General features: G+C 37.1%; 2 protein-coding genes and 2 pseudogenes across 5 annotated transcripts; 3 read left to right on the forward strand and 1 right to left on the reverse strand.

Moving 5' to 3' along the window:
* Positions 1-232: 232 nt before the first annotated feature.
* ERMP1 (endoplasmic reticulum metallopeptidase 1) lies at positions 233-52195 on the forward strand. 2 transcript variants are annotated; one of them, XM_090274119.1, is made up of 15 exons: positions 233-615; positions 2069-2370; positions 8360-8487; positions 9104-9209; positions 22108-22254; positions 22920-23012; positions 25708-25920; positions 26736-26956; positions 30457-30631; positions 31033-31223; positions 43758-43910; positions 46292-46494; positions 47035-47150; positions 50414-50577; positions 50705-52195. In XM_090274119.1, the coding sequence occupies exons 1-15, from the start codon at positions 278-280 to the stop codon at positions 50867-50869; spliced, it is 2715 nt and encodes a 904-aa protein (XP_090130245.1). In that variant the 5' UTR covers positions 233-277; the 3' UTR covers positions 50870-52195. The 2 variants fall into 2 exon arrangements, with proteins under 2 accessions (XP_090130245.1, XP_090130246.1); XM_090274120.1 differs by having other exon boundaries at positions 26739-26956.
* A 6956-nt stretch (positions 52196-59151) lies between these two features.
* RIC1 (RIC1 partner of RAB6A GEF complex) lies at positions 59152-199415 on the reverse strand. Of its 3 annotated transcripts, none has more exons than XM_090274122.1 (26): positions 199071-199415; positions 158758-158865; positions 139039-139118; positions 125348-125455; positions 113804-113946; positions 113192-113325; positions 104360-104451; positions 96483-96571; positions 91885-92029; positions 91034-91082; positions 89437-89589; positions 87105-87302; positions 81761-81799; positions 81339-81449; positions 80437-80526; positions 79670-79830; positions 78536-78674; positions 75777-75893; positions 74585-75313; positions 72399-72557; positions 72173-72309; positions 70085-70371; positions 68952-69143; positions 62482-62659; positions 62130-62318; positions 59152-61274 (listed from the first exon to the last, which is right to left on the reverse strand). In XM_090274122.1, the coding sequence occupies exons 1-26, from the start codon at positions 199212-199214 to the stop codon at positions 60986-60988; spliced, it is 4260 nt and encodes a 1419-aa protein (XP_090130248.1). In that variant the 5' UTR covers positions 199215-199415; the 3' UTR covers positions 59152-60985. The 3 variants fall into 3 exon arrangements, with proteins under 3 accessions (XP_090130248.1, XP_090130249.1, XP_090130247.1); XM_090274123.1 differs by having other exon boundaries at positions 74585-74728; positions 113192-113328; XM_090274121.1 differs by having other exon boundaries at positions 113192-113328.
* On the forward strand, positions 177304-177536 carry LOC150013040 (U6 snRNA-associated Sm-like protein LSm5 pseudogene; annotated as a pseudogene).
* Positions 179731-181587, forward strand: LOC150013041 (caspase-6 pseudogene; annotated as a pseudogene).
* Positions 199416-221259: the final 21844 nt, after the last annotated feature.

The following is a 221259-nucleotide window of genomic DNA, read 5'->3' on the forward strand; positions in this document are numbered from 1 at the left end:
TGGGTGTCTTTCCGTTTGGAAATCTCTGTCCCACACCCGGCAGGGAAGCCCTGCAGGAGAAAGCACACCCATCAAGGCCCGCTAGGGCCCGCCCTGGCGTGGTGCCCACGGAGGATCTGATCAAGGAGACTGGGTGTCTGCGCGGCCGGACCGGCCAATCAGAAGTTTGGCCCTCTGCAGTTTCCGTCCGCTCACTAGGAGGCGCTGCGGCGGCCGCGGCTGCTCCCGGGGCTGTCGTGGGCTGTGGCGGGTGGGTTGGCGTCTGAGGCTCGTGGCCATGGAGTGGGGTTCGGAGTCTGCGGCCGTGAGGCGGCATCGCGTCGGAGGGGATCGCCGGGACGGCCTGGCAGCCGCGCCGCAACCAGATAGGGAGGCCCCGGAGCTGGAGTCCCTGGTGGACGCGTGCGGCCGCAGCGCAAGGACGCGGAAGCGGAGCGCGGCGGGTAGCGGAGGCGCGAGTGGGGCTGCGTGGACGGGACTGTCTGAGGCGCGCGCCGCGCTGGGACTAGCGTTGTACCTGCTCGCGCTGCGGACGCTCGTGCAGCTCTCGCTGCAGCAGCTCGTTCTGCGTGGGGCCACTGGGCACCACGGGGAGTTCGACGCGGGCCAAGCCAGGTACTGGCCGCTGCTGCCTGGCCCGCGTGTCTCCTGCCAGAGCCTGGGCACCGCACCTGTGTGCGTTCGTCCCTGCGGGACCGCCCAGGCTCGCCGGCTCCGCGTGACTCCACGCGAGAGTGCGGTGGCCTTGCCCGTTCCTCCTCTGGAGTCCCAGTTTACGAGGCTTAGGGCTTGCGTTGCCCCTTGTTAAGTTGGTCGTGCAGATGGGGGTGGCCAGGGGGCTGCTCCCGCTTTTCCATCCCCTTTCTGCCCCACCGGCAGATCGTTTGGTTTAGTCGTTCCTCATTTTACGGAGCACTTCCACTTTTTACTAGTCCTTTTGCTTTCCCAATGCAGTGAAGGAGCGTGAAATTTGTGTACCTAGCCAGTTTTGTAAATTCGGTTCCTGGGGAGGTGTAGGAAGGGAGTAATGCAGTGGTCCAACTTTTTGAGGGTGACATCCCTCACACCTGCAAGCTATGGAGGCTCAGCCTGGAAGATTACACTTCAGAAGTTACAGTTTCAGAAATTTCAGGTTCTTGGAGGTTGTCTTTGTGCCCCTGGTGTGTAAGATTTAATTTTTATAAAAACAATTTTAAAAAGAAATACCATTACATGTGCTAGAAAGATGATTAAATAATAGGCATTGAAGTGTGGCAGAACTCAAAACTATAAGCTAGCCGAATTTTCAACATCCACTGTGATTTAAGAACTTTCTCTTTTGAATACAATGTGCTGGAAGCTTATTTTATTAAGGACTTTCTGGAGGACACATGCCCCACCCTCCTTTGTCCCTACCTGGAATGCAATGAAAAGGCAGAACATTTTCTTGTTTAAGGGCTAGAGTTGGTTTTGGCCTGAATTGAAGTTATTAGGCCTTGTGTGCACATCAGGAGGGCTGAGTCCATTCCTTACAGTAAAAAGGGTTGTTTTGGGTTGTTTGTTTATTTAAACTATTGACTTAATTGTCTCTGCTCATTGGTTTCAGTAACCCAGAATCTGAAACCCTCTGGAATGTGGCACAATGAAGTTGCATTCTGTGCTGTCTAGTCTTCAGCATTTACACATTTTGAATAGATCTCTAGTCTTTGTATGAAGACTGAGAGAATTTGGGAGTGGGGTGAGTAGAGCAAACTCTGAAGGGATGAACTCATGAGAGAGAAAATTAAATGATGAAGCTTTACAAGTGATTTTTCACAGATTACCTGAAATAATAAAAAGCAGCCTTTAAAAATTTTTTAATTTAGATTTTATTTTTCAATTATGGTCTGCATTCAATATTATTTTATATTAGTTTCAGGTGTACAGCATAGAGGTTAGACAATCATGTACTTCACCAAGTATTCTCTCAAAAAAGGCAGCCTTTTTTAATGTGAGAAGTCAAAGAACTTGTTTTTGAAGGTGAGGGGGATTGTGGAGGAAAAGTTGTTCTGTGCTGAATGTTAATCATCATTTTTTGGGTGGCTTTCAGGGATTATCTTGAACACATAACATCCATTGGCCCCAGGACTACAGGAAGCCCAGAAAATGAAATTCTGACGGTGCGTTATCTCTTGGAACAGATTAAACTGATTGAAGTTCAAAGTAACAGCCTTCACAAGATTTCAGTAGATATACAACGGCCCACAGGCTCCTTCAGCATTGACTTTTTGGGAGGTTTTACGAGCTACTATGACAATATCACAAACGTTGTGGTAAAGCTGGAACCCAGAGATGGAGCCCAGCATGCTGTTCTGGCTAACTGTCATTTTGACTCTGTGGCAAACTCTCCAGGTACGTACCGGTTTTTTAGTAATTTTGATCTTGATACAGCCCAGAACCATTATTAACGCCCAGCTGCTTGGGCCATTGTGGGGGACCGTTTTCTTGGACAAACCTTACCTGTGATGGCAGCCAGGATACTTGGAATAGTATCATTTAATTTAAGAACTTCCCCCTCACTATTCTCTGAAGTGCTTTATTTATTTTTTTTAAACAGTGCCAGCAACCAGTGACAGGGCAGGGGATGTTGCTGGTAGGCTGAAGCAGCTTTATCAGTGTTACCAGGATGTGTCCCCGTGTCCTGGAGTTCGGTCTGCCTCTAAATGCTTACTCAGCTGGGTGTTGTACTAGGCTTTGGGGATACGGGATAAAGGAACAGTGCCTGCCTTCTCAGGACACAAGGCTTGGAGGACATCTTTCCTAGCAGTTTTGCCGACCTGTAAAGTGAGATTTTTGGCTTACCAAGGATGCCATACTGTTAGAATACCTCATTAACCTGTATATCTTCCTCTGAAAATACTTTGTCAAGATAGAATATTGGATGTTTAGGACAGTGCCTGATGCAATAAATATTTTAAATGAATGAGAATCTCTTAAATTGAACTTTCACTTAAAAAATAAGGTTCATCAGAAAAGTGTTTTCAGTGACTATGAAAGAATAGAAAAATTGTAGTATTTAACAATGGAATCATAGCATGTTAAAGGACCTGAGATGGCATCTGGTTCAAGCCCCTCATTTGACACAGGAATAAACTTAGCTGCTTACCACTGATCAGAGTCAGAAGAGGGACCAGATGTTGGGTTTCCTCACCAGTCAGTTCTTTCAGCTGCATTTGAAAGGAAGAAGAGCTAATGCTCCCTTTGCCAATCTGCATAACACCTCTACTTTCATCAGTTTCTCATCTGTAAAATGGAGATAATAGTACTTTCCTGTTGGCATTGCTTAGGGAATAGTGCCTGGCATGAAAAACGCTTTTCCTTTTTCTTTTTTCTTTGCTATTGTTTTTTCCTTTTTATTGAATTTATTGGGGTGAAACTGGTTAACAAAATTATACAGGTTTCAGGTGTACAGTTCCACAGCACATCATCTGTACACTGTGTTGTGTGTTCACCACCCCAAGTCAAACCTCTTTCCATCACCAGTTATCCCGCATACCCTTCTCTGCCTTCCCCCACCCCCTTCTTCTCAGCAGTCACCACACTGTTGTCCCTGTCTGCAACATTTTTCCTCTACTTTTTCTCTTTCTTCTTGAATCCCACCATGCCCTCCCACCTAGCCCCTAAATCCCCCACCGCAACAGCTATCAGTCTGCTGTGAGTCTGTCTCTGTTTTGCTTGTTGGTTCATTTTGTTCATTAGTCCACGTATGAGTGAAATCATATGGTACTTGTCTTTCTCTGACTGGCTTACTTCACTTAGCATAATGCTCTCCAGGTCCATCCATGCTGTTGCAAAGGGTAAGATTTCTTTCTTTTTTTGTGGCTGAGTAGTAGTCTCTTGTATAAATGTACCACAGCTTTTTTATCCACTCACCGGCTGATGGACACTTGGGCTACTTCCAAATTTTGACTATTGTGAATAATACTGCAATGAACATAGGGGTGCATATATTCTTTTGAATTAGTGTTTCAGTTTTCTTTGGATAAATTCCCAGAAGTGGAATTGCTGGGTCATAAGGTGGATCCATTTTTAATTTTTTTTAAAGTATATTTTATTGATTATGTTGTTACAGTAGTTCCAATCATTTTTAATTTTTTAAGGTAACTCCATACTACTTTCCACAGTGGCTGCACCAATCTGCATTCCCACCAACAGTGCACGAGGGTCCCCCCACCCCACCTTTTCTTTTTATCCTCACCCTAGGACATACTTATTTAGAGAGAGAGGAAGGGAGAGAGAAGAGAGAAACATAGATGTAAGAGAGAAACATTGATCGGTTGTCTCTTGTACGTGCCCCAGTGGGGGGCCAGGTGACCGAACCCACAACCTAGGCGTGTGCCTTGACTGGGAATTGAACCCACAACCTTTCAGTGTTTGGGATGATGCTCCAGCCAACTGTGCCATACTTGCCAAGGTGGGTTCCCTTTTTTAATTGTTATTAATATTTCTGGATTGCCTGAACTTATAGCAGGCCCAATATGATCCAGCATTATACAAAATATAAAATAAAATTTATTTGCTTGATAAAATGATTCTTCATAGACATCTTTAATTAGAAAGCTTGTCAATTGCATTTATAATGTAACATGCTTTTTAAAAAAATTTTATTATTATTATTTGACTCCTAACCTGAGGATATGTTTATTGATTTTTAGAGAGAGGGGATGGGAAGAGAGATAAAAGAAAGAAAGAAAGAAAGAAAGAAAGAAAGAAAGAAAAAAAGAGAGAGAGATACATTGATATAAGAGAGAAACATCAATCAGTTGCCTCCTATACACATGTTGACCAGGGATCGAACCCACAACCTAGGTATGTGCCCTGACTGCGAATGGAGCCTGCAACCTTTTGGTGTACAGGATGACACTCCAACCAACTGAGCCACCTGGCCAGGATGAATGTAACATGCTTTTAAAAAAATCATGCACAGCCTTGTCTGGTGTGACCTTGTTGATGGGAGTGTCATCCTGTAAAATGAAGGTTTGATTCCTGGTCAGGACACATGCCTAGGTTGCATATTCCATCCCTGGTTGGGGCACGTAGGGGAGGCAGCCAATCAATGTTTCTCTCTCTCTATCCCTTCCTTTCTCTCTGGAATCCATCAATAAATATATATTAAAAAAAAAAAACATAAAAATATCATACACATTTTTAAGAAGATTACATGATAAAAGCAACTAGATTTGAAAAAAAAGCTGAGGTTTCAATAAAACAGTGAATTGAGCACATCGAGTATAGAATGATCTGGTGAAAAGGTGAGTTATTGGCCGTCAATAAGAGCAGTTAGCAAGACCAATGTGAACTGTTTAGAGTAGGAGAGATTTGCATGCTTTTGTATCATGAGAAGAAAATGACATCATTCCCTCACTTCCATATTGACACAATGTCTCAATGACATGTTTATTATGAAATTGTTTTGTTTCCATTAAATATTTTTTAAGATGTTAAGAAAAATAAATATATGCCCATTTTTTTAATAAAGTCAGAAATATCTTTGCGTGTGCTAGGGAAACCAGTGGTATTTTATGCCTATTTCAAAGCAGTAATAAAATAGCTGTCACCCTGTGCTCACTATTATGCTTAAATTCTAGGAAGGGACAAATTAACACCATGGTTATTTAAGATCATTATATAAGAAAGATGTGTATACAAGTATCAGAAATATAGTTCCATATGTTATAAATCATATATATAGGGTCCAATAATGAAAGGTTGGCATTTTTGTGGGTCATTGGAACTTTTTTTTTTTTTTTTAAAGGAAAGGACATATTTTAAAAAAATTTTTAAAGGTTTTATTTATTTTTAAAGAGAGGGGAAGGGAGGGAGAAAGAAAAGGAGAGAAACATCAATGTGTGGTTGCCTCTTGCATGGGGACCTGGTCCACAACCCAGGCATGTGCCCTGACTGGGAATGGAACCGGTGACCCTTTGGTTCTCAGGCTGGTGCTCAATCCAGTGAGATATACAGCCAGGACTGGAACTCATTTTAAATTAAAATTTTATAAGATTACTTATACCAATAATCCCAAGGACATTTCTGTCAGTAATAATTTGTTGAGAATTGTCAAAAAAACACATAAAATCGGCTATCACCTCAATACCTTCAGGGATGAACTAATTGAAAAATGAGTATTTTAAAAAAGTTCTTCACAGAAACATATCTGGACCTTCGGGATTAATACCAATTAGAAGTAATGTTATCCACAGAAAGGACTTAAATGTCTTCTTGGGTTTGTTGCATGATTCCAGGTTGTTGGTAGAAGCCACATTTAGTTATATTAGGAGTGGCTTTAATTTCAGGGTTAATTCTAAATGGAAAGAGATGTTGGTTAACCACCCGGCCCTTATAGATACTGTTTTCTAAGTTTCTTTCACTTTCTTAAAAGATATTTGACCCTCTCTAGTTCTGTTCTCAGACAACAGAATCATTAAAATAAAGGAAGATAAATGGACAGTTAAATTTTTTAATTAACCCCATATAGATCTGTCTCTTTCAATACCCATTCTCTTTGAATAAAGAAAAATTTTATGGTTTGGTTTTCTATTTTAAAGTAATTCACTGTCTCAAAAACCATTAATTTCATTTGGTTCCTGGAATGGGACACTTTTTACTGATAGCGACCTATACTTCTGGCTTGGTAGTAGATAGTTATTACTTAGTTTCACTTTGATTAAAATACAATCCAGTAATCACTGCCAAGACAAGTAACAGGTAATAAATATTTTAGTCTGGAATTTAACAACACCAAAACAAGCATTTTCGCTAGCTGCAGAGCCTTCCTTAAGTTTGCAAAGAGAAGGAAAAACTAACATTGAATGCAGACTGCATTATTTTGTAATCATCACAACACACCTGTGAGGTAGGTATCACTAACTTACTCTCTAGACCAGGAAGTTGTAGGATAAAGGACAGAACTAGAATTTACTTCCAAGTCTGTCTTTAAAACCTGTGCTGAACTCTGCAGTGCCCTGCCTCCCAGTGTATAAACTGGAAAACGCTATTGTCTGAGTTATTACTATGCCTATTTACTTTGGTTACTCTTTAAACCTTTTATTAGGAAAATCGAATATGTACAAAAACAGAGAATTGTTTAATGAACTTGAGTGTACCTATCACCCAGCTTTGACAGATTTTGTTTCTTTACCCCCTAGCCCTGCGACCCTTAATTATTTTGAAGCAGAGCTCATCTGTGTCAGTTTCTCTGCATTTCAGTCAATATCACTGAAAGATAAGGACTATTTTTTTTACATGCTCATAATACTATGAATTACCTTACTTAAAACATAATTTAATATCAGCAAATATTGAATCAGTTTCTTTAGTTACCTCTCATAGTGCTTCAAAAAAATCAAGGCACTAAAGTCATCTTTATAATCACTTTAAGTTAATATATAAGGTTTCTGAATCAAGAAGAAGTTAGGAGCCCTGGCTGCTGTGGCTCAGTGGATTGAGCGTTGGCCTGCGAGCCAAGTGTCGCTGGTTTGATTCCCTGTCAGGGCACATGACTAGATTGCATGTCAGGTCCCCAGTTGGCGCGAGTGAGAGGCAACTACACAGTGATGTTTCTCTCCCTCTCTTTCTCTTTTCCCCTCTCTCTAAAAGTAAAATAAGTAAACAAACAAATAAATAGTTTTTAAAAATATGACAAACATAATGTCCCCCAATTTAAAAAATAAAAATTAAAATAAATAAATAAATAAAGAAGAAGTTAGGTGATTTGATGAAGTACATATTCTACTTTATCAGTGCTGGAATCAGGGATACTACTTAGGTCATTAGTCTCCTTTTCTGTTTTATTAGATTTGGTGTCTTCTTTGTACTTATTCATCACATCTTTGAGAAACCTTAAAAAATGCCTCATCATCCAAATGGACCCCACTGTAAATGTGATCTGAAGATCTTATGATTTTGGTAGGGAGACAAGCAGGAAGGGAGTGGGTGGCAGGAGCAGATGATCTAGGAAGCTCTGAACACCAGAGGACGTAGATAAGGATAAAGAAAGGAACAAATTGCTTTGGGTTTATGAGAATGCCAGTTTTTAGTATTAATTTAGGCCCCATCTGGTTGATTATTCAGCAAGTATTAATTAAGTACTCTGGGCTAGACATGGGTCTAGACATTGAGAATAACTCAATTAGCAAACTAGACAAAGATCTCTGTTCTCATGGAGTTTACTGCTGGTGGTATAATTGTCACCTCGCGGTGACAGACAGAACTGTACTTCTGGTCCTGTATAATAGCAACGTGATGCTTCCTTAATGAAAAAACCCCATTCCTAGCCCTGATGATTCATACTGTAAAGATTTTAAAATTTGAGGAGCAAATCTGTTTTTCTGATTTAAAGGTGCCAGTGATGATGCAGTTAGCTGTTCAGTGATGTTGGAAGTCCTTCGCGTCTTGTCAGCATCTTCAGAAGCCTTACACCATGCTGTTATATTTCTCTTCAATGGTGCTGAGGAAAATGTTTTGCAGGTGAGATTCTACTGTTTTAACTAATAATGGTAATAGTAATAACTTAAATATTTTGATTATTCATTTGAATAGTATCATAAAATCATATACAAAAGAAATATTGTACCTGGCAGTACTTTAAAAATTCTACAGCCATCTATGTACACATGTTCAACATTTGGAAACTCAGAACAGGTCATCTTATCAGTGTTTTTGATTCATAAAATGGCTCTGTGGTTGCATAATTATTCACCTCATGTTTTGTTTGACTCAGGAGTTTCAGAGATGTTTGAGGCAGGCACAGAGCCTGAATACCCAGCCATGCGCATCGTCTCTTCCTATTATTTTGTCCTTTCTTTTACGCAACCTCACACTTCCTTAGGATGTTGTTTGGCACCATTCATGGAAATCAGGCTGCCTTCTGTGATGGGAACTTTCCACTCAGCAAACTGCACACAGCCATTATGCATAGAGAGAGAATCATGCATGTCTTTAGATTCTGCCTTTGAAAAAAAGATTATTTTCGTGTTCTTCCCCTTGTTGATGTAGATGTTCTGTCTTTAAAATAAGTAAAATAGAGACTTTTATACTATTAAGATTGTTTAACCTTTATTTGTTTTCTTTCTTTCTCATTCAGGCCAGTCATGGTTTCATTACTCAGCACCCCTGGGCCAACTTGATTCGTGCATTTATTAACCTGGAGGCAGCAGGTGTGGGAGGAAAAGAACTTGTATTCCAAACAGGTATGTGAGGCTGTACAGGTGGGGCAAAAGTAGGTTTATAATTGTGAGCACATGAAACACAGTTTATTCTTGTATTATTAATTATTGTATTATTTTTGAACACTGTAAACCTAGTTTTGTGCCACTCTGTATTTTTATGTTTGAATGCAATTGCATTGTATATTTTAATTCTTGTTTAGAAAAATGGAAATTTTTTGAAAATAAGTAATGTCTCAATGAAATGAATGTTCTTTTTAAAGCATGAGAGTTTTAGTTTGTCTTTGTTAAAATTTTTAAGCAAATAATATTAATACTAATATTTGTATAGTGCTTATTATATGCCAAATGTTCAAAGCATTATGTATATATGTCACTTAATTCTCAAAACAGCATGAGGGAGAAGTACTGTCATTACCCTCATTTTACAGATGAGAAAACTGAGGTGAAAGAGATTATAACTTGCCCACGGTTTCACAGTTGGCAAATGACACAGCAGGATTAAAAACCTAGTTCAGGTTCAGAGCCCTTGTTCTTAACAACTAACCAGATTGTCATATAGGTGGTGAACTTCATTTTATCTGTTATGTATGCTTATGATATAAATTATACCAAATGACAATCATTTCATGAATTAAAATGAGAAAATTTACCTGTAGTTAAAGGACTTGAAATTTATCATTGAATTAATTTGAATGTCATAAAAATCCAGTAATATTTAATCAGCTGGAGAAATATTTTTAGTTTTATGATTTAAGTTTTCTAAGGATAGCAAGATTATAAGTTACTAGAATAACTTGTCGTTTAAGTATCAGTTGTCATCATTCTTAGCAGAATCCAAAGCTCAGTTTTGTTCAGTCAGAGCATTCTAAAATCTGATGTTGGAAGTGCCATGCCATTCCCAGCACTGTTAGTAATTTGAGTAATCATTTTATTGAGAGATGTGGCATTTACCAGAAGTTTTATAATGAGTATGTTGGGACATGAGATGGGCTAGAAGTAATATGATACAAGAACTTGATTTTTAGCACCCTTTGCAGACATGGTATTGTTTAAGTTATGAAGATATGCTAAGTATGTCTTTCTAACCTAAGCAATACCATATTTTAATATTTTCCATACAACTTATTTTAAACTTTTACCCTTCAAAATGTATGTATATTTTACTTCAGCTAAACCTTTGAGAATCTCAAGGTCATGAGGTCAGAAGCAAGATTCTTTTCAAATCTCAGACCTTTCTGTTTACTCTTAATCTAAGGAGAAGAAGCTGGTATCTAATATATATGAATAAGTAGAAGCTACACTGTTATCCACTCTCAAATTCTCTCAAATTACATCAAGGAGGAACACTTGATATAAGTCCATTTAGTTTTTTCCATAAAATAAAAGACACAAATAACTTGATTGATTTGGATATTTTGAGTCTGTCAGCTCCTGCGTGTTGTAACATTGATTATTCTCAAATAATGTCTTCATTTTGATCGCTATTAACTTCAGAAGCTGATCTCCCTGACCGTGGAGCATCATTCAGTGAGAATCTCCAGCACGAAACTTCACAAACCACTTTGACACGTTTGATCAGTCACAGGGCTTTCCCCATACACTGCACGAATCTTTTTTTTGTGTGTTTCAGTTGCATTTTTACCTTTCTTGAAATAATAAAGCATAATATGCTGAAATGTTGCATATTTTCTTACATCCTCAATATTAAAATGGCTACACAAAAATTCACCAATTTTGATAATTTGTTTTTAAATGCATGGTGATATGACAGCTGTCACAATGCAGTGTAACAAAATTGTTTTGAATGAAGTTAAAGACAACTAAGTGCTACTAAAGCCATCTTACGGAAAAAAACCAAAGAAACTTTTTGGCCAACCCGATAACAACCACAAGATCAAAAAGCAAAAGAAAATTCTGTAAGCAAAGAGGACACTGTACTTTCCTTTCTTCTGGTGAAAATGTCAGGGCTCTACATGGGTAGGAGTGTGTCTTTGTATATTTCCCCTCTTGAAAGTGTGTTGTGTGCTAAATGCCTTCATATCAATGCTTTTAATTTGTCATCACAGCTCCCTGCCCTCTTGTACTCTTCTGACCCAAAGAAAAGCTAGTCCTAGGGTTTAGTCTGTACCTTGCCTGAACTTTTTTTCGGTGCATATTTTACGTGTGTATATATATTAGTATAATTTGCATGTATGTAGTCCAGAAAGATTCAAACATATTTACCTAGGGTTAGTGAGATCCAGACCCAAGTCAGTTCCTTTGTTTACATTTATTGAGTATTCACCTTTGCCAGGCCTGACTAGCTTATAGTCTCTGCTCTTTTTTTTAAATGTAGATAGTTTTATATAAAAATTCTATAATTGTATACACTTTTTATATAATTGCATTTTCTGGAAGGACATAAGCAAATTGTATAATAACAGTCACTGCTGTATGGTGAGTGTTGGCTGGTGGAGCTGTGGTTGGTGTGACTGGAATGGAGGATGGGGCAAAATGTGAAAAATCAGTTCAATGCTTCATGAATTTAAAACCAGAACTGCTTTACTTAGACTTTTCACAGTTTTCTATATTTAAATTTTTGTATTGCAATATGATTAATAATAAGGCAATAACAGCCTTGTTACTAGTTAGCAATTTATATACAACTGAAATGTTTTATTCGTTTTAAAGTAAAATCCCTACATTTCAGAATTAATTTTTTCTGGAGGGGCATCCTACAAAAGATTTGGAGAGAATGTCTCTCTCTTTCTCAGAATTTTTAACACAATGTTTTCCCTCTAGGTTCTGGTATCTTATTCTTGTGGCTAAACTGCACACCCAAAAACTTTCCATGTGCTTTCTGACATTCCAGTACCTCTCCCAGTATCTCTCTCACTTCAACATGCCACTGCCTACAAAAGGCTAGTTTTTTTCTGGGGACGGCTTTCAGAAAGTGATTGTTGCTTCCATGTTTGACTGAAAGGATAAAGGCCTCCTGGATTTGGAGTTGTGTTTGGGAGTGTATGCTGGGTTGCTCTGTCCTCTGCTTCCCTAACAAGCCCTTTTCTCCTGTACGGCAGCACTTGTTTTGTCCTAGAAACTTCTCTGTTAAAACAGTTTGTACTCTAGTGCTCCATTGTCACTTCAGAGAGAGACATTCATTTGGGGAATTTTAGTGACTAGAATAATCATTACTACCTAATTTTTTAAAAGGGCCAGAATGTGTGAAAGAATGACTTATCAGGCTAGTTATTTATTTCATTAGTCAAAAAGGCTTGATTTAATAATTTTGAAGGTGTTACAGAATCCAGTATTTTAAAATTTAAACAGATTAAACCAGTAATATATGTTCCTTATAAAAAATTCAAATAACTACCAATCTTAAGTAGAAGAAAGCCCATCAGCAAAGGAATCGCAGATTCCTTTTTTTCTCTTGTGAAAAAATATTCATGCCTTTGTAGTCCTACCACCCAGAGCAAACTAGTGTTATAGTTTAGTCCCTGTCCTTCTGGAATTTTTTCTGTACATACACATTAATATATTTTTTATATAATCTTTCAAAAATGAGACCACATATATCTGCTATATTATAACTTGCTTGAGACTGCATTCCTTTAAAAAAATTATAGCTTTGTTGAGATATAATCCACATACTATACAATTCACCTATTTAAAGTGTAAAATATACTTTTTTTAGATATTCATGGAGTTGTGCAGTCATCACTACAATCAATTTTAGAATCTCTTTTTTTAATTAAAGAATTTTTTATCCTTACCCAAGGAGATATGCTTATTGATTTTAAAGAGAGGGGAGGGGCAGGAGAGAAACATCAATGTGACAGAGAAACATTGATTGGTTGCCTTCAGTATGTGGCCTGACTGGGAATTGAACCGGCAGCCTACCTTTTGGGCTAGAATCTTTTCATCATCCCAAAGAGAGACCCCAGAATCATTAATAGTCTGGCTTGTTTTACTTCATATAATATTTTTTGAGGTTCATCCATGTTGTAGCATGTATCAGTACTTTATTATTTGTAATCGCTGAATTATATTCCATTAGTATGGATCATTCATCAGTTGATGGGCATTTAATGCTGCTGTGAACATTGGTGTGTAAATCTGTGTGGACATATATTTTTATTTCTTTTGGGTTGATACCTAGGAATGGAATTCCTGGATCATATGGTAAATTTATGTTTAACGTTTTAAGAAGCTGCCACATGAAACAATTGTTTTATTTTGGAAAAAATGTAAATTCAAACAACAGTAACAATTTTTTATATTGGATTTTCAAAAAGTAAGTGGAATTGTAATGCTAAGTGATGATGAACATAGAAGAACAGGCATATTCATAAACTGTTGGTGGAAGTGTAGATGGATGCAGTTTTTGGAACAGCTTGACAATGTGTACCACTTTATAAAATGTGCAAACCCTGCCCTGGCCAGTGTGGCTCAATTGGTTGAAGCATCGTCCTGTAGCTGAAAGATTGTGAGTTTGGTTCCTAGTTGGGCACATGCTGGGGTTGCAGATTGAGTCCCCAGTCCAGGCACGTACGATCCCCCGCCCAGGCAGGCCAGGAGGCAGCCGGTGCTTCTCTCTCATATTGATATTTCTTTTCCTTTCTCTCTCTCTAAAAGCAATGAAAAAAAAAAAAAATGTCCCCAGGTGAGGATAAAAAAAGATGCAAACCCTTATGTCCAGGTGGTCCACTTGTAGGAATTTATTGTTGAAATAGTTGCACACAGACACATAGATCTAAGTAAAAAAATTGAAAACACCTTCTTGGTTCATGCATAGGAGACTGGTTACATTAATGGTGACTTAAAACATTTTTTTCCCTCTTCAGTCAGTAATATTTTCCCTCCCTATGAAATCATTTCCATCAGCACAAACATGCTTTTTCTCTCTTCTTAAATAAAGCCACTTTTGACCCACCCCACTATCCCCCACCTACTGCTTGTACTGCTTGTTTCTCAATTCCCATCTATTACAGAACTCCTCAAGAGAGTGGAATAACTTTGTTCCTGTTTTTGAATTAGTTGTAATTAGCTTTCAATTTGCTCTTCTAAAAGTCACAATGCTAAATTCAGAGGTTAGTTCTCAGGCCCCATATTACTTGACTTCCATAACAACATTCGCTGCTGTCTCCTCTATTAATTCCTCTTTTTTTTTTTTTGTTCTTTGTGTCCATGCCACCAGCTAAAGTTAGAATGAAGTGATGCAGTGGGAATGATGCCGTTTGCCTAAATTGGGTCCGCTTTTACTGAACTTTCAGAGAATTTGGACTTTTCATTCTTGACATGAGATATACCTCCCCTCAGTATCAGATGTATCCATACCCTTTGCCTTAAGAAAGATGGGCTAATTCTTTAAGAAGAAATGGCTGCACAAGAAACTGAAAGTGTCATAGGATTTAGATGATGGCAGGAGAAAGAATGTAAAGTGAAAATATTTCTGTATCAGCCTCCCACCTTTCTCTGTGAGGTAATTAAGAACTCCTTAATCCCTTCAGCTTTTCACCTAGAGCCCCAACCACTCTCCACTGTGGTAACCACCAGTCTGTTTTCTGTTACTGTGAGTCTGTTTCAATTTTTTTTATTGTTGTTCTGTAGATTGCACATGTAAGTGAAATCATATGGTATTTGTCTTTCTCTGTTTCACTTATTTCACTTAGCATAATACCCTCCAGGTACCTCCATGCTGTTGCAAATAGTAATATTTCATTCTTTATTATGGCTGAGTAATATCCCATTGTATATATATGTGATATATATCCCAGCTTTTTTATCACTGGTCTGTTGATGGACACTTGGGTTGCTTTCTTATCTTGACTATTATAAATAACATTGCAATGAACATAGGTGTGCATATATTCCTTTGAATTAGTGTTCTGGGTTTTTTAAAATATGTATACCCAGACGTGGAATTGTAGGGCATAAGTGGTGTCATAAGGCAGTTCCATTTTTAATTTTTTGAGGATCCTTCATACTGTTTTAAATACTGTCTGCACCAATCTGCATTTCCACCAACCATGCATGAGGGTTCCCTTTTTTTCCCACATCCTTGCCAAAGTGTTTGTTCATTTATTAATGACGGCCATTTTGACAGGTGTGAGGTGGTATCTCATTGTGGTTTTAATTTGCATTTCTCTGATTGCTAGTGATGTTGAGCATCCTTTCATATGTCTGTTGGCCATTTGCATGTCCTCATAGAAAAAGTGTCTGTTTAGGTTTTCTGCCCATTTTTAAATTGGATTGTTTGTTTTTTTGGTGTTGAATTGTATGAGTTCTTTATAAATTTTGGATATTAACCTCTTAAGGGTTGTATTATGGATGAATATTTTCTTCCATACAGAAAGTTGTATTTTCATTTTGTTGATGGTTTCCATTGCTACTCAGAAACTTTTTAGTTCGATGTAGTCCCATTTATTTTTCTTTTGTTTCCTTTGCTTGAGGATGTATATATACACACACACATATATATCAGAAAATGTATTGCTAAGAGAAATGTCAGAGATTTTACTGCCTATGTTTTCTTCTAGGAGTTTTATGGTTTCCAGTTTTAACATTTAGGTTTTTAATCCATTTTTGAGTTTACTCTTGTATATGGTATAAGAAGGCTGTCTAGTTTAAATTTTTTGCATGTACCTGTCCAATTTTTGTAACATCGTTTATTGAGTAGACTGTCTTTACCCCACTGTATGTTCTTGTCTCATTTGTTGAATATTAATTGGCCATATGTACATGGGTTTTTTCTGGGCTCTGTGTTCCATGGATCTCTTTTTATGCCAGTACTATGCTGTTTTGATTACTAGAGCCTTGTAATATAGTTAGTTATTAGGGAAAATGGTACTCTAACTTTGTTCTTCTTTTTCAAGATTTCTGTGGCTCTTTGGGGTGTTTTGTGGTTCCATAAAATTGTTTGAATTATTTGTTTTAGTTCTGTGAAATATGCCATTGGTATTTTGACAAAAATTGTGTTGAATTTATAGATTGCTTTGGATAGTATAGACATTCTAATGATGTTAATTCTTCCTATCTGTAAGCCCAGCATATACTTCCATTTATTTGTATGCTCTTCAGTTTCTTTCTTCAGTGTCTTATAGTTTTTCAAGTACAAGTCTTTTACATCCTAGATTAAATATATTCCTACTATATTATTATTGTTGATGCAATTGTAAGTAGGATTGTTTTCTTAGTTTCCCTTTCTGCTATTTGATTGTTGGTGTATAAACATGCAACTGATTTCTGAATATTTATTTTGTATCCTACTACTTTACTGAATTTATTTACCAGTTTCAGTAGTTTTTTTTAGGGATTCTTTAGGGTTCTTTATATATAACATCATGTCATCTGCAAATAATGACAGTTTTACTTTCTTCCTTTCCAATTTGGATGCCTTTTATTCTTGTCTGATGGCTGTGGCTAGAACTTCTAGTACTACATTGAATAAGAGAGGTGAAACTGGACATCACTGTTGTGTTCCTGGTCTTAAGGAAAACACTTTTAGTTTTTCCCCATTGAGTATGATGTCTGTGGGCTTGTCTTGTAAGGTGTTTGGTATGTTGAGCTTTGTAACTTCTTTTCCCACTTTGCTGAGAGTTTTTTTTCTTTTTTTAAAAAATAATAAATGGGAGCTGCATCTTATAAAATGCTTATTTTGCATCTGTTGATATGATCATATCGTTTTTATCCTTCATTTTGTTTATGTGGTATATCACATTAGTTGATTTACAGATATAGTACCAACTTTGCACCTCAGTGATAAAACCCTTTGATCATGGTGCATGATCTACAAAATTCAGCTTGCTAATATTTTGAAGATTTTTACATCTACGTTCATCAGGAATATTGGCCTATAATTTTCTTTCTTTCTAGTGTCTTTATCTGGTTTTGGAATTAGGATAATGCTGGCCTTATAAAATGAGCTTTGGAGTCATCCCTCCTCTTGAATTTTTTTGGATAGTTCGAGAATGATAGGTATTAATTCTTTGAATGTTTGGTACAGTTCACCCTGAAGCCATCGGGTCCAGGACTTTTGTTTGTTGGAAGCATTTTGATGACTACTTTGATTTTGTTAGTAGTAATTGGTCTGTTCAGATTTTCTGTTTCTTTTTTACTCAGTTTTGGAAGATTTTATGTTTTTAGGGATGAATCTAGTTCTCCCAGATTTTTCAATTTGTTGGCATATAGTTGTTCATAATATTTTCTTATAATCCTGTATATTTCAGTGGTGTCAGTTGTTACTTCTCTTTCATATCTGATTTTATTTACTTAGGTCCTATCCCTTTTTTTTTTGGTGAGTTTGTTAAAAGTTTATCCATCTTGTTTATCTTTTCAAAGATCCAGCTCTTGGTTTTATTGATCTTTTGTATTGTTTTTTTAAAGACTATTTTGTTTACCTTGGTTTTATTGACTTTGGCTCTGATCTTTATTATTTTATTTCTTCTACTCGGACTTCGTTGTTCTTTTTTAGTTCCCTTAGGTGTAAGATTAGATTGTTTGATATTTTTCTTGTTTTTGAGGTAGATATGTAATGTTATGAAAGCAGTCCTCTTAGAACTGCTTTTTGTATGTCCTATAGGTTTTGTGTTGTGTTCTTGTTTTTATTTGTCCAAAATCTTTTGATTTCTTCATTGTTCTTAACTCATTCATCATTTAGTAGCATGTTACTTAGCCTTCACGTGATTGTGTGATTTTCAGTTTTTTTCTTGTAAATGATTTCTAGTTTGATACTGCTGTGGTCAGAGAAGATGCTTGATATGATTTCAATCTTCTTAAATTTATTTGAGACTTGTTTTGTGGCCTAAACTGTGATCTGTCCTAGAAAATGTTCCATGTGTGCTTGAAAAGTATTTATATTCTGCTTTGGGGTGAAATGCTCTTGAGTATTAATTGAATCCATCTGATCTAGTGTGTCATTTAAGGATGCCGTTTCCTTATTGATTTTCTATCTGGACTATCTATCCACTTATATCAATGGGATGTTAAATTCCCTTACAGTGATTGTATTACTGTCTATCTCTATATGTCCATCAAGATTTGCTTTATGTATTTAGGTGCTCCTCTCTTGGGTGCCTAAATGTTTACAAGGGTTTTATCTTTTTATTGTATTGATCCATTTATTGTTATATAATGTCTTTTGTGTCTAATTATAACCTTTGTTTAAAAATATATTTTGCAGTTAAAAGTATTGCTACCCCAGCTTTTTTAAAATGCCCATTTGTATGAATGATATTTCCCATCCCTTTACTTTAGTGTGTGTATCTTTCATTCTAAGGTGGATCTCTTATAGACAACATATATATAGGTTTTATTATCTATTCAGCTACCCTAGGTCTTTTGATTGGAGCATTTAATCATTTATATTGAAAGTGATTATTGATAGGTATGTATTTATTGCCACTGTTCTTTATAACTGTTTCTTTTTTTCTGGCCACTTAAATAAGTTCCTTTATTGAAAATTTCTTGTAATACCAATATTGTAGTAATGAATTCTTTAGTTGTTATTTTTTTCCTGGAAAGTTCTTTATTTCTCTTTCAATTTTAAATGTTGCCCTTGCTAGGTAGAGTAGTCTTGTTTGTAGGTCCTTACTTTTAATTACTTTGACTTTTTCATGGCAGTTCCTCTGGCCTGAAATGTTTCTGTTGATAAATCAGCTGACAGTCTTATGGGAGCTCCCTTGTAGGTATCTATCTTTCTCTTGCTGCTTTTAAGATTCTCTCTTTGTCTTTAAGTTTTGCCATTTTAATTATGATGTATCTTGGTGTGGTCCTCTTTGGGTCTAGCTTGTTTGGGACTCTCTGTGCTTCCTGGACTTGTGTGCTTTTTTTCCCCACCCCTAAGGAACCTAATTTTTCAAATAGGTTTTCAATCTCTTCCTCTCCCTCTTCTCTTTCTGGTATTCCTGTGATGTAGATGCTATTATGTCTGATGTTATTTCAGAGGTCCCTTAGACTATCCCCATTTAAATTTTTTTTTCTTTTTGTTGCTCTAATTGGGTGTTTTCTGCTACTTGTCTTCCAAAGATTTGATCCTCTGCTTCATCTGACCTGTTTTTCATTCCTTCTAGTGTATTCTTCATTTCTGACTGATCATTTTTATGGTTTTATGTCCTTTTTTATGTTTCTTATCTCTTTAAGTTCTTACTGAGTTCATCCATTTTTCCCCTCAGTCCCTTAAGCATCCTTATAACCATTTTTTTGAACCCTGTATCTAGTAGATTGCTTACCTTCATTTCCTTTAGTAGTTTTTATGGGGATTTCTTTTCTTTCATTTGGGCATGTTTTTCTGTCTCCCCATTTTGGCTTCCTCTCTGTAATTGTTTCTGTATATTAGGTGGATATGTTTTGCCTCCCAGTCTTGGTGTGGTGGCCTTATGTAGAAGGTGTCTCATGGGTCTTAGTGGTGCAGTCTCCCTGATCACCTGAGCTAAGGGCTCCAGGAATGTCCCTTGTGTGGGTTATGTGAGCCCTTCTGTTGTAGTTACTTCTTGATTTTTGTTGGCCTGTCTGTGAATGGGGTAGACCCTCAGGCTGGCTGACTTAAGAAGGTTGCCTGTGACCACCGTGTACAGGCTGCTGTGTGAGGGCTCACCCCACAAAGCCAAATTTGCCCCAGCAGTGTCTGGTGTCTGCCGAGATCTCTTTTTGGGTGTGCCACATGTGGAGCTAATGGGTCCTGCTCTGATGTGATTTTAATCCTGCCACTGGATCTGTTCCTTCTGGGGCCCCTTGGAAGCAACTTTGGTGCATGTCGGTGTCAGATGCTCCCTGTGGCTGGTCCTGGGCTGCCTACAAGCAGTCTACAGGTTGCGGCTAACTCTTCTGGGCCTAGCTATGCCTTGGAGGAGCCAAGCTATGCAGCAAGGCTGGCTTCCACTAGCACTGAGGGCAGGTCAGCAAAATGCTTAAGGCACTCTGAAATCTGGCTCTGCTTGCTTGCTTCTTGTTAGGCTCAGTCACTGAATGAGCCTCTGGTTGTATGCACATGAAGTACGTTGTCAGTGAGTCACCAGGGGTGTGAGTGGTGATCACTAGATTAACACAGATTCAGACTCAGCACCATTGCTGGGTCTGAGGCCATGCAGCAAGTTTCAGGTACAACAAGGCAGCCACTATACCACCATCATCTCAGATCTGAACATTCTTGTAAATTACTTTTGGTACATATGTACATACACGCACATTTCTGACTGAAATTACTGAATTATAAGATGCACATATTCAGCTTTGGTAGATCCTTTTGGTAGATAAATGACATACTTAGATTAAAGAATCCTAAATAAAATATTAGCAAACCGAATACAGCAATATATGTGTACATATCCCCCAACAGCACACAAGGGTTCCCTTTTCTCTACACCCCTACCAACACTTACTATTTCTTATCTTTTGGTAATTGCCATTTCTCTTGCTGTATTTAACCTTGTGTAAAACCATCTATTAAAATTTTAGAATTAGTTATTATGATGTTCAGTTCTAGGGTTTCCGTTTGACTTTTTAAAAATAGTTTGCACTTGTTTGGTGAAATTCTTATCTGTGTATTTGAACATATTAATCATAGTTATTTTAAAATCTGTATCTGGTAACTACAGTATCTGGGTCACCTGGATAACTGGTTTTATAGTGTTTCTCTCTGCCTTCAATTGTGTGGCTTTTTTTTTTTTTTGTAGGAAAGCTATTTGATTATCTGTTTCTAAGGTTATGAAAGTGTTAATAGCCTCAGATTCTCTGAAATACATTACTTTGCATTAGTCAGCTTTTTGCTGAATTTTTTTGTAACAAACAACCTGTGAGTCTCAGTGGGTTAAAATAATTAACAAAAGCTTATTTCTTGCTCAAGTTACATTTGGTTCTGGGATAACAGCAGTTCTGTTCTGTTCCATGTGTCTTATTCATTCTGGGATCCCCAGTCAGGGATGTATTGATCTCATCGCCAGTTTAAGAGAGGGATGCATCATGTGATGGCTCCTAAAGTCTTCTCAGTTGAGGTTCATGTCTTTCCCATTTATAATCTTTTTGTCAAAACAATGCATGTGGCCAAAACTGCAGTTAATAGAGTGAGGGTATATGTGCTACTTCCACAGGGAGGAATTACAAGTTAAAGGAGTGGGGGAGGGAGTGAATAACTGAGAACAATAATACAATTTATCTCACCATCCTAAAGAAAAAAAACTGCCACATTTGAAAATAGACATATATGCATGAAGATACTAGTGCAGAATTATTAATAATGATAAAAATTATAAATAGTAATAAGGAACTTTATGGTATATTCAGTGTTATGCAGTCATTAAAATGATCATTATAATACCTAGCAACACAGGAATATGCATTTAATATGATGTTAAAGAGTAATGTACAGAGTGTATATACCCTATGTACACACAATCATAAATTTTTTTAAATAATTGAAAATATGAAAATGATAAGTTATCTTAGGATGATGAACTTTTGAATGATTTTTTTATTTTTAAACTTTTTATAGTGTTGTTATTTTATAATTAAAAATAACTATCTTCTGAAAGGTTATTTTTTATTCTAAAAGTCATACCCATTTACTAGAGTAGTGTTGTAAAATACAACAAAACTGAATTTAAAAAACACCCTGCACCCTAGCTGGTGTGGCTCAGTGGATTGAGTGCTGGCCTATGAACCAAATAGTTGCTGGTTTGATTCCCAGTCAGGGCACATGCCTGAGTTGCAGGCCAGGTCCCCAGTTGAGGCACGCGAGGGGCAACTACACATTAATGTTTCTCTCCCTCTCTTTCTTCCTTCCTTCCCCTCTCTCTAAATACAAATACAATTTAAAAATAAAAATAAAAAAATACCCTGGACCTTTCTGCCCAAACCACCACAGTACCTATTTCAGGTTTAAAAAATTAGTATGTTCAAAAACATCACCATATTAATCTTATGTTTTCATGTTTCATTTTAGGTCCTGAAAACCCTTGGTTGGTCCAAGCTTATGTCTCAGCAGCTAAACACCCTTTTGCTTCTGTGGTGGCTCAGGAGGTTTTTCAGAGTGGTATCATTCCGTCAGATACTGACTTCCGTATCTACAGGGATTTTGGGAACATTCCAGGTATTTTTGTCAGTTGTTATGGGCTGTGCTAAATTAATAGCAAGTTTTGTATTTTGGAAGTTTGCGAGTAGACAGTATTTTCTGAGAGAAGATTCTCTGTGGTATAGATGTGTATTCTGATTCACTGAAACCAAGTTCCTTTTATTTTCCTTTTCTTTTAAATTCTAGTCTAGCTTAAATGCTTGCCTTTTCTAGAACATGTCATCTTGCCCCATAGTGTGACAGAAGAATGGGAGAACTTTAGCAGTGCATTCCCAAAAGATGGTAACAGATCGTTCAGTGGTCTTGGACTTCATTATTTTGCTTTGTCAACACCCTTGGTGGCTTGTACAGCTTATCTGAATTTAAAATTTGGCTTTGGCCTGGCAAGTACATAGATGGGAAAGTTTTGATGACCTCCCAAGCTTAATGTTCCTACTCCTTGCCATGGGACTTGTAATGCCTCCCTGTGTAGTAGTATACTTCCTCACTCATTATGTGTTGAATTATATACCACAGCTATAGATTCTGTAAGAATTTGGAAGAGAATTTCATCTGTAAATGTGACAAAGCAATCATGCCACTGCTTTGACAGTTTGCTTTTAGGAATTTAAAGCATTAAACAAATAGGGCTAAAACATGTTTGATATTTAAAGCAAAATGACCTTTTTTTGTGTATGTTTTAGGAATAGACTTAGCTTTCATTGAGAATGGATACATTTATCACACCAAGTATGACACAGCAGACAGAATTCTAACAGATTCCATTCAGAGAGCAGGTAGGTATTCTAAGTTAGACTTTTCATATGTGGTAAGATGGAACATTAGGGATGAGCTATAAACTTATAAATATTTTGTGACCTGAGCATTAGGGAGGTAGAGTATGGTGTGAATGAGCTGGGGCTTTGGAGTTAGAGATATGGGGGCTTAAAAGTTTAGCCTTGAAGTCTAGTTTAGCAATTAAGAGCCTAAGTCTATTCATTGTGGGTAATTGGAAGGGGGGTTGACCAAGGGTTATGGTAGGACTACTGAGCAATGAGAATGTAGCCAAAATAGAAGCTGTACATTGGAGGTGGCATGAACACATTAGGGCAGCTCGCCCAGGTGTAGAAAAGTTACACTGACCCAAGGTTGGGTGGTGAGGGCATGTGAGAGGGTTATAGGACAGGTGTCAGGACACCACTGGGGCAGGGGAGTTAAAAGTGCTTTCCAGAGTGATGTGGAGTGATCCTGGGAGGTGAGTCTGATGCTGAGCCTTAAAGAGTTGGTAGGATTTGGCCCAGTGGAGAGTATGTTCCAAGTAAGAGCACAGCATGGGTAGGGTGTGTTTGTGTATGTGTGGCGGGGGGCTGTTGGTGAGTAGATTGTCAGACTGCAATCTAATGGAAGTTGTATTTTCAGAAATAGAGGCAACTGAGGTAGAAGTATAAGGGTAGATAAAATTATAGAGAGCTTTTAAAATCAGCAGGAAGATGCTGTAAAAATACGGGATCATTAAAGGCCTAAGTACATGAGCAAATGATGGCTTTAAATGCTGTTAGTCTCATGATACAGTCTGGGGTGGGTGGTGGAGAGTGGGGGAGCCATAAGCCAGGCAATTTAATCCAGGAGACAATGATTTAAGTGTGGAATAATGAGGACCTAGACTGCGGTGTTGAAAAAAGAGAAAGGAAAGGGGAGGGATGGAAAATTAGATACATTTTGAATGTCAGTTCTGCAAGACTTGACAAGTTAAACAGGATTGAATCAGATGGATGACAGCAAAGGTGATTGCAAAGTATAAAGCAGCTGGCTAAGGAAAGATGATGCCATTGACTGTAATAGGGTTGTGAGAAGGTGATCTTCACCTGGAGCAGTAACGAAGCAGGGAAGGAGACCGTGAACTCTGTCAGACATGTAAGATGGAGGGGGTCTGTGAACCAACCAGATGGAAATATAGGTACAGTGTTAGAGCTCTTGGCAGAACTTGGTATATGGGTTTGGGAATGAAAGGCATAGAGACTACCACAAAAAGCTTAGAGATTGGAAATGCTTTTTGGAAGAGCAAAGCAAAGATAGAGAACTAAACCTGAGCTTTTGGGAAAACATTTTTAGGCAGACAGAGAAGCCAGTGAAAGACAGTATGGTATCTTAAGTGAAAAGAAAAAAGTTAAGAATGAAATGAGCAACAGGAAGAAATGCCAGTCATTCAGGGCTTTTTATGGCTTCTATGTTAAAACTCAAACTCATTCATTCATTCATTGATGTAACAAATATTCATTATAGACTTCTGTGTGCCAGAGTCTACCTGATAATGACTCTTCCCATCATTGCTGAATAATCTCTCCTTGTTCATGACTTAAAAAAAAAAAAAAAAAAAAGATTTTATTTATTTATTTTTAGAGAAAGGGGAAGGGGAGGAGGAAGAGATGAAGAGGAGTACTGTATCAATGTGTAAGAGAATCATCAATCAGTTGCCTCTTGCACACTCCCAGCTGGGGACCTGGCCTGCAGCCCAGGCATGTGCCCTGACTAGGAATTGAACCGGTGACCTTTTGGTTTGCAGGAGGACACCCAACCCACTGAGCCATACTAGTCAGGACATGACTTTTAAAAAAATTTTATTTTTATTCTTACCAAAGAATATTTTTAAATTGCTTTTAGAGAGAGAGGAAGGGAGCAAGAAACATCGATTGGTTGCCTTTTGTAGGGACCCCAACCAGGATTGAACCCTCAACCTAGGAATGTGTCCTGACTAGGAATTGAGTCCGCAACCTTCTGGTTATGGAACAACACTCCAACCAACTGAGCTACACAGACCGGGGCTCATTCATCGCCTTTGTTTCTGTATTTGGAACTTTACCTCCTCAGGACTTTCATCTACACAGTTCTCAGTATGGACACTTCTCCCCATCGTAGTGAGCTATAAATATCACTTCCTCAGGGTTGCTTCTCTGATTTCTCAAACTCCGTTAGTCTCCCATAATATGTTCCTAGGGGACTCTAATACTTCTTTTCTGTATCCTAGGCAGGTGCTCAATCCACTTGGCCATGCTCACCTTCTAATACTTCTTATTAATTGACATTTTTTATTAATTCTTAATAAATTGTTTGATGTCCATGAGTTTCATGAGAGATCTTTGTCTCTTGGCTCACCACTGAATTTTGGTATTTAGAACAGTGTCTGCTACATTAAATGTATAGTAAATGAATAGGCACTAAGAAACAGCTATTGAGTTTGTTATCAGTGAGAGTACGACTGATCAGAGACTAGTTTTAATGGACAGGAAAGATGAAGGCCATTTGGCTGAGTTTCTAAGTGGAGAGGAAGTGGAGTACAAGTTCGGAGCTTATTTGAAAAATTCAGTAAGAAAAGTGGGGAGGAACAATAGGATGGTAGAAAGCTATTTCTGTTCCCATTCTTTTTAGGTATTTCTTTTCTCAGATACTAGATGATTTATTCAACTTTATCTTTTGTTTTTTCTTTACTAATAGGTGACAACATTTTAGCAGTTCTTAAATATCTAGCTACATCTGATATGTTGGTTTCTTCTTCTAAGTATCGACATGGGAACATGGTCTTCTTTGATGTTTTTGGCCTATTTGTCATTGCCTACCCCTCTCGTGTTGGCTCCATAATCAACTACATGGTGGTAACGGCTGCTGTTTTATACCTGGGCAAAAAATTGTTGCAGTCCAAATATAAGAGTAAGTATCTTCCCTAAAACTGCAATACTGGCATGGTATATAGAATTTGCCTAAAGTTTTTAGTCAGTTTGCTTATATCTTTCCAAATAGTTAAAAATCCTGAGAAAAATAATATTTGATTTATGTTGTAAGAAATTTCTAAATGAATATCAGACTAATATGCTCATTATACTTTTAGTCTTGGAGAAGCAGGAAATTTTTATGTACTTATGCACCCCATAGAAGTATCACATAGCTATTAGAAAATGGTTTGTACAGATTGACTTTTAGTGAGAAATCCTATTAAAAGATCTTGTCTCTACTACAGACAAATAGCACACTGTTCTTAAGTATAAATGAATTCCTCCTAGTTAAAGTGTTCCCTTTTTTGCTTGGAATGTCTTATAGTCAAACTGGTATGTCCTGTTACTAGATAAAATATTCAGCAGCTAATTTAAATAATCCTTTATCACTAGTTATTTTCCTGTGCTCCTTCTTTTTGCATGATTTTATATGGAACTTTGTTTCCTATTCTTGCTGATATTTTGGTACATGAAGTATCCCAAAGGTGATGAAGATTGACTATGCACTTTTCCTGTCAAGAATATACCTGAACTATTTCTGGAAGACTTAGCTTTTTGTGTCTTTCGTACCCACAGACTCTTAGTAAATGTTACTTGAATATTATTCATTGATACCTTCCCTATTCCAGCATTTAACAAACCTTACCCCTAGGACATTTCAGTGTTTTTCAATTACAGTAGTAATTTTCTGTGTTAATGTTTGCCCTCTTAACCTCACTGATTGGTCTCCACATTGTGTTTTCTTTTCATTAGCAGCTAACTACATGAAGGACTTCTTCTGTGGACTTGGCATCACTCTGATAAGCTGGTTCACTAGCCTGGTCACAGTTCTCATTATAGCAGTGTTCATCTCTCTGATTGGACAGTCTCTCTCATGGTATAACCACTTCTATGTCTCCGTTTGTCTTTATGGGACTGCTGCTGTAGCCAAAATAATATTCATACACACTCTTGCAAAAAGATTTTATTTTGTGGTAAGTGTTAGGCATATTTCTTGATTTCTTTTTGTTGCCTTCAAGGATTGAAAACAAACTCAAGTGGGATTCATTGTACAGTCATGGGCCACTTAATAGTGGGGATATATTCTAGGAGATAGGTCATTAGGTGATTTCATCATTGTGTAAACCTCGAGTGCATTTACACAAACTTAGATAGAATAGCCTACTGCTGTGATTGTATGTGCTGTACTTTTATAGAATTGGCTGTACAGTATCACCACAAACACATGAGTAATGCATTGCAACATTACAATGGCTAAGATGTCACTAGGTGACAGGAACTTTTCAGTTCTGTTATAATGGTATGAAATCAGCATCATATGTATGTGGTCAGTTGCTGACGTCATTATGTGGAACATGACTGTATTTGGCCTTTTGAGCTATCAGCTGTTTGGCATGGTTATAGAAAACTGGTTCCCAGAACTGTGTTAAATTTCTGAAAGGCTTCTGATTCTGAGGATTTTGTTTTCTTGCAGACTTCAAGGAGGTTACAAAGCTGTAAATGGTGTTTGGGTGATGGCAACAGCAAGGCTTGTTAGCCCAGCCTTGTGGCCTCTGCTGAGTGTGCTGCAGTTTTTGTAACCATGCTCTTGAATCTACCAGCCCTTTCTGGGCTCACGTAATAATTTGAATAGCTCTGTTCACCATTGAACTGTAAGCTCCATGAGGGCAGGGATTGCTTTGTTCATTATCCCCTGTGCTTAGGCAGTGTCTGATGCATGGTACTAACACAAAGTAGGTATTTGCTGCCTGAAAGAATATTGCACCTGAAGCTACACTTAAAGTTTTCTCTTCCATTTCCTTCACTATTTTTTGGGATATGGTCTGAGGAGCCCTTCCATGTTAGCAGCCTTTCCATGTTAGAAAGGTTCTTTGAGGTTAGCCATCCATTTATGGTTCAGGTAATACTTGTGTCTTAGTGGTTTCAGCTTCCAAAAGAATTACACCATGGGCTCAATTTCACATGCTTATTCTTAGTACAGCAGTATGTAACCAGAGTATGGCTGACTATTGATGTGGGGAGTGGGGAAGAGGGGTGGAGACAAGAATTCTTAGTTCAGTACAGGTGCAACTGTTGTAGGCTTAACTATATAGTACACATCAGCATTTACTTTTGACTAATTTCAGTTGTCCAATCATAAAGCTTGGGGCTGAAAGCCCAGTTAAAAGAGTAATTGTTTCATTTTCATTTCACAAATATGCTTTTGAGTACCCAGTTGGCCTGGTACTGTGCTAAGGCCTGGTGGTACAGATTCATAAGGATGTGGTCTCTTTCTTTGAGAAGCTTACAGTTTCATTTGGGAAGATGGGGAAACTACAGGGATTACTTTCTATTGGTATGAAGTGATTAGAGTGACATATTCACAGCACTGTAGGACTACAGGGCCAGGAGAGACAAATTTTGTTTGTGGGAGTCAGGAAAACTTCATGAAGGAGGTGGTGACATTTGAACTGGGTTTTTGAAGCATGAGTAGAAGTGTGCCAGATAGAGAACAGGTTGATGGGCAGTGAAAGGTGGGAATGTACAAGGTGTATTTGGCTCATAGTCCACAGTTCACTCTGGTGAAGACATGGTTGATAGCCCAATAACTGTCCAGAGTGAAGTTGGATCATGGCTCTAAAAATCTGTGGGGCCACCATTAAAATTTTCCAAGCAGGATAGTGAGTGAGACAGTTGGTAGTTTAGTATGAAAACTGTGATAACAGTGTTTAGAAGGGATTAGAATGGACAGAGGTGCAAAGGATCAAGAGAGGTGAGAAGAAGGGAAATAGATTTGAGGGATGTTTGCTAGATCATCAGGTACATTTTGGGAACTTAATGTAAAACATTTTCAGTTATTACAGTTTTCATTGCTGAGGTCTTTGCTTTTAATATGTGAGTGGCATTCAGCTTCAAATTGAATCCTAAACATTTTTCTCTTTTAAAAAACCATGCCTCTTGGTTAACACTCTGCTGAACATCTTAGTACTTAAGGGACAATCGCCTATCTTTCATTGTTCAGGGCCTCGGGGGTGGGGAGGTTGTCAAATGAACTTTGACTCATTTTGAAAACATGTGACTGAAACTCTTGAGCTTTTGAAGTAGAGTCATGTAAAACAGACATGCCCTCGGCTATACACAGAGGTGAGAAGGTACAGAAGAGAAAAACTTAAGTATCTATTCCATTTTGGTATTTCCTCACTGAAACAACAACTTTCATGTTTGTATTAATAGAGTCACTAGTGCAGTTGTTAAAATGTATTAAGTTCATATGGCAGCTTTTTTCTGGGGAACTCAAGCTGCTGCACAGGAATACTCAGACTTCAGAGCTCAAAAAATATGGATCAAATTTTATAATGTGAGTATCAGGAATTCAGGACAAGGGCACAGTTGCACTACAACAGCGATTTTCGGCCTTTTTCACCTTATGGCACACATTAAACTAATTACTAAAATTTTGTGGCACACCAAAAAAATATACTTTTTGCTGATCTGACAAAAAAAAATTGGTATAATTTTGACTCATTCATACCAGATGACTATTGTTGTGTTGGCTGTCATTTCTTTATTTGACAATCTAAGGGAAAAGAGGTCAGTGCCTCTGACTAAATAGGATGGCATGTTCTTAAAATTCTTGTGGCACACCAATTGAAAATTGCTGCCCTGCAAGACCAGATGGAAATAGAAAAGACTCAGGAATGTGGCAAAATCAGGGATAGCTGTATGCTTTAAAGACACTGCAGTTTTCCAGATGTGCTGTTGGTGGCACTGCAGAAGTTTATACAGTCATTCCTCAGTGTCCCTGGGGGACTGGCCTCTGGACCTCCTTGATACCAAAATCCTCAGATGCTCAAGTCCCTTATGTAAAATGGTGTAGTATTCTACATAATCTAAGCACATTCTCCTCTCCACTTTAAATCATCTCTGCATTACTTATAATGCCTACTACCATACAAATGCTATGTAAATAGTTGCTATACTGTATTGGTTAGGAAATAATGACAAGGAAAAAAAGTCAGTGCATGTACAGTATATGTTAGCAACAATGTAACATTAAAAGATATTTTTCATATCTGTGGTTGGTTGGATACATTTGATGCAGTGCCCTCAGATAGGGAGGATTAACTGTACTGTCCTTCACAGATCACTTCTCTCGTTTACCTGAAATTCTTTGGAAGTTGTGTAAATAGGAAAGCTTACGGAGGTGAATGTTTTTAGGAGACTCTTTTTTTCTATTTGATAAATTTCCAAAGTTTTGTTTATTGCCTGGTGGAGGAAAAGCACAGATTATATACAAGTAATGATGTTTTTACCCCATTTTGTTAAATCCCCCTTTCCTGTGCAGCAATTTGAATTTATTACTTTATTACTAAAAGATAGACCCTGCTTAAAACAAAATGTGTAGGTCCTTTGAGCAGTGGAAATTATATTACAATAGAATATCTTTATGAATGGCCCATGAATGAGACTACTTGTATATTTTTCTTTCTTTCAGAATGCCAGTGACCAGTATCTGGGAGAAGTGTTTTTTGACATCTCACTGTTTGTGCACTGTGGATCCCTTATAGCTCTCACATATCGAGGGCTTTGTTCGGCATTTATTAGTGCTGTGTGGGTGGCATTTCCATTGCTCACAAAGCTTTGTGTGTACAAGGACTTTAAGCAGCATGGTAGGGTACTTTTGGTTTTGATACAAATGGGAAAATACCTTAAAATACATAAAATAAGGCTTTCAGGGCCTTTTTTTTTTTAAAAAAAAATCATTTTGGGAAGGCTTTCTAAATTGTTTAAAAAAATTTTTCAGATTACACAGATTTTTATCTCATACAATATACCCTATCCCATATTCATGTTTATGAACACATGCTAATATATTACTTATGCATTTTGTTTAATTCTTATTTGTATTTTAGTCCCACTGAGTGTTTTATCTCATAAGATAACATGTACCAAAAGGGCAAAAGTCACCTCTAACCTAATTTGTTAGGTGCCAAGGTACACTAGTACTATAAAAAGCTGTATCTCATTGTAGGATTTCAGAGATTTGTGTTTTCTTTCTCTTTTTTCCTAGGTGCCCGAGGGAAATTTATCACCTTATACTTTCTGGGGATGTTTATTCCTTACCTTTATTCATTGTACCTCATCTGGGCAGTATTTGAGATGTTTACCCCTATCCTTGGGAGGAGCGGTTCGGAAATCCCACCTGATGTTGTGCTGGCTTCCATTTTGGCTGGTTGTACAATGATTCTCTCTTCTTATTTTGTAAGGAAAAAATATTTTTATGTTTTCTTCTTCACTTTTTGTATAAATATGTGATTAGTTTGCACAATGATGAAATCGCCTAATGGCCCATCTCTTAAAATGTATCCCCACTGTCAGATGGCCCATGACTATACAATGAATCCCACTTGAGTTTGTTTTAAATCCTTGAAGGCAGCAAAAAAATCAACAAATATGCCTAAAACCATATAATAACATCTTTTGGGGAGGGTATGTATGAAACAGTGTTGCTTATCATGATAAATTCTTAAGCAAAAGAAATAGCAAATGGCAGTACATACTGTGGGTTTGGTATGGTAAGAAAATGTAGAATGGGGTTTTTGTTATTATTTTTGCCTCCTTATCCTCCCAAATCCTTTGATTATACCTCTTTTCAAATAACGTTTCAAACTACCTGAATGTGAATTTGCAGAATGCTTACCAAGTGAGGACTGGTTGAGATTACTTGGTGGTGAATTTTTATATTTTTTATTTATTGTTAATTATGCTTTAATCTTTATTGTAGTGGTGGATGATTCCTAATAGTGAGTTTTGAACTTACAAATTAGAGGCCAGTGATAATAAAAACACAGTAGTTCTGTTATTGCTGTTGAGCTAGTGAAGGAAGACAAACTCTGATGAGACTTTTTCCATTGCCAATCAACTACCTTACTGCTAACACAGTGTAAAGCTCATTGACTGAGTCTGTCTCCTTGAGTGATGTATGATGTACATTTAATGACATCCCAAATGCCTTTATTTAGCAAGTAATGAAAGTATCACAGGCTTGTCATTCTGCTTTATCAGTGTTCTGCCCTCAGAGAGAGTCCTGCCTTTGCTGCCGTTGTTTTTCTTCCCTGGGACTCCTCAGAGGGAAGAAGAGATATGACAGAGTTGACAGCCTGACCCCCTTTGTTAGAGCGAGCTCCCAGGAGAAGGCTTCCCTTGGCCTGGTCCACACTCTCCAGGACTCAGGGCTCTGGCTTGCCACATAGGGGATGCAGGTCTCTGTTGTGTGGCACTTTTCACTGGACTTCCTAAGAACAAGAAATAGTTACTGAATACCCATAGGTACACTCTGAAATTTGAGGCTAGGGGACCAAATAGAAGAGGTAGTTACGGCTTTATTATCATTCCTTCCTCCATGGAGATGATAGTGAGCTTTTTATATTGATAAAGTGAAGAACATCTTGTGTGGAGGTTAGGATCTAGAGACAGCAGGAAGGAACACATGCATGATCAGCACTATCCATGGAACTCCCTTAAATATCCAATACATAGATGTGCATGCAATGGCATAAATAGCCCTGTAGATTAATTCTTTAAGTACATTTTATTAATTATGCTATTATAGTTTTCTCAAATTTTTTATTCCCTTTGCTCCCCTCTGCCCAGTATTCTCCTTCCCTCCAGCAATCTCCCCCACCCCCCTTAGTTCATGCCCACGGGTCATGCATTTAAGTTCTTTGGCTTCTCCCTTTCCTATACTATTCTTAACATCCCCTTGTCTATTTTGTACCTACCGATTATTCTTCTTAGTCCCTGCATCATTTCCCCATTTCTCCCCCTACCCGCTCCCAGCTGATAACCCTCCAAATAATCCCCATACCTATGATTGTGTTCCTGTTCTGGTTGTTTGCTTAGTTGGTTTTTGTTTTTATTTTTTAGATTCTGTGGTTGGTAGTTGTTAGTTTGTTGTCATTTTAATGTTCATAATTTTGATGTTCTTAAGTAAGTCCCTTTGACATTTCATATAATAATGGCATGGTGATGATGAATTCCTTTACATTTACCTTGTCTGGGAATCACTTTATCTACCCTTCCATTCTAAATGATAGCTTTGCTGGAGAGAGTAATCTTGGTTGTAGGTCATTGCTTTTCATCACTTTGAATACTTCTTGCCAGTCCCTACTTGCCTGCAAAGTTTCTTTTGAGAAACCAGCTGATAGTCTTATAGGCACCTCTTTGCAGGTAACTTTCTGCTTTTCTCTTGCTGCTTTTAAGCTTCTCTCTTTATCTTGAACCTTTGGCATTTTAATGATGATGTGTCTTGGTGTGGTCCTCTTTGGGTCTAGCTTGCTTGGGACTCTCTGTGCTTCCTGGACTTGTATGTCTATTTCCTTCACCAAATTTAGGAAGTTTTCTTTCATTATTTTCTCACATAAGCTTTCAATTTCTTGCTGTTCCTCTTCTCCTTCTGGCACCCCTATGGTTCGGACATTGGTGTGTTTAAAGTTGTCCCAGAGGTTCCTAAGCCTCTCCTCAGTTTTTTCAATTATCGTTTCCTCATTCTGTACTGGTTGACTGTTTATTTCTTCCTTATGTTCCAGATCATTGATTTGAACCCTGGTTTCCTTCCCATCATCATTGGTTTTATGTGGATTTTCCTTCATTTCATTTACCATAGCCTTCACTTCCCTTACGCGTTTGCTGTATTTAAGCATATCTGTCAAGCCTGTGAGCATCTTTATCACCAGTGTTTTGAACTCTGCGTATGTTGGGTTAGCTACCTCCTCGTTGCTTAGTTCTCCCACTGGAACCTTGATCTGCTCCCTCTTTTGGGGCATACTTCTTTGTCTCAAATTGGCAGGCTCCTATGTTTACCTCTGGGTCTTAGGTAGAGCTATTGCCCCTGTTACATTATAAGGGGTGGAGCCTTAGGTATTCGTCAGTATGGGGCAACCCATTTCACTCCTTTGTGGTGCTGTGGGGGGGGGTCTTAGAGGGAACAATGCTGCTTGCTCAGCACTCGCCCCTTTTCTAGCACTTCTCCCACTTTTGTATGGGACTGGCACCCCTCTTAGCTGTTTCCCTGGCCATTGTTCCCAGAGTGGGTGGGTCTGCAGATGTTCTAGGGCTATGGGGATCCTCTAAACAAATGGACATTGCTGAGACACTGGCTGTTTCTTCCTTTGCCCTAACCCCCACTGTTTTCACAATCAGAAGCAATGTGGCTTTATTTTCCCCGGTTTTGTAGCCATGAACTGCGTGGTCTGGTCTGGTCTGGTCTGGTGCTGGGAGCACACCCCTGGTGTCCCTCTCTACTTTTTTAAATGTATGACTGTGCTTTCTGCCAGGTGGCCACAGCTGCTGTCACTGCTGCTGCCTCCACACTGCATTCTCTCTGCCCTGGCTCCGCCCCTCCTACCTGTCTGGATGAATATGTCTTCTTTATACATTTGTTTGTTGGACTTCCATGCAGCTCGATTTCCTGGAATTTCTGGTTGCCTCCAGTTTTGAGGTAGTTATAATGCCTTCTTAGTTATCGAGGGAGATGCAATGTATCTACCTACACCTCCAACTTGGCCAGAAGTCTGGATTATTAGCAGAGCTTTTAGAGAGTGCCTCTTGGAACACTTTAAAACCTCACTTAATTTTCATTATGTGAAATAGGTCTGCTGCTCTTTGATGCAGTGGATTATTCTCATCATTTTCTTATGTGTGGCAGTGTTAAAGATAGTGGCTTATTAATAGAGTGAGCACATTCTCTTTGGGTAGTGGAGAATTGAACCACAGTACTTATGTCAAAGAGCTTTTCTTTTAATCCTTTGGGGTTTATTAAATATATTTTCTAGAAAGCAATTAAATTCAAGTGATCAGTTAAAAGGGTTTTTGAATGGTATCCTGTGCTGGGGCTGTTGTGGTTATGTTGATTAAATGAGGGTAGCAAATTGTGTTTTCTTAACTCATTGCCTTGAGTCCTTGGGAACTTATTTCTGTTCTCAGTGTAAAAACATAAGATCTTTTACCTAAGACCAGTATTTTTTTTGCTGGAGATTACACTGGTTGGGATAGTGCTATACTGTAGATATAAAATTCTTTAATTTTATATAGTAGAGTTTATAGTAGGTTATGAATATTTGCTTCATTTTTCTATTTTCATCTCAGAAATATTTTCATATATGTTCTTTTCTACTTATTGGCCCTAGAGGGTGGGTGATTAGGGGGAGAAAGCAATAGGGGGAACTGGGGTTAGACTGTGGTTTCTCAAAATGTCTCCTTCAGAACTCCTAAGGGATTTTACTCATGTGTGCCCCCTACAACTTTTAATTCAGTGATTTCATTACAATTAATAAGCATACTTAGAATTTTCTGTTTGCCTGCCTTGAGACTGAGACACTTTTCTTGCCCGAGGTCAGATTTGTTGTTTTATTTGTGTTGGCTTTGGTGAACTCAGCATTGAGAGGGAGGGACAGTGTTACTTTGCACTGCTGTTTTTCTTCATATGCAGGAATGCAGGCGAAGTCCTGAAAGTACATGTAAATGGTAGTTTAGATGAATCCAACAACCTGACACTTTATAAAAGCATTATGAGTGAAATTTTAGGGTTTTTTTAAGTATATTTTATTGATTACATTGTTACAATAGTTCCAATTTTTTCCCCTTTGCTCCCCTCCACCCAGCACCCTCCTCCCCCAGCAATCCCGCCCCAAGTCCATGCCCATGGGTCGTACATACAAGCTCTCCCGCTTCACCCTTTCATATATTCTTGTTTTTTTTTTTTAGATAAATAAATGATTATTTTAACAATAAAAAATAACAATCCCTCCCTCTCAGACTTAAGACCCTTTATAATCTTATAAAGGACAGTGGGCGAAGGTCTCGAGTTCCTCTAGCTGCTTCAAGCTGGACATGGTCCTCGTACTACCTACGCTTGGGTCCAGAAATCCCTAATAAGAGTGGGGGTGTGGAGAGGAGGGTGGCCTTCCCACATGGGGAAGGATCGTGCAGACTCCAGGTCAGTTGGCGGTCCCCGGACAACGGCGTGCTTGGTTTAACAGGCTGGCATCCTTGTATTCTGGAGGCAACAGATTTGGCAACAGGGTTAAAAGACATCATTCAATCCATAACCACTAGAAAACGGAAGGCAGGGATTAATTTTTCAATGTCCCACATTAGGGGAAAAAACGGCTTTTTTGGAGGAAGGTGTGCCAGGCACATCTCACCTGTCCAAAACCCTTTTGCCCATTATACTTAATTTGGGCTGAGGGAAATATTTTAGGTTTCCCCCTGTCAGACCTCTGGGACCTTTCTGTCCAAGCCATTAGGATAGAAAAGAGAAACCAGTTTTAAAGTGAAGCCCACAGACCACCCCATACTTCACCAACCCAGGCACTTAGTTCAGCCAAACCATTGAGTCTCAGGAGGCAGCAATGTAGACAGGATTAAGTGAGGCCTATATGTACAGACGATCACTCAGGTAATGAGATCGTAGGCTTATGCCCTTTGAAAACAGAAAACACATGTTAATTTCTGTAACATAACCCACAAACAAGTCTCTAAATCTGTAAGACTGTCTTATTGGGAAGACATCCAGTTGCAAGGCATTTGACATTCTTCTTGCCTATAAATTAAACATTTTTGATGATACCACAGACATAGTTTAACTTTCAAATGAAAACATATTTTAAATGAAAAGAAACTTTAAAAGACGTTTAGCTGCACTACTTTATAGTCTGCCACTGGTCATTGTGATTTTCCTTGAATAACAATTTTTCTCCCTAAGATTACCCTCCTTGTCATTAAAGGGACTTCATTAAATCGATTTTTAATTTATCCTGTTCATTTGCATAAACACAACAAGAACAGCAAATGATCACTTATGATCTTTAGTTCTGCTTTGCTGGAACTTACGCAAGGAACATTTAGGGTGACCTTCAGTCTGCCCTTTAGGGCACAGAAGCTGAGCCACATACCTGGTATTCAGCCTTGCCTGTAAATACCTGTCTTTTCCAAGTCCTTCTGGTTTTCCATTGTGCCTTAAGGCTCCTTCTAGCCATTTTTCAGGAAAACAACCTTCATTCCTTCCCTGGAAAGAGTGCTGTGGACCGCACAACCAACCACGGTACCAGGCCTTTTATCTCATGGGCTTTTATTACCTTCGAAAGTCATTCCCAGTTCCTCAGGGCTTTTTGGTAATGACCAGAGCCCAAGCATGTCTCCTTTAGGCATGACATTCCAGTCAAAGTCTTGGTTAAAAAAAAACCCTCTATTAACAACTGGTCTTATTAGTTTTATACAAAGAAACTTAAGTCATTACTTCTTTAGAATGCCAAACTCTGGAGGGATCAGATAGGGAGAAAAATATACAGTGTGGAGGAAAATCCTTGTCCTTCTAATATTCACTGAACTGGCATTTCCATTCTTCATATTTTCATTTTTCCCCCACTAAAATTTTTTTGTTTGTTTTTCCATTACAGTTGTCCCACTTTTTTCCCCCTCTTGCTTCCCTGCACCCCGTCCTTCCCTTCTCCCACATTCAGTCCCCACTCAGTTGTCTATGTCCGTGGGTCATTTATACATGTTTTTTGACTAGACCCTTCCCCTTCTTACCCGCTTCTCTCCCTCCCGCCTCCCCCCTTGTTACTGTTAGTTTATTCCTTGTTTACATACCTCTGGATCAATTTTTATCATTTGTGTTGTTCATTAGTTTCCTGTAATAGGTGACAGCATAAGGTATTTTTCTTTCGTTGCCTGGCTTATTTCGCTAAGCATAATTCTCTCTAGTTCCATCCATGTTGTTGCAAATGGAAGGAGTTCCTTCTTTCTTTCTGCTGCATAGTACTCCATTGTGTAAATGTACCACAGTTTTTTGATCCACTCATCTACAGATGGGCACTTAGGCTGTTTCCAGCACTTAGCTATTGTAAATAGTGCTGCTATGAACATAGGGGTGCATAAGTTCTTTTGAATTGATATTTCAGGATTTTTCGGATATAATCCTAGCAATGGAATTGCTGGTTCAAAAGGCAGTTCCATTTTTAGTTTTTTGAGGAAGTTCCAAACTGTTTTCCATAGTGTCTGCACCAATCTGCATTCCCACCAACAGTATAGTAGGGTTCCCTTTTCTCCACATCCTTGCCAGCACAAGTTGTTTGTGGATTTGTTGAAGATGGCCATTCTGACTGGTGTGAGGTGTTATCTCATTGTGGTTTTTATTTGCATCTCTCTGAGGGCTAGTGAGGTTGAGCATTCTTTCATATGTCTATGGACCCTCTGTATGTCCTCTTTAGAGAAGTGTTTGTTCAGGTCCTTTGCCCATTTTTTAATTGGGTTGTTTGTTTTCTTGATGTTGAGTCGTATAAGCTCTTTATATATTTTGGAGATCAATCCCTTGTCTGAGATATCATTGGCAAATATGTTTTCCCATATGGTTGGTTTCCTTTTCATCTTGCTGATGTTTTCTTTTGCTGAGCAGAAACTCTTTAGTTTGATGCAGTCCCATTTGTTTATTCTTTCCTTTAATTCCCTAGCTTTAGGAGATATATCAGTGAAAATGTTGCTACGTGGGATATCTGAAATTTTCCTGCCTATTTTTTCCTCTAGGACTTTTATGGTGTCACAGCTTACATTTAAGTCTTCGATCCGTTTTGAGTTTATTCTGGTGTACGGTGTAAGTTGGTGGTCTAGTTTCATTTTTTTTGCATGTCCCTGTCCAGTTCTCCCAACACCATTTGTTGAAGAGGCTCTTTTCACTCCATTTGATGTTCCTTCCCCCTTTGTCAAATATTAGTTGACCATATAGACCTGGGTTTATTTCTGGGCTCTGTATTCTGTTCCACTGATCTTTATGTCTGTTCTTATGCCAGTAGCAGACTGTTTTGATTATGGTGGTCTCGTAGTATAGTTTGATACCAGGTATTGTGACACCTCCTACTGTGTTCTCCTTCCTCAAAATTGCTGTGGCTATTCGGGCTCTTTTTTGGTTCCATATAAATTTTTGAAGTATTTGTTCTAGGTCTGTGAAAAATGTCATTGGTATTTTAATAGGGATTGCATTGAATCTATAAATTGCTTTGGGTAGTATGGACATTTTAATGATGTTGATTCTTCCCATCCATGAGCATGGTATATGCTTCCATTTATTTGTATTTTCCTTAATTTCTTTCTTCAGTGTTATGTAGTTTTCTGAGTACAGGTCTTTTACCTCTTTGGTTAAGTTTATTCCTAGTTACTTTATTTTTCTTATTGCTATGATAAATGGGATTTTTCTTTCAGTTTCTATCTCTGAGATTTTATTGTTGGTGTACAGAAATGCCTTTGATTTCTGAATACTGACTTTGTACCCTGCTATTTTGCTGAATTCACTTATTAGTTCAAGTAGTTTTTTTCTGGAGTCTTTAGGGTTTTCTATGTACACTATCATGTCATCTGCAAATAATGACAGTTTTACTTCCTGTTTTCCAATTTGGATGCCTTTAATTTCTCTTTCTTGTCTTATTGCTGTGGCTAGAACTTCCAAGACTATGTTGAATAGTTGTGGAGAGAGTGGACATCCTTGTCATGTTCCTGACCTCAGGGGGAATGCTCTCAGTTTTTGCCCATTGAGTTTGATGTTGGCTTCAGGTTTCTCGTATATGGCCTTTATTATGTTGAGGTATGCCCCCCCATTCCCATTTTGCTGAGAGTTTTCATCATGAATGGGTGTTGTACTTTATCAAATGCTTTTTCTGCATCTATTGATATGATCATGTGGTTTTTGTTTTTCATTTTGTTTATGTGGTGTATTCTGTTTATTGATTTGCGAATATTAAACCATCCTTGCATCCCTGGGATGAATCCCACTTGATCGTGGTGTATCATCTTTCTAATGTGTTGCTGGATCCGGTTTTCCAATGTTTTGTTGAGGATTTTAGCATCTATGTTCATCAGCGATATTGGCCTGCAGTTTTCTTTCTTTGTTGTGTCTTGACCTGGTTTTGGAATTAGGGTAATACTGGCTTCATAGAATGAGTTTGGGAGTCTTCCCTCTTCTTGGATCTTTTGGAATAGTCTGAGGAGGATAGCAGTTAGTTCCTTCCTAAATGTTTTGTAGAATTCGCCTGTGAAGCCATCCTGTCCAGGGTTTTTGTGTGCCGGGAGTTTTTTGATTACTGCTTCAATTTCTCTAGTTGTTATTGGTCTATTCAGGCTTTCTGCTTCTTCTTGATTCAGTTTTGGAAGACTATATGTTTCCAGGAATTTGTCCATTTCCTCTAAGTTGTCAAATTTCTTGCCATACAGTTGTTCGTAATAATTTCTTACAAACCTTTGTATTTCTGTGGTATCAGTTGTGATTTCTCCTCTTTCGTTTCTGATATTTATTTGGGTCATCTCTCTTTTTTTCTTGATGAGCCTGCTTAAAGGCTTGTCAATTTTGTTTATCTTTTCAAAGAACCAGCTCTTACTTATGTTGATCTTTTGAATTGTTAGTTTAGTCTCTATGCCATTTAATTCTGCTCTGATCTTGATGATTTCCTTTCTTCTATTTGATCTGGGTGTTGCTTGTTGTTCTTCCTCTAGTTCTTGTAGCTGTAGGGTTAAATTTTTTATTAGAGATTCTTCTAGCTTTTTTAGGTAGGCCTGTATTGCTATGAACTTTCCTCTTAGGACTGCTTTCGCTGTATCCCATAGGTTTTGGGTTGTGTGTGTTCATTATCACTAGTTTCCAGAAACTTTTTGATTTCTTCCTTGATGTCCTTGTTAACCCATTCATTATTTAATAGCATGTTATTCACTCTCCATGAGTTTGAAAGTTTTTGAGTTTTTTCCTTGAGGTTGATTTCCAATTTTAAGCCATTGTGATCTGAGAAGATGCTTGATATAATTTCAATTTTCTTGAATTTGTTGAGGCTTGTTTTGTGTCCTACCATGTGGTCTATCTTTGAAAATGTTCCATGTGCACTTGAGAAGAATGTATATTTTGCTTCTTTGGGGTGAAAACTTCTATATATATCGACTAAGTCCATTTGATCTAGAGTGTTGTTCAATGCCTCAATATCTTTGGTGTTTCTTTGCTTCGAAGATCTGTCCATTGTTGACAATGGGGTGTTAAAGTCCCCTACTATGAGTGTGTTGCTGTCTATATCTTTCTTGGAGTCTTTCAAAATTTTCCTTACATATTTGGGTGCTCTTAAGTTGGGTGCATATATATTTTTAAGTGTTATATCTTCTTGATGGATTTTTCCCTTAAGTATTATGAAATGTCCTTCTTTGTCTCTTTTTATGCCTTTGCTGTGAAATCTGTTTTGTCTGATATAAGTATTGCTACCCCAGCTTTTTTTTCATGTTCATTTGCTTGAAATAGTTTTTTCCATCCCTTCACTTTCAGTCTGTGTAGATCTTTTGTTCTAAGGTGGGTCTCTTGTAAACAGCATATATGTGGGTCATGGTTTTTAATCCATTCAGCTACCCTATGTCTTTTGATTGCAGCATTTAATCCATTTACATTTAAGGTTATTACCAATAAGTACTTATTCATTGTCATCTTTTCCCTTTGTACTCATGTTCCTCTCTGTCTCTTTCTGTTTCTTCATCTCCTTAAAGCAGACCCTTTAGCATCTCTTGCAACGCTGGTTTGGTGGAGATGTATCCTTTTAGCCTTCTTTTGTCTTGGGAACTCCTTATTTCACCTCCCATTTTGAGTGAGAGCCTTGCTGGGTAGAGTATTCTTGGTTGTAGGCCTTTGTTTTTCATTGCTTGGAATATTTTTTGCCATTCCCTTCTGGCTTGTAGTGCTTCTGCTGAGAAACATGATGATAGCCGTATTGGAGCTCCCTTGTATGTTATTAGTTGTTTCTCTCTTGCTGCTTTTAGGATTCTCTTTGTCTTTGAATGTTGCCATTTTAATTATGATGTGTCTTGAGGTGGGCCTGTTGGTGTTCATCTTCTTTGGGACCCTCTGTGCTTCCTGGACTTGTGCGACTCTTTCTCTCCTCATGGTAGGGAAGTTTTCTGTCATTAGTTTTTCAAAGAGGTTTTCTATCCCTTGCTCTTCTCCTTCTCCTTCTGGAATTCCTATGATACGGATATTATTATGTTCCATGTTGTCCTGCAGCTGTCTCAGAGCCTCTTCAGTCTTGTTTCATTTTGTTGCACTGTCTGTGAGTTTTTGTCTACATTGTCCTCCAGCTCGCTGATCCAATTTTCTGCTTCCTCTAGCCTGCTTTTAATTCCTTCTACTGTGTTCTTCGATTCAGAGATCGTATTCTTCATTTCCTCCTGGCTTTTATTGATAGCTTCTATGTCCTTTTTCATGCTGGTGTAATTCTCAGTAAGTTCCTTGTAGTTTTTCTGGAGATCCCTGTAGTTTCCCTGGAGTTCTTTGTAGTTTCCGCTGAGCTCATTGAGTTTCTCCATAATCCATGTTTTGAAGTCCATATCTGATAGTTTGCTCTTCTCTATTTCATTTAGCACTCTTTCTGGGGATTCTACCTTTCCTTTCAATGGGGGGTCGTTTCTCTGTCTCCCCATTTTTGTGACTCCTATTGTTTGTTGGTGCTTCTTAGAATGATCTGCAGTTCCTGGATCTGCCGCTGGTGGCATCAGATCACATACCAGTTTGGCCCTAGGCAGCCTGTTGGAGACTTCCAGGGATCTACTGCGTTTGTCTGTTTTCTTTAGTTGTTAATCTATTCAATCTGTGATTAGCCTTCAGGCTTAAGGACCGTGGGTGTGGCAGCTTAATTCCTGTAGGCAGGGCTTTCGCTTCCCCTCAAGCTGACGCCACTTGGAGGGGAATGGTCTGCCTGCAGTACTGGGGATGAGTCAGCACTGGGACCTGGTCAGCTGCTCCCCCAGTTCTCCCCTCAAAGCCACAGCACCAAACTCTCCCCAAGTGTCTCCAGTCCTCTCTGCCTTTTCTCTGCTTGAGCCCAGGGTAAGTGGGGGCGAAAATATTTTCGTATGTGATCCACTTAAGAGCTCTTTTCCTCCCGCTGTTTCTCTCCGGCTAGCAAGAAACCCTGTGGCTTTTCGCTTTTCACAGCTGGATACTATTGTCCTTTCCACTCTGTTGCTGTAGGCTGGGAAGCCCAGTTGGGGGTTTAGACCCTGCCCTTCTCAGGAGGAACCCCTGGCTGCTGAGCTGTTTCTCAGTCCCTTCAGCTGCCACCCGTGGGAACCCAGGCAGCACTTGCGCGTCTCCACACTCCCTACCGGTCACGTTGTGAGTAGTGGCCTTTTCTGTCTCTCCGTGGTTATAAGACTTCTCTCCAGCTAGTGTTCGATTGGTTATTCCAGATGATTTCTCCAAAATTAAGTTGTAAACCCAGACTGGTCCTGGGAGGAGGTTAGTGTAGCTTCCACTTACTCCTCTGCCATCTTTGATCTTCCTGAAATTTGAGTTTTAAGAAACAGGCCATTTTAGGCTTAAAAACTTACCTCTGTTTCTTTAATAGAAACCTGATGTCATGATTTTGGTAAATAGTGTGCTGTGCAGTGTCAACAGCGCATTGGTAGAATAGGAAATAAAGTCATGATTTGACTGGTGATGGATCTACATCCTCTAGTCTCTTGGCCAAATGATCAGAGACACTTTTTCCTTTTTCTCTGAGCTGTTTGGCTGCCTGTCAAAAATACACCATCATGGCAGATGTGGGCATTGCTCATTTATCTAGGTTCTGACTTGTGATGGAAATCCCTTGTAATTAGTGTTTTGTTTACTGGGGGTTTGCACATGCTGATTTTCTTTGTCAGATAATACCTGTTACAAAATAGTCAGTTAAAGCCACCTTTCTGCCAATGGTAATTTTTCTATTTTTGTGTTTTGTATTTTAGATTAACTTCATCTACCTTGCAAAAAGCACCAAAAAAACCATACTAACTTTAACTTTGGTATGTACAATTACATTCTTCCTTGTTTGCAGTGGAACTTTTTTCCCATACAGCTCTAATCCTGCCAGTCCGAAACCAAAGAGAGTGTTCCTTCAGGTAAGAGCAATTTTGCCTGAGCTATTTGAAATCCTGGAGAGGAAAACTTTTGACTTTCACTAGTCAACAGGAAAACCAACTGACATTTCTATTGTTGACCTCTTTAGTTGTACTTGACCATTTTGTGTAAGACAATGAGGAAAAGATTGACCATCAAGAGGCATTCTTATCAGCTGGATATACTTCTCCAAGGGATCAAATTGGAAATGTCTACTTGTTGTTTTTATTAGTGTTCGAATTATAACAATGCACCTCCTTTGAGAAATGAGCAAATATGTATCATGGAGTAATGAGCTTTTCTAAGTACAGATTTTAAAAATGTCCACAGGTCAATAAAAATCTGAACTATCAACTGGCAAAATAAAATAGACATTTTAAAATGCTAGTAAAATTGATCTTTGGTAATGGTCAAAGTAATATGTGGCAGTGAAAACATTCTTAAATTTCAAGTTTTTCTGCAAACTTTTTAGAGCTGGTACTATAAAGCAGGAAAAAGGGCTAAGTTGCTTTATTTCCAGTCATCTTCTGTGTTAGAGGTTGTGGAGTGGCCCAACAAAAAGCCAAGAGTCACAACCTAAATAATTATTCAAGGACTTGAATAAATAATAATATTTGAACTTAAATATCAAGGAGCACATTGTGAAAAGGGCCAGCTATTCCTTGTTTGTATTCCTGAAGCACATAGTGATACATTTTTAAAAATCCTCAGATGATGATATGTTTATTGATTTTAAAGAGTGACGGGGAAGGGAGGAAAAGAGATAGAAAGAGAGAAGCATTAACGTGAGAGAGAAACATCAGTTGGTTGCCTCCCATACATGTCCTGACAAGGGATCCAACCTGAAGCCTTTGGTGTACAGGATGATGCCCCAACCACCTGAGCCACCTGGCCAGGGCGCATGGTGATACGTTTTATGTGACATTTTACAATTTGCAAAACCTTTGGCAAAGAACAGCTAATTTTTAGGAGATGTAATATTTCCAGTGACTTGCTCATTTTTTTAAATTAAAATTATAGTTAACATACGATATTTTATTAGTTTCAGGGGTACAACATAGTGTCTTGCTAATTTTTATACTTAATTCATCTGTAGTATTTAGGAAAAAGCCAGACTTTTATTTTTAAAAACCTCTGTTCTGATTGGTTTTGGGGTGTGCTTTCTCAGTGCCAGAAGTTGGTGAACTTTTCCTTTAAAGGACCAGATAATAAATATTTTAAGATCTTCCAGCCATGTGCTCTCTATTGCAGCTGCTGTCTTTACAGTGAAAGCAGCCATAGACAATACCTAAGCAAATGAGTATGGTCATGTTCCAATAAAGTTTTATTTATACAACTGGTAGTGGGCCATCTGGTGTGGGGGCTGTAGTTTACCAACCCCTGCCCTCTGCAGTCCTTTTTCTTTTCATCTTTCATATTCTTCAGAATGTTTTGTGTTAATAAAGCTATTGCAGATGGAACTTGGTGCCCTTTCATCTGTTAGGCAAAAGTCTGTCATCTAGTGGTGAACTGTGATTCCTGTATGTAACACACTGAAAGGGAAATGTGTGTGTGTATGTAGTTGCTATTTGTTTTAAGTTCTCATTTAAAAGGAGTTCCAGTGTTCATGGTTTTCAAATTTTTTATATGAAATTTAAATACATAAGTATATTTGTAAAAAAATAATAACAGTAAAATATATCTATAAGAAATAAAACAAATACAATAATAAAAGTCCATCGTTGAGTTTAAAAGAACATTAGCAGTATCTAAGAAACCCAAGTGTCCCTTCATGATCCAGCTTTCTGTTCCTCTCTCCCCTTGGGCCTCAAAGAAGTAATCACCCACTATCTTGAAGTTTAGAGTTAATCATTACCTTACTTTTCTTTATTTTACCACATATGTATACATTCCTAAACAACGTATAGTTTGGCTGTTTTTGAACTTCTTACAGGTAAAGCCATACCATAAATATTCTTTTGCCCAAGAGCACATGAGAATCTTCCGTGCTGATTGTGTCACTGTAGTACATTATTTTTCGTTGCTGAGTAGACTTCTGTTGTAGGATGACGCCCCAATTTGCCCACTCTCCTGTTAATGGACATTTGGGTTGTTTAAAAGTTTTTGCTAAGATGGACAAAAGTTTTTCTAAGGTACATATTCCAGAGTGGAATTGCCGACTTGAAGGGTATGTGCATGTTAACTTTATTAGGTAGTGCTGACTGGTTTCCTAAAGTCATTGTGCCAGCGTGCATGCCTGCCAGCGATATACGAGGGCTCCTGCTGCTCCACAGCCACCTCATTTCTTGGTATTGTCAGGCTTGTTCATTTTTGTTAGTCTGGGGTGAGGATGTAGGTGAAGGAGTTGAAACAATAGTTTTCTCATTAGTCTTGTTCTTTTTAGCATATGACAAGAACATTTCATGACTTGGATGGAAAAGTAGTTAAACGAGACTCTGGAATATGGATCAATGGGTTTGATTACACTGGAATGTCCCACATAACACCTCACATTCCGGAGATCAATGACACCATCCGAGCTCACTGTGAAGAGAATGCACCCCTCTGTGGTTTCCCGTGGTATCTTCCAGTGAACTTTCTGATCAGGTTGGTTCACTACTTTTCTGCTTTAGTCAGGGGTTAGTTTGTTCTCCGGTCCTGCCACTATAGCCTCCCTTCATTATTTAAACTCGTTAACACAGAAGTGCCATTTATACTATTTTTTTTCTACCACTGCAAAAGTTATATTTCTTTAGTGGGATGAACCACTTAGAAGTATAGTTTGTTTTTTCAAATTTAGAAAGTTTTTTCTTTAGAAATCTCACTAGTTAAGAAAGGGGTGGCCCTCTTAACTAATCTAATAGATAGGAGTTAAGCGAGTTCAAATTGTTTCATTTCTGGGAACTTTTTAATCATATGTCAGTGAATGATTAGATGAGAAGAGATAGTTTGGGTAGTGGAATCAAGATCACCTAAGGTCCTTGATTGTTTGGGAAGGTTTTATTCTGCAATCACCTGGGCTTCAGAGGAATAAGCATTATTTATTATATCCATCAGAGTTTATTTTCCTGCTCCCAAATGTGTTTCATATGGTCTGGACACAAGCATCCTATATATTATTGAGATATTGAATTCCTTTTCAAATAGGAAAAACTGGTATCTTCCTGCCTCAGAAGTTTCTCCAAGAGAACCCGTCCATTTCAGACTTGTATCCAAAGAACAGACACACTGGGATTCTATAAAGCTGACCTTTGAAGCCTCAGGTGAGTCATAGGACAATTTTTTCTTCTTGTCTTCAGTTCTTGAATTTTTAATAAGCATGTACGTTTTTCCCTCAAATTTATAATAGAGGAGCAGCTTAGTGTTTCTAAATGTAATTGCAGCTGATTATGATTTTTTAAAGGAAATTTAACAGACTTTATTGTAGAGCAGTTTGAGGTTTACAGAAAAATTGAGTAGAAAGTAGAGTTCCTCCATCTCTCACCCTCCCAGCTTCTCCTATATTAATATCTTGCGCTAGTGTGGTATGTTTCTTATAAACGATGAGCCAGTATTGACACATTATTATTAATTAATGTCCTCAGTTTACATTAAGGTTCAGTTTACTCTTTTTTTTTTTTAAGTATGTTTTATTGATTATGTTGTTAGAGTGGTCCCAGTTTTTTTCCCCCTTTGCTTCCCTCTGCCCAGTGCCTCACTTCCCTCCAGCAATCCCACCCCCCCTTAGTTCATGTCCATGGGTCATGCATATAAGTTCTTTGGCTTCACCCTTTCCTATATTATTCTTAACTTCCCCCTGTCTATTTTGTCCCAACCAATTATGCTTCTTAGTCCCTGCACCATTTCCCCATTTCTCTCCATTCGCCCTCTCAGCTGATAACCCTCCAAATCATCCCATACCTGTGATTCTGTTCCTATTCTGGTTTGCTTAGTTGGATTCTGTTTTCATTTTTTAGATTCAGTTGTTCATAGTTGTGAGTTTGTTGTCATTTTAATGTTCATAATTTTGACCTTTTTCTTAAGTAAGTTCCTTTGACATTTCATATAATAATAGCTTGGTAATGATGAGCTCCTTTAGCTTTACCTTGTCTGGCAAGTACTTTATCTGCCCTTCCATTCTAAACGATAACTTTGCTGGATAGAGTAATCATGGTTGTAAGTCCTTGCTTTTCATTATATTAAATACTTCTTGCCAGTCCCTTCTTGCCTGCAAAGTTTCTTTTGAGAAATCAGCTGATAGTCTTATAGGCACCTCTTTGCAGGTAACTTTCTGCTTTTCTCTTGCTGCTTTTAAGCTTCTCTCTTTATCTTGAACCTTTGGCATTTTAATGATGATGTGTCTTGGTGTGGTCCTCTTTGGGTCTAGCTTGTTTGGAACTCTCTGTGCTTCCTGGACTTGTATGTCTATTTCCTTCACCAAATTTGGGAAATTTTCTTTCATTATTTTTTCACATAAGCTTTCAATTTCTTGCTCTTTCTCTTCTCCTTCTGGCACCCCTATGGTTCGGACATTGGTGTGTTTAAAGTTGTCCCAGAGGTTCCTAAGCCTCTCCTCAGTTTTTTCAATTATCGTTTCCTCATTCTGTACTGGTTGACTGTTTATTTCTTCCTTATGTTCCAGATCATTGATTTGAACCCTGGTTTCCTTCCCATCATCATTGGTTTTATGTGGATTTTCCTTCATTTCATTTACCATAGCCTTCACTTCCCTTACGCGTTTGCTGTATTTAAGCATATCTGTCAAGCCTGTGAGCATCTTTATCACCAGTGTTTTGAACTCTTCGTCTGTTAGGTTTGCTGTCTCCTCTTCACTTAATTCTCCCACTGGAACCTTGATCTGTTCCCCCTTTTGGCCCATACTTCTCTGTCTCCTCATCTTGACAGGCTCCTGTGTTTGTTTGCCTCTGTCTTAGGTAGAGTTGTTGCTCCTATTATGTTGTAAGGGGCAGAGCCTTACGTATTCATCAGTAATGGGTGACCCATTTCACCACGTTGTGGCACTGTATGTGGGGGAGGGGTTAGAGGGAACAGTGCTGCTTGCTCAGCACTTGCCCTTTTCCAGGCACTTCTCCCACTTCTGTATGGGACTGGCATCTCTCTAGCTGTTGCCCTGGCTGTCGTTCCCAGAGTGGGTGGGTCTGCTGATGTTCTAGGATAGTGGGGACCCTTTAAATAAGTGGACTCTGCTGAGAGACCAGCAGTTCCTGCCTCCATCCCAACCCCCACTGGTTTGCACAGTCAGAAGCAATGAGGCTTGATTTTTCCCTGTGCTGTGACCGTGAGCTGCATGGTCTGGTCAGGAGCTGGGAACAGTCCCCAGGTATTCCTCCCCACTTTTTAAAATGTGTGACTGCGCTTTCTGCTGGCCTGCCACTGCCGCTGCCACTGCCACCACTGACTCCACCACCACACCGCGTCATCTCTGCCCCTCCTACCTGTCTGAATGAGTATTTCTTCTTTATTTCTTTGTTTGTTGGACTTCCATGCAGGTTGATTTTCTGGAACTTTTGGTTGTCTCTATTTTGAGGTACAATAGTTATATTCCTTCTTAGTTGTGGAGGGAGACCCAGTGTGTCTGTCTAGGCCTCCATCTTGGCCGCAAGTGTCACATCTCTTGTAGTTTTGCTTCATAAAGTAATTAGCTATGCTATTTGGTGAACAGAATTAATAATTTTTATGTGAATTACAGTTTTTAGTGCTTTTTGTCTTGAATTGTTTTTTCCTGATATCAAAGAGGTCTTTTTAAAATTGTGTTCATTTGCCTGAAATAGCTTTGTTCATATATTTTTACTTTTTCTGAATCTCTTTAAGTATGTTCCTTGAATATAGCATATGATTAGGTTGACTTTGTAAGCCTGTTAAGCCAAGTTGAAAACTTTTAGTGGCTGAGTCAGGTCTATTCACATTTATTTTTATGACTAATGCTTTGTGTCTCTTCTTTGCTCTTTAAGACATATTTTCTGGCATTTAAGGAAGTTTGTATTTTTGTTTTGATCACGTGTTAACTTTTCACTCTCTGTGTGTCAGGTTTTAATGACATTCTTTATCGCAAGGCCTATACGACAGTGTTTATCCGACTTTCCCTCTAATGTTTGTTACATGCAACATTCGTACATTAGCCTTCCACCCTCACACCTCAGTATTTGTCTGACATATTTGGATAATTCTATCAGTTCTTTTGCTTTAGTTTTTGCAGTTATCTCTTGGTTAGATGAAGCTTATTCTCTAGATTTCTGAAGAAATGCTCTCATGAGTGCTAGGCTCTTGTGACGGGGCCAAAACCTGAACCCAGGTTTTTTCACTGTAAAGTGTGTGCCTTTCCTGCTACACCTCATTACTTACCCTTGGTGATGATATACACTGAAAGTCCAAACTGGCAAACCTCCACTGGGTTTGCTGTGGGTGTCTTCAAAGTGATAGAAAACATGAACTTCACAGTCTGGTTTGGGTGGTGGCTTAATTGCTTTTTTTGTTGATGCTTTTAAAAAGATACTTGTAACTTATTTTTCTTCCTTTTATGTTATAGGACCAAGCCATATGTCATTCTATGTTCGAACACACAAAGGGTCAACACTTTCTCAGTGGTCTCTTGGCAGTGGCACTCCAGTCACAAGTAAAGGAGGGGACTACTTTGTATTTTACTCCCATGGACTTCAAGCCTCTGCATGGCGGTTCTGGATAGAAGTACAGGTGGGAATTTCCCAGCATTGCTGGTATCATTGGTCAGGTTCCCAGGCTGTATTTGGCAAGTATCAAATGCCTGGGATCAGTATTCTGCCTTCATAGAGCTAGAAAACTCACTAATTTTTTCTGCCAGGTCTTGGAAGAACAGCCAGAGGGAATCGTCACTGTGGCCATTGCTGCCCACTATCTTTCTGGGGAAGACAAGAGATCCTCCCCACTGGATGCTCTGAAAGAGAAGTTCCCAGATTGGACATTTCCATCTGGCTGGGTGTGCACCTACAGTCTCTATGTGTTTTAACCTTGTGAAGGAGTTCAGAGTAAATGCCTAGTGGGATACTTCATGTGACACATTTTCTCCTAATGTTATGTGGATATTTGTAATGTAAGTCAATGAATTTTAACGAGCATATGTTCAAAGAGCTTTATGGACTAACACACTTAAGGGATAAGCACTATAATGATTATGCTATGGGGGAGTTTATACATGACCTTTTTGACACTTGAAAATGCCAGTTTTCTGGCGCTTAAGCACATGTGGGTACTGCTACTACACTAATGTATCATTTTATACAACCTTAAGGACAAAAGCCAACAAATGAACCACTTCATTAGTTGTCCCGTTAGGATCTAAAAGACTACAGGCCCACTCACTGTTAAAGAGACAAATGGCATTTCCAATTAAAGCCCAAGACCATTTGTTTTGTCAGTAGATGTGGGTAAATTATCAATCACTGGAGTAATGATTCCCTTTGAGACCTAACTGGAGGTCATTAGAAAGCCATTTTAAGGGCCGGGAAGAACCATTGGGCTTTTGAAGTCCCAGCCCAAGCAGAGAGCTGTGCTTCTACAGGCAGCTTCTAGTGTGCTTTGCATCTCTGTAGTGAAGCCCAGAACCCAATGTGGAAACCTGTGCTGAGCAGGCGCTCCCAGCCCTTTTGACAAGTGGACACTGAGATCCATCATTGTGAAGTTGTTTTGATGCCTGCTTCCCTCTGAAACCTGTCTGTTCCCTGCCTCCACCTGACCAATTTAAGAAGAGGAGCATTTGCCCATCTACATTCCTCTGTGGGTTTTCACAGGTTCTTTTGGTTCAGTGTTGTTTGTGCAGGTACGTGACTGTAACTTCCTTCCTCAGAGCGCTGAGTTGCCATGGTGGCTGAGCATAAATTTATTCTTTGTTTTGTAGGAGGGAGTTTTCTGTTATCCAAGGTTAATCCTTAAAAGCATAATTTTACTGATGCACTGGGTCCTTATTTTTGTGTTTCCAGCCAGCTGAACAGATTGGTTTCTCAGTAACTTACTGTCCAGCAGAGCTGGCTTTCCTGAAAGTTGAGGTTGTGGCTTGTACTGGAACAAGATCCCTGTGCCCATAGTTATGGGGGTTCAGATCCTGCATAATGGCACCCCATAGGACTTATAGGTGCTCTTCGTTTTGAAGAAGATGGCTCTGCAGCTTGTAAGGGATATCACAGCAGTGGCTCTAATGGATTCTTGGCTCCAGCCATGGATGGCTTTAGTGAGTTCAGTGGTAAATGTTGCTCACTTCATTTTTTCTGTTAAGAAATATAAAAAGCTGCACTAATTTTGAGTTGGACAAATTCTGAATTTAGCAAGCACAGACCCCCCCCAAAAAAAAAACATTTTAGAGAAAAGCCATAATAGAAATTTAAAAAATTGGCACTTGGATCTATTTGAACAGAAAGAGTATATATAGTTAAGTGTGTGTCATGGAAGGAAATTCTTCTTGAAGCTGCTCGTGTGATACACACCATGTGATTTCCTAATCATACTCCTCTTATTGCCTAATTTGTGACAAAGCTGACTGGGCCCACACAGGGCTGTAGCCAGAGCTCAGTGGTAACATGCTGGCTGTGACATGCACGGACACTGGAGCCATTGCTTTTATTTATTTTTGACTTTGTAGAAACCATATTATTACTAGCTTCAAGTGCCTCACTCCTGCCACATTTATCTGTCAGGTGGTAATAAAGTTGAAAGTGTTTATAGTATAGCTTGTATGGAATCACAGTTGAGGAAAAATTAGAAACACTAATATCTCAATGAATTTCAAAATGTAGTCAGTCCTCCATATCTGCAGGTTCCACATCCATGGATGGAAAACATTACACTACGTAGTTCAGCCTATGAATGGTTCCATCTGTACTGAACATGTAGATTTTTTTCCTTGTTCTTATTCCCTAAACAATACAGTATAACAACTATTTACATTGTATTATAAGTAATATAGAGATGATTTAAAGGAGGATGTACGTAAGCTATATGCAAACACTGCTATTTTGTGTAAGGCACCTAGCATTGTGTTTTGTTATCCACAGGGATGCTCTAACCCTCTGCCCTGTGATCCAAAACGATGACTGTATAAGCATATACAGTCCCTGTGAGTAATTTGAAATTGATGACCAGAAAATATTTATAAGGGGAAAAAAGGCAAAATTCCAAGTTTTGTAGAAGGACATTATACAAAACACAAATAGTTCCTTGTGACTTTTTCCTTTACGAAGACTGTTGTTACTCCTTTTCAGTAATAATCATGGTTTTCCTTTTGCCTTTGAATTGTATCCTCACATGTAAATAATTCTCTTTTATTTTCTTTACCATTATAAAACTTACATACTGTGCAAGGTCTTAAAAAGATGCTCATTGCTCTCTGGGCACACTTAGTATTCTGGGAGAGTGTTTTAGTGCCAGAAATGATTAAGGAATTCCAGTATTCAGTGCTCTGTTGGTAAGTGTGCTACTGTCTGATCAGCAGCCTCTGAAATTAAAGAATTTGATTTTTCTTTTTCATTTTTGAGTATTTGGTCATTTTTCTTTTTCATTTTTGAGTATTTGGTCATTTGAATAACTCATTTTTTAAAAGGGTCTTTTCAAATTCTAAAACACACCATTTCCTGCAGAATTTAAATGTAAGCAGCACAGGAAAAATGTAAAGAATTGATTTTGAAGGAATTCATTCTTGAAATTTATACTGTGTTGGACCAAAAAAATGATTGTTGCATGAAGTATTTGTTTCCAGTTTAGCAGATGTAAATAAGCATGATAGGATTTCGGAACTGTGACTGCTGAGGGGGCCATAAACCACCTGCTGACTCAGGAAGAATGATGTCTGTCCATTTCTTTTCACTGGGTTTCTGACTTGAGGATTAATTGTTGCCTTACAATGTTACCAAAATAAACTTTTTAATATACTACTGTCTTTAACAGAAAAACAGATCTTTATTGTTTGTGTTCTCCTGCATCCTCATATTTGAAGTTATTTCGAGTCTACAGAACCTTTAAAAGCCTTTTAAAGAAACTGCTTAAAAGACTTAGATGGGTCATGTGAGCAAAGAACTCAACATAAAAATGTTTGTTTACTTCAAATGGAATCCTTATTACTGTGTAATGAGGTTGAGCATCTGAATTTCACAGAAATTAATGCCTGTTATTTGGTGAGTGTTGACCTTTAGCATATTTAGCAGTTTTAAATCATATCCATTGGTGAAGAAAACCACTGAAGGGCTAATAAAAATGTTTTGTTGGGTGACAGAGATAGGAGGGAGGGAAAAGAAATGGTCTTTCAGCCAGAGAGCTCATTCTAATCCCCACACAAGGAAAGTGCACCACTACTCCCCAAAACAGAGTACCCACATCTCTGTGAAAATTAAATTTTTGAGTCTATTTCCTTGAGAACAGTTCAGTACAAGGTGAAACAACTGAATGACATTCCTAATACACTTTACCAAATTTAAGGCCAATAAAGCCAAAATGCACTTAATGCCCCCTTATGTCTGTTTTTATTTTAAAAATAGCCAATTTTGAAATACATCAATTATGTTTTTGATACTGTTATTTGATTTTAAAAATATAACAGTTAATAATTTTTCTCCAAATTTGCCCCTATTACCACGATCAAGTGGGATTTATCCCAAGAATGCAAAATTGGTTTAACACTGAAAAAAATCCATGCAAATATATCATTAATAAAATAAAGGACAACTACCATATGATCATCTCAACCGATGCCAAAAAAATTTGTTCACAATACCTAACACCTTTTTATCATGAAAATACTTAACTAATAAGTGGGAACTTCCTCAATCTAATAAAGGTAACCTATTAAAAAAAATAATTTGTGATGAAGACTGAATGCTGCTTTCCAAGATCAGAAAGCTGAAGACAAGGAAGTCCAGTACTCCCACTGAATATTGTACTGGAGGTTCTAGCCAGGGTGGTTTTGCAAGTGGCAACCAGAGTAGCTGCAGACAACATGATTTATATAGAAAATCTGAAGGAATCCACAAAAATATTCCAGTTAATAAGTAAATCAGCAGTGATGAAGGATCCAGTATCAATATATAGAAATCAATCATATTTCTATATACTAACAAAGAACAATTCAAAAGTAAAACAATTCTATTTGAAAAAGCATCAAGAATAAAATAATTAGAAATAAGCTTAACAAAAGTACATTTTTACACTGCAGACTATAAAACATTGCTGAAAGACCGTGTTCAAGATTAGCAGACTTAATACTAAGATGGCAATATTTTCCAAATTGATTTACAGATTGAATACAATCCCTATCAAAATCCCAGCTGCCTTTTATGTATGCATGTTGAGAAATTGACAAGCTAATTCTAAATTTCCTATGGAAGTGCAAGGGACCAAGAGTAGCCAAAACAGTCTTGTGAAAAACTTTATGATTCATACTTTCAGAACTTCCTATGAAGTAGCAACAGTAATCAAGACAATGTGGTACTGGCATTAAGAGTAGACACATAATGACTTCTGGCCAAGATGGAGGCCTAGACAGACACACTGCATCTCTCTCCACAGCTAAGAAGGAATACAACTACCTCAAGACTAGAGACAACCAGTTCGAGAAAATCGAGCTGCATGGAAGTCCAACAAAGATATAAAGAAGAAATACTCATCCAGACAGGCAGAGGGGCAGAACTGGGGCAGAGAGGACACGGTGTGGTGGCAGCAGCAGTGGCAGGCCAGCGGAAAGCACAGTCATACAGTTTAAAAAGTCGGGAGGGACACCTGGGGAGCCCTCCCAGCACCAGACCAGAATGAAACTGACAGTCCCAGTACCAGAGAAAATCAAGCCTCATTGCTTCTGACTGTGAAAACCATGGGGGTTGGGGCGGAGGAAGAAACTGCCGGTCTCAGTAGAGTCTGCTTGTTTAAAGGGACCCCACAGTCCTAGAACATCACAGACCCACTCACTCTGGGAACGATGGCCATGGCAACGGCTAGAAAGGCACCAGTCCCCATATGGAAGTGGGCGAGGTGCCTTGAAAGGGGCGAGTACTGAGTGGGTGGCATTGATCCCTTTAGGACCCCTCCCCCACATACAGCACCACAACGTGGTGAAACAGGTCGCTCTGTACTGACGAATACCAAAGGTTCTGTCCCTTACAACATAACGGCTGCGACAGCTCTACCTAAGATAAGAGGCAAATACAGGAGCCAGTCAAGATGAGGAGACAGAGAGGTATGGCCTAAAAGGGGGAACGGATCTAGGTTCCAGTGGGAGAACTAAGTGACAAGGAGATAGCCAACCTAACAGACGTAGGGTTCAAAACACTGGTGATAAAGATGCTCACAGGCTTGACAGATATGATTAAGTACAGCAAACACATAAGGGAAGAAATGAAGGCTATGCAAAATGAAATGGAGGAAAGTCCACACAAAACCAATGGTGAAGGGCTAGAAACCGGGGTTCAAATCAATGATTTGGAAATAAGAGTCAACCAGTACAGAATGAGGAAATAAGAATTGAAAAAACTGAGGAGAGGCTTAGGAATCTCTGGGACAACTTTAAACACCATGTCCGAACCACAGGGATGCCAGAAGGAGAAGAGAAAGAGCAAAAAATTGTAAACATGTGAGAAAATAATGAAGGAAAACTCCCAAATTTGGTGAAGGAAATAGACATACAAGTCCAGGAAGCACAGAGAGTCCCAAACAAGCTAGACCCAAAGAGGACCACACCAAGACACATCATCATTAAAATGCCAAATGTTAAAGATAGAGAGCATCTCAAAAGCAGCAAGAGAAAAGCAGACAGTTACTTACAAAAGGGTGCCTATAAGACTATCAGCTGATTTCACAAAAGAAACTTTGCAGGCAAGATGTACTCAAGCTGGTGAAAAGCGAAGTCTTACAATAAAGATTACTCTATCCAGCAAAGCTATCCTTTAGAATAGAAGGTCAGATAAAGTGCTTCCCAGACATGGTAAAGCTAAAGGAGTTCATCATCACTGAGCCACTATTATATGAAATGTCAAAGGGACTTAAGAAAAAGATCAAAACTGTGAACACTAAAATGACAAACTCACAACTATCAACAACTGAATCTAAAAAGTGAAAACAATCCAACTAAGCAAACCAGAATAGGAACAGAATCATAGGTATGGGGATCATTTGGAGGGTTATCAGCTGGGAGGTGGAAAGAGGAGAAATGGGGAGATGGTGCAGGGATTAAGAAGCATAATTGGTTGGAACAAAATATGGTGAAGTTAAGAATAATATAGCAAAAGGTGAAGCCAAAGAACTTATATGCAAGACCCATGGACATGAACTAAGGGGGGTGGGATTGCTGGAGGGAAGGGGAGTACTGCCAGAGGGGAGCAAAGGGAAAAAATTGGGACTACTGTAACATAATAAAATATACTTAAAAGGAAAAAAAGAGTAGACATAGATTAATGTAGTACAATTATTCCAGAAATAAACCCATACATTTATAGTCGACTGAGTTTTGACAATTCATTGGGAAAAAATAATAAAGAGAGCTTCAGTAAATGGTTCTGGGATACTGAATATCCACATACAAAAAATTTAACTCAAAATGGATCAAAAACAAAAATGTAAGAGCTAGAACTATAATAATCTTAGAAGAAAGCATTGGCATTAGTGCCCATTTTTGCTAACCAAAAGAAATCCCAAGAATATGTTTTCTTTCATGAAAAAAGCTGTTGCCAGACTGACATAGGTCTTTCAAAAAAGCCAAGTGCCATAAAACAAACTTTCTGCAAGCAGAGGATGCCCTTTGTGTTTTGCCATGTCGGCTTATGAAGGTTTTATAAGAACGCTCTACTTTCAGATAGTGGGAGAAACCTGTATCTCATGAGTGTCCAGTATGCAAAATATATAACACTTGGAAGTTACAACAGAAAGATAAATGACCCAACTGTGAAATGGGCAAAGGATGTGAACATTTTTATCCAAAGACATATAAATGGCTAATAATCATGAGAAGACAGTCATAAAGGAAGTGCATATTTACAATGAGATACCACTTCATACATAATGCAGATGGCTATAACCAAAAATACAACAGTTAAGAAGTGCTGATGGTAACTGAAACCCTCCTCCACTGCTAGTGGGAGTTTTTAAAAATGGCACAGGCACTTGGGATACAGTTAAGCATTTCCTCAAAAAATTAACTACCGGTAGTTATCATATGACTCAGCATTCCCACTCCTAGACAGAACTGAAAACATGTCACACAAAAACTACTTGTATATATGATAAGTCAAAAAGTAGAAACCACCCAATCCCTTAAATAAAGAATGGATAAGTATAGTATATCCATCAAATATAATATTATTCAGCCTTAAAAAGGAATGAAATACTAATATACAGAGATGAACACCATGCTAAGTGAAAGAAGCCAGACAGAAAAAGCCATATATTATATGATTCCATTTATATGAAACATCCAAATTAGGCAAATCCATAGACACAGATTTAGATATAGGAAAAAGTCAAAATAATTTTTAATCCCACCTATTAGAGGTGATACCTGGTCTCTACCTTTTTACACATAAAGTTTTGTTCGGTGATTTTATATCACTTTTTCATTATATTTTAAACATTCTCCATGTCATCAACATGGACTGTCTGTTCCAATATTGTTGTCAGGCACCTAGGATGCTGCCAACTTGATGCTCCTATTCTAAATAATATTGTATATAAATAAATACTAAATCTGTCTGAATTTCTAAGTTACTTCATAATAAAAATTCTAAGAAGTGGAATTATATATTCAAAATAATATTTCTGAGGCTTTTAATACATACACTTTTTGTTGGTAACCTGAGATGGTGAATAACAAACTTCATGTAATGGTTTTATTGCCCTTTACTAGGTTAAAAAAAAAATTACAGAAGTAGCAACAACTTTAATTATAAGCAGAGATTAACTCTACACCCAAATGACTTCTTGTTTTGGTATTAGCAAGTAATTTAAACTTTGAATATATTGAATATTTGAATTCATTGGTTAAAATTATGGCTTAAACAGCTGATATGTGAACCAAACAAGGAAAAATAAAAATACGAGTTTTTAAAAATTAAAGTATATAACAAATTACCAGATAAATTTTCTGTATTTTTTTTTTTTTTGCTTTGGGGCCACCCATTCCTATTAGTTGAAAACCAAGTATTTTCTAGAAGACTTCATTTATGGCATTATCCACAGGAACACAGCTGCTTTAGTGATGCCATGCTTTGAAGAATGCAAGATGAACCTAGAAGCACATTAGGGTATTTGAAAAGATCACAGCTGTTTACAATGGTAAATCATTTTTATTGACTGAATATTCACATCAAGCACAAAAGTAATGGTAGTTCTTCTCCTAGGGGGCTAGGACAGGAGAAGAAATTTCAGTTTAGTTTCTTGCTGAGCTGCATGTACTCACATAGGAAACATATTCTATCTTAAGATTCAGGGAAAGTTGGTTTAAAACAAAGACTTAAATAAGAGTAGCACCAGAAGGACCAGGTACCAAAAATCACATATTCCGCCCATTCAGAAGTTTCAGTATGTGAAATTATTGCACGTGTAATGTAAAGAGTAAATGATAGCAAATTACCAAACCAAATAATTTAAAACAGTTTGATGAATTCTGAATTAAGCAATTTCAAAATGGTTTTGTTTCCCTTCAAAGGAAACCTGGCTAGGACAACTATTATCTAGCCATTTACTTTAAAAAACAAGGATAGAGGACCAAGTTTTAGTTCTAAACTGTAATTGCACTATGAGAAAAGGCTGTTTTACATAGTGGTATGAAGTTGGTCCACATCAAATACATTGTTATTATAAAAATAAGTTTTTGTAAAAAATAACATTGCATTCCTTTGTTCAAATTGCACAGTACAAACAAAGCTACCTAAATTAATACTGTTACAAGGTAATTAGAAGTACATACAGTGGATATGTGAAGCAGTTAAGGAGTATGCAGTTTTCATAATGTATGAAAACTAAAATTTAAGTCATATCTAGAAATACATAAAATATTTTAAAAATTACAATGAAGAATGCATTCTATACATACTAATTTTTAGTTAGCCATAATGGTACAGTATTCGGTATTTACATAAAACTCTCATTTTTATTCAATTTACAAAAGCAAATAAATAAGAAACTACATTAATTTGCACAAAACCTATTTCATTTCATGATCAGTACGACCACTTCTGTTACTTTATGACCACGCCAATACACCTGTCTTCCTGTATGAAGACTGCTCGAATTTGGAAAGAAGAGCAAGCCCTGTCTTTATTCCAAGAGTGAGTATATATAGCCATGCAGAATCCAGCATAAAACCTTACAAATTATATATAATACAAGCCCTAAAAATATGAACAGTGCCTTTGAGTATATTTACACAAGAGTATTCACAAAAAAGATAAAGTTCTTTGCTACAAAATAGTTTAGTGGTATCTAAGAGCATAATTGATAAGAAACCCGCAGACCTCTGCCCGAACTGACCCAGCAGGAATCAAGTGCGCACACCAACTCACAGGGCAACGGCTCCTGTCAATTAAGGACAGGGATTTAACAGGCAGGAACAGCCAGGGGCACATTTCCCTCACACTGGCATGTGCTGTGCCAGGGCAGCATCAATTCAGGAGGCCCCGAGAGAGTCCAGTGCTCTTGATCCAAGGGGCATTTCAGGTAGCTCAGGTACCTGATGAACTATAGCAAGCACCTTAGCATTTATTTTTTAAAAACAGTCTGGACACACGCTGAACCAGAAAACATGTAAGAAGCTTTACGTAGTGAAAAAGTAAGCTCATCTGGGGCAAAACAATCCCTATGGTTTAAGAGCTACTAACCTTTAAGAATAAAACCAAAATATTCTCATGTACATCTGTACAGTATTCTTTATTACTTTCTACTGAAGCTTAAAAACTTTTTATGAAAGATGACTTATTCTGATATCACATTTTTATGGAGTCAAAGAGATTTCTTAGAGGAGAGTTAGTTAAAAATTAATACCTTATCAGAATCTCTGAGCTGAGCTCTCCCTGGTTAAATCAACTAGGTCACAGTGTCCTCAGTTGCGCACATGCTGCTGCTAATTAATACTGCCCATGGTGACGGCATCCCACTGTCATTAGGACACAGAACAGTCGTAAGTCCCATCCTGAAAAGGTTCCTCCTCCTCTGCTCTGGCTGTGTCCTCCTCTTTCCGGCTGACGATGCCGCTACCTCCGACCTCACCCTGGGGGAGGCTTCCATGGACGGAGCAGGCCCTGCTCTCCTCTGCCCGGGGGCTAGTCTGTTCAGGAGTCTTACCCACAGTTATTGGCTGGAAAGCTTCAGGTTGGACCTGCTCTTCTGTTATCTCACTGAGCTTCTGTAGTTGTGGCTTAATGATGTTCAAAAATGGCTTATATCCAGGACTAAGTAGAGGAGAAAGGAAATTAGTTCTCATCTGCTGTATTCAAAAGGCTCCGTTGTGTTATGGATAAATTTTTACTAAACACTGATACAGTAAGGTCAGTGAAAGATGATGGGGAGACAGCAGGCAGCACAAGGAGGCAGGAAGGGAAGCTTTCTTAGGTGCCCAAACCAGCACAGAGGGGGCTGTGTGTGGCATTAGTATGTCTTACATTTCTGAGCACTAGGAGCAAATTATCTACTATTACAATTAAAAATCATATTCCACAGTTTAAATACCAATAGGAACTTAGACTTCAAAAAGAACATTCAGAGAACCTGAATGAATTTATCAATTAAGGAAAACTAGATCCAAGTAAGGGAAGACCCCAAATCCATACACAGCTTCATCCACTACTCTCTCTCTCTCTTTTTTGTTTAAACTAATTCTAGATCATCCTATTAAGAGTTTTATTACCATTCACTATTCTGAATTTGGGCTTGCTTAGTAGCTGCCATGGAATGTTAAACTCACAAAAACTTTACATTTTTATCTTCAAGTAGACATTTTTAGGTTATTATCTTTAATTTCACAAAACTACAAATCTGAGGTTCCAGTCTTAATTCTAAGATCATTTATACAGCATCAACCTGAACTCAGTGATACGCACTTTCATTTAAAAATGTCCAACATTATCTCACTGGATATTACTTATCTTAATGTTTGGTACAGAATGGTAATTAAAGAAAATAGCCTTAAAAATGAACCTATGCATTTTTATTTTGACCAACCTAAAAATCTCCTAATAAATGAACCACAGTGAAGCGTTAATGTGACAGGACAGCCAAGAAAGAAGCCTGAGGAAACCAGCACTTACCAATCTGTAGAGGCCCATCGGTCCACTGCATGCAGCCCTGTCTTTATGTTCTGTAACATCTCTCCATCTACCTCCGTAGTCTGTATAATAACCAAAATCTGGTTGATTATTGAGGATTCTCTAAGAATCAAGCCTATGACAATGCACCAGTCCAGACATCCTGCCTCCATAAAGATGTGTAGCAAATACCTATATATAAACAAACAAAATAACTGAGAAGGAAATATGGAACAACGAAGAATCTACAATGTTCACAGGAACGTAATCATTATCAGGAAAGTAGCCGCTGTACCTTATTTGTCCCAATATCCCAAGTAGGCATTCTGTGCTTTAAAAATGCTGAGAAACTCACCGAAGCTGGACCTGGGATTTGTGAGGCCCTTTGCTCGCCAACTCCATGGAGATGTGCTCTAGCTCTGACTGAGTTAAACTGAGTGTGGAGAAATTTTCATCCACCATCGTCCAGTCCCCATCCACCATGGAGCTACTTTCAGTCAAGTCAGTAGCTGAACCAATACTGCACTCATCACCTGATGAAGAAGTGCCAAAAGTTATAAACTAAATGTAAAAAATGTTTTAATTGAATTTTAAATATTGGCTGTTCTCAGACGTGGATTTCTCCCAAAGATTTTGAAACCAAACATTAAATCCACTGCTAAAATCCCCACGCTATATTAACAGTAGATATATTTTTTTAAGTATTTTTATGTTGTTACAGTAGTCCCAATTTTTTTTCCCCTTTGCTCTCCTCTGCCCAGTACGCCCCTTCCCTACAGCAATCCCCTCCACCCCCTTAGTTCATGTCCATGGGTCATGCATGTAAGTTCTTTGTCTTCACCCTTTTCTATATTATTCTTAACTTACCCCTATTTTGTACCACCAATTATGCTTCTTAATCCCTGTACCATTTCCTCATTTCTTCCCCTTCCCCCTCCCAGCTGATAACCCGCCAAATGATCCCATACCTATGATTCTGTTCCTATTCTGGTTGTTTACTTAGTTTGTTTTTGTTTTTCTTTTTTAGATTCAGTTATTGATAGTTGTTGAGTTTGTTGTCATTTTAATGTTCATAATTTTGATCCTCTTTTTCCTAAGTAAGTCCCTTTGACATTTCATATAATAATGGCTCGGTGATGATGAACTCCTTTAGCTTTACCTTTTCTGGGAAGCACTTCATCTGTCCTTCCATGCTAAATGATAGCTTCGCTGGATAGAGTAATCTTGGTTGTAGGTCATTGCTTTTCATCACATTAAGTACTTCTTGCCAGTCTCTTCTTGCTTGCAAAGTTTCTTTTGAGAAATCAGCTGATAGTCTTATAGGCTCCCCTTTGTAAGTAACTCTCTGCTTTTCTCTTGCTGCTTTTAAGATTCTATCTTTATCTTGAACCTTTGGCATTTTAATTATTATGTATCTTGGTGTGGTCCTTTTTGGGTTTTGCTTGTTTGGGACTCTCTGTGCTTTCTGGACTTGTATGTCTATTTCCTTCGCCAAATTTGGGAAGTTTTCTTTCATTATTTTCTTACATAAGTTTTCAATTTCTTGCTCTTCCTCTTCTTCTGGCACCCCTATGGTTTGGACATTGGTGTGTTTAAAAGTTGTCCCAGAGGTTCCTAAGCCTCTCCTCAGTTTTTTCAATTATCGTTTCCTTACTCTGTACTGGTTGACTGTTTTTCTTCATTAAGTTCCAAATCATTGATTTGAACCCCGGTTTCCTTCCCTTCATCGTTGGTTTTATGTGAATTTTCCTTCATTTCATTTAGCATAGCCTTCACTTCTTCCCTTAGGTGTTTGCTGTAGTTAAGCATATCTGTCAAGCCTGTGAGCATCTTTATCAATAGTGTTTTGAACTCTGTGTCTATTAGGTTGGCTATCTCCTCATTGCATAGTTCTCCCACTGGAACCCTGATCCATTCCCCCTTTTGGGCCATACCTCTCTGTCTCCTCATCTTGACAGGCTCCTGTGTTTGCCTCTGTGTCTTAGGTAGAGTTGTTGCACCTGTTATGTTGTAAGGGGCGGAGCCTTAGGTATTCGTCAGTACGAGTGATTGGTTTTCACCATGTTGTGGCACTGTATGTGGGGGAGGGGTCTGAGAGGGAACGATGCTGCTTGCTCAGCACTCGCCCCTTTTTCAGGCACTTCTCCCACTTCCATAAGGGACAGGCACCCCCCTAGCTGTTGCCCTGGCCGTCGTTCCCAGAGTAGGTGGGACTGTGGACGTTCTAGGATAGTGGGGGCCCTTTAAACAAGCAGACTCTACGGAGAGACCGGTAGTCTCTTCCTCTGCCCCAACCCCTCACTGGTTTGCAGTCAGAAGCAATGAGGCTTTACTTTCGCTGGAACTGGAATTGTGAGCTGTGTAGTCTGGTCTGGTGTTGGGAGCGCTCCCCAGATGTTCTTCCTGACTTTTTAAAACGTGTGCCTGCTCTTTCTCCTGGCCTGCCACCGCCACACTATTTCCTCTCTGCCCTGGCTCCGCCCCTCCTACCTGTCTGGATGAATGTTTCTTCTTTATATCTTTGTTTGTTGGACTTCCATGCAGCTTGATTTCCTGGAACTTCTGGTTGTCTCTAGTTTTGAGGTAGTTGTATTCCTTTTTAGTTGTGGAGGGATACACAGCGTGTCTGTCTACGCCTCCATCTTGGCCAGAGTAGTAGATATTTTTAGTCATTAGAAAACCAGGCATTATGTGCCTTCAGATGGAAAAACATGCAACTACCTATACACGTATAAAAGAAATAGCTATTATCTGACTACCTGACAAGAAATAGAGAGGAAACTGGTAAACTAAACCATAAAGATGCAATCACCAAAATCCACATTATGAGAAAATTCATGAAGCAAGTTCCTTCAATGAATAAATTAGAAAAAGAAAAGAGACGGGAACAATCACTAAAAAGAGATTTAAAAACATAAGCACAATGTATGAATCTTATTTGGATCTCGATTTCAAGCTATAAAAGAAAATTACAAATTATGAAACAACTGGAAATCTGAATACTTACTGGATATTTTATGGTTAAGGAACTATTAAATTTTTAGAGGGATAATGGTATTATAGTTATTTTTTTAAAAGTTTTTAGATACATACTGAAATATTCACAAATAAAATATATCATGTGTTAGATTTGGCTCAAAAAACAGGAGGGGGAAGTGGATAAAACTAATTTGGTCATGAAGCTGGGTGATGGATGCATGCATGGGGCCAAAGGATCCATTATACTATTATCTAAACTTTTTAAGTATGTTTGAAATGAACTCTTTAAAAAAAGCAATGGTGCCCTGGCTGGTGTGGCTCAGTGGATTGAGTGCAGGCCTGTGAACTATAAAGGGTTCGCCGGTTCGATTCCTAGTCAGGGCACAAGCCTGGTTGCAGGCCAGGTCCCCAGTTGGGGGTGCGCGAGAGGCAACTACACATTGATGTTTCTCTCCCTCTCTGTCTCCCTTCCTTCCTCTCTTTCTAAAAAAAAATTAAAAAAAAAAAAAGAAAAAAAGCAATAGTACCACCTCATGTCCATTATGATGGCTAATATTTTTTTAAAAAAGCAAATAAATGTTGGTGAGGACATGGAGAAACTGGAACCCTTGTCAACAATGGTGGAAATGTAAAATGGTACAGTTGCTATGGAAAATATGATGGTTCCTCAAAAAAACAATTTAAAAAGAGAATTACCATATGATCTGGCAATCCGACTTCTGCGTATGTACCCCAAAGAATTGTAAGCAGGGTCTCAAAGATGGTACTCCCATGTTCATTGCAGTATTATTCATAATAAACAAAAAGTGGAAGCAACGCACATGTATATTAATAGACGGCCGGATAAGCAAAATGTGATGTATACATACAATGGAATATTACTCTACCTAAAAAAGGAAATGTTCATGCATGCTACAACAGGGGTGAACTTTGAGAACATTATGCTGAGTGAAATAAGCCAGTTATAAAAAGACAAATACTGTATGATTTCAGTTATATGAAGTATCTAAAGTAGTGAAATTCACAGAAACAGAAACTAGAATGCTATCTGCCAGTAGATGGGGGAGGGAGGAATGGAGAATTATTACATAGGTAGGGTTTTTAGTTTTGTAAGATGAAAAGAGTTCTGGAGATTGGTTGCACAACAATGTGAATTGTAAACACTACTAACTGCACACTTAAAAATGGTTAAGGTACAACTACTTCAAAACAAAAGATAACTAGAAATTCTAGAAAATAAAACTACATGGAAGTCCAACGTATGAAGTTATAAATCAGCGGCGCCCTTTGGGCAGGCAGGAAGATCGAAAGTGGGTGGTGCTGTTTGCGGTCGTACCAGGGACAGTGGCAGGGAGAACAATCCCAGCAGCAGGGAGAACAATCCCAGCGGCAGGGAGAACAATCCCGGCTGCAGTCGAACCCCGGCAGCTTGCAACCCCAACGCTGGGGAAAGCAGCCACCACATCGCCTTGAACAGTGAGGCCCAGAGGGCGGGAGGACGGATCCCGGTCTCCTAGCGGAATAGCTGTGTGAATCCATCTTGGACCCCCGCCCCCACACAAAGCGCCACAGCGCTGCGAAATAGGTTGTGGATCGCCACTGGTCGCTGGGCAGTGACGACAAAGCACCACAGCGCGGCGAGAAAGGTTGCTGGACCACCGCTGGTCGCTGGGTTGTGACGACAAAGGGCCACAGCGCGGCGAAAAAGGTTGCGGATTGCCGCCGGTCGCTGGGTCGTGACGAGTACACGGGCACTGCCCCCTATAGCCGGCCCAAGAAAACAAAACGCATCTGTCAAAATGAGGCAGACAACTATAGAAATCCCGGTGGCACAGCTCACCAGGCAACAGATGAAGAACCTGACAGATGAACAAATAAGAAACCTGTCAGAGGCTCAGTTCAGGGCCATTGTTATCAGGTGGCTTACAGAATTAACAAAAGATCTGGAAAAAGATGAGAAAGAATCGAAAAACACTCATAATGAAAGGAACAAAACCACATACGAGACACATGGTGAGGAAATAAAATCCAGAGTTCAAATCAACAAACCAGAACACAGAGAAGGAACAAACAGTCAACCAGTGCAGAGAGAAAAAACGGGAAGCAAGGAAAATGATGAGAGGATCAGAAACCTCTGGGACAGCTATAAAAGGTCCAACATAAGAATCACTGGTTTGCCAGAAGGCGAAGAAGATGAACTAGAAATTGAAAAATTAAGTGAAAATATAATAAAGGAGAACTTCCCAAACTTGGGGAAGGAAATAGACTTACAGGTCCAGGAAGCACAGAGAGTTCCAAAACAACTGGACCCAGGGAGAACCACTCCAAGACACATTATAATCAAAATGTCAAAAGTTAAAGATAAAGAGAGAATCTTAAAAGCGGCAAGAGAGAAGAAAAGAATCATGTACAAAGGGGTTCCAATTAGACTATCAGCTGACTTCTCAAGGGAGACCCTGCAGGCAAGAAGGGACTGGCAAGAAATATTCAAAGTAATGAAAAGCAAAAACCTACAACCACGAATACTCTATCCAGCGAAGCTGTCATTCAGAATAGAAGGGCAGAGAAAGTGTTTCCAGGACAAAACAAAACTGAAAGAGTTCATTAGATCCAAACCACTGTTATATGAGATGTTAAAGGGACTGGTTTAGAAGAAGGAGGATCAAAACTATGAAATCTAAAATGAAAACTGCATCACAAGAAACAACAACAGAAGCTAGGGAATTGAAACAAAGGCAAACTAAACAGGCAATGAGAGTGAAAAAAGAACTATAGGTATGGGGAACATATTGGGGGGAGGTCAGCATGGAGGGGGAAGGGAGAGAGGGAGGGAGATGATATAGGAATTAAGGATCATGGTAGGAGGGAATGGAATAGACAGAGAGAGGTTGAGAAGAACTGTATGCACAACTAATGGACATGATCTAAAAGGGGGGGACAACTGGAGGGAGGGGGGCCACCGGGTGGAGGGGAGAAGAGGGAAGGGAAATTGGGACAAATGTAACATTATAATCAATAAAACACATTAAAAAAAAAACAATTAAGATTAAAAAAAAAATAAATGGTTAAGTTGATAAATTTTGTGTATTCTATCACAAAAAAAAATAATGGCAGCTATAAGCCTGCCCACATGGCAGAAGCTCAGTTAACAATGACAACAGACTGGACATCAAACTTCAGGTAAATACCTGGCCATTAAGAAAACCACAGAAAATAAGATATTAATTGCTACTTAAGGCTCCTGTAATTATATAAACCCAAGCAAAATAAATCACTTTAAAAATTCCTCAATTTTTAACTTACCCATTACTATAAGAACAGAGGTTGGCACACATTTTTTGGCAAAGGGCCGGATAGTAAATATTTTAGATTTTAAAAGCTAAGAGGCAAAATTAAGGATATTGTAAGGAAAGCTGCAAAAGAAAAAGAATATGTCCACATTTTTATATCAATGAAACAAAAAGAAGATAACTGAGTACAATTTTTTGTGATACAGGTATACTTATGAGAAGAATGGAATTTTTTATATGGGGATGGGTAACATTTTGCTTACTTGAGGTTCAAAGTTAGTATTTCTGTATCATTAAAATCGACTACAAAAGTTCATCTATTAGTGCTGATCTGTAATAAGATTTTATCTGTTTCATTTTACCTAAAATAAATATAGCGAAGTATTGTCAAGGCTAAATTGGCCTTGTTCCAGTAACTATCCACATCTCCAGCACATACTGAAGGGCAATTTTCAAGGGAACTGCTTCACAGAAAAGAGTGAAACTATTTCTGAAGTGCACACCATCTTTCTCCCAAAGGAAGTAAAGAAGAGCTAGGATTTAAAGTAACGTTTACCTTTATTAGATAAAGGTGATAGGAAGGCATCTTGCATTTGTGGTCCATGGGATGAGGCTGTGTCTATCTCATGATGGGTAGGGCCAATGTTGCTGAGCCAGCTCTGACTTCGCTGGACATTAGAGATGCCAGCATCTATCTCAAGGTTTGAAAAAGGGTCTGCTGATGGAGACTTTAACAGCTGCTCTCCCACTGCAAGGCAGGTCCAAAACAAAGGGGAAAAATGGGAATTTAAGGTACATACACGGTCATTTCCAATTCAGTCCTTTCAGCTTTTCTCTCCAACTCCCCCAACCCTAGAAGTTCAAAGCTAATTACTGTCTTACACCGCACCATCCCCCCATAAACCAGTGAAGTGGGACTGTCACAAAAAGGACTATGTACGGCCATCTAGCAGCCATCTTATATCATATCTTACTAGAACTAGGCAAGATTTTATTCTGTTCATGTTTTAAGTGATTTTTCTTGGATATAAGATGACACAAGGTTTCCAATGCCATAATAAAAGGCTTTGTTTAAATTTTCTTTTTTTAAAATTATTTTTCTATTACAGTTGTCTAATTTCCCCCAATTGCTCTCCCCTTCCCCACCCACCTCCCCTCCCCCTGAATTTTCTTAAGTGATAATTAGAACAGTCTTCCTAAAAAAGACCTGAACCAAAAATCTTTATCTTGTAATTTTTCTTTCATCAAAATGCAGTTTCATTTTGTCCTTTCCTAGTTTAGAAGATGGGTTCTCAAAGATGCATTTTTTTTTCTATTTCTTTGGAATGAGTCCCGTCAGGTAAGTAACATTTAGTTTATTTTGATTAACCAATCCCAAAATTCCTACCCACAATAAGTGTGGTAGCTTCTATATTCAGTCAATTCTCAACTTGTTGATAATCTGAAATAACAATGGTTAGATTTATAAATTAGACTTCAAGGTCACAAGTCTTAAGAGACGTAGGTTCCACTTTATTTACATCCTTGATCAAATGGTGGATGACCTAAATGATGTACAAAAACTGGGCTTTTATCTCTTCCTGAGTTTGGAATGCAAAGACATCTTTGAATATCAACTAATAGCAAAACTTCTAGATACTTGGAGTAAAATACAACTCTCCTGTACAAGTGGCACAAAGTCTGCATTACCTGTTCGGAATTTCCCATTCTTAAAAGGAGAACTGATAGAAGAGGCTGGGATGATGGGAAGAGGCCACAGGAAGTCTTTGTGGAGTCTCTTCAAGGCTATCACAAAGTTGTCTACCCGGGCAGCCCGGGCACGTTCCTTGCAGAGCCAACTAATTAATTCAAAGCCCAGCTGAGCTGCAAAGCAACCAAGGTCCTTGAGCCGAACTTCTTCTAAGAGACGCCGAGCATGTCTCCAAAGCATCATATCAATGTACATGTTCTCTGCACAGTCACTGTCTTTACTCCATCTATAAGTGTAAACACAAGAAAACTATAGAAAAATCTTTCCTAGAGGACTTTCTTTTATGCAGTAGCACTGATAATGCTGAGAAGGAGGTAAGAGATCCAAGGTCTAATTCTGATGAAGAGGAAGATAAACTTTTAGGTCTTCTTTGGTACCACAACCTGTTGAACAATACCTGGAACATAGCAGGCTCTTAAAACATATTTGTAGAATAAGTACATGGAATGGGAAAAAACGGGATACAAAGCAAACCAGGAAAAAGGGTGGTAACTGCTTGAAGGAAAGCAACAGAGCAAATAAATACTATATTTGAAAGGATCAAGGAAAAGAGGGGAGGAAATCAGATCAAAGAAACTAAGAAGAAGAAAAGTGAAATGAAATCTCTCAATGTGAGTTATGTAGACAACATAAAAAATAAATTTTTCTTTTAAATTAATGACTTGACCTAGCTGGTGTGGCTCAGTGGATCGAGCGCTGGCCTGTGAACCAAAGGGTCACTGGTTCAATTCCCAGTCAGGGCATATGGCCTGGGTTGTGGGCCAAGTCCCCACTTGGGGGTGTGCAAGAGGCAACCACACATTGATGTTTCTCTTTCTCCTTCCCTTCCCCCCTCTCTAGAGATAAAAAACCTTTAAAAAAAATTGATTAATGACTTGACTAAATATAGCGTATCATCCCTTACTTACATGAGCTGAGGTGGTATAATTGATATATAAACGGTAATGTGGAGCTTTCAGTGAGAGGTAGTATCGGGGCAGAACCGCCTGCCGTCAGATCTTTGCTCTGTCACTCATTAGTTCTATGAACATAACCAAGTTTATTTTCTGGGCCTCTGTTTCTTCACCTGAACAATGTGGGTAACAACAGTATCTACCCTTATCTTCCTTTTAGGGTTGTTGAAAGGATTAAAAGACCTACACATGCAAATGCTTTGAACTATGCCTAACACATGGTGAGCATCTAGTATGCATTAGCCATTATTTAAATTCAGGGTATGGCTGAGAAGCTGTTTGCCTGACAATTGTTTATAGGTTGCATTTTACTTGTATATAGCCCATGGCTGTGTGTATGTTACAAGTAGGGGTGATATTAATGGCTGTGATAAGAAAGAGCAGTTAAACATTGCAATAAAAAATGTTAAATAAACTTTCACTATGTGCCAGGCACTGCAGTCACAACACAAACAATATAAAAGAATTAGAGAAGAGAAAAATCAAGAGTCGAGAACATGCAACATAAGAAGGAATACGAGGAACTCACAAGCCAGAGGAAATTCTATTTTATAATGTTCAGTGTGAGCTCAGTTAACCTCACAGGAGCAATCACCCATTTATGGGTGATGCAGGCTTCAGCCTCCAGTGCACTTCCTCTTAGCTCTCTGTTTTAATGACTTCTCCAATCGAAAGAGTCACAGGAGAGTCAAGTACATGAGGACTACATTTTTACTTTTTGTCAAGAGGTACGGAGAGGAGGATAAAACTGTTGACTGTCAGAAGGCTTTTGTATTTGCTGCAGCCATATTATCTTTTTATTCTATTATCAGAAGTAACTTCAAGTTAATTGCATTCAGAGCGGGTATATCAAGACCTATTCTACAAGGGGCAGAAATTGTACAAAGAGTAAAGAAGTGAACTTTGGAGGAAGAAAAGGAGAAGTCTTTTGTGTGGTTCCCTAAGCTTTTTGGGAATTGGAAAAAGAAGTGCAATTGGATCAAGTGGTGGTTTTCCTAAGATCGGACTTTAGAAATACCCTGAAGTGAACTGTCTCACAGAATGACCTAAAAGCAGTAACAGCTTTTTATTTACCTTTTCCCAGAAGGACCAGATGGCATACTTAGTGTTTTCTGTAAGCTGAATTTATTAGCAGGTACATTTTCAGCTGACTGGGATAAACTGATGCTTCGATTCCTGAAGAACTCAAATCCACCGCTTGAACTGGGTTCCTAAGAGTATATACAATGTGCAGTACAGTTAAGAGAAAGGTGCCACATAGGTATACAGCCCAGAGAAGCTGTGCAATTTTGCAACTAACCTGAGCTGTAGGTGTGGATGGAGGTGTTTCAGATTCTCCAGAGCCAATAGCTTTAAGAAATCGAATCATGTGTCGACATAAGTCCCACTTGCCTTGTTCCAGGGCTGTGTTGAATAGAAGGGTGGCATGTTGCCTACTTACTGCTGGGACTTCCATATTCTACAAAAACAACCAAGGAAGACAAGCATTCCTTTTATACTACAAAAAATCTGAGAAGCTATGAGCAACTCTTATCTCCACGGTTCCCTAAACCCAAAGAAATGAAGTTGCAACACTGCAGGGAACAGTTTAACAGCAAAATTAAAAGAGCATTAAAAAGTGCCATACAAGAACAAGTGAGGCAAATACTCTGCTGGTATAATATAAATTATGATTTACTAAACTCCCACTACAGACCAGATATCTTATATAAACTTACATACATTCTTTCTTTCATTCCTCCTAGTTAATCTGCAAAACAGGTACGTACATCATTCCTATTTTACAGATGAGGGAATTAAGTAACTTGTTGAAGCAAGTTACTTGTGACTGAGTTTTCTAAGGATATGACTTAAAAGAAAATCTTTGCTTTGAGTAGTAGTATGTAGTATTGCTACACAAAGAGCATCCTAGATAATTGTTTCACAGATTTTACTTTACTGCCTGCCTTGACCTTCACGGAAAGAAGCCTAGTAGACAAATTTAACTGTAATTATTATCTGATAATCCACAGCAACTCAGGAATTCTGATAGAACAAGTTTTCAATTCCATTGCTTCAGAGATCACTGAAAGTCGAAGCAGTGACCTTAAACAAAAAAACAGCTGCATTAATTTGTTTCTATTTTTACAATTCTGTGGCTTTTTAAGACTAACCTAGGAATCAGAATTTCTTGGCCATCCAGACTCTGCTCGAGTTTCTCCTCTAGTTTCAATCAGTTGTCATGAAGTAAATAGGCAGACAGGAAATCTGCTTGAGGCAGTTTCAAACCAGGTTTCTAGTTAGCTTCTCGCATCAGTGAACACAACTTTGCAGTCATTCGAAAGACTTTTAAGCATAGCCTGTTCAATCCATATCAGACTGATAGGAACAACAAACTCTCAAGAACTTTTGTCAAATATGTCGTCGGCAGCCGTCCGTCTCGAGAGACGATGGTGTAGCTTCTTCAGAGTCTATCTGCACCGCCAAGAATGGCTGTGCAGTCCGACTCGGGAGTGACACGGTATCTGTCTCCTCCCGTGTTGAATCGACATCTTGCGATGACGCTGAAGCTACAGAGCCTGGGCAGGGTAATATGGAGGGTCTGCTGTTGCCCATGCAGCAGACCCCCCCTCTCTTCGCAGCTGAAGGGTCCAAGGGAAAGACGGAGTCAATACAGCTTGGTTTCAGGTGCGCCGCAGGAGTTGCCGGTGTTGACTACAACGTCAAACCGCCTTAGGGACTCCGGCTCCGGATTTTCTGTCGGGGTTTACTCCCTTAGCCTTTCCCCTGAAGAGGTATGCCGCAAGGCAGCGGAGGTTTTTTGGAGTCAGAGTTTTCCTTCTCTGATGTACCCTGACTGGAAGATCGAACCAGCGACACTTAGCTCGCAGGCCGACGCTCAATCCACTGAGCTAAACCAGCCAGGGCTTGTCAAATATATAATGAAGCAAATTTTCAGGAGTCTCAAAGAGCCCATTATTTTGAGAAAAAACCCTGTGAGGGTACTACTCTGTGAGAGGTCTGAGTCTCCCTAACTTGCTATAGGGAGCCTAACATAAGGTGCTCTGTTGTGACCCATGCTTTCATCAATTCCACACTCTAAGGACACAAGTCTATTATTATGCTGGGGGGGGGGGGGGTCAAACAAACGCAGTGATTTATTATGTTTCTTATGTAATATTCAATATTCTTGTGTAACATGTGCATGTTATATGTATTATAATACATGTAATACATTTCTCCAATATTATTCAAAATAATGTAAACTCAATCTGTTTTTAGGCCTATTTATGGCAAACAGGATTTTAAAAACCCTGCAATGCTACTTTATGATAGAGAAATTTTCTGTCATGTGATAAGAATGCTGTCTTCAAAAGGAAAGATATAAATGAACAAAAAACTGACTATATCAATTCCTTAAACACCAAGTGCCAAAACAGGACATTTCTTCTTTCCCCAAAGTTTAACTCATTCATTCTTGTACCTTTAAAAGAAGAGAGTTTTTACCTGTAAGATAATAAGGTAAGAGGCAGCTGTGTCCAAATCCTGAGCCATCAAACATTCCTCAAACAGGTCCTTGGGGTTTCCAACGGCTGCAAAAAGGTAATTCCACAGGGCATACTCAGTCTTCCTGGCGCAATGAACGACTGTCTGCAGGAAGAGCGGGAACTCGGTGATAAATTTCGCCACAGTGGGAAGCAGAGGGTCGGGAATGGGCTCCCGTGAGGTAGCTTCTTCTTCCAGCACTTCATGGAGCATGAGCTCCAGCACATGAGGGAAGTAAGGTAATGCAGAACAGGACTGGGCTAGGAGCAAGGCTTGCTCCCCAAGATTCCTGACCAGCAGCTGACGTAGAATGTGGTGGAGGTAGATCTGAGAGGTTCTCTCCACAACACAGAAAGGGAAGAGCACCTCCAGCTGTTCCCGAGCACTGTTCCGAGTATACAGAGAATCATAGAGCAAAGTGTCATTGACAGCACCAAGGACTAATGCGTCTTCAAACAGCACAGCCAATGGGTAAATATTAATGTGGAAAGGCAGCATGATCCGCTGGGACAAGAAGGAATGGGGCTTGCGGTGATCCCTAGGGAAGAGAGGGAGCCAGACTTTCATCCCTGCACCCCCACAGCTTAGCCAGAGGGCCTCCAGAAGGTGACGCTTTTGTTTATTTGCACGACAGGTAGTCCACACATTTTCAACAGACTGGGCTAGTACAACCGGAGGACAGAATGGCAGCTGGAGAAGGAGAGACAAGATCAGTTTTTTCCCATTAAATCTGTAGGTTAAGTTCCTAGGTACTAGTTTCCTAAGTCTTTCAAATTGAGAGTTCAACTTTTGGGGAAAATTAGAGTAATTTGTTTAGAATTGGAGCTAATAACAGTAACCTGGCCCTTCAGAGAATATGTATTTAAATCTAAAAACAAAAGAAAACCTATGAACTTCACCAGTTCATACATTATGCCATTGGAACTTGGAAATAATGTCTAAGCAATAACATCTGGAGTATGGAACATTTTATCATTTCAGGACTTTATCCTCCACCCTTCACAAATAGTCTTATACCCAGAGGCTTAAGACTAATTTTACACACTTTCTCAGATTCCAAATCACAAGACCATACTCTCCTCTTAAATTCTTTTATTCCCGTATCCTGAGCCCATGCATTCTTAATGCTCTAAATGACTTGCACTTGACTCACAAGTTTCCTTTGGTTGGGGTTACTGTCCTTCTCCCGGATCTGAGGGCCTGATCTGTCCCTCTGCATCATGATGAGCTGTCCTGCAAGGTTTAGCATAATGCTCTCTGCATCACGAGCCTGAAAGAAAAATAAACTGAATTCATACCAATTTCTAGGTACGTTTTCAGCATTTTCTCCTTAATCAGGTTTATAGGTTAAATAATCAACAATGTTGAGTGTGTACTGTGTACAGTCATTCTGCTAGGCTCTGTGTGTATGTACAAGACGCTTTCTGGCTAGGGTAGGAAGTGCTTAACACAATGCAATTAATAAGCAAATGAATATAAAATTGAGGGCTGAACTGAATTATCCTGGAGAAACTAAGAGAACTTCGGAAGTTCATGAAAATGAGAAGCTAGAGAAGGCATAAAGGATGAGGTGGTGCTTTAAGGATGGGTGGATGGAGAAGATTTGGTACTCTAGTTGAAGAATGCAATGTAAATGACATTGATAGAACAATTCTTTTGGAAAAGTGAGAACAATCTGTCTAGCTTAAGGGGTATTATAAGAAAAACACTGGATGGTACAGACCTTCAGTTGTAAAGAAGAATAGCAATTTGACTTAAAAGTTCACTGATACTGTACAAATAAAGAGTAGAAAGAGAGAACTGAATCAAAGATGATTTCAGAGTACTGAATATAGGTGAGGTGCTAGAAAAGTTGAGGTTATCACTGATAGAAGTTAGGAGAAATTAATTTAGGGAGCGAAAACTGAAGAGTTTTATTTTGTTGCCCATTAAATTTGAAAAAATCTTAAGACTTTCAAGTGAAAGTATTGTTGAGAATGACTGAACAACATATGAATATGCCAGAATCATAACCATAAAGTTAGGTTGGTAAACTGAAGGAAACGTGAGTTTTTTAGGCAAAGTATACAGGGATGAGACAGCAGAGGACTATCATCTAAGCTTTTGAAGGCCAGAAGAGAAACAGGAGAGCACAATGTCACATAAACCAAAACAAAAAAGAATTTTAGGAAGGAAAGGATGATTATTCAGAAAACTCGGGATTGTGTTCCAGCTCTGATACTTGCTACCAGGATGAATTTAAGCTGCCAATGGCTTTTGGGCACCCTATGTAGTCTACTTGCAATATACGCAGTTATGCAAACTGCTCCTTTGTCCTGTTTTCAGATATTACATGGGATTGTGTGTAAAGAAATGGCGAAAGGATCCAGAAGATTGATGGGCTCCTCATTCATTGTTGCTTTAGACTACGTGTAGGTAGATAGTAAGTGTCATATGAACTGTTGTTAATTTATAAAGAAGTAGAAATTTAAAAAATACCCACACACAAATCTCCAAGCAACTGTCACAAAGCCCAAGAACTTTACTTGAAGTCGTCAGTTCTCCATTTAGCCCATAATGACATGAAAACTAAAGATTTGAATATCTGTCCATAACACATGAGAAACAGCAAATAATATAGAGGTAGGAAAAGGAAAAATGGAAGTTTAAGAGGCATGTGGAACTTCATGTCACATCACCCCAGGAAGCATGCCACATCTGGTTCTCCCACTTTCAGTGATGATAAGCTATATGAATAAGACTTAGGTATGACCACCTTGTCCTTTTACTGTGAAGTTTCCCACCAACCTTTCATCTGATTGTTTTACCTAACAATAACCACTGCCTGAATCAGTTATTTCCTCAGGTGATTCTTTAATCTTTACATTCCTTCCACATATTTTACCTAGAATTCTGTAAAACAGAACTTTCCCTTATTAACTAGGATTATCTGGTTACCACAAAATAGTTTGTAGAGAAAATGGGCCTATATTTTAAAGGAGTTCAATGAAAGTGCCTTAACAGGAAGGAAAAACAGACTGAGCAGACAGGGATGACAAATCTACATAGAATTTTCCTAGGAAAATGGTTCCACATTGACATGAAGTTTGAAAATCACTGGTATAATGGAAGGAGCCTTGGAATAGAAATTCTGCAATTTGAGTCCCGGTGGCATCACTATATACTTTAACCAGAAACTATGGCATTAACTCTTTCTCTTTACTCATAATTATCTAATGAAGTCCTCTAAACTCTATATTCGTCCTCCTCCCTTCCACCTTCTTATCACTGCCCGAGCTTGGGCCACTAACACAAGTCACCTAGATCATTACAATGGTCTCCCAGCTGCTCTCTTTACATCCAGTTTTTGTCATCCTTATAGTTAGAATAAATGTTATAAAGTTTAGATATAGTAATGCCCAACTTAAAACCTTGTAGACTTTAAGATAAAGTCTAAAGCCTATATTTTCAATAGGACTCATATACTTACATTCCATGTTTCAGTCACTCTGAAATTCTTCCAATTCCCTGAGAGTCGTGTTCTCTCTTACCTATGGGCCTTTGTACTACTGTTTTTCTGCCTGAAATACCACTCTTAGATAACCACCTCTTGTTCTTCAGGTTTCAATTTAAATGATATAGGAATCTTCTCTGATTGTTTATAGACTACTCCAGGTTTTTGTTGTCCCCTCTTATTAGAGTAACCTGTACGACTTTTTGGTACACACATCAGAATTATAATTACTTATGTAATTATTATTTCTTCATTGTTGAGCAGGAACCATGTTTATTTAGTTTGCCACTATAACTCAGCATCTACATACAAGGCATATTCTGGATACTTAGTATTTACTTACTGAACAAATAAATAGTTCCTAATATCAACTTTAAAAGCTGAGATGAAAATTCTAAAGAGTCATAGTAGAATGGTACCTGCTGCGGCATCTTCAGAGTGATTCCATTCTCTGTACTCACTGATGTCAGAGTGACAGATACTACCAGGAAAGGATGAGGAATGTAGCGTGACATGGAGACTTCCTGAAGAACCTGAATACCAGCAGTAGTATTTGGACTGCAATAATAGTAACAACAACAACAATAAATAAATACATAAAAACAAAAAGAGGAAGAAATCCACAAACCTCAACAATAATGCTAGCAAGGTTGCTACCCCCTACCCCACTACTAATAGTATTAGATTTCATACTTACGGAGGACCCAAATGCCTTCTACCTATTATTCCCTCCTCCCCAAGCGTCTTTTAAGCAGCAGACTGACAAGGCTGAGGCACATGGAGATGTGCCCAAAGAACACATGGAGATGAGGAAACAAGACAGTAAGATGCAAAAGGAAAGAAAAAGCTAGGGAAGAAGCTACAAAAATAACTTATTTGGTTGAGAAAGGATATGGGTTCCATTTAGGCTACTATGATTTCTTAATTTTTATCTTTACATTACTGCCCAATCACTATCCCACTTCACCAAATACACACTTCATGGCTGCTTAAAAAAAGAAACAAACAAGAAATATCTGAGAGCAAAATAAAACTCAAGAGGCATGTTTTAAATGCTGCATGCCAACCAGATGCCAAAAAGAATATAGGCAGCACAGAGGACTGTCAGTTTCTCCTGCTCCAGACTGCAGCCATCTAGCTCATTGGAAAACGTGAGTCTGTGGAGAACATGCTTCCTAAGGTCTCAGAACTGTGGAAATCCTTTATACTTCCCCAAGCGTCTGGAACACTTGGGTAATTACTAACCTCTTGTTTTAAAAGCTGTGAAAAAATTAGTATCTAAATGGTTTACTTCATCCCAAATTAAGATTTTTTTTTCCAAATGAATCCAGTAAGATTACTTGAAGAAGTTAAGGGCAGGCTTACTTATTTCCTTATTTTGGTAGCTGAAAGATAACTACCATATGAGTATTACTATTTAAAATTTCTTGCTTTTTAACTCCTAAAACAAAAAACTAAACATACAATCAGAGTAACTATTTTGAAAAATGAAAACTACAGAGGAAACATGATACATAGGAGCAAAAAGTGACTTGTCATAGATATGGACTTACCCATCAGATTTTCTTTCAATACTGTAAAGGCATATTGAACAGTCTGCTCTAAACACTATTACCATATCCCGGAAGACACTAAGTAGTAATGTCTCTGCTTGTGCTTTGGTGACGTGAGCAAAGGCATTGTCCAGGTTAGATGTCCGCAAGTAAGCTCTCAGCTAAGGAAAACAAAAATAAAATTGGAAAAACAAGATGTCTATTGGAGATGACTAAATCCATGCTGTTTATCTACTGACGATTTTTCAAGTAAGAGGAGTCAAAAGACTAATCTGAGCATTAATAATAAATGGATAACATTTATATTTTGACAGGGAAGGCTCATTCTACAAATAATCAAAAGACGAAGTGATCAAAACTAAGACTACTATTATGTATGATACTCCTTTTAGACCTGCATATTTAGGCCTGATTTAAGGAGAGCAGCAATTTCTCAAAAAATAAACATTCAAATAAAAAAATTAATAAATCTCTAAGGAAATCTACCCTTATAAATTTTTGCTTCTAACTTTATTTATTTTTTACTATTTACAAACTATAGAGAATGTCTAAAAGCTAAAAATCATTAGAAGAATTTATACAAAAGTCCTGTTTATCCTTTTAAAAATTTAAAGTAGTAACCTGATATGAAAATCCCCATAACTAAAAATGCCTAATTTTTGATTTTAAAAAGTTTTATTTTTCAATAAATTATTTTTATATAAAATCAAATAGTGCTTAATATCTTTAAAATATAACTACATTATTTTTGAGAGAAAGAAACTTACCTCTTCTTGACGGTCACTTATGTTATAACATGCAAGGACAATAAAATCATTCCACCAGGCTAAGCCACCTGTCGCAATCATATTTTGCTCCTTAAAAGAAAATTAAAAAAAAAATTTACCTTTAATTTGTACTGCCAGAAATTACAATAAAAATATTCTAAACAGATAATGAAAGCTGAAGTTATTTCTGTTCTACTGTCATATTCCCAATTAAGCATTACTCTAGGGCTTTTATTAATGATTCATACGCTATTGAAAAAATAAGTATTTCTCTAAGTCAGAAAATACATCATTCAAAATACCCGGGTACCATGCAGCATCATTATCCCCACATTAAAGGATCTTGGTTTAAATTCTGGCTTTATAATTTATCAGGTGCTTGACTCTTTTATAAAATGGTTAACAATAGTGCCGTAACTGAGTTGTTATGAAGATCAATGCGATAAAATGTATGAAAGCATCTTAAAGTGCCTGGTACACAGTAGGCATCCATTAAATGTTAATTTCCTCACTTTCCTATTTTCATGCAAAACTCAACTGCTACCCAAATATTCATATCTCAAATATTCGTATCACATGCAGACAAGACAAGCAGGGAAATAATCTCAAATTTTGTTGTAATTTATTGTGGTCATATCTGATTAACTCAGCCTTGAATATAAGAGGCAAATCCTCAAGTTAAAGAATTATAGTATTTGATCTTAATGAGAATTGAAAACAAACCAACTACTTCAATACAAAATCCTTCATCAAGTATTAAGTGCTTTATCAGAATGGACTTAGACAATAATCAACATCATTTTTAATTTTATTTCTAAATTAGTAAACAGTGATTTACACTGTAGTTATTTCATATTGTAGTCCTCTTCGAGGAATCAGTTTTTAATTTCAAAAAGACTCACCTGGGTAATGTTTCCAAAAAGTTTCCATTTTTTGGTGAGTAAAGAGTAATGTGCAAAACCAAACTTGCCAACCACAGCAATATTCTGTCCAAGCTTATCTATAGCTGAAAACTGATTTAAAAAAAATTTTTAAATTCTTCTTTGCAAACTTATATACTTTATTAGGTATAAAGAGATTAATACTGCACCAGGCAAACAGTGTTAATAAATGAAATATAAAATGCTAAATTTAAAAATCCCTATATTTACACGCAACATACATTTGACTAAATTAGAGATGTTGTACACTAACAATGCACAAAGGATCCGGTATTAAAAATTATAATTTTATCAATGCATCCAGTGAAAGGCTCAATTCCCAGAATGCCTCTTGCAGCAAATGCTATCCAATGAAAGTTAACACCAACAAATTAATAACTCACCCGTATAGGCCAATTGCTCTCTAGATAGGTGCTGGAAATCTATAGAAAATAACACATCAGTTCGGTAAGACTTCTGAAATGGATTTAAACTTAAAAGCATTAACATCACAATATGAGATGTATTTTCTTGTACAATATTTAGTGTTTCCAAAAATACAGGTATTATTAGCAAAGTACTTGGAATTTACCATTTGTGTGCCAGCCAACATTTCACATCCCCTGTCTTAATCATTTCATTGTAAGTTCCTAGGCATCAGGCTTTTCTCTCTCTTTTTTTTCTCTTTACACCGTTTTTGTCTGTTTTAAATATTGAAAACAGTAAATATGGACTGACAAAATATTTTTAGAGAAGCACCCACAGGGGCAGCCAAAAATTGTGTAGATGGACAATTTGGGCTTGCTGATCTGAACTATCCCCAAAACAACCTTACCTAATAAAATCAGAGCCCCAGGCAAGAATATGTTTTTTTATTATTTTTACATTTTTGTGATTAAAACAATACATGTTTATAAAATTTAAGCAATATAAAAATGTACGAAGTACAAAATTAAACTCTCCTGTTATATCATTGCTCAAAGATAACCACTGATTAGTTTCTACTCTATCTCTAAACAAACATCCATATACATGTAAGATTGTGCATAAGCTATTTTTTATTGGGGTGTTCAATATATTCATCTATAAGAACTTTTAGTCTATTACACATATTAACTCTATCTGCAACATAAGTAGTAGAAACAGTTTCTCATGTTGTCTGCCTTACATCTTTGTTCATGGTGTCTTTGTTATCATTTTGAAGAATTTTAAACTTAATGAATCCTCTATGAACTATCAATGTAGATTAAATAAATTTTAGCTTTCTAGAGACTGTGACATCTCTATTAGCCTATTGATTAGGTAGTTTTCACGAGCATGTGGTGAATGTCGGGTAAAAATGAACAGAACAATAGAACTAGTGAAGAATCTTTAGATCCTGGAATAAGAGAACCATCAATTGATTCAAATTTATTTTCTTTTTACTCAAAGAAAAAGTATTGCATATTCAAAAAAATAAAGCCAAATTAAAAAGCCAAGTAAATGTCATCAAATCCAGTAAGATTCTTTGTGTAATATAAAGACAAAAGCAAACCAAATAAAAACAATATGCTGAAAACACCTGCATTAAGCTTGAAAAAGTTTATTTATAAAATTATGTTAGGCTTCACTTATTATCTAGTAAGCCCACCTAAATTCTAAATAAATTAATAACTTTTAGTGCACTAGGAAATTCTCAACTCTAGTGCTGGTTTGTGGGAGCCTCACCTACAGAACGAAAGATAACGGTGTCACAATACATGCTTGAGGAATGCTTAACTTACATCTCAAAGGATATGCTGTACCATTCAGGCCAATTAATAAAATTCACTATGATGAGTGAAATTAGTTCAGAATAATGGTAATCAAAGGTAATGATCAAGGGGAAAAATAAAAGTTGAAAGTAGTTTTTTAGGAGGCTGTAAGCAAAATTCTTTTCTTTTTTCTTTTGGATGAAGAAAACAGACACTTGAAGAAGGATGTATCAAGAGTATAATTGAGCCAGCCACTCATGACACTAAAAAGAACAATATCTTGGTGTTTCGTAAGTATTTATGAAATGTGTGGGTGGGTAAAATGTGAGGTGGGTATCTCACTGCCAACATGGATTCCAACACGAAGAGTTTCTACTCATGGAAACCTAGGTTAAATCTTATCATACGATCACACTCTGATGAATATCTGTAGGGAAAAACAATTTATTCTTTTAACCTCCAAAGTATATGAAGTACCACAAATGGCAAATGGTTTATTTTCACAACTCAAAATGTAAGTTTGAAATGCTTTATTTCTCATGCAGTCTTGTGTTTGAAGATGCTATAAAATGAGAATAAAAACTTTTATTTTTCCCCAGTAGGTCGCCTTTACCGATCTGTGCCACCTGAACTTTGACCTCTACCCTTAATACTGAAAACAAGAAATGGCAGAAGTGACCCGGAGAGCATTATGGTAAGTGAAATAAGCCAGTCAGAGAAAGACAAATACCACATGATTTCACTCATATGTGGAATCTAATGAACAAAATGAACTTACAAGCAATACAGGGGCAGACTCACAGATAGAGGGCAGGCTGACAGGTCTGGTTGCAGGGGGCGGGGGGAGTGTTGGGTAACTGGGAGGGTGGAGGGATTGAGTAAAAAAGAAAAAATACTCATGGACATGGACAACAGTGTGGTGATTGCAGGGGTAGGGCAGCGGAAGGAGGGTATGAGGGGGATAAATAATGATGGAAGGAGACTTGACTTGAAATGGTGAACATGTAATACAGTGCACAGATGATGTGTTGTAGAATTGTACACCTGAAACCTGTATAGTGTCACCCCAATAAATAAACAGAAGAAAAAAAAAAAAAGAAATGGCAGAAGCAAGGAAAAGAGGCAGCTAATAAATAATGAAGAAACTCAGGGCAGGATTCCACACTCAGGGCACAAAAGTCATGGCACACCACTGAAAAAAACTGAGTTCCAAGGTATAGAATCTCTACCCTTAATATCTTAGAGTTCTTCAGTCTCTCAAAGAACCAAAATTTTCCCCTTAAAATCATCCAGCTAAAGCCCTGTCCCCTGCCTAGACTACTTTTGTCTGTAACTGGTGAGTCCTAGATTTGATCTGTGCCAGATACCACACCTGGTGCACAGGGATGACAGTAAATTGTTTCTAAATAATACAGCTTTTAAAATCTTCTCTGCTGACATCCTTAACATAGTGCTGAATACATTGTAGGTGTTTATCTCCCACATTTTGTGAGTCTTACTCTTTCCAAATAGTTAGCCATGTTAACTATAAAACCAACACTTCAGAACACTGGATGATAATGATTCATGTACCTTTCAGAAATAAGTGTTTATATTCTACAAAATACTGCATATTAAAATAAACAGCAATCAAAGAAGGAACATAGCCTAAAACCACAAGGATACTATTGTTTTTGTTTTTAATTTCCTATTATTTTTGCCACATCTGTCAACAAACTACTTTCAAAATTTTTTAAATGTGTAGCTAGGAAAACTAAATTAAACAAACAAACAAACAAAAAGCACCATCTCTACAAGAAGTTACTAACCCTGTTTCAGACAAGTATGTATTTGTGATGCTTTAGTTAAAGGAAAAAAAAACATAACATACAATCTTCTAATCAGAAAACTAATGAATGTAAGGTAGAAGGCTTCAACGAACAAACAAAACATCCAGTGGTCTAAGTAAGGAACAGACAGAGCAGCAGAATTAGTTGGAGCTCACCTGATGAATTCTAAGCTGTACAAAAAGCATATAAAGTATATCTCACATAAACAAAGCTGCTATGATGGAGTATGTGGGCACTAATTCTAGACAAGAACATATGTCAGTGGGGGAATTAAATGAGCACCCTTGTTTCTTCAGGGTAATCATTACTAATGGCTAAAGAGCCTGAAAAGTAAAGCATTATATGAATACTGTAAACTATCCTACCAAAACACCACCACAACACTACATTGGCTCATGTGGCTGGAGTGCCAGCAAACAAAATACAGGGCAAATTCAAGTAAAAACACTGCCAAATAGACATATTCTAGGGTTTAGCACAGGGTCAGCAGCATTCAACATTTAGCACCTAGGTTTTAAAATAGGTTAGACTGCTACTTTAATTTATATTATGGTAAGGAAAGTCTGACACTACTCTGCTGTGCGACCCTGGACAAGCCACCTAACTTCCCTGAGCCTCAGTTTCCTCTATAAAATCCAATAGGACTACATGATCTTTAAGGCCCTTCCAGCTCTAAAAATTCTATGAGTCTATTATAACTTAATTGTTTGGGGAGTATAACTCTGGCATTATTTTTATTAGTTTCAAGAAACTGAAAACTTAGGTAAAGCTAGAGTTAAACAAGTTCATTTTTTTGAGTATTTCAGATATCTGAAGAACAGAATGACATAAGAATCTTGCTAGTACCTACTTCATCTAAAGTTGTAAAATGAGTGTTACAGGATTCAAATATGGGGTACTTCATAGATGGCTAAGAATCACAGAATCACTGAATTTTTGAGCTGGAAGGAAATTCAATTCTTGTTATTGCCTGATGGATTTTTGAGTTCCAGACCTACCTTCTTTGATCCTCTGCTCTACTTGGCTCTCTGGCAACACAGACCTGGCTAGGCAGAACTGGCATTGTTGCTAGGTCAGTGTAGAATGAATAGTTCAGAGTATGGGGAAATGAAAATAGCAGAGAAATGGCTATAGGAGAGAAGGGAGCAGTGGAAAATTTTAGTCAAGGAAGTAGCTGGTGCAGTTTTATTTAAAAATTGTTACTTGTTACTAATTATTAAATGGTATGCACATTGTTTGATTTTATGAATTTATTAATTTAAGTACACTTTTAGTGTATACAACATCAATGTAGGAGATATTTCTCCTTTAATTTTCACATAATGACCATTCTATTGTCTCTCATTATCTTTATTCAGAGTCAACTGAAAGTAACATGGGAGCTGAAGTAAGCTATTAAGGGAAAAGAACAGAATGCAGAAGTAAGGTAAAGAATTGTGGAAATAGAAACTGAAACAAACTAATCCAAGTGTAGGCTCTGATGGACCTAAGACATTTTGGTATCAAAAGGGGAAAGAAAACACTTAGGATTGAAACTGTGTATGAAAGTTTCTTTCAAGAATCTTCAATTTATTGATTTACCTAAATTTTATTTGGTATCAAAATCCAGAATTTTCATATTAAATGCCAATTTATCAGAATTACAAGAAACTGCTGATTTAAAGTTGTACCAGAATGAGTAAATAATTTGGAACAAGATTAAGTAATAATAGAATTATTAACAAAACGTTCTATACTGACCCCAAGTCTGCAATTTTGGTTTAAAGTCAGGCAATTAACCTCAATATGTCCCTATTAGAACTACAAGGACAGCTGCTGCACAGGGCACTAAATCAATACTGTTACTTCCCATGAACAAACTACATTTTTGCCTATGCAAATCCACGGAGCTGTATTTATACCCCATACCCCCGCCAAAGCTGGAAGTAAAATAAATAGTTTTGCTTAGTAAGAGGGCAAAACATAAACTTCCAATTTTTAAAACTGCTCACTATAATGGGGATATGCTCTACATTGAGTGGAAAGGAGGCAGAAAACAAGAAAACAAGAACATAGAAAAAGCAAGAGAGACATGACAGTCAAAAAGGTTTAAAAGTTTCTCAGTTTTCTAAAGAAACAGGATATATTTAAAAATCTGCTCCAGGTGCTCTTACCAAGGACTAAGCCAATAGGCACTTAAGACTTACTTGTACCACATGCCAATGACGATGTCCAAGTAAAGTGCTTAAACTCTGAGACTCGAAACTGCCATCTGCAAACGAGCTCTTTTCCCGACTGGGTTTAGAGTGTACTAAAGAGCTCCTGGGATTCTGGGTTTGTGAGGCCTCTCCACAGTTTAAGTACAATCTATCCTCCCCTTGCAGCAACACTTGCTCTTGGTTACTCTAAATGATGGGAAAAGGAAGTAGAGGGGCAAGGAAGGAAATAAAAACGGCTCAATATTAGGTAGGATAAAGAAAATGCATCAGTTTAGTTTTACTACAGGAAATGTACCATATATTTTACTGTTCATTTTCCTCATAGAGGACATGACTACAAAATGATCTTATGCATTGTTTTATTTACAAAGAATGAACAATGTTTTAATGATTACTTCCCAGCATAAAAGAAATCTTTAAGTCCTTTTATCATACAGAGTCCAAAACATGCCCAGGTTTACAACTGCTACTGTAGTCTTTTATTACTACTTCAATATGACAATGCTATGAGAGCTTTTCCATCTGAAAATTGAACATAAATACTCATTATCTACAGTTCAAAAATTAGTTTCACAGAAAATACTTCATGAGTGCTGGGGTGGTAAGAAAACATGTCTTAAACAGCTTGTGTGTGCGCTCACTCATGTGCCCACATGGCAAGAAGGGGATGGATTAGGAACAGGGATAACATGATGTTGGAGGCCCTTTTAAACCACAGGGAGGAGGAAGAATACAGTATTCCCTCACTTATCACTGGTATTACATTCTAGACCCCACCGCGAAGTAGGAACCTTATATTTATTCTATACTCTTAAACCTACGTAACTTTAACAACATACGTATACAGTACCACAAAATCCCGTGATATAGTGAAAAATCCTCAATCAATAATTAATTATAATATTTTTTAAAATCTTGCAATACAGTGAGGCCGCGATAAGTGAACTGCGATATAGAAAGGGACTACTGTAGTCTCAGTCCATGGTCCTGGTTCAGAACAACTCAATAATCATTTAACAAATGTCTGGTTGGTACAAAGGACTGTGCCAGGTTCTGAGAATATTTAGACAAATAAGACAGTTTCTTCTCTTTGTGATTATGCCCTCGTTTTCAACTAGAAGGCCAGTGTTCTCACACAGAGGCAGACTCTTCACTGTCTTTTGAAGTCAACAGATCGATAACCCAGAGCCCCTCACCTTTCCCTTGTAGTACAACGTTATCTTGATAGAAAACTCAAGGGTGATTTAAAATGACTATTAATGATGGGGGGAGGAAGAAATACTCTTGTTTTTCTGGGGGATTCTTATTCTTCAACTACAGTAACAACATAGAAGATTCAGACTATTTCCACATAATTTCTTAATGTAGTGTACATTTTATTTACTTATTATTTTTTAGACAGGGGAAGGGAGGGAGAAAGAGAGGGAGAGAAAGATTGATGTGAGAAACATTGATCAGTTACTTCTCATATGTGCCCTGACCAAGATCAAACCCGCAACCCAGGCGTGTGCCCTGATCGGAAATGAAACTAGTAACCTTTCTGCTTTGTGGAAAGATGCCCTACAAATTGAGCCGCATGGGTCAGGGCATGTGTTGTAAATTTTAAGTGCGCCAAATATTTAAAAACACACTGATGGCAGATATTTAGACATGCACTCCTAACATGTAACATATACTATCATTACATATTAACAATATATAAATATTGTTATTTCAGATTGATAAAACATGAGGAATTTACATAATAATTTGGAGCACTATTTCCCAAAGCAGTTTCTTCAAGGTGTTCCTTAAAAATTCAGTTACCTAAGCTTGAGAAATATTGGTTTTTATACACCAACCCCTGGATTTTCATAAAGCACGCTAACATATTAAGGACTCTAGAGACCCACAATAAAAAAAGCTCTCCAGCTTTCACTTCTTTATTTCGCATTTACATGACAATAGAACTTTTTCTATTCTGTGTAACTGCTATTTATATTTTGTGTAAGTAATGTCTGGTGGAACACACTTTGGGAAACGCTATTCAAATAAAGATTAAATTTTATTCAAGTTATTCAAGTAAATTTGTAAACACTGCTTTTCCTCAAGTTGCTTGTGATCTTATTGTTTTCAAAAACCTACTCAGAGATAAAATTTTGGTGGAAATTTAATAGAAATTTTAAAAAACCCACAAGAATCATAGAAAAAAATACAATGAGGACAATATGCCAATTCTAAGAGTATATTCAACACATCTGTGTCACAGGAAGGGTCAGATCCTATACGAAAGCCACTAAAACAAACAAGCAAACAAACAGTTTTAATTAAATAAACTTACCATACAAGGGTTTACGGTGAGTACACTCTTGATAAACTGAAATAGCAGAATGCCAGGCTGTTTAACTATACTTCTGGGCTCAGAATCAATTTCACTATTTTGAGAACAGAATCCACTGATTACCCATAGGTGATAGCCTTCTGCACCCCAGCTCTTAAAGGAGGGGGAAAGAGAAGAAAAAGGGGGGAAGAAACAAAGCAATAAAAAGTTTATTGTTATTCTTTCCTAGCTTCAAATATTCCAATTCTGAAATAACCAACAATAGCATTATTGACGACTTCGGAAGGTTAGAGAAACTGTGACAAATAATGCAGACAAGAATCTACTTCTAAAACAAACACCTACACCTACATCTCCAGTAGAAACCACCATCACCGTTCTCTACCCAGAACAGTGAAAACAGGACATACCAATCCTAACTCCAAATCCTAAGAAACACCCATTGCTTGCTTAACTTCTCCATTAATTTAACTGACTCTCAAGTACAGAGAAATTCTTTACAGAGGAAGACCCACGTTACTTAACTGAAGCTTCACAAAAAAGCATCCAAAACAGGTGCAATTTTGTACAGAGCAAAACATAATGGACTGGCAGCTACGCGACCAGGGTTTTCACTCCTGCTCGGCTACCACTTTGTAGTGTTACTTTCTTCCTCTGTAAAATGGGAAAGTTCAGGCAGTCAATTTTAATGTTCTATAAACTAGATTTCATGATAGTTTATTTTTTAGTATTAGTGATATCCAATCTGCCAAGACCAAGAAAACAGTAATGAGGAGTCCAACAATTGTTAAAAAATTTCAAAATCATCGTAGTTTTGCTTTCCCATGGTAAAAGCTGTACAAGCTAACTAAAATGCTTATTTAGATTCTTAGTTTGTGACTAAAATAACTGTGGGGACAGACATCAACTGGGGTCCTTGGTGGTTAAGGTTTGGGAACCACTATGCAAAGTAACCATGGTGATTTCAATTCTTCAAGCAACAGAAGGTCAGAAATTTCCCCCTACGTAGTGCACTCATAAGCACTAATTTCACAAAGACGGTCCACAGAGGGGCTATATTAAAAAAATGTCTTTTATATAAAGACAGGAGTTACACCTCATTGCTTTCTAAAGAACACAGGAAAACAGGTAACAAAAACATTGTTATGAAAGTAACTAATTTTCTTGATATACATTTACGAAAGGTTTTAAAAATATGCTCAAATAATGCACAAGCCCATATCCCCCAAGAAAAATAGCCAATGAGCATTTCACTTTATGTTAAAAAGAAAGGAAGTCATGAGAAGCAGGTGCTGGTGAGTCACACAAAACACAGAAGTATATTTAGGAAATACAATGGTCTAATTTCACTGTCACTATGTTCACACAGATGACAGGGGCTTGATGGACACATCTAAGCAAAACCAAAATCAAATACTGAAAGTTGAACAGCACCCTGATTTAAAAAACAAAAACAAACAAAAAAAAAATTATAAAAACTGCATAAAAGGTTCTGCTGAGACTAAAATAGCTTGTAATTTTATCAGACCAATGTGAGAGAATAAAAAAAGAAGAAAAATCCAAGTTTCCCACACTCTACCAAACAGAAAGTACCTACCATAGAGTTGATCTTAAGAGGATCTTTTTTGGTACCGTCAGACCTATAACTAAAATAGAATAGAAACTTAAATAAAAAGAGTCTTCTAATTATTATACATATATTTAGCTTTAATTTTTAAAAAATCAAATTGATTTTGTTCTTTCAAAACAGAAATACAAAATGCATGAAATATGAGACTGCTGGTTAATTCACGCAGGTCCATCATTGAGACAGTCTTTCGGGTTTCAAGTAACTTCTTGACAGGACCATGCAGTTTGGGAACATGTGTTCATCTTGTTAGGACTAAGGTTCAGAGTAGTTTACAAAGTGGGTAGACATACCAATCTACTTTTATCAGTCTAGTGGGTTAACCTACATTAACCTAATGAGATCATATAATTTCTAATTTCCTACTAGTTACTTATATGCATAGTTTATCACTCTTATTAAATAACAAGATACTTGAAAACCATATTTAGCCTTGAATCTAACATGGTATCATATACACAACAGGGATTCAATAAATAAATTCATGTTTATTGAATGAACAGTAAGTTTTAAGAGGATGGATGTTTGAATAATCAATACATTCTGAACAAATTAATTCTGAAGCTTACAAATTTTTGGGGGATGAAAGTGAACTAAGGCAAAAGGGTATCTATGACATAGTTTCTGTGTGTGTGTGTGTGTGTGTGTGTGTGTGTTGTCTGAGAGAAAGGAGTTATTTTATCTAAAATTTGGCTTTACTGACTCACACAAAATCTCCTCCAAGTGTACAAAACAGCTGAGCTCCAAACACACTCTGTGTGTGTGTGTGTTGTCTGAGAGAAAGGAGTTATTTTATCTAAAATTTGGCTTTATTGACTCACGCAAAATCTCCTCCAAGCGTACAAAACAGCTGAGCTCCAAACACACTCCATAAAGAAAGTCCTCCATATTCCCAGGTCACTATTACAACACTATTGTCAGGAGACCATCTGACCAACTTAACAGCTCCTGTTTTGTTCCAAATATCTGTTAAGAAATGTGAGGAGAGTTAAAAATAAATGATTGCTTCAGAAATACTAATTTTTTGTCTATATTTTCAAGTTGAACTAAGCAGAAAGGCATCTCTGCTTCAAATAATGAGATGAATCCTGCTCATTTATTAAAAAAACTGTAAGGACATTAGTCTTAACCTTACATAAGCAGAACACACTCAGTGCACAAGTTATTTATAAGAAATGAAAGCTGTCTGGGGCCACTATTAGCTTGAATAACTATAACTGAGTATGTGTTCTTAAAAGTCTTCGGCTTTGGGTGAATCAGTTTCTGTACAATTGGGATTAGACCTCCCTTGAATGATTTAACATTGAATGTTAAAGTATTTTGCAAAATATAATGTGTTTTAAAATGTAAAATAATATTCTACCACTATCTTCATGTTCCACTGGCAAATATCAGAGGGATCCAAGTAAAAATAAACTGAAGTTTAATCTTATAATAGGATTAAGTAAGTGAACTCCAGCTTGTGTATACCAGGTGCTCATATTTTCTTTTAACTAATAGCTGTTCTTTCAACCCCACGTACAACTACTAAAGGAGATCATTTCAATGTTTAGTAAAACCAAGTTTCTTTACCATAAAGTTAAATGATATATACGAACATTTCCATCAGCAATTCCAAAATATCTATAGTATTGCTTGCTTTAAAATTAAAATTCTTTTCATTTGCAATATTAATAAATTTTTGCTATAAGTACTACGCTACAAAGGGGAGGTATATAAATTTTAGCCTATAGAAGACAGGCATGGTTAACATGGTAAGAACTTTTTCCCTCTATGTTTGAATCCTCACATTAGCAATTCCCAATATAATTCATGTATATGAATAACTTATTTATATAGATGAGAAATAAATGGGAACATACAAAAGAAACATAATATCTTATTAGTATACTTTACACTTGTCCAGGAGAAATTGAAAACCAAACCAAAAAACACAAAATCAAATCAAAGTTTACAAAATGAAACTAATCCCATGTGAAAGAAAAAAAGAAAAGTAAGGTTTAAATGTGTTTACTGTTATGAAAAGATGTTAATGTTCACTGAAAAGGATAGGGTTAAACAGTATTCCTATTATCCCACATAAATATATATATATACATATATATATATATATGTATACACACACACACACACACACACACACACACATAGGTAAATAACATGCTTATCTATTTCTAAGCATCATATGCATATTGAAATACAGTTGCAGAGATATACAATGGTGGTTAACCTAGTTTCCAGGTAGCAGGATTATGGGAAATTTATCTAGTTGGTAACCTACAATGAACGTAGATTATGATAATGAAAAAAATGTTAAAAGTAATCTAAAGACTTTCTGTTACAGAGCTGAACTTTCAAGAAAGAAAAGGATTATCTCCAGGAACAAAAAGAAAAGAGAAAACTGAAAGCGAGATTGGTTACTGCTTGAACCAAGGTGGCCTATGGCAGGCGTGGAAAGTGGGGAGAAAGGTTGGAAATACAGGCGTGGAAGGTCGGGGATGAGACCTAGCAATGACTAGGGAGTTGGGGTTTCACATTCCATATACAAAAATAAAAAAAAGGTCTCAGGCCAGCATGAGTCTGGGAATCAGAATGGAAGTTGCTGTATCATGTAAGAACTCAAGTACTGCAATCTGTAAAAACCAGCCAATGGAGCCAGAGAGAAACAGGAAAGCTTGTCTCTGTTTGTGATATAGGAAGACAATACAAGTCTTCCTACATCTTAAGCAGGTTTAGAGCCCCAGGTTTTGTAACTCAAGGAGGCAGAGTTCTCCCACAACAAAGACCATAAGAGTGAGAGTCAGTGGATAATCAAAGGTCAATCTGAAAAAGTCACTACAGTGCTATCCAATAGAGGCAATCAACAGAACTTTCTGCAATGATGTAAATGTTTTCTATTTGCTTGGTCTCATAGCCACTGGCCACATGTGGCTATCAAACATTTAGATGTGACTGCAATTGAGGAAATGATGTTTTAGTTTCCTTTAATTTCAGTTAGTTTAAATAGTCACATGTGGCAGGTAGGTAATGTATTGGAGAGCATAATATAGGCATGAATTAAAATTAAAAAAAAAAAAAAAAAAGAGCCAAAAACCACAATCAAAACACACATTACTCTGTTCTTGTAAGTTGCTGCAAAATCTGGCCTTAGAGAAAAATATAATACTGTATGCAGACCTTTAAAGGCTACAGAATAAGAATGATAAAAACTTAAGGAGCAAAGGAACACAAGAGCGAATAGTATTCTACCTAGTTCATTAAAAAAAAAAAATTTTTTTTTCACTTGGGCTGCATCTACTCTCCATGCAGAAATATAGGATTTTTCAGGTAAAGAGAAGACAAGAGACAAAGATGAACTCTCAAGAACCTGCGGGTAGTTTGGTAGTTAAATAAAGCATAAGACTGCAGTTCCTAGCTTGTGTGCCAAGGTTCCCATGGCACTGTGGAAAACTCAAAAGGAGTTCCAGGAGATAATTTTCAAGAGAAAAACAGTGATATACGAGGGGGGATTCCCCCCCAAAAACCTAGAATTATCTTCTGGAGTACAGGCTTCCCCCAATAGATGAGTGTTCTAGGAACCCATCTGTGTCAGCATACCAGCTGGCATTGTTGTGAGAGGCTGCATTTGGCTTCAGTGAATTTTTTTTGAAAACTCTTTCAACACCTTTGCCCATTTCATGATGGGTGATTTATGAGCGCACCTGCCCACACCACACTGAGTGTTCAGCAGTGTTTGACCAAACTGGCATGACCCCATCCTCTCTATTCACCAGATCTCGCGCCAAGTGACTTTGTTTCCTCTGGATGAAAAAAGTTCTCAGAGGAAAACATTTTGCCTATGTGGAAGAGGTGAAACAAAAAAACAACAGAAGCACTAAAAAGCATCAAAACTGACAAGTTCAAAAACTGTTTTGAGCAGTGGAAAAAAACATCTCGATAGGTGTATTGCATCAAATAGAGTACTTTGAAACTGAAGTTTAAGCATGAAGAATAAATACACAATTTTTATCAATAAATTTTGGGTTTTTGTGGGGGGGAGGGGTTGCCTCCTCTGTATAGTATCTGTTGGACAGAATGTCAACTATTAGCTCCAGGTAGTTCAGTTGCAACACTATGTCATGCCACATTTATTTTGATGTTACACCTTTGTGAAGATGGATTTTTGTGAAAAAAAGTGAAGTGTGTGAAAATCAGTGTGGAACAGGAAATGTGGGTGACTGTACTCAATCTGACACCAAGGTCTGAGAAATTGTACAGTGTCCAACAGGCACACAGCACACATCCTGTTAGTAAAAAACAGTACTGAAGAATAAAATAAAAATACTTTCTTTCCATGGATGTGTATTATTTTTTGAAAATGCTACTAGGTTGCTAGGCCATAGATAACATTTAAGTTGTTTAGAACTAGCTACTTAATAAACAGACTTTTTGGTACTTCTTTTAGCATAGAGTAAAATTATGGAGACACTAAGGCCAGAGGGAATCAGAAAATAATGCCAGAGAGATTTGGCAAAAGACCTTACATGCTATATGTGTGGCAGACACTGTTGGTTGCTTAATCCAACATTTATTCCAATGCTCATTCTCTCTTGAGCACTTCTGCCATGGAGGCTTGGAAAAGCCTAAGGTAGCTACGTAAAATAAGATCCAATTAGATCGAAGTGGAAGGAAGATAGGTGGAGCGGGTAGTAGATGGAGTTGCTTCTAAAAAAGCTTTTGCCTTCCTAACTCTTCCCCTACAAAAAATAAATAAATAAATAAATAAAAATTAAAAAATAAAGAAAAGAAAAAGCATGACCTGTTTCCTCCTTTCTTCTTGACTTGAATGCAGAAGTAATGTTTGGAGCTCAGAAGCTACCTTATGAAGGAAAGGCCAAACGAATGCCAGTAACAGCTTACCTCTGGATTTCTTGCTATTTCAGAAAATAAATTCTATTTGTTCAAGCCACGGTAAGTTGGGCTTTCTGTTAGTTTCAGTCAAAAGCATTTCAAATGACACAGACTTCAAACTTAATCTTGTGGACAAGATTCATGAGTCACTAAAGGGTTCAGAAAGAGGCCTTTGTTTTGTTTATTGTTGTATATCCAGCATTTAGAACAGTGTCTGGCCTGTATTAGGTACTCAGTAAGTACTTATTGAACGAATAAATTGAATTAGAAGGAAAAAATAACAGAAGCAATGAAATCAGGTCAGAGATAGAGCAAAGTCTAGAGGAACACATGGGTTGAAACTAAGAAAGAATAGAGAGGACTAAATGAAGGGATAAAAGAAGTATCCCAGGAAATCCTTGGATCACATAGAATATTGTTGTGTGTTTTAACATTACCTGACCTATATAGCATGATTTGAAATTAGCATTCACTATACTTATCTGTACATTAAAATGTTAAAATGAGGACAAAAAAAAGGAGAACTTACCAGGATATTGTTTTGCTGTTAACTCTAGTTTATGAGACAGAAGCATAGCTCCAGTGGTGTTATCTATCGTATAAACCTGTACAGAACCACTGTAAAAACAAAAAACTTTTAGTGAAAAAAATACAAATACAAAAGTCATTATTATAGGAACTCTTAGGTATTGCTGGTAGGAATGTAAACTAGAAAAAAACCATTTTGTAAATAAATTGTAGTCATTTCATAAATCTGAATAAATGCATATTCTGTAATCTACTATTTCACCTCTAACTACATCCCAGAATAACAATGCCATGTATAACATTCATTATAGTATTGTGTATAAGAGCAAAATGTGGAAATCTGAAGAAAAAGGAAAAATGAACTTTGGTATACTGATGTAGAAATATACCATATATCATCAAAAATAAATGAAATTTGGTTACATGCATTAAAATAGATAGCATAGACATATACTATAATTTTTCTATACAGTAAAAAGACATTCAAAATATAGTAGTTAAATATATTTGTGGTAAAAACGCGACAAAGACCTAATATATTGTATACTAACTGCAGATTAGTGACTGTGCTGGTGGAGAAAGGGGATATTGAAAAAGAGGGGCAAGCAGCGGGCTTTAGCAGCACTAGAAATACGCTATTTTTCATGTTAGATAGTAATTTATACAGATCTTTTATTATTTTTATATCATATTACTTTTTAAATCTATACACATGACAGATGCTCTTTTGTGTATATGGTATATGTAATTATTTTATTTAAAACATATTTACAAAGGTCAAATTTATAAAGGTCCAGAAACCAAAACTAAAAATCTATATTACTTCTAAACTACATTTCAAAACTAAACTTAATAATCACTAAAAAAACCCATTTCTGTTTATGGAGTTTTCATATCAAAACATGAACACAAATATTGTTTGTAAAGTACTTTTAACTCCAAGGCAGCTTTTGCACACCTTAGGATGGCACTGGCTTGTGACTGCCAGCATGTTTGGCATTTATATACATTCCTTTGTGGTAGGAGAAGTCAGATGGTTTCCCCAAGCAGCTCTGATCCATTTCCAGCCAGGTTAAACTCTTCTCAAGGGTTAGGAATGGGACAAAATAAAATACCTGCAATAATAGGCCTCCTGAAGTTATCCCACAGTAAATTAACGCTGTTTGTAATTCCTTATTTCTGTTTTTTATTTCAGATAATTTCTTTTGCCATGTTCTTTGAGTTAATACTAATCTTTTCTTCAACAATGCTTGACTTTGGTCTTCTTTATGTCTTCCATGTTTCAGCTTAATACTCAAAAGGATCCTCTACAGATCTCTGGAGTTCTTTCTTTGTGCCACTCTCTCTTTGATGTCTGTCCTGTGAGCCTAAGTTGCTTCGGTCTCCTCCGTCTCATTTCTATGTACTCAACTCAGGGACTCTGCCAGGCTCTATCTTCCAACCTCATGCTATGCCCTGGAAACTCTCTCAAAGTAATTACAGCTGGGGCATTTTTAGAGTTTTCTTATTTTGTTTTTCATCTTTCAGGAACCACTGTCTTTTGTTGCTTGATGTCCTATTTCTTGAACTGAAAACACCTGTTTCATATTTTTGCCCATTTTCTTTTCTTTCTTTCTTTCTTTCTTTTTTTAAGGTGGGAGAGAAAATCTGATCTGTTATTCCAGCTTAGAAGCCAAATATCTATAATATACATCTTTTCAGACTACCTGTCCAATCAAAGACCATGCTGAAAGACAACACTAAGTGAGTGGCTAGAAAGTTTTTGGTTTGCATCTAACAAACTGTCAAGTACTAACTCTGGGTTGCTGAACTCTAACAAGTCAGTGAGGAGTCCAAATATTTCTAATATAAGTAGGTGCTAAGTCAATACTTAAAAAGACTGAAAATTAACCCTTTTGGTATTCTATTGTGCCCATTCTCTTCAAATTATTTTTCTATTTCTCATTGGCCCATTTTAAGAAAAAAATTTTAAATTTTATTAATTTTTTTAGAGCGATGGGAAGAGAGGGAGAAAGAAAGGGAGAGAAATATGTGTGAGAGAAACATCTATCAGCTGCCTCTCACATGCACTCCAACTGGGGACAGGCCTGCAACCCAGGCATGTGCCCTGACCAGGAATCGAAGTGGCGACCCTTTGCTTTGTGGAACCGATGCTCAGCCAACTGAGCCACACCGATCAGGGCAAGAAAACTTTTTCATTAAACGACATTACTTATTAATCTCAAAACAAACAACATATATCTAGAATAGAGATATGGCTATTATCACCATAAGTAATCAAACTTAGCAGCATTAATAGCGGGACAACTTGACATTATCGCTATATAATGCCATAGGAAGAACACAACATCATGTATAGCAAAAATGTTTAACCAGAATCTAGACAAACTTTTAAATATGAACGTAAATGTTTGGTTCTAAGACTGATTCCTTGTGAACTGGCATCCTAAAAGAAGGATGGCTTCTTTTACAATTCTAAGGACACAGCTACAGCCAAGTGTGCAAGGCAATTAATCCTGGTAAGGAATGGCAGTCAGAGCTAGAAGCCACTAGTCTGCTATCTCACACAGCTACAATCACAAAACCTATACCCCAACCCAGGACCATGACAAAAGAAAGGCTGGTACTCTCCCAACCAATGAAAACTGAGATGACTGAAAGGCTGAAGGCCAAGATTCTACCTTCACTATCCTGGGGCAAGGGCTGGAGCGCCTCTCCTGGACTCCCACAGCTGGCCGTGCTAGGCCCGTGGTGCTAGTCCTGAATGTAGGTGAGGTGAAACTGTACATCTGCCACTGCTCATGTCTTTGTGAACTTCCTAGCCACTGACTACATTGGCTTAAGAAGAACCAGCTGCGAAGTCCCAGTCATTACAGGACATGACTAAGTAAATGCCATTATGAAGAAAGACAAATTCAGAATGCAGGACATTCTATAAACAGCGGACATAAACTCCTAAAAAAGTTAATGTCATAAAAATAAAAAAAGTGTGAGGACTGTTACAGGCAACAGATGATTAAAGAGAAATAATAACCACATATAATTCATGAATTTTGATTGACTGTGGCTAGAACAAAGGAGCAATAAAAGAAATTTTGATGAATTTCAACATGAATTGAGAATCAGATCTTAGTAGCAATTTACCATTATTTTCTCATGTGTGATGAAGGTATTAGATTTTTAGAAGACAATCTCTCTTTTTATGGAAACTAAGAAATAATGTAAATGTCCACTAACAGCAAATTAGATAAATTATGGCAAATTCATACACTAGAACACTATTTACAAATCAATCAAAAACGATTTCAGCTACTGGCAAAGAACATGGAAAAATTAATTTCACAATGTTGACTAAAAGAAGATACACACCATACAATATGATTCTATTCATATGAAGTTCAAAATCAGGTGAAACTAAATTATGCTCTTTAAGAATGCATACATGGGTGGTAAAATGACGAAGACAAGAAAATGATTACCACAAAAGACAGGAAATTGGTTAACTTTAAGTGAGTCAGGGAAGGAACAGAAGTTGTGATTAGGATGTAGCAAGGGTAAAACTTATATTGGCTGCCAATTTTCTATTTCTTGATCCAGTTGTGAATAGACAGATGTTTGTATTAAAATTACTTACAAAACTAATATTTGGATTATGCACTTTCCTGTAAGTATGTCTTTACAATGAGATTTAAAAAGGGTATTTTAACCTTCATGCCAATAAATTTCAGCGTGTATGTGGAAAAAACAATTCCTGAAAAAACAGAAATTGCCAAATTAGGAAGAAAGAGAACATCTGTATCTTTTTATATCTATTATTAAAACTGGATTAAACCAGTAATAAAAATAATGACCATAAAGACAATTCTAGGCTCAGATGGCTTGACAAATTTGACCATACATTCAAAGATGAACACAGAAGAGAAAGAGAGTAACAAACACTTCCTCAACTTGTTTTATGCGACAAGGAGAATTAGAAACCAGGAGAATAAGAAAAATTATAGGCAAAATGTACTTATGAACATAGATTTTAAAATTCTAACTAAAATGTGACCAAATGAAATCCATGAATATGAAAAATATATGCTTTTTCTTCTTTCTTGTACTAAGTTAAATTACTAATATATCTATACTTTCTCCTCAGTAAAAAATAGTGTGATGAGAATGAAGATTCTTCACTTTACAGAGTTATTGAGAGTGTAATGAAGATGGTGATTTATACACAGTGTATTATTTATACTAAAAAGATACTTTGGACTTCTGGTCAAGATGGAGGCATAGGTAGACATGCTTTGCCCCCTTGTGCAACCACAAGAATCATGACTAACCTCAAAACAAAAAACACCCTGAAATGCCAGAAAATCCAACTGTATGGAAGTCTGACAACCAAGGATTTAAAGAAGCCATATTCATCCAGATGGGCAGGAGGGGGAGAGAGAGGGAGGAGGGGTGGAGAGAGGGAGGAGGGGTGGGGAGGGCATGGTGTGGTGGTGGTGAGGCAGTGGCAGTGGTGGCCAGCGGAATGGGCAGTCCCACATTCACGTATAATGAATAAAAATCGGGAGGGATACCTTGGGAGTGACTGATCCCAGCTCCAGACTACACTGTGCAGTCCAGGGTTCCAGCACTGGGAAAATAAAGCCACATAATTGCTGCTATACAAACCAGTGGGGGTTAGGACAGCAGAAGAGAACTGCTGGTCTCTTGGGAGAATCCATTTAGTTTAAAGGGCCTGCATGGTCCTAGAACATATGCAAACCCACCCCCTTGGGGAACCACCACCAAGCAACAGCTAGAAGGACGCCAGTTGCATATGGAAAGTGGGTGAAGTGACTGAAGTAACTGGAAACAGGGTGAGTGCCGAGCAAGCTTCTAGCAGCCAGACAGCAGCACTGCCTCTCTCTAACCTCTCTCCCACATACAGAGCGACAAAGCAGTGAAGGGGGTTGTGCTGCCCTGGTAAATACCTAAGGCTCTGCACCGTACAACTTAAGAGGTGCACTAAGACAGAGAGTCAAAGCAGCTCTACGTAATACACAGGAACAAACACAGGGAGGCTGCCAAATTGAGGAGACAAAGAAATACAGCAGTCCCTCTCTATACTGCGGTTCACTTATTGCAGCCTCACTGTATTGTGGGATATTTAAAAATATTATACTTAATTATTTATCATGGATTTTTCACTATATAGCGGGATTTTGTGGTACTGCATACGTATGTTGTTAAAGTTATGCAGGTTTAAGAGTGTAGAATAAATGTAAGGTTCCTACTTGGCGGGGAGGTCTAGAACGTTAATACCCGCAATATGTGAGGGAATACTGTATGTCCCAAATGAAAAAAACAGAACAAAACCCCAGAAAAAGAACTAAACAAAATGAAGACAGCCAACCTATTATATGCAGAGTTCAAAGCACTGGTGATAAGGATGCTCAGAAAACTCACTGAGTATGGAAAAAACAGAAGGGAGGAAATGAAAGCTACACTAAGTGAAATAAAGAAAAATCCACAGGGAGCCAACAGTGAAGGAAAAAAAACTGGAATTCAAATCAGCAAGAATGAGAAGAAGAAGACAAAGAAATAGAAAACTTAAGTGAAAAAAATAATGAAACAGAATTTCCCTAATTTGGTGAAGGAGACAGACATACAAATCCAGGAACCACAGAGAGCCCCAAACAAGCAAGACCCAAAGAGGACCACAACAAGACACATCATTGTTAAAATGCCAAGGGTTAAAGATAAAGAGAAAATCCTAAAAGCAGCAATAGAAAAGAAGAGTGTTACCTACAAGGAGTTCTCATAACACTATCAGCTGATTTCTCAAAAGAAACTTTGCAGGCAAGAAGGGATTGGCAAGAAGTATTCAAAGTGATGAAAAGCAAGGACATACAACTTATATTACTTTACCCAGCAAAGCTATCATTTAGAATGGAAGGGCAGATAAAGAGCTTCCCAGACAAGGTAAAGCTAAAGGGGTTCATCACCACCAAGCCATTATTACAGGAAATGTTACAGGGACTTATTTTAAAAAGAGAAGATCAAAACTATGAGCATTAAAAAGGCAACAGATTGACAACTATCAAGAACTGAATCCAAAAAATAAAAAACAAACCAAGCAGAACAGAAACAGAATCATAGGCATGGGGATCATTTGGAGGGTTATCAGCTGTGAGGGGGAAGAGGGAGAAATGGGGAAGTGGTGCAGGGGTTAAGAAGCATAATTGGTTGGTACAGAATAGGGGAAAATTAAGAATAATATAGGAAAGGGTGAAGCCAAAGAACTGATATGCACAATCCATGAACATGAACTAAGGAGGATGGGACTGCTGGAGGGAATGGGGGGCACTGGGAAGATCATTTGGAGGGTTATCAGCTGGGAGGGGGAAGGAGAACTGAGGAAAAGGTACAGGGGTAAGAGGCAAAATTGGTAGGAACAAAATAGTAAATGGAGAAGACAAAGAACTTATATGCATGACCCATGTTAATGAACTAAGAGGGGGGGAGGATTGCTGGAAGGAAGAGGAGAGTACCAGGCAGAGGGGGGAGAAGGGGGAAAAACTGAGATAACTGTACTAGCGCAGTCAATAAAATATACTTTAAAAAAAAAAAAGATATTTTGACTCACAGCTATCAACAACTGAATCTAAAAAATAAAAACAAAATCCAACTAAGCAAACAACCAGAACAGGAACAGAATCATGGGTATGGGGATGATTTGGAGGGTTATCAGCTGGGAGGGGGAAGGGGGTGAAATGGGGAAATGGTGAAGGGATTAAGAAGCATAATCGGTTAGTACAAAATAGATGGGGGAAATTAAGAATAATATAGGAAAGGGTGAAGCCAAAGAACTTATATGCATGACCCATGGACAAGAACTGAGGGGGGTGAGATTGTTGGAGGGAAGGGAGGCTGGGCAGAGGGTAGCAAAGGGGAAAAAAAAATTGGGACTACTGTAACAACACAATCAATAAAATATATTTAAAAAAAGATATTTTGACACTTGTAGCTGGAGATTATACAGATATATATTCTATAGAAACACTAAGTCTCATTTTAGAGCAAACCGGAATTTTATATTTAAGAGAAAAAAAAAGAAAGTTTGAGGACTAAAGAGCACTATACATAGTGTAAGGCATTACTGTAAGTATCTGCTACAGAGTGAGGCAAAAAACACAATAATTAATAAACAACACAAGAATAAACTGTTTTATGTACTCACTACTATAAACCTACTTTTGCCCCACCCTATGTAATCTTTTTACTTAAGCTAAAATATAAGTGTGAGAGTGCGGTACCTTTGCTGTTTTCTAATGTATCCCAAGTGCTTATAATTGTGCCTGGGACACAGCAGACACACAGATATCTGTTGAATAATTTGTATTCTACTTTATTTCTAAAATGTGCATTATTTGAATTAAAGGAAGAAACTGATTTTATGTATGAAATTTAAATTTGCTCCTTAACTAAGGCAATACCCACTGATTCAAAGACAATGTCAGCTCTAATGTCTTAAAAAAGAAAAATAAAACATCTTCCTGATCCTGTTAAAAAGAACCTACATTTTAACTGACTTAATTTTTTTAAACTTGTAATTTAATTTCTTATCACCGAAGAAAAGCTCACTTTTACAAATTAAGGTAATCTTTGAAATTTACCTTTTAGATTTGTTTCAATCTAATAAAATACTTTTAGTTATACTAAGGCTGGTTCATAAATTACAATAGGATGACAAAGTTTACAAGTGTACTAAGAACATCTGACGTTTAAAAGAACATTACTAACTACTGTAACAACATAATCAATAAAATATACTTAAAAAAAAAAAAATAAAAGAACATTACTTTTGCCAACAATTCTTAAAATGCAGAAGTCTGTATCAATTACCTTGCACAACCAAATGCCATTAGTCGATACTTGTTATTCACTGCTACACAAGTTCCATCAACAACATCTTGTGGCCAAACTCCATGAAGCTGCTATAATAAAGAAAAACAGTTAAGGCTTAAAAAGTATTCTCCAAAATACATTGTAATAAGTATAATTCTTCTTCAATAAACATACAGTTTCCTAACTTTACTTGGTTTCATCTGGATAGAAAAATATTCCATCAGAACTACTATCAGAATTTTCTTCCTTAAAACAACAATTTCATTAACTAGGGTCAATAAATATTCTCCAAATGAGCTCAGTCCAGTGCTGATCTATTTATAAACACTACAAAAAAGGACATTCAATCTCTAAATTCAAATTACCATATATTTTGCACTATTAAGATGCACCTGACCATAAGACACACCTAGGTTTAGAGGAGGAAAATAAGAAAAAAAATATTCTGAACCAAATGGTGTACTAAAACATTTAATAAAATATAACAATAATATTTCAACCATGTAAAGTGAACAGCAGTCAACAGTGGTATTAAGAACCATCATCACTGTCATTAACAAATGAGGAGAGACTTTAAGGTTCAAGTACTCTTCTAGTTTTCTGGGAACCCCAAGAACTCATCATCACTAGTGTCAGAATTTGTGAAGCTCAGTTGCTCACAATCACTGGATATCACTTTCTTCGCTATCTTCCTACTGACCAGACGCCCTGAGATTCAGCAGTAAAGTGGGATATTTAAGCATCCCCAAGGGTTTTGCATGGGCCCACCGCTTCTTCTTCTAATAGCTGTCGCCACCACTGACAGGTCAGGCAATACACATCATGGTCTGTAATGCAACATTCCCTCCAATTTTTGGGGGGAGAAAAGTGCATCTTATGGAGTGAAAAATACGGTAAATGAAGATGATTTTCCTGTTAGGAAACAAACCTCTTGATAGCATAAACTGCACCTAGCACAGTGTTTAACTTCCCAATCAGTGGGAAATAGTAAAATTTATTTGGTATATTCTTTAAAAAATATATATTATTCTGTAATAGTTTCAGGTGTACAGCATAGTGGTTAGATAATCATATACTTTACAAAGTGTTCCCCTGATATTTTCAGTACCCAAAAGACACCATACATAATTAGAGTATCACTGACTATACAAAGGTCTGTCCGGAAAAACTCCAGCTGTTTATTAATATAATGAGAATACTTTGCGTGACATTGATGTAATACGGCAATGAAGGAGCGGGGACCAGAATGCACAGGTGTGAACAATGATGACTTCACTGTACTACTCAGTGGGGATGGTAGATGCCATTGAGTAAACATATGTACTGTGTGACTAGCATTCAAAATGGCTGAGTGAGTAGAGCAATGAATCTGCATCACATTTTGCATTAACCTTAAACATTCCTCTGGAAACTTTTTGGATGATTCAGAAGGCCGCAGCTATGGGCAACTGCAGATTGACAGCTTCATCATGACAACGTGCCCACTCATGCATCACATCTTGTGCACAGTGTTTTGGTGAAACATCAATCACCCAGGTGACTCAGCCCCACTACAGCCCAGATTTGGCACCCTGCAACTTCTGGCTTTTCCCAAAAATAAAATCATCTTTGAAAGGGAAGAGATTTCTAACCATTGATGAGATTCAGGAAAATATGCCAGGGCAGCTGATGGTGACTGGGAGAACTGTGTTAGGTCCCAAGGTGCCTACTTCAAAGGGGACAGAGACATCGTTGTCCTATGTAAAATGTTTCTTGTCTCTTGTAGCTTCTTCAATAAATGTCTCTATTTTTCATATTACATGGCTGGATATCTTAGACAGACCTCATATTTCCTACAATGCACTTTAGAACCCCATCATTTGGTATTTTCTTTAGAAGTAATTTGTGATTTGTTAATTGCTTACTATTCTCTATTATTCCTTTGCTTTACAGTATAATGGTTAATAGCCATGGCTCAGTGGATTGAGCGTCGGCCTGCGAGCTAAGTGTCGCTGGTTCGATCTTCCAGTCAGGGCACATCAGAGAAGGAAAACTCTGATTCCAAAAAACCTCCGCTGCCTTGCGGCATACCTCTTCAGGGGAAAGGCTAAGGGAGTAAACCCCGACAGAAAATCCGGAGCCGGAGTCCCTAAGGCGGTTTGACGTTGTAGTCAACACCGGCAACTCCTGCGGCGCACCTGAAGCCAAGCTGTATTGACTCCGTCTTTCCCTTGGACCCTTCAGCTGCGAAGAGAGGGGGGGGGTCTGCTGCATGGGCAACAGCAGACCCTCCATATCACCCTGCCCAGGCTCTGTAGCTTCAGCTTCACTGGAGAGGACACTCCAGCGTCATCGCAAGATGTCGATTCAACACGGGAGGAGACAGATACCATGTCACTCCCGAGTTGGACTGCACAGCCATTCTCGACGGTGCAGACAGACTCTTAAGAAGCTACACCATCGTCTCTCAAGACGGACAGCTGCCAACGATCTGACAACGTGACATAACACCTCAGGTCTACCATTCATTTGCTGAAATGATTATTTCACCTTCCCAAGCTTCAGTTTTCTTATCTGTAAATTACCTATTAAGACTATTCTGAAGATTAAATGAGAATGTACATACATGTAAACCACTTAATACAATGACTAGCATTCAACAAATTAAGCAAAAATGAATGGCACTATTACTAAACTTATACTATTTTATTCTGAATACAGATATAGAATAGACTCAGATCCATTTTCTTTTTCAGATCAAGGACATCTTAGATTACAAATTCTAAGGCAAAGGTCATCATGACACTTTAGTAAGCACAAATAACAGCACACTAAATATATATTTTTATTTAATTACCAAATAAGCTATATAACTTACTATCTAAACAAGGAATATTTGCTTCTTTTTGTGGGAATTTTAATTTTCAATCTACATAATAAAACTGGCATTATTTACTTATTTTTTTGATAAAAGAAGAGTTAAAACATTTATTTCTTGTATGGTGGCCTTGAATTTAATATATAAAGGAAGAGTTGTCTTCAGTAGAATCCCAACAATCCTTTAGAAAATGGCTCCTTTGTCATTTTCTCATCATCCAGCTTGAGGGCCTCTCACACATACATCATGAATACCAGAGTGCACAGCCTTATAAAATTTCCTAGGGGTCAACAATTCTTATAGATGCTATGGACTTGTTTTATTTGCTCCACACCTTCCCACTTCGCTGCACCCGCTGCACCAGTCATCGTTCTGTGTTTAATGGCCAGTCAGCCTCCAGGGCCTGTCTGGATGAGTATTTCTTCTTTGTATCTTTGTTTGTTGGACTTCCATGCAGTTCGATTTTCTGGAACTTCTGGTTGTTTCTAGTTTTGAGGTAGCTGTATTCCTTCTTAGTTGTGGAGGGAGTTGCAGCATGTCTGTCTACACCTCCATCTTAGCCAAAAGTTTAAAAACTGGCATTATTTTAGGTAACAAAAAATGGTAAAGATAGCATTGAGCATTATTTCTTTGCAAGACTTCTTAGATTGAAATTTATTCCTGTAACAAGTACTTTTTTTTTTTAAATCCCCACCCAAGGATATGTTCTTTGATTTTAGAAAGAGAGGAAGGGAGAAAGAAATGTCAGTTGGTTGTCTCCCATATGTGCCCTGACCAGGGATCAAACCTGCAACTTTTTTGATGTATGGAACCATGCTCCAACCAACTCAGCCACTCGGCCAGGGCTATAACAAGTACTTTTAAGGTGCCCACTATTCACCAGGCATTGCTCTAGGTGCCGTGGATATGGCAAGTATTCACACACACGCAAATCCCTACCTATAGCTCTGCCTTACATTTGTTAGGAGGCTTACAAATAAAAAAATTTATACAGTATATTGGAGGTTGATAAATACTACAGAAAGAAATAAAGCAATTATGGGAAAGAGGGAGTATGGGGGAAGGATGTAATACAAAATAGCTTTCCCTATAAACATATGTTATGAGGAAAATGCTGAAGGAGATATATCAAGTACAAAGGCCCTATAGATAGCATTTCTGGCATGTTCAAAGAGCATCAAAGAGGTGTGTACAGATAAAGTGGAGTAGAGGAAGACGAAGTACAAGATGTGGTAACATATAGTAGGAGGCCAGAGTTATAGACTTTGAAAGCCACTATAAGATCTTTGTCTTTGACTTCCAGCCATGATGGAGGCTTAGGTAGACACACTGCATCTCTCTCCACAACTAAGAGGGAATACAACTACCTCAAAACTGGAGACAACCAGAAGTTTCAGAAAATCAAGCTCCATGGACGTCCAACAAACAAAGATACAAAGAAAAAATACTCATCCAGACAGGTAGGATGGGCGGAGCCGGGGCAGAGAGGACTCGGTGTAGAGGCCACAGCAGCAGTGGCTGGCCAGTAGAAAGCATAGTCATACATTTTTAAAGAGTAGGGAGGGACACCTGGGGAGCACTCCCAGCACCAGACCAGACCGCACAGCTAACAATTCTAGTGCAGGGGGAAAATATAGCCACATTGCTTCTGACAGTGAAAACCAGTGGGGGTTGGGGCAGAGGAAAAAAATGCCAATCCCTAAGCAGAGTCCATTACTTAGAAGGCCCCATGGTTCTAGAATGTCCACAGACCCACCCACTCTGGGAACCATGGCCAGGGCAACAGTTACAGAGGCGTCAGTCCCATATAGGAAGTGGGAGAAGTGCCTGGAAAAGGGGCAAGTGCTGAGCATGCAGTATTGTTCCCTCCATCACATACAGTGCCACAATTTGGTGAAATGGGTTGCCCCTTACTGATGAATACCTAAGGCTCCCGCCCCTCACAACATAACAGGTGCAACAGCTCTACCTAAGACACAGAGGCAAACACAGAAGCCTGTCAATTTGAGGAGACAGAGAAGTATGGCACAAAAGAGGGAACAGACCAAGGTTCCAGTGGGAGAACTAAACAACGAGATAGCCAACCTAACAGACACAGAGTTCAAAACACTGGTGATAAAGATGACCACAGCCTTGACAGATATGCTTGAGTATGGTAAATGCAGAAGGGAAGAAGGGAAGGCTATGCTAAGTGAAATGAAGGAAAAATCCCCATGAAACCAATAGTGAAGGGAAGGAAACCAGGGTTCAAATCAATGAATTGGACCATAAGGAAGAAATAAACAGTCAACCAGAACAAAATGAAGAAACAAGAATCGAAAAAAATGAGGAGAGGCTTAGGAACTTCTGGGACAACTTTAAACATGCTAAATATCCAAATCACAGACGTGCCAGAAGGAGAAAAGCAAGAGCAAGAAATTGAAAACTTATTTGAAAAACTAATGAAGGAAAACTCCCTTATGTGGCAAATGAAATAGACATACAAGTCCAGGAAGCACAGAGAGTCCCAAACAAGCTAGACACAAAGAGGACCACACCAAGACACATCATCATTAAAATGCCAAAGGTTAAGGATAAAGAGAGAATCTTAATAGCATGCAAGAGAAAAGAACAGTTACCTACAAAGGTTCCTGTAAGACCATCAGCTGACTTCTCAAAAGAAACTTTGCAAGCAAGAAGGGACTGGCAAGAAGTATTCAATGTGATGAAAAGCAACGACCTACAACCAAGACTACTCTATCCAGAAAAGCTATCATTTAGAATGGAAGGGCAGAGAAAGTGCTTTCCAGAAAAGGTAAAGCTAAAGGAGTTCATCATCACCAAGCCATTATTATATGAAATGGTAAAGAGACTTATTTAAGAAAAAGAGAATCAAAAATATGAACATTAAAATGACAATAAACTCACAATTATCAACAACAGAACCTAAAAAATAAAAATAAAAACAAAAGGAAACTAAGCAAACAACAAAATAGGAACAGAATAATAAATATGGGGATCATTTGAAGGGTTATCAGCTGGGAAGGGGAAGGGGGAGAAATGGGGAAATGGTGCAAGGATTAAGAAGCATAATCATTGGTACAAAATAGACAGGGGGAAGTTAAGAATAATATAGGAAAGGGTGAAGCCAAAGAACTTATATGCATGACCCAGGGACATGAACTAAGGGGGGGGGGAATTGCTGGAGGTAAAAGGGGGTACTGGGCTGATGGGAACAAAGGGAAAAGAAATTGGGACTACTGTAACAACATAATCAATAAAATATACTTAAAAAAAAACTTCTTTAGCTTTTTCTCTCCAATTTCTCAATCAGGAGTCATTGGAGTGCCTTTATTTTTTAAACTTTTCTATTATAAATTTTAATACATTAGAGAAAAATACACAAAACAAAAATGTACACCTCAATAACACCACAAAGTAAACATCTGTAGAATTAGCACTCAGGTCAATAATTAACCGTACCCAAAAGTCCCCCAACAGTTTCTTTCCTGATCATATATCCTCACCTCTATCACAAAAGTAACAAATATTCAGAGTTACATGGCAATCACTTTCTTCTTTTCCTTTAAACCATTACCACTTAAGATACATTCATATAAATTCCACTTTAGAATTCCCTGTTTTTATTTTTCCTTTAAATTTATATAAAATAGGATCATAGCATATATCCTTTTGTGTCTAACTGCTTTCACACAACATATCTGTGAGATCCATACAGCCTCGTTTGTTCATGCTCACTGTAGCCCCAAACACTGGGCCTTGGGCATCCCCCAGCCTAGTAATCCTTTACTGTCTAACTAGTTCTCCAAAACCTTTAAGTACACTTTAAAAATATTTTTTCTTCAGCTTTTCTAGTTGTATTCAGCAGGTTTTGTCCTAATTATACACTCCCACTGAAGGGTTCTAAGCAGAGGAATGGTATAACCTGACATATTTTAATTTATCTGTTAAATGTATTAAACAAGGCCAAACAGAATTTTTACAAAGCACTTAATATCTAATATAAAGATATCATTAGTGTTTCCTAACTATCAGTAATACATATGTATTATTTCCTTGTAACTTATATTTTATATTTGTAACATTTAATAATGCCCATCTACTTTCCATTATTTTTTAACTTTTAACTGACTGAAAAATTTTCTTTAACCAAATACTAATAAAAACTGATAGAAAAGAGTCAATCACTTTTCAGCTCTCATATTTTTTTCAGTAAAAACATTTAAATCTCAAATATAATTATTTGTACCTTGTAAAAAAGTTAGGTTCTTGAAAAAGCTTATCTTTATTCTTATTTACATAGTCACGTTATTACAAATGTATTATTCAGTACTTTACTAAAGATGGTAATGCCATGTAAAAAAAAAAAAAACCCTTAAAAAAGCAACTTAAATCCTTTCCAGTTAAAAACAGCAAACTGAACATGAATATTTAGCTTCTCTGATTCTTAAAACCACACATTTATAATAGTAAAGATTTTTTTTCAAAAATCATAAACCAGCAAGGTCAAAGAACGGAAGATGAGGTAGTATCAGAAAATTCTGGAAGCTGGGAAGTATAAGGATGAGTAGTAGAATCCTTAACTGGAAATAAAGAATTCCAAGAAGCATTCTTTACATCACAGGGTACACAAAAGGCTTGGGAATTAAGGTATCTCTGAAAGGCTGAACTGAAAGTAGAATTGGTTCAAAGCCTGTTTAAGCAGCATCTGGGTCTTCCAGGAGTACCTCCCCAATTTGAGCTGCTAAAAAACATCCCATTTCCACTCTAACAGAAAACTAGAGCTTTTTCTTTGGTGAAAAACAAACAAACAACAACAACAACAACAAAAACTCCAATCGTATCTGGACCACAATGAGAACAGGGATAAGTAAAAGTTTCCATTCTGAATCTGGATCCTCTAGTTTAAGTCTTCCCTAACTCAAATTCTAGAATACTGGGCCAGCCAGTTATGTATTTTCTTGAAAAGATTGCAGGACTCTCCTCAAATAAACTTTGGATATAGAGATGGAAGGAAAGGAAATAATCCAGTTAGCTCACCATATAGTGAAGAGCACAGTCAGCCAAACCTCACAGATTATCAATGAATCCAGAATTTTATTTTGGGTCTCTATAATAGCAACCAAATTAATAAATTAACTATTCATATTGGAATGTACCATTAATAGCAAAATGATCACATACAAATAAAGGAGTAAAGGAAATCCTCCAGATGATGATAAGAGATCCCAAAAATATAATTGTTAAAAGTATGTATAGTGAGCAAGCAATCCAGACTGGAGCAGGCCAGAGGCTTCTTTGAGAAAGTGAAATGGCTAGAACACCTATACGTTAGAAAGAACTAAGAAGATATTTACACCACCAGCAAACAGTTTGAGGATGAGTTAGTAAGTACATAGAAACTAAGCAAATGTAAAGAACTAACAATTATTAATTCCAAGTGGGAGCGAAAATCTGCAGGAAAAGAAACATAATCATAACATTTTACATGGGACAGGTACTAACTTAAGTGTACAAAGCAATAACAATATAAAGAATGAACAGTAATATAATCAAAACCACAATAGCTATATTGGGAAGCATGTGATGGAAAAAGGGAAGAAGGAAGTACATAGTCATCTGCCACAGTGACAGGTATATAAATACAGCCTAAAAACTAAAAGTTAAAGGGAAGTACACAAAATAGTGAAGATAAATAGTAAAATAAACAGTAAAGGAATAAAAAGTAGTTGCCTACAGGAATGGAAATGGGATGTGAAGAGAGCAGGGAGGAGGGCAGGAACTACAATTTTTCTTCTGTGTGTCTCACAGAATTACAGGTCTACTTATACTATTTACATGTATAGTTTTTATATTAAAAATTATTTAACAACTCCTAAAATCATAAATTAAAAATGGGGGAAGGATTTAGTAACACAGACTAAGTCAATGCACAATAAAGAAAATAAACATTCAAAGTAAGTAAGTCATACCTCTGCAGTAAATCTACTGGACACTGGTGTAATAAATCCAACTTTACCATCGTTAAACACCACAGCAAACCCATCAAGTGTGGCACAGTATTCCATGTCTCTGACATGCACATTGGCAAAGCCCAGGAATGAACCTGCTGATGAAAAAGTAAGTACATGAAATATGAATATAAATATAGTAAATAATTCCCTCACCTTTTTGTTTACAAACCCTGTAAGGACAGTTAAAAGGGAAACATAATGACCTGCCCTGGTCAGGTACTTCAGTTGGTTAGAACATTGTCCCAATATGCCAAGGTTGCAGGTTCGAGCCTGGGTCAGGATACACACAAACATCAACCAATGAAGGCATAAATAAATGGAACAAAAAATTGATGTTTCTCTCTCTCTCTCTTCCTCTCTCTCTCCCAAAATTCTAAGAATAAAAATTAAAACAACATCTTAAAAACACTAAGCAACGAAACTATTCCTTCCTACTGAGGCGCACACACACACCTTCCTTGCATAATTAATTCCAAAGCAGAAAAATCAATGTTTATCCACAGAAAATATCTAACTAGATTATATCAAATATTAAACATCAGTTCTACCCCATGCAGAAAGCATAACTACCTCTAGATGACTGCAGATCTACTGAAAAGGGTACTGTGCAAAGATTAATAGCTTTCCTTCCATTTGTCATTCCTTCCCAGTGAATAAGATGAAGAAGTCCATCAGAAGTAGCAACTAGGAGATCTTCCAGCACAGACTGCAAACTGTAGGGAAGTAAGCAATTTATCATCAGTTACCTTTTAAGAGAGTGAGGAAAGCAATGAGTATGAATATAATTGCTCTACAGAACATTCATTCGGAGAAATAATGAAACCACTTATACAACTGTCATTTATTCATAATTTAGTTATATAGTAGCTTTATGTATGTACAATTCAATCAGGAATCAGAAATTCTGGAAGAAATGGAAGACTATGGGTAGCCATAGTCACAAATTTGATCAATTAAGTTAAAAAATAGAAATACTGAAACAACAAATTAGAAGATGGAAGGATAAGTGATAGCTGACAAGAAAAGAAGCAGAGAAACCATAAAAAGAACAACTAATGAAAGGATGACAATCTGGAGTCATTGAGTATAGTGTAACATGCTTTAGCCCCATTCAACAGAACTTTCACCAGTGATAAAAATATTCTGCATCTGTATTACCAAACATGGTAGCCACCAGCCATACATGGTAACTATTCCGTAGAAATATGGCTAATGTGACAGAAGAAGTGAATTTTAAATTTTCTTTACTTTTTAACTAATTTAAATTTAAATAAGTTTATTTGATTAGCAGCTACTGTAGTGGAAAGCATAGTTCTATACCACTCTATTTCTAGGGTATCATGAGTCTCACGCTGTTCATTCATTGAACATTTATTAAGCCCACACTCAGTGGCAGATGTTACGCTCTCTGATGGACATTCCAAGGTAAGTTTCTCTCTTCAGAAAATTTCAGTGGATTAAGTATTGAAAAGTAATTATGCATTATGATTTCAGCATTTACTTAACTAATGGCAAATAAATGTCTACTTGACTAACTCTTATAAGCCCAGTCCCAAGGGCAGTGCTAGTTATCTTTGGCGGTAAATGTTTGTGGGAGGAAGAAAAGAAGGGAGAAAGAAAAATTCATCAATGAGATTGCAAAAGTACTGGCAGAAAGAAAGAGAAAGAGAACAAGAGGAAAAAAAAACAGTGGAAATTGGTATCAAAAAAGTCAAGGGAATAAGATGGATTTAAAAAACAGTACTCGAGACTTCAGGTCAATAGTGGGGCACAGGTAAACACATTTCGCCTCCTCACACAACTACAGCAAAATGTACACCTAGACCACAAAACAAATATCACCCAGAAACATCAGAAAATCAAGCTGTATGGAGGTCTGACAACCAAGGATTTAAAGAAGTCACATTCATCCAGACAGGTAGGAGGGGTGGATATGCGTGGAGAGCCACAGAGGCGCAAAGACACAGGACAGGTGGTCCCATATCCACGTGTGGTAGATAAAAATTGGTAGGGATACTCTGGGAGCGAGGGATCCCAGCCCCAGACCAGACCACCGAGCCCAGGATTGCAGTGCCAGAAAGATAAGTCCACATAATCTCTGGCTGTAAAAACCAGTGGGGAACTGTAGGACTCTCAGGAGACACTTCTTAAAGGGCCCACAACAAGCTTAGGACATATACAGACTGACTTCATCTAGGAATCAGCACCAGGGCAACAGCTGGAAGGGCACCAGTGGCATATGGGTAGAAATTGAAGTGACTGGCAAGAGGGAAAGTGCTGAGAGACAGCTTCCTCCCAGACAAAACTCCAGAGGCCAGGCAGTGGTTCTGTCCCGTCTCCGAGTCCTCCCCCACAGTCACAGAGTGGTGACACAGGTAGCCCCACCCAAGTGACTACCTAAGGCTCTGCCCCATACAACTTACAGGTGCACTTTTCTACAACAGGCCACACTACTAAGACAGGGAGTCAAAGCAGCTCTACCTACTACACTTTTACAAACACAGGGAGGCTGCCAAAATGAGGAGATGAAGAAATATGGCCCAAATGAAAGAACAGATCAAAATTCCAGAAAAAGAAGTAAATGAAATGGAGATAAGAACCTATCAGATGCAGAGTTCAAAACATTGGTGATAAGGATGCTCAAAAAACTCAAAGAGTATGGCAAAAAAATAAAGGAAGAAATAAAGGTTAAACAAAGTGAAATAAAAAATATATATATACAGAGAATCAACAGTGAAGGGAAGGAAGCTGGGATTCAAATCAATGATGGAACAGAAGGAAGAAATAAACATTCTACCAGAAGAGAAGAAACAAGAATGCAAAAAAATGAGGAGAGGCTTAGGAACCTCTGGGACAACTTTAAACGTACCAACATCCGAATCCTAGGAGGGCCAGGAAATAAGGAAGAGCAAGAGCAAGAAATTGAGAACTTATTTGAAAAAATAATGAAAGAAAACTTCCCTAATTTGGTGAAGAAAATAGACATACCAAGTCCCAGAAGCACAGTGTCTGAAACAAGATAAACCCAAAGAGGACCACACCAAGATACATCATCATTAAAATACCAAAGGTTAAAGATAAAGAGAGAATCTTAAAAGCAGCAAGAGAAGTTAGTTACCTTCAGGGAGTTCCCATAAGACTGTCAACTGATTTCTCAAAAGAAAATATGCAGGCAAGAAGGGACTGGCAAGAAGTATAGAAAGTGATGAAAAGCAAAGACCTACAACCAAGACTACTCCATCCAGCAAAACTATCATTTAGAATGGAAGAGCAGATAAAGTGCTTCCCAGACAAGGTAAAACTAAAGGAGTTCATCATCACCAAGCCATTACTATATGAAATGTTAAAGGGAATTAAATAAGAAAAAAAAAAAAATCAAAACTATGAACATTAAAATTGTAGTAAATTCACAACTATCAACAACTGAACCTAAAAAACAAACAAACAACCAGAACAGAAAAAGAATAAGAGATATAAAGATCATCTGGAGGCTTACCAGCTGGGAGGGGTAAGAAAGAGATTCAGGGAAAAGGTGCAGGGATTAAGAAGTACAAATTGGTAGGTACAAAATAAACAGGGGTATGTTAAGAACAGTATAGGAAATGGAGTAGCCAAAGAACTTATATGCATGACTCATAGACATGAACTGGGGTGGGGGGGTGGGGGGAGGTTGCTGAATGAATGGGGCACCAGGTGGAGGGGGACAAAGGGGTAAACTGGGACAACTGTAACAGCATAGCAAAACATATTTAAGAAACAGTGCTCAAGAGTATCAAATGCTATAAAGAATTCAAATATAGAAAAGAATGACAAAATGTTATATGTTTATAACATATATCCTAATACACACTATTAAATTTCCTTTCATACTTAAAAAGTTGAGTTTAATTAATAAACTGAATCCATAACAGTAAATTGTTTTTTTTTTAATGCTTTAACATTTTATTATATATGTTTTATTTTTTAAGTATATTTTATTGGTTATGTTGTTACAGTAGTTCCAATTTTTTTCCCTTTGATCCCCTCTTCCCAGTACCCACTTCGTGCAGGCAATTCCACCCCCTTTAGTTCATGCCCATGGGTCCTGCATATAAGTTCTTTGGCTTCACCCTTTCCTATATTATTCTTAACTTCCCCCTGTCTATTTTGTACCAACCGATTATGTTTCTCAATCCCTGCACCATTTCCCCATTTCTCCCTTTCCCCCTCCCAACTGATAACCCTCCAAATGATCCCCATATCTATGATTCTGTTCCTATTCTGGTTTGCTCAGTTGGATCTTGTTTTTATTTTTTAGATTCAGTTTTTGATAGTTGTATGTTGTCATTTTAGTGTTCATAATTTTTATCTTCTTTTTTTTAAATAAATCCCTTTGACGTTTCATATAATAACAGCTTGGTGATGAAGAACTCCTTTAGCTTCACCTTGTCTGGGAAGCACTTCATCTGTCCTTCCATTCCAAATGATAGCTTTGCTGGATAGAGGAACCTTGGTTGTAGGTTGCTTTTCATCACATTGAATACTACTTGCCAGTCCCTTCCTGCCTGCAAAGTGTCCTCTGAGAAATCAGCTGACAGTCCTATAGGAAACCCCCTGTAGGCAACTCTCCACCTCTCTCTTGCTGCCCTTAGATCTTTCACCTTTGGAATCTCAATCATGATGTGTCCTGGTGTGGTCCTCTCTGGGTCCAGTTCACCTGGGACCCTCCGTGCTTCCCAGACCTGTATGTCTATCTTGTTCACAAAATTTGGGAAGTTTTCCTCATTTTTTTCAATTCTTGTTCCCTCATTCTGCACTGGTTGACTGTTTTTTTCATTCTTATGTTCTAAATCATTGATTTGAGCCCCGGTTTTCTTCCCTTCACAATTGGTTTCATGTGAATTTTCCTTCGTTTCACTTAGCATAGCCTTCACTTATGCGTTTGCTGTACGCAAACATATCTGTCAAGCCTATGAGCATCTCTATCACCAGTGTTTTGAATTCTGTGTCTGTTGGGTTGTCTATCTCATCTGTTAGGTTGGCTATCTCTTCATCACTTAGTTCTCCCACTGGAACCTTGATCCATTTCCCCTTTTCGGCCATACTTCTCTGTCTCCTCACTCTGACAGGCTCCTCTGTTTCTTTGCCTCCGCGTCCCAGGTAGAGCTGTCGCTCCTGTTACGTTGTAAGGGGCGGAGCCTTAGGGATTCGTCGGTAGAGGGTGACCTGTTTCACCACGTTGTGGCGCTGTATGTGGGAGAAGGGTTCGAGAGGGAACAATGCTGCCTGCCCAGCACTCTCCCCTTTTCCAGGCACCTCCCCCACTCCTGCATCGGACTGGCGCCCCCCTAACTGCTGCCCTGGCTGTCGTTGCCAGAGTGGGTGGGTCTGAGGATGTTGTAGGACCATGGGGGCCCGTCAAACAAGCTGACTCTGTTGAGACCAGTAGTTTCTGCCTCCACCCCAACTCCCACTGGACTGCACAGTCAGAAGCAATGAGGCTTGATTTTCCCCAGTGCTGGGACCACGTGCTGCAAGGTCCAGTGAGGAGCTGGGAACATTCTCCAGGTGTCCCTCCTGACTTTTTAAAACATGTGACTGCATTTTCTGCCGGCCTGCTGTTGCCACCGCTGCTGCCATCACCACACCGTGTTCTCTCTGCCCCGGCTCTGCCTCTCCTACCTGTCTGGATGAGTATTTTTTCTTTATATCTTTGTTTGCTGGACTTCCATGCACTTTGATTTTCTGGAACTTCTGGGTTTTTTTAGTTTTGAGGTAGTTGTATTCCCTCTTAGTTGTGGAGGGAGACATAGCGTGTCTGTCTACGCCTCCATCTTGGCCAGAAGTCTCTTTTTTCATGTTTTAATTCTTTAATTAAACTTTGAATTCTTTGGGAAGTTGAGTTCAATGACTCATTCGCCAAAGATTTGAAACAATAATTTACTATATTTCCTTCTAAACTATAAAAATATTTAAAGAGTAGAATAACATGTTTCCTGACCCAGATCGATCTCTTGAATATCAGAGCATTATAATCAGTTTAGATTCCCAGTTTTAAAGTTCACCTTTTAAAGTATTATATATTTTTTTCACTTCTAATTTATATTTTGTGATAAAATTTATATGTGTATGTGCTGAGAATACAAAAATGTTATTTAACTGCCTGCTAGGCAAAAATCTTCTAACAAAGTTAACAAAATTAGAATCTCTACATCATCATCACCCAATGCTGTTACAAAATATGAACACACTTGAGAAAACAGGAAAATGTGACCCACAGGCAAGAGAAAAACTGATCAACATAAATAGACACATAGACAATCCAGAATTAATAATGACTTTAAAACACTTGTAATAGACTATCGGCCAAGATGGAAGCATAGACAGACATGCTGTATCTCCCTCCAAAACTAAAAAGGAATACAACTACCTCAAAACTAGAGACAACCAGAAGTTCCAGAAAACCAAGCTGCATGGAAGTCCAACAAACAAAGATATAAAGAAGAAATACTCATCCAGACAGGTAGGAGGGGTGAAGCCAGGCAGAGAGAACGCAGTGTGGTGGTGGCAGCAGCAGATGCGGTGGCAGCAACATGAGTAAACACTGTCACACATTTTTAAAAGTCAGGAGGGTCACCACGGAAGTGTTCCCAGCCCCAGACCAAGCCACGCAGCTCATGACCCCAGCACCAGGGAAAATAGAGCTTCATTGCTTCTGACTGTGCAAACCAGTGGTGCTTGGGGCAGAGGAAGAAACTGCCAGTCTCTCAGCAGAGTTTGCTTGTTTAAAGAGCCCCCACCGTCTTTGAACGTCTGCAGACCCACCCACTTTGGGAATGACGGCCAGGACAACAGCTAGAGAGTTGCCAGTCCCATATGGGAAGCAAAAGAAGTGCCTGGAAAAAGGGCAGGTGCTGAGTGGGCAACATTGTTCCCTCTTGGACCCCTCCCCCCCACATACAGCGCCACAGCATGGTGAAACTCATTGCCCGGTACTGATGAATACCTAAGGTTCCGCCCCTTACAACATAACAGGAGCAATATCTCTACCTAAGACACAGAGGCAAACAAACACAAAGCCTGTCAAGATGAGAAGACAGAGAAGTATGGCCCAAAAGAGGGAACAAATCAAGGTTCCAGTAGGAGAACTAAGTGATGAGGAGATAGCCAACCTAACAGATGAGGAGATAGCCAACCTAACAGAGAAGGAAATAGCCAATCTAACAGATATAGAGTTCAAAACACTGGTGATAAAGATGCTCACAGGCTTGACAGATATGCTTGAGTACAGCAAATGCATAAGGGAAGAAGTGAAGGCTATGCTAAGTGAAACAAAGGAAAACCCACAAAAAAAACCGATGGTGAAGGGAAGAAAACTGGGGTTCAAATCAATGATTTGGAACCTAAGGAAGAAAAAAAGTCAACTAGTACAGAATGAGAAAACAAGAATTGAAAAAAATGAGCAGTGGCTTAGGAACCTCTGGGACAACTTTAAACATGCCAACATCTGAATCATAAGGGTGCCAGAAGGAGAAGCGGAAGAGCAAGAAATTGAAAGCTTATGTAAAAAAATAATGAAAGAAAACGTCCCAAATTTGGCGAAGGACATACACATACAAGTCCAGGAAGCACAGAGAGTCCCAAACAAGCTAGACCCAAAGAGGAGCACACCAAGACACATCATCATTAAAATGCCAAAGGTTCAAGATAAAGAGAGAAGCTTAAAAGCAGCAAGAGAAAAGCAGTTACTTACATAGGGATGTCTTAAGACTGTTAGATGACTTCTCAAAAGAAACTTTGCAGGCAAGAAGGGACTGGCAAGAAGTAAGTATTCAATGAGATGAAAAGCAAGGACCTACAGCAAAGCTACCATTTAGAATGGAAGGGCAGATAAAGTGCTTCCCAGACAAGGTAAAACTAAAGGAGTTCATCATCACCAAGCCATTATTATATAAAATGTTAAAGGGGCTTATTTAAGAAAAAGAAGATAAAAACTATGAACACTAAAATGACAACAAACTCACAACTATCAATAGCTGAAACTAAAAAATAAGAACAAAATCCAAGTAAGCAAACCAGAATATGAACAGAATCATAGATATGGGGATCATTTGGAGGGTTATCAGCTGGGAGGAGGGAGGGGGAGAAATGGTGCAGGGACTAAGAAGCATAATCGGCTGTTACAAAATAGACTGGGGGAAGTTAAGAATAGTATAGGAAAGGGTGAAGCCAAAGAACTTATATGCATGACCCATGGACATGAACTAAGAGGGGTGGGATTGCTGGAGGGAAGTGTGGTACTAGGAAGAGGGGAGCAAAGGGAAAATAAATTGGGACTACTGTAACAACATAATCAATAAAATATACTTAAAAAAAACACCTGTGATATAATGATCAAAAAAATCAATAGGAAAATAATAGATATAGCTTCTTCATTCAATTGAATATAAAGAAACTCATTAAAACAAAGGCTGTGCCCTGGTGGGTAGTTCAGTCGGTTAGAGCATCATCCCCATACAACAAGATTGTGGGTTCGATCCCTGTTCGGGGACAGCAACAAGAAGTAACCAGTGAATGCATAAGTGGAACAACAAATTGATGTTTCTCTCTTTGAATCTCTTAAATATATTAAAAAACAAACAAAGGCTGATGTCAGTTGTTAAAGTAATGAATATTTCCATAAAAGTTAGTAAATAGGCCTTGTTCCCAGGTACTGAAGTGCCTGCCCACCACTGATTCCCTCCATCACAAAGAACTAATTACTATAGGATTAATTCTTGGCATCAGGGGATATCAGGACCCTGTACCAATAATAAATATTCCATGTCTTTTCATGCTGCACTGGTTTTTAAATATTTTAAAAATTACCCCTAGGTATAAATACATAGAAAACCACATAAATATATTCTAATATCCTCAGAGAACCTCTACAATCATTGACTTCATGGGCTTTATAACAGCTATCTAGTATTCCAGAGTTTTTAAAAAAAAAATGTGTGTGTGTATATAATTCATAATGATCAATTCTCAAATATGCAAATATATTTAATATCTAACTAATATTGCACACTATATACTACTTAGGGCTTTCCTAAGTGTCAGGGATGGAACAAGATATGGAATAAACTATAGTATTTATTAGTATTAACTACATGGTATTAGTGCCTTTTACCTTTCTATCAATAAAGTTCATATGTTTAACATTAATCCTACTCTTTTTTTCAATCACAAATTAAAAGATGGCAGTACTCTTGCCATCTTATGCCTATAAGCAACAGTATAACCATTATCCCTAACTTTAAATGACTTACATTTTTGGTAGTGGAAGGGAAAAGAGTTGGTTAGCCCAAACCATCATTCAGTTCAAAATCATATAGGAAATCTCTAATATCCAGCAAGTACATGTTACAGGTACTAATAACTTTCCTCTAAAATGCAATTATTTTACTGAAGTTTTGAGAGAAACCTTAGAGATTTCCAATCACCTAACTTTGTAGATTAAAAAGTAGTACCTGACAAGTTAACTTTCACAAGATGGCAGGAATTCTTCGTTTAAGGCTCTTCTTTTATCCCACTTCCACGAACCACATAGTTTTTACCACCAGGTGGCGGTAGAACACCATGCTTCTACAGTTCCGCCTAGTTTGATATCCACAGACACTCAAAATTTCTTATACAAGTTACATTATTGAAAAGAATCTCTAAACTTAAATAAAATCTGAAGTAGAGTGACTTTTGACCAAAGTAATGAATAACCTGATTTAATCTTTTGTAACCCTGATAACATTTAAGCAAGCAAAAACAAAAAGCATTCTTCTTTTAAGAATGCTCATATATTAAAACGTATATTAAGCCAAGTAAGACAACAGCCAGTCACTTGCATACAATTTCATTTAATAGGTTCTATTATCTGTACTGTAGTCCAACAAAATAGTAAAAGAAGTCTTTTATTATAACTGAATCAGAAGAATTTTAAAAACACAGGCATTACATTCTTATAGTTCAATATTTAGTAAGAATCATAGTAAAAAGTCTTTTCCCAAAAATTGTCCCCCAGCCACTCAGTTCTCATGCCCAATTTCTTATGTATTCTTCCAGAACAATACATAGTCTAACACCACCAGCTCCTAAAAACAAATATGAACATTATTGTATAGAGGACACCTCTCTTTTTTCACCCAACAACATATTTGGGAAGTTTTCTCCAGCAAAAAGTAGTACCCTAATTGGTTTTACAGATGCATATTATTCCCATTGTATAGATATAAGAATATTTATTTAACCAGCTCCCTATTGATATTTAGGTGGTTTTCAACATTTTACTACTGTAAGCAATGTACATTAAAAAACCCTGTAAGCATGTATCTTCCAATATGCATTATTATATTTGCAAGATTAAATCCTGGAAGCAGAAATGTTGGGCAAAGGCTATAAGCAGTCATAACTTTGGTAGATACTGCTTAATCGATTTCTATAGATATGGTATCAATTTATATTCCCACTACTAAGGTATAAAGTTCTCATTTCCCTACTCCCTCCCCAAGACAGTATGTTATCTAACTGTTCATAAGTATTACTCACTTATTTAATGTCCTAATGAAAATCTAAGATATTAATTGGAATATAAAAATAAAAACAAATGTCTTACATTCTTTGTCCATTTGTTCTACTGTGTCATCTTCTTGTTAAAGAAAACGTGTATTATGGAAATTGGCTTTTTGTGATATTCACTATATGTGCTTGTTTTCAGTTTGTGTTGTCTTTCAGTCTTTCTTTCTTTGTGTGTGTGTGTGTGTGTTCACCCAAGCAGATTTTTTTTTAACTTTTATATAATTGAATTTAGCACTGTTTTCTTTCATATGGTTACTTATACATATTTTGACATGGAGGTTTTAATGACTCCTAATAAAATATATTTTGAGTTAGAATACTACTTTTACCATTTCTCTCATCCTTTTCTTATAGCAAGTCTGGGCAATAGAGGTAAGAATTGATGGCCATTTTGATACATAGAATGTTGGAATATTACCATTAAAATTTCACGATAATATATGGCTGGGCTCAATAACAGCTAAAGGTTCTTGGGGGGTCCAACTTTAACCCTGGATTTATTTAAAAATAACTCTTTATTTAAAAAAAAACAAAACAAAAATATTGTAGTAAAAACTTTACCCTAAAAAATACAATTTTGACAAGATCCACACAGCAGAGAACTAAAATGTCAAATGTGACGCAATTAAGTAAATAAAGCTAAATTATAGGTAAAGTCATTTGTCTTTTTTTACTAATGGATGGAAAATTAATTTTAGGTACAGTATTCCCTCACTTATTGTGGGTATTACATTCTAGACCCCCCCTCCCACTAGGTGAAAATCTGTGAAGTAGGAACCTTACACTTATTTTAGTATTTATATATATTTTAAGGCTTTATAAAACCCTTCCCACACACTTATAAACCGTTCCCAGTCCCTTATTAACCTTTCCTACACTTTTATAAACACTACTTATGTTCTTAAACATATTCTACACTCTTAAACCTATGTAACTTTAACAATATATGTATACAGTACTGCAAAATCCCACAACAGAGCAAAAAATCCACGATAAATAATTAAATATAACATTTAAAAAAATTCCGCGATACAGTGAGGCTGCGATAAGTGAACCGCGATAAAGAGAGGGACCACTGTATTTTTGGTACTCTGGTCTTCTTACCACAAAACCTTTATTCACACTTGGATCAGAAGACTCAAATTTCTTCCAAATGTATGTATGTTTCCCCAAACTTATGAAGGCTATAGAAACAAAGGCACTTTCTCTTTTTCTCAACTTGTATAATTTTTATCAGTATCTGTTAAGTAACATGGACTATGTCGTATCATTCAAATAATTCTACATCTTACCAAAAATATAAATTTCTAAAATAATATATGGATGGTATACCTAATTATGGGCTTATTACAATAATTTAAGTAAAATAATGTACCATCTGTAAATTTTCACATTTTTCATAAGGTATTCAAGTATTTCTAGGGCTAAAAATGTTATCCTCAATGAAAAGAAATGAAATCATGATTAAGCAACTACATTGCCTATTGTCATTACAAAATGCTATAATTAAGCAAAGTACTGTACCTCATAATGGGTGCTTGCAAATCCAGTATTTTCCTCATCTCTAAATTTAATGCTGGAGCACACTGTTCTTCCTTAAAATGGGGTGTCCCCTTCATTTGTGGACTTCCTCTAAAAAATAGCAAATACAGAGGATTAAAGAGAAAGAAATTGGATTCTCATTCACTCTGTGACTAATACATACCCAATCAAAGGAAGTAAATTTAATCAGACTTATAAATGAGGTGATCATATTTTAGGTTCTCAAATGAAAAACAGACCTAAATTTCATTAGAGCATACATATCTGTTTATCAATTAGAAATGAATGTGTTAGACCAACGAAACTTTTGTTAGAGAAGTGGGAGTGAAGGGAGCAGAGCAAAGAATCTTGGGAAAACACAAGAAAAAAGTGAACTCTCAAAGAGAACCAACAGACATTTTGTTTAAATTGACTGGCAGGTCTTTCTGAGTTGGGCAACCATGGAAGATACATACCACTCTATATAGTACACGTTCAAAGTGATCCAAATCCTCACCTTGTCTTACCTAACGTACTCCACACCTCATCCTTCATTTCTATCCTTTGGGTGTGTATCAGAATTGGTCAGATTCAGGTATGCAAGCAGATTATTTTACATAAAACTTGTCAATAAAAAGCAAAATGGCTAAATCTGAAAACTCTGTGGCATTAAATGGCTGTAACTAGAGTGGCTGGGTCAATGTCAACATAACAAAGCTGTCACATGCAACCACTCAAAAAGACTATAAAGCTGTCCCGGAATCTTTATCTCCACATGGCATAGGACCATCTTTCTCCATGTCTGTGCTGGAATTTAATAGCTATCTGTGTCTTTTTTCACTATCAGCTATCACTTACTCTTGGCAACAATTAGCCTACCTAAGTCATTTTTCCCTCTCCAGTCACCTATAATCCTGGAAACCAATTTGTCACCACCATTAAAATTATGTACAAAGAATCTAACAAGAGCAATAGTTTTCAAAGTACTTTGCCTTGTGAAAATTATTTTGATGCTGCAAAAGCTTTTAACTCACTTTTTAGTTTTAGATTTTTTTCCATATAGAAGCTTGGTGGCAATCTAGTGACTGATGTGTTTAGTTCTGGGAAATTTATGTTTTATTTATTTTGTTAGTATATTCTAATGAGGTTCTCTAATTCTCTTCTCTTTCTGGAACTCCTACTAGGTTAGATACTGGAACTTATATTAACTTTTACTTCTCCCTTTTCTCTTGTACTTCGTCTTTTGTTCTATATCCTGGGAGAGTTCCTGACTGTTTTTTCCAATTCTTTTATTTCTGCTTATCATACTTTTCATTCCAGGAACTTCCTCATTCACCTCCCTCTTTTTCTTACAGCATCTGTGCTTTTTGTTTTAATTAGACAATATCTGTCTGAGGTTGTTAATTATCATTTCCTCAAAGTGTGTTTTTGTTTCCTACATTGTCAATTTTCTTCAAGTTTCCTTTCTTTTTTCTTGAGATTCTTTTTTTTCTCCTGTCTCTTTTACATTGGAAACTTTCCTAAAGTAGCTAACAATCCTTGGCCATTCATGTTTAACAAGTTAACAAGAACAAGATAATTATAAGCTTGGTGTGTTCAAGTTGGGCTTGTCAACCAGTGGACTTCTGAGTAATGACCAATTAAAATTTTTGTTGAGGTATTCAAATATCAGCAGGGCCTTTTGGGTCATTTTCTGGAGTGGTTTAACCACTTCTCAACCCTGCTAGGGATATCTAAGCATAGAATCCATAAGTTTAAAGCCAAGCAGAGGAAACAGGCTTGATGTCCTACTGTTCAGCATTACTACTTTCACTTAATCCCCATCTTTAGTTTACCATCTCATCCTAGTCCTACACAATGTCTAGAATTCCTCTGGTTTAATAAGACAACACATTTTCTATATCCTGTGATGTAGGACCAAGAAATCTTCATTCCTTATTCAGACTTTTAAAATAATCTCCTGGTTTAAGGCCTCTGGCTCACTCCTATCTCTGTAGTACTAGTGCATCTAATTCCTGAGTCTTCTTAGGGTTTTACAGATCAAACAAGTTGTTTTTCATCAGTACCATGTAGGTAACCTCAGGCTCTAGGGTTTGATATTCTTCCTAAATCATTTATTCTTTCTCATCCAACTTTTTGCTAAAGGGTTAGACACACACATCTAGCTTTCATTAAAAAATGAAAAGAGTATATTTCAACATTTTGTTCTGCTGGTTATTTTCAAGAGAAAGGATGAAAATCCTTTTTTCATATAAATAATCTCATTTACTAAAGCAAAAGTATTATATGAATTTTAAAGCAAATTTAGGCAAATACTGACTTTTCAATGACTTCTATTATAAAATTAAAGAGATAAATTTCACAGGTAAATTTCCAACCCTTCTTCCAAACATATTAAAACGCAGAAAACTGTTTAAAATTACATTAATTTAAAAATCTCACTTTCTGATAAAAAAATATTACTTAATAGTTCAACAATAATTTGAAAGTATAGCATCAGATTTTTGGAAGGAAGTCATGAACGATAGGCTGAAAGTATAAATTAAACCAGATTATAAAGAGCCAAACAAAAGTCTCAAAATCCCTTAATTACCTTTTTCCTAATTTCTTTTATGACGTTGGACTCAATATTACTACCTCAAAATAAATATATAGCAGTTTAGAGATGCAGCTAAGAGAGTGGCATTCGAAATGAGAAATACCTGGGTTCCAATCCAGGTTCTACTTTTCATTGGCAATGACTTTGGAAAAGCCACTTTCTGAATTACTTTCTATGCTTTTGTGTATCTATAAAATGAGAAAAATGAGTTAGCAGGTTCTTAATAACTTGAGGTTGTTATTGTTGTCTAGGTTGCCTTTTGAATACTTAAACATAATCTGCCTCCACCTGATATTTAAGACAACTCATGTGTATTCAGAAAAGAAGGTAGTTCATGAAAAGGCAAGTTTCAAGGTGCTAGAGATAGGCAGAAAGTAGGCTCTTAAATGCCAGGCAGAGCCCTTGGACATCTTTTTGTGGGGACTGGAGAGCAACAAAAATTTGAGATAAGGAATTAAAACCCTGAATATACAGAGAACTCCTGAAACTCAACAAAAAATCAAAGTAACCTTCAAGAACAGCAAAGGACTCAAACAGACATTTCTGCAAAGCTATACAAATGACCAATAAGCACATGAGAAGACACCCAACATCACTATCAGCAGAAGCATGCAAATTAAAACTAAATGAGATAGCACCTCACACCCACTGAGATGAGGACTATACAAATAGTCACCCAGAAAATGACAGGTGTTGGCAAGAACATGGAGAAATTAGAGCCCCTGTGTACTGTTGCTGAGAACAGTACAGCTGCTGAGAAAAACAGTACGGCATTTCCTCAAAAAATTAAAAATAGAGCCTTGGCTACTGTGGGTCAGTGGACTGAGTGCCGGCCTGTGAACCTAAAGATTACTGGTTCAATTCCCAGTCACAGCACATGCCTGGGTTGCAGGCTAGGTCCCTAGTTGGGAGAGCACGAGAGGCAACCACACACTGGTGTTTCTCTCCCTCTCTCCCTCCCTTCCCCTTTCATTAAAAATAAATAAAATCTTTTAGAAAATTAAAAATAGAATAACTATATGATACAGCAATTCCACTTTGGGTATAAACCCAAAGGAAATGAAATCAGAGTCTCGAAGAGACATCTGAATACCTATCTATGTTCATAACAGCATTGTTCACAATAGAGAAAATGTGGAAGCAACTCAAGTGTCCATCAACAGATGAATGGATAAGCAAAATGTGGTATACAGATACAATGGAATATTCAGCCTTTAAAAAGAAGGAAATTCTGACATATGCTACAAAATGGGTGAACCTTGAGGACATTTTGCTAAGTGACATAAGCTAGCCATAAAAAGATAAACATTGTATGATTTCACTTACTTCTATAATGGTACATCTTAAAATTTGTTGCAATGATTAATGCTGCGTTATTTTACCACAATAAAAAATAAAAAAAAAGTTTTCTAATGGGTTCTTTCTGAAATAGTATTATGCCAGTGTTTTTATATCTTTATAATCTAGGTATTTAAATGATTTAGAGTAAGAATAACTCAAGACTTTTTATTAAAAAGATTTTATTGATTTATTTTTGGAGAGAGGAAAATGGAGGGAGAAAGAGAGGGAGAGAAACAACAAATGTGAAAGAGAAACATTGATCGGTTGCCTCTCGCATGTGCCCTAAACCAGGGACCAGGCCCACAACCCAGGCCTGTGCCCTAATGGGGAACTGAACTGGCAAACCTTTTGCTCTGTAGGACAAGTCTCAACCAACTCAGCCGCACCACCAGTCAGAGCCTAATCCAGACTTTAAAAAAAAGTTTCTGAGACAAGAATCACATCATATCTGTTTGAAAAGTAAATCTGGTATCAAATCAAAGTATGGATTTCAGTATGTAGGAGAAAAACACTAAAGGGAGAGAATAAGTTAATAAATAAGGTTTTCGATAGGCAAGGAGAGGCCATGAGGGCCCCTAATAAAATTGAAAGGCAAATTATAGAGACACTAAAGAGTTGCCATCAATCAATACAACTTGATTACTACACAAATATGAGAAGTGAAGAAATAGACTACTTCCAGCCAAGATGAAGGCCTAGATAGACATGCTGCGTCTCCCTCTACAACTAAGAAGGAATACAACTACTTGAAAACTAGAGATAACCAGAAGTTCCATAAAACTGAGCTGCATGGAAATCTAACAAAGATATAAAAAAAAAAATATTCATCCAGACAGGTAGGAGGGGTGGACCTGGGGTGGAGAGGACGTGGTGAGGTGGCGGCAGCAGCGGCAGGCCGGCGGAATGTGCAGTCAAACGTTTTCGAAAGTCAAGAGGGACATCTGGGGAGCACTCCCAGCACCAGACCAGACCGCACAGCTCATGGTCCCAGTGCCAGGTAAAATAGAGCCGCATTGCTTCTGACTGTGCAGATGAGTGGGGGTTGGGGCAGAGGCAGAAACTGCTGGTCTCTCAGTAGAGTCTGCTTGTTTAAAGGACTCCCATGGTCCTATAATGTCCGCAGACCTACCCATTCTGGGAACAATGGCCAGGGCAACAGCTAGAGAGGCGCCAGGCCCATACAGAAGTGGGAGAAGTGCCTGGAAAAGGGGTGCGTGCTGAGCAAGCGGCATTGTTCCCCCTCAGACCCCCACCCCCACCCCACAGCACAACAACGTGGTGAAATGGGTCACCCCTTACTGACGAATACCTAAGGCTCCGCGCCTTACCACATAACAGATGTGACAGTTCTACCTAAGACAGAGAGGCAAACAAACACAGAAGCCTGTCAAGATGAGAAAACAGAGAAGTATGGCCAAAAGAGGGAACGGATCAAGGTTCTAGTGGGAGAACTAAGCGATGAGGAGATAGCTAACCTAACAAACAAGGATACAGCCAACCTAACAGATGCAGAGTTCAAAACACTGGTGATAAAGATGTTCACAGACTTGACAGATATGCTTAAGTATGGCAGATGCATAAGGGAAGAAGTGAAGGTTACGCTAAGTGAAAGAAAGGAAAATCCACACAAAACCAATGGTGAAGGGAAGGAAACCAGGGTTCAAATCAATGACTTGAAATATAAGAAAGAAAAAAAAGTCAACCAGTACAGGAGTAGGAAACAAGAATGGAAAAAAATGTGGAGAGACTTAGGAACCCCTGGGACAGCTTTAAATGTGCCAACATCTGAATCATAGGGGTGCCAGAAGGAGACGTGGAAGAGAAAGAAATTGAAAGCTTATGTGAAAAAATAATGAAGGAAAACTTCCCAAATCTGGTGAAGGAAATAAGACATACAAATCCAAGAAGCTCACAGAGTCCCAAACAAGACAGACCCAAAAAGGACCACACCAAGACACATTATCATTAAAATGCCAAAGGTGAAAGATAAAGAGTCATAAAAGCAGCAAGAGAAAAGCGAAGTTATTTATAAAGGGGTGCCTATAAGAGTATTAGCTGATTTCTCAGAAGAAACTTTGCAGGGAAGAAAGGACTGGCAAGAAGTATTCAATGTGATGAAAAGCAAGGACCTACAACCAACACTACTCTATCCAGCAAAGCTATCATTTAGAATGGAAGAGCAGAGAAAGTGTTTCCCAGAGAAGGTAAAGCTAAAGGAGTTCATCATCACCAAGGCATTATTATATGAAATGTTAAAGGGACCTATTTAAGAAAAAGAAGATCAACACTATGAACATTAAAATGACAACAAACACACAACTATCAACAACTGAATCTGAAAAATATAAACAAAAACAAGCTAAGTAAACAACCAGAACAGGAACAGAATCACAGGTATGGGGATCATTTGCAGGGTTATCAGCTGGGAGGGGGAAGAAGGAGAAATGTAGAATTGGTGTAGGGACTAAGAAGCAAAATTGGTTGGTACAAAACAGACAGGGGCAAGTTAAGAATAATATAGGAAAGGGTGAAGCCAAAGAACTTATATGCACGACCCATGAACATGAACTAAGGGGGTGGGATTGCTGGAGGAAAGGGGGGTACTGGGAACAAGGGATCTAAGGGGGAAAAAAATTGGGACTACTATAAAAACATAATCAATAAAATATATTTTTTTTAAAAGTGAAGAAATAAACATTCCAAGATTTTCAACCTCAAACAACTGTATAAGAGATCATGGCAACTCTAATAAATTTTAGAAAAGTAATAGCATGTCTGGGTTGGTAGAGAGGAAATGAGTTAGGTTTAGCCACAATGAAATGAATGCTGCCTACAGGGACATCTAAATGAATATATCCTGCAAGGTGGACCTGAAGCTCAAGAAAGTGGTACTACATTGAGAAAACAGTGTATGTGGACTGCATCCACATATACTGAATAACTGAAATGTAGAAGAGAACACAGAACAAAACCCTAGGGAACACTAAAGCATAACTTAGGTATATAGTAAGTAATTTAAGGTTTTGATTTAAACCCCAATGAATGACATCTTTATAAAATAAATGGTATTAATTCCATTTTTCAGGTAAGTAAAATAAAACTCAAGTAAAAGACAGCAACATGATTAATCCTGAAAGCTAAGGAAAGCTACTGAAAAATTTTATGTAGGGAAATGGCATGTATTGATAAATTTTATGTTAGAAACTTCATTCAGGAGAAAATCTTAAAGATGGTTTAAGAAGATGTTATAAAAACCCAGGAGAAAAGTGACAAAACCCAAACTAAAGTAGTATTGCTACAAGGTGGAAAAGACATGAGGGATACATACAAGAGAGACTACACAAATACATAGAAGGTAGAATAGAGTAGTTGTTACAGACTTGCTATTAGAATTATTAAGCAGGTAGAGCAAATAAACTCAAGTAAATGGTGGTGTCATTTACAGAAAAAGGAAATTGGCATGCATAGGCTTTCTCATGATTAAGATACTTAAAAACAAGAAAATTTTCATTTTTACTTGACAAAAAAATTTCTTCCTTCTGACTTTTCAATTAATTAATAGATAGGACCTAAAATTTATTATGTTAATATTTTCTTAACTTTCTTACCTGCTAAATCTCACCAACCTAGAATGCTCTACTCCTGGGTGTATGTTTTATTTCCTCACTTCTTAAGAGATCTTTTTAAATGTCATCTTCTCAGCCAAGACCCAGACCACGCAATGTATTTTAAGTTGTGTCTGCACCCTCTTCCTTTTCTCTGCTTTATTTTTCTCCACAGAATGTATATCCTGATTTGCAATGTATATATTTTACTTACTTATCACTGTCTGCTAGAACACAGCTCTCTGTGTAGAGTTTTCTGTCCATTTTCCCCCCACTGCTGTATCTTCTACCTACAACACTGCCAGAGCTTGAAAAAATTCAATACTTGAATATATGAATGGATGGAAATAATTTTCCAGGAGTTTTCTGAAAGAGGTAGTACCCTTATCCCCAGGCCTTTATATATGTTTTTTAAAAAGCTTTTTGTTTATATTATCACACATCCAAACAGCCTTCAGTCTGATGAGAATAATATGTAGGGACGGCTCTCTGAATTGGGCAATCATTCTTTGGATTTAGGTTCCAGTCTCAGAATTGTGGACAACAGGGAGTAGTTTCACTGCCCAGAAATTATACAATAACCTCCCTACAATCTTATTAATAAGTGCTCATGCAATTATGACGATAGAAGCTAGAGAATACATAAAATATGCAAAGTTAAATAGCTAAAGGTTAGACACACACATTTACAGAATAATGCAAATCAAAAGTACTTATGTGATGTTTTGAGAAGATCACAGAAATAAATTTTAAAAAGCAGTTTATTCTCCAGAAAACTAACACTCAAAACCTACTAGGAAAAAAAAAAAAAAAAAAAAAAGTGGAGGGAAACATGCACATCTCTAACTAACTCAAGACTTCTTTTCTCCTGTAAATTTTATGTAAATTAGCACAAGTATCTGGATTTTTGAAAGAGTAAGTTGTGTTGAGGTTAGAAACCACAAACCTTGATTATTCTTTTCTTGCTTTCTTCTTAGCACTAATTCATGAACAGTCTGCTCAAGTTTCACAAACTAATGAAATATATTGGGAGTGGGGGACTCAGGGAGTTTTGATGGTTGTTTTGGAGTGATTTTTTCCAGTGGAAGTAATACCTGTATTTTTAATATTTGATAATTAAATGTACTGAATTTTAGCACTACTTTTTTCGAAAGAACTTTGGCGTCAACAGGCTGGTCTCTGACAAAATGAAGTTAACAGGAGTGGTGAGATAGAATAAGGAGGAAAATCTCTGCTTTCAACAAAAGTTTATGATGACATTTATTAAGATTATTTTCATTACAATGAAATAAATTTGATTTGCAGCTTCAAGATCTACTAAACTCATATTTAAAGATAAACACACATTTTAAAGCTAAACACAAATTATTTCTGATTTATTCCTGGCAGTTTCCTTCATTAATTTCACTGCAAGTTCCAAGACACAGAAGAAAAGTCAGATGACCTTCAGTAGATAAGTCTGTCCACTGGTCTGTGTAACTCATAGGAAGGGATAGTTTAATACACAACAGAATTTATAAAGACAAAAACTAAATGACCTATGAGGCATAAAAAGTCATTAATAAGACTGCCATCATTGTTGAAGGCTGACTCACAACATCAACAGGAAGGATGCTGGAAAGAACACTATGTGGAAACTATGGAAGATCACAGTATCTGACCTGTCTCAGTTGGAGCATAATGTAAAATGATAAGCAGTCTGAGGTTAAGATGCTGTTACATAATACAAGGGAGTTGAGATACTCTGGAAAAACTCATGTGATGAACTCGTAAGATTTAGTGTATGGAAACAAAACAACAGAGTTACTATAGCTGAGAAGATGACACTAACAACTGGCCTCAATTACGATGCTTCTATTTATCAGGACTGTTATAAGCTGCTCCAGATCATTTCTCCTCTTTTTGATTCCCTATTTCCGAAATAAATACCAAAGTAGAAGATGGCCAAACAGGCATGAATACAGTTGAGGCAATAAAGTATTAGTGATAAAGAGCACAGACTTTGAAGCTACAACGCTCAAGTCTGAATCCTGTGCCACTTACTAGTGTGACTTAAATGAGTTACTTGGCCTCTCTTTGTTGCAGTTTATATAGTTACTGGACCTAACTACCTTTTTGGGTTGCTACAGGTATTAAAGGAGTTTCAAAAAGTGCTTAGAACAGCATCTTGAACTGCATAAATGTTTACAATGATGCAAACGACAATGATACACTGTCAAAACTAAATGTTTTTAAAACTCTCTTCAAACCTGTACATGAGCCATTACTTTCTAGGTTTTAAAAACTTCAAACAAATAAAGCATTTTTATTCCAATTTTAAAATAGGTTCTAAAACTATAAACTTAACGGACTAAGTAACCCAACTAGAAAGTAGTTCAGCATGCAAATACACAGCAGGCTGACTCTAAATCCACTAATTTGCTCTGCTCTGCTCTGCACAAGTGATTTTAAAATCACTATGAGAGATTTAAAAAAAAAAATTATGTAGCAGTTACTATAAGTTAAAACTCAGGAAAAAAATACATTATTATCCAAATACAAAAAAATTTAAAATACAAAATATATATTATGTAATATATAAAATCACTTTATTTTTATATATAAAATCACAAAATATTAGAAATAAAGTAAAACTTTGGTAAAAGAAAAAAATATATTAGTGATAATAGCAGCTGTCCTTTATTAATCTTCCCATGAGCTAGGCACTAATCTGAACATTTAATATGCATAATCTCACTTAATCCTAGGAAATAATTACTACTGTGATCTCATTCTATGGATGAGGAAACGGGTTTTAGAGGTATTAAATAACGAATAGAAGCCATACAGCTGAAAAGAGGTGGAGATGACATTCAATTCCAGGTCTATCTGATGCCAAAGCCTAATCCTTTATCCACTATTCATGCTGCTATAAGGTTATACACATTTATTGAGGTCATGTATTAAAACCCAGAATCTTCAATATAATATGTGTAAAAACACTCAAGTTAAAAATAAAAACAATGCTTTTTATTAGTTTTCTAGCCTAACATACACAGTTAAGTAGTGTCTCCTGAAGTCTTAGAATCAGAAAGCAAGAAACTTAAAAAACTTTTGTGGAACACAAAAGTGATTCTCAAAATACTATTTCAAAACACTATGTGTGTATGTAAATCATATTAGTGAGAAGAAATAAAGAAAACAGTACTTTTCACTGTTTCAAGGGATGTTATTTCCCTACCCAGCCCACCTATAGCAGTATAAATTAATCCAATTAAATTCAGATTATTCTAATTATTTTTTACTGACAGAAACATGTCTAAATTCAGCAATACAATGGGTTTAGATGCATTAGTTCAAAATACACAAGTAAATGATATTTTGACACTGATTACAAATTCTCCAAAAGGTTCACAAAATTATTCAGAATGAAAAAAACCAGCAAGCTAAATTTAAAATTTCTAAATACATCAACTTCCTTTCACAATGTTCATACCATTTTAACACTGCAATTTTTCTGCCAAAAGGATTTTTGCAGGCAAGATTTTTATTGAAAAATAATCAAATTAAATTCCATCATTAAAAAAATTCTGTTCTTTACGAAAGATTTCCAAAACTCAGAAATAACACGTCAGTTAACACTATATTTATTTACAAAAAGAAGTGACTAGAAAAATCTAGATAGTTCCCTAAAATCCATCATAAAGAAAACTGAGCTTCATGACAGTCCCAAAATTTATTCTCAGGAATATAACAAAGTGTTATTTGAAGAAACACTTTCATACTGTCATTTAAAGAAAATTATGGCCTTTTTTTTTTTAAAATAAAGATTTTATTTATTTATTTTTAGAGAGAGGGGAAGGGAGAGAGAAAGAGAGAGAGAGAAACATCAATGTGTTTCAAGTACATCAAGGTACTCTTGAGTACCTCCAACTTGGGACCTGGCCTGTAACCCAGGTATGTGCCCTGACTGGGAATCAAACCAGTGACACTGGTTCGCAGGCCAGCACTCAATCCACTGAATCACACCAGCCAGGGCCTCATTTTCAATTTTTCATATACATGGATTTTTTTTTTTTTTACCACAGGAAATACTCAATTGACCAAAAGGCCCATTAGGTTTTTTTCTGTAAAAAAAAAAAAGACACATATTTCATCTTGACCAATAACTTGATTTGGATATGTCAGCTATCTCTCACTATTGGCTTCCAGTGGGTGGAGGGCAGGGGTGCTGCTAAACATCTTCCAGTGCATAAGACAGCCCCACAGTAAAAATCTGGCCAAAACGTCAATAGTACCAAGAAACTTCACAAACCACTTTTGAAATGTTCGATCAGTCACAGCACCTTCTCCATATACAGCACAAATCTTTTTGTGTGTGTTTCAGTTGTGCTTTTACCTTTCTTGAAATAATGAAGCATAATGTGCTGCAAATATTATGCATTTTCTCCCATCTTCAATATTAAAATGGCTGCACAAAAATGTACCAATTTTAATAAGTTGTTTTTAAATGCACCCTGATATGACAGCTGTCACAATACAATCTAACAAAATTGTTTCAAATGACGTTAAAGACAACTAAGGACTACTGTAAGCCATCATATAGAAAATACTAAATGAACTTTTTGGCCAACCCAATATAATAAATGCATATCAAAAATTTTGGAAAATTCAAGAGTTGAAAAAAGCTGAAAAATTACTACAGTTCTACCATTCAGGAGCAATAACAATATATATTGTTCTAGCTTTTGTCTCTTGATGATTTTTGTTGTTTTATTTTACAAAGCTGTGGTCATATTATGTATATAAGTTTGTGTGACTTGTTTCTTCACTAGGCATTATATAATCAAATTCTCATTTATAAATCTTTCTGAGATATTATATTTAATGATGTTATTATTTAAGAATATACCATAGTTGATTTACAAACCAATTCTCTAATATTCCATCTCTGTGTTTATCTACTAGAAGTTTATCTACTTGACAGTTTCTCCACAACTATTTTTGTGCTAAAATGTGTTGTTTTTTAAAAAAATTGTTGTATTTAATGTTTTGTTTTGAGTTATTAATGTTTAGTTTGAATTACTAATTAACACAGGCTTCTCTTGTGTTTGTTAGTTGTATTTCCTCTTATGAAACTGCTTCTGCCTATTTATCTTTTGAAATGTTACTGTTTCTTAGCAATTTAGACAACTCCTTTAAAAAAAGTAGTAAACCTCGGTCCTAGTTCCTGCAAAAATTTTCCCAGTTACTTGCCCTTTTAATGTTGTTGTTTTTTTTTCCCGTTAATTCCCAGAAATTTAAATTGTCATATAATGAAATATATTTTCCTTTAATTTCTTAAATACATAATAAACTCTGGCTGTCTTGCACTATCTAGAAATATTATATTAATGGCTTGATCTTTTTTTTAAAGAAAAATGTTAGGCTTTAAAAAGTTTTGCTCTTTTATTTCAAAAGTTCTTTCAATAAAATGTCCTCTCATTTCGAAAGTAAGGTTAAAAAAAGGAATAAAAAACAAACCATGCCGAATGTATAGACCAACATAGTTTAAAGATCAGAAGTCCATGTTCCACCCTGGCCCAGTGGCTCAGTAAACTGGAGCGTCATCCCGTATACCAAAAGGTTGTGGGTTTCGATCCTCAGTTAGGGGCATGTGTGGGAGGCAACCAATCGATGTTTTTCTCACACATCAATGTCTCTCTCTCTCTCCCTCTCTCCCTCCCTTCCTCTCTCTCTTAAATTAATAAAAACATATCCTTGGGTGAGGGTTAAAAAATAAAAAAGTTCTCTCAAATTGTTTATATACATGCAAAAATTATATACAAGAAAAAGTGCCCTTTCAGCTTACTAAGATGTTTCACCTCTTTCCCTCATGATTGCTTAGCTTTTCCTTAATAAGGATGGGAGAATGCTAGATCTGGAGTACATTAGTAGTAATTCTGAAATGTCCAAGAAGGGATAGAGTTCATCCAAGACTCCCAAGTTTATTTAATTACAGAATTCTTTATTCACATAATGACAGTTCTAAGACTTGATAATTTTTGAAACTCTATTTTGGAAATGCTTGCTTAGCATATTTTAATCACTTCAGACAACCCAGAACTGTAATGTTTTTGTAAATACACAGTATGTATATCAAATATTAAAAGAATGAAAGATGAACTTACTTGGGATACACTGGTTCATAAAGATACTTGTCCCCTCTTGTAGATGTAATATGAAAAAACAAGATGTAGCCATTTGCTGTCTGAAAGATAAATTTTATTTACCATGAATTAAAGTGTAAGGCTATGACTGTAACCCTAAATTTTAATTTTATATATTCTTACTTTGGAAACACTTCACTCCTTAGAACCCTCTTTTGAAAAGCTATAGTCTAATTATACAAATTTTTTAAATGAATTTGTTTTAAAATAACCCATCTTGTTTAATAATAAAATATTTTTAAAAAATTTTTATATTTTTATGAAAATATTTCAATACATGTCCTTGAAATCAACAGTTCATATTATACTGTAGACATTAATATTCTAAAATAACTGTATATTAAATAGATGACTTTTGTAAAAGCTATACAACTGTTAGAACTCTGCAATAATATGACAAATATTTTTTCCAAGTTTTTAAAACAACGTCACCAAGTAGTAACAGTATGAGACATGTTCTACTCAAAATTTGTATAGTACAACTTCAGAATGGCATAAATATTTCAAAATCAATTAAGTGGTCTCTGATTTACTATATTACATACTCCATGACACAGAAGAAAAACAAAACAAATCTTCAATTTCCAAAATTTGAACATCAGTTTATTTCTCTAAGTTAACAAAATGTTTTAAAAATATAACCTGTATTAAAATAGTGTCAATATATGATCATGGCACATATTTCTGACTCGTGAGGCTCAAACAACCATTTTACATTTATATAAATATAGAAAATACTTTATGTAGCTGATGCTAACCAAATATTTTCAGGCACAACAGAGTGAAGTGGCAAATGTTTTGCCTAAACTACTTCATACTAATACTGTCTTCTTACCATTTTAGAAGCAGGTGGGCTTCTAAACCTTTTTTAAGGTTTCAAATTTCTTCCCAGTACTGACTTTCTGCGTTTTACTTAAAGGAATGCCAGAGAAAACATTTAATTGCTTTAGCAAAGCCAGGTTTTCTTTTTAAGCTCTAAATTCTATTATTTCATAAAGTATTCCAAATCTAGTTCAACATATTGGGAAACAAAAGGAAAAAGAAACAAGAACCTTTCGAATAAGATTATCATTCTATTTCCTCATGTGCAATTTTATATTCCTCTAACGTGTTAAATACAGGATCAAAAGGAAAAGGAATTCAATCAAACCATATAAAGTTTAACAAACATGACCTCTATACAGGTTAGTGACTATTTAAAATTTATAAACTCTACTGTTACCCTATACAGGATAGAAAAGTAAAATAATATGGCCTAGTACTTAGATGAATAACATAACATACAAATGTTGTCCAGAATATCAGTCAGTCAAGGTCAAAAGTTTGACATTTCAGAATATCAAATGCTAATAGTATACTCAGAAATTTAGCAAATACGTAGAAGACTACAATGCCAGGGAAAATATAGCTTCATTTTGCACATAAGTATAATAGATGAAATTACAAATAATGGCTTGATTTACTATTTTGGTATTCTGTATCAATCATCTTTACTAAGTATCTATGACTCTGCATGTACACTAAATGCTATATAACCTCCAGATCTCAATGACAATGATCATTGTTCTAAGACAGGACTGTTTATGAAAAAAGTCTTGATAATAAACAATAATCCTTAAAAATTAACATCTTTATTTAACTAAACCAAATCTGTTATTATGTGGTGCAATAATGGCCCTTCTCTTCCTACCCCAAAATACTGCAAATAAGCATATAACTAACTATTGCTTAATCTGTAGGCAACAGTCCCAATACCTTTCTCTAGTATTCACACACACAACAACGCTAAACTAATTTTTCTAAATAAATGAAAAAGTAAAATAAACAACCCTATAGTTCTCTTTCCTGTTATCATCCTGTATCTTTAATTTCTTCTCTTTCTCAGAGGCATACTATTAGATTATATGGCTTTAATCACAGAGGCCCAACACTTTCTGTATGCAACTTAAATGACAAGTCATCATGTCCTTTCCTTTGTATTTCCATGACTAAGAATCATAGATACATAAAGATAGAAGCTTTAAAGAGGATAAAAGAAGGAAATCACAACTTAAACAGAGGATGGAACAGGCTTGTCTATATTAGTGCCACTTAGAAGAAAAAGAACTACAAACAATATTTTTACAGGACATCAAAAATTCAGTCAGGGGTATGAATATTAAAGTTCAACATCACTTTTTTTTCCATTGCAAATCTAGTAATGAAGATTTTTTAAAAACCATGTACACTACCTCAGCTAATTCCATATTTTAAGAAGAGTTTGAAATCTGGAGGTGGTGGTAGTTGATGATATTACTATTAATTGCTTGTTTGCATTTTACTTTGTTTAGGCATTTGGGACATTTTCCCTTGCTATCCCAAATTAAATTATTTTATGACTGATTCATGACACATATACTGTGAATAATAATTTCTTGTAAACAGGAAAAATTTAAATCCAACTGTGTCATGATGCGAATCAACTGCTGAATTATTAACTAAAGTCTAACTTGTAGACAGCAATCCCAATACCTCCCTCTACCATTCACCATCCAGCGCTTCTACCTTACATGAATTCATTAGATACTTCAGAATTTCCCCTCTTAGTGCATTTCTTCCTTAGGACATACACTTTCCTTCCTTCCTAAAAAATATGCTTTATTGATCATGCTGCTACAGTTGTCCCAATTTCTTTTCCCTTTGTTCCCCTCCACCCAGTGACCCCCACCTCAGGTTGTCCTCCCCTAGTCCATGCCCATTGGTTGTGCATATAGTTCTTCTCAACATTTTCCTATCTACTCCACTCCCTCCTACTATGCTTCTTGATTCCTGTACCATCTCCCTCCCTTTCCACCCTTCCCCTCCCTGCTGACCTTCCCCCAAAATGTTCCCCATACCTATAAAACTTTTCCCACTCACGTTACCTATTTAGTTTGCCTTTGTTTTGGTTCCCTAGCTTCTGTTGTTGGTTGTTGTGATACAGTTTTTATTTTAATGTTCATAGTTTTGATCCTCTTTCTCTTAAAAAAGTCCCTTTAACATTTCATATAACAGTAGTTTGGATCTGATGAATTCCTTCAGTTTCACTTTGTCCTGGAAGCACTTTCTCTGCCCTTCTATTCTGAATGATAGCTTTGCTGGATAGAGTAATCGTGGTTGTAGGTTTTTGATTTTCATCCCTTTGAATATTTCTTGCCAGTCCCTTCTTGCCTGCAGAGTTTCTTTTGAGAAATCAGCTGACAGTCTTATTGGGACCCCTTTGTAAGTAATTCTCTTCTCTCTTGCTGCTTTTAAGATTCTTCTTTATCCTTAATTTTTGACATTTGATTATAATGTGTCTTGTTGTGGTTCTCCCTGGGTCCAGTTTTTTTGGAAATCTCTGTGCTTCCTGGACCTGTAAGTCTATTTCCTTCCTCAAGGAAGTTCTGCTTCATTATTTTTTCACATAATTTTTCAATTTCTAGTTCTTCTTCAACTTCTGGCAACCCTATGATTAGGATGCTGGCCCGCTTATAGCTCTCCATAGGTTTCTGAGTCTCTCCTTTTCCTCATGTCTTGTTTCCTCTTTTTGCACTGGTTGACTGTTCCTTCCCTATGTTCCAATTTGTTGATTTGATTCCTGTTTTTTTTTCCTTTACCACTAGTTTCATATGTGTTTTTGTTCATTTTGGCAGGACTAGCTTCCATTCCTTCCCCATCTTGTTTAAGATCTGCGGTTAGGTCTGTAAACATTTTTATAACCAAAGCTCTGAACTGTGCCTCAGAAAGATTTCCTATTGGCTGCTTTGTTAGATCAGATATTTGCTGTCTGGTCAGCTGCATCACCAGGATCTCTATCATGATCTGTGCCATCCTGACAGTTTTGTGGTATCTTTGCTTCCTGGGCGGGGCTGTTACACCTCCTACACTATAGGGGGCGGAGCCCCATGCACTCACCACAACCGGTGACCCATCTCACCATGCTGTGGCGTTTTGCATGGGGCAGGGGTTCAAGATGGATTCCTGCTGTTCACTCTCCACTGAAAGACCAGGAGCATCCTCCTCCATCCCCACCCCCTCCGCGCCTCACAGTCTAAGGCAATTGGGGTCTGCCTTCCCCAGTGTTGGAATCGCAAGCTGACGGGGCTGGTCTGCTGACGGGGCTGGTCTGCAGCCGGGGGTGCTCCCCAGGTGCTTCTCACCTCCCCATAAATATAGGTGTCTGTGCTTACCACCATCCCGCCAGCACAGCTTGACCTCTCCGCTCCAGCTTCACCACTCCTACCTGTCCAGACAAACACCACTTCTTTATAACTTCATACGTTGGACTTTCATTTATTTTCTGGAACTTCTAGTTATTTCTGGTTTTGCGGTAGTTGTATTCCTTCTTAGTTGTGGAAGGAGATGGAGCGTGTCAGTCTAGGCCTCCTTCTTGGCCAGAAGTCCAGGATATATCCTTTTTATTATGCTGAACAGAACAAGTTTATGCATCTGGCTCCAATGACCTAATTAACATATTACAAAGATTTCTGTAATAATTTACAAGATAAGGATTTGATTTAGAGATGTGTCTTCTATCCCAAATACTGTCATTTCAGATTTCAAATACGGCAGGAATAATGAATTAGCATTTTTAGATTCTTTATACTGGTTTGTAAACAGTGTTTTCTGTTTCTAGCTTTATTTCTTTATTACATATGTTCAAATAAATAAAATTAATCACCCAATCACATCACTAATGATCTAACATTTTTATATCTTTCAGACTCTGTACATTCACATACATGAATATATTCAAACTGGAAATGATAAAACAGTTGTAAATCACACATACTCTCAAAAAGAGGTGGTGAATATCTTTTGACATGAATACTCTTCAAAAATTATTCCTAATACTATTACATTGTTTTACACGAGAGCACTAATTAAAAAAAAAAAAAAAAAAAAAAGAGGTTATCCCTTTTACATCTTTTCAACAAACTGTGCTAGAACAACTGGATATCCATATGCAGGAAATGAACTTGGATCCATACCCTGCACCATATACAAAAATGAACTCAAAATATATCACAGACTCAAATGTAAAATCTAAACCATAAAACTTCTAGGAGAAAACAGAGGAAGAAAATAGGAACCATGAGAGAACTGATCAACCTGACTTCAGCAAAATTAAGTACTTCATTCATTAAAAAAAAAGTGTTAAGAGACTGAAAAGACAAGTCACACATATTAGGATAAATTCTTTTGTAAAGCATATATAAAATAAAGGAATTGTACCCAAAATATGTTAAGGATTCTAGAAACCCAACAATAAGAAAGCAAAGAACCCAATAAATAAAATAAGCAAATAATTTGAACACTCTACCACAGAAGATGAGAAGATAAACAAATGAAAGAGGTTCAGCAATAGTCATTAGAGAAGTGCAAATTAAAACTATTATGAGATGCCACTACGCACTGTTAGAATGGCTAAAATTCAAAAGGAATACAATACCATACCATACCATATGTTGGCAAGGAAGAATGAAAATTCTTATACACTACATGCAGAAATGTAAAACGGTGCAATTACTTCGAAAAAAGTTTGGCATTTCCTTAAAAAGTTAAACATGCACCATCTTATGATCTAGCTGTTCCATTCTTGGGCATTCACCCAAAAGAAAAGGAATTGTATGTCCATATAAGGATTTGTACATGAATGTTCATAGGAGTTTAGAATAGCTAAAAACTAGAAACATTCAAATAACCACAAATAGATAAATATCCACTTTTGGTATATCCAGAAGATGGAATATACTCAAAATGAACCACTGATTCCTGACAATGTGCATGAAACTCAAAATAATTATGCTGAGTGACAGAAACAAGAAAAAATAAGAGTATATATCATACGATTCCATTTATATAAAACTCTAGAAAATGCAACCTAATCTGTAGTGACGGAGAGCCAACCAGTGGTTGATTTTGGAAGGAGATGGATCATAGCAGGAGGAACTACAAAAGGCTTCAAGGAAACTTGTGGGGATGATGGATGCATTCACTATCTCGATTGTAGCAATGGTTTCAAAAGTTATCAAATGGTACACTTCAAATATGTGCAGTTATTATATATTGGTTGTACTTCAATAAAGCTATTTAGAAAAAAGAAATGGAAGTGATTGTTGGATTTGTAGTGGAAACTATTGCTCCTTTGAAAAACTTCCACCACCACATAAAAAAGCCTCATCTAATCTACTGGAGAATAAGAGGTCACAGAGAAATACAGAGTGGATAGCTCCAGCCATCTACCTAACATGTGACTGAGGGCATCTGGGACTGTCAAGCACCAGAGGAGCTGTCAGATGACTAGCCACATCAGTGACTGCAAATAGACCAGGAGATGAACTGCTTGACCAAACCCAAAGCAAATCACAGGATGAGAGTAAACAAACAAGTGGGTTTTTCAGAGTCCTTAACTAAGATCTGAAGATAATGGTTCAATAAATAATATATGTGAAAAAAAATTTAAAAAGGTATAATTTAAGGAAAGGTTAAGAATGCAAAGTTATGGAGAAAAGAGCGAAATTCAAAGAGATCCAAGAGAATCACACAATAATCACTTCCGAAACAGTTGTCACACCAAGATGAAAGGACAAAAAGATGAATGGGCACTGCTCTGCAGCTTGCTCTATTCCACTCCATTAGAATACTCTGCCCTCTGCTGTTATTTGGTGACTCTATACATTAACGCGCTAGAAGGGGGCAAAAATCACAATTAAACAACAGGGATTCTAAATTAAACTGATATCCTTCCCTTATTTCCAAATAAATTATGTCCTACTTCATGTTACAGTAACTCTCAGGTTTCAGCAGAACGGACTATACTTCTATTTAGCTAGGTGTGAAGGGGAATATTAAAGGTAGCAGTGGGAAATAAGAGCTGGAATGACAGGTTGAGGCCAGATCACAGGAGATCCTGAATCTGAACACTAAGCAGTTTGGGACACATTTTATATGCAATGGCAAGCCAATGAAAGGTTTGAAAATAAGAATATAAGAGCTGTGACTTAGTTATGCACAATTAAGATGCATTTCAAATAGAGAAAAAAAACTAGCTAAAAGTTTTGAGTTCTAGGAAACCTAGACAAAATATAAAAAGGCCTCTACTAAGGTCATGGCAATGAGAATAAAAAGAAGATGACAGTAAACTAGAGAGAGGACTTAGCAACATATTGGTGGCTAGATGGGAATGCAGAGTCAAAGGATTCCAGATACTTCATCTTTTAGTATGAGATTATCTTTTAGGATCTTTTCCTATTATAAGGAAGGTTAGAATAAAAATACTTATACATATACCTAAATACACTGGTGATACTATTTATCAGATATATTCCTAGAAATGAGACAGTACTTAAAATTCATTTGAGTGCTCCTTGTGCCTGGATATCTATACATTGTTTAAAATTTAGAGAAACTTTAGGCATAATTATGACTTTGTATCATGTTTACAAAACTGATATTCTATGCCTGATATTCAGATAAAACACTCTCCCAAACACCATGAACCAATTCATTTTTAATTTTTTAAGTATATTTTATTGATTACTTTTTACGGCAGTTGCAATTTTTTTCCCTTTTGCTCCCCTCTGCCCAGTACCCCCTTCCTTCTAGCAATCCCACCCCCCTTAGTTCATGTCCATGGGTCGTGCATGTAAGTTATTTGGCTTCACCCTTTCCTATATTATTCTTAATTGACCCCCCACTTTTTTGTGGTGGTGGTGGTGGTGGAAAGGGTAGTGGTGGTGTGGTGTGGTGCCCTGTCTATTTTGTACTAATCAAGTATACTTCTTAATTCCTGCACCTGTTCCCTGTTACTCCCCCTTCCCCCTCCCAGCTGATAACCCTCCAAATGATCCCCACACCTATGATTCTGTTCCTATTCTGGTTTGCTTATTGGATTCTGTTTTTATTTTTTAGATTAAGTTGTTGATAATTATAAGTTTTTTGTCATTTTAGTGTTCATAGTTTTGATCTTCTTTTTCTTAAGTAAGTCCCTTTGACATTTCATATAATAATGGCTTGGTGATGATGAACTCCTTTAGCTTCAACTTGTCTGGGAAGCACTTGATCTGCCCTTCCATTCCAAATGATAGCTTTGCTGGATAGAGAAGTCCTGGTTGCAGGTTGCCTTTCACCACATTGAATACTGCTTGCCAGTCCCTTTCTGCCTGCAAAGTGTCCTCTGAGAAATCAGCTGACAGTCCTATAGGAACCCCCGTCTTTATCTTTCACATTTGGAATCTCAATCATGATGTGTCCTGGTGTGGTCCCCTCTGGGTCCAGCTCGCGCGGGACCCTCCATGCTTCCCAGACCTGTATGTCCTGTATGTCCATCTCCTTCGCAAAATTTGGGAAGTTTTCTTCATTTTTTCCAATTCTTGCCTCATCATTCTGAACTGGTTGACTGTTTTTTTCTTCCTTATGTTCCAAATCATTAATTTGAACCCAGGTTTCCTTCCCTTCACCATTGATTTTGTGTGGATTTTCCTTCATTTCACTTAGCACAGCCTTCGCATCTTCTCTTATGCATTTGCCATACTCAAGCATATCTGTCAAGCCTGTGAGCATCTCTATCACCAGTGTTTTGAATTCTGTGTCTGTTAGGTTGGCTATCTCCTCATCACTTAGTTTTCCCACTGGAATCTTGATCTGTTCCCCCTTTTGGGCCATACTTCTCTGTCTCCTCATTCTGACAGGATCCTGGTTTTGTGTACGTCCACGTCCCAGGTAGAGGTGTCGCTCCTGTTATGTTGCAAGGGGCGGAGCCTTAGGGATTCATCAATACAGGGTGACCTGTTTCACCACACTGTGGCGCTGTATGTGGGGGAGGGGTCTGAGAGGGAACAATGCTGCCTGCCCAGCACTCGCCCCTTTTCCAGGCACCTCTCCCACTTCTGTATGGGATTGGTGCCTCTCTAGCTGCTGTCCTGGCCATTGTTCCCAGAGTGGGTGGGTCTGCAGATATTCTAGGACCGTGAGGGCCCTTTAAACAAGTGGACTCTGCTGAGAGATGGGCAGTTTCTGCCTCCTCCCCAACCCCCAGTGGTCTGCACAGTCAGAAGCAATGAGGATTGATTTTCCCTGGTTCTGGGACCATGAGCTGTGAGGTCCAGTGAGGAGCTGGGAACACTCCCCAGGTGTCCTTTCTGACTTTAAAATGTGTGACTGCACTTTCTGCCAGCCTGCTGCTGCCACCACACCGAGTCCTCTCTGCCCTAGCTCCACCCCTCCTACCTGTATGGATGAGTATTTCTTCTTTATGTCTTTGTTTGCTGGACTTCCATGCAGTTTGATTTTCTGGAACTTCTGGTTGTTTCTAGTTTTGAGGTAGTTATATTCCTTCTTAGTTGTGGAGGGAGACACAGCGTGTCTGTCTACACCTCCATCTTTGCCAGAAGTTCATGAAGCAATTCTTAAAGCAGTAAAAGGTTTTCTTTCCACACCCCATTAAAAAAGTGTCAGTGAAATTTCTTTTAACAGTACAAGTTGATAAAGAGGTGACTGTGGTTCTGTTGGTGATACAGAAATATATTTTGGATACAACTGACATGTCAGACAATGATGATGCTTGAGTGGGAGTAGTCAGATAGTAAGAAAATTACATGGGGATAGCTGCTTCAATATGACTTAATAACTTGCAGTCATGCTGTATTGCTCTACAGATTCTGTCAATGACTTTTTATAAAATCAAGTCCCAAAGCATCTCCTAGGTTCAGCTTTATTCCACAAAAGCTAGTAAAATTAAACAATCATGCTAACAGTGAAAGGCAGTAAAGCATAATATTAAGACTTTAGAACTCTAGAACCAGGCTTCATGGTTTAGAATTCCATTATCAGCAATGTAATCTTAGGTACCTAGTAGCCTTGTAATCAGTGGCAGGTTATTTAACCGCTATTCCTTTCTTTAACTGTGTGATGGGAATAATAAAATTACTTACATTTAATGTATTTTTTACATTTATTTTTAGAGAGAGGGGAAGGGAGGGAAACATCAATGCAAGAGAGAAACATCAATCAGTGAATTGTCTCATATGTGCCCCAACAAGACCAAACCTGCAACCTAGCCCTGTGCCCTGACCAGGAATCAAACCAGTACCCTTTTGCTTTGCAGGACAATGCCTAAACCACTAAGCCGTACCAATCAGGGCAAGAATATATTAATTTTACTACACATAAAGCATTTACAATAGTTCCTAGCAAAGAACAGACATCCAAAGAATTTACTGCCATAACTGAATCCTCAAGTAAATAGTTTATTCATAATCAATATATTTCATTTAAGAGGCTAAGAAAATGTACAATACATTTGAGGAAAAGGACCATCAAAATTAGTAAAGCTTCACAATCCAATTACACTTGGGTTACTAAGAAAGTTCACTTATCCAGTACCCATTCCATGATAATATACAATGCCTTCATGTTTATTTTTATTGTACCTTGATAGATTATCTTTTAGTATATGTGGCTATTTGCAAAGAGTGACTGCTTTACTGAACAGGTAATAAAAAAATATCAGTGACCTTTCTAAATTATTACCATATAGCTAATGATTCTCTATCTGTATTATTCTACATTATAAGAAATAAACATTTAAAATAACCTCTTTTGCAGGCAGAGAATATAAAAACTTGAACAGATAGAAATGGTTTAAGTTGAGCTTCTGGATTCTGGTAAGATAGAATGACTGAGCCCATGTTGCTGCCCTGGCTCGTGTGGTTCAGTGGACTGTGCACTGGCCTGCGAACCAAAAGGTCACTGTTTCGATCCCCAGTCAAGGCACATGCCTGGGTTGCAGGCCAAGTCCCCAGGTGGGGGCGCAAGAGAAAGAACCACACATTGATGTTTCTCTCCCTCTCTTTCTCCTTCCCTTCCCCTCTCTCTAAAAATAAATGAATAAAATGTAAAAAAAAAACCAAAAAAAACATGCGCTGGATAAGCCTGGAGGATGCTGTCAGAGTCAAAATCTCTGGAGTTCTCTGGGGAGAGAATAGGTGCTGAGGGACCAAGTCAAAGGGAAAGTTCTGCTTTGCCACTCCTGAGGCTCTGGTTCCCTAACCAAGGTTAAAAAGCAGAAGCCCATGGCTCTTCCCAGAAAAGCGGTGAATGTGATTGCTCCCAGAAGTGGACATTGACAGGGCTGTTCACATAACCCTGATGACTTCAGTTGGCATAGAGAAGAGGTTGCACTGGTGAACTAAACTGCTCCCAGACCTCATGGGGAAGCCTTCAGCTTACAATCCTTCCACTTGAAGAAACTTCCTGAGAATAGAGGAGACTCATCCTAAACTTCAACATAGGACAAGAGTTTGTAAGTTGTCTGCCTCTACAAACTGGCATTTTAGCTAACATCTGCTGCTTTGCACTGCCAGAGACACCCACATGAAAGCCTGACCTCTGTGGGTGGCTAACAGAACACAACTAAGAAAAATTCAGCTTATATGAAAGCTCAGTAACCTTATAATGGAAGACCTAACTAAATGGCTAAAATATATGGATCCTATTAATGAGCCACATAGGTGAGAGAAAAGAATGCAAATAAATTAAGGAAAAAGTATTTAGGATTTTCAGGAAGGTACTATAAGAACATAGAGAAAATTGTTCAGAGCTACTATATCCTAACAGAAAAACTCAACAGATGAACTGATAAAGAACAATCTTTTGTGGGTTCACTCTAGAAAATTAAATGGAAACAATCTCATTATATAGAACATATAGAGATAAAATCATAATTGAAAGATCAGAGTCTTGGAGGAGAAATTTTAGGTTTGCAAATAATGAGTAAAAAAACAACAAAAACAACAATAAAAGAGCCCTGACCAGTGTGGCTCAGTTGGTTATAGCATCATTCTGTAACCAAAAAATTGCAGGTTTGATTCCCAGTCAGGGCACATACCAAGGATGTAGGTTGATCCCTGGTCTGGACACCAATCCCCAGTTTGGGTGTGTAAGGGAGGCAACCAACAGATGCTTCTCTCATGCATCAATGTTTCTCTCTCTCCCTTCCTCTCTCTCTAAAAAACAATAAGAAAAAGGTCCTTGGGTGAGGATTTAAAAAAAAAAGAAAATAAAAGACAGAACAAGTCTTGTTTCTTGCAGAAACACTTCAAATCTTTAGAATGAAGATGCTAAGATTACGTTTTAATGAGGGAAGTTACTGTAGAGGGGGACAAAGGGAGACAGTTTAATGAAAAAAATACATATCTAGCAATAATAAGCAAAAATGACTAAATTTCAATCATAGAGAAATTATTCAGAAAAAAGAACAGGCTGTCTGCAAAGGGAACAGAATCAGATTAGCACTAGACTTCTCATCACTAACACTGGAAACCACAGTGTATTAGAACAGTATCTTATGGCTTGAAAAAAAATAATCTTAATCTAAGAATCTTACACCTAGACAGGATATTCTTTTACCATGGTGAAAAGAATGGTATGTTCAGATATTACTTAACTTAATCTGTGAATGAATACCATGTGCAGTAAATGCTCCTGGCACTGGAGCCACAGTGAAGAAAATTTACATGAAAACTAGGATTGAAAAATGAACACAGGCAACCTGAGAAGAACTGCAAAGGCCAATAAACATATGAAGATACCAAACCTCACTAACAATGACACAAATGAAAATTAAAATGACAAGACCATTTTTCATCAATCTAATGCAGGCATAAATGCAGGGAAACAGAAATCTTAAGAATAATTGATAAATAATTCTAGCCCTGGCTGGTGTGGCTCAGTGCCAGCCTGAAAACCAAAGGGTTGCCAGTTTGATTCCCAGTCTGGGCACACACCTGGGTTGCGGGCCAGGTCTCCAGTTAGGGCATGCAAGAGACAACCACACATTGATGTTTCTCTCCCTCTCTTCCCCTCTCTCTAAAAATAAATAAATAAATAATAAAATAAATCTGGAACTGCTACAATTTTATTGAGAAATAATTTGGCAGCATTGATTAAAAAGAAGATATATATATTTTGACCCAACAATCCAACGTAAGGGCAAATAAATACACTAATACTGGGTTGGCCAAAAAGTCCATATTGTTTTTTCCATAAAAGACATTTTTCATTTTCACCAATAATTCTACTGATTTGGATATTTTGAGTATGTCGGCTACCTCCCGTGGACTATAATGTTGATTGTTCTCAATTTATGTCTCAATTTGATTGCTATCAACATCAACTAGTCTACAACAATGTGGAGCATCATCCAGTGAGAAATCTCCAACACAAACCTTCACAAACCACTTTTGACATGTTTGATCAGTCACAGCACCTTCTCCATACACTGCACAAATCTTTTTTGCGTTTCAGTTGTGTTTTTACCTTTCTTAAAATATGCATACTATGCAGTAAATGTTGCCCATTTTCTTCCATCTTCAATATTAAAATGGCTACACAAAAATTCACCAATTTTTATGTTTTTTTTAAATGCACACTGATACAACAGCCATCACAATAAAATCTAACAAAATTGTTTCGAATGAAGTTAAAGACAACTAAGCACTACTAAGAGCCGTCTTATGGAAAAGACCAAACAAACTTTTTGGCCAACCCAATACAAAAAGATGCATATCTAATAATGTTTACTATAGCACTGTGTATAGTTGTCAAATGTCCAGCAAGTAAAAAAAAACAGCAAATAAGAAACTTCCATAATATAGAATATTATACAAATATTAAAATTAAGTTAGAAGTATATAAACTAGAAAAATAAGTCATAATACATTAAGAAAAAGCAATGAAACTGCACAGTAATGTGTAAATTAAGATCCCAATTTTGTGTGAAATTCCTATCTCTACCAATTCAAAAATACGCTCATCTATAAGTTAGAATCCTATGCAGACATTCAAAACCAAGTGACTGGAGAACGCAGAAGTTAGACAATGTTCATGATTATGTCAAAAAAGCAGACTATGAAACTATGATAGCTTTCTATGAAGAAAAATTATGTTTCAGATAATCTACTTATAAAACTCAGATTTATCAAGTCTGCTCCCCATCAACAACTGACACTACCAATCACTTATAGTAATGTCACTTTGGATTTAAAAACAAAGACTTATACAGCTTTTCAAAATTCATGTGTTATTATTTATAAAAACATCTACAATTATCCATGAAAAATATATAAGGACATAAATAAAAATTACTCTCTGTGAATGGTGGAATTACTGACAATTTTTTAAATTTCTCTAGGTTTTTCAGGCTTCCTTCATTGAACATGTATCACCCTTATAACCTAAGAATGAAAACTTTTAAAAATCCAATTTTTATAACCTTAAAATTCCTAGGAGATAACATAACAGAAAATTTAGATGACCCAGGGTCTGGCAAAGACTTTTAGATATGACACCAAAGAATGATCCATGACAGAAAGGACTGATAAACCAAAAAACTTCTCTCTGAAAAATATGTCAAAGGAATGAAATGGTAACCCATAGACTGGAAGAAAAAAATTTGCAAAATACATTATCTGATAAAAGACTGTTATCCAAAATATACAAAGAACTCTCTTAAACTCAAGAATAAGAAAAAAAGCAACCCAATTAAAAAATGGGCCGAAGACCTTACCAGATACCTCATCAAAGATATACAAATGGCAAATAAGCCTAAGAAAAGATGCTCCACATCAGAAACATGCACATTTAAAAAAATGAGATAACACCCTATACCTATCAGAATGGCCAAAATCCAAACACTAAAAACAAACACCAAATGTTGCCGAAGATGTGAAACAACAGAAACTCATTCATTGCCTATGGGAATACAAAATGGTGCAACCACTTTGGGAGAGTTTGGTGGTTTCTTTCAAAACCATATATAGTCTTACCATACGATCCAGCAATCATGCTTATTGGTATCCAGAGGAGTTGAAAACACATCCACACAAACCTTCACATGAATGTTTATAGCAGCTTTAACTAATCACCAAAACTTGGAAGCCAAAACCAAGATGTTTTTCAGCAGGGAATGGACCAAAAAACTATGGTACAGCCAGACAATGAAATATTATTCAGTGCTAAAAAATGAGCTATCAAGCCATGAAGACATGGATGAACTTTAAATACTATTACTAAGTGACATTAGCCAATCTGAAAAGGCTACATAATATGTAATTCCAATTATATGATATTCTGGAAAAGATAAAACTATGAAGACAATAAAAAAGATCTTTGATTGCCAGGGGTTATGAGAGATGAACAGATAAACAGGAGGAGCACAAAGGACTTGGGCAGAAGGGCTAAGTAAAACTACTGTGTGTATACTATAATGGTAGATACATGTCCAAACCCACAGAAACACTAAGAGTAATATAACACCGTAATGTAAGATATGAACTCTGGGTGATAAAGATGCGTGAATATAGGTTCATCAATTATAAAAAATGTACTACTCTGGTGGGGATGTCGATAATGAAGAAGGTTATGCATGTGTGGTAAAAGGGAGCATAAGGAAAAATCTCTATACCTTCCCCTCAATTTTGCTGTGAATGTAAAACTTCTTTTTAAAAAGTCTTTCATAAATTCCACTTATGATCCTATGTATGTACATTAAAATGCATGCCCTGGTCTGCGTGGCTCAGTTGTTTGGAGCACTGTCCCATAAACCAAAAGGCTGTGGGTTCAAGTCCCACTCAGAGCACATAACCAGGCTGCGGGTTTGACCGCTGGTTGGGGTGCCTATAAGAATCGATGTTTCTCACATCAATGTTTCTTTCTTTCTTCCTTTCCTTCCCTTCTTTCCTCTTTTCCTTCCTTTCTTTCTTCCTCTCTCTCCCTCCCTCTCTCCTTCCCTCCTTCCTTCCCTCTTTCTCTCTCTCTCTAAAATCAATAAGAAAATGTCCTCAGGTGAAGATAAAAAAAAATTTCTTATCAGCTAAAACATTAATTATACAAACAGAGATGAAGTGACTTGAATCCCATCAGTACTTACCAAGTATTTTAATATGAGCCAGACTACAGTAGTTAAAATTAATCATGACATCTTCACCAGGTTTCAGAAAAAGACTATAAGCATTAACCAGGTGAAATAAAAATCAAATTTTCAATAGTCAAAAATAGTAAATCGTTTTTATCTTTTCACATATGCATTTTTATCTCCCCAACATGAGGACAGGAATAATTACTCCTAAGTTCTTTCTTTCTTTCTTTTTTTTTTTCATCCTCTCCTGAGGACATTTTTTCATTGCTTTTAGAGAGAGGCGAAGGGAGACAGAGAAACATTGATGCAAGAGAGAAGCAGTGATTGGTTGCCTCCTGTATGTGCCCAGGTGGGGATCAATCCTGCAACCTAGTTATGTGCCCTGACTGGGAATTGAACCCACAACGTTTTGGTTATGGGATGACACTCCAACCAAGCCACACTAGCCGGAGCTAACTTCTTTACTTTCTAAATAGTCAGTAGAGTGTAAGTTTAATAAATTAATGTGAAATTACTTCTTTTCTAAAAAGAAAGCTAATAGGCTGTCTTCTGTTTATTGAGGGTGTAGAGGCTGTCTCTAATTACTTGGTACCTGACCCTGGGATTATTAGGGCAGGAGAACAGTGGCCCAGAGTGTAAGAGCTGCATAAAAGAGGTAGTTGAAGGTACAGGCTATGAATTGATTGGTTTGTATATAAAAGGTATGTATACCCACAGATGAATCCTTTACTATCTGCTGGAATTGGCTAGACCTAGGAGTCACAGTCTCTCCACGGTCAGCAAAGCTCCAAGATGTCAAAGCATCAGAAATACAGGAAAATAAAAGGAAATAATTAAGGCACTGGCTGGGTAGCTCAGCTGGTTAGTGTCATCCCCATATGCCAAGGTCGCATCTTCAATTCCTGGTCAGGGTACATATAAGAACCAACGAATAAATGCATGAATAAGTGAAACAACATATCGATATGTTTTTCTCCTCCCCCCACATCCTCTCTCTAAATTCAATTTTAAAAAAAAAGAATAGAGAGGGAAAACAAATTTTCATAAATTTTATCGATACAAAATTCTAAATATAATCATAATGAAAACTGAGTATATTTCTTCTTTGTAGTACACATCCACGAAAGAGAATGAATTTTAAAAGGTTAACATTTTTGCTTAATTGGGGTTTAAAGTTACTGTTCCCTATCAAAATAGATTGCAAAGTTTCCTCTATTAATGTTGGTCTGTAATGAGATTTTACATACTTGATATTTGAAAATGTCTTCTCACACAAATACTGATATCAACCCATGAGCATATAACTTTGACTATATGCAGTATTTTTAGGCAATTATAGAAGTCTACTAGATTTTTCTCTTGCTGTCTGCCTTTTAACCTGTCCTTAATATTGTAAATTAATTACTTGCAACTGAAAGTTAGGTGGAATGCTCCTCATTTCCACAATTCAATGGATTCTGAAATATGGAAATTTCCTTTGCCACTGCACCAAGGTCTGAAAATGACTCAGAAAACTTATTTACTACTAATTTTTGTTGGAAATAGAAATCTTACTTTTTTGTCTTAACTTTTGAAAGCAGTGGAAGTATGAAAAGCAGTCTGACATTACTTGAGTCAAACATCAGTTGTCATCAAATGACTTTAGCATATATACATTTCACATAAAAGCACTGTTTTGCTTTGTAAGTTTAGACTAAAGTCATTAGGCAACATTACCAAGTTTGCAGCCAAAGCTATCTTCCAAAGTCGTTCAGTGTCAGCGTTGTGTCTGCAGGTGGTTCTTCGCGTTTAAAAAATTTCTATCTCAGCCCCTGAGCGCAAAAAATTTACAATAAACCCTTACCACTGACAGCTTTGGGGTTGAGCAAGTCAGATATGCAGCTTGTATTTCTGACAAAAACTTAAAGTAACCACAAGCTTTATATGCTTACATGTGCACAAACTTTGTAAACTTGTCCAAGTAAGTAATAAATAAGCCTTTTTCTATTCCACACATATTTTTACCACCATCAGTTAAAACACAACTTACTGGATTCTACTCCAGGTTGTACTGAATTAGCATTTTCTTCAACTTCTTTGAAAATCTTTACACCTGAAGTTGTTCTACTGATTTTGTATTCATAGGGAACAATTTGCATTCATTTCATACTCTGCATTGATTGCTCAAATCAAAAACTGAAGAGTACTGTAACGTTTGTCACTTCATCAAGAACCAAGCAAACTTACTCTGGGTGCATTTTTCATTTCTGTGAAGAGTTTCTGGTACGATGAAACATTTCCTTTTAAATTTTCTAATTTTTCTAACAATTTTAGTGAATTGGAAATACTGTGATTAGTACTTAACTAAATACTAGGTTGGAAAATGTCAACTTACATTCTTTTGGCTTCACTACTGTGTCACTGCATAATGAACGCAGTATTTTGCAATGTAATTCAACAATAAAATAATCCACACCAAAAATCTATTTTTCCCTTCTTTTGACATAATAGGTATGCACTAGTAATAAAAGTAATATAAAGTGTCACAATATGAAGATATGCATGACACTGAGAACACTGAATTTATTGTATAATGAGCAGGAGAGAGAAGAGTAGAAGTATCAGTGTCACTGTCAGGACTACTCAAGTCAGCTGTTGTAGCTTAAAAGCAGCCAGAGACAATATGTAAATAAATTAGTATTTTCATGCTCCAAGAAATGTTACTTATAAACAATAAAATTTTAATTTAATTTAATTTTCAAGTGCCAAAAATAATATCCCTCTTTGATTTTTTTCAATCATTTAAATACATAAAACTCTTCTTTGCTCAAAGTCCATACACAAACAGGCAGTAGGGTAGATCTGGTATGTAGCTAGTAGTCTGCAAGACCCCTACTGTGGGAAGTGAGAAACTACTTAATATTTTTGATCATGTGGATCACTTTCAGATGATTAACCCAGTCAGTATTAAATAGCATGAACTAGAAAAGGACAGAAAACAGAGATATAAGTTAGTGTAGTAGTTAAGGAGTACAGTAAATGAAACCTGAGTACCTTGGTTTAAATTCCTTCTCTTCAATATACACTATCTATGTGACTTTGGATAAAACTTTCTCAGAGTCTCAATATACTTATCTACTATGAAGGATAACTGTACAAGAATAATTGTACCTACTTCAAAGTGTTGACTTAAAAGATTAAAAGAGATGATCCACATAAACTAGTTTTAGCAACAAAAGTATTTATGTAAGAGGTGCTCAATAAATGCTTAACCATACATATTATTGCTAATTCAAATTAGGTAATGATGACAGTTCAAGAGATGACAGTGACAAAACATAAACTGAAAAGGAAAAATTAAATCAGACCTAAGAACATTAACAGAACAAAAAGAAATGCAGATGAGAAATTAGTATGACATAAATATAAAGTTTATAATTTTTGTGAGACATCCTTAGGAATGGAGGGTGGGACTAGTCTATATTTGCAAGTACTGTATGAATATGGAGAAAAGCTTTAAAAATCTGGTAAACAGATTTCAAGGACAAAACAGGAAAGTGAAAAGAATAAACAGAAAAGGATATAGGCACTACATTTAGAAATGGAAGAAGTAGAACCAAGAAAAAAGATATAGTAAAAATAACCTGAATAGAAGATTTGGTTCAGCAATTTTTATCGCAGAAGATAAATACTAATGGGTTTGAAAAACTGAAAGGAAGTCACCTAAGAGAATCAAGTTTAAAAGCAATGTAATAATTTAAAAAAAAAAAAAATCTACTTACTGACACAGCTATCATTGTACTATCCGGCCTCCATTCAGCTTGCTTGTAGGATCCAAACTGAGAAGATGATTTTGCAGGTTCCTTGTAGGTTACAATTAACACACTAGGCTGGAAAAAGACAGCTGTGTTTTATTAATGTTGCATAAGAATATAGATAAATAAATATAAGATAATTTATCATGGAGTACTCAAAGTGTTTTAATAAATCTAAAAGTATAATAAAATATAACAATCTAGTATTAAATAATTAGCTTAAATTATCCAAGCAAATCAACTAAAAATAACCAAAAAGAAAGATAATGTGAATCGGCCAATATCTATTAAAGAAATGGAATCAATAATTAATAACTATTAAAAAAATAAACAGAAAAAAGTAAAACAGGCCTAGATGTGTTCACTGGTGAATTCTACCAAGTATTTAAGGAAGAAATTTAAGGAACAAATGCTCTATGATATCTTTCAGAAGACTGAAGCAGAAAAAATACTTACTATGAGGACAGCATCACCCTAATACTGAAACCAGACAAACACATTACAAAAGAGTAAAACAACAGTCCAATACCACTCATGAACATAGCTGCAAAATTTCTCAACAAAATATTAGTAAATCTAATCCAACAATGTATAAAAAATATTATAAAATATGAACAAGTGGGATTTATTCCAGGTGTGCAAAGCTGGATCAACATCTAAATAGCAATGTAATCCATCACATCAACAGAATTAAGAAAAATCACATGATCCTATCAGTAGACATAGAAAATTAATTTGACAAAAATCCAATACTCATTCATGATAAAAACTCTCAGCAAACTAGGAATAGAGGGGAACTTCCTCGACTTGGTAAAGAACATCTACAAATAACCTATAATTAACATCATATTCACTGGTAAGAAACTAGCTTCCCTGCTAAAATCACAAACAAGAACATCCCCTCTCACTACTACTTTTCCTACTGGAAATGCTAGCTAATACAGTAAAACCAAAAATAAAGGAAATAAAAGAAATACACACCGGGAAGAAAGAAAGACAACTGTCTTTGTTCATAGATGACATGACTGACTACGTAGAAAATTTGAAAGAACCAACAAAAATGAAAAAACTTGTGAAAATAATAGGTGATTGTAGCAAGGTTGCAGGATACAATGTTAATATATAAAAAGCAATTGCTTTCCTACTTATCAGCAATGAACAAGTGGAATTTGAAATTAAAAGTACAATACCACTTGCATTAGAAACAAAAATCATTTAGGTATAAATCTAACAAAATATGTAGATGGTCTATATGAGGAAAACTACTAAATTTTGATGAACAAAACAAAAAAAGAAATAAATAAATGGAAATATGTTCCAAGTTCATGGACACGAAGACTCAACAATATCAAGATATCAGTTCTTCCCAACTTTGAGTCAACACAATCCCAAACAAAATCACAGTGAGTTATTTTAGAGATATCAGCAGATTGATTCTGAAGTTTATATGGAGAAGCAAAATACACAGAATGGCTAATTAAGTATTGAAGGAAAAGAACTAAGTAAGAAGACTGACATACCCTCCTTCAAGACTTTATATAAAGATACAGGTATCCCCCATATAACATGTCACTCCTATAACACGGTTTTGCTCTAAAACAGTTATTAGAGAACTGGGGAACCCCCCCCGGGGAACCCCCCCCCCCCCGTGTAACACGGTACTTCTATGACATGGTTTCAGTCTAACACGATATGACTGTAGAAGATACCCAAGAATTGCTGGTATTAGATGAAACTGATGAAGCCATTTTGGTGGAAATGACATCTGCAATGTGCCAAGATAACTTAGGGGACGACAGCACAGATTAAAATACAGAAGTTAAACAGTTTACTCGAAAAAGTGTAAAGAAAGGCCTAGACTTAGCCAAAAAGTTGAGTCATATTTCTTAAATGAAGATCCTTGCACTGAAAGGAGCACAAAGTTTAAGAGAGAACTTCAAAAGTGCTTAGCACTGTATAATGAAATTTATAAAGATCTCTCTGCTAAAAGCAAGCAATCTAAAATAACAGACTTTTTGCAAAAAGTAGAGCACAGAAATCAAGATAATGCTGAAGAAAGTTCAGAGGATGAAGATATATTGTCAAAAAGAAAACGCATTCAGTTAATGGAGCTCAGTAGTGATGACAGAGAAAACTTTACTTAATTCATATTAATACATAATACTTTTGATGAAAATTGCTTTAATAAAGATATTTCTCTTAATTATAAAAATATAATAGCATGTTCTTTAATTTCAGAAACTAACCCCCTTTTTGCACTAGTTCTCTGTTTTGTATAACACGGATTCACATATCACGGCATTTGTTAGGAACCTAACACCTGTGTTATAAGGGGGTTACCTGTATAGTAATGAAGACAAAGTGATACTGGCAAAAAAAACAGAAAACAGATCAATGAAAAAGACAAGAGGGCCCAGAAATATATCCTCATAAATATAGTCAACTGGCCTTTAATAAAGGAACAAAGGCAACACAATAGAAACTGAATGGTTTTTTCAACAAATGGTGCTGGAAAAAGGGATGTCTACTTTCAGGCACACAAGAAGGTTCCACAGGATCCTTCTGTACTATCTATGCCCTTACCCTAGAATCAGCTGTTTTTCCCAGGAACTTGTGTCTTTTTATTAGAGACTAGTGTTTAGAAAACAAGATCTGGAAACAAGATTCTTGTTGCTAGTGTGTTATTACTGCTTCTAGCTTCTTGGTCCTCTCAGAAAACACAGTGTGAAACATATGTACCTGTACTAACCCATATATCTCTTCACATTTCTTTCTATATATACATGGTTTTTTAAATTATATTTTACTGATTATGCCATTACAGTTGTCCCAAATTCTACTGAGTACTGTAATCCAGAAACTCCTTGAAAGGCATCTGAATGCTGGATGAATGTGAAATTAGACTCCTCAAACTTGGTAGGGAGACTCAGGACACCCTTTTGCCAGAATTCCTACCTCCATTCAGTGCCATGAAAATCCTCCAGTTCCCAACTAATCCCCAAGGAACAAAAGAGGTGAGCTGAATGTCCAGTGACCCAACCTTTCCACAGAAGCTCTCCCAGAGGACTGCTTTCTGTCTTGCTAGTCTTGGAAGACTGACAGAACCAGCATAATCTAGCTACCTGTTGGAGAATAGAGGCAGTGGCTTGAACTGGTAGTCATCACAGCTCCCCACAGCTCAGCACAGAAAGAACAGAGGAAAGAGTTCAGTTCACAGCTCTTTCCTGAGCAAAGAAAGAGTTGGTCCACATATCCAATGCACAAGCTTCTATAGAGGCTATCAAAAGGAATGGCTTTTGTGCTGCTTGTCTCAGGGTGCTGATAGGATCTAGAAAAATCTAGCTGTCAGGGAACTAAGTGAGAAGAGAAATGGAGATTTAGGCAGGCAGTTGCCATAATAAGCCCCTACTCCCTGGCTTAGCACACAGCAAGTGGACAATAAACTCCAGCTCCCAAATTCTCCCTGGGGAGCAAGTTAGTCCACATCTCCAATGCTCAAACTTTTCTGGGGGCTGCCCAAAGGGAGGAGCTCTGCCTTGCCTTTCACAGGGTATTGATAAGACCTGGCAAATCTGGTCACCAAGCAGCTAGTAAGAACAGAGACAGAGGTTTGGGGTGTCATAACTGCTCTCCCAGCTCAGTACGGAGCAAGAAGAAATAAACCTCAGCTCCCAGCTTATACCCTGGGAGGAAAGAGTTGAATCCAACTTTTCAAGAGAGACTGCCTGATGAACAATTTCAGTCTCACTTGCTGAAGTGCACTGAAAGAATCCAGCATACCCTAGACACCTGAGGACTGCAAAGAACAAAGGAAGCATGTTGGACTAACCTGAGGTTTGAGAGTCTGTCAGGGATCTCTGGCCGGCTGACTGGTGGGAGTCTCCTAATATATGAGATCAGTTTATGAATTGAGGGAGAGGTGGTTGCTCTGTCTAGTACAAAGTCACCAACATAGTTAATAAGATTTTTGTTTTTTTTAAAGGCAAGTATTTTCCAAACAAAGAAGATAAATCTCCAGAAACAAACCATGATGAAACAGAGATACGTGATTTACAAGGCAGGTAATTCAAAATAATCACCAGAAAGGTCAGGAGAACAATGGTTAAACAAAGTGAATTTCAACAAAGAGATAGAAAATACTAAAAAGTAACAAACAGAAATCATGGAGCTAAAGAATATAACTGAAATAATAATAATTCACTAGAGGAGTTCAACAAAAGAGTAGATTAAGCATAAGAAAAGGTCAACGAACTCCAAGAAAGGCGATTTGAAATCATTCAATCACAAGAGGAAAAAAAAAGAGTGAGGAACGTTTAAGGGACTATGGAAATGGACATCTACATCCAAGAACCCCAAAGCAGCCCCCCAAAAGGAACGCAAATAAACCCACACTGAGAGAAATTATAAATTGTCTAAAGTAAAAGCAAAGAGAGTATTTTGAAAACAGAAGTAAAAGGCAACTTGTGAGGTACCAGAGAACCCTCATAAGACCACAAATGGATTTCTCAGCAGAAACCTTGCAGGATGATATTCAAAGTGCTGAAAGAAAAGGTGCCAAGTAAGATTACTACATCCAGCCAACTGTCCTTCCAAAATGAAAGATAAAGCCTTGTCCAGATAGCTTAGTTGGTTAGAGTGTCATTCCAATATATATGCCAAGGATGAAGGTCCAATTCCTGGACAGGGCATGTACGAAAGGCAACTGATCGATGTCCCCCCACGCCTCTCTCTAAAATCAATAAACATATTCTTGGATAAGGATTAAAATGAAATAGGCTAAAGACAAATAGACATTTCTCCAAAGACATACAAATGGCTGACATATATACGAAAAAATGTTCAATGCCACTAATCATAATAGAAATGGAAAAACCACAATGAGATGTCACCTCACATCTATCAGGATGAACGTTATCAAAAAACCAAAAGACAGCAAGTGTTGATGAGGATTTGAAGAAATTGTAACATTTGCACACAGCTGCTGAAAATGTAACATGGTGCAGCCAATATGGAAAACAGAGATTACTTAAAAAATAAAAGATAGAATTACCATATGATCCAGCAATCCTACTTCTGAGCATTTCCGAAGAACTCAAATAAGGATCTGAAGAGATATTGGCACTCCGATATTCACTACAGTGCTATTCACAACCACCAAGATATGACAACAACCCAATGTACATTGTCAGGTACATGGATAAAGAAAATGTGGTGTACCCATACAACAGAAAACTTCCTATTTGGCTTTAAAAAAAATATAGGTCCTGCAATATGCAGCCATATGGAGGAACCTTGATGACATTTACATTTTACTAAGTAAAATAAGCCATTTACACAAGGAGATATAAAACATAATTACACTTATATGAGGTATCTGAAACAGCCAAGTTCATAGTATCAAAAAGTGAAGTGGTAGAATATTTGAAAACACTTTTAAAGAGGTCAAATGTCATGTCAAGTGTTTATATCACAATAAAATAAAATTTAGGGGAAAAAAACCCTTTGTATGTTAACAATATATTTTAAAATAATTCTAGTTCTAAAAAAAATAAGAAAACAGGCAGTGGAATCATTTTACAAATCTCTGTAGAGTCTACTATAAGAGACTATGGCTAGGTTCTCAGTTTACTTCTACATTCAGTCTTTTGTGATGTGTTGTTTTAATCGAAATATCATTATATGAAGAAACCCCAGTCTTACACAGATTTATAGCTGGATTTTTAAAACAATGGCAAATATTCTTTAATATTACACCAAAACTTGACAAGGGGTAGTTTCTTAAACCTTAGTTGTCATATTATCAATAAAGTTTTGGTACTTTGTTTAAAAATAATACCTTGGACAATATTTGCAACTTAAAAAGAGAAGAAAAATATAGTTGGGGACACCATTAGGGATTTATTTTAAGAATACAGAAAAGAAAGGAAAATTAGAATAGCAAAACAACTTTTGAAGACAACTTAGCTGCAGGACTTTACACCACCTGACTTTAAGGGCTATTATTGAGTTAGCCAGAATGTTTGTTTAGTTTTTTTCCATAAGATGGCTCTAGTAGTGCTTAGTTGTCTTCAACTTAATTTGAAACATTTTTGTTAGATTGTATTGTGACAGCTGTTATATCATCACACATTTAAAAAAATTATCAAAATTGGTTCACTTTTGTGTAGCCAATTTAATAATGAAGATGGAAGAAAATTGGCAAAATTTTTGGCCTATTCTACAAACGACAAATAGCTTTGCATACTGTGCTTTATTATTTCAAAAAAGGTAAAAATGCAACTAAAACACACACACACACACACACACAAAAAGATATGTGCAGTATATGGAGAAGGTGCTATGACTGATCAAACGTGACAAAAGTGGTTTGCAAAGTTTCATGGTGGAGATTTCTTGCTGGATGATGATGCTCCATGGTCAGATAGGCCAGTTGAAGTCGACAGAGATCAAATCAAGACATAGAGAACAGTCGATGTTATACCATGTGGGAGGTTGCCAACATATGCAAAATAAAGTTACTGGTGAAATAAAAAATGTGTTTTGTTTTTTTTTTAATGAAAAAAAAATACAGGCATTTTGGCTAACCCAATATAAAGTTATAGTAATAAATAAAGTGTGGTACTGGCATCAAAACAAACAGACTCTAGAGTTCACATGTAGAGAAGTCAAATGGAAGATACGAAGTCAATTCAATGGACGGATGACTTTTCAACAAATGGTGCTGAAATAAGAGGCCAGCCGTACGAAGAAAAATAACTTTGATCCATACTTCGTACCATTTAAAAGTATTAATTCACAAGGTATTTTAGACCTATTTTAGACTACTTAGAATCTTGTAAAAGCCTAGAAGAGAAACCTCAACTCTGACAGAAGGAGTGAGAGGAAGAAGACAAAAACAACAAAATAGTTGTCATTTGCTTAGCAACTAAAATACATACAAATTAGATACAAGTTAGAATAAATTGTTGTTTTTTTTATAATTTTTATATCTTTTTCCTGTTTATTAAAATTTTTTTTTCCTAGGCCAGTACAGTTGGTTAGAACATTAACCCGATATGCCAAGGCTGCAGGTTTGATCCCTGGTCAGGGCATATACAGGAGTCAATCAATAAATGCATAAATAAGCAAAACAACAAATCGATGTTTCTCTTTCTCCCTCCCTCAAAATCAAAAAATTAAAAAAAATTGTTCTCAAAGAACAATATTAACCAACTCAATCAGAAAGGAAATTTTTAAAACAGGTTTCTATTGTTATAATCAGCAATAACTTACCTATCAAATAAAGATAAATAAGAGTTAAACAGAGTGACAATATTTAATCAGTAATTTAAAACCATAGTATGTTTACTAATTTTCATTTTTAAATACCCCAGTACTTATATATTTTATAAAATTTTCACCTCTGAAAATGATTAACCTCTAATTTAGGAGTAAGAAAGCATACCGAATATGAGGTTTTTACTCTGCACCCATATCAAAATAAAAGAATAATGTACAATAATGTGGGCTTATGAAATTGCTAAGTTTTGAAGTGAAGCAGACAACCATCAGTCTTCAGTTTCACCTCTAGTGACATACATTTTGCACAGATATAATAGCAGAAATCCCATGTATAAAGGTTCTCAGTTAATTATCAACCCTAAAAAACAATCTTTTCTAGGAGGCAATTTTACTCATTACAGCACTGCTTCTATTTAAATATATGTACATCTAAAAAATCCTGTTAGATATTTCTTATAACACGCGGCAACACAAAACAGAAACCCAACGTTATGCATGAATCTTTCTGTATAAAATTTCATACTATTAAAGCAGATTTTCTTACTAATTTTCTTACATCAACCAATATCCTAGATGATCCTATATTCCTTGAATATCCATAAAAAATATGAGGACCTACATGGATAAATTCTTAGTAATCTCCCACTTCAAAGTGTTATTTCCACACTCTGCTTATTTTATTTTAATAAAATAGATAATAAAAAAATTAAGGATACATAAGGTATAAAAATAAAATGAACAACTACAAACCCATCATCCAAGTACAGAAATAATTCGCTATCAATATTATGACACTCCAAGTACCCTTTCCTCATGATTTATGCCTATACCTCTTCAAGATACAACCACTATCTTTGATTTTGTGATTATAATCCTGCTCTTCTGTAACTTATTTGCTTCTTGTACTGAATTATTACAATTCACTTACACATTCTATTAATAAAAACATTTGCATTAAAAAACGATTTGTGGGAGCCCTCCGGCCAAGATGGAGGTGTAGACAGAACAAACAAAGAAGGAATACAACTTCCACAAAACTAGAGATAACCAGAAGTTCCAGAAAATCAAACTGCGTGGAAGTCCAGCAAACAAAGAAAGAAAGAAGAAATACTCATCCAGACAGGTAGAAGGGGTGGAGAGGAAGCGGTGTGGTGGTGGTGGCAGTGGCTGCAGCAGCAGCAGCAGGCCGGCAAAAAGCTGTCACACGTTTTAAAAAGTCAGGAGGGACACCTGGGAAGCTTCCCAGCTCTCACCAGACCTAGCAGCTCACAGTCCCAGCACCGGGGAAAATTAAGCCTCATTGCTTCTGACTGTGCAGACCAGTGGGGGTTGGGGTGGAGGCAGAAACTGCAGGTCTCAGCAGCGTCCACTTGTTTAAAGGGCCCCCAGGGTCCTAGAACGTCCACAGACCCACCCACTCTGGGAACGACGGATAAGGCAGCAGCTAGAGGGGCACCAGTCCGGTGCAAAAGTGGGAGAGGTGCCTGGAAAAGGAGCGAGTGCTGGGTTGGCAGCATTGTTCCCTCTTGCACCCCTCCCCCACATACAGTGCCACAACGTGGTGAAAGGTTGCCCTGTACTCATGAATCCATAAGGCTTTGCACCTTACAACGTAACAGGAGCGACAGCTCTACCTGGGACGTGGAGGCAAACAAACACAGGAGCCTGTCAAGATCAGAAGACAGAGAAGTATGGCCCAAAAGGGGAAACGGATCAAGGTTCCAGTGGGAGAACTAAGCAACGAGGAGATAGCCAACCTAACAGATGAGGAGAGAGCCAACTTAACAGACACAGAATTCACAACACTGGTGATAAACATGCTCACAGGCTTGACAGATATGCTTCAGTATGGCAAACGCATAAGAGAAGTGAAGGCTATGCTAAGTGAAACGAAGGAAAATCCACACAAAACCAATGGTGAAAAGAAAACCGGGGTTCAAATCAATGATTTGGAACATAAGGATGAAAAAAGTCAACCAGTGCAGAATGAGGAGGCAAGAATTGAAAAAAATGAGGAAAACTTCCCAAATTTTGCAAAGGAGATGGACATACAGGTCCGGGAAGCACGGAGGGTCCCAGGCAAGCTGGACCTAGAAAGGATGACACCAGGACGCATCATGACTGAGATGCCAAAGGTGAAAGATAAAGACAGAGTCCTGAGGGCAGCAAGAGAGAGGCGGAGAGTTGCCTACAGGGGGATTCCTATAGGACTATTAGCTGATTTCTCTGAGGACACTTTGCGGGCAGGAAGAGACTGGCAAGTAGTATTCAATGTGATGAAAAGCAACCTATAACCAAGATTACTCTATCCAGCAAAGCTATCATTTAGAATGCAAGGGCAGTTGAAGTGCTTCCCAGACAAGGTGAAGCTAAAGGAGTTCATCATCACCAAGCCATTATTATATGAAATGTTAAAGGGACTTATTTAAGAAAAAGAAGATCAAAACTATGAAAACTAAAATGACAACAAACTCACAACTATCAACATCTGAATCTAAAAAATAAAAACAAAATGCAACTAAGCAAACCAGAATAAGAACTGGAACAGAATCATAGGTATGGGGATCATTTGGAGGGTAATCAGCTGGGAGACAGGCGGGGCAGAAATGGGGAAATGGTTCAGGGACTAGGAAGCATAATCGGTTGGTACAAAATAGACTGGGAGATGTTAAGAATAATATAGGAAAGGGTGAAGCCGAAGAACTTACATGCACGACCCATGGATATGAACTAAGGTGGGTGGGATTGCTGGAGGGAAGGGGGGGTACTGAGAGGGGAGCAAAGGGGTAAAAATTGGAACTACTGTAACAACATAATCAATAAAATATACTTTAAAAAAAGGATTTGTGGATCAACTTGTTTGGTTAAAATATAAGTAATGTTGGGGGAAAGTGGTCTCTCTGACCATACACAGTCCAATTCAATGCACTGTGTAAATTGTAAAAGTCGATGAATACAACAGGCACTACCATCATAAAACTATGATAAGTATGGCTCATTTATGTTCATATAACAGAATTGCAAATCTATGATGCTTACCTGTTTTCTAATACTTTTGTTGATTTTTAAAGATCAATAGTTATGACTGCACCTGGTAAATATTTGTAAAACAGATTCCAGATTGATTTTTAAACCTTGTAAGACACTTCATTTTCAAAATTAGGTCATTAGAGATTAAGTAACTATGTAGTATGTTCTCTTAGGGCTGCTGTTATAAATAGCAAAAAATGGATGGCTTACAACAAAAATTTATACTGTCTCAGTCTGGAGTCTAAGAGTCCAAAATCAAAGAGTCAGCAGGGCCATTATAGCTCTGACATCTCTATGGGAAAATCTTCCATGCCCTATCTAGCTGCTTGTGTTTCTCGGCTTATAGAAGCATCACTCCAGTCACATGGCCATCTTCTGTATGCCTTCACAGTCGTCTTCCTGCTGTGCCTATCTTTGTGTTCAAATTTCCCCTTTTGAAAAAGGTAATGTCATATTGAATTAGGGCCAAATCTCATGACCTTATTTTAACTTGATGACCTTTAAAAATACCCTATTTCCAAATAAGAGCACATTCCTGTACTGGGGGTTAGAATTTCAACATATCGTTATGGAGGGCCATGTATCAACCCTTAACATTCTTGTTTTAAATGCTCCATAACAATGAGAAGGGTACTAAGAGTAAATAAAAATATCCTATGACTGTATGTCATACTATATGTCTATACTAAGGATGTCCAATCAAACTTTTTGCAATGAGAAAAATGTTTTCTTAACTATCATATAGTACATACTAGTCAGATGTGACTACTGAGCACCTGAGAAGTGGCTCGTGTAAGAAAATTATTTTCTTTTACTTAATTCTTAATAAATTAAAAATTTAATAACATGTGGCTAATGATCTCCATACTGGATATACCGAAGTAGGTACTACAGAACTGGTGATTATTTAAAGGACGGGAGACCAACTCAGCTTCAAAAATGCTGCATTAAAGTTGAACAGGTTTCTTCACTACAGAAGTTTGGGAAATCTTTAGTGGGCTCTGATACACTGTACATCTTTAAAAGAATACAGTATGTATTATTTCCCAAGCTTATTTGGTTAAACAATTCATCTCTCCCCTAGATTATCACATAGTATCAAGAGTTCCGTATACCAGTCTTCAAGAAGTTCTAGTCCACAAATGTCAAAGTTTTGCATATACATTATAACTGATAACTAAATGTCATCAATTTTTAAGAGCCTATTTAAAAAATTTCAAAGTGTATAATCTATTGATTATTAGTATATTCAAAAAGTTGTACAATAATTATGACGAAACTTCCAGAGAATTTTGTTATCACTCCAATAAGAAACTATACCTATTAGTGGTCTTTCTCTATTCTCTCCTTCCCCCCAGCTCCTATAACCAATGGGACTACTTTCTAACTCTATATATAGGGCGAGGCAAAAAGTAGGTTTACACTTGTGAGTACATGAAACACAGAGTTTATCTTGTATTATTTATTATTGTATTATTTTCCATATGAACTAAAAACCTACTTTTGCCCCTATCCTGTATATAATTTGCTTATTCTGGAGATTTCATATGATTCTGTTCATGCCTGGCTTCTTTCTCTTAGCATAATGCTTTAAGGTTCACCCATGTTTTAGTATGTATCAATACTTCATTCCTTTTATAACTGAATATTCCTTTGTATGGATATACCACTTTGTGTTTATCCATTCACCTGCTGGTGGACATTTGGGGTATTTCTACTTTTTGGCTATTGTTTAAAGTGCTGTTATGAAAATGTGTACAAGTTTCTGTTTGAACACCTGTTATCAATTATTTTGGGTATATACCTAGGGCATAACTGCTATGTTTAACTTCTTGAGGAACTGACAAACTGTTCCTCACAGTGGCCACACAATTTTACATTCTAACCAGCAGTTCATGTGGTTTCTAATTTCTCTACATCTTTGTCGACTCTTGTTATTGTCTGTCTATTGTACCCACTTCTAGCAAGTGTGAAATGGTATATAGTGATTTTAATTTACATTTCCCTAATGACTAATTCATGTTGAACACCTTTTCATATGCTTATTGGCCATCTGTATATCATCTGTGGAGAAATACCTATTCAAATGCATCGCCTGTTTTTTTTAACTGAAATCACCAAATTTAAAGAGGTTCTACTATCTGAATTTTTAAGTTGACTACTAGAGTTGTTTTGTTTCTATAGGAAAATTCTTTATAAATGTATATTAGGCTCCCTGGCCAGCTCAAAAAGTCTATTCAGTGTGTGTGTGTGTGTGTGTATGAAAAATAATGTAGTGGTTAAGAACAATATAGGCTCTAGAGCCTGAATGTGTTCAAATACCGTCTCTGTCATTTACTAGCTTTGTGGACTTGGAAAAATGATTTAATATCTCCAGTTTCTGAATCTTTATAACAATAGAACTTGTCTGACTAGATCCCACTACTATAAAAATTAAATAAATAACACATCATTTGGCAGAGTGCATGTCACTCAATAAGTCATAAAGATTATTTGTTAGTTTTAATATTTTAATGTCTCAGAATCACATAATTAAAAATACTATAAGACAAAAGTGAAAGGGATTAAGAAAAAAGAACTCATAGACACAGACAACAGTATGGTGATTACCAGAGGGAAAGTGGGGGATAAATGGTCATGGAAGGAGACTTGGGGTGGTGAACACACAATACAACATACAGATGATGTATCATACAATGGTACATCCGAAACCTATATAATTTTACTAACCAACATCACCCCAATATATTAAAAATACTATACAACAAAACTCTCAACTGCTTCTTTGAAATAATTTATTTAAAATTTCTACCTAAGACACCAGTAACATACCACTTCATTCTACATATAGCTTAATAATTAAGGAGAATATCTGCTGAACTCTCTGGCAGAACAGGGCTTGGCAAACCACCAGATAGGAAAAGAGCAGCAGACTAACTGGAAGTGGGCACATAAGACTTTCTGGAGTGATGAAATGTCCTGAATCCTGATTGGAATAGTGGTTATATAAGTATATACACTTGTAAAAATCTATTTGAGATCAACATTTCACTGTACATAAATTTTACCTCAAAAAAAGAAGTCCAAAAGTAAATAAATAAACCATCACTTAAGAATACATACATACTGAGTGCTGTTTACAAAGGCAGGTAAGATTAGTAATATATTTTAGATGACTTTCAAAATCTTCTGGTTAATGGCTGACAATCCACTATGTATTGTTTTCCAAGTAGATACAGGACACTTATCAGTAACACGCATTTCCCCTATTGATAATGCATCAGTAAAAATGAGTTCATGCTTCAAGCATTCCTTAATTTCTGAAGTGCTCCTTTCCTTAAGGGTAACAGCTAATGACTGTGACTGATATTAAAATGAGATGATCAACTTGATGCACAGGAAAAGGACAGGCAATCAACTCTGGCTATTTCTCTCCTATATGAAATGAGTAATACATAAGCCCCATTTTCAAGCTCTTCAAATCATACTTTTTTCTCCTACCATGTTACTACTGTTTATCCTGTGAAATATTACCTCATTTAACAAGTGCTCTTGAATGAAAACATCTTTAAAGTTAATTTCATGAACACAACATCATTCATAAAATGTTCACACTAGGTATGTTTAACTGTAATCAAGCCTTAAAACATAACTTCCAGTTTATAAGAAATACAAGATTCAAGAAAACATTAACAACTAAACAAACCATTGTGTGGTGATGAGTTGCAAGGAAAGTGGCTTAATGTATTAAAAATACATCTATGAACTGAAAGAGAGAGAAGGAGGGGAAAATATTCCAGGTTAAGAGACTGAAAAAATACAAATAAAACTAACAACCCAATGAGGTGCATGAACCTTGAGCAAATCTTTGTTTTAAAATTATAAAAAATTCTATGTAAGTAATTTGGGGACTACCAGGGAAATTTACAAATCCAACTCCTTATTAGGAAGTATAATATTAGGGAAGTAATAATTTTCATAGAATGGCATATATGTGAGCATCATTTTTAGAAGATGTACACCGAAGTATGTAGGTACCAGTGAAGTCTTGATGTCTGCAACTTTCAAATAGTTCCCACAATACACACATAGACCCATATATACACACACAAGCAAATAAATAAGGCAATCTGTTGACAATTAACTCTGAATAGTTAGTATCCAGTTATTCTGTATGTTTTAAATTTTTTATAAAACTTTACAAAGAAAATAAGGATGATTGGTTGTATTTTCTTAAATAAGCAAACAATATATTCAATGAAGTAGAGAAACCAGCACAAACAAGCATACCTCATTTTATAGTGTTTGGCTTTACTGTGCTTTACTTTATTGCACTTCATAGATATTGCTTTTCTTTTTCTTTTTATTATTTTTTTCTTATTGTTTTTCTATTACTTTTTTTTCTCTTCCAAAATGAAGGCAAGATCTTCCAGCAGCATAAAGATTATAACTCATTAAAGGATCTCAGATGATGGTAAGCATTTTATAACCATAAAGTATTTTTAATTAAGGTATGTACATCATTATTTAAAGATATAATGCTACTGCACACTTAATGGACTACAGTATATGCTATAAATATACCATTTATATGCTTGGGTGGGGGAATTCATGTGACTCACTTTATTGCAATATTCACTTTATTTCAGTGGTCTGGAACTGAACTCACAATATCTCTGAGGTCTGTAACAGTCCCTTTAGACAAGCATTTCAGTTAAGTGCTATCTATGTACACAATTGAACATAATTAGAAGTGGAAATTTCTACATACAAATTCTACACAGAGCTGAAGGTAAGCAATCTCTATAATTTATCTCAATTTCCTACCATACAGTTAAGTATCAACTGTGTGTCAGAAGACAACATACCTCACCATGAGAGTAATAATGAGTAAGTTTTATGTACTATATGACTTAGTCTTCACTATTACATATCATCTACATGCTACATAAAAAAATCAGGCAGGACCCAAGAAAACCTGGAATTTAATTATAAAAAATTGTGTTTATTCTTACATGTGTTAAACATCAGTCACTTTCAAAGTACTCTCCATTTGATGCAATATACCTAGCAAGACTTTTTGCCACTGCTCAAAACAGTTTCTGAACTCGTTAATTTTGATGTCTTTTAGTGCTTCTGCCGTTTTTTGTTTCACCTCTTCCACACTGGGAAAATATTTCCCTTTGAAGAATTTTTTCATCCAGGGAAACAAACAAAAAATATCACTCAGCGAGATTGGGTGAATAGTAAGGATGGGGATGGGGGTCATGCTGTTTTTGGTCAAAAACTGATGAACACTCAGTGCAGTGTGGGCAGGTGCACTTGTAAATAACCCATTATGAAATGGGCAAATGCAGTGTTAAGAATCTTCAATAAAAATTCACGGAAGCTAAACACAGCCTCTCACAACAACACCAGCTGGTACACTGACACAGACAGGTTCCTAGAACACGAACCTAGCAGCGGAAGCCTGTACTAAAAGGGCCACCCTTCAGAAGATAATTCTGGTTTTTTGGGAGGTCCCCCCTCATAATCAGCTTAAGAAAGAGTTCTGGACTCAAACAGTCAGTTAACTGAAAAATTAACTTAGTGACAACTACCTAATGTTCCTATTCCAGAAAAATAATAAACATTTAAAATATATACTAAATAGGCCCTGCCTGGACAGCTCAATTAGATGGAGCATTGTCCCTCTGCACCAAGGTTGCAGGTTCGATCTCCTGTCAGGGCACACACAAGAAGCAACCAATAAGTGCATAAATGAGCAGAACAACAAATCAACCCTTCTCCCAAATCAATAAAAATAAGTAAATAAATATACTGAATAGTACACATTCTGGTTTGAAATACATTCCTGTTGAAAGAATTTTATTCTTCCCATATACCATCTTCCCAATACAGTTTCATAAGTTTTCCCTGAGTTCAACTTAATAATGGTGAAGCCCAGCTTACCCACCATCTGCTTTAACATTTCAGTTTCCTCATTTAAAAAATGAAAAGGAAATGTTTATAATGGAAAGAAAACCATTCCACTTCATAGTATCATTTCATTTAAAGGGCATAACATACTAAAAGGTTCCAAGCACTGTGCTTGGAATTTAGTGAGCATTTATTTTATTATTATTATTTTTTAAAATCCTCTCTCAAGGACGTTTTTTCATTGCTTTTCCAGAGAGATAGGAAGGGAAGAAGAGAAACATCAATGTGAGAGAGAAGCACTGATTGGTTGCTTTCTGTAGTGGCTGGACGTGGGACCAAACCGCAATCTAGGCATGTGCCCTGACCAGGAAATTAAACCTGCAATCTTTTGGTTACGGGATGACGCTCCAACCAACTGAGCTGTACTGGCAGGGGCTAGTAAGCATCTATTAAACAATATTTAATGTGAATATAACTGTTTGAATATGTTTTTTAAAAGTCAGCTGTTGCTAAGATATCTTTCAAACAGATTGTTTCAAGTTTTATTGTTTCTAGTTTATATGAGAAATGACATGGAACAATCTCTTCAAAATAAGCTTTAGCATTAAATGTGGATTTGAATCACAGCTCTTCCACTTATTAAATAATTTCTCCTATCATAAAATTACTTTGAGTATCACTTTTCTTATTTGGAAACAGAATTAAGACCAATCTCCCAAAGTCACTGTAAGAAATATATAAAAATATTTTAAAAACTAAAAAAGGGACTAACATAATAGGAACTCATGACTTGTTAGTTTGTACTTGTTTTTGTTTTACGTTTTTTAAGGTCAATGGGATTTATATTTCATATGATTGATAGTGAACAACAACTGTATCACCTCTGTGCTTCAAAAATACATGATACTGATGATGGAAAGGAAGCGATGAAAACCATGGCAACAGCAAGCAAATAAGACCCAACAACAATTATTGAATATTGTACTACAAATAACCAACTTTCATATATATTATCTCCCTACCACCTATCCCCCACCTGACACACACACAAAGGAACCAAACTTCTCAGTTTCCCAAAGGACAAGACAGCAGCAACTACATAAAAAATTGTATAAACTTGAAGACAAAAACTAAGGAATTATTCCTTCTAAATACGTAACTGAAATTATGACACAAATAACTAATTTCATCCATTTTACCCCATTATGACAGGAAAACATAAAATTGCCTCGCAAAAGTTAAAATCACAAGGACTTCCAACAATGGCAGAGTAAAGGTTTACAAATCCTATCCCCATAAAACTAAACAAAAAGGTCAAAACAAACATTTCAAATATCTGTAAACTGACCAAAAGCAAACAACAAATTAAGAACCCTTAATACATGAAAACTGCTAAACTTCAGGTAAGTACTGTGGGAATAAATGGTATTCTTATTGAGACTCCCATTCCCTCCCCAAAACACGGCAGGCAGTAGAGCCACCAGGATGGAGTCGATAGTGAAAAACAGCCGCTTTGCTGCTAGAGATGGGTGGCTTTGATATGGAGCAGACAGTAGAAATAGCAAATCCCTTAGAAAACAATCAGGGAAAGCTGACAGTGCTGTTAACAAGAGGTTGCAGACCTTCTTTGGGCAAGGAATACATTCCACAACCGGCCAGAAATTGAATAGGGAGATACTGAAAATCAGAGAGGGGAATAGAAAAGCTTGCCACACTTCCTTGGTTCACTGGGAGACAATACTTATGAACAGAAAGAACCCTGGAGGACCCAAGCTCTCCACTCATTCCCGTCTGACAGGGAGGCTGTGTACACGCAAAGACAAGACAATGAAAGGCCAAGCTCCCCAAACATCACCGGCTCACTGGGAGAATGTTTACAAGGAAGTCCCAGAAGGGTCTGGCAGGAAGTAAAAGCTAGAACAGACATAAAAATGTCCTGAACTTGGCATGTGCTCTCCAACCCACAAACTGAGCAATCAACAGAGAATACAAGCCTTACAGGCTCATGCTTGAACAACACCTCTAAACACTCACTAGGCAAACATAGAGGCAACCCCTAGGAAGCCATGATAAAAATAAAAATAAGATAAAATAAGCAGAGATGTCACTCGGTGGTTGTAGGGAAGATAAATTTTGCAGATTAACTCCATGCCAAGTTACTAAAAAATACTTTTAAAAAATTGGCAACAATGACCCTCAGGGGAAAGAAAACCAGACTTGGGAGCTGTTATAATAAGTTATCTAAAATGCCCAATTATTGGAAAACTTGCCATCCCAACATCGATGGCTGCTAACACTACTAACCTGCTGCAGCTATTGCCTCTAGAGCTGGTGGACGAGTATACAGGATCAAGAATTCACATTATGATAAAGAGTGATAAGGAAATCGTTGGCATGCTTCCAGGATTTGATGACATGAAATCATGCCAGAAGGAAGAATTACTAAATTAGACCAAATTTTGCTAAATGGAAATAATATAACAATGCTGGTTCTTGAAGAAGGACCTAAAGTATGAATGGATTTTCCTTGCCTAGATTCTGTTTTGTCTTATAGTGACAAAAATATATATATAAGTCATTTTTAAACCCTTCAATGTCTGGTTCTGTGAAACTAAGTTTCCTCTTAAAGGGGAGTGCTTTTGTAAATGCCATTATTTTAAGTTAATCATGACTATCTTAGAAAAAGTAGTTTGCTTTTGAAGACTAAGATAAAGATGGTTTTGGTTAAAAAATAAAGTCCCCATTTATAAATAAAAAATTAAAAGACAATACGAAGAAACTAGAAAGTATAACCCAGACTGAATGAAAAAGAAAGTATCTCTGAGTGGGCCCAGAAGAGAAGATGAGTTTAAAACAACCATGATAAATATATTACAGAAAGGAAAGGAAGTATATTTGAAGAATCAAAGAAAAATATGATGATAATGTCTCAAATTGTGGGGAATCTCAAAAAAGTAAAAGCAATAATGAAAATATTCTTGAGTTTAAAAGTATAATAACAGAAATAGAAACTTCATTATATATGCTCAACAGCACATTTGATGTGGCAAAAGAACCTAAAAACATAAAAATAATTCAATAAAATTATTCACTCTAAAAAGACAGAGAACAAGGACCAGAGTAGAGAAGTACCTGTGGAACATGAAGTGCACCAATATATTACTTATAATGGGGAGTTCCAGGAGGCAACATGGGATAAAAATATATTTGAAGAAAAAAACAGGTGCAAATGTCCCAAGTTTGATGCAAGACATTAAGTCCCAGATTCAGAATGCTTGAAAAAATCCAAATGGGATACATACTTACATATATTCATACACCATACACAGACTACTGAAAGCCAACAATAAGAAAATGTTGTAAGTGTCACTGGTTCGATTCCCAGTCAGGGCACATGACTAGGTTGCATGTCAGGTCCCCAGTTGGGGGGGCAAGTGAGAGGCAACCACACAGTGATGTTTCTCTCCCTCTCTCCTTTCCCCTTTCTCTAAAAAAAAATAAATGAATAAACAAATAAATAAATAATTTTTAAAAATGTTGTAAGAGCAAAAGTAAAGCAACTGATCACACACAAAAGAACAAAAAACAGACTTTTTATCAGAAACAATGAAGGCCAGAAAACCATAAAATGAAATATTTAAATGCTGACACAGAAAAACTGTCAACCATTAATTTTGTATCCAATAAAACTATTCTTCAAAACTGTAGGCAGAGCAAAACATTCTAAATAAAGAGACTGAGAATTTGTTGCTGGCAAACCTGCAGTACAAGAAATACTAAAAGAACTCCCTCAGAAAAAGAGGAAATGACATCAAATGGTATGCAGAGAAGAGTTTATAAAAAAGGCCCAAGAAGGCTATACTAAAAAGGGTCTGCTTGCAAGGCTGGTCCCTGGCTGGCATAGGGGAATTTGGATTTTGGGAGGGTTCCAAGCATTCCTTAACTGATCAAATTAGTTGAGTATGCCTAAATCGTTTGTACAAACTATATGGCTTATGCTGAAACAGGCAATGTGGAATTTTTAGTACGATGACTGATTGACAGTGGGGAAAAAGTGTAATGACCACCATAACGACTAAAAAAACAAGCAGGCAGGCAATTCCACAGAATATAACAAGAATTATAGGGCAATTCACTTAGGGAAGATTGGGCCAGAGCAGATGGCCCAGCAGTTTTGCACACATTTTTCTACACTAACGATTCCTTTTATTGCATCTTTTTTATTTTTTAAAAGTATAACTCAGGTACTAAGGATTGACAGGACAAAGAATGCAGCCACTCCAAAGCCATATCTACAGGTGATCCTTACTGTCACCGGTTTGATATTCACCTTGGTTGTCATCCTGGCCATTCCTAACAAAACTATTTGTGGGCCCTGGTTGCTGTGGCTCAGTGGATTGAGCATCGGCCTGCGAGCCAAGTGTCGCTGGTTCGATTCCCAGTCAGGGCACATTACTAGGTTGCATGTCAGGTCCCCAGTTGGGGGCACGAGTGAGAGGCAACCACACAGCAAAAAAAAAACAAAACTATTTGTGGTTGCATTTTAAGGAACAGAAATACTCATTAACTAGAAGGCTTAAGGACAGCGAGGTTAGTCAAAAGTTACAGCATGAAAGGACATGGAGATGGTTTTTGTTCACATCTATACATATGTGCTAAGCAGAGCACCTGCAATAAAAACCTTGAGGACTGAGTCCATAATGAGCTAACATGGTAGACCATAGTGCATGTATGTTGTCACAATCCAATGCTGGGTTTACCTGTAAACACATCCTATATGACTACACTGAAAGAGGACTACTGGAGCTTGCACCTGGTTCCTTTCAATTTTCATTAATGAGCCTTTGAAATATTTGCTTTCTATCCTTTTGTTGTAGTAAATCATAAACATAAGGCCCTGACTGGTGTGGCTCAGTTGGTTGGGCAATGTCCCACAAAGTGAAGTGTCACCAGTTTGATTCCTGGTCAGGGCACATGCCTGGGTTGAGGATTTGGTCCTTGGTCAGGGTGCGTATGAGAGGCAACTGATCAATGTCTCTCTCATGTCGATGTTTCTCTCCCTCTCTTTCTCCCTCCCTTCCCCTCTCTCTAGAAATAAATAATCATAAACATGAGTATAACTATAAATATATATACATATATATCCAAAGTGTTTTTTCTGATCACAATGGAATGAAACTAAAGATCAACAGCAAAAGGAAAATTGGAAGACTCACAAATATGTGGAAATTAAACAACCCATTTTTAAACCACCAATGGGAAAGAAAAAAAATCACAAAGGAAATCAGAAAGTACCTGAGACAAATGAAAATGAAAACACAATATACCAAAATGTATGAAATGCAACAAAAGCAGTGCTAAGTAGGAAATTTACAACTATATATTCTTACATTTAAGAGGTCGAATCAATCTTACATCTTCTAAAAATATAAAAAGGATAACAAATTAACTCAAAGGTAAAAGAAGCAAGGAAATAATAAAGATTATAACAGAGAGAAAGCAAGAAAAGAACAGAAAAACAATAAAGAAAAAAAAACAAGAGTTGGTTCTTCAAAAAGATCAACAAAACAGAGAAATCTTTAGGTAGACTAAGAAAAAAAAGACTCAACTAAACATAATTTAAAAAGGGGGACATCACTACTGAGTTTACAAAAATAAGGAGAGGAAGCAGAGATCTCCTGGGTGTGCATACTGTCTCAGGGCAGTAATTAGCTCAGTACCTGGACCCGGAGAGGCTTGTCTTGCAGGTGAGGATCAAAATAGAACAGAAACAGATGCCTTCTATTAGAGTAAACCGTTTGATCCATCAGAAAAGTACAAAATGGTCCACAAGAGGAGAGGACTTGCTTTAATATTCAATTGTGAGAGGTTCTTCCGGTACTTGACACAACGTGGAAGGCAGAGCATGAACTTAAACAGAGATGACCTTACATGCAGGTTGTCAGATCTAGGATACAAAGTGAAACGCTCTAATGATCTTAAAGAAGAACTATTGCTCAAAATTCATGAAGCATCAACTTCTAGTAATGTAGATGGCAACTACTTTTTATGTGTTTCCGAGTCATAGGAATGTGAAGGTAATCACATTTACACATATGATGCCAAAATTCAAATTCAGAAATTGAACTGGCCTATTCAAAGGAGACGAGTCAGTCTAGTAGGAAAACCCAAGGTATTTATCATTCAGGCCATGTTGGGGAAACCAGAATGACACGCCGGTCATTCCTTTGGATGCCATGGATCATCAGACAGACAAGCTGGAGGCCAATGTCACAAAGATGGATGTGGCCTCAGTTTAACACAATGCCTGCTGGAGCAGACTTCCTCATGTGTTTCTCTGTTGAAGGTTATTCTCATTGAATTGGTTCTTAGTACATTCAAGATTTGTATGAGATGCTGAGAAAATCTGGCTCCTCCTTAGAGTTCACAGAACTCCTGGTGAATAGGAAAGTTTCTCAGTGGCAAGTGGACTTTTGCAAAGACCTAAGTATAATTGGCAAGAAGCAGGGTCCCTGTTTTATCTCCATGCTAACTAAAAAACTGCATTACTTTCCAAAATCAAAATAAGGATATTTTATCATAATGTATTTGTATTCAAAATAAATTTCCCTTTTTAAAAAATATAAGTAAGTACCACTGGATTAAAGTTATGGTACAGAAATTTAAACTGTCTTAAGGTTTAATGAGAGAACTTTTTAAGAAAATAATTCATACTGGACAATGGTGAAAGGGTTTGATAGATGTAGAAACAAAACCCTAAGGGAATTACTATTAAAAAATCCATAAGCACTTCTAATACTTGACTTCTGTAAACTGCAAGATTACTCAAACTATCTGGCTGATTTAACTTGTATTTTGTGAATTTTTTAATAAAATTTTTTGAACCCCCTCTCAAAATTAATAAATAAATAAAAAGGATTATAAGAGAGTACCATAAAAAACTGTATGCTGACACACTGGATAACCTAGATGGACAAATTCCTAAAAACAAAAAAACAAAACACAAACACAGCCAACAAACACTGAAGCAGGAATAGAAAATGTGAATAAACTTGTAACTAGTAAGAGGCCAAATTAGTAACCAAAAAATGCCCAACAAAGAAAAGCCCAGGACTAAATGGTTTCACTAGTGAGATCTACAAAACTTTTAAAGAAAAATTAGTATTAGTCCTTCTCAAATTCTTCCAAAAAACTGAAGGAGGGACACTAACTTATTCTGAGGCCAGCATCACTATCCAGATACCAAAGCCAGACAAAGACCCTACAAGAAAAGAAAATTACAGGTCAATAACCCTGAAGGCTGTAACTGGAAATATCCTCAATAAAATCAACAGCATATTAAAAGGATTATAAGCCCTGGCTGGTGTGGCTCAGTGGATTGAGCACCAACCTGCAAACTGAGGGGTCACCAGTTTGATTCCCAGTCAGGGCACATGCCTGGATTGTAGGCCAGGTCCCCAGTTGAAGGCATGTGAGAGGCAACTGATTGATGTTTCTCTCCCCCTCTTTCTCCATCCCTTTTCTCTATAAATAAATAAATTAAAGGATTATAAATAATAACCAGTGGGATTTGTTTCTGGAATGCAAGAATGGTTCAACACATGAAAATCAATCAATGTAATACACCAAGTTAACAGAGTGAGGAAAAAAAAATACCACATGGCCATCTCAGTTGATTCAGAAAAATGTATCTGGCAAAATTCAACAATCTTTCATGGAAAAACAAACTACCGCAACATAATTAAAACCATATATGATGTTCATTCTTCCAATCCATGAACACAGTATATGTTTCCATTTATTTATGCCTTCCTTATTTCTTTCTTCAATGTTCTGCAGTTTTCTGAGTACAGGTCTTTTACCTCCTTGGTTAAGTTTATTCCTAGGTACTTTATTTTTCTTGTTGCTATAGTAAATGGGATTTTTTCCTAGTTTCTGTTTCTGATATTTCATTGTTGGTAACAAAAATGCCTTCAATTTCTGAATACTGACTTTGTATCCTGCTGTTTTGACAAATTCACTTCTTAGGTCAAGTAGTTTTTTGTGGGACCTCTAGGATTTTCTATATACACTACCATGTCATCGGCAAACAATGAGCTTTACTTTTTCCTTTCCAATTTAGATGCCTTTTATTTCTTTTTTCTTGTCTGATTGCTGTGGCTAGAACTTCCAATACTATGTCAAATAGAAGTGGTGAAAGCAGACATCCTTGTCTTGCTCCTGATCTTAAGGGGAAAGCTTTTAGTTTTTGCACACTGAGTGTGATGTTGGCTGTAGGTTTCTCATATATGGCCTTTATTATATTGAGGTATGCTCCCTCTACTCCCACTTTGCTGAGTGTTTTTATCATAAATGGGTGCTAAACTTTATCAAATGCTTTTTCAGCATATATTGACATGATCATGTGATATATTACATTTACTGATTTGCAAAAAGTATACCATCCTTGTATCCCTGGGATGAAATCCCACTTGATCATGGTGTATGATCTTTTTAATGTACTGCTGGATCCAGTTTGCCAATATTTTTTTGACGATTTTAGCATCTATGTTCATCAGCGATACTGGCCTGTAGTTTTCTTTCTTTGTTGTGTCTTTACCTGGTTTGCAATCTATCGATTTAATGCAATTCCTATTAAAATATCAATGACATATTTCAGATCTAGAACAAATATTTCAAAAATTTATATGGAACCATAAATGACCCTGAATAGCCTCAGCAATTTTGAGAAAGAAGAAGTAGGAGGGATCACAAAACCTGATATCGAACTATATTACAAGGCCACTGTAATCAAAACAGTCTGGTACAAGAATCAGAACAGACATATAGATCAATGGAACAGAATAGAGAGCCCAGAAATAAACCCAAGTCTCTATGGTCAGTTAATATTTAACAAAGGAGACAAGAGCAAAAAATAGAGTAAAAATAGCCTCTTCAATAAATGGTGCTGGGAGATCTGGACAGGTACATGCAAAAAAAAAAAAAAAAAATGAAACTAGCCTTGGTTGGTGTGGCTTAGTGGATTGAGCACCAGCCTGCAAACCAAAGTGTCACCGGTTCAATTCCCAGTCAGAGCACATGCCTGGGTTGTCGGCCAGGTCCCCAGTTGATGGCGTGCAAGAGGCAACCACCCATTGATATTTCTCTCGCTCCCTCTTTTTCTCCCTCCCTCCCCCTCTATCTAAAAATAAAGTCTTAAAAATAATAAATAAAAATAAAAAAGAAACTAGACCACCAACTTACACCATACACCATAATAAACTCAAGATGGATAAAGACACAAATATAAGTCATGACACCATAAAAGTCCTAAAGGGAAAAACAGGCAGTAAAATTTTTGATATCCCACACCACAATATATTTGCCAATATATCTCCTAGGGCAAGGGATATAAAGGAAAGAATAAACAAGGACTACATCAAACCAAAAAGCTTCTGCACGGCTAAAGAAAACATCAGGAAAATAAAAAGGGAACCAACCATATGGGAAAGTGTATTTGCCAATGATACCTTGGATAAAGGTTTGATCTCCAAAATATATAAAGATCTTATACAACTCAATACCAGGAAGACAAACAATCCAATTAAAAATGGGCAACAGACACTTCTCCAAGGATGCTCTAGTCAAAAAGCAAGTATAAAGGACCTGCGCATGGTGACAGCAGGGTGGGGCTTGACTGCGGGAGGGGGGCATGGGCAGGGCAGGGGTGAGGAATGGGTAAAAATTGGGACAACTGTAACTGAACAACAATAAAAACATACAGCCAAAATCATACTCAAAGGTGAATGAATAAAAAAGCTTTTCCTCTCTAAGGTCAGAGACAAGGATGCTTTCAACATCCCCATGCAAAATACTACTGACAGTCCTAGTCAGAGTGATTAGCAGCAAAAATAAATAAAAGGCACCGAAGTCAGAAGAAAAAAAAAGGAAAATTATCTCTGCTCTCTGTTAACATCTCATACGTAGAAAATCCTATAGATTCCACACAAATTGTTAGCAATTATGAGTTTAGCACAGTTGCAGTATAGAGCATCAACACAAAAATCAGTTGCATTTCTTTGTAATAATGAATATTGAAAAGTGAAATTAAAGAAACAATTCTATTAACAGTATCAAAAAGAATAAAATACTCAGGATTAAGCTTAACCAAAGAAAGTGAAAAACACATACAATGAAAACTACAAAATGATACTGAAACAAATTAAAGGAGATGCAGATATATAAAAAGACATGCTGTGTTCACAGATTACATTAAAAAATATTAAGATGTCCATACTACCCAAAGCAACCTACAGATTCTATGCAATCCCTAACAAAATCCCCACTTTTTTTTCCCCAAAAATGTGAAAGTTCACCTTAAAATTAATATGGAATCTCAAGGGACCCCAAACAGCCAAAAACAATCTTGAAAAAGAGTAAAATTGGAGGTATCATACTTTCTGATTTCAAAGCTTACTACAAAGCTACAACAATAAACAGTACCCCATGGCATTAAAACTACTTGCATATACGATTACGTGTTTTTCAACAATGGCACCAGGATCATCCAAAAGAGAAAAGAACACTCTTTTCAACAAATAGCACTAGGAAAATTAGATATCCAACAGGAATAAATAAAGTTTGACACTTATCTTGCACTGTATGAAAAAACTAACAAAATATATCACAAGCATAAGTGTAAAAACTAAAACTATAATTTCTTAGGAGAAAACACAGAGCAAAAACTTCAAGACACTAGATCTGGCAATGATTTCTTGGATATGGTACCAAAAGCACAAGAAACAACAACAACAACAAAAAAGTTAAGCCGGACTTCATCAAAATTAAAAAACTTTTGGATATCAAAGAATACTTCAAAAGAGTGAAAAGGCAACCCATATAATGAAAAAAAATATTTGCAAATCATATATATGTTAAGGTATGATATTCAGAATACAGGAAGGACTACAATTCAATAACAAAAAGACATAACACGATTTAAAAATGGGTAAGGAAACTGAACAGATGTCCCTCCAAAGAAGTTATGCAAATGGCCAATAAGCACATTAAAAGGTACACAATATCACCTCTCATTAGGGAAATGCAAATCAAAACCACAATGAGATAACACTTAGCACCTACCCATCAGGATGGCTACCATAAAAATAAAAATAAAAAAAGCAAAGAACAGGTGTTGGAAAGAATGTGGAGAAATTAGAACCCCTGAGTACTGCTGATGGGAATATAAAATGGTACAACTACTATCAAAAATAATGATTTCTAAAAAATAGCAATTTCTCAGAAAATTAAACACAGAATACCCATATGACCCAGCAATTCCACTTTGGGGGACATACACAAAGATATCAAAAGCAGGGACTCAGCCCTGGACTGGTGGCTCAGTTGGTTCAAGCATGGTCGAGAACACTGAAAGGTTGCAAGATTGACCTAGTTGCAGGTTTGATCTGCAGGTCAGAGTGCTTAAGGAAGGCAATGGATCGATGTTTCTCTTTCTCTTTCTCTTACTCTTTCTGGTTGCTATGGTGGCACAACAATGTGCCACAGAACTGCACATTTAAAAAGTATTAAGAAGGTAAATTTTATCTTATATTTTACTACATTAAAAACAGAAAAGTAAAAAGAAGGGGGCTGAAAAAATTGCTGTTTTACTATAATCAAGTCAGTTTGAACCTTAAGTGTACTATAATGAATCTGTATTATAATTGCTAGAGCAACCATTAGTAAAGTAACTCTAAAAATATAATTAAGCAATCAACATAATTAAAGGAGTAATAGATAAACAAACCTAAGAGATATAGAAAACAACAGCAAAACAGCTAATGTAAAACCAACCACATCATCAATTCCACTATATGTGAATAGACTAAACATTCCAAATGACAGGGATTATCAAACTAGATTTTAAAAAAAAGATCAAAATATAAGTTGTCTATACTTCAGATTCAAACATGGAAGTAGTTTGAAAATAAAAGGATGTAAAAAGGTATGTCACAAGTGATAACTGTAAAACTGTACTGGTAATAATATAAAATATATACTTTAAGAAACAAATTAGAAAAAGAAACATTTCATGTTAATAAGAGGAACATTTCATATTAATAACATTTAATTAAAGTATCAATATAAAAGATACATATAACAATTATAAGTATATACAAACCTAACAATGCAGTCCCAAAATACATAAAGCAAAACCTAACAAAACCGAAACAGGAAACAGACGATTCAAACACAGAGCTACCGATTTCAATCTCCATGCTCAATAACTGCTAAAACTACACTGAACACTAGCAAGGATATAGAAGACTTGAACAGTCACACCAACCAGTTTAACCTAACATTTAGAGAACACTCTGTGAAAAGCAGAATGCATATTCTTGACAAGTACACACAGAAAATTTTCTAACACAAATGGCACACTAACCCATAAAATACATCTTTAAAATCTCAAAAGATCAAACCTCCAGAAAAGGAACTAATGAAATGAAGATGAGCAATCTATCAGATGCAGAGTTCAAAATACTGGTTATAAGGATGCTCAAGGAACTCAGTGTGGACCTCAACAGCATAAAGAAGATCCAGTCAGAAACGAAGGATACACTAACTAAAACAAAGAACAACGTACAGGGAAAAAACAGTAGAGTGGATGAAGCCAAGAATCAAATCAATGATATGGAACATAATAAGAATAAAAAAGAATCCAAAAAAATGATAATGCAAGCAGCCTCTGGGACAACTTCAAGCATTCAATATTTGCATCACAGGTGTGCCAGAAGGAGAGAACAAAGAACAAGCAATTGGAAATCTATTTGAAAAAAACAATGAAAAAAATAACTTCCCTAATTTGGTGAAGGAAATAGATATACAAGTCCAGGAAGCACAGACTCCTAAACAAGATTAATGCCAAGTGGCGCACTCCAAGTCACAGCATAATTCAAATGTCAAAGGTTAAGAGAGAATCTTAAAAACAGCAAGAGAAAAGGAATTAGTTACTTACAGGGGAGTTCCCAAAGACTATCAGCTGATTTTTCAAGAGAAATTTTGCAGGCTAGAAGGGACTGGCAAGTCAGGAAAAGCAGGGACTTATAGCCAAGATTGTTCTACTCAGCAAAGCTATCATTTAGAATCTAAGGGCAGATAAAGAGCTTCCCAGACAAGAAAACACTAAAGGAATTCATCATCGCCAAACCATTATTTATGAAATGTTAAAGAGACTTATTTAAGAAAAAGAAGATCAAAACTATGTTCAATAAAATGGCAAAAATACAGATCTATCAACAATTGAGTCTAAAAAACAAACTAAGCAAAGAACAGAATCATGGATATGGAGAGCGTTTTGATGGTAGCCAGACGGGAGAGGGGTGTGGGGAAATGGTTGAAGAGATGAGGGAATTAAGAAATACAAATACATAGTTACAGAACAGTCATGGGGATGTACAGTACAGTATAGGAAATAGAGTAGCCAAAGAACTTATATAAATGACATGTGGATATGAACAATGGTGTGGGGATTGCCTGAGGGACTGGGGGTGCTGGATGGAGGGGAGCCAAGGGGGAAAACTGGGACAACTGTAATACCATAATCAATAAATTATCATTAAAAAAAATAAAAATCAACAAAATACAACACAAAGAATAGGCTAAGATTCCCCGGGCTGGTGTGGCTCAGTGGATGGAGTGCTGGCCTGCAAACCAAAGGGTTGCCAGTTTGAGTCCCAGGCAGGGCACACGCCTGGATTGTGGACCAGGTTCGCAGTTGGGGGCAGGCAAGAGGCAACCACACATTGACGTTTCTCTCCCTCTTTCTTCCTCTCTCTTTAAAAATAAGTAAATAAGAGCTAAAAACAAAAGAAAAGAATAGACTAAGATCAGTAAAACCAAAAGTTGGTTCTCAGAAAAGATCCACAAAATTGATAAAAAGTTTAGTTAGACTAATGAGGGGAATTCCTTGAGGTATCCTATTAATTTTAGGATAGGTTTTTATATTTTTGCAATTAAAAAAAAAAACTGTTGTAATTGCACTAAATCTATGGATTGTTTTGGGTAGTATAGGCATTGTAACAATATTAAGTCTTTAATTAATGAACACAGATATGAACGCTTTCCATTTGAGCCTCCTTTAATTTTTTCCAGCAACGTTTTGTAGTTTTGAACATACATGTCTTTCGCCTCCTTATTTAAATTTAATCCTAAGTGCTTTATTCTTTTTGATGCTATTATAAATGGAATGGTTTCCTAATTTCATTTTCGGATGTTTGTTGTTACTGTATAGATATGCAACTTACTTTGTGTGTTAATTTCATGTCCTACAATTTTGCTAAATTTATTTATTAGTTCTAGCTACAAAAATCAATTTCTTATCTATCCTATATGCCAATAACAATCTGAAAATTAACAAATTACATTCAAACTGTGTCATAAAATATAAATAAAACACCTGAATACATTTAACAAAATGTTTAAAAGACCTGTACACTGGAAACTGCAAAACACTGCTAAGAGAAATTTTTTACAATGTAAATAAATGGACAGACACCGCATGTTCATTGACTGAAAGATTCCATCCTAAAATGGCAATTCTATGTATTGCTCTACAAATGTAGTGCGATCCCCTGAAAATCCCAGGGTGTTTTCGGGTAGAAATTGACAAGATGTTTCTAAAATCTATATGGAAATGCAATGGATCTAGAATAAGCAAAATAATTTTTACAACAAAATAGGACTTGCACCACCCAATTTCTGAACTTGCTATAATACTACAGTGTGATTCATGCATGATGACAGACATACTTGATCAACAGAATTAAAAAGAAAATAGAGAAATAAACCCTTATATTTATGGCCTACTGGTTTTTGGGATAGCTGCCAATGTAATAAATAGTGAAGAGAGTCCAAGAAACAGTGCTAATACAAGTGGATCTGTATGTTTAAATACAAACAAAATTAAATCTTTGCCTCATACCATATGTTTAATCAACTCAAAATTGATGAAAGACTTATGTATAAGAACCTAAAACTATAAAACTTACAAAGAAAACACAGAAAATGCCTGTGACCTTGGATTGGTCAAAAGTTTCTTACCTAAGACACAAAACGCATGATTCATGGGAAAAAAAACAAAAAACAAAGCTAAACTTCATCAAAATTAAACTTCTGCTCCCCAAACCATTAAAATACTGAAAAGACAAATCACAGACTGTGATAAAATATATACAAGTCATATATCTGATAAATAACTTGTATCCAGAGTATATAAAGAACTCTGATAACCCAAGAAGACAGACTCCAATTTAAAGAGGGGGGGATATATCTGAATAGGTATTTCACCAAATAAGATACACAAATGGCTAATAAACACACTGATTAAGGTGCTAAACATTATTAAGTCTTAAAGTCACAATGAGATACCTCAAAAAGCCCACTAAAATGGTTATAATAAAATGGTGTAGAGAAACAAACTTTCATGTATTTCTGATAGAGATGTAAAATATTGCAGCTACTTTGAAACAGTTTTGCAGTTTCCTAAAAAACTAAACATTAATTTATCATATGACCTAGCATTTCCACTCCTAAGTATCCCCCTACAAGAAACGGTAACATATATTCACAGAAAGACATGTAAACAAATATTTATATAGCAATATTAACCAGTGAATGGATTTAAAAACTGTGGTATATCATACAATGGAATACATTCAGCAATAAAAAGAAGTATCACAGAAGCATTATACTAAATAAAAGCCAGACACAAAAGACCACATATTATATGATTATACTTATATGAAATTTCCAGAAAAGTCAAATCTGAAGGGACCAAAAGGAGGCCAATGGTTTCCTGGAGTTGGAATGAGAGCAGAGGTTGAATGCAAATGGAGATAATACCTATTGTTTGCCATAAATGTTCTAAAACTAGATTGTGATTAATGATGGTAGCACAACTCTGTAAGTTTACTAAAAATTACCATGCACTTCAATACGTATACATATATAAACCTCAATAAAACTGTTAAAAATTAAACCACAGCAAATTCTACTCAAAATCAACAATATCCAAAATTTTGTATGTAAATTTATATATAATTTATTATTGAAAAAGGCAAATCACTTGGGGAGACAGATAAGCTTGTGATGGCAACTCAAAGTAAAGCAATTCTAATGAACTTAAAAGAAAGGTCAAATATCTTGATTCCAATCAACTGGTGCTTGCTGTTTCAAGCAAGTAGAGGGACTTCAGGCCAAGATGGAGGCATAGGTAGCAACACTGCATCCCCCTCCACAACTAAGAAAGAATACAACTATCTCAAAACTAGAGACAATCAGAAGTTCTAGAAAATCGAGCTGCATGGAAGTCCAACAAAAAAGATAAAGAAAAAATATTCATACAGACATGTAAGAGAGGCAGAGCCAGGGTGGAGAGGAAGCAGTGTGGCGGATGCAGCAGCAGTGGTAGGCTGGGAGAAAATGGGAGGGACACCTGAGGAGGACTCCCAGCACCAGACCAGGCTGCACAGCTCACGGTTCCAGCACCAGAGAAAATAAAGCCTCATTGCTTTTGATTGTGCAAACCAGTGGGGGTTGGGGCGGAGGTAGAAACTGCCCATCTCTCAGCAGAGTCTGTTTGTTTAGAGGGCCCCCATGGTCCTAGAACATCTGTTGACCCACCCACTCTGGGAACAAGGACCAGGGCAACAGCTAAAGAAGAACCAATCCCATATGGAAGTGGGAGAAGTTCCTGGAAAGGGGGCTAGTGCTGAGCAAACAGCATTGTTCCCTCTCAGACCCCTATTCCACATAACAGTGCCACAATGTTGTGAAACGGGTCGCCACCTACTGAAGAATACCTAAGCTCCACCCTTATAGTGTAACAGGTGTGACAGCTCTACCTAAGACAGACAGGCAAACAAACACAGGAGCCGGTAAAGTTGAGGAGACAGAGGAATATGACCCAGGAGAGGGAATGGATCAAGGTTCCAGTGGGAGAACTAAGCAACAAGGAGATAGCCAACCTAACAGACACAGAGTTCAAAACACTGGTGATAAAGATGCTCACCAGCTTGACAGATATGCTTAAGTATGGCAAACACATGAGGGAAGAAGGGTAGGCTATTTTAAGTAAAATGAAGGAAAAGCCACACAAAACCAATAATGAAAGAAAGGAAACCAGGGTTCAAATCAATGATTTGGAACATACGGAAGAAGTAAAGTCAACCAGAGCAGAATGAGGAAACAAACAAGAATGGAAAAAAATGAGGAGAGGCTTAGGAACCTCTGGGACAACTTTAAACATGCCAAAATCCGAATCACAGGGGTGCCAGGAGAACAGGAAGAGCAAAAATTTTAAAGTTATGTGAAAAATAATGAAGGAAAACTCCCCTAATTTGGCGAAGAAAATATACATAAGTCCAGGAAGCAGAGTTCCAAATAAGCTAGAACCAAGGAGGACCACAACAAGACACATCATAATTAAAATGCCAAAGGTTAAAGATAAATAGAGAATCTTAAAAGCAGCAAGAAAAAAGAAGAGTTACCTACCAAAGGGTTCCTATAAGACTTTATCAGCTGATTTCTCAAAAGAAATTTTGCAGGCAAGAACCATTCAAAGTGATGAAAAGCAAGGACCCTACAACCAAGACTACTCTCCAGCAAAGCCATCATTTAGAATGGAAGGGCAGAAAAGCGCTTCCCAGACCAGGTAAAGCTAAAGGAGTTCATCATCACCAAGCCATTATTATATGAAATGTTAAAGGGACTTACTTAAGAAAAAGAAGATCAAAACTATGAACATTAAAATGACAACAAACTCACAAGTATCAACAACTGAATCTAAAAAATAAAAACAAAAACAAAATCTAATTAAGCAAACCAGAATAGGAACAGAATCATAGGTACGGGAATCATTTGGAGGGTTATCAGCTGGGAAGGGGAAGGAGGAGAAATGGGGAAATGGTGCAGGGATTAAGAAGCATAATTGGTTAGTACAAAATAGACAGGGGGAAGATAAGAATAAATATAGCAAAGGGTGAAGCCAAGGAACTTACATGCATGACCCATGGACATGAACAAAGGGTGGTGTGATTGCTGGAGGGAAGCGGGGTACTGGGTAGAGGGGAGCAAAAGGAAAAGAAATTGGGGCAACTGTAACAGCATAATCAATAAAATATACTTTAAAATATTTTAAGTAACTCACTTTGTAGCAACTCTGAATTCTAGAATATTTATAAATATTTTTAAACTGTAAATTAATTTTATCTAATTTCATAAATTACCTAATTTAGCTGTAAGTGAAATGCTTTATTTAATTCTTCCTATAACACAATTTTAGGTGACATTCAAACACTGTATTATTTAATAATATAGTGAGAAAATAATTTCTTCAATTCTTCGTCAACCCTTCTGATTTAGATAAAAAGGAAATCTGTATGAGGTGCTAGTTTGCTTTTAAACCTCTTTCCTGTACCTGCTAACAGGAAGCTATTTACATAACATGGTTTTCATTGTTTTCCCTCATACAGTAGTCCTCTATTCATACAAATGGTGCTAGGTTTCCATTTGTAGTTAAGATAATCTGATGTATCAGAGTTAAGCTGTATATGTACTATGAGAACAGGGCAAAAAAATCACGAATGAGGCATGTGAAGGACCTAAATTCAGGAAAATTTGCTTCCCATGATATAAACCACCTAGGGCACAGTAAACTGAGAATGAATGTTTACCTGTAATATGGATAATGTCATTGATTCACAAGCACCTAAAGATGAGTGAAATACCTTTATTTGTTTATACTGCTTCTTTTGTGTGTGTCTTTCTTTTTTGACAGATTACATCAATATAAACACATACTGGGAACCAACAGTTTCCACTGATTAAACGACTGTACAATAGTTTAAGTTTTGGTGCAGTATAGATTATCTAATAATTAAAGTAGGACCCTTTATCAAATACCACTTTTATTTCTAGTTTTATTGATATAATTGACATACAGCCTTGTGTAAGTTTAAAATGTACATGTTGATTTGATACACTTAAATCTTACAAAATGATCACCACCACAGTGTTAGCTAACACCTGAATCAGGACACATAATTACCAAAAATTACCATAATTACCACTTCTACACTTGTAGCAACTTCCAAGTATATAATACAGTATTAATAACTATAATCACAATGTTGTGCATTAGATCCCCAGAACTTACTCACCTCACAGGTGGAAGTTTACACTCTGCTCATCACCTCCCCTTTTCCCTAACCCCCACCCCAAGTCCCTTGTAATTAACATTCTAGCCTGTTTCAATGACTTTGGCTTTTTTAGATTCCACATATAAGAGATATCATACAGTATTTGTCTTTATCTGACTTATTTCACTTAGCATAAAGCCCTCAAGGTCCATCCATGTTGTTAATAATGGCAAGATGACCTCGTTTCTCTTGGCTGAGTAATTTCATTGTGTACATATACACATCTTTATCCATTCACCCCCTGACATATACTTGGGTTGTTTCTATATATTGGCTATTGTGAATAACATGAACTACTTTTCTACTATGTGTTTTTTAAAAATATTTAATTCACTTTCACATATATAACCCTCCTTAAAGAAGTTTTTTTCTGAATTTAAACTGTAATTTACCATACCATATTTTTTAAATTACATGTTAACACTTAAAATAATCTTTCAATTATTAAACCTTTAAAAATGTCTGTGCTACACAAAGGACAGATATCTTGAATTTATTAATTTATTTTTTAAATGGTTATTAAGCCTACGTTTTGTGCAAGGCATTATAAATAATACAAAGTAAGATCATTTCTGAACTCCAGACAGTTATAATCTAGTTGTAGAAATAAAGCATGTGGCAAACTTACAATACAAAAAGAATTCATCAATAAAATGTATACTTCTGATATGGTAAATAAAAAATGATTCATGTAGAAAGCAGAATTTCAACAGAAGCTAAGGATGAATTAATATGCTGATAGGCAGAGATGGGGCAAGAGAGCATTTCAAGAGGGGAGTGTCTCTGATATCAAACAAGGAATTTGAACTTCATTCTTTAACCCTTTCAGTGCCATGCGTAATTAGAAATTTGGATCAACATGAGAAATAGTTATATCAATATATAACCTGAGGTACAAAAAAAAAAAAAAAGAGAGAACAAAACATAAAATACAAATTATTCCATTGTTATTTACATTTATAGCCATTGAAAAAAGAGTCGCTGGGAGCAATGCTGGCACTTTGGGGAAAATTTGTCAGCGTCGCTCACAGCAACGTTGGCACTCAAAGGGTTAACCAACGCTGAACCCTAAAAGACTTCCAAGCAATGGTTTATAAGGAAGGCTCTTTTAAGGCAGTAATAGAAAAGATCTGAAAGGGTGAGAGTTGGGTAAACGTAGGTACAAATTAAATGTCCTTCCTGAGTTTACACAGTTAACCAGATACCTGATCCTACAACTTGCTTCCCTGAACACCTATCTCACTGTTTTCTATTATTAGCATACTCCAACAAGAACAAGACTTTATTCAAAGTTACGCAAAGACACATAATTCGTAAGTTATTTTTATTGGTAACCTTCACAGTAATAATTCACAAATTTTTCATTTATGTTAACACACTATCTTTGGATAAAATATTTTGTTAAAATACATAAAGTATGCCCCTTCATCCCTTTCATATAGGGACCATTTATGCTTTCTTTCACAGGTGTTCAAAAATACTGAGGATAGCTTATATATCTGAAATAATCAATGACCTGAAAATTGAGATGACTATTTTAGAATTACAGCATTCTAAGATACCATTTTGTGTTTCATATTCACATATGTAGAACTCCATATTAACAGTTAAATAATATGTATATTACAGGAATAATTCCAGTCTCTCTGGTATAGTACAAAATACAATTCATTTCACAAAACACCCTTGTCAATCATAAATCATAATGTGCTTTAAATAGCAGCTTCATCCTTGAAGCTGAAATTAGTCCTTTTATAATACCCTTGACAGAAATATGTTATCAATTGTTTCATAAAGTCACACCTCTATCACCTCAATTTAACATACACAAAATCTTTTTTGAGCACTCTTTTTTGGGTTCCAAAATATCCAAATGATCCCTGTTGTAAACTCTTGAGTAGTTTTTAGAACTTCTAAGTAGAACCACAAAATAGAGAAACCAAGTTTACATCATGTTACACTCAAAACTTGTTACACCCTCAAACTAAAAATGAATAAAAAAGCAAAGTATCTACAAAAACTCTTTTGTTCATAAACACATCTAAACAGCACTATACTGTATTTCCCAAATTTGGAATCTGGAAAGAATTTTGAAGAGCTATGACTCTGTAACACTGGGATTCCCTTAGATACTTAGCCTATATAAGAGTAGCAATAAGGAGTATGCAAAAGTCCACTGTAAGACCCATGAAATGTACGGAAGTTACTTTTAGAGACTTTACATTAATGTTTCCATAGTTTAATGACTAATCAACATTTTATATATAGCAATTCTTTTGGACATTAAAAAAAAACCAACTTAGACAAATAAATGCATGTTCCTTCCACAAGGCTAGTTTTCTTTATTAAAACAATACATGCCTTTTAAGTGAGTTTAACTTATTGAGAGCCAACAAAATTTGAAGCAAAGCATGTAATACTCTCATCTCTTTGATGTCTTCTGTCATCTCAAAAGCCCTCACGCTGCTTTTAAGACTTCAATTTCTCCATAAAACCCTTCTTTAGATCTTCAAAATTCACTTTATTCTATGAAATTACTTGCATATACAACCTCTCCAATATCAAAGCTTTCATGTTCTCATGCAAACATTTTAGCCCAACTCAGTCTAAATTATGTGGGAATAAATTATAGCTCCTCAATTTAGCTAGAGGTGTTTTCACATTTAGAAGAAGTTTGTTACCTAAATTTGTTTTAACTTACATAGTGTCAGTAAGTTTAGAAATTAAAAAATCAAAATAAAACCTTTCAGATTTAGAGTAAAAAGATATAGCACAGGAAGAGGAGACTGGAAGCTGGAGTCTGGCACCTGTTCCCCATTCACCCAGTTCTACAAAGAGCTTAAAATCACCTTGTCTATACTTTATTTTTAAAGTGACAAAGCTGATGCCAAAGATCAGGATTAACCACTCATAAACCTACAATACTTCGCAGCCTCTCCTAAGATAGCCCTCCATTTCATTTTACCTCATACTTCTGGACCCATAGATTACCTACAACCTAACTTTCTGTACAATGGACCTTAATGGTAGTGGCCCCAGGACTTCTGAAGAAAGAAGCTATCTGTGTGTACCATAGGAGTTTGAATGAAAGGTGTATGAGTAGTTTTAAATTCCAGGACTGCCTTAGATTTACAAAATATTTACATAGTAGCTCCAAAAGCTGGGGGGGGGGGGGCGCGGGGCGGGGAGATACTCTCAATATTCACAAAATTGGAGCATATTTTTGTTTCTATTATAGAGGACTAAAGTAACCTACAGGCTTCCAGTCTATTCATCCGTCATACTAAGTTGAGTTCTGCCTATATATAAGTTAGGTCTACCGTTTTAAAGATTAGGAAAGTTAAATTTTAGTATTTACAATTTGTTACATTAGAGAGAAATTACCCACTAAACTCAAAAGACAATTTAAAGTTCAAGTTATAATTATTTTTTCTGCATGTGCTTTAAAGATAATAGTTACATACACCCAAACAAAAAAAATTATTCAACTGGCATACACAATGTAAATGAATTAGTATCTTATTTAAGAACCAAAAAATGCAAACAAGCACCAGACAGAATAGTCAGTCACAAAGTCAGCTTTATAACAGCCTATTTTGTTTTAATACATATTTAAAAATTAAATCAGCCAAAACTTAATGGTAAAAGTCTGATTCACAGTCTATGATAGTCATACAAAGGAGACACCAGAAATGTCTAAATCTCATCATCACATTTACCAGGGTTGCGTGTGAGGGCATCGAAGGGCATTCAAACGGTTAAACAGAGAACTGAGGCTTTTAACTAATATAACTAACGCCAGTGTTTCACATAAATCTAATAAAGCAAAGGTCACAACCTATTCCCACATAATCAAGCTAGCTCTGAAAAGAGAAAAACTTCACTCTGACATCGATTAGTACTGCCTTCTTTGGAAAAAAAATTAGTGCACTTTTATACCCTGTTTTGTAGCTTTTACAGACAGTTCGCGGAAAATACAGTGTATCCCATCCACTGTTTACTTTTTAAGCTTTTTATTGTATCTACTCGGTAATTAGATACAAGAAAGAATAAAACGAGACTCACAGCAAGCAAGAACAGAACTCAGTTTCATGCTCTCCCCAAGTGTTACTATTTCCAGTTGTTAATATCCCTGATGCAGCGCGGACAGATTTGAGTTCTACTTCAGCCCCTACTAACTCCACCACACCACCCCCTCCACACACAATTCTCCACTGAAGAGTCCAAGTGCAGCAAAGAAAAGGACCGGCCTGGAAATGGGGAAATGTTGGGGTGAGGCGAGGTGTTGGATAACCAGACCTTTAGAGAAAAAATAAAGAACTCCAGCTGTAGTTGGTAGAAATAAGTTATCAGAGGCCTGTAAAGTCTGGCACTGGGTAAGAAGCCCAACAGGCTTTCCCTAACTCCAAATCAACGACCTTTAAAGCAAGAGAGAGGTGGGAACACAACAGCCGCAAGGTTTCTAATTGTGGAAAGTTTAAACAAATTTGTTCATCAGGGAATGGGGGAAGGGAGAGGAGGGCAAGTCTGGGCTCCGCCGAGGGAGCGCGCGCGGTGTGCCCTGTGCGCAGAGGTCGGTCCAAAGCGGGAAGGTACAAGGATTTTTGGCAGCAGCAGCGACTGCATCTCTCCCGGAGCCCCAGCAGGAGGACGGGCACGGACCCCGAGTCAGAGTAGGTGGAACAAGGAGGTGGACAACCAAGACGAGTGGGTCTACGCGAAGGGGCAAGGGTCCGGGACTCTGGGTGGAAGTTGAGGGCGGGGTGGTGCCGGGACGCCAGGGAGCGAGAGGCGGCGGGCAGCTCTACTTACTCGGCAGTACCAGATGCTGAGGCGGGCCGAAGCCAGCACTGCGAAGAAAGTCCTCTGGGGGTCCGACTGAACGTGGAAAGGTGCCTCGGCCAGGCTCCCCAGAGGGCAGAGCAGCCTCTTGGGCCACCCACTCAGGAAATACATGGTCCGCGCGGAGCCGCCGAAGCCGCGGCGCCCGGCGGCCTCCGACCCCGTCCGTCACACTCAGCGGCCCGGGGCCGGACGCCCGCCTCCCACACCGCCACTGGCGGAGTCGGCGGCGGCGGCGGCAGCAGCTCGGAGCATCTGCCCGCTGGCCTGGCCGGGCCGGGCCGACGCGATGCTAAGCTACGAAGCCACCTCCGAGCTGACGGGGCCCGGTGTGGGGGAAGGAGGGAGGAGGGAGAGTTCGGCCTGAAAGGGGGCGGGAGGAGCGCGGAGGCCCGCCCCGACCCCGCCCCGTTCTCCGGCCGCGAGGGCGTCACCACACCGCGCCGCGTGGGAAGGCTAGCGCGCGCGCGCGCACTGGAGACTTCTTCCTCCCTGCCGCCCCTTCCCCGCCCCCTCGCCTGGCTCTCTGAAGCTCCGCCCTAATCACGAGCGGCCTCTGCGCAGCGTCTATACGCAAGTGGTTTAGCTTTTCTTGCTTCTCTGCGCCACCCACTCGCAACCTGGAGCTTGAAGTCTTGGTGGGAGGGCGGGGCAATCGCTTGAGACTTGGAGGCCCGGAGGCAGAGCAGGGCCGGACGCTACGGCGAGGCTTCTGGGCCTCCGGTACACGCTCCTCCCCTGGCCTAGCCAAATTTGAGTTCCCTTTTGGGTTGGTAAGTCCTCCAGTGAGAGCTGCCAGGCGTTGCTCGGCCTCGGCGGAGGGGAATGGGGAGAGAAGAGGGACGATTGCGGGAGTAGGGGGAGGGCGGGGATCGTGTGTCATGTCACACACCCCACTAGCGTTCCCACCTCGGGCTTTTGGCCCCGACCTCAGTGCTGGCCTGTTGGGTCCCTTCGCCCAGTGATCCCTTCTTGTGTGCAGTGAAAGCTGGTGGTTAAGTTCCTGCATTCATGAAGTATGCATCCTAGAGTGGGGACCTTTATTCAATCCATAAATAAACCACCAACGACTTAAGTACCTGAGTCTTGTCCTTTTTCCTTCATGCGTTTTAAATCTAGCATATATTTTTGGAATCAGTGTGCATTAATCTGTCCTTTTGACTCGTCATAATGTTGGAAAAGATGAAGCTGTTTGTCTCCTTTACCCTTCGTAGGGTATGTGCCAGAAAAGACTTAGACCTCATTTCAGAGCTGGAAGGGACTTTAGACATTATGTAGTTCGTTGTTTAACTTTTGTACCTCAGAGGTCACTTTAACAACTTTCATTGACAACAGTGATTACCTTTGAATAGGAGGATAGCATGAGTGGGGATAGAGTGCGGAGTGGAAGTACGGGGCGGGGGTCTGGAAGAAAAACTTGCTTTTCTATATGTTTATATTACTTTTTCAATTAAAATATTTGAGTTAGCCCAGGTTAAAAAGAAAACAAAAAGTTAACTCATGAAAAAAAGTAGCAACATAGAAAAAAAAGTAACTTAACCCATATTAGATGTAGCATTGTAGTTGGTATTCCTAATAAAATATGTAACTTTACATAATTTTTCTAAACATTCACTGCATTCCACAGAAGGTGATCAAAAAACCCAGATTCCTCAAATCAAAGTTGAAACTGCCTCAGGACTTGCGGTCCTCTTGTGGTCAGACTGTGTCTCCTTCCTGGTGTCTCCTTCCTGGTGTCCCCACCCCCACCTCCTCATCCAGCACAGCAGCTTGGAACATAGTAAGAAGAGTAAACTCTGAAAATACTTGTCAAATGAAATATTGAATGAAACCCCGATCCAGCTGAACTACACCATTAAACAAATAAAAGAGGCCCAGAGAGTTTTCTCGACTTGCCAGTATAAAATTGTAGAATAACAGTTGCATCATACTTTCTTGTAACTTAGATTCATTTATGCAGTTGGCAGAGAGAGGAAATGAAAATGTTACATTGCAGCAATTCCAATGGCAATTTTACTGAGTGCATTTGTCTCAACTCTTGGCCCCAGGGTCTTTGTTCTCAGACTCCTAAGTGTGAGCATATTTTGCACTCACGTCCAGTTTAAGGAACTTCTAAGTAACTTTTGTAGCACTCAGTTTTAACTTTACTTGGCTGACTTTAGAATTTAATTCCCCTGCCACACTCCTTTGTAACAGTTAATATTTACAAAATATTTTTTAATGTATGGCTTTATTTAGTTCCACAGTAAATCTTCAAGGTAAGTGTAATATTACTGTCATTTTCTTAATAAGGAAACGGGCGCCAGAGGGGTGCAAGAGCCTAAATCACAGGGCTTGAAAAGAACTTATCTTCCTTCTACAGATCCAGTGATTTTTAGACTGGATTGAACTGAATTTTGGTAGTTGCTTCCTTCAGGGAGAGGGAGAGGGGGAGAACCACTAGGCCTTTCTTCTTACGGGGAAAAAAGTAAAAGTGACTCTTCACAACAGCTTACTAAAGTTTCCCCATTGTGATAGAAACCGTTTGGACTGGATTTTTCAATTTTCAAATATCATATTCCAACTTTATTTTGTAAAATCTATTAGCAATTCCCATGTCCTGGATCTTGCTTCTCCCTATTCCCCTCCCCATCACCATCACTAGTCAAATTTACTGAAATCTATTCCGAGCTAAGACTAAGCTAATAAAAGAAAGTTAATAGGTGCATGTTTTTATCTATGAAACTAATAGGCTTCTTAAAAAATTATTACAATATATAATGTTGGTAAGGGTGCACAGGAACAGAGGTACATTTATAAACTTGGTGGGGATATAATTTGGTGCAATTTTTCTAAAGGGTAGTGGCATTACATTTAAAAAAAGAGATCTTAAAAGTATGCATACCCTTGGCCCCAGCTATTGTTCCCTATGATTATTTTCTAAAAAAATAAACACTGATATGTAGAGAGATTTAGCTTTAACAATGCATCCCACAACGTTGTAGTGAAAAGGAAATAAGCTAAATGTCCTCCCAAAGATGTTAATTATAGTTCTTTCTTACAAAGGGATATCGTGTAAGAATAAAAAATTATGTTGGGAAAGAATAATCATAGAAGTATTTCAGTATATACTATAAAATAATGAAAGCAGATTAAAGACAATATGTAAAATATCCTATGTTCACAAAAAATATATATGTGGTTAGAAAAAAAGAAGAAAATGCACTATAATCTTGGTGCTTACTGCTGATGATAGGTGCTTTTTATATTCATTTTTGGACTTTTTTGTATTTTCCAAATTGTCTAATGAACTCATTACTTTTGCAATGAGGAAAACAGTTATGTAAAACAGTTAAATTGCTAATGATTGATAATGTCTCACTTATCCTGATTTAAGTGGGGCTTGTAGTGCTGGCAAATCAAAGGGAGTAACATAGTAATGTGGAGTTTCAGGCACAGTCCCAAGACTAGTGAGAGGATTAGGAGTAAAGGTACCCTGAGTCACCAAACTAAAAGTAGGCCTTGTGTACTTCACACGTTCACAGACTTCTGATGACAGCACAGAACTGGGACCAGAATTTGGTTCCAAACACTTCAATCCCAATATTTGGTGAACTCCATAAGAGCCAATAATAATATTCACTGAAGATGATATTGCTTTAGTTTATGACTCTTTAATATGCTTTTTATATTCAACCTTATTGTACTTCCATGTGCAACTAATATGTTTCTGGGTTAGACTGTGTGTGTGTGTGGCTACCACACTACCATATATGTTGAGTGACCACTGAAAATGTCCCTATACTATATCTACATACATAATCAATATATATATAATCAATTTATTTAAACAAAAACAGCTCATATATGACTATGCTGGACTCTTGATTATCATTTATCCCATTCTGAAGATTGGTAATGAATATCTCAGCTTAAATGATATGTCTGGGTTTTGCTTCAAAATAATCTGGGGATGAGTAGAAAGGTGGAAATTACATAAAACAAGATTGGCCATGACGCGATAATTTTTGAAGCTAAGTGCTGGGTACTTGAGAATGTATTGTGTTATTCATGCTCCTTTTCTATATGGTTGAAATTTTCAATAATAAAAAATGTTAACATTTAAATTAAAAACATCCCAGTAACTGTCGTATGTGGCTAACCGGTCTACCTTGTCCACAGTCCTCCTCACAGTAAACAGTATTAAATATTAGTTGGAAATGCCTTGACTGGCATGGTTCAGTGTGTTGAGTGCTGGGCTGTTAATCAAAGGGTCTCTGATTCGATTCCCAGTCAGGGCACATGCCTGGGTTGCAGGCCAGGTCCCCTGTTGGGGGCGTGTGAGAGTCAAACCACATAGTAATGTTTCTCTCCCTCTCTTTCTCCCTCCCTTCCCCTCTCTCTAAAAATAAATAAAATCTTAAAAAATATATATTACTTGGAAACATTTAATTAACCATAAAAGCAGGATGGCTTATTAATAATAAGCCTTAATAGATGCAAATGAGATTTCCTGGGCTGGCGAATGACCACAAACTAGAAAATAAAGTGAAGAAGTCCATTGTTCCTAATCAAGCAAAATGGGGAAAAAAGTTACTATTCTTTCTCTTCCGTCTTTTTAGAAATAAAAAAAATTTTTAATTCCTTTATTCCTTTAAATACTTTTAATAAAAATTCCTTTATTAAAATAGGAAGAGGAGTTGGAAAGAAATTGTTTAACCCTGTGATGTGAAATAGTAGAGTTCACCGTAATTCTTATCAGATGTCTCTTTCTTCTTCCCCCTTCTTTACCTCCACTTCCTCCTCCTTTTCCTCCTTCTTCTCCCTATCTATTCAGACAAATATGCCTTTACTATTTTGGGCAAAAATTCATATTCATAAATACGAATATGGGATAAAACTATCCCTTTATTCCTGTATTTATCAGTGAGCTTAGGGTCAAATTTACTGGTTAGTTGTAACACATCATTCTGGTATGTAACAATTTGGGCTTCTGTCTTATTCTCATCCATTATTCTTATGTTTCCACTAGGTTTAATCTAACAACAAGAATTATAAGCCCCAATGAGTACAATTATAGAAATTAACAAGTTTCATGAAATTTTTATCAAACCAACCTTAACATTAACTGTATAACTGTTATGTTTTTTAACAGTTCAAAATATTATAGAAGGGCAACACTGTTCTTTTTATTACCTTTTTTAATAGTTTATATTCTGTTGTGGTAAAACACAAAACATAAAATTTACCATTTTTAAGTGTACAGGTCCTCAGCATAAGTATATCCACATTGTTGCAAAACAGATCACCAGAACTGGCAAAAGTGAAACTCTGTGTCTATCCCTGATAACCACCATTCTAATTTCTGTTTCTGTGAATTTAATTACTTTAGATGCCTCAAATAAGTGCAATCATAGAGTATTTGTCTCTTTGTTGACTGGCTTTCTCACTTAGTATAATGTCCTCAGGGTTATAGCATGTGACAGGATTTTCTTCCTTTTTAAGGCTGAATAATATCCCATTTTATAGATATCCTACATTTTGTTTATACATTCATACAGTGATGGCTGCTGGGGTTGTTCCCACCTTTTGGCTATTGTGAATAAAGTTGCTATGAGCATTGGTGTACAAATAACTGTTTAAGTTCCTGCTTTCAACTTTTTTGGATATATACCCAGAAGTAGGTTTGCTGGGTTATATAGTATTTCTATTTTTAATTTTTTTTAGGAACCTTCGTACTGTTTTCCATATAGGCTGTACCATTTTATAATCCTACCAATAGTGCACAAAGGTTCCAATTTCTCCACATTCTTACCAACACTTGTTATTTTCTGGGTTTTTTTGTACTAGCCATTTTGATGGCTGTGAAATAATATCTTACTGTTGTCTTTGATTTGCATAACCGATTATTAGTGATGTTGAACATCTTTTCACATACTCAGCCATTTGTATGTCGTTCTTGAAGAAATGTTATTATTACCTCTGATACAATATCACATCAGCAGGTGTGCACCAAATGGTAAAGCTCAAGGGCAAAACTTTGAGTTTAAGTTTTGGATTATGTAATTTTATATTCTCCATCAATTATGAATGTTATTAGTCCTCATGCTCAAAGAATTGCAAGAATCTTACAAGTATGACCTTCTAGTCAGAATGGACCTGAAATATTATACAGTCCAATTTTCACACCCAACAGAAATATAAGTGAATTTCATAGAGTGGATTTACATCTATTTCAAACATAGAAATAATTTATAAAAACCACTAAAGGATTAATATAAAAGGAACATATCTATTAAATTGAATACTTGATTATAAGTACCTGAAAAGAGATATGGGAAAGTGGCTGCATATTTTTTAAAAAAGGATTAGAGGATAGCTGTCAATCTATTTGCAACAGGCATCTATATAAAGTGTAATTATGAATGGCTTTTCTTTTTTTATTCTTAGCATTTTCTAATTTTTTCTTTTATAATCAGAAAAATAATAAGTGCTATTTTTAAAAATTATGTTAAATTGTTATTGAGGATATTAGATTTCCCAAAGTGTGGTATGCTAATCACCTACATCAGAATTACCTGGCAATACATTTATTTTGTAATTTTTTTGGCAATACATTTAAAATGCAGATTCCTTGGCCAAGTCTTGGCTTCCTGAATCAGAATTTCTTGATGGTGAGGTCCAAGAATTAGCATTTTCAACAAATACCCTGATGATTTTCATGCATATTAATAAGGTTGATCAAGAATTGATTAGGTAAATAAGCTAAAGTGCCTGCTCTTTGTACTCTCTTTATATGTGGGCTAGAATCTTTCTACTAAATCTCCCAGTTCTCCTAACATCATGTAAACAAGTCAGAATGTGCACTAGATTCCTAGAAGTGTGGGCATGATTCCTCCTTTGCTGTAGAGACCAGGTGAGAACATGTGGTTGAAGTGACCTTCAATCATTCAGTAGCAACACCATGAGTGAGTTGAGCCCATGCTGATCACCTTCATGGTGCCCTGCTCACCTTCTAAGCTACCCTTAACTGTTCCTCATCTACAGAGTGGAGATGATAATAATACCTATCTTATCAGATTTTTCTTTTATTTTATTAATGCTGGAAACCAAGAGCTTGGAGTAATCCATGCCCTTAGCAGTATATTTTGAGTCAGTCACAAAGAACTTCCTAATGATTGGTGCTGTTACAAATAATCATCATAATAATAACTAGTATTTATTCAGCTTTTATTATGTGTAGATACTACTGTAAGCACTTTACTTAGTTTTTATCCTCTAAACAATTACATGAGGTAGTTATTATTATCCCTGTTTTTACAAATCAAGAAGCCGAGACTTAGAGAAGCTTAGGGTTCACAGTTAGGAAGTAGTAGCGTCAAAACTCAAACCGAGAACCCACCACTTAACAACTTCACTATATTGTCTCTCTTCACATATTTTCTTACTAACTAAATATGCACAATTCTTTGTCAGTCTATTAACTAACTTTATTTTTAATTCTTAAGAATATTGTTTTTAATCCTTCATGCAGAAAAATTACTCTAAGAAAATGAATGAAGGCCCTGGCCAGGTAGCTTAGATGGTTAGAGCATTGTCCTAATACACCAAGATTGTGGGTTAGATCCCTGGTCAGGGCACATAGAAGATCAACCACTGAGTCCATAAATAAGTGGAACAACAAAGCAATGTTTCTCTTTCTCTCTAAAAAACCAATTTAAAAAAAGAAAAAATGAATGAAATCTGGATTTTCACATTCACCTGGAGAAAAACATCCTTTGTATCTTAAGCAAAAATGAAAACAATGTGTGTCCAAAGGGTCATGTAAATTCTTGAAAATAAGCAGTGTAAGGAAGAAAGAGAAGAAGGAAACACATTGCCGAGGTATGATGTTGAAGGCTATAAATGAATCAAGGAATTAACTTTTTAATTGGATAGTACTTTAACAACATTAACCCATCATTCAATATATGACTCACCAAATGAAGAATCTTTCCTTACCCAAGTCACTTCCTAAAAATACCCAATGTAATGCACTGCAGGCTCTTACTTTCCTTCAAAGATCCTGAGAATTCGATTGTGTTCTTGCCTTGTGCTGCATTGCCTATTGCTTCCCATCAGAGGGAAATCTGCAGGATCCTGAGGAGTGGAGCAGTGTCCCAACTTATCCTGTTAACCCAACCCCAGCAAGTACATTGTTCTCAGAGGCTGTCTTAGGGTTCCTCTGTAATAAGGAGAAGAAAATTGACAAGAATGGCAAGGGCTCCCTCCATATTTTTACCCTGACCAGATTGGGGGGGAACACATGGGTTTAGATCAGTTGGGTATGTGGATTTAGAAAAGGAAGTTGGCCATTGTCTGGGTATAGTTTGTTGTTAAGTCCACATGCTTCCATGATCAAGCTGAAAAAACCAGTTTACCCGTTAAGTGTGTTAAAAAGCTGTGAGGGATTATCCAGTTCTGACTCAAATGTGGAAAGTACACTGGGATGCTTCAAGAATCAAGGAATCACAGAATGCTGAGACCCTCTAAATATTATCTCTATATAGCCTATTATTGCTCATACAGTTCCCTCTTGTGGCTAGAAGAAATATCTTCTTAAGGTTTTTATTTTATAATATTTTATTTATTGATTGGAGAAAGAGAGAGGTCAATTTGTGGTTCCACTTATTTATGCATTCATTGTTGCTTCTTGTATGTGCCCTGACCAGGGGTCAAACCTGCAATCTTGGTATATTGGGATGACATTTTAACCAACTGAGCTACCTGGCCAGGGCCTTAAGGTTTTATCATCTCTTAATCTATAGATTTTGTAAAAAATAATGAGAATTTCTGAGTTTGTTCATCATGAAAACACTAATAATAATACCGCCAAGCAAAAGTGGCAAAAGAAGCTTACCCAGACCATATAATAAAATTTAAAGATGTCTAGTCTCAGGCAAAATTTAGTTAATGCAGAAATGAAATTGAGTATATGAAATCAAAAACAGTGAAGGAATTAAAATGTATGAATACAATGGTCAGCACTTTACAATGACATTAACCTTAACAAAGCAAGAGTTTCCCAAAGCCCATGTTAGTCCCTGAAAATATATTAGGCACCACTGGAAGTCCACTTAATAAAAACAGACCATAGAGTCACAAGTTGAGAAACTGTCCTTTAAGTGTAGTAAAGTTGATAAAAGAGCTTGATTCGGTTTCAAGTTAGTATGAAATACTAACATAGCATTATTAGATTCAGACTATATAGGCAAGTTAGAAGTTCTCCAAAATTAGATATGTACTTTTTAAAAAAGATTTTATTTATTTACTTTTTTAGAGAGAGGGGAAGGGAGAGCAAAGGAGAGGAAGAGCAACATCAACATGTGGTTGCCTCTTGCGCGCCCCCAACTGGGGACCTGACCCACAACCCAGGCATGTGCTCTGACTGGAAATTGAACCATCAACATTCCAGTTCACAGGTGGAAGCTCAATCCACTGAGCCACACCAGCCAGGGCCTGTAATTTTTGGTCTTTTATTTATTTATGATTGCTTCCTCAATGTTCTATTGAAAACATGTTGGCATTTCTACCTTGTCTTATTATTCCACTTACTAATATTTGAGTTTCCTGAGTTCTCTTATTTCTTATTAAATGTTCGACAAATATAAATTTTAAAAAAAGAATGGAGCAAAAGAGAGCTTCTGGCCCTGGCCAGCATGGCTCAGTTTGTTGGGCCTCATACAGCAAAGTAAAAGGTCAAAAGGTCACCAGTTTGATTCCTGGTTAGGTCACAGGCCTGGTCCTCCGCCCCACTTGGGGGCATGCAAGTGGCAACTGATTGAAGTTTCTCTACCTCTATTTCTCTCTTCCCCTCCTTCTAAATATATAAATAAAATCTTTTTTTAAGAGAACATCTTAACCAACCAAGCAGTCAAAGAACAATCCAGTGGGTCAAAATTCAATAATCCTCCAAAACCTTTCTCTCCTGTCTCACAAAGACACTTCATCTTCAAAAACAAAACCATCTATGAGAGCCTGTGTCCCACAGATGCAACCCTGTACTCTCCCTTCCAGCAATGCAGTACCTCCTCCACCCTGGCTCTCCGCTTTCATAGATCCACCTTTCTTTTACTTTGTCTTCATTTTAGTTCCCCCAGAAGCCAGCCTTGAAATAACGATACACATACAAATAGTTTATTTTGGTGGTGATCTAAGGAAATGCCACTAGGGAAGTCAGAGAAGGAAGGAAAGGCAGCCAGTAAAGGATGTGTCTTGAAGCATGTTAGCACTACAGGTAAGAGGTGCTTAGTCCCCCTAGGGAATTCTGAGAATTTGTATAGTACTCATGCCTCTTAGTTATTCTTCCTGAGAAGCAAGGAAGTTGGTGATTTACACAGGGGTGGGCAAAAGTAGGTTTATAGTTGTGAGTACGCAAAACAGAGTTTATCCTTGCATTATTTGTTAATTATTGTTATTTTTTGTATTACAACTGTAAACCCACTTTTGCCCACCTGGTACACCAACTCCAATCATTAGTTAAGGGTTGCTCCTGTGAGGCATTAAGTCTCTGCACACCCAGCCCCCATGCTCACAGCCGGACCTCTAGCCACTCGAGAAAGCCAATGCAAGTTGGCGCAGATGCTGGCAGTTGGGAAAGCCCCAAGGAGACATGGGCAGGGCCCCAACAGCGTCTGCTATACTGGTATCTGAGATTTCAGTCTGGTACACTGAGACGCACTATCAAAAGCCAAGGCTCACAGAGCAGGGAAGAAGATCAAAGGCTCTGGAGACAGATTGGTTGGCTTCAAAATCTGGGTTTTTTTTTTTTCTTTTTTTTTAAACTATATGTTATTGATTATGTTGTTATAATAGTTCAATTTTTCCCCCTTTGCTCCCCTCTTCCCAGTGCCCCCTTCTCTCCAGCAATCCCACCCGACTTAGTTCATGTCCATGGGTCATGCATATAAGTCCTTTGGCTTCACCCTTTCCTATATTATTCTTAATTTCCCCTTGTCTATTTTGTACCAATCGATTATGCTTCTTAATCCTTGCACCATATCCCCACTTCTTCCCCTCCCCCCTCCCAGCTGATAACTCTCCAAATGGTCCCCATACCTATGATTCTGTTCCTATTCTGTTTTGCTTAGTTGGATTTGTTTTTACTTTTTAGATTCAGTTGTTGATAGTTGTGAGTTTGTTGTCATTTTAGTGTTCATAGTTTTGATCTTCTTTTTCTTAAGTAAATCCCTTTGACATTTCATATAATAATGGTTTGGTGACAATGAACTCCTTTAGCTTCACCTTGTTTGGAAAGCACTTCATCTGCCCTTCCATTCCAAATGAGAGCCTTGCTGGATAAAGTAGTCCTGGTTGCAGGTTGCCTTTCATCACATTGAATACTGCTTGCCAGTCCCTTCCTGCCTGCAAAGTGTCCTCTGAGAAATCAGCTGATAGTTCTATAGGAACCTCCCTGTAGGCAACTCTCCTCCTCTCTCTTGCTGCCCCCAGGACTCCTGTCTTATCTTTCACCTTTGGAATCTCAGTCATGATGCATCCTGGTGTGGTCCCCTCTGGGTCCAGCTCGCCTGGGACCCTCCGTGCTTCCTCATTTTTTCCAATTCTTGCTTCCTCATTCTGCACCGGTTGACTGTGTTTTTCTTCCTTATGTTCCAAATCATTGATTTGAACGCCAGTTTCCTTCTCTTCACCATTTTAGTGTGGATTTTCCTTTTTTTTATTTAGCATAGCCTTCATTTCTTCTCTTATGCATTTGCCATACTCAAGCATATCTGTCAAGCCTGTGAGCATCTTTATCACCAGTGTTTGGAATTCTGCATCTGTTAGGTTGTCTATCTCCTCATCTGTTAGGTTGGCTATCTCCTTGTCGCTTAGTTCTCCCATTGGAACCTTGATCCGTTCCCCTTTTAGGCCATACTTCTCTGTCTCCTCATTCTGACAGGCTCCTGTGTTTGTTTGCGTCTGCATCTCAGGTAGAGCTGTCGCTCCTGTTATGTTGTAAGGGGCGGAGCCTTAGGGATTCGTCAGTACAGGGCGACCTGTTTCACCACATTGTGGTGCTGTATGTGGGGGAGGGGTCCAAGAGGGAACAATGCCACCTGCCCAGCACTCACCCCTTTTCCAGGCACCTCTCCCACTTCCGCACTGGACTAGCGCCCCTCTAGCTGTTGTCCTGGCCGTCGTTCCCAGAGTGGGTGGGTCTGCGGACATTCTAGGACTGTGGGGGCCCTTTAAATAAGCAGACTCTGCTAAGAGACCGGCAGTTTCTGCCTCCACGCCAACCCCCACTGGTCTGCACAGTCAGAAGCAATGAGGCTTGATTTTCCCCGGTGCTGGGATAGTGAGCCGCTAGGTCCGGTGATGAGCTGGGAACACTCCCCAGGGGTCCCTCCTGACTTTAAAATGTGTGATTGCACTTTCTTCTGGCCTGCCACTGCTACCACTACTGCAGCCACCACACCCCATCCTCTCCGCCTCGACTCTGCCCCTCCTACCTGTCTGGATGAGTGTTTCTTCTTTATATCTTTGTTTGCTGGACTTCCGTGCAGTTTGATTTTCTTGAACTTCTGGTTGTTTTAGTTTTGAGGTAGTTGTAGTCCTTCTTAGTTGTGGAGGGAGACGCAACCTGTCTGTCTACGCCTCCATCTTAAAATCTGGATTCTTAATGTCCCTAAGCTTCAAATTCCACAAAGGAGTGTTGTGGGGATTGAATAATGTAATTCATATAAAAGTACCCAGTATTGTCTGTAACTGGCATATAGTACATATTTCCCCAAATCCTAGTTATTAATATTATTAATATGTGATGACCTCACAGAAACCTAAAACCAAACAGGACCTTAAGATGTTCAGCTTGGCCAGGTTGCTCAGCAGGGACCCAAAAGTTCCAGTCTTGTTACCAGTGCAGTATTTACACTGGCATCAGTGAGCAGAACTGATGAAACCTCTTGAGTCTCCATCCAGCTGGTCTTGAAGACATGGCCACACCCCTGAATCATCACCAGAGGGGGAGACAACTGTCTCCAGGTGAGGGGGGCTCAATAGAAGAGTAGATTCTAAGGCAAGCCCACCTCCTGGTACAACTTACCTTCTCCACACTATTATCCTACCCAGCCACTCAGACAGTCTTTCATTTTTATGTTTATGAGAAAAAGGAAGGGAGGAAAGAACTAGTACTTATCCCTCTCCACAAGTTCCAACACAAAAATATAACTCCATTTCAATAAGCAAGTATTTTTGGAATTCCTTAGTTCAAATGAAATTATATGGTTCACATGTTCAAAGCCATTTTCCTCCAACTGTTTTTCTTTCATAGTTGTGAAGCCCAGACTTTTGGAAAAACTCAGACTTCTATTAAAGTTCAGCCATGCAGAATATAAAAGCTGGGTGGATCCTGCTTAAGTTTTTCTTTGTTGCTAAGCATCCCTAAGTAACTAATAGCAAGAACAGATCTTGGGAAGTGGTACAGTGGGCATGGCAGGCCCTTTAGACAACAACAAAAGGAAACTTTGAGAGGAAAACTTATCATATTTTCCAAAAAACCAGAACACACTAATTTTTCAGTTCTCTAGAATAAATATGTAGTTTATTTCAGTATAATGCAATATTTTTCTAAATTCACTCCCTGATAATAAAGATTATAATTCAAATTGAGAATTTTTAAGAATGTTTAGCTACTAAATGTTTAGCCCTTGATTTTGAAAAAACGTAGCCTTCCTTAATTAAAATAAACACATGTCCTCCAAAATTGGTACTGAAGGAGAATCACCACACAGAGAGGAGTAGCTGGATCTTATAGCCCCCTTGGTTCATCTCCCCCTTATGCTGGGGTGAAGGACACTGTTCTCTTTTAATATTGGCCTTAGCCAGGACTGGTTTGATCCCAAGAACACTTCCTAATAAACTTCCTGTTCCCTAATCTCTGCCTCAGAATGGACTTCACAGAGGACCCAATTAGTGGCAGTTACCCATACCCAGTTGCACATATCTAGACACTTTAACTCTTTAAGTCTAAACCCAAAAGAGTAAAGGAAGGCAAAGCAGATTATTATTGTCTCTATGTGGAACTATCTCATGCTTAGTTGATTGGTAGCTTTAATGATCACTTGCAGGAGGAAGTTTGCCTATCTTTTAAGGTCTCTGAATAACAACCGTATCAGAATATAACCCAATAAGCTCAATGTTTATAAAAATGTGGGTGGTGGGGCATTTTGTTGTAAATTATTTTAGAAATAAAGTAAAGTAGCAAAAAAGAATAGTGACTTAAATAGAAATGAAAGAAGTACCAATACATCTTGCTTTGTAAAAAACACATTCTTGAAAAATTGGACTATGGGTCATATTTTAAAGTCAGTATTGGAACTCACCATTTAAAGATTTTTATGACAAATAGTTTGGCAGAGAAAATATGCATATTTAAATCACTGCCTTCCAATTTGTTATTTTATAAAACTAGATTTTTCACTCACTGAACTGACTTAAACTGAAGTATTTGTTTTTCAAAATCTAAAGCCACATCAGACCATCTAGTACAAAATTGCATTAAACTCTAATTACTCTTGGCCCAATGTTTTTAGAAACAGACGGAGAAAAAGTCACTTCAAGTTATATGTTGCTATAATGTTCCTGAGGAAATTAGCCAAACCCTTTCCCAGTACTGGAACTTTTGTTGTATTATTATTGCTCAAAATAAATCCATCAACAAAGACTTGTCATTAAATAATTTTAATTCTAACACTTTGTTTTGGTAATGGATTTAAACTTCATCTTGGATGAGTAGCCAAAAATAGAGAAATGAAGGTTAAGAACTTATTTATTCTCTTCTGCTGAAGAGTGCTCCCCTACCACCTACCTGAGTAATCATGAATAAATTTTGTACTAGATTTGGAGAGAGGATAGAGAATTTGGCCTTAGCTCAAAGCCAGCAATTCATATTTAAATAAAATGAACTTTTGGATACAGTGCTCAAGTTTAGATAAGATTACATAATAAAGATTCAGGAAGAAATCAGTCTGAAAATCACATCTATTTGCAGTGACATGAAGAACTTTCTCTGGAGAATAATAATATAAGTCAATCTGTTGTTGCAAAGCTACCAAAGCCTATTATGTGATATCATCAGAGGGAACAGTCACAGGTACATGGGTCAGGAATGTCCCTTGGAGAGGAGGAATAACATATACTTAGGATCCAAAATGTGGACATGGACTCTCTTGAGAAGAGTTTCAGATGCATAAGAATCTTCCTTTAAAATAGGTTACAGGTCACTTCACTTCTCTGGGCTCTTAGACTTCTCATGTGAAAAGACAAGAGGCATTGTGTGCACATTACAGAGGGCAGAAGTGAAGGCAAGGCTATGTATGTTTCCTTATACCAAGGTCTGTGCAGGACCATGATTCTCCAACTCCTTTCAGATCTGCTTCAGCTTCTCCAGCTCTTGAGTCAGGCGTATTTAAGTTTAACTCCATGAATGATACTAGAAGTTTAGACGTGTTGAGACACTAATGCAGATTCCAGTGTGTCCTTGTGGGTTCCAGTGTGTCCTTGCTTACCCCACTTCACATCCTGACTGCTTGTCCTGTGGACTTGAACTACAGCACTAGAAAGAGGAACAACAACAGCCTCAGACAGACAGTAGAGGCAACTTCCATAATTGCATATAGCCAAATCCCTAGGAAAAAAAAATAAAAAAAATCCCTTAGTCTGTTTATTTTGCAGTGCTTCTGCTTCTCTTAAAAAACCCTGACTGAGCCCTGGCTGCTGTGGCTCAGTGGATAGAGCATCGGCCTGTGAGCCAAATGTCTCTGGTTTGATTCCCAGTCAGAGCACATGACTGATTGCACGTCAGGTTCCCAGTTGGGGGCACAAGTGAGAGGCAACCACACAGTAATGTTTCTCTCCCTCTCTTTCTCCTTTGCCTCTCACTAAAAATTAAGTAAATAAATAAATTATTAAATATAAATAAATCATTAAAAGCAAAACAAAACAAAACAAAACCCTGAATGATATATTTGTGTTGGATTTTTTTGGTTTTGATTTTTACTATTACAAAAATGCCACTGTGAACATTCATGTTTCTATTTTCTGGTGCAATTGTACAAAAATTCCTCAACAATATATACGAAAAGTACAGATTGCTGGACGGTAGGGTATTCAAATGTCCAACTTTATAAGATAATGCTGAATTCTATTTCAGAGTTGGCTGTGTCAATTTATACTCATACCAGCATTTAACTTCTTAAAAGAGTTCCCCTTGATCCAAGTCTTTGCAATTACTTAGTATAGTAATACTTCTTCATTGTAGCCCATCTGAAGAGTATAATATGGTTTCTTGTTAAAATATTAACATTTATATAATTACTGATGAAGATGGAGAATCTTTTTATATGTATTTCTATTCTTCATATTTTCTGCAAAATGACTATTTATGACTTACCCATTTCTATATGGCATTGTTTGAGACACAGAGGAAATTATTTGAATATTCTGGAAACAATCCTTTAGAGTTACATGCAGCAGTGTACTGGAGCTGACTAGTACAGTCTCACAAGAGTGGTTTTGTGCATCTCTCCCTCACTGCTGGCAGCTTGAAATAGGCCTTGATAGGAGTATTTTCCCCATGGAAATTATCAAACCCTACAAATCACAGCTTTTCCCTCTGGAGAGCAAGTCTTTAAACATTTACCAGCACATCACTCATTATACATATTGTAAATATATTCTGTTGGTTTGTGACTTGACTACAAATTCTTTAGTGGAGTCTTTTGAGGAGTAGAAATTGTTAATTTTAATATGGTGAAATATGTCAATATTTTCAGTTTTGGATAAGCTTTTTTGTGTGTTATGTTTAAGAAATTCATTTCCACTCCAAAGACATAGAGATACTATCCTATATTTTATTTTGGATGTTTAAAAATATCAGCTGTTACACCAAAGTCTAATACATCTAGAACTGGCTTTTTACATATTCTGTGAGGTAGGAATCCAATTTTATTTCTTCCCTATATTGTCCCCACACCACTTATTGACTAATCCTTTCCTTCCATGGTGTATACAAAACCACTTTTGTCATGTATCATCTCCATATAATGTGTGGAACTGTTTCCAGAATCTCTGCCATTTGTCTATTGCAGCATCATTACCATGCTCTTTATTAATATAATTTTACTGGGTTGGCCAAAAAGTCTATTTAGTTTTTTCCATAAAATAAAAGACACATTTTTCATTTTCACCAAAAACTTGATTGATTTGGATATTTTGAGTATCTCAGCTATCTCCCACATGGTAGAATATTGATTGTCCTCAGTTAATGCTCAATTTGATCACTATCAATTTCAACTGGTCTACCCAACCATGAACCAAAAACCATGATTTTTTTTCATCAAAAAATCTCCAGCATGAAAATTCACAAACCACTTTTGACACATTTGATCAGTCACAACACCTTCCCATACACTTTTTTTACATTTCAGTACCTTTCTTGAAATAATAAAGCATAACATGCAAAAAATGTTGCATATTTTCTTCCATCTTCAATATTAAAATGGCTACAAAAAAATTCACCAATTTTGATGTTATTATTTTTAAGCATGCTGATATGACAGCTGTCACAATTCAATCTAACAAAATTGTTTCAAATGAAGTTAAAGACAACTATGTGCTACTAGAGCCATCTTATGGGGGAAAAAAAATGAACTTTTTGGCCAACTCAATATAATTGAAGTCTTCTTAAATTATTCTTCTCCAAAAGAGTATTTGTTATATTTTGACCTTTATTCATCTATACAAATTTTGGAATCAGCTTATCAGTTTTTGGGGAAAAAAAGTCATTGAGATTTAGAATTAAATGACATTGGATCTATAGATCAAATTGGGGAGAACTGACAAATTTACAATAGTCTTCCTATTGAACAGTCTTCATCATTTATTTCTGTAATAAGTATTCTTTGATGTTTATGAAATAAACACGAATGGCCTCCTCTCACAACCACATCAAATAAAGTTATATAATTTATTTCATATAGATCTTATGCAACTTTCATAGATGTAATTTATTGCTTTAATTGTTCTGGTAAGCAGAAAGTTTTTTCCAAAGTTTTTTAATTAAATTTATTGGGATCACATTGGTTAATAAGATTGTATAAATTTCAAGTGGTTAATTCTATAACATATCATCTGTATATTGCATAGTGCACTCTCCACCTGAAGTCTAATCTCCTTCTATCATCATGTATTTGACATCCTTTACCCTCTTTAACTTTCTTCCACTCCCTTCCCCTCTGGCAACCACCATACTGTTTTCTGTGTCTATGAGTTTGTGTTTATTTGCTTGTTCATTTGTTGCTTTCTGTTTTATGTCCCACATATGAGTGAAATCATATAGTCTTCAGGTTTTTTGTCTGACATATTTTGCCCAGCACACTACTCTCAAGATTCATCCATGTTGTTGAAATGGCATTATTTTATCTTTTCTTGTATCTAAGTAGTATTCCACTATATATAGGTACCACACCTTCTTTATTTAGTTATCTATCAAGGAACACGTAGGTTATTTCTATCTCTTGGCTACCATAAATAATGTTGCATTGAACATAGGGGTACATATATATTTATGAATAAATGTTCTCAAATTTGTCAGGTAAATACCCAGAAGAGGAATTGCTGGGTCACAAGGTAGCTCTATTCTTAATTTTTCAAGGAACCTCCATACTGTTTTCCATAATGGCTGTACAAATTTAAATTCCTACCTGCAGTATATAAGGGTTCTATTTTCTCCACAGCCTTTCCAATGCTATTTCTTGTCTTGTTGATAATAGCCATTCGAATAGAAGTAAGGTGGTATCGCATTGTCATTTTGATTTGGATTTCTCTTACACTAGTGAAGATGTGCATCTTTTCATAACTCCATTGGCCATTTGTATGTCTTCTTGGGAAAAGTGTCTACTCAAGTCCTCTGCCCATTTTTCAATTGGATTGTTTGTTTTTATGTTGTTGAGTTGTATGAGTTCTTTATATATCTTGGATATTAGACCCTTATCAGAGGTATTGTTTGAAAATACCTTCTCTCGTTCGGTGCTTGTATTTTTGTGTTTTTTGAAGCTACTTTTGCTGCACAGCAGGTTTTAAGTTTGATACAGTCCCATTCACTTTTTTTTCTTTTATTTCCCTCAACTTTAAGGTCATATGCATAAAATCCGAGTAAGGTAGGAGGACTTCCAATCAAGGTGGCGGCATTATTAAACACAGCTTGCCTCCTTTCACAACCACATCAAAATTACAACTAAACTATAGAACAATCATCACTAGAACTGTCAGAAATTGAGTTGAATGGAAGTCTGAGAACTATGGAATTAAAGAATCCACATCCATCCAGATTGGTAGGAGGGACAGAGTTGTTGCACAGGCTGGTCCTACATCCATGTGTGGTGGATAAAAATTCGGGAGGGATATTTCAGGAGTGAGGAGTCCCAGACCCCACACCATGCCCCCCAGCCCAGGGTTCCAGTGCCAGGAAATTAAGTCTCCATAACTTCCGGCTGCAAAAACAAGCAGGGATTGAGTCAGTGAAAGGATCTGCTGGAGTTCCAAGCAGTTCTTAAAGAACCCACACATGGACTTACTCAGACTCAATCCATCTTAGCTCTAGCACCAGGATAGCAGCTTCAAAGGCACCATGGAGGAACTGAAGTGTGTGGCATCAAGGCAAGAGCTGGAGGATAGCTTACTCCCAGACACAAAAGGGGACAGAGACCATTGTCTTTTTTCTGAACCCTCCCCCCACAGAGCTACGGAGCTGACAGGCAGGTACCATAGCTGAAACTCCATCAACCCAGCTAACACTGTTTTCCCTGCCCTGGAAATCCCCTGAGTTTCCATCCCACCCAACTATGGACTCACCCGTGCTGTTAACAGTATCTTTTCCTATGAATGGCTGGCATAGGCTCATGCTTCACAGCTTCATAAATCCTCTCAAGAAAGCAATAGCCAGCCTCAGTGAGCCCCCAGCCTACCTGTATATCTTGCTAAGTGGCCTCACGCCCTGTACTAGCAGCAGCCAGCCAGGATCTACAGCTTGGCTTTGCCTGGGAACATACAAGCCCAGCAAAGTAGCAGCTATCTCAGGTTGCTTTATAGCTCCAGCAGAGTGGACCCAGGCATAACACTGGTGAGAGCTAACCTTGGCCTACACCACTTAGAACCCCAGAGCCTGCACACCCAGTGGACAGCTATAGACCACGTCAAATACCACCAACCTGCCCCTTCACAGCTGATTCTCCATGGAGGGTGAAGGTTGGTGGTCAGTGGACACAGCCAGTCCTAGTAGCTGATTGGTTTGGGTAAACCTCCCATTGACCTGCCAACAGCAATCAGGGCTCAATTACAAGAGGAGGGTGTATCAGCCCAAGCAAAGGGTGCACCTTGAGTACCTAGCTTGGGTAATAGGGTAAGCTGTGCCATTGAACCGTACAGGACACCCACTATATTAGGCCATGCTACCAAGACAGGGAGTCACAGCAGCTCTACCTAATACATAACAACAAACACAGGGAGGCTGCCAAAAGGAGGAGACAAAATAACATGGCCCAAATAAAAGAACAGATCAACATTCCAGAAAAAGAACTAAACAAAATGGAGATAAGCAATTTATCAGATGCTGAGTTCAAAACACTGGTTATAAGGATGCTCAAGGAACTTAATGGGGAACTCAGCAGCATAAAAAAGATCAAATCAGAAATGAAGGATTCACTAATTGAAATAAGTAACAATTTACAGGGAAATAACAGTAGAGTGGTTGAAGCTGAGAATCAAATCAATGGTTTGGAACATAGGAAGCAAAAAACAACCAATAAGGACAAAAAGAATGACAGAGAATAAAAAAAAAAATTTGAGGATAGTATGTAGCAGCCTCTGGGACAACTTCAAGTGTTCTCACATTTGCATCATAAGGGTGCCAGAAGGAGAAGGAAAAGAGCAAGAAATTGGAAATCTATTTGAAAGGAAAAAAAAATGAAAGAAAACTTCCCTCATTTGGTGAAGGAAATAGACATGCAAGTCCAGGAAGCACAGAGTGCCAAACAAGATGGAAGTAAAGAGGCCCACTCCAAGACACATCATAATTAAAATACCAAAGGTTAAAGACAAAGAGAGAATCTTAAAAGCAGCAAGACAAAAGAAGTTAGTTATCTACAGTGGAGTTCCCATAAGACTCAGCTGATTTCTCAAGAGAAATTTTGCAGGCTAGAAGGGATTGGCAAGAAATATTCGAAGTCATGAAAAGCAGGGACCTACAGCCAAGATTTCTCTACCCAGTAAAGCTATCATTTAGAATCAAAGGGCAGATAAAGAGCTTCCCAGACAAGAAAACACTAAAGGAGTTCATCATCACCAAACCATTATTATATAAAATGTTAAAAGGACTTATTTGAGAAAAGAAGATCAAAACTACGAACAACAAAATGGCAATAAATACATACCTATCTTCAGTTGAATCTAAAAAATAAACTAAGCAAACAAGAACAGAGTCAGAATCATGGATATACAGAGCATTTTGATGGTTACCAGATTGGAGAGGGGTTTGTGGGAATTGGTAAATAGGTGAGGGGATTAAGAAGTACAAATAGGTAGCTACAGAATAGCCATGGGGATGTTAAGTACAGCATAGGAAATGGAGTAGCCAAAGGACTTATACTCATGACCCATGGACATGAACAATGTTGTGGGGATTGGTTGAGGGAGTGGGAGAGGCTGGGTGGAGGGAGTCAAAGGGGGAAATATTGGGACAACTGTAATAGCACGATTAATAAAATGTAATTTTAAAAATTCATAAAATCTTCTCTGATATCAAGGTCCATAAGTTTAGTACCTATGTTTTTCTCTATGTATTATATTGTTTCAGGTCTTATATTTAGGCTTTGTCTCCATTTTGAGTCAATTTTTGTATATGGTGTCAAATAGAAGACTAGTTTCTTTCTTCCTTTCTTTCCCTTTCTTTCTTTCTTTTTCTTTTTTTTGCATGTGGGTTTCCAATTTTCCCAGCACCATTTATTGAAGAGGCTTTCTCTTCTCCATTATATGTTTTTGACTCCTTTGTAAAAAATTAGTTGCCCATATACACCTGAGTTTATTTCTGGGCTTTCAGTTCTGTTCCTTTGGTCTAAGTATCTATTTTTCTGTCAATGCA

This window comes from Furipterus horrens, unplaced genomic scaffold, assembly GCF_987537825.1.
Source record: "Furipterus horrens unplaced genomic scaffold, mFurHor1.1.pri manual_scaffold_4, whole genome shotgun sequence".
Lineage (NCBI taxonomy): Eukaryota > Metazoa > Chordata > Mammalia > Chiroptera > Furipteridae > Furipterus > Furipterus horrens.

Bases quoted from the DNA above. Each gene is read 5' to 3' on its own strand.
- ERMP1 (XM_090274119.1), top strand. From the start codon at position 278: ATGGAGTGGGGTTCGGAGTCTGCGGCCGTGAGGCGGCATCGCGTCGGA. The intron at 30,632-31,032 runs GTAGGGTACTTT...CTTTTTTCCTAG, and splicing joins CAAGGACTTTAAGCAGCATG to GTGCCCGAGGGAAATTTATC. The intron at 46,495-47,034 runs GTTGGTTCACTA...CTTTTCAAATAG, and splicing joins CCAGTGAACTTTCTGATCAG to GAAAAACTGGTATCTTCCTG.
- RIC1 (XM_090274121.1), bottom strand. From the start codon at position 199,214: ATGTATTTCCTGAGTGGGTGGCCCAAGAGGCTGCTCTGCCCTCTGGGG. The intron at 158,866-199,070 runs GTAAGTAGAGCT...GTCTTTTTCCAG, and splicing joins TCAGCATCTGGTACTGCCGA to CCTAGTGTGTTAATTGTAAC. The intron at 104,452-113,191 runs GTATGACTTACT...TCTTTATTATAG, and splicing joins CCAGTAGATTTACTGCAGAG to CAGCTTCATGGAGTTTGGCC.